Source organism: Chelmon rostratus, chromosome 13, assembly GCF_017976325.1.
Source record: "Chelmon rostratus isolate fCheRos1 chromosome 13, fCheRos1.pri, whole genome shotgun sequence".
In the NCBI taxonomy this organism is placed as follows: domain Eukaryota; kingdom Metazoa; phylum Chordata; class Actinopteri; order Chaetodontiformes; family Chaetodontidae; genus Chelmon; species Chelmon rostratus.
The window spans coordinates 25,222,910-25,445,585 of record NC_055670.1 but is presented as its reverse complement, the minus strand read 5'-3'; the positions used below and the strand labels follow the sequence as shown (position 1 = coordinate 25,445,585).

At 42.2% G+C, this 222,676-nt stretch overlaps 7 protein-coding genes and 1 long non-coding RNA gene across 26 annotated transcripts; 3 read left to right on the top strand and 5 right to left on the bottom strand.

Moving 5' to 3' along the window:
- Positions 1–10,968: 10,968 nt before the first annotated feature.
- Positions 10,969–28,315, bottom strand: pgap1 (post-GPI attachment to proteins inositol deacylase 1). Of its 2 annotated transcripts, none has more exons than XM_041950824.1 (26): positions 28,097–28,315; positions 26,494–26,647; positions 23,849–24,024; positions 23,137–23,308; positions 22,651–22,811; positions 22,147–22,199; positions 21,999–22,065; positions 21,794–21,899; positions 21,591–21,649; positions 21,376–21,459; positions 21,119–21,168; positions 20,953–21,004; positions 20,794–20,871; positions 20,090–20,165; positions 19,931–20,004; positions 19,789–19,840; positions 19,644–19,710; positions 19,461–19,566; positions 19,272–19,310; positions 18,874–19,058; positions 18,240–18,470; positions 17,980–18,118; positions 17,832–17,882; positions 17,537–17,748; positions 16,571–16,675; positions 10,969–16,485 (listed from the first exon to the last, which is right to left on the bottom strand). In XM_041950824.1, the coding sequence occupies exons 1-26, from the start codon at positions 28,226–28,228 to the stop codon at positions 16,347–16,349; spliced, it is 2,820 nt and encodes a 939-aa protein (XP_041806758.1). In that variant the 5' UTR covers positions 28,229–28,315; the 3' UTR covers positions 10,969–16,346. The 2 variants fall into 2 exon arrangements, with proteins under 2 accessions (XP_041806758.1, XP_041806759.1); XM_041950825.1 differs by having other exon boundaries at positions 17,980–18,115.
- Positions 28,316–29,831: 1,516 nt separating this feature from the next.
- maip1 (matrix AAA peptidase interacting protein 1) lies at positions 29,832–33,284 on the bottom strand. The gene is made up of 5 exons (XM_041951198.1): positions 32,966–33,284; positions 32,089–32,160; positions 30,905–31,031; positions 30,039–30,189; positions 29,832–29,951 (listed from the first exon to the last, which is right to left on the bottom strand). The coding sequence occupies exons 1-5, from the start codon at positions 33,278–33,280 to the stop codon at positions 29,873–29,875; spliced, it is 744 nt and encodes a 247-aa protein (XP_041807132.1). The 5' UTR covers positions 33,281–33,284; the 3' UTR covers positions 29,832–29,872.
- A 241-nt stretch (positions 33,285–33,525) lies between these two features.
- Positions 33,526–36,513, top strand: tyw5 (tRNA-yW synthesizing protein 5). Its single transcript, XM_041950910.1, has 8 exons — positions 33,526–33,659; positions 34,118–34,272; positions 34,348–34,417; positions 34,518–34,562; positions 34,727–34,864; positions 35,041–35,128; positions 35,312–35,428; positions 35,682–36,513. The coding sequence occupies exons 1-8, from the start codon at positions 33,579–33,581 to the stop codon at positions 35,999–36,001; spliced, it is 1,014 nt and encodes a 337-aa protein (XP_041806844.1). The 5' UTR covers positions 33,526–33,578; the 3' UTR covers positions 36,002–36,513.
- A 1,870-nt stretch (positions 36,514–38,383) lies between these two features.
- On the bottom strand, positions 38,384–83,692 carry lrrfip1a (leucine rich repeat (in FLII) interacting protein 1a). 6 transcript variants are annotated; one of them, XM_041951524.1, is made up of 25 exons: positions 83,030–83,692; positions 64,692–64,778; positions 58,669–58,686; positions 58,422–58,493; positions 57,456–57,497; positions 56,467–56,517; positions 56,210–56,245; positions 55,289–55,354; positions 55,152–55,203; positions 54,992–55,032; positions 53,489–53,548; positions 52,832–52,915; positions 49,602–49,628; positions 49,370–49,495; positions 48,648–48,719; positions 47,815–47,985; positions 46,889–46,981; positions 46,563–46,655; positions 46,301–46,393; positions 45,339–45,483; positions 39,979–40,028; positions 39,107–39,227; positions 38,939–39,018; positions 38,718–38,822; positions 38,384–38,621 (listed from the first exon to the last, which is right to left on the bottom strand). In XM_041951524.1, exons 1-25 carry the CDS (start codon positions 83,117–83,119, stop codon positions 38,514–38,516), a joined length of 1,983 nt encoding a protein of 660 aa, XP_041807458.1. In that variant the 5' UTR covers positions 83,120–83,692; the 3' UTR covers positions 38,384–38,513. The 6 variants fall into 6 exon arrangements, 1 of the variants encoding a protein (XP_041807458.1); XR_006007314.1 differs by lacking the exons at positions 38,384–38,621; positions 38,718–38,822; positions 38,939–39,018; ... (7 more) ...; positions 58,422–58,493; positions 58,669–58,686 and adding an exon at positions 40,140–43,957 and having other exon boundaries at positions 39,136–39,227; positions 83,030–83,686; XR_006007315.1 differs by lacking the exons at positions 38,384–38,621; positions 38,718–38,822; positions 38,939–39,018; ... (8 more) ...; positions 58,422–58,493; positions 58,669–58,686 and adding an exon at positions 40,140–43,957 and having other exon boundaries at positions 39,136–39,227; positions 83,030–83,686.
- On the bottom strand, positions 50,234–52,152 carry LOC121616653. Its single transcript, XR_006007319.1, has 3 exons — positions 52,092–52,152; positions 51,547–51,624; positions 50,234–50,295 (listed from the first exon to the last, which is right to left on the bottom strand). It is a non-coding gene; the product is annotated as an uncharacterized LOC121616653 (long non-coding RNA).
- LOC121616652 (ras-related protein Rab-17-like) lies at positions 83,057–91,819 on the top strand. Of its 3 annotated transcripts, none has more exons than XM_041951527.1 (6): positions 83,057–83,836; positions 86,005–86,370; positions 86,924–87,075; positions 87,173–87,298; positions 87,400–87,493; positions 87,919–91,818. In XM_041951527.1, exons 2-6 carry the CDS (start codon positions 86,190–86,192, stop codon positions 88,044–88,046), a joined length of 681 nt encoding a protein of 226 aa, XP_041807461.1. In that variant the 5' UTR covers positions 83,057–83,836; positions 86,005–86,189; the 3' UTR covers positions 88,047–91,818. The 3 variants fall into 3 exon arrangements, with proteins under 3 accessions (XP_041807461.1, XP_041807459.1, XP_041807462.1); XM_041951525.1 differs by having other exon boundaries at positions 86,000–86,370; XM_041951528.1 differs by lacking the exon at positions 86,005–86,370 and having other exon boundaries at positions 87,919–91,819.
- Positions 91,820–94,677: 2,858 nt separating this feature from the next.
- Positions 94,678–128,731, bottom strand: mlphb (melanophilin b). Of its 5 annotated transcripts, none has more exons than XM_041951141.1 (15): positions 128,648–128,731; positions 125,888–126,057; positions 116,105–116,326; positions 114,178–114,317; positions 110,115–110,170; positions 108,439–108,531; positions 107,538–107,679; positions 107,100–107,344; positions 103,185–103,268; positions 101,064–101,357; positions 98,520–98,669; positions 98,356–98,424; positions 97,987–98,035; positions 97,391–97,485; positions 94,678–95,693 (listed from the first exon to the last, which is right to left on the bottom strand). In XM_041951141.1, the coding sequence occupies exons 2-15, from the start codon at positions 126,010–126,012 to the stop codon at positions 95,667–95,669; spliced, it is 1,791 nt and encodes a 596-aa protein (XP_041807075.1). In that variant the 5' UTR covers positions 126,013–126,057; positions 128,648–128,731; the 3' UTR covers positions 94,678–95,666. The 5 variants fall into 5 exon arrangements, with proteins under 5 accessions (XP_041807075.1, XP_041807076.1, XP_041807078.1 ...); XM_041951142.1 differs by having other exon boundaries at positions 110,115–110,167; XM_041951144.1 differs by lacking the exon at positions 97,391–97,485.
- A 21,895-nt stretch (positions 128,732–150,626) lies between these two features.
- On the top strand, positions 150,627–209,737 carry LOC121615748 (collagen alpha-3(VI) chain-like). 7 transcript variants are annotated; one of them, XM_041950134.1, is made up of 45 exons: positions 150,627–150,882; positions 160,645–160,759; positions 163,854–164,450; positions 165,912–166,505; positions 168,640–169,263; positions 169,368–169,958; positions 184,693–185,304; positions 185,494–186,114; positions 186,431–187,030; positions 187,195–187,806; positions 187,937–188,271; positions 189,117–189,195; positions 189,323–189,468; positions 189,558–189,650; positions 189,782–189,835; positions 190,080–190,151; positions 190,262–190,288; positions 190,390–190,434; positions 190,628–190,681; positions 190,785–190,847; positions 191,280–191,345; positions 191,473–191,526; positions 191,619–191,654; positions 191,748–191,810; positions 192,080–192,142; positions 192,402–192,464; positions 192,780–192,842; positions 193,385–193,435; positions 193,624–193,659; positions 193,789–193,851; positions 194,150–194,212; positions 194,434–194,466; positions 194,576–194,612; positions 194,727–194,738; positions 194,838–195,331; positions 195,476–195,578; positions 195,934–196,635; positions 196,761–196,863; positions 196,953–197,008; positions 197,353–197,613; positions 197,897–197,980; positions 199,228–199,413; positions 200,788–200,847; positions 201,788–201,970; positions 208,899–209,737. In XM_041950134.1, exons 2-45 carry the CDS (start codon positions 160,675–160,677, stop codon positions 208,940–208,942), a joined length of 8,883 nt encoding a protein of 2,960 aa, XP_041806068.1. In that variant the 5' UTR covers positions 150,627–150,882; positions 160,645–160,674; the 3' UTR covers positions 208,943–209,737. The 7 variants fall into 7 exon arrangements, with proteins under 7 accessions (XP_041806068.1, XP_041806067.1, XP_041806066.1 ...); XM_041950133.1 differs by having other exon boundaries at positions 201,785–201,970; positions 208,902–209,737; XM_041950132.1 differs by having other exon boundaries at positions 201,785–201,970.
- Positions 209,738–222,676: the final 12,939 nt, after the last annotated feature.

Below are 222,676 nucleotides of genomic sequence, written 5' to 3'. Positions count from 1 at the left end.
TAAGGTTTTTAAGTAAATGTTGAGTAGAATATTATATTTAATTCATCAGTCAATTATTGAATTAAAAAGAAACATGTGAATGTAAAGTAAAATAAATTAAGGGTCATTCAGGGGCCCCTATGGTCCTGAGGCCCGGGACAACATACCCGGTTGCCCCCCCCCCCTGTCGACGGGCTTGATTGTAAAGGTAATAGCCTTCAAATAAGCACAAGTGAAAACCCACAAGCAGGACATCACCCCAGTTCAGATGGCTGAGCATCGACTGGCACCGACAGCTGATCCATCGAATACTCTGATGTTAAAGGAGCAGTTCCACATTTTGGGAAATGTGCTTCTTCCACACTCACATCAGTACGGTAAATATGAAGCTAACATCAGCAGTCATTAAGCTTAGCTTAGCATAAAGACTGGAAACAGAGGGGAACAGCTAGCCTGTCCAGGACCTCTTTTATTTAATCTAGAAATCTGTACAAAAACCTAAATGTTAGAATGACTGCGGCTGGGTGCGGGAACTGACCTTCAACTTTATGAGCCCCGGTTCGTTTTATTTGAGCACCATTAAAAGCAGAATTAGCCGTTATCAGTTCCTGTTAGCAATGTACCCACAGACGTACATTCAACTGTCACTGGATTACTTTGATACTGAAGAAAACTTTAAGATGTGATGATTCTCAGGCAAGTTCTGGCGTGAGGAGAAGCATCTTTCTTGTCTGATTTCAAAGCAGATTTACAGATTATTTCAGAGATAACGGCGTCCTCGTCCAGTGGATGTCACACTGAATCTAAAACATGCGTATCACGTCTGTGCGTTGAGATTTGACTCGGTTGTGACTTGAAAAAGCAGTGCCATCTTTGACTCATGCAGCAGTCGTGCGCTAAGGGTTTTAAAGTGCTTCAATTGTCTTCACAGTCTGTGCGCCAAAGCCGCCGCCGCCGCTGCAACTGTCGTGTTGGTAAACAAGCCAAACAGCAATAACTGACCTTCTGTCCATCTGCCCCTCTCACCTCTGGTCTCTCCCTGGACTCACAGTCTGAAAACCTCTGCTTTAATGTGCAGTTTGGTCGCCACTTCTCTTCTTTACTTTGTTAATACGCTTCCCTCCACTGCACCCACTAACAACTCTCCCTGCATCATCCATCAAAGTGACAAAACGTGCAAAATCGAGGCTGGCGTAAATGCTTCACGGTGGGTAAAAACCACAAACAGCTGCTGCTGTGGATGTCTCCTCTCGTCAGTTATATCATCTGTTGTCGATCTTTACCTCTGCACTCGTTCTTCACAGTCTGATTTGTAATTATTTTCCACGCAGAGCGCAAACAGGTTGATTGTGAAAGAGCACGACTGTGGAAATTCTTTACCATGCAACGATGGGAAAGTGATTCATGTGCAGTAACTTGCATGAAAGATATTGTCCAATGTCCTGTATATATGGCCCCTGAGCTTCTGAATCAATTCACTTTGCATTTTGAACTGACTGAGCGGACGTGAAGCGGCCTGTGAGCTGATGTATGTGGATCGGCTGTATTTCCAAATAACCCGGGCCTGATATTGAAATAAGATCTGCTGCATTTGACATGGGGAAAGCCTGGACGCTCCTGACTCGACAAGATTACCAGAGCGCGGCTCCGTCTCACACACACACACACACGCACGCCGCATACAGGGATTTATGACAGAATAAAACCTTCATCACAGATGCAGGAATACGTAAATCCTGCTCACGTGTGCTCACGGCCTCGAACGCAGTCATGTAGCAGCAGCAGGGCGGGGCCATTTCCATAAACAAGAAGAAGAAGAAACAAAAATAAGTGTATGTGTAACTGTTGAGTTGTTATGTAAGTGTTCCTGTGGTCCAAGCAAACCCCCCCCCCCCCCCCCCCCCCCCCCCCCACCCCCCCTCTCCATGTTTGCCAGGCATTGTCTAAGCCTGATGTGGAGTGGGAGCTGCACTCAAAGCAGAGGGGATGAGGATGAGGAGTCTGACTAGCAGCGACAAACAGCACAGACCAAAACATGACCTCAGGAGAGGGCGCTGAACAATCTGGACTCACTCCAGTGCTGTTCCCTCTAAAAGACTTTCCCATTATAATCCCAGTTCAACCGCTGCGCACAGCTTTGACCTGACGTGGGATTAGTGATTGATTCTCAGGAAAAGGACACAGATAAACAAGGTGTTACATGAGTGCCCAAAAATGCAGTTCTCTGGGAAGACGCTACGTTTGACTCCTGTCTGGCAGAGCCAGTCATCTGAGCACCGTTCTGTCATTAGGCACCACATACTTTGTATGCTGTGAATGCTAAAAGGCAACACATCTGCAGCAGAGGAGCTGATGGAGCATGGCAGATTGTGCTGGATTGTTGTTTTCTAACATCTTGTCAGGAAGCATTTCTTCACAGAACCTTCCTGAAACTCGAGGGCGGAGAGGACTTCCAGGTATTGGGGAATTACAGTAATGCCATTCTCTGTGACAGGTCTGTGTTTTCTCATTGCAGAGGCTGGAAAAGTCTGTCTAGTGTCCCATGTGACAGGCACCATCTGGCAATGTGGCTGTTTGGCTGCACACAGAGATGCATGATGACGGTCTTTGTTTTGACGACGCTGCACAGTATCGAACGCACGTCCAGCACGTGCTGCAACAACTGCTGCAGGTTTCTTTCAATGTGTCTCTTACCTCTAAAACTATCAGTCAGTTAATCTAGATTGATCTGCAGAAAAGGAGCCACGCTGTTGCGCTACACGACTTTTGTTCCTTTGTTAGCATGAAGGCGAGTGCAGCAGAGTCAATCACATCCTGCTGCAGGAAATACTCACTAGAACACCAATTGTGTATCAATCTGCGGCTCTAAATACACAGCGAGTACATACAAACCCTGATTCCAAAAACGTCTGGACTCTGTGAAACATGAATAAAACCAGAATCAATCATTTCCAAACAACCTGTGTTGACTGGCAGCAGTTTTCTGAAGTGTTCCTGAGTCCAGATATTAACCTCGCTCCATCCTCGCTGTGAACCACTGAGCCTTTCAATCATGATCCTCTCACCTGTTACCAATCAGCCTGTTTACCTGTGGAATGATCCAAACAGGTGTTTTTGGATCGTTCCACATCTTTCCCAGTCTTTAGTTGCTCCTGTCACAACTGGTTTGAAACGTGTTGCTGCATCAGAATCAGCAGATATTTACAAAAATCAGTGAAGCTGATGAGGTAAAACATTAAATATATTGTTTTTGTGCTGTTTTCTGTTGAGTTTATATCTAAAATGATCAGCGAATGATCACATTTTGTTTTATTTATGTTTCTCACAGCATCCAGACTTTCTGGAATCAGGGTTGTTACCAACAAATGCACTATTTCCTCCAGCCTGATTAAATTTTGCTGAACGAAATACAAAGACAGGCATCTTAAAAGCTGCAGATTTAGGTCATTGAATTAAGCAAAGATTCAAACCTTTGCTGGTTTTAGTTTTTGGCAACAACAGAATCTGCTGCTTTTGAATATTTTTCGATTTTGGGCTGCTAGTTTGCACTTCTGCTCCAAAACACAAGAGGCAGACACATACATGTCCAAATTTGGTGTTTCTGAATACTATCTGAATAAATTCTTCTTCTTCTTAAACTAAATAAACTGTTTAAAAAGCCTCTTGGATTATCTGGAAAATGCATCGTCACAAGATGAAAGTTGACTCTTTACAGATTAGACGACTTCTGTTGCTGTAGAGGAGGATTTTCACAGTGTGATGCTACTGATCATCATTTCAACCGTTGTGTTTTTGCCAAACTGGATCTGTGTTGTGAGCTGTAGGTGCTGTGATGTCAGTAAAGGGATTCCTCCTCCTCCTCCTCCTCTCCCTCGTTTCCTCTCTGGCTGTGTGTGTGTGTGTGTGTTGGTTGGTGTCAGCAAGGCACCCCTTTGTGCCCCCGTGGAGGTGACTGCTGCACTTTCAGGTTGACAGAACGGGCACCTTGGGGATCTGGCACGCACACACACACACACACAGACACACAGACACACACACACACACACACACACACTGAGGTCTTACTGCGTCTCATTGACACATAAAGTTAAGAACAAAAACGCAGAACTAGCACAAAGAAGCATAACAAGCTAAAACAAAGGCAAACACACACACACACACACACACACACAAACACACACACACACACACATCCTAATCCACGCTTTAACAGTATTTCTGACTCAGAGAACGAAAAGGTGGACGAAGAGCGAGCGGTCCACCTCACTGCAGCTCTGTGAGTCATTCTGAGAGGACACAGGCCACGGGGCTGGTGCCAGCGTTCCCACTTCCCAGAAAGCTCTGGGTTTTTCTCTAAACACATTGCCCTGGGTGGACAAGTCTGCGATGAGTCACTCCTCGGGAGGTATCCCCCCCATGACAGGCCTCGGCGAGCCGAAAATGGCATTGAGGCCGGAAGACTGATTGATATCGCCCTCTCCGACTTCAGAACGCTGACCGTTCTATAAATGGGACTGTGGGTTGTGTATGATTTATAAAAGGCATAAAAACTGCATGCAGACATGTACAAAAGTATGCGGACGGATCCGCTGGAGGCATTTTGAGCTGCTGAACAGAATATTCTTTTTTTCTTCCACCCAGCCGTCATATCCAGAGCAACGACCGAGGCATCAGTCATTACAAATTTAGGCTGTGCGGCAGGTTCACGTCGTACAAACCCGCATATTTTAAAGTGGAGACCACAAAGTTTCCAGAAACACATACTAACACGGGCTGAATTTGAGGGAAGTGTACATGAAATGATGCACAGCATATGTCGAATATTTGCATGTGAGAATATTTCATTCGTCATTAAAACCACATCGATTCAATGAAGAGCGAGAACACGCAGATACACAGTCAGACAGTATGAGACGATTCTAACAACCTTGAGAGGACTTAAAGGGGCGGCCGGACGGTAAAGAGTTAATGATATATTAGTAATAACGACCTCTACATGAAGTGACATCACTGCAGCGTGACACCAGCAACTATAAATAAAGATGGATGACGCGTCTCCACTTCCTCCCGCTGTAAGATATAGGCGCTGCCATCTTGGCGACACGCAGCAGCGATCAGGGGCGGAGCCACGGTATCGAGGTATTATCGCAGGTCGTGTGTATCGCCCACTTCCGTATCGACAGCTTCGACTGCCGCGTTCCCATGGCAACCATGCTCATTTGAGTCACGGAGGCTGAATTATGTGAAGCTCTGCCTGTTTCTCTTGCAGCTGGTTTGTAAAACAAACAGCCAGGGGTGGTGCTGATGAAGCAGGTTGTGAGCTGTAGTTTCCAGGTAAACACACACACCTCCCGGGCTGTCGCAGTCAGACTGTCTCCTAGGCAGGAGCAGACGTGCCAGGCTACCCCCTCCGCCAGAACGTCTCCACCTCGTTCTCTGACATATCCTCGGTCACACTCTGTCCAGCCCAGAGACGCAGCAGTGATAGCTGTTTACCTGGGCAGGTACAGCTCACGATCTGCTGAATCAGCACCACCGCCGGCTGTTTGTTTTCAAACCCAACGGCGAGAAAAACAGACGGAACCAGAGAAAGCAGCGTCTATGCTGCTAACTCATAACGTTTCCCACTCTGATGCACTTTGACGTTAAATTGATCTAATTCATTCTGGAGGAGGACTGACCCGCATGAGTGGAGTTTCCATGGAAATGCAGCTGTTGAGGGGCGTGGCTTCATCTACACTGAGATGAAAAAACGAAAGAGCATCGCGGTTTGATAGTTGGCTGTCAGTCATGATGTTAAAGGCCCTTTTTATAGCCTCAAATAACTAATTGAAACCAAACTTAGCAGAAAAATAAGCACTCGGATATTTGATAAACTTTGATTTTGTAGTTTGACTCATGTCCAATCCGCTAACATGGAGGGGGCAGGGCTTATGACATATACTGCAAGCCAGCCACCAGGGGGCGATGGAGATGATTTGCTTCACTTTGGAGTCCATCTTTATCTCCAGTCAGCGGGTGACACATCCTCGATGTCCTGTTTCAACCTCTGACTCACTGCCTGATTCAGTTTCTGTGAAACGCCTCACAGCCTGTAAAGTCAGTGAAACCTTACAAAGTCGTCGGACAGGCTTCTGATTTTATAACGAATCTCCTTCTCACCACATCGCTACAGTGAAGCGTCACAGTCCAACTGTCCAAGCAAAACTGGCAAAATCCTGATGATTCTGGAATATCCTGATTGAGTGCGTTTACATTTGCACTTGTATCCTGGTTATGATCCAGTTTTTGGAGTATCCCAGTTATGCAGTGCACATGTTGAATATCATATCCTGGTTTAAGAGACCTGGAAAAGCCCTTATCCCAGTTCTGAGAAACCTGGACACGCTAGCTGCAGTCCTCCGATAGAAACCAGGATTCTGTGGCATGTAAAGACCTGATCCAGGTTTCTGAATATTCTTGGTACAGAGAAAAGTGACTGAGATGGAAGCCTGGACACTGATAGGATCATGTGCACAGAGTTGTCAATAACCAGGATTCTCACGGTCCGTGTAAACATAACATCCCGAATAAGATCAAAACCACTAATTCAATGTCAGCTTTTGATGCTTGACGTTTTCCAACAGTTGCTGCTACAGACACATTTCAGCTGGTGTCAGTAAAGTATTGAGGTCCGATACCCTGCGGCCCATTTTGGATATGAAATTTGGAACACAGGAGCACATTTAGTGTTAAGATCTCTTGTGGTGATGATTGGATCGGTTTGTATATGTTGTAGATCCCTGACTGAACTCGGCCTCCGCTCGACTATCAGATTGGCTGGATTGCAGCTGCAGGACGGATCAAAACACCCGATACGTTTGATCAGCGTGAACACGGCTGAATTCCATTTAGCTGCTTCAGTTTGAGGGTCCTGGTATTGCTGGGCTCAATGTCAGGACTTACTGGGACACTTGAATAGAACAGAGCCATTGTTAATGGTTCCACCTGCTCACGACTCAAAATGTCTGCAGTGGAAAAGGCTCATTCGAAGGCCACGCACTCCCACACAGGTGCTTTCAGTAGCTCGATGCTGGAAATTGCATGATGTCGCTAAAGTCTATGAAATAATAAGAGTAATAACAAGGTCAGCTGTCCTGCTCTAACAGGTGTAACCGCAAAGGGACTGATGGGAGTTCACACCTCCACTCTGCAGAAGATGTCTCATCAGGTAAAATAAAACACCTGTGTGGGTGGACGAGGGGCTTCAACAGATCTAACTTCTGCAAAACTTCGTATTGCATCGCTTTGATTTTGATCTTATCATCGTCTTTCCTCCTCTGTATTATTATATTTGTGCCTTTTACTTCTTGAATAACGTGTAGTGAGGCAGATTCTCAGCCATCTGCCTCGACTGTAACACACTTTGGGTCAACCGCTGTTATTTTTAAATGTGCTATATAAATAAACTGACTTGATTTGACTTGACTTAAAAAGGACGGCTCCGCGGAGGTGTGAACAAACTGCTGTGACGATTCCTCAGCAGTCAAACATCTGAAGTCAACCTCAGGCCGGCTGGAGGACAGCTGGTCGTCGTGCGATGGGGGGGGGGGCTGCGACGGATCGACCCTTCACCCTCTTTAATCCTCCACTTTGATCACTTCAGCGCGAGCTCGCTGCTGCGGCGACGTGCTGGTGAAACGGGGCAAAGGATGCCGTTGTCATTAGAAGGTGTGAACCGGCTTTGAAAAGGGTGCAGCACGTTCACGCTCCTCCTCTGCATGTTTAGAGTGTGGACTGTCATTTTATGTTACATGGTGGAGTCGATGAGGATTTCATCTTCTCTTAATTTAAGGGTGTAGCAGGTACTTCAAGCCCTGTGCCTGTTCCCTCGTAACATCCACCCATCCACAACTCCAGCACTTCACCCCTGTGTGTAATCACTCAACAGATATCAGACACACTTATTTTACAGGTCTTGTCCAAGCAGAACTGAACACTCACAGCTCGCCCCCCCCCCCCCTTGTCGAATTCTGTCAAGTGAGGACTTTGTTGTTTTTTTTTTTGTGATTATCTGCAGGGATAGACAATCCAACAAAACTGAATTTCTGCTGGTTCCACTTGGTCTCAGGTAACAGATCTGCTTATCAGATTTTTGAGAATGTTTGCAGTTTTGCAGATTTCGAGCAAAGATCACAGCTGGAAGAATCTCAGAGGCGTATTTAGAGAAGACGCTGCAGGCCCGAATGATTAGATCACAGCAGCAAATCGCATTTATGACCACAAAACTCGCCAGTGGGCTTTCAAGTGTGAGCTAAGTGATAACCGTTCACATGAATGTAAACACACACCACGTTCTGCACTTTCTGGCCTCTCAGCACCTCAGAACAAAAGGTAACCCCCGCTTATGGCACGATCACGTCAGCAAAATCACGTTACATAACAATTTGTGTCCAACTTTAATCATTTGAAGTCACTGTGCGCGCTGCCGAGGCCGCGCACGGCCGCTTTGCGCACATGACTGAGCAGGCCATACAGGGACCGCACTGGCGGAATGTGCAGGTGTCATCGCTCGCTATTGGATTACTGTGGGAATTCCCTACGTCATTTTCTTTTCATGCATCTCTTCCACAAGACGCATGCATGAAACCAAAATCGATCAATTATCCCCCCCGGTGCAAAACATCCACAGAAGCAGAACACGACCCGCATAAGACGGCGCTGCGGTTGTTAGATGACAGATTCAGCTGCTTTCAGCATCATCGTCGTCATCATCATCATCATTATCAGCACCGCTGCTGGAAGCCATGAACACCTACACGGTCCCTCCGCTCCTGGCGGCGCACTGAGCTTACCTTTGGCGCAGAGACGCGGGATGGAGGAAACGGTGTCCGGGTGATGCCAGCACTGCCACCAGCACCTGCTCGGTGGTTTCTGCGCGGGGATATCACGGTTTAGGTCGTTATCCCTGCAGTCCAAATGAGGAGAGACGGGCGGGGTGCCGCGCTAGGGCCCCCCCACCCTCACCCCTCCCTCTCAGATCCGGAGCCAGAGCAGATTTGGGCTCGGAGTCACGTATCGAGACGGTTTCCCTGTGAAAAGCTGCGGCGCTGCAGAGACACCTCGGCCCTCTTCGGTAGCAGCGTCCAGAGGTGTGCGCATGAAGTCCACCAGCACCTCCCTGCGCTCTGCCCGCTCAGGACGCCGCCGCTGCCGCCGCTGTGGGCTTCAGGCGTGCGGATCATGCAGGCAGCGCATCCTTATTCCCCCTCTCTGCATCGCAATGCGCTGCAGTCAGAGCCGACGTCCTCCCACCAGTCCAGATGCACAAAATCTGACTGGGCAGAGCATGAAACCGCTGCCAGCCCGGAAAAAGACGGAACCGTAGCCTGCCGGAGGATGGCGTAATGTTTGGTGATTTGCAGTGGAGTGACTCTCCTTGCTGGGGGGCGCGGAGGGATTTGCTCAGAGGACTGTGGTGCCTGAGATGTAGTTTTTGCTGTTGATAACATATATACACACTGCATATTAATGTGGGAAAAGAGAGTGGGCGGTGACTGAAGACACGAGAGAGAGAGGGAGGGAGAGAGAGAGAGAGAGAGAGAGAGAGAAAAAAAGAGAGAGAGAGGGGGGGGAGAAAGAGGGACACACACACACACACAGAAAGAGAGAGAAAGAGAAAGAGGGAGAAAGAGAGAGTCAACCTGTGGAACAATCACTCTGCTTTAGACTTCTCATCTACTGCATTTCAGATGGATTACATTTAAATGATTTGAATATTCAACAGTATTCAATAGTTAAAATGTCGCTTCTGCACTGATGCATCAATTCTAATAATGCAATGATTTAAAATTAATATATGTCACTCAGACTGGGTCCAATCTGCATAATGACTACTCTGCTGATAATACTTCAGCTACTGCAGTTTTGAATGCAGAGAGTTGTGGTATTTCTACTTTTACCCAAACTCACCTGAACAGTGGGAAGTCTGTACCTGTAAATATACCTGTAGACAACATATGGCATTAATGACAGCAGTCTTCAATTAAGGCCTGTTAGCCTTCCGCCAATTGTGCCAAATTAGGGCCCCGGGGATTCCCGTTCAGCACTGCCCACCACGGTGAAACGCTGCATCTGCATAAACACATTAAGCAAACATGAGGAAAGAGTCCACATGCATCAGGCTTTGCGCTGTCGCAGACTGTCAGGTGTCGGCAGGGAAACACCGCCCCCCGCTGGCCGCTCGGCAGAGGTGCAGCTGTAGCTGCAGTAAGTGCTGCTTCAAAGTGGACTAGATAGTTGGGTGGAGGCAGTGGTGGAAGGCTTGCAGCTGCCCTCACGTTATCTAATTTCAATTACGCAAATTATGAGCTAAATAGCTTTATTTAAACTCCTAGAAGCCCCTTCAACCAGCATTTAGTGACCATTTAAAGCTGCAGGGACCATTTTTTGACCACCAGGAGACAGAAGGACAGCAGAACAAGAAAAGAGAAACGATGTCGTTCCTTTGGAGGTTTCTGTCTGGCCACCTGTTGAACATAAAACCAGTGTTCACTTCCCTTTAGGCCTGGTTTGGTATGATTAATGCTGTCCTACATACAAAATGTTGCAGTTAGTGGTCAGTTTCAGATCTCTGAGAGGACGTTTGGTTCAGTGAGCTTCAGCATCTGTCTGGTCCTGATTGTTTTCAGTGAGATCAGCAGTACCTGAACTTTAAACTCATGTGATAATACTTAATGCATGTTGGAATTAACAAAAAATACTTCATGATTAATTAAAGCTCCTCACACCTGTGCTGCACTTCACAGGTGTTTCCACTTCCTGTGCCAAATTAGACCTCTAGTGGCATGTGCAGTGTTTGATTAACATCTTCCACGTTCTCCTGTTAGGGCGGGAAAACTTGCACCTCTTTTATCCTCGTCAGACCTGGGCCTTTAGGCGTATTCCTATCATCCTCATAACACTTCAATAATAATTACAAAAACAACTATACATTCATTTTTTCTTTGTTTTATTGCAACAACAATGGTGCCAAAAATTGCACAGTTTGCCCATTTACAATGACATTAGATAAAAATGTGAGAAATATAAAAACATCAAAGCAATCCATTTTGACACAATAACGCTTAAACCTGAGGAGAAAATACTATTCCACACTAGAGCCTCACCAGGAAATGTAAATAAAAGAAAGTGCCCTCTTCCACCGAACTGCCCGGTACACTTTATTAACAAGAGGACTAACTAGTTCTGCACAACAGGGACCAGCTAGCAGGAGGTTACAGGTTTTAAAGTCACTCTAGGCAGAAGCAGAATGAAGGAAACTGAAAGGTTTACCAGACTTTAAAGCACTTAAAGACAGTTGTAACATTTAATAACATGTTTATCTCCACACTGCCAAAAAAAAAAAAAAAAAAAAGGAAAAAGATCAGATTAAATGACATTTTTCATTACAGGGAAGGAAACTCATAATGAACACAAACAGCTGGAGCAACACTACCGACACTAACTTTTCAGCAATGACAAGCTTTGTTTTGTGTCATAGAGGCCAATGTTGGTTTTCATTTTGAGTCATTTCTGTGAAGGATGTATCACTGCGGTATTTTACTGCAGTTTACCTTCATGTAAGATGCACGTGCCGAGTCAAACCTGCAGCAGAAGCACATTACGCAGCGCAAAAATGTCATCTGTTAAAACGCTGGATTTGATAAAGGAGTTTGGTTTGACGGATCAACTCTGAACCTACTCTTTGTTTAGTTGGTTGATTATTCATAAAAGCAGCTTCAGCTTTGGGCAGCTGCACAGCGTTTGACACATGACACATTTCTGTTGCTGTGCTTTAATTTGAAAGTTAAAAAGTCCGTAGAATATTTCATTTTTCCGATCATCCAGTCTGCTGCGTTAGTGAATGTACATTTGAGTGATAAAATGATCAAATAAGATACCAGAAAACAGCCTGAGGGATCACCGACTATGAGAGAATCGCTTCAATGACATTCAGGATGTTAGAAAACCGTCACGGTAACACTTCACGGTCCGACTCATTTTTGACACAAAGCAAAGTCGCCATGACAAACACTTGAGTTTAAAATCTTTTGCATCTGAGATCATCAGTTTAAAGTCCCCCCCTCAGCTGAGAATGATGCACCTTCACCTGCTGAAAGAGTCCATTTTCTCTGCGTTAACTGGAAATGTGATTTTAAGAGGCGGGGCTAAGAGCATGTTAGTGACATCACAAATACTTTTGAAGCCGATCCTGTTTTGATGCTCGACTTATTAAGCCTCCAATGCACGAACACTCAGACTGGGCTTGTCAGTAAAGTACGAAACATCTCATGTGAAGTTTTTGAAATGTTACACATTTGCATTATCATAGATTTTTTTTAATAAGGGGAGAAGGAGTAGAATTTTTTTTGTGGAAAACTCGTATCAGAAACACATTATTAGTCAAATACAGTGTTTTATATGCATCTTAAACACGTCTGGAGGGGATCTTTAAGTTACAGACGGCTCTTCTTCTTTAAAATGATGCTATTTTACCAACTTACACTTTATTCCATTTCCACTAATTCCACATGTTGACTCAACTTAATCTTACACACAACCAGAAGCGTTTTAACAGAGAGAATTCCAGACAATAACGTTAAAGTGGAGAAAGAATGCGTTTACTTGTAAAGAACTACCGGATATAAAATAAGTGAAAACTGTGGATGGCAGACGGAGACATTTTTCAAAGCTGCACTACAACGAGAGAGCAACAGCTCCACAGTCTGTTCAACCGGTTTGAAAAATGGCAGCATTCAAGATCGAGTGTTCACGAGATGAAGAATTTGCTTCCCTGCGCCTCATTTTAAATGATCCAACCATCGTCTCGTCCGAGAAAATCAAAGCGTCGAAAACCCTCGTGTGCACATCTGGAACTACGACATGATCACAGTGAACACCGATATAAATCACACTTATATTCATAGAAAACGTAACTCTCATCTCTTCTAGTTTGTTCTACAAAGTAGTGAGCGCCACCAATTCACGACGAGGCAGACATGTGCATCTCAAAGCGCTAAAACTGCACCGAACCGACAAACGCAACAGAAAAGCTGACCACTTACACCACCGGTAACTATAGAAACTGACACACGTGGACACATTCAGCGCAGGTACATTCACGTTGGGCACGACAGCGGTGTCTTTGCAGAGTGTGTTCACTTTGTGTGATTGTGTGTTTGCTTCAAAGAGCGATTGGTCCCTAACGAACTCATCTTTAGTATCCAGTTATTATAAAGTCGCACAAATCTAAAATCAAACCACCGTGTCAGAGGAATACTGAGCGGGTGAAGTACACTTGGACACATTCACTGGGCTTTTATCATTGAGCCGAGACGCTGCTGCTGCTGCTGCTGAGGACTGAATGGTTTTAAACTGACAGGCAGGTGTGAAACAGATGAATCTCTGCACACGCGAGGAAGCAGGAAGGCACAGCAGCTGCTTCACTGACGCGACGGGTGTGAGCAACAGCAGGAGGGTGCAAGACGAAGCAGCAGGACACAACTTTAAAGACATTAAAGGCAAAAACAGACACGTTTTAAATGGAAGTCTGGTACAGCTGTGGTACATGACCCGTCAGGTAACACACAGATACTGTAGATCACTACTCACTGGTTGATCTTTTCTTCATTACGTGGATTCATAAAACTTCATCGTGAAGCTCTAACAGCATCCATGTGACTATAACAGTTAAAAAAATAATTGGCAACAAAAAGATGAAGTCAAAAAGCTGCAAAATGTTGAGCCCGCACGTCGAAACAACACATCACACACTCAAACACACAGGAAACAGTTTATCACGACATTTAAAGTGACGCTTTGAAGCAAACGTGGTCGCAGAAATCCTGTTCCTTCCACTTCAATATTCCAACACTTTGCATTACAGGATGAAGTCTGGTCATATTCTGCATTTCTTACTGTCAACAGACCAAAACCAACAGTGAATGTTTCCTGCTAACATGCTAACATGTGCTCTGTGTGTGTGTGTGTGTGTGTGTGTGTCTCAGCCTGACAGAGAGCTCCATCAAAAACCATTAAAAACACATCGATGAGTCACTGTGTTGCTCGGCTGACATGTTCCTTCATTAACATGAACACACACACACTGTAGTTTATTTTGACTCAGATCCGCACACACACACGCGCACACACACACACACACACACAGTCCCTGCTATCACAAAAACTCACTAGAGCACCAGATGTGGATTAATCTGCCTCTTAAAATAGTCTCCAATTAACGCCCTATTTACTCCCGTTTGAGTAACACTGGTTCCAGCAGCTGTTTAAGGAAATTATTGAGCCTTATTTTTTTATATTTGTGAGCAGTTTAACTGTTGGCGTTTTGTTGACAGGAAGAAAAACACAGAACAACTCCAGCCTCGAGTTTCAAGCTGCTCTGAAAAAGGTTGAAACCACAAGAAATCCGAGTGTTCTCACATATTAAGACGAAACATTGACGAGGCCAGATGAACGTCTCCATGTGTGGCTGACACGAGGTATTTAAAATAAACAAAGACAAAAGTAAGACAAAAGGTGTTGAGCTCCTTGTTCGGAAATATTCACTGTACACGTGTTGTTGGGATAACTAGCCGTGCTTTAATAAACAGCAGCTAACCATGAAATACTTTTCTCTTACTCGCTCCGGTCCTGCAGCAGTGCGATGGAGTCACACTGTATATGTGTATCAGCGGCAATACTTAACAGACATCCCATAATGCTTCACTGGACATAAATCTAAACTTTGCAGTCAAAGCTTCTGAAGCTTCAAACCACCAGCGACCGAGTTTAGTCTGTAGTTTTAGTCTGTGACAACTCGATGAGCATTGATCTGTCTGTTGAGCATATTTATCCCACAATCACCTCGTTAACGTCTGCTGTAACCGCATTTAACCGGTCAACACCTGCACATTAAGGCGCTTCTGACGCCGAGGTCACCGGATCAAACTCGCATGTAACAGTCGCCGTCGTCTGCGTAAATGAATGAAAGGTTATTCTCACACGGCGACGCAGGAACAACAAAATGGACTAAACAAGCCACAGATTTATGTCCCACCTCCAAATGGACATGGACTAGATCATAATTTTCTTCTTCTGAATAATACGAGACAGATTCCAAACAGTGCAAACCTTCGTCTCGCTGCATCTGTCGTTGTTCTGTATCAAAGCGTGAATAAGAGAGAACGTGAACGTGATCACTTTAGAGTTTTAAGTGTTCAAAAGAAGAGCGTGAGATAATCAGCAGGCTGCTGTCATTGCTAACAGCTAGCTCTTTGGGTTCAGACTATTTCAGGGAACAAAAGGAGAGTAAAAGGATTAGAGCTGGATACAGCGATGGAGGCGGGGCTCCACCTGGGATTCAGCCCTCAGCTGACTGTCATGTGGATAAAGTGATTTAATCGTGTGGCTCTTCTTGACTTTCCAAACGTTATCGGCCCGAACTGATCAAATTCTGATCCGAGTGATCATTTCACGGGCGGCGTGATGCTCAAAAAATAAATATCTGCTGTGTTGCAGCCACTTCCGTCACAACGCAAGCTTATGCTTTTTCGAGCCGTGTGCATCACGTGACGTTCTCAAGCTTCCTGAGGGCTGGTGTTGCGAGCGACGGGGAGCAAGCTGTACCCAGCATGCTGTTCGTAACAGTTACTCGGGGTCCTGTAGTAACAAATAATAACTATATCCTGCAGATCTCAAGAGCTCACACTCAACACTGCTCCTCCTTCCTCAGCAACACGTCCGCCAAGCATGAGCGCATGAACAGCCGCGGAAGGACAGACAGACACACACCACAGACAGACAGAGACAGCTTCCATTCGAGTTAGTTGAGCGTAAGACAGCGGCAGCGTCTTACAGGTAACAGGTAAAGACAGCAAACAACTAGACGTCATGGCTAAGCAGTAGGCAGTGTAGGAGTTCACAGCACAGTGACCGCACTGAGGACACTAGAAAGAAGAGAAACAAAAGTAACACCCTGTTGTGGATTTCTAGTAAAAGTAGCTTCACTGGTTGTGGAGTTCTTGCTCCCTGAAGGCAGAGCTATAGATATACAGAGTAAGGCAAACTTGGTTTCAGGTCAATCCTTCGGAGCCATATTTGCACTAAATGTTCCAAGGCCATCACATCCTCTCATTTTAAATCATAGCGTAATTGCCGCGGAGCTTTTAGCGCCAACATTGAGCAGACAGTTCCCCAAGCTATGTATGTCTATGGCTCTGCTCCATGGCAGCTGGACAGACTAAGTCTTCCCAGGACCAATCGGCCTCAACCAGCATCAGTGAGTAGAACTGTACTTCAGAGAAAGGCTTTTTACGGTAGAGATGTGGACTGAAACCAGCCAGATACCGTCAGAGCAGGCAACACAAGGCCAGGGGGACGAGTGCCGCCAGCAGGAAGTAGGTGACTCTGTAGAGGTGGAGCGGAGAGAAGGTCACCATGGCGACGGCCAACGGGAGAGGAAGGCAGGATGTCAGAGGCAGAAGTTTGCTGAAAGAGATGGAGGAACAGCTGGAGCAGAATGTTGCGGCAGATCTAATGGGTGACGCGTGCGTTAGCGATGGCGTGCTCTTACCTGCTGCTGAGTTTTAAAGTGTTGCAGTTAATGAGCAGCATGTACACAGTAATTACAGGCACAATGTGTGGCCAACAAGGGTCAGGATCCAGCTGGGTGGAATACCTGCAGAGGATCACAGCGCAGGTTGAACAAAGACATTTCTTATCCTGTTCACGGCGTTCGCCGCCGCGCCACTGTGATGAATATCACGCTGATTTATTACTGGAAGGTAATCTTAGCAATATGATTATACTGAGGAATATTAGGAAAGTCCTGTTTTCAGCTCTGTTCAAGTCAAGGTGAGACAGAGCACCACTGGAGCTTGTAAAGATTCAACAGCTGTATGTATAAAAAGTTTGAGATGCATTAATGGAGCTCTTTACATAAACTTCTGCCAACTTGTATCTGGATATGTAGAATGCTGGAAGACGTTAATACGTTTTGTTTGACAATGAAAATGTCTCTTAATGCATTAAGTACTGTGCAAAAATGGAGGCTGATATTTAAATGTCCTGCGCTGTGCGACTTGTTCAAAGACACAGCTCGTGTCCTTCAGTTATAACTGCTCTGTTTATTTTGTCAAAGATAACATAAAAAGAAATTAAAAGTCACAAAAAAAACCACACATGTTAAAACCTCAAACCAACACACAACAACTAGACATGATCAAGGCTGTCGTCTCTCTGCTGCTGCTGCAGTGCACTGTGGGTAATCACAGCGTGCGCTCTCACCTGTCTGGGACTACAGCTGCAGCCTGGAGGAACAGAAGCACCTCAGGTAGTCTAATTGGAAAATTCAACTCAATTTGCATAATTGGTCTTGACAAATCAGGTACTTAACTGTCGCTGTGGCCGTTCTGTTTTTGTTCATGTCGGAATTAGCATTTGTCTTAACGGATACACGACACTAATTAGCATTCTTTAACATGGGGTGGTGGTTAGCATCCTGCTTTGTCGCTCACATGCTCTCATTTTGAAACAGTACCTCAGGTTGCGGATCCAGTGGATGAACGAGGGTGCGATGAGGATGACGGGAAGCGTGAAGAGCGCCGACAGGCAGAGGTGGAGCTGTAAGTCATCCCTCACCTCCTGCAGAACACACTCAGACAGCAAGGGGGCGCCGTTACATTCTTTAGACTTGCTGAAGCATTCAGCGTCTACGGTGCCGTTCTCAGTTTCTTTGTGCTTCCGGGGTGCCTGGAAAGATGGTGGAAAACTTGGTAAAAGATTCTGCGTTCACACTACTAGCAAGTTCAATACGATCAAACTGAGAATCTTACCAGATTCAACATGTGACTCAAAGATCTTTCGGTCATCTGTAGCCTCAGTACCTGAACGTGCAGTGGAAAAACAGACACAGATGTGTGTATGTGTTAATTATGAAGTTATGAAAGGGCTCCATCTGAATTAACATGTCGCAAAACTCACCCTGTACAGGTGGAGCAGGAAGGCGGCAAAGATTGCCAGCCCCCCGCAAGACGTCGCACCCACAACAGTCAGACCCAGAGTGATGAGGAGCTGCGTTCGCGGCCGCAAGGTGCCACAGTCTCTGGAGACAGACGGTCTGCTTATAAAACAGAAAATCAGATTGAACAGTCAGAAAACTGAAACATGACTTCTACAGAGAGGACACGCTAACATACAGAGCGCCATTCTGTCACAGCTTCAAATCACAAACCTGGACTTACCTGTGCAGTGGAGCCAATATCAGCGAGACGAGTGCCATAAAGAGACGGAAGAGTGCGCTGCCCCAGTATGCAACAGCTGCCCCGAAGATGTAAAGCAGAGGGGACAGGAGGTGAGGCCACCCTTCAACTGGTACCACGCCTTCATGAAATGTTGCATCGGGGGTGGTTGGGGGGAGGGTGTCCATCAGGGGGAGGCAAAGAACTGACCAGACCTCTTGAAACCAGCTACAACTAAGGGGAGGGAGGAAAAAGAGAATCAGTAGGGATGCACGATAACTGTTTTTCAAAACCGATACCGATAACTTTCAGCTCCTAAAGGCCGATACCAATAACCGATAACACACACATATACCTAACATCATGACATCAATACCACAAACAAAACCAAAAACACGATAACTATCGTGCACCCCCAAGAATAAGCATGAAAAAATCACGTGGTTAAAGAAAATATTCTGGCATTTTCATTAAATATCCCAAACAACATTTAAATTAAAGTCAAAAGGTTGCGAGATGCAATTAGAAGCTCTAAAAAGTCCAGTGGGTGGAGCCTGAGTTCAACTTATTTCTGTCAAACTGTTTCCAAGGTCAAGAATGAACATCAACACTTAAAGATTACACTTCCAAAGCCTACCTAAGCAAGCTGTGCAGAATATAAACGGGCACATTGACTTTATGAGGCTGCAGGCCTTTGCCCACCACCTGGCTCATGTCTGCAGGTCGCCTTGACTTCAGGATAGAGCACAGCTGCCCCCCACAGGCCAGGAGGAGGGTTACAGCTGTGTACACCGGCACCAAGGGACCACAGAACCTCAGTATCTGTCAGATACGAGAGAGCAGATCAGATTTCTCTTGTTTGAATCATTGTTTATGGGGAATAATACGTTTCAAGATGTTCAGGACTGTTTTCATTTAACCAATATGAACAAAAAAGAGGAGAAAAAAACGACACTCTGCACAATATTCTACTCACTACTGTCCTTTAAAAGGGATGTTTCCCAAAAAACAAACAAAACGATAAGAAAGTCTTACCTGTCCCAGCACTCTGGGTAGTGAAGTCCTTACTGACACCTGAGGTTAAAACCAGAAGACATCATTTACTTCTCGTCACATTTAACCTCCTTACTGATGATAAAAAGCATGTTTGTTTAGAAGAACTGGGTGGACGGATGTGCAGGAAGTCTGAGGTTGTAGTTCCTTCCAGCAGCTGAGGAGTAGTACCTTATATTGGCAGTTGGGGGCAGTGTGCAGCTGAAGGAGGACACCTGAGGTGTTGTCTGGACGACTTGTATGGAGCATCCCTGAGATCTCCGTCACTGATGGCACACTGGCAGACAGATGACAGAAACAGTGAATACGTCTGCCAGGAAAGGAAGCCTGGAGTCAAACACTGACGTAACTCACCTGACTGTGGTTAGAGAGTCCTCCCGAAACCACGGCACATTTATTCTGTACACACTGGGCAGTCTGTCTGCAGACAACACAATGATTATCATTACGTGTTAACATGTGCACATGTGCCTGCCTTTGTATCACAGGACAAACTTACCTTTATGCACTTTACACTGGCTTGCAACACTAATTCTGAAAGCCTGATAAACCTAAAGACACAGAAGTGTTCAGAAGTTAGCGACACAGCAGGAGCAGAGTTGCTGAGTCCACCAAGACCCTGATGAAGTAATGAAGGCTACCTGGTGAAAGTGCTGCAGCTCGATGGTGTGAAGAAGTCCAGAGGAGTTGACTATAACGTCGCTGACAGTGAAGCCTGGAAAACCAACAGTTACTGAAAAGGAATGTGTTGTTTCTGTCGTAGCTTTTCGAGAATCAGCGTTAACAGTCAGACAACTCACCGGAGGACAGGACATGTGGCACTGGGACAGACAGAGTCTGAGATTCTTGTCTCTGCCACTCGCACTCCACTGTGAACTGTGGACCAGACAAACGTCATCATGTAATCTGAATACAATTACATTAGAGATAATTAAAAGAAAGCATAACCTTTTCCTTGGGTCCTTTGTCTATTATCATCATCATCATCATCATCATCATCCGTTTGTGACCAAACACATGTAAAACTAATGACATCCCATCATCCTCAGCAGTACTTTGCAAATAACAAGTATTAAGAAGGAGTAATGTATACGTCACCTGTGAAACATTAGCATGCTAGCATTGTCATTGCAAGCATGTTAGCATGCTGAAGTTAGCATTTAGCTCAAAGTACACCTGTGCAGAGCAAACAGAAACTTCTGGGGCTAAAAAGTGAAGCCAATGTCAAGTGCCGAAAACTGCAGTTCCTGAAACGGCCACTTGAGGCTGGCTCCAACAGTGAGTCGGTCCCCATAGACCCCCATATTTAAATATCTAACTTTACAGCAGAAATAAATATGTTTACAACCTGGTAAAAAAAGCAGTTTTACTGTATACAGCTAATTCCCTGTTCACGATAACTGTATGAAGGGCGAGACAGAGACAGAACACAGAAAGACAGAAAGAGGAGGCGAGAAGCATCTCATCATACGTGAGGAGTAAGTTCTCCTTTTGTTTCATGCACCTGTTTGCCGTTGAGGTTGGAGGCTGAAACAACCAGATGAGTAACTGAAGACAAGTCACTGAGTCTCAGAATCAGGACCTGAGGAGGAAAACAGACAGTTATGAGCAACCAGCAGCAGCTCGGACTGGACCGGACGCCGTCTCTTCAGAGGATATTTACCTTGTATGGCGGCAGAAGCTCCGTTTCCATGGACAGATCCTCCGCATGCACACTGGGAAGCACGAACGAAGAGTGATAGAAACATATAAATCTTCTAATAGAGCCACAAAAGACATCACGTTTTCAGCTGATTGAGGATACAGGTGATGAGGGAGGAGACTCTTACCATGAAGAACCGTTCTTGTGCGTGCAGCCGTACACCCAGCTCGTCATATCCTGTTAGACAACAACAGTAAATCAGAATCACCTTTTAATTTGATCATTTGCTTTGAACTTTGCCTTGAACTGTATCATAATGACTGAGCTGCAGTCAATCATATATGCATCAATAAGAATCCCTGTCACTCAAAGATGTGGTTGGCGATTGTAAAGGTTGTAGCTCAGAGCGACGACAGCATTAACACAACAGCACTGAAGACTCACCAGGTTGTTGCTCCTGCAGTAGAAATGGGTGTAAGCTTTCCTGCGACTCGACAGGGCAAACAGAAAGTATTTGACCTGCCCGTCCTGCGGACAGAGAGCAACGCTGAACACAACTGGTATCAGCGCTTTGTGTTTTCTTTGATCATTCGTCAAATGACTAGACAGACGTGACACGATGAGGAGTTCATTTATTACACCGGTACAACGGCAGCTACCTTGGGTGTGCTGTAAGCCAGACGCAGTGTGTTAACTTCACTCCATGCTTCAGGAAAATCTGAGCAAAGAGAAAAATTGATGTCTAGTCGGTGTCTAGACGTACACAGACAGGATGGTGCTCTAAACAGCAGCCTGACGGAGTCGATCTGCACAGCTTCTCTGTTTATCGCAGCCTCTCCATGATAAAGTGTTTCTCCCTCACCTGAGATGGAAATGGAGGAGTCTTGAGTTTCTCCCAACAGTCTGACAGGATGTCTGATGAAGTGGTGGTTTAGTACAGACAGTTTCTCCTCTGGGTTTTCTGTGAACTAATAAAAACACACAGATTTACTTGGAAACTGCTGATTAATAGATAAGAGATAAGAGAATAATTTAAAAAAACGTGTATTAAGGTTTGTTGTTCTGACCTGTCTGGTTTCAGGATTGATGAGGTCGAAGAACGCCCTGACAGTAGCAAGAACAAGCTCTTTGCACCTGAACACAAACACACTGCATGTTATCATCTGCACAACGTTCAAATATAGCTCTGGATAAAGCACGACGCCATGTTTTTACCAAACAATGGACAGATGGTCGGTGGACACCCAGGTCTTGGGAACTGCAGTTACCTTGACGAGAGCAAGAAGACATTGAAACCAAATGTGAAGAGCAGGATCAAACAATCTACAGAGTCATTTTAAATAGTTCCAGGAGCTTTTAGTTCTGTCTGCCAAAGCACCAACGCCAAATAAATACTTTCATGGGGGGCGGAAACAAACCGGACCCAGCCCCTCAAGTGGAACTGTAGGTAAAGTTCCCCCGTTCTTACAAATGTTCCAGGGTTACTGGATATGTTCCTACAGTGAGTGAGGGTTCAATAGCAGGGTCAAGTTTCACTTAAAGGTGCAGTTAGCGGTTCTGGAAAAAGACTCTTTGGTTCTGATCAGTTGTTTTCGTTCAGGTGTGGTTGAGTCTTGCAAATGCCATTACGAGCACTAGGGGGAGCCAGAGAAACCTGGTTATTATGTTATTTTTCTAAAAGTTACGATGGGAATATTTAAATACATTAGCAATACTTACCACCAGTGACAACTTGTTAGGGTCTCCTGGGGGACAAGGGAGGGACGTCAGGCCGGAGCGGACCTGGTAGTCGCGGTAACCACCCCCAACAGAGAGAACCGTGACGTTCCTGAGCTTGTTCGCCTGGTTCACCCACTTCTGTCTCACCGCAGAGTAGAAATCTGCACAGAGCAGGACAAAAGGGTAAAGAGGGTAAAAGCAACGCAAAGATTAAACATTCATCTGAATTCATACATATTTTATTACAGCTATGATCGCGAAAAGTTCCTTTTATATTTGCATATAGAAACAAGTCAGCGTTACATTCAGGAATAACACAGCCTGTGTTTGACTTCGAATTCAGGTTTCTTGTGGGGGGACGGTCTGAAAATGTGTGACGGCATTACGGTTGCGTGCACGCTGCATGATGAAAGTTCAGAGTCGGTTCAAGTGTCACATATTTCACGTCAATGTACAATTAAAGACCAGCGTGAGAGCTGTCCTCACCCAGCAGGTATGGGTCCAGGGCCAGCACTGGAGCCAGGTGAGGGGAGGCCTGGGTGATGATGAGGCTGACCAGATTGGTGTTGAAGCGGGGCAGAGTGTACAGCGCCCGGGCCACCACTCCTCCCATGGAGTGACCAACAAGCACCACACTCTGTGGGGGGGTCTTCAGGTGCTGGCAGGCAGAGAAGAACAGACTGAACTCACTTGCTGGGTTCCAGCAATAGAAAAACGAAAAGCTTCCGTAATTGCATCTATTATTAGAGATTAGCTGTCATGATTTCTGCTCCTTTTGATCTTTAATTAAATTACTTTGCAGGCTTTTTGTGACTGTTGCAGCTGCAGTTTGTGCACAAATTATTTGACATCATTGGAGCTTTGCTGGTTGTCTCATGTTGCTTTTAAACCTGGTATCTAAGAGCTGGTTGCTGGACCACGTATGCAAACTGGCTGCAGCTGCGTTTGTAATTGACAATTATCGCCTGCAGGTTGACAGACATATGAATATTTAATGGACACTGAGTGTGAATGTTGATTGCACTCCTTGCCTTGTCAACTTCTTTAGAGATGCACAAGTCAGGAGGATTAATCAAAAGCAGAAGGTGATGAACTGTGTTTGACATGCACCCCCCCACACTGAAACCGTACTCCAGCAACATCCGTTAATAGAGTAAGTAACCCTTGTCTGATGAGTAGATGATATTTGAGGCCTGACCTTGTAGAGCCTCAGGATGGCCTTAATGCTCTCATGCAGGAAGTGCGTCTGCCTGAGCAAGCTGCCGCCGTAAAGGGCCACCAGCTCCTCATTGAAGTCCACGGTGAACACGTTGAAGTGGAGACCTCCCTCCATGTTTTCAGCCTTCCTCAAGGCCACAGAGCCCAGAGAGCGAGCTTCACGAAGAGAAGAAGAAGTGAGTGTTTTCGCAGACGGCATGAAGTGTGAAAAGTTGAGTGAAATCATACATGTGGTCCTAACCTAATCACCACCATATGCTCAGCTTTAATGCTGCTCTGCTAACTGACATGCTGCAATAATAATTCATGCACAGCTCTTGTGTGCAAATTATTTTCATATATTTTGAATTATTGATTAGAGTCATCACGTCTTGAGCTTCTTCAGATCCTCAGGGCAGCTCTTCACGACCTGAAAAGAAAACTCTCACTTTACTGCTAAAAAAGCTCATTAAATTTACAGACTGTACCATTTTCCTGTATGGAAGACCCCTGAAACATACCAGCAGCGACCGGATCTCATTTGACACCAGTGCTTCATCAAGCTGCTGTAACTTGTGAAGTTTGGAAGCTTATCAAACAACTGCTGGCGTTAAAAATACATCAGCTTGAACAGGCTAAATGTAGGACAAGAAATGTAAAGGAGGGGAGAACATGGACCATCGTCACAAACACCAGCGTAACTGCAAAATGTGTTTGTATTCACATGAATAAAAGTGTGGGCGTTTTCCTCCTACACACAACTGATAGTGAGAACAGCCAGCATAGTCTCAGGAAGGATTTGTGTGACTGAGAGCGCAACTGAGTTATAAGTTAGAGAAAATATCAGGTATGAGAGACACAAAAATCATAAAAAGACCAAAACCAACGATGTATTAGTCCATGTTTTACCTCTCAGAGCCAAGCACACGACATGTAGCTTTAAAAATTATGACATAATATGATTTCATTTTTAAAAAAGGCTATGTCACTTCCTGAAACAGCTGAGAACTGTGACACATTTCACTTCATCAGGAGTATTGTGCATTTGTTGGGGACTATTTTCAGCTGTGGATTAACACAAATGTGGTGCTTTAGTGAGTATTTACAGCCGCAGCTTTACTGTGTATTTGGGATTGAGTCAAGATAAACTGCAGCGTGTGTGTTCATGGTAATGAAGTGACATGTGACCCAGTGCAACAGTGTGGCTCATTTACGTGTTTTTAATAGTTTTTGGACAACAATGGAGCTCGACGGCACAGAGGAAGAAGATCTATCTGGCTGTGAGGCAGCTGGACTCGCAAGATCGCATATCACGTATCTTGAGAATCCATCTCTTCAGGCTTCAAGTTAAATGTTTGTGGCTGACTCAGTTGTTTGAGGAAGTACCAGCAGCGACCGGTGGACGTGGTTTAGGTGTGACGACAGCATGACTGGTTGTTACAAAACAATGGCAGCTTCTAATCACCTGCCAGGTATTTTTTGAAAAGTGCCTGCCCTTTTCCAGTTTCCATGGACGACTTCCCAGACGGTTGTGTGCATCAAGCAATCTGACGAATCAGGTTTTTCAACTTTTCATGGCATTTGCTGACGATAAGAGAAATATAGACTATCGCCAGCCCTTTCCTTTAACAAGTTCAAATATGACTGTTGTACACACTGTTGGAAAATGGTTGCAAAAGCCAGTTCTGTTTGACAGTTTGATTTGACAATCAGTTCTTGCTGATTACTGGTAAAGACTAATCATCAAAAAGCACAAAGCCACACTCATGTCCTCAAACATCCTCAGCACATTCGCTTCTGGAAAAAGAAGTCACCTCCTCCTGTTTGTGCATCTGAATGCCTCCAGAGCTGAGACACACAACTTCCTCCCGTTGCTGGTGGCTGATTTAAAGGATAACTTTCGTTTTTTTACAACCTGGACTTTATTTGTAGCATTAAATACGCCCATTTACTCACCCAGACAACTTTGGTGGCATTTGGAGTCTGTTGAAGAAATTAGCCCCAGAGGAGCGGCGCGTATATCCGTATAATGCGAGTACTCGGGGCATCCGTGCGCAGCCTCTATATAACGCATAATCTGCGGCGAAACTCGTTCATATTCCAATATTTAGTTATGATATGCTGGTGCTATTCCCCTCTGAGCCGGCGGTCGGCAGTTTAGCTGTAGTTTGGCTCAGCTGTGGTTCGTTATTGTGTATTCGTAGCCGACCGCCGCAGAGTCAGCCGTGTTGTGGCTGGCTGCTCGCAGCGCGCGGTGTTCGGTAATGACATCATCCACGTCAGGGGTAGTTGTCTAGAGACGCTGGATGTTGATAACATGCCACCACGGGCTCAGAGGGGAATAGCACCAGCATATCATAACTAAATATTGGAATATGAACGAGTTTCTGCAGATTATGCGTTTATAGAGGCTGCATGGATGCCCCGAGTACTCGCATTAAACGGATATATGTGCCGCTCCTCTGGGGCTAATTTCTTCAGAACGACTCCAAATGCCACCAAAGTTGTCTGGGTGAGTAAATGGTCGTATTTAATGCTACAAATAAGGTCCAGGTTGTAAAAAACGAAAGTTATCCTTTAAATACTAATACTGAAACCTGCCTTTGAGCAATCTTTATCAGTCCTCCATTAAGGTCATGTACTTACCTTGTTTGTAACTGCCTGCATTTCCAGGCAGGAAGAGCACAGGGGCACCGGTGAGTTTGAGTGATCGGGTCTCCTGGGCGTACAGACCCTCCCCGTAGAGGTAGAGCCCGTACGCTGGGTAGAGTCTGGCCACGCGGCGAGGCAGAGCCACACGCTGTCCGCCCAACGTGCACCAACACAGACACAGTTCATTAACCTTTTGTCACAGATGCCATAAAACATACACACAGCAGGGTGAACGGCGATTTACAGCTGCCACATAACATGTCCACGTCACCTGCATGGTTCTAAAAAACAGGTTTCATTCAGTTCATTCTGGTGTCATGTGAGAAGTAATGAGATGGTAAATGTCTGGTAAAGTTTAATATAACTCCAGAGCTTCGTTATAGGAAGTTACACATGTGTTGTAGAAGTGTAAGACTACATCTGGGGCTGGGTGATATTGATTGGAGCAGATATGATTAGTCCATTAGGAGAAAATGAATCTGAAACAATTTTGACGATTGATGTAATCATTTTTTAAAAATAAAACTGATAAAACTTTACTCGTATACTGCTTTAATCTGTTTTTACTATTGTGATTTTGGGGGTTTGGGGTCTTGGTTGAACAAAACAAACCTTTTGAATATGCAAACTTGGAGTACTTTAAATTACTTATTTTTATGTATCCATTTTTACACCAAAGATTAATAAAAAAATATATGCAGAAATCAAAAATATGTTCCAGTAGTAGCGCTGATATCGACAAAATCAGATCTAATAGTGTTGACCTACTCTGATCAGACCTTTCACAGAAAAGCAGAGCAGAAAATTGATAACTATTGATTATTATGATTTCACATTGTGATTGGTCACACTGATCTATTAAATCTGCTCTAAATACTTTACTTCTTAAGAAAATGCCTCCAGCATAATTTCCTTTGGCATCTGCCCTGTATGCACCACAAGCTCTGTAGCCCTGATTCAAGAATCCATTAGCAACATAAACAAAGCTTAGATTTTTTTTTTTTTTTTTAGATATATGGGGCTCTTTTTATTCTTCCTCCCATATAACATAAAGGCTGTCTGCAGTCAGGATGCCCATACAGTGTACTGCCCCCAGCTGTGCTCCACTTCTGGCCAGATGAGCACATTAGTGAGCATAAAGCAGAGGAAGGCGACCTACATTGCATTGCTAACATTATGAACTGTCTTCACCTGACTTGTAGCATCTGTGCAACACACGTCCGTATCTTACGAAAGCTGATTAGCCGACAAGCTTCAAGCATCAGCAGCTGATTTATGGTTTTATAACCTGACTAATATTGGCTAACGTTCATCTAATCTGCACACCCCCAACCAGACAGGTGAGTCTGTTAAGAGGGAGAAACACATGAGCCCGGTTTTGAAGCAACGCAGCCCTCAAGCTAACATTAGCAGGACGATTGATGGTGGTGATTTATGCTGTTTGTTCAGGTTTAGACAAGATTTAGTGTTTGGAATTACTGAGCATGACAGTGTATTCAGCCTACGACGTAAACAACGCAACCAACACGGTATGCTAGTAGCTAATTTATGAATATTGTAGGAGTCGACTAGTGTAATAATTAGCCAGACTACTCACCCGATATTCTGGGTATTCAAACATGTATGTCATACTGCATCTGTTCTCCTCGAAGCCAGTCAGCAACTCTCGCAGGCCAACCGCCAGAAGCCCCAGAGCCAACCCGTAAAAGGCCACAGTGGCGAATTTCATGGTTCACTTCCGACTCTGGCTTTCAGAGATTACAGGTGCTTCATCTCCACCTTTTAATTTTCATCCTGTGAACTCCTCGCCGTGAAAGACACCACACAGGTTGTCACACTCACCGGGTGAAGCGCACTACAGGAACCACTTACTATACAAACAGCGGTGATTGGCAGGTTTTCCGGCCAATGGGAGAAGGGAACGCGAGCAAATGGACCAATAGGAGGGCAGACAGCTTGTGACACCATAATATATTAAGAATTGCTAAGTTTAGCTGCTTCTGCTAAGTATAATCTGCTTTCCTTCGTGAAACGTGAGCTTCATTTGTGCTTCTCTGTTTTTAAAACGCCTTTGATCCCCCACCCAGATATTATATTGTAATTTTAATCCTTCAAACCATAGATGTGTTATAAGATAATAACACATCAAGATAATAAGGTCTGGTATTCCATCCATGCTTCAAATACAGAAAAATAATTTTTAAATTGTGCAAGCAAGTCTGTGTCTGTGCACTCATCGTGTCTAGGTATATAGAAGGAAATAAATTATACTACAATTACTCCATTATTTACGTTAACATTGGCTAATATCCATTACATCTGTGCAACTATCTTGTGCAATATTATATATTTCTTACTTTACTATATATTTTTTACCTGTTTCATTTCCATTTGGAAACTGAGCCATCCTGCACAAGGCAATGTTATTTTTTTTTATACTCTTTTTGTATATAATGTACATATATAGAATTGATTTTATTTTGTATCTTTTTATTGTCAATTTATTCATTTTCTATGTCTCCTTTTCATTCGTGCTGTCTGCAACAACGAAATTTCCGTGGAGTGGGATCAATAAAGTTTTATCTTATCTATTTATGTGAACACAGTACATGTTGAGTGAAGACATACTACAGGAAATTAAAGGCACATTCTTGATTTTTCTGTTCTTTAATAAAACAATCATGGGTGTGCTGCAGCTGCATCAAAGTGCCTTAACCCTTGCAAACAATTACAGCACATATATAGCAGGTACTTGAGGGTCACGTGTCTGCAACAGGTTAAATATTTTTACTATACTTTTTGTGTGGAAACAAAGCTGGCACATTGAATTGCAACATCTTTATACCACACAGTCCTTCATAGAGAAACACGAGTTCTCTACTTGGGAATACAGACATAGTGAATCTTAGAATAGAAAGAAAGATGAGGTGGAAATAAACCCATATGCATATTGTATGGTGTTACATATTCATTAAAATAATGCAAGAAATTATTTGAAAATAATATTTGATTATTCTGGCCACATTCCTAAATGTCCAAAACCTTTCAGAGCAAGAGTTCACAAACCTGGTGAAATTCTGATGACAATGACAATAATCCTGATAGACACTGACATCCTGCGGACAGTTCTGGGCAGGATCTATGAGAACACGTGTTTGGCTTGTGTCTTTTCTATTATGACTAGTAGATGAATTCAAGTTTGTCTTGGTGCTTGGTTCCTCTGTCTTCCCAGTGAGGAGATGCATCTTGTTTTCTCTCTGTGAATCATTTTGAGCCATTTTTCTAAACTCAGTTTAATCACAGAAAATACTGAGGAGAATATTGTGTCTTTGACTAGTCTCCATTGGCACAACTGGCCCAAATCAAAAGCACCTTAATCCAAAAGCTTGGAGTGTTCTATCCTTGTAATGGTCCATTCTGGAGGCACTCCCTTAGTAAACTCCCTCTGGAATCTGTCAGAAAGCCAAAAAGAAAGACATTTTAACACAAAATGTTGTATGCACGAGTCATTATACTCCTGAGAAGAAAAGCACACTCACTCATAATTTGCAGTTAGTAGTCTCTTAGTTTCTGCTCCTCTCTCTCCATCAATGGCCACCTGGAAGACACGAATTCCCTCCATGCTGTCGTCAGGAAGACGTGCGCTCGTCAGATACCAGAAACGCATCAGAATACAGACAAACTTTCTGCCTGGAAAAAGAATGCACAAACAATCAACATCCATTCATTTTTTCCTTATTAAACACTTTTCGGGGAGTTTTTCCTGATTGATTTGAGGGTCTAAGCATACAGGGCGTGGCATTTTCTATAGACTGTGAACCTCTTTGAGGCAAAGTTGTGATTTGTGATATCATTCTATATAATAAAGTTTCACAATAATGCAATTTGTATACTAATATTAAAGATACAAAACCAACACAGACATCAAAACATTGTGTTACTCTGAAAGGCTGGCTTTGTTCTGGATTTTTGTTGTCAACAAATTAGATAAAAAAGACCAAAATAAGCAATGTGTTTGTCTCTTTATACTTTCCAGCTTCTCCACCCTGTCTGTGTCACTCCATCTCAACAGCCTGGCACTGCAATTCTTATCAAAGGTTAATAAAATGGAAGCAAACTGTGTGTTTGTTGGGGAGTATTTTCAGCAGTGGATTAATCCAGATTTGGTGCTCCAGTGAGTATTTATAGCAGCAGGACAGTGCATGTGGGATTGAGTCAAAATAAACTACAGTGTGTGTGTGTGTTCACGGAAACGAAGGAACATGTCACCCAGAGCAACAGTGTGGCTCACAGACACAATAGTCACAATAATAGAGCTCTATGGCACAGAGGAAGAAGATGGAACAGGCAGATATCACCAGTGTTAAACTTTACATATTTGTTGTGCTAAATGCTTCATACTGACCGTCATCATCATAGTAGATTCCAACGTCTTCTGGTTTTGTGTACATGATCTCATCAGATTCTGCAGACAGGGCTTTCTTGTGGCTTGATGGCAGCAAGTTGCACTTTTCTTCAAGCTTTTCAATCAACTGAAAGGAGATGAAAGTTAGATCAAGTTTAACTTGAGCAGAGAGGTTACACCTCTTATATACAAGAAGGTCTTTAAAATACTGCAAGTTTATCCTTAATAGAAGAAAAGATGTCTTGATGATGTTATGTCATGTTTAGCAGAGATACAGTTTGTAATATCAATCTTTTTAGTTATTGGTATGTTCCATTAACAGGCCCTCCATGACTTAATGAATGCAACTGATGTGGAAGCACAACATTTTCTGATGACAAATAAATACCTGATCTGCTTAATAATGTATCTGTGCCTATACTGATCCTGTGTGTCTGATCCCTCAAGGCTGATCAAACAGGGACTTTTGCAGGTTGCAAAACACAAGGCTCACAGTGCTGCCTACAATTTAGCAATACAGTGCGTCCTATTTATTGTTGCACTAAATCACCTTTCCTTAGCCTAACCGTGTAAACAGAAAGCCGGACACTAGGAAACAGGATTCCCTCTCCTTCTCTGCCCTGCTTTCTTTCTCTCAATTCATTCAACCTCTACAATGTGGAAAAAGAAACGCAAATGACACTGAGCTTTTCTGCTCTGGGTTTTTTTCAGCTCAAGGCGTTCAGACTGCTCCTGCAAAACCGCTTACTGCCTACAAAAAGCAACTGGAAAAAGACATCACTCACTGCAAAAACTGCGCTCTGCCTGATTGGGTCCTAATGATGAGCACTATTGTCCCTGTAATCTAATGCACAAAGGAAACGAAGGCAAGACTCAGAGCTGCAGAGTGAACAGAAAAAGTGTGGATAGTGATGAAATGGCTTAATACAGTTTACTATTACTAAACTATATGCAGCATTTTATTAGCTGTTGCACATTGGATGTAGATTCATTGTATATTAACTGCAAAATAATGTACACAGAAAGATTACTGTATGCATTTTGTATTAAAGTATAGAATAAATGATTCCTGATTCCTGATTCCTGAAGTCTGCAGTATGGAATTAGGGATCAGCTTGATTATATAGTGAATTAAGTAGAGACTGGATAATACAAGTCTGGACTTTGTGGGTTCCCATACTCACGTCTTTAGCCACGAGCCCTTCCAAAGCGTCAAACTGACACTGTGACAACAGTCTGGAAACATGGGAGAAGGCCTGCAAGAGTTATAGAACATCCCCAACAACCAGAGGTGGAATGTAAGTAAGTACTGTACGTAAGTACAAATGTGAGGTATCTGTGCTTTACTTCAGTCTTTTCATGCCACTTTCTACTTCTCCTCCACCACATTTCAGATGGAAAGACTGTACTTTTTACTCCAGTACAATAAAATTGATTGATGAAGTTACTAGTTACTTTATGAATTAAGATTTGTATATACAAAACACATCAAGAGCTTAGAAAATATGATGATTCGTCGATTGACTAAAAATTAACTGGCAACTATGATAACTGTTTAAGTCATTTTGAGGATTTGCTACTTTTCCTTTTAATAATTCAGACTAATTTGTAATAATTTTGAGGTTTAAGCTGTTTGCTGGACAAAAACACTGTGTGTGTGTCACTTTGGACTTTGTGCCATTGTGACGACATTTGTCACTATTTTCTGTTTTTTTCCAAGATAAACATTCAAACGACGAATGGAGAAAATAATCAGCAGATTAATTCAGAATCAAAATGATCATTAGTTGCGGTTCTATACAAAAACAGTTCAACGGCCCATCTCAACCAACTACAACAGTAAAATTCTACTTTTACATGAATGCATGAGTGGCAATAATCTAACGATATAACATATAACAGTACTACATTTTCCTGCAAAGAACGTTAGTACTTTTACTAAAGTAACATTACAGGATCTGAATACTTCCTCAACAGCAGAACAGAATTGACAGATGAGATTTAGCTCAAGTTGTAGTTAGCTAACACTGTATCAGCGTCTGTTTTCGGGTTTTTACAGACCTGCTTCGCTCCCTCCGTGAACTCTTCAATGTTGAACTCTTTATCAAAGTAAGCTCTAATCAGAAAATAGTATATTCGGGTGCGTAACCAGGTGAATGGATTCGGGATGCCGAAGACCACCACATTCTGGGTCTGTTGTGGTTTACCGCGGTCGGAGCTGTACGGGCGGACCGCTGCTCCCACCGCGGCTGGTGATGGAGAAGGTAGCCGCGTTTTACCGGACCGATTCAGGATGATACTTTCACTTAAAAATATACGAGTAAAGCTAAATGTTGATGGCACCCTGTAACAACCTCTCAACATGGGCAGCGCCATCTTTGTTGCTCGGAAGCCTTCTTGTCCGTGTACTTGCATCTTCCGGTGAGGAACAAATAAGCGATATTAGATACACAGATGGTAATGCAACAAAATACTGAGATACCATTTTGAGTATTTACCAAAGAAGCCCTTTATTTTGTAATTAAATGTTCATATTGTTTTGTTTTTTAACAGCCGAGTTTCACTTCGTCATTTTTCATTCCTATGGGGAGCACTAAAAATGTAACACCCGGAAGATTCAAGTGTTCTCTGTTTACTTTAGTCAGGTGGTGAATTCTAAAGCAGATCATAATAAATGGAGCTCCAGGAAAAAGTACCCGTGTCGATATTTACAGATGTAGACAAGGACGTGTTTCTGCGAGAGATTTATCCAAAGGTGAGATAAATCTGCTTCCTGAAGACTGCTGTTGGTCTCCATGGCTGCAGGAAAATGTGACTACAGAAAGACTGAATGTTTCACTTCAGGTCTACCGGTGATGTTAATGAGCAAAAACACAAAATATTCCCTGGTTTTACTGTGTCAAACGTGAGGGTTTGCTGCTTTTCTCTGGTTTAGATCTTTATAAACTGAGTGTCTTTCGGTTTTGGCCTGTTTGGAGAAAACAAGCAACATGAAGATTTTTACACTATTTTATGACATTTGAAAGAGTGTTAACTTTAATAAAACATTGGTTGATAATCCTCATAGCCTCTCTCCAATGTCCATTAACTGTTAGGAAACAGCTGGAAGAACATCAATTAATTCTTTAATTAAAAGGTCACTAATGTTAAATTCATTACTTACCAGTTTGTTCAATGCCTTAAAGGCCTAACTTCTATTAATTATTTTTCCAGCGCAGACCAGCCGTGCTGAGAGGGGTGTCTCTCGGTCCCTGCCTGGAAAAGTGGACCGCTGAATATCTTGGACAGAAAGGTGGAGACAAGGAAGTGAAGATCCACGTGTCCACTGTGCCACAGATGGACTTTCTTCACAAAAACTTTGCGTACAGGTGAGCTCTCACACAAACAGACACACAAATCAACACTCGTTCTCAGCAGATTTCTCAGCTGCTCTTTATTCACAGGACGCTGCCATTCAGTGAGTTTGTGAAAAGGGCATCTGAACAAAAACACTCCGACTTCTTCCTGTCTGAGGTAACAATCGTAAAATAAGATTGTTTTTATATATATACATATATATATATAGTGTGGTATTTCTTTTAATGACACAATATCCTTCTTGGTCTTATTTTAGGATGAGAGCTATTATCTTCGATCACTTGGAGAGGATGTACGAAAGGTAAGAAAACTCAAATCTGTGAAGATACTTTAGTTTTTGGATCCCTCAGATTGTGCTGCCACTGAAAAAACAGAGCTGAGGGATTTTTGGTTTTTATATGGAGCAAATGTCTTCAGTCTGGCTCTGCTGAAGCTCTAAGAAAGGACTGTGAATGTCCCTCACAGGAACCTGCTGATCTGAGCAAACAGTTCCCAGACTTGGCCGAGGATTTTCACATCCCACAGTTCTTTGCACCGGACCAGTTTTTCTCCAGTGTCTTCCGGATCAGCTCCTGCGGCCTGCAGCTGTGGACGCACTACGACGTCAGTGTTGTGGATTTAGTTTCTTGTTCAGGTTTTCTTGTTATTTGCCACCTGCCTGGGTTATGAAGGATGTGCTGTCCTCGGGGCTGTAGTCTCATGAAATGCTTTAATGATCCTGTCTGAGAGGAAATAACATTTGCGCATCCTCTTCTGGTCTCTGGGCTTCATTCCTCCAGGTGATGGATAACCTGCTGGCTCAGGTGACGGGGATGAAGAGGGTGGTTCTCTACAGCCCCCAGGATGCATTGCACCTCTACCTGTCAGGCAAGTGGCTCTGGAAAGATGCCAGTGGTTGTTTGAATACTCAGAGTATAATGAATCAGCCTTGTGCACTTTTCATATTAAACTCTGATGTTGATGTGATTTGATTAGATGAATACATGTTTTTAATAGCTTGGTATAATATCATATTATAATCCCTCTTTGAATTTAAATTCACCCCATCAGGTGATAAATCAGAGGTCGTGGACATCGACTCCCCGGACCTGAAACGGTTCCCTGACTTTGTGAAGGCAAAGAGATACGAGTGTGTGCTGGAGCCTGGAGATCTGCTTTTCATCCCTGGTATGACAAATATGTCACATTAATCACATCCTCCTGCAATCCCACCGACAGACATTCCATCATACTGTCATGTCATTTCTTCTCATGGAGCTCTCAAACCAAACACAGGAAACTGCAGTTGAATTAAGCTTCCTGGTGGAAGTTTAATATTAACACTCATGAAACAAATCAGAGTTAAGAACTGCTGTCGTTATATATTTACAACTACAAGGACTTTAAGTAAAACAGGTTCTGGTGTCCCTGTTTTCCTCAGCACTGTGGTTCCATAACACCGTGGCTCTGCAGTTTGGTGTGGGTGTAAATGTGTTCTGGCGCCATCTACCTGCTGACAGCTATGACAAAAAGGACCCCTATGGTAATAAAGACCCTGTGGCTGCAGCTCGAGCCCTTCAGGCACTGGAGAGAGCTCTACACACTCTGGATGAGCTCCCAGCAGATTATCGGGACTTTTACGGTCGGCGTATGATACAGCGCATCCAAAAGCGGACGTACTGCGACAGTCTGACGAGCACAGCGATGCAGGAGGACGCCGACGGTACGTTACCCAGCGGTCAGTTCACCAAACCTGGATGATTTGTCCAGAGAAAACTGGAGTAACTAATAAAACACCTGTTGCACTTACGCTGTTGACTGTGATCATAACAGAGTGTGTGAAGTTTGGATAAACTTGGGTTTGACCTGACAAGAAAACATCAACATGGGAGAGGGATTAATGGCCTTCGTGTCTCCGTCAATATACTTTTCTTTCTGAGAAGTTCCCGGGATGCAGGTTTCCTCAAAATCTGCAAGGCAGCTTTTTTGGCTAATACATAGCATCACAAAGAACACCAATGCTTTTTTGTTGCATTTGCAAAAATGCATTTGCAGAAATGCTGTTGCTATTTTAAGAGTCAGAGTTTCTTCAACAGAAGGTGAGTTTCCAGCTGCAGCAGGGCTCCGTCCCTCCGTTTCTTTCATAGAAGGAAAATATATTTCTGCTCTTCACTTAAAATATTTATCTTGAAGTATTCTTTAAGAGATTTCTCCCCATGTATTGTTTGTTATGAAAAGACTCATTGAAACATTTTTTTTCAGTAAATCTTTCCGTTAAGGAGGCAGTGATATGCTGTCGTACTAACATGACTGACTATATAAAGAACCTCTGAAAAAAACCTTCAGATATTGACACAATCTCAACTCAAGGTCGCTCATTCGAGAGCTTTTCACACATCTGTTTCAAAGGTCTATAATGAACTGTCAGGCTTCACCTCTAACACGGCCCTGATGAAGGAAACGTTTGGAGAATGGAGCTTGGTATGTGGGGACACAATGAGAGAGGTCTGGCCACAGATCCATGAGTCCAGGACAGGGGTCGGCAACTCGCAGCTCCCGAAAATAATTAATGAGCATTTAACTAAAAAGTATTTTATTTTAGTTCGTTCGTTTTGAAACAAATCGCTCGCGCTCACAGATGACAGCTTGATCCTGCGTAAAGATGCAGGTGACGGCGCACAGCGCTGAGGTTCAGGAGCAGAAATCACATTAACCACGTTTGATTAATATTTTAATTGCCTATTGAGCATATATTAATATTTTTTCATTGTTCAGTGAAATAGTCCTTTTATTATTCAGGTTGACAGCTGACTGCACGCGTCAGTAAAAGACTGACGGCACGCGGAGAGTGGACGGTATTTTTACCTGCTGCCGGTGGAGAATTTAAGTTTGGTGTTTTTTTCATAAATGCAAGAAGGACTCCAATAGACATTGAGAATTTTACTTGAAAGTAGCTTCAACCCAACGTCTTTTTGTCGGACTTTAAAATGTTATTGTTGCACTCAGAAATGTCATTTTGTTTTCTCTGCAGTCGTTCAGCTATTTCATAAATGCAGCACATTATCGTTTGTTTGTACATAGTATAAAGGCAAAAAAACATTATATGCAGCGTTATTTTATTTGACACGTCAAAGGGGTTTTGTGGCTCCCAGTGTTTACTTTACTGTGGGAAACGGGTCCAAATGGCTCTTTGAGTGGTAAAGGTTGCCGACCCCTGGTCCAGGACTAAAATGCACATGTGCAGATACCAATATGGTTTGAACTTTTATTGCACAAAGACAACAGTTCTTTGTTTCCTTACAAACATTTTAAAGCTTTGTAAACAGTGCAGCAGCATCTCCCGTGTGTTCAGTATCTCCTGCTAACACTGACTTGAGTCCCCGTTGTCACATTTCTTCAGCAAGTCTCAGCAATTTAAGTGTGTGCACAAGAGCCAACCAGCGACTGACTACGTGAAGCAGAAGGAAGCTCAGAGATACGACTGGATCTTAGTAGAAGGGCGCTCACACGCTGTACAGCTGGAAGCTGAAGACTCTCTGACTGTGACGATTATGTTGTGTTGGGGGTGCTCCATCGAAACTGAACAATCCTTTTATCTGCAAACAGGTCCTGTTCAGTTTTACCACAAGTGACAAACACACCCAAACATTTACATTTCTAAAAATAGTTTGGCTTTGGATGCAAATGAGGAAAAGATCAGATGAAGAAAATACACTTAATTTTGCTCTTTCGTTCACAACACACACAACGCACTCATGTCCTCTCAGCAATGAGGGTTAACAGTCTTGGGCCGTGGCCACTGGTGCTATTCACTGCACTGTGTGTCCTCCATGTGAGCAAGGCAAGTGAATATGTTTCATCTTGATGAGAGGCAGCAGAAAGAGGCAGTGCAACATTTTGTCTCTTGCTGCACTGGACAGGTAACAGGTAAGTCTGCAGAGCCTCCATGTGGCCCATTCCCCCCTTGAGCAGAGCAGAGGTTCAACCAAAGTCATGAGGTGCACAAACTTCCGCTCTTCATGTACTTTCTGGGTGTGTGCACAACGCTACAAAGAGCTCCCTCCTTTCAGAAAACAGACAAAGAAATGGCACATTGCTTGTTGGTGTTCTCTATTCTGTGGATATGATAACTAAGCTCCTGGATTTTTTTTTTTTTTTTTTGTTGTTTTACTTAAGGTTGATATCAGGCAGGTGGAAGAGAAACCCAAAATGCAGGATGACTCTTTTCCAAGTGAGTCTGGAGAGAAGGTGCAGGTGGCGTGCGGAGGAGTTTCTATGGAGTCTGAGCCATGCCACGACTAGACTTCATCTTCTCCAGTCTTTTAGAAAGGTGGCTGTTGTTTGACTCAAGTTCGTCGACCTTGTCCAGCGCCGACCGCAACTATCGAGTCAAATGGAGAGAAAGTGCAGCAATGAAAACAGAAGCTGTCAAACAGGCCAGCTTGTCAGTTTGCAGCGTAAGAAAACAACAGTCTACCTCTCTCTGTAGTTTCCGTTTCTCTGCCTTCAGCTCATCCTCCACTTTCTCTGCATTCTCTGCTGAAGACTTGTAGCGCGTCACCTGACCTTCAAGTCTGGTCACCTGGAAACCCCCCCAAAAAATATTTTTTAATATATATTATATTAATATTCATTCTTAGGAATGATTATTGTCATATTGTTTAGTATGCTACAAATTAATTATTCTTCCCAGCTCACATTCTGCTCCAGAGCAGTGACTTCTTGCTCTGCCTTCACGAGTTTGAACTTCAAATCACTTATTTGCCTGTTTGAATCTCCTGGAAAGTTTAAGCAAAAGCAAATATTTTTTTAGTTCAGATAAAGTAAAATGTAACCACCGTTCTGTTTCCATGCATGGACACTTACTCTGCAGTTCTATTATGTTTGGATCATTGCCGTTTTCAAGAATTTCACCATCGGGGCTTGAAGTGCTCTCTGTGCCATTCCTCTGTGTCTTCTGCTCCAGCTGGGCCTTCAGTTTCTTTACCTGCAGATGGAGCCACATCAGCTGATTAATGACACACTCAGCTACGACTTTTCGTGCACTCATGCATTGCATTTCCTCCATGAGGAACACGCGACAGCTCACAGTTCAGGAACTGTTTATGTGTGTCACACTGATGTTGGCCACCCAACCCATTTGTGTAGGTCACAGAAATGATGTAACATAGTATAAAGTTATTATAGTTTATAATAAGGCCAAAACCAACAATGTCTTTTCTCTTTTAATGCATCTTGTACCCTACCTGGTCTGAGGCACACTGGTTCCTACTGAAGACATAAATCCTTATAAACACTCCACAAATATATAGTTAAAAAAAAAAAAAGGACCCAAATTAAAATACTTGTTAATAGATAAATTCCCTGAAGGTTTTGGTCTTTTTTGTGGGATTTGTTGACAATAAGACATATATTATTACATTTTCTCTTAAACCCCCTATAAAAAGACAATTGCAGCATTCAGACTAAACATCTACGCAGCACAAAGTTAATTATACTGTAGGCACTTCAAGTTTTTAGTAATGGAGCAAACAAATTTATCCAAATTGAAAAAATGGCCTTGCAACAGTCTGCTGTGACTGTAACATGCAGCAGTTTGTCTGTTTGTTGTGTATGTGAGCTCTGGTTCGACAGCACTTTGCTTCTGATTTACATTAAAATCGTCACAGAGAGAGTCCAGTTTAATGAGAATATCACCAACAGCACTGTCTCAGATAATGGATGAATGACTGACCCACCTGCTCTATCATTTTTTCCCGCTCATCCACCAGTTTCCTCAGACGAATCTCTAAAAGATGAAGCACATGTTTGAGATGACGTCTCATTTGACACCTCACCAGTACATCACCAATTCCAACAACAATCGTAACTGCTAGGGTCAAAATAAGTGTAGACATACCAGGGGTGGGAGGTGCCAAGGAGATGGTGGGAGGGGGGCTGGGTCAGGGTGGGAGGTTGATGCATGCAACAGAGCAGACATCCGTGGGATAGTGATGGAGTGTGAGGGGGAAGGTTAGCATGCACAAACTGTGGAGAAGAGGGTCAATGCAAGAGCACACAGCTGGCAGGACTACGCTCACACTGCAGGACCACACAGGAGGCTACGATACGACGTGAACATCTAAGTGTAAATGTGCTGTCTGAACAGGCTGAAACTGTCATATTATTGTCATCACCAACAAAAATGCATTTAGGTCGACTTCAAATTGGTAACAGCAGGGCATTTATTTGCATTTCAGTGTGGACGCACCACATTCATCTTTCCATTACGTGCAACAAAACGCCAACAGACATTTTCTGTGCTTTAGAATTCTGAGTCCTTGTAGAAGGAAACGTCTTTCTTTAGGTCAAAGAACAGTTTTGTTAATCCCTGAGAACAGAACAGGGTCTCCGGCAATTTTTCATTGTAACCATCAACATTACAGCAAGAGCATGTAAAAGCTAGTTCGCTAAAGTCTCCATGAGAATTAGCGCTAAACATTTGTGTTTTTTATTGTACACAAAAGAAATGATGCGTGAACGAGTTCCTGTAAATAAAATGTTGTGCGGCACAGCACCATGACGCATTACAAGCAGTGTTATAAATGTGCATCAGTAACAAAATATAGCAGGTGCAGTATTGTCCAACAGTAAAATCCACTGTGACCGAGCAGTTTACATTCTCATCTCTCCACTAATACATTTTTCTTGCACATATGACCTCAATGAAAACTGAACTTGGACTGTTTATATGGATTAATTAGAAGAATGTACATACTTACACCAATATTCATTTGTGAAAGAATCAAAGTGCACATATTTATTTAACCGCTTTGTAAAAAGCTCAGCAAGGACCAGTAAAGGGCAGATCACATGATATATATGTGTACCATATACTATCTACAGGCTAAGATACCTTACACTCCTCTCTGCCCTTGACTTTGCCTTTCTTGCCATTTTTCTTCACATCTTTCCTCGTCTCTTTATTGGCCGTCACTGAGTCTGCACTCTTTGGTAAAACCAAATCTTCACCCTGCAACACTTCCTTAATGGCATCTAATCCTTCCTCTACAGGTAAAGACATTGCCTGGTTGACGTTCTCTGCAACCACATCCAACTCTCCAACAATCAAATCCTTTCCTTCCTCGATAACAGGCTCAAGTGCTACAGCTACGTCTGCAGACATGGCTTCTTCATGAGGGACAGTATCCGTCTCTTTATCTGGTGTATCTGCCTGGTTTCCTCCATCAACCGTGCACGTCTCATCATTGTTCTCACCTGGCTCGTCTTGTGCATTTTCATTTGACTGCGTGTTGCTTTGGCACAGCCCTGAGCGTGACATGACTTGAGTTCCCTCTTTAGCTTCTTCCTGATTTTTAGGGACTTTCGTTTCTATAGCCAACTCCACATCCATGTCATCAAAATCAAAAGACTGTCCTTCATCGTCCTCACCGTCCTCTTCATCACTGTCCTGCAGGGTGGGTTGAGAAGAATCATTATCCTCAGACTGGTCTTTGCTGGGTTCATGCAGCTCAGCACTTTGCTGATCATTTTCAGGTTCTTCTTCGTTATTGTGGTCCTCAGGAGCTTCAGGAGCTTCTGTTGGAGCGTCTGGTGTATTTGAAATGTCAACGATGTTGATTGCTTCTGTTTCAGAGGACACTTCACCAATCTGATCCTCGCGCTGTAATGTCTGGCTTTCTAAATCATCCGATTGTTCAGCCTGTGCTGCTGTGTCCAACAGACTCTTTTCAGTGTTTTTTGTTAATGATGCACTGTCACTTTCTCCTTCATACGAGGAGTTGTCTGGCTCCACTAAACCTTCAGGTTCCCTCAAGTTTCTGCTCAGCTCCACTTCTTCTGTTCTGTCTGGTTTTAATTCTGAATTGTCCCCATGAGGACTGGGAGAAATGGATTCCTGTTCAGTCTCCGCCACTGGCTCCTCGTCGTCTTTGACCGTCTCAGTTGCCTCCTCTGGATCTCTATCAGAAACCTTACTGGGAGTGTCGTCACTGCCAAAGTTCACGGCTGCAGACAGTTCTGAAGGCAGATCTGAGCCAGCCAAGCTGTTCAGACCATCAGTGAAGCCATCAGGAGAAGACAGAGACACCGACATGTTATCCTCACTCTCAGGTTTGTTTGTGGATTCAGATTCATCAGTAACAATATCATCGATGCTTTGAACATGTGATTCAGCCTCACTGTTGTCCTTGTCCTTTGTTTCTGGGTTATTAGTTGTGCATTCAGGTTTCATCTCATCAACAGACTGAATGTCATCCTCTGCACAACCAACAACTTCTGACTCAGCATGGATGACACGGCCATTAGTTGAGAGATCTGCTCCACTGTTAGAGTTGTCTTCGCTGGATACACACACTTTGTCAGTGTTGTCTGCACCCTCGGAGATGTCAATAAGATCAGGAGTACTGAGGTTGGCCTCTGGAACAGGACTTGATGTAGATCCCATTTCTTCTTGTGGTTCCAAACTTTGTTCCTCGTCTTGCTCGTCCTTTTTGGGATCAACTCTGGATTCCTGGAGAGTTTCAACTTGAGAAAAGGTTTCAGTGGCTGCAACTGCCTCGACTGCTTTGACTGTTTCAGCTTCCAAACTTTGCTCCTCCTTCTGTTCATCCATAATATGATCCACTCCTCTTTCCTCTGGAGTTTCAGTAGGAGAAAAGGTTTCCGTAGCTTCTAACTGTTCTACATTGTCCATTTCCAAAGTTTGTTCATTGTCTTTCTCATCTGTAACATCTGTAACATGATCCACTCCTGATTCTTCGAGAGGTTCGCTGTGAGAAAAGGTTTCAGAAGGTTTCACTGCTTCTGCTCCATCTACCTGCTCAGTTTCTTGCTCATTTTTGACTTGATCCACCCCTGATTCCTCGAGGGTTTCTGTGACAGAACCATCGATGTCGGGTTCTGTCGTTTGCTCGCTATCTCTTGTTGCCAGTTCAGTGTCTTTATCTGTTTTGTCTTTTTCTTTATCTGCTTCATGTTTTTGTTGGTTCTTATCCTCCTGTGTTCCTCCTTTCTTTTTACCCCTCCTCTTCTTTCTTTTCTTTTTCCCCGAAGCAGTAGCACCCTGAGCCTGACGTTTACTTGACATTTCCTCTGCCTCATCGTTCTCTGCCTCTTCGGCATTCTCAGGCTCTTGCTGAGCGTCGATGTTTGACACAGCTGGGACGGACTCATCGGTCAGACGCTCTTTCATAACATCTTCTGTGACTCTTTGCTGAGGACATGATCCCGTATTTCTCAAACTACTTACCTGAACATCTTCCTGTTTATTTTCTGGCTCTTCAAAAATGTTGTTACATGACTCTCTACTGCCATCACCGTGTGTGTCAACACTACTGCTTCTGGTTTCTATCTCTCCTAAACCTGGGTTACGTGTCTCCCCTGAATCTCCCCCCTCAGGTGTTTCTGGAACATTTTCCTCAGAACTTGTTAAAATCTCTTGAAGCCCAGGGCTGCAATTGATGATGTGTTCGGTTTCTGTGATTGAACAGTCATTAATGTGAACATTTAAGTCCTTGCTGAGGCCACTTCCTTCACCATTGTCTTCTTCTGTTGGCTGTTCTTCGCTAGGTGTTTGCAGTGTGGACACACCGGCAACATTACAGAGTGTTTCAGAGCTCAAGTGATTGTCTTTGGCTTCGTCAAACATTTCTTGATGCCGCTTTGGAGCCACCTCTTCCTCTCCGCTACTTCTCAAATCAGTTCCCTCTGTGTTGCCTGAGAGATCATGAAGAGCACACGGTGATAGAGGGCCAAACATGTTGACTTAACACATGATTTTCAAAACTGTAATCTTCATTAGGAAGTGCATCAGCAGAAGTCAAGGTAAGGCAGAACACCTGATTGATTCAGTGGCCAGAAAGAGAAGCACAGAGCCAAGATGAAGAGCAAGATGAAGAAAGGCAGGAGGAACATCGAAAAGTTCCTGATCCCCGGAACATCAATGTCACAAGAAAAGAGGCCTGAAGGCAGCAGCTCCAAGGTTTTACAGTAAATATAATCAATAAATGTTCCTTACACATCCTACCATTTGCTTATAACACAACCTTCAAATGCTTTTACCCTCAACCCAATAGAGATGTGTCAGCATTTACACACCAACACCGTCTGCATCAGCAGTTAGTCGTCATTCAGAGTTACTGTGTAGGAGGTAAAATTCTGACAAAGGTGCAAGAGAAATATAATAAAAGCCACAACATTAGTAATGAAGACAAGCGAGATGTGTGCAGAGTTTGTAAGTGGAAGCTTAGTTTTTACAGGAAAGCAAGATGTTGCTTGAGGATAAGGCTGGCGTTTCTCGATATTTTTCTTGCTGTAAACAAATTCCATGAAAAGACCAAAATGAACTAACAAAGCATTCGTCTGTCTCTCACGACTTTCCAACTCTCCTACCCTGTCAGTAGCACTCAGCGCTCAGATTTTAAAAACCAAATACAAACTTCAATTTTGGGGCACTGTAGAGTTTAGCAAGCGTTACTCAAGCAAGAGTACATTTTCAGCTGCAGGTTAGTACACATTTAGTGAACTAGTGAGTATTTCTGCACAAGGGTGTGGCTCAATGATGCTGCTGGACAACAATGGAACACTATGGGAGTTCTATATAGTAATCGGATATACCAAACTTTTAATACACAGAGATTACTTATAGGGTCAATCCATTTGTTATTGATGGTTTTGGTATTTTCATAGAAGTAAACAGATAAAGTCAAAATTTCCATTGTGCTGAGTACTTTCAGGACTTCTCGTCAATGCTGTCTTAAAGGTTGAACCAAACTGACCTTTACCTCTGTAAAAAATGAACTTTCAGTCTCTAGAAAAATAGAGATTATCACCAGACTTATCCTTTAGGTCAGTGCAAATCAGAGTAGCAACACAGCACAAAGCAGAGAAGAGTTCACTCCAAAACCAGACATTAATCATTTGAAAATTCAGATACCACGTTATCTGTCATGTCATTTCTGCTCAGCATTAATAATCTTATTCTGATTTGTGAATCTTCTGTTGCATCACTGCTCTGATGTATTTTGGAATGAAAGTTTCAGACAGTTTTATACCAAGCCATGCAGTAAGAAGTTTTTTATTCCACAATGTGTTTTACCGAGCATGCTGTTCCCCTCTGTTGGGGAGGGCTGTGAATCCGGAGCCGGTTGGGAGGCAGGGTCTGCATTGGGGGATCCGTCGACTTCTGCCACAACAATGTCTCCATTGACGTTAAGATCAGGTCCCAATACTATTCCATGTTTCTACACAAAATATAAATTGAGAAAGTGAGATATTCAGAAAAATATGATTCATATAAAGTCATTTGCAAAAAAAGTAATTAAATCACATTTTTAAAAAGTACAACCAGAATATATCTACATTTGTAAGTACAACCTTGATTCCAAATCGGACGGATGCCGTGAAAAACTTACATGAAAACAGGACGCAATCATCTGCAAACAAACTGTTTACAGACAACAGTTTTCTGAGGTGTCCCTGAGTCCAGGTATTAATCTCCTTCATACAATCATCTGTTCACAAAGACGTGAACCTCGCTCCATCCTCGCTGTGAACCACTGAGCCTTTCAATCATGACACTATCACCTGTTACCAACCAGCCTGTTTACCTGTGGAATGTTCCAAACAGGTGTTTTTGGAGCGTTCCACATCTTTCCCAGTCTTTAGTTGTTCCTGACCCAACGTGTTTGAAACATGTTGCTGCATCAAACTCAGAATAATCAGATATTTACAGAAATCAATGAAGCTGATGAGCTCAAACATTCAATATATTGTCTTTGTACTGATTTCATGTGAGTAAATGTCAAAAAAGATTATCAAATTATCACATTCTGTGTCATTTATGTTTTACACAACGTCCCAACTTAGGGAATCAGGGTTGTAGTTTCTACCTTCAAATAAAAACCAGGATCCAGTTCTACTTTTTAAGCTTTAAGCTTTAGTTGCCATGACAAAAATATTCAAAACTTGATTTTCACCCTTTAGATTTTCATATTTGTTGACCAAAACTACCCCCCCCCCCCCCCAGCTGAAATAAACATCCATACACTGACAGAATACCTTCAGAATGTCTTTCAGCTTCACCACCTCTTCTCTGAGGTCATCTCGCTCGATGCGGATTGCATCTGTGTATTCTTTCTGTCGCTCTAAGGCCTGAGCAGAACCCCCAAGTGACAGAGTGTGGAAGAAAGTGAAGTGAAAAGAAGTGAAAGTAAAAGTTGGCATTCAGTTGCATGCAACGGAATTCAAGCCAGCAAAAACAAACGAATGTGATCAAGTTAACAGAACACAAAACTGCTGGACCAGGGCTCATAGGCCGTACCGCAATTTTTTTATCCTTCCACTCCACCGTCTCCTGCAGGTCAGAAATTTCTCTAATAAAACCCTCCTGCTTCATACGCAGCTGACGGATCTCCTAAAGAGCAGGAAAAGGAAATGAAGTTTGAGACGTAAAGAGAGCACAAGATAAATGTGGTGCATGCATACATACAGTGTGTGAAAAGAAAAGAAAGCTGTGCGATGCAACATGCAGCCTTTCGAAGTGACAGCTGTTTTCTTCATATCTGGCTTTTGACTCCATAGGAGGCTCCGTTTCTGCACAGCTTCTCACAGTCTGACACAATTTCACACTGGGGGACAAATACTCACATTTAGCAGCTCTTCACTTTGTTTCAGCGTCTCTTTCATTTCATTGAACTGGAACTGAAGCACGCTGTGGGCATGTTTCTCCCGCTCGAACTCCTGTGAGGAACAAGAGGCAGCTTGACAACCAATAACCCCTGGTTTTCATTTCACCATCTGTCTCACACACACAGAAACACGTGACAGCCCACCCGAAAACATCAGGGGAAAGCTACTTCCATCGCTGTCAAGTGTCATTCTGAGAACTGTGTTACATGTATTACAGTCCCCGTTTGGCAGATATGTTCCACACATATATATTGTATGTCCTTGTGAAGCACCTAAACAATGCTATTTACTGCATTTGTGAAGCATCAACCGTGAGTTGAATTAACAATATTAACTGAGTCAACTAAATCTTTACTCAGCTCTTCTGTGTCATTGCATGTAAATGCATGTTGAGTCCTTGTGACCTTACAGATGATCATTTATTGTCTCATGTCCTCTCCATGAAACATGTTTTGAAACGTCTAAAAAACACGATGCATTCATGGCTTCTGGCAAACTCTGACATCAGAGCTTAAAACCTGACAGCCAAAAAGCTTTGTCATGCATGTATGACCAAATTCACATTATCATTAGAATCAGGATTTAGAAGCTTTATGGAAGTTCTGAGTTTCCACTTGCAGTTACATTACCATGTGATGGTAATGTAACTGCAGACAAAGCCAGCTCCTGTTCATTGCATCCGATTACCTGCAACTTTCAAGTCTCTACGTGTTTTTTTTTTTTTATTGCGATGGCTGTGGAGGGCAGAACAGTAATTAAAATACTGCATACTGATGATTTTATGACACTCCAGACAGAAGACACTTCAGAAACCAGACTGAAGCCTTCAGGTTTTGTCCAGTTTGTGGCTTCATTGTATAATATCACTCTGCCCGCTGCAGTACCTTGACTTTCTCCTCATATCCTCGCTGCGACTCCGACAGCATCTCCTCCAGCTCCATGAGCGAGTCCTTCAGCGTGTCCACCTGGTACATCAGGTTGTTTTTCTCGTTATCCAGCTGGGCGTTGGACACCATGGCCTTTCGATACTTCTCCTCCACTTCTGCTAATGCATCCTAATGTCACGACGTACAGAGAATGTAAGAATATGACAGGTGCTCGGGCTCAGATCTATCAGGTCTTCAAACAAAACCGCAGAGTCATGCAGAATCCACACGACGCAAGAAACTATCTGTGTCGCACAACTCTAAACCCTGTTAAATGGACATTTAATCAAAGAAGCGTGGGCGAACACACACACGCACACACGCACACATCAAAATGAAGAGAGACAGCAGCATGCAGGTGCAGCTTTGCCAGTTAGATCATCAGTTTGCAAGTTTCAACACAAGCTAAAAAACATCTGTTGAGCTGAAAATGAATGAGCGATGATGCCTTAAACAGGCACTAATGGACTGCAGATATACTGTGTTGATATTTGTGTTGAGTCTGGAGCACCAGTATTACTTCTAAAACACTCAATGGAGAGTTTCTAATTTATTTCAGTTTCAATTTAAAAACCTTATTAGATAATCAGTGGGTTTATTTTTCTGTTGAAGAAAAGGAATCCCATCATTTCATTGTGACCTTTGGGGGAATAACAGTGAACTGGTTGCACATGTTATTGCATAGTTGACCCACTGTGTGACCCACACTGTCCAAAATAACCAAAGTTAGAGACGCCAAACATGTTAGTTCATAGTGAGTCTGGAGTTCTGTGAGGGTCTCAGGCTTATACCTTGGCTTCTTTTAGGTTCTGCGTGTACTTGATTTCCACATCTTGAATCTGATCCTTCAGTTCGTGAATCTCCTGGTGAAGAGCGCAGCAGCAGTGAGCAGAGAAGCAGCGTGACAGCATCAGAAAAGGTGACGTGAGAACAGCAACACAAGGCTTTGCGGAAAGGATGAAAATGGCTCGACAGCGAGGAGCTTCACTGGAGAACATTGCTTAGATGAAAGAAAATTTCACTACATCTGTCTGCTGCATTTAATCCTTTCCATTGAAAACTTCTCAGAGTTCAACAGTAAGATCCAGTTTTTCTAGACCTGCATCCACTGTCTGCAGGTCTTGTGGTTTAATAGAGTAAGTCTGGGTAGTTGAAGTTTCTGCTTTCATATAACACAGCAGAAAACGTTTCTGTGATCCAACTGGGTCAAACATTCAAAATGTTGTAACTTCTCCATGGGACTGCATGAAGTCATTGATTAATACACAGCTGAAGCTGCATTTCTAAGTAAATTCTCCATCTGATGCACACATCAGATGTATGAGATTTACCTTTTTAAGCATCATCTGGCTGAAACATTCAGATTTTCTGAGCGACTGTCCATGTAAATTCTTGTTTTCATGATGATTTTATCAAAACGATGCAACGACCCTGTATGATGCCTAACGACGAACCACACTCCTCAAGGAAATGTCTTCTCTGTCCATAAGAGGCTACATTTCTTTAGCATTACCTTGATTTCTCGTATAGAGGTCTCTGCATCTACAGTTATGGCCGTCTCGCCACTTCCTCTCCGCGAGGAAGTCCCGCCTAAGGACGTGAGGGTTCCTGCTGTTAAGGCAGAACCTGCTCGAGATCCCTGAGGAAGAAAAAAAAAAAAAGATTTTTAAAAAATGTTCAGTTTCTGAGCATCGACTTTATGAATCTTGAACGACAGACAGCATTTGGTGGTGTGATCCGCTCACCTTCTCAAGATAATCTCTGTCCTCCACCTGTTGAGACAAATAAAAAACCGTCAGAGCAAACAGGGTGAACAGAGGACACGGGGCCAGGAAGACCGACTGACGGAGGAAGGAAGGAAGCACCAAAATCCTCACTACAGGCAGCTGAGCACTGATAAGAAGATTCGGCCTGACATCTCCTCATGAAAAAGCAGCATACAAAACAATACTTCCAAGTACTCCAATCTGCTCTCTTCTCATGAATATATTAAGAAAATGCACGTTTCTTTTGCTCCGTAACACCATGCAAATAATCAGCAGAGGAGGCGTCAGATCTCTTTCTGAAATTATAATCACCAAATCGGAACGGGCCAAAAATGAGTCACATCAACAACACTTCAAACCCCAGGCCTCTCACACGCAAAGAAACAATCGGTCGTCTCCACAGTCAACACACAAATTAACCTCTGACACAAACACGCAAACAGCGGCCAATCAGCCCTCCTTGTGGGGTGAAGTGCACAGAAAGGAAGGAACCAAGCAAAAACAAAAACGGCGCCAATCAGGGAACTCAGCTCACATCACGGCCTCGGCCTCCTGCGCGTGCAAAGCGACTCACATCAGAAAAGTCAGGAATAGTAACATCGTCCAGGTCTCGGGGGAGGCCACTGCTACTGGCCGCGCTCCTCAAAAAACTGGCAACAGAGCCGCAGTTGTCCTACATCAGCCACCAGGGGGCGAGAGAGAACAAGAAAGAAGCCAAACACCTCAGAGTAAGAGACCACTTAGAGAAACAGCAGCAAGTTAGACATTAGACACAAAAAGCAGAGTTGAGAAAAGTACAGAATTATTAACAAATCATCATTAGAGCTGAGAAAGAATCAAAGGTCATTCATGTTTACTCTTCAATTTAATATCGGAACCTCAGGTTCTTCTTCTTTTTTTTTTTTTTAAATGGAGACTTCCTCCCTGTTACAAGCCAGCTGATGCGGAACATTGTTTTGCAAAATTGAATTAGTTGCACGTATGAAATAGAAGTATCTGACCACGGAATGAATGGATCCTATAGGCACAATTTCATGCGTGGGAGCAGATAATGTGTCACGTTTCTCAGTCACAGTGACTCCTTGTCATCACTGACGTCATACAGGAGTAACTTCTGCTACATAAGAACAAAATACAAGATTTAAGTAAAACATTTGTGCGTTCTGATGCGACAAACTGCTTCTTCAGCTGACGACAGACAAATCAATGGGCATCTAAATGAAAAAAGAATATTTTTTAGCTATTTTTTGTGGATGATGAGCCTCAGCGACTCTGCAGCTACAGGTCTGCGACAAATGGCTCCAATCAGCAACTGTACTGTGGCTCCTCCAAAACTCAGTGAACTCAGTGAGTTGCTGTTTGTTTGTTTTCTCCTAAATTAGTTTTGTCTGTATTTATTCTGTTTTAACTGCACTCTTGACTTCATTGGAAATGAAGGCAGGCACTGAAAGATTTTTTGGAGATTTTAAATAAAAGGGTGAACGGCTGGAATGAACCGATGGCTGCACATTCAGCAGCATGCATTTCAGGCAGGAGTGTGATTTTCTTAATCTGAGTGAATTACAGGGAGTTCAGTACGTGTCTGAGCTCCAATTCATGGCTCACTAACATTAAAACAGAACACTAACATCCTGTACAGGTCCACCAGGAAACGCTTGCTTGTACTCTGCACACAGAACAATGTTTGTGCATTTCCAATTCTGCAAACCACGTCAAGTCTGAGTCACAGGAACACCCAGAACAAACATGGACTAATCACGTATTGAATTCTTCTCATGTCAAACCGTGAGTTATAAACCAGATACTGTAGTGTGACTACATGGAGGCTGTTATGTTGTGTGGTTACAAAGCATCATGTGCAAGTGGGCGAATGCAGTTTAAACCCCAGGGTTAGTAGCGGGCTGTCTGAGGAGTGAAGGCTCACCACTGGGCTGGCGCGGGCCGAACTGGCCCTGGAGGAGGCTCTGGAGCCAGAGCTGCGATAACTAGAGTACTCTAAAGGCTGTAGAGAAAACAGACCGTTATGTTTCTGTCTACACGGAGGCAAACACATCCGAACACACTCATAGTACGAGTAGCAAACACATGCTGGAGAGGACCAGAATTTGGAATCCAAATTACAATCTGCTTAATGCAAAATGTAAATTCAAACTCACTGAAACATCTCACAGAAATTAGAATTAATCAAATCCAATCACATCAAAATCCAAAGCAACTCGGCTCTCACTCTAGTCACTGGACATTCAGTGAAGGTCTCACTCAGGTAAGAGGAAAACAAAAGCAAACTTCACACATGGTCCATTCCATTATTTCACACAATTTATGTCCACTCACTCTTCTTCTAAGTAGCTGTTAGTATTATCAGTCCAGACAGTTAACAATTCAGGAACAGAAATCACTCTTCATGCTTGGCCAGGTCGCTCTCAGGTGCATCAAACCAACAAAGCCACAACTCACAGAAAATCTTACATGAGAGGCGGAACCAGCGACTCGCCGCGAGCCACTGCAGAGACTGTCTTCATATAAGGAGCTCTGCACATGTCGCACGCACGCACACACACACACACACACACACACACACACACACACACACACACACGCACACACACACACACACACACACACACACACACACACACACACACACACACACACACACACACACACACAGTGTAAACAGCCGTACAGACAATGCCATTTTTGTGATTTCACTACATGCTGTTCTACTCAATGGTGAAACCACATCCCTGCCTTTAGTGCCTGATGTGTGGCTCCATTCAGTGGCTGACGTCAGTGCTCGGTGAATTTAGAAAGTGGTGAAGCATTGAGCAGGAAGCCCTTGATTTAATCATCGAATCCTCTGCTCTTTAGACAAACAAGCTCAGTTTCAGGCGTTCTTAAGACTGCTGGAGTGAGTGAATGACTATTACAGGTGTCGTTTAGCACTTTGTGGAAGTAAAAGTGGGTAAAAGGTAAGCTGGAAATGACTGGAACCAACCCTGCGATAGAGCTGCTGGGTGATCTGACTGAGTGACCTGCAGAACTGCAACACAGGATGAAGTCGGACGTAAGAATGAGGTTTAGAAGCAGCAGCTCGGAACAGGTTGTGAAAACATGAGCAGTTTCTCTTGTTCACCTCCACAGACAGGTGGAAGGTCACGTAGCAGCTAAGGACTAGCAACAAAGCTAGCATTCGTCTGTGTACGGACCTGATAACCATTGTAAGCTGACCCTGGGTTTCTGGAGGAGGACAGACCGTTGAGGCTGTACAAGTCAGAGGAAGCATATGAGGCCTGAAATAAAGGAAAGCAAAGAAAGGAGGGGAGATGGGATGTGGAAAAGGGATGAGAAGTTCAGAAACATGATTTTGAAAGTCACTAGTCGTCACCCGAAGTTTAAATTAAACCTGTTAGCGACGTATTCACAGTATGCAACTAAACAGCAGCGAGTGAGGATCACACACACACACACGCACAAGCCAATCTAACTAACACTGATTGACAGTTTCATATAATTACATTTCCACTTTTGAACCATTTGAACCTACAGCCAGGCCTTGTGGTTTGGAGCCTGTGCTGTCTACTGGGTCGTTCCCAGGGAAAGTCCAACAGTGCACAGACATTCATCTCTGGAAGTCATGAGTGCGACAACAAGGTAATCAGCATGCTTGCTAGAATGCCTGAACTGCAAAAGACTGCTGGATATAAAAACATGAAAGACTAAATTCAGAAAAGATCAAATGCATGCACTTCCATGTAGCCTTTAGTATAACAAAGTTTGATTAAAAAACAGTCACATGCCTCAATAACAATATTTCATATTAGTATTAGTGGTGTGAGAATAACAGACTCTGCAGTGCCACCCACCGGCTGCAGGTCTAATCTGGAGGCACGAGACACCCGGCTGTCATCACTCAGTCTGGAGCTCTGAGAGTCAAACACCAACAGCACACAAACTAAACGTCATCCTCAATACATCTCTGACAGTGCACGGCTTTGTTTCAACATCACAAGTTTAACTTATTGGCACATCGCATGCTGTTTCTTAGTTATTGGTTTTGAAACTTCTGCCATGTTGGTTTATCTAAATAAATATGTCAGAGGTAGAAAGAAATGGGTAAAATCAAAGAACCGTGTAAGAATATAAAAAGCCTCAAGCTGTTTTTTATTAAAATTTCATGTGATTTGTGTTGAGGAGCTTCTGTTCTTTCCTCTATAAGAATGAATGAAAAGTCTCAGCAATTTCTGCCTTTATATTTCATATTTAATCCTTCATTCTGTCCTTCTGCTAGACTTTTATGTCTTATTGATTCTTTCAAAGACGAAGAAATCCCTTCAGATTCTACTGACATATTATCAAACAGGAGAACATTTTCTTCCCTGCACAGTCAACGTGTGATATCCTGTTTCAACCTGGCCGCACTCACGTAACCATGTTACCAGGTAACGAAATTTCACACCAAACCGCTGCAGCGTTCCTCAAAACAACGACGTTATCTCTACCTGCACAAAGGTTTTCACTACAGCATTAACAGAACAGTTTCCCTTCAATACAATGCAGTTGTATCTGCTTTACCAAACCAAAAGTTAAGCTATACAGTGATCCCTCGCTATGACGCGGTTTACTTTTCACGGTTTCGCTACTTCACGGATTTGTATCGTGCATTGTGTTCTGCATTCTGATTGGCTAAAAAGTCACTCCGCTTCTTCTCTACCTGTGCGTCAATAACGTTGCAGTTTAATATGAACACGTACGTAAAACAGCTCACCAAATTTACATTACGTACGTGCAAATTCTCTTGTAATTTGGAGTTTTGCCTATCACTGTGTTCTTCTCCCGAACAAACACACCTGCACCGCGGGCTTCAAAAGAAGAAACCACTGCAGAGCGGAGTCAGGATGCAGCGGCTCAGTCTGAAGAGCAGTGAAATACACCTGAGTCACTATTTGTCCGACTGTACTTTGTATTTTTTCATAATCATTTTTAATTTTCTCCCGTTTAATCCAATCACTCGGGTCGCGGTGGGCGGTGCTAATCTCCGCAATTTGAAGCCTTCTGTTCACATCGATGATTAAAATTATTATTTGACAGCACAGTACAGAAGTTATTTGTTAAAAAAAAAGTTTCTGAGGTACTTTTATTTGTGAAACAAATGCTTGAGCCTGTAAAATGGTTTGTTCTTTCTTCTCAATGTATAATAGAGTATTTAATTGTATAATAATTGTAAAAAAAAAAAAAAAAGGTTTCTACTTCACGGATTTTGCCTATCACGGGTTCTTTTTGGAACGTAACCCCCGCGAAAAACAAGGGTATACTGTAGAACGCTTTGGACAGTCACTTAAAGCTATTCAGCAATAAGGATGAGAGGCGGTTAGGTCCAGCCTGGAGGAGCGAGACGCTGCTTTCATCACTGAGTGACAGCATGAGAAAGACGAGGGTCATGAGTGACAGGTTGTCTAGACATTAGCATGCATTCCCTGATTTTACAACAGCTCCAATGCAAATGTCTGTACAGTCAGTTCGACACGCAGCTACTGACCCTGCTGGAAATGACACTGTAATCGTCGTCATAGCCGTTCCTCTGCGAATAAAGAACACGAGTGAGAAACACTGATGCCGTTTCTGCGGAGGCCATGTGTGCATTTACAGGTTGAGCTTTTACATACATCCCTGTCTTTGTGCTTGTGTTTCTTCTTTTTCTTTGACTTCTTAAGTGAGAGTGAGGAGGAGCCCTTAGGGTGAGAGAAAGAGAGGGAGAACAGTAAAGGGTGAAAACAAGCCATCTGGACAAATCTCTGACTATATATATACTGTAACACTATTACTGTTATTATTAAAAGGAAAACCCAAGCTACACACACAACACATTCATGCACAACTGACTCTGTACAAAACTAAAATGCACACAAACAGCCACAATGTATTAACATGCAACTGATTTGGCTAAAAAGCCGTCCGAGCCAAATATCCCGGACCTCGTATGCCCACGAGAATGATTAGTAATGAAGAATTTTTCCACATTACACAGCACAGAAGAAATAGCACTTAGCATTTTGAGACATAACAGAGCCTAAAATAGTGCGGACTGTGTTTTGCTTGGAGCTTTATAGCTCTGTAACACACCCTGTTCTTTTTGCCCAAATCAAATCCGACTCCAGCGAAGTTAATGTTCTTTCACAACAGCGAAAACAAATTCATGAAAGAACAGAAATACACGAAACATAGCGGGATTCATGTATCGCTTCCTACATGTTCCAGTAATTAAATCAAGTCGTAAAATGTTTCGGAAATGTTCCTCTACAAACCACAAACTATAAAATGATGACCCATTTCATGCTGCATATAATAAAAATACTATAAAACTCAGTTAAAATGTGTTTAATTCACAGCACACGATCATGCTTTGTATTATAAAGAGAGATGGTTCCTTCTTTGTAAACCCCACAGGGATAAGACAGATACGACAGACTCCATGCTTTGAGGCCTGTGAACCAGCTGTTAGTCAAACAATGACTCGTTCACACAACAAATCTTCAGGCAGCGAGGTTAAACGCTCATCCGCAGCGTTCAATAATACCAACGCTTACCCCTCCTCCGTAAGCCCCAACTGCGTCAAGATCCGACTGTGCAAAAGACACAACAACATCGTCACCCACACTGACTGCACCTTGTTAAGTTGCCAAGGACAGACACACTGCCTGTACATAACCAGGTTCAGGAGGACAAGGTCCATCTTTGTGAATAAAAAGCAACACGGATTTGATCATCGTTAAAAGGAGAAAAAAAAGAGGTTTAAAGAAAGTCTTTGGATTTTTAATGTATGTGTTGTTTGAGTGATACTGACCCTGACACTGCCCCGGCTTCCCACTGACATCCGCTCATCGTCATCTGAGAGCTGTGTGAGAGAGTGAGACAGTGAAATGGATGGTTAGGGTTTTGGAAGATGGTCACAATGTGTGATTCACGTCAACAACGACAGTGATCAGCGGATCATGGCAGGAGGCATCCTGCTGCAGCGACGCGCGGCTCAATTACAGCGTTTCCCTTCTGAGAACGTTTGGTTAAAGGTCTGATGTGAGTGTTTAATGCGATGAAGAAAAAGGCATTTGTAGAAATTCTCTTGCTGAAGACCGATGTGAATAAATAAATAAAAATACAAAGAAAACATCTAAAAATGTCAATGATTTCAGGCCTTAGTGATTTTGCACATTCTCAAATAAAACTGGGTACATAAAGAATGTTTGCATCTCTTAGCAAGGCTAGTAGCTAATAAAAGCCAGGTACAAAGTAATTACAGGGAGGGGGTAGGAGTGGGATTGCCTGTACATAGAATAATGTACCTGTGTGTAAATTCTTTCATTCGGTGTTGCTTGTATTTTTACCAAAAATTCTGTTTTCACTCGCTATGTTTTGCAATCGCTGTTAAGCCACTGTCGGTGAAACTTAACACACTTTATTGTACCGATGTTAGGGTTGTGGAAATGTACATGAGATTGAATTTATCAAGTCAACAGGTAAACGGGAACTAGCTTTGACAGCTAATGTCATCAACAGCAAATAAAAAACAGGAACAGATCAGAAAACAGTGAGACGTCACATGACAAAAGGATAAATTCACATAATAAAGGCCTGTCTATAATATAAGCCTGTTCCAAATAATATTTAATTTAAACATGAATGTTTAATAATTCATTTTTAATGTAAATATTTTCACACATGACCTGACCTAAATCAACCTGAAGCCAACATTAGATACAACATTTTCCAGGTGGTGGAGGACAACATGACAGATGAAAGGCATGAGCAGATGGAAACAGAGGGGGGGCTACAAACCGTGCGCATCCGTGAAGAACGTGAGTATCTCTCACTGTCCTCCTGGATGAGGGAGGAAGGGGTGAAGTTGAAGAGGGGAGGAGGTGAAGGAGGAGAGAGATGTCAAAGGTCAATGGGACAGGTGGAAGAGGTTGGTAGCTGTCGCTTGAGGTACAAAATGACTTTGAGGTCAGTCGTCCCACTGATCCAGTGGCGTCCAGTCCAAGAAGAAGATGCATGTTTTCATTACAGCCAAAAATTGTATCAAAGCAATTTAAAAAATCGCTGTTTTAATTTGATTTCATGATTATTATGTTGCGATATACTGAGAATATTTAGTGAAGTGATAGTGAGATAGTGAAGTGAACCAAATACCCGGATACATCACCTGCTTTTTGGTTCATCTGATGCCTCTATTACACATACACATAAATAACTTGTTCACAGAATCAGACATGCATGGACGTAAAACCATCACACTGAGCCAGTAATCCAGCCAACAAACCACTGAGACACCCGTGTTGCACAAACACTGTCACCTCAAACTGCAACATACAGTAAGTGGATTACTTTCATAACATAACACACCAAGGTTAGTGAAATTACAAGTCACGCACACAGTTTCTTCACTGATTTGTTTCAAACTCTCTGATGGTCTGGGGCAACTCGGACTAAGTAACTAAAGTGGTAAATTCAGCACAGTAAATCCCATGCAGTCTCACACCAATGGGGCAGATGGTCATGCTGATTCAAAGCCAAACGGGCACCCTGCTCCTTTGAATAAGTGGATTATCATTAATGGCCAAGCTTTGATTCCTCATAATCCGTTATTTTCTAAAAAGGCTTAACAGGAATTATCTGGAATTCAGAAGCAGACTTGGCACACTGCAAAAGCTTCTGAACAGACAGAAATAAAAGCCTCACAATATGTAGGCAAAGAAAAACATGCATCAGTGTTTTAGTGTCACCACCGCACAGAAACTGTACCATCCATTGTTCAATATCTCCCCATTTGCTGTCTGCTCGGTCATCTAATTTGGTGTCCAAGCCGTAATATTTCTAAGGAGAGACGATGAAATGAGGGCAAGAACAAAAAAACATCAGAAAACAGAACGAATGTAACAGATTTCCTGTATTTTCTGGGGCACAGTTTGAAACACACGCCTAGGATAACTTGATAATAACGCTTAGATCAAATCATGCGCAAGGTGGAAATGAGTAAGAGGAGGCCTACCTTCTGCACCTGAAAGATCTACACACCGATGAGAGGTAGAGGAGAAAGAGTGGAGGATATCAAACATGAAAACAGGGACAAAAAAATAAAAAAAATGAGATACATGACATGAAAACTTGAAAAAGGCAGAGTCAGCTGCAGCAAGTGACAGATAAGGACAGACAGCACGCACAGAGGCAGGTTTCTGTTAATGAGAGGAGATCAGGAATGTGAAGTACCCCACTGCACGGCAGGACCAATGGTAACTGACCCAAGAACATAAGTTCACTGGAGATTTGCAGGGGACCTGGGTTACCAGGCATTTTCCCATGGTTCCTTTAGGTTGGTTTCGGTGGCAGAAAGCTGCAGAGCGCCAGTACCACTTTTAAGTCTGCATGTTCCCATGACCGACTGCAGAGCTGAAACTTGTGAGAAACAACTGGCCTCTTACGCATCCCGGTCCCGAGAGCCAAAATCTAAACAAAAGGAGCCTGCGAGCCGAGACCACTTTCAAATGAAGTGATTATTAACCACATGAATCCCAATATTCCTCTTAAGAAGCTCATTAAAGGAGCAGTTCCACTTTTCCAGAAATACATTTACAGTGATCCCTCGCTATGACGCGGTTTACTTTTCACGGTTTCGCTACTTCACGGATTTGCATCGTGCATTGCGTGCTGCATTCTGATTGGCTAAAAAGTCACTCCGCTTCTTCTCTACCTGTGCGTCAATAACATTGCAGTTTAATATGTACACGTACGTAAAACAGCTCACCAAATTTACATTACATACGTGCAAATTCTCTTGTAATTTGGAGTTTTGCCTATCACTATGTTCTTCTCCCGAACAAACACACCTGCACCGCGAGCTTCAAAAGAAGAAAACACTGCAGAGCGGAGTCAGGATGCAGCGGCTCAGTCTGAAGAGCAGTGAAATACACCTGAGTCACTATTTGTCCGACTGTACTTTGTATTTTTTCATAATCATTTTTAATTTTCTCCCGTTTAATCCAATTACTCGGGTCGCGGTGGGCGGTGCTAATCTCCGCAATTTGAAGCCTTCTGTTCACATCGATGATTAAAATTATTATTTGACAGCACAGTACAGAAGTTATTTGTTGAAAAAAACGTTTCTAAAGTACTTTTATTTGTGAAACAAATGCTTGAGCCTGTAAAATGGTTTGTTCTTTCTTTTCAATGTATAATAGAGTATTTAATTGTATAATAATTGTAAAAATAAATAAATAAAGGTTTCTACTTCACGGATTTTCACGGGTTCTTTCTTTCTTCTGATGCTACTCTCATGTGTGCGACTTGAAGCTACAGCCAGCAGCCAGTTAGCTTAGCTTAGCATAATGACTGAAAACACGGGGAAGCAGCAAGCCTGGCTAGGCTCGGTCCACAGGAAAGAAAGTCGGCCTACCAGCAGCTCCAAAGTTCACTTCTTAAGACTTTTTTTGCATTTGAAAGACGACAGATTTTGTCCCCCATCACTTGTATTGAAGGTATGGACCGGAGGAATGATTACTTCAAACTTCATATGAGCACCTGGCTATTGTTTCCAGACACACCTGAACGTATTCAAGCACAAATTTTTAAATCCAAAATGCTTTTTATGTAATTATATTTGTCTGCTGTATCATGTTAAGCACACTTCATTATGATTCTAGGTATCTTCTGAAACCTTAGGATCTGTATATCAGTACAGAGAGTAAACAAGCAGGGATCCTTCAATCCAATCACCTGCATCCTCTCATTCCTGCCAACCTCCTGAGTCCAGTCTGAGGTTGTGGTGCTCAGGACTCGAACCAGGCGGGCCTGTTTATCACCAGGTAGCTGCATTTTGTGTGCGTGCAGCCACTTGTGGGCGTTGCTGTTTAAAATGTGGAATGTTTGCAGAAGTACACACAATTATAGCCAATTACAGCAGTTTAAATTTATAATGAATACATAAACCAATTACCTGGGACTATATTTATTTTTTTTATACAGACTGCTATTTGCCATCATCTTTTTTAATACATTCATTTAAATCCTCAGCAGAGACAGTGTACAGTAAGCACGTTTGCCGTTTAACTGTAATATGGCAACTAGCTGAATCTAAATAAAATAAATCATGCTTCCACAGACACTTTAAACATGTGCAAATGCTCCCTTCACCAGTGAGACAAGTACATTTGCTGCTACATGGGAAAAAAAAGAGCACTGTCTCTTTCAGCTTCACCTCCAGCAAATCCAGCACACACTGAAAACACACCCCACCCGTACTGCTGCACTTTCCATCCCGTCGGTCCAGCTCTGTAATCCAGATTTACTACCACAGCCTCCCTTGTGTGCTTGCCCAATACAATATGGATTGGCTGGTTTGTGCGTCTGGCTTTCAGAAATGGACTAGTGGTTGACCTCTGTGTGTCCACAGCACTGCTTCAGGAACAACAACACTCCTAGATAATCAATGAGTACCTTGCCCTCTTAATTTATGGCTTCAGTTGAGATGAAAGGTCGTGTCCTCTTACTGCAGCAGACTAATAGAATTTGCTGCACGTCATGTAGTCGTGAAAACAAAGTCATTCGCTGTTCCGGTTCAGGTCGAGTTAATCTATAAAATGTCTCATGAGGTTCATACTGTGTCACAAGTACAAGAATAATAAAATGCACCGATTTCACATTCACATCACAAAGAAACACACTGTGTAACTGAGTAGTTAACACAGATAAATCCATAGCATCGTTAATCTCTTCATCTACCTGTGCTACATGTGCTCACACCTTTCAACTCCCATCTTTGACCTTTGACATCTCCCTACAAGATGCCATCGATCAAGAAGCGAGACACTTTCTCCACTTTTAATGATGAACGCAAAATGTGAGAATTAAATGTAGAAGAGCATAACCTCATGAATGCATAGTGCCAAAGAAAAGGCTGGCCAGAGGGATCTTGTCTGCTTACTTATCTCTTCTTACATGTCTGGACACCCAATTAGCAAGTGAGCCAGCCACCGTCATAAGCCCATTCATCAAACGAGTTACGAAATCAGCTTACATATTGTACGTTTGCACCCGTCCTACTCAACTCACCGAGCTCCCGTTCTTGATCGGAGGGGTTCGTGGGCGCCCAGTGAGGGCGGCCCTGAGCCCCCTCCCTGCCAGCCGACGCCCGGCCGTCCTGCTGCCCTCAGGATACGAGGAAATGTCGCATCCTTTAGCAGTCGGCAGGTAAGACCACGGCCGGTCGCGTAGGCAGGATGACAGCGGGACGGAGCGCTGAGATTTGAGCTTGGAACAACAGAGGCAACCACACGGGTCTCTTTTGCTGCTACACAGCCAATAATCCACAAATAAATCCCGCGTTCAGTGTGCGAGAAAACATCCGAAAGTCCCGCAGGTGGCTGTGAATGCAGCGACCCATCGCTCCTGTCAACAACACAACTGCTCCACTGTAGGCTGGACCAAGGAGCACAACCTGCTAAGCTACTTTAGAACTCGGCTAAAGGGTTTAAAGGACACACACACGCGCGCACACACACACACCAGACTCAGCTTAACAATGACCATTAATCCAGCACGTATGACTGGTGTGTGTGTGTGTGTGTGTGTGTGTGTGTGTGTGTGTGTAGATGCAGACTGTTGTTGTTTGGGCTCACTGCCTGTTTTGATTGCTGAATAACTGAGTCCTGCTCTAACGCTGATCATCCCAGCGCACCTTAATGGGAAAAGGGTTTGCGATAATGTCAAGCACCGAAGCGCTTGTGTAAAATGGATTAGCAGGATGTAAAGAGGTTATTCCTGAAAGAGAGCTAGAATAGGTTTGAGCAAGGTTTCTGCTTTATGTTGTCGTCTATCCATTTGCTTGCTTTTGTTTTTAATGTCTTCTAAATGCAATTTCTTTTTAATGTTTGACTATTTATTAGCTTGTTGTTTGAATGAAGGTCATTGCGGCCAAACAATCCATCCATGAGAAGGATCTCTTCATGTCAGTATTTGATCACAGTATTATTACAAGAATGTGATGAAGTAGTTTTCCAGGGATTTAACTCCATCACATCTAAACATTACATATACTGTGATGATTTTACCCCATTGCCAACCCATAACAGAGGGCATATGGGTTTCTCTGACGTCGACGAAGGTTGCAAAGAGGGGCTGACTTCAGAAAGTTCAAGACATTTAATTCCCGGGCCACCAGGGTCACATGTAAGCACAGTTTCAGGGGTCTTAACTTCCAAAGCCTCTCTGGAGACAGAAATGAGCTCACCTTTAGGAGTTCAGTTTCAACAGGTGAGACGCAGAAGTCTGTTTGTGTGTACAGGATTACTCCAGGCTAAGAATAGAGAGCTGGGAAAGGTGCGACTCCCCATGCTACAGATCAAAGGTGCTAAATTAGAGAAAGACAAACTCAGGTGACACACCACTGACCTGCAGTCCAAACACACACCCGCACACACACTTTTCATCTCTGCACCTGTTTCAACACAAATCTGAATGTCGTGCTGCTGCCAACGCTGAGTTAAAGGGTCTCTGTGGTCTTTCTATTTATTTATTATGTGTAACTTCTGCACTAAATATTGGTGAAGATGGACTCAAATCTTTTATCCATTTTAAATCTAAAAAACGCACGCTTAATACCTCTTTCACACGGCAAGCCTTTCTAATTCAGGCCTAGAAACTTCCAGAAGGAATCATCCAGTCAGCAGCTTCTAGATATCAACTACAGTGGGCAACCAGAGGAGAAATACTACTACTACTGCTGCTATACTGCATACTGTATGTGCTTACCTAAAGAGGTAGAGTACACAAACAGAACAATGATAGAACTAACTGGGCTGGTGAACTCTGAACTGTGAAACGTCTGTCTACACGCCTTCACTCGAGGAGGCACGACTTAAAACTGTTTTGGTTTGGAAGAAGCTAAAGCTAAAATGCATCGTACAGTAGCAGGTTTAACAGTAACAGCGTGCCTTGGTTTATCATCTCCAGAAACTCTCATCATTTCAAGAAGAGCACCAATTAAATGTGTGACATGAAAAGTTTCCATTAAAAGTCTTGGAGGAGTTGTTCAGTTTGGCGGGATATTAACTGGAAGACGTTCAAACGTTCCTCGATGGAGTAATTAGTGAACCCCGTTGAGGACTTTGGTCTCCTTCCTTTGGCTGACTGTGGGCTAAACAGTGGGAAGCTACACTGTAAAGAAAATATCCAAGTTTACTGGTCACTTCACCTCAACTTTACTGCTTTGATGTTCTCTAAACCAATAGAACCTTAAGATGCATGAATACTTGACTAACTGGAAACATTTAACACAAATCCACTTTAATCAAGACAGAATGTGGGACGAGAAGTGACAATTCATGCCCTACAGAATATTCCAGATGTTTTACATTGAGGCCTCCAAGAATAAATCATTCAAAACTCAATGTCTCTGTAAATTTGGGGTTTTGCAAAATGACCTTTCTGCAGCACCGATTAGTTAAATGAACTTCTCATGATGAAGAGGGATCGTTGATTACATTTCACTGCAGAGCTGACTGATGAGGTTCATTCATTCATCCCAAATCAATTTGTACACGTTTCTTTAAAGTTTCTAGCAGTGCTCCTCAGTGCTGCAGTTACAGCACAGTTTACACTGCTGACCCATGACCCACAGGATTTAACAGTCACAGCTTAAGAGCGTAAAGCAACACTGACAGGAAATGCTTTAGGTCCAAACTGTGGACAGAGTACCAACAAGACTGCGGAAATCCTCTCGTTACTTAGGGTAATGCATAATTAAACGTGGCATGTGGCATACAATAGCGCCTTGTGTTGCAAACTTGACTGTGATAATACTGCACAAATATGATGACTTTCCCCTCCCCAGTGTTGTTTGTGTTCAGGCATCATTCCCAACAAACAGGAGACTCCGTCATGGGATGAATCAAATTATCTTCTAAATGTTTCCCTTTTGATGAAACCAACATACAACAGGCACTGATGTCCTTAATGCTCGTCAATGAGGTGCATCTTGTATTCTTGGTTTTAAACGTGAGAGTGCATCTTGACTTGTACCTCTTTCTGTTGCCTCTCCAGCTCCTTCATGCGGATCTCTCTGGCCTCCGCCCGGGCTGCCCTCTTCGCTGCCAGCCTGGCCTCGGCCTGAGGGACAGATAAAGAAACAGAAAGAGAGAAAAAATCAGGAAAAAGAGAAGTAAGACAGCAGCCTGTTTAGCTGGTCTAAAGTGGCACACATCTACACATGAACATGTGACCAGAGGTCCAGTTCCTCGACAGAGACGTGTGAAATTTCTAGAACATGATTGAGGAAGTCAGGCTGCAGGATATTGGAAAAAAAACATGAAATGTGATGTGTTTTTTCTGCTATATATATTGCGATTTGAAAAAATTCTTTCACCAGATATATGCAATGATCATCATTTTGGTACTTTAAAGGTCTATCCTCTTCTAGCAAAAACAACGCCCCCACCACCTCTATCACACTTGTTCAGCCCTCTGACACCCCTCCAGAAATCAGCTTGGAGTCTTCCACAAGTGGAGAGCGAACAGGTGGCGAGGTCTTTCAGAAAACAACACGCTTCTAATAAACTTTGCAAATGGGCCTGTGTGTCGCAGGTTTGTCGTTTATATGTAATGTGAATGTATGTTGTCGTTCAAATGTATGCTTAATCTGCATGGCGGAAGATAAACAGACCCTGCAGTGTAGCTGAAGATGGTAAAACTCTCAAATTGGAGCAAAAAGCAGCCTTAATGTATCTGTATGCTGAACACTGCAGGTTTTGTGTGTGTTGTTCTTACATGAGGACCAGGCCTGTGAAACCAGGATAACGTGCCACTGATAACGGGAATACGCACACCCAAAAGCCACCTCGCGACATTAGCTGTGACAGCAGGTGTATCACATGCATGTGTGCAGGCAGGGATATGCACACTCTGGTGAACGGGGGCTCTTGATCAGTTCATCAAACAACCAAAACAGGCAGCGCTCATTTTCAGGTTGTGGTAGGCAACGAGTCGGCCTGCTTCAGCTGGTAAATTAACCTCACCGCCACCACCTCCTCGCCAGAGCACATAGTGAATGGTTCAAACTCCGTGTATCCACGAGCCCGTAAAGCGGCGGTGTGTAGGATTTAGTAGCATTTGGTGGTGAGGCTGCAGACTGCAACCAATTGAATACCCCTCCCCTCACCCTTCCCTTCAAAGCAGGAGAGCCTACGGCATCTATCAAAAATGTAATAAAATGTTAAAGGCCCTCTCTCGAGCCAGTGTTTGGTTTGTCCATTCTGGGCTACAGTAGAAACATGGCAGTGCAACATGGCAGACTCCATGGAAGAGGACCCTCTGCAGAGATAAAGAGCTGATTATTATCAGGTAATTATGCATTAATGACTAAATAACTATGATCATTACATTTCTGCGAACAGAGCCAGCTAAATCCGACACACTAGACCTTTAAATCCTACTAAATGATATAATATCAGTCAGACTTTTTTGTTTTGTAGATCATGGAAAATGAGAACCTTTCCTTTTGTGTCCTACAACACATGCACCCATCGTGATATCGATGCTGAAATTACATGTCGTGCAGCCCTACTGGTAAGTAAATGCACCATGAGTTTCAGCAACTGGACCCGTTCTTTTAGAAGATCCAGGGTTTTACAGTTACACCAAAGAAATGCTTCTAAAACTTCAGAGTACTTGAACTGAAATGAATCATTTGAAGCCTTGACAGATCATGTTCTTTACACTGCACAATGTCACATTAGACTGGAATCCAGGCATTGTAGCACTGTCTATAAGGTTTCCTTCAAACTCTGAATCTATGTAGTGGACTATATTTATAAATGTACAAAATTGTGAAATATTTGAAGACCCATACAGGAATGCAGTCACGACAGTGTGTAAATGTGTGTATATATTTATATATTTCTGTATTTGAAGGCATTGCCTTTGCTCCACTCAGCACTCAGACAAGAGCAGGGCCTTTTCCATAAAAGGACCTCTCTCAGAGCATGTACTGTATGAGTGTGTGTAAGCATTTCCTTCCTCTAACTTTGCGGCAGACACTGTGTGGTTTCAGTCTGTTCGCCTCTGGGCGGGGTCACAGTAATCACTCCTATCATCGCGCTAATGCGTTTCCCCAGTGTCAGTCACCATGACCAAGTAACAGGAAAACACAGACAAAGAAAAGCAGTGACTTCAAAGGAAAGCATGTTCATGCACACACTATGAGGAAACCTTTAGTCATGATTCAGTGAACCCTGTTCACATACGTTTAAAATCTGTATCACTGTGTCTGGCAAGACAAGAAAACTAGAACATGTCCAGCAAATAAAGGACTCTTAATCCATCTAGAGGACAGAAAACAGATGAATAAAATAGGATCACATTGGTATGTGACTCTCTGCCATTTGTACTTTATCACTCTTAAAATATGACCTACTTTTTGGGAATAACAAAAAAAAAAAAAAAAAATCACAAGTAGTTTGGCTGCATGTCCTCCACCAGAGTTCACTCAAAATGAGATCTGGCTGTCAAACTACACCGAGGCTGAAAACCTCTGCAGGGGCTGTTCATGTAGTTACACTCTAAAGCCATATTTGCAACAGGAACTTGACCATGCCAGTTTACAGAGACTGCAAGCAGCTCCACAACATCCCTCACCAGCTTCCCACCCACCAACATCGCCAGCTGTGCTGACGACGTAACCAGACTGAAGACCCAGCTGTCCGGAACTGAACCTTGGACCTCGACAGTCTTCATCAGACACGATCAGGTGTAAAAACCCATGTTTGTGGGTGTGGCTGTTCTTTCTACAAACACACTTCCTATCACACATTTATTAACAGAACATGTGAAATACATTTAATAATCGCAGCATATTACATTATGTGAGGTCACAGCACTATTATCAATCACAAAATTACATACAGTATCATATGCACACGTACACGCTCACCGTTATGATGTTTTTGTATGTGCGTGATGTCATATGGTGTTTGAGTGGCAGCCCTGTTTGCCCTCCTGTGCTCGTGCCTCTTTCCTCATTAATCTCTAATCTGTGTGGCTGACTGGGACTCTTTGTCCTGTCCACATCCTGTGCAGTTCAGCACTTTGTCACAAAATATTGTGCAAAGCTGCATCCCAGTGTGGTGTGATCATAATTACACTGCACCTGGCCACACCTGACTGTGATGATGCTGTGGTCAGCAACAGACTTGAACCGTTCAACCTACAGAGGTCAGTGCAGGAATGCTTTTTCTCTTTGTGCTCTTTTAGTTGAGCTGTAAAGTGTGCAGGATGAGTTTCATAATGGCCTTCTGCCTTAATCTGGCTTGAATGTGTGTCTCTGAGGTAGAAATGGGCAACAGAGTCCTGGGATGTTAGAACAGCAGGCTTGTTGCTGCATCAGTTGAGATGCTTTTTACCCTGCAGTGAGCTGTGTGTGCACTAATTACCTCCCGCTTGTGGATGTGCGTGAATGGGTACCAGGAAATCCTTGAAAGGCACGGTGTCCTCATTAAACACTAAAATAACAAAATCAAGCCAGTCACAAAAAGCTAATCTGAGAGATGAAGGAGATATTCCAGAAATAGTCCTTACTGGCTGCTGTGGCTCACTCGCTCGCTGCTTGAATGGCATTTCCTCTCAGTCAGTCAATGATTGCTCATTGTCCTTGGGACTCTTAACATTTGTTCCCTTGGCTTGCAGACACACAAAAAACAAGCTCTTCAAATCGAATGCTGTACCTGTGCTGACGCAGCGACACTGAAGCCTGTGTGTACAGGGTCTGCCTCTTAAACACATTTATCTTCCGTGTGAGAGGAAAAACATAACATCAGTGTTTTGGCCTCAGCCTCAAACAACCTTTCATTGTCACCAGTTTATATTATGTATACAAGACCCTCTACTGACTTCACTCAAACGAGAGGAGAGAGAAGAGATAATGTCACAGACACATTAGTCGATATCAGTCGTTAAGGAAACAAATGGCTAATATCCTTCAGCTGTTTTTAAATGTCAGATGGGCGAGTACCACAGCGCCACATACAATGCAACACAACACAATAAGTCCCAGGACATGTGGGCAATTATACCATATTGAATTAGACTTTCCTGTGAATGACAACTTATTTGACACACCCTAACCCCACCCGACAAGAGCAACAGATATAAACAAACCCAAGAGCTATTTCCGAGCCTATTACGACTCTACCACACTTTATGTTGTCCGCTTAAACTCTATTAGAAGAATCTGACTTAAATTATGGATGAGGAAGTTTGCCCAAACCCACAGAGCGATATTTTAAAACAACTAGTTGTAGACATGTAGGTTGTCCTTCTACAGAGTACAATATTTGGTGTAAGGTCCTCATCTGCAGTCAATTTATTCGGACCAGGAAAAGTTTTATCAAATATGACTTGATGCACTCTATGCTGGTACAGACCACACCATACTATGTTGCATCATCTGATGGAGAGCGAGTCAGAATAGCTAATTATTAAGGTTATCAGTCACACATACCTCTAAATGAACACACAGGACTGGGATGGACAACTCATACTGCGATAGGGCTGAATGATCCAACGAATAAATCGGCTAACGGCAGAAGTTTTATGATGAGTTAACAAGGCAATTAAGCTGCTCTTAGTTTGGTGAAAGAGACTTGATTTCAGAAGGTGTACGGTTGTATGTTTCTGTTTAATAACAGAATATTTCCTTTCTTGACATTTTGTGAGTTTTTAATTCATTGGACTAAAACCGTTAAGAGACGTAGTGAACTTGGTGCTCATGAGCGGACCGTGGGTGGAGACACACACCCGCTCAGTAATCATTGGTTGAAATTTTTAGCACATCACTAAGCACATATAACGGGAATCAACCATGGCCTCAGGTGCATGAGTGCAGTCCAGCATGATGAAAAGACTTTCCTGCCTCCTATACATCATATACAATGCTTTCCCTTTTGTAAACTGTCAGCTGTGCTGGTTATTTCAGTGCTACACGTAGCAGCCCCTCAACACACTCCTGAAACTGAGAGGTGTGAATCATTTCATCATTTACACATTGCTGCCTGCCTTTTTACTGGGCGGAGGTGCTGTGTTTGCTTAGGAGCACACTCACTTCAGGTAATTAAAAACAGGCTGACTAGAAGTCGACGGTTACAATAAGACCTGTGCAAACAGTCACTCCTTTTTCAGGAAAGTGTGTATTCAGCACAGACAAAACAGTAATCTGCACACCTTGAGGTTCATTACTGCACCTGACAGCACCTAAACTGGCTTACTGTGTCAAACTCACCTGCTTTACTAGAACTATTAGATCTGGGTTTATAATACAATTTGCAGTACCTTCTTACAGTCATAAAGGTGCACAGTTACATCAAACACTATGAGTGAGTGAAGTCCTGGATCATCTGAGTGTCCATACATGTTTTACCTACGAGTGTATAGTGTAGCCTCTGGCCAGAAAAGATGCATCTAAATAGGCCAAAAGACAGAAACATACATCTTTTTTCTCTCCTCCTCCTTTACAGCTATTTATAATGACCTACATGGTTTCGGGTTCTATCAAAACTGTTCTAATTCAGCACAATTTCAATACTGTGTCTGTCCTCCTGAGACCAAATGAGCTAGTTCATTGCAAAAGTGGATGCTCTAACAAGATGTAGTGCTTAGACATAACCTTGGAAATTATTTAAATGCTGATAAAAGATGAAAAAAACACATGAGTTTAAGTGAGGGTCAAACATGTTGAGTAAAGGTGGATTATGTAACACAACACATCGTATGTTCTCCTTCCTCCTAGTCCTGACTTGCAATTTTATCAACCAAAAGCTATGAAGCAAAAAAACGACATGTCATTTGATTTTACGTTAGAAATTAAAAAGTCAGCACTTTAAACTTCCTCAAGCTTCCTGAAAGTTTCCAATTTCTTTTAAACAAACACCTTATGTCATCAAACTTATTTGAAAAGTGCTTCAATCATCTAAAAACCCTGCACAGATTGGTTTTAAACTGCACTTTTCAGCCCTACACAGTGCGTGCGACATCCCGAGGTGAGTGCAGAGGACAGATCTGGCTTCTGTCAGCCTGGTCCCTTGTGTCTGCTGACAATCTATAAGGCCAACGTGCCTTAGAGTGCCACCAGAACTAAATGCCAGTCTGGGCTGACTCTGTCTCCAGCGAGCTGAATTCCCACGCCCTGAATGCCAGTCTTCAGCAACCAAAATGGACGGGTATTTTAATGACCGTGAGTGCTGACAGGCCGGACAAAGAGAGCACACAGAAATAACCGATTCCTGCCTTTAAAATGAGGCGGGACCATTAGGTGGATTCACACACTCACAGTTTGCTTATTATCCAGTTGAGGGTTATGATGACTAGCTACAAAAAAAAAAGCTTCCTTCCTCTTTGTAAAACCTTATAAACCTCCCAGATGTTGCCTAAAAGGGAGTGGCTGCTAAACCGCTCAGCTAACACTACAGCGACATACATGAGTCAACTGAACAGAAAAAGAGCAGAAACGGATGAATCAAACCCTTTCAGTCCAAATCCTTATAGACCCTTAGAGAATGATTCAACATATGCTCACAGAGAAAACTGAAAAAAATGAAAAAGCGCCGTACAAAAGACAAATTAATACTTAAAGTAGCCTTTGAGAAGTGATTAAACATACACCTAATGTGAATATATTGAGCTCTTGGATGGAAGTGTTGTGCAGCTCAGCAGTGCAGTATGTTTTTATACATCTTTAAAAAATGAGATTTACAGTCATATTATAGCCAGCGCTGGCATTGAGGCAAACCCCAATGTCAAAGTTTCATGGTAATAAATCTTATTTTTTCCACATTGTTTTGGAAAAAAAATCACTCAAGTTAAGCATCTTAACTCATTCTTGACTTAAAGGAAAACTCTAGTTTTTTACAACCTGGACCTTATTTGTAGCATTAAATACGACCATTTAGCTCCCCAGAGGAGCGGCGCGTATATCCGTATAATGCGAGTACTCGGGGCATCCATGCGCAGCCTCTATATAACGCATAATCTGTGGCAAAACTCGTTCATATTCCAATATTTTGTTCTGATATGCTGGTGCTATTCCCCTCTGAGCCGGCGGTCGGCTAGTTTAGCTGTAGTTTGGCTCAGCTGTGGTTCGTTATTGCGTATTCGTAGCCGACCGCTGCAGAGTCAGCCGTGTTGTGGCTGGCTGCTCGCAGCGCCCGGCGTTCGGTAATGACATCATCCACGTCAGAGGTAGTTGACGAGACACCGGATGTTGATAACATGCCACCACGGGCTCAGAGGGGAATAGCAGCAGCATATCATAACTAAATATTGGAATATGAACGAGTTTCGCCGCAGATTATGTGTTATATAGAGGCTGCGCATGGATGCCCCGAGTACTCGCATTATACGGATATACGCGCCGCTCCTCTGGGGCTAATTTCTTCAAAACGACTCCAAATGCCACCAAAGTTGTCTGGGTGAGTAAATGGTCGTAATGCTACAAATAAGGTCCAGGTTGTAAAAAACAAAACTTATCCTTTCAGGAATATGTTGACAAAACAACCCAAACTCAGGGGCCGCTCTTCGACCGCTCCACAGTCTTTATCAGTGGATGGAGGTCGTTCAGTTGTCAGGGACATGGGTCTGTTGAGATGCTACTGCCACTACAGCTACTGAGCTGAACAAAAAGCAGTTCCCATTGGCTCATTATGGGTCATGGTTCAGTATATTTTTGGTACAGCAGGAAAAAAGAAGATGTAGAAAGGAACATTTGTTTTTGAAAAAGTAAACATTCAGTAGTGGCTCGTTATCCATAATTCTTACTGCAACAGAAAAAACCTGGATGGCAATGTCAGACTCGGGGCCTACTCCTCTAACCTAGTCTGACATTCCTATCTAGATTAATCAATTAGCTAACCAATATCGCCAGCTAACCGTATCGCTCAGCCCAGGAGGATGCCATTAATGCTTACATACTGCGCAGTCATGAGCACAAGCCTTTCGTCCATGAGTCGATGCACACGTCGCTCTGCACAGAAGATATGGTGTAGTTCAGCAAAAAGAAAATAGTTCCTACATGAAACTGCTCACAACAAGGTCAGAGGATTATCTTGGTCGTCCTTTCTGGAAAGAGAGATTGCTGTTGAATATTTCAAATAGATTGAGTACCATTGAGGTCTATTATTATTCGGCAGACATCTCTACTGCAGATATCTTGGATTTAAGGGTGTGCCGTCCCGTTAAAATTTTGACATAAGTATGTTTAAACGCGCCTAATACTGCATAGTGTGTATGCAGAGACTTTTAAAGCCTTCTAGCCTGACACAGATCCATGCAGATCAGTGCAGACTCATCCTCGCCCTGCACGTTCAGCTCAAACACCTTTAACTGCTGGATCCTCAAGGGAAAACTCCCGCCTGCCTCCACTCACACAGCCATGCAACTAAACCTCCCGATCCACCACAAACACATGGAGCAGCTGTGGAGCTCTCAGCACTGCAAACAAACTGGTTAGCGGATAACTATGCGGGGCAACATCAGGCCAGGAATAAAACAAATAAAAAAATAACACAAGGGAGGCAGCTGGATGTCAGGGAAACAGTTTTCCCATACTTTAAGCTCTTCCTCAGATACAAACATACAAGTACCAACAAATGTTTCACACCCAGCCCACTGATATCTGTCTAGATCAAGACAGTGAACGATGGAAGCTAGAAAACCCTCAACCACGATCCTGTTCTCCTCCAGAAGCTGTGGGTCTTACTACAACAAGACTGTGACGTACTGCGTTCGACCATCATTTGGGATATTTTAGTTGAGGTTACCCACATGTTTCCATTTGGTTATACACTGTGGGGCCCTCCTTGTTTTCCCCTGTGGAAGTAATAAGAAGCTTCTAGCAGCCTGAGCACGGCGCTTCAGGCAGCAACAGTTCATGTCGCAACTCTCACTGCTACTAAAGCATGATGGGAGTAGGCAATACCTCACAGGAAGTTACACAATGTAGCTCTGCGAGCACCGTGAAAAACAGGAGACCGGTTGCGGAACGGAATTTGTGCGACATGTTTACTTCCAAAAGATGATTTATGTCTTCATGCTACGTTCAAACAAGTGTTGTTAACTCGGTTCTTCTGGGCAGTGTCGCCCTAACAGGGGACAGACACACTGACAGGGCAGAGTAAGAGGAGATAGTGACAGGCTGCGACTTCAGGAGGAACGCCACTGATTTATTTATTTTACTCGTCACAGGATTACTTCTGCGATAAATAAATCTAAATAGAGAGTGGTCAAACCCTACAGCAGCGATTATCACACTGCTGACGGCACCATGACACCCCATGCTTACATTTCCAACTCATTTCCATCCATCCATCCATTATCTATACGCTGAATCCTTTGCAGGGTCACAGGGGGGTTGGAGCCTATCCCAACCGTCTCTCGGGCGAAGGCAGGGGACACCCTGGGCAGGTCGCCAGCCTACCACAGGACTACACACAGACAACCATGCACACCACTCATTCACACCTACGGACAATTTAGAATTATCAATTAACCTCAGCATGTTTTTGGACTGTGGGAGGAAGCCGGAGAACCCGGTGAGAACCCACGCTGCAAAGGGAGAACATGCAAACTCCACACAGAAAGACCCCAGGCGGGATTGAACCAGGATCTTCTAGCTGTGAGGCGACGCTGCTAACCACCGAGCCACCGTGCAGCTCCAACTCATTTCTTTTTACAAAATAATAAAAACTTCCAGCACTCAAACTGCAGCTATCATCTCTCTCTTAGATGTTTAAAGGCTCCTCTTCCAGTGTTAGATGACATGTAGCTCATCTTACTGAGAGTCGCTCTGGACAAAAGCAACCAAATCAAGTTGTGTAGTAGACGTTTGGTATTAAAGGGAGGGTTGGTATTACCATTCTGCATGTATGTGGTTGGAAGTAGGTGATGTATGTAATTATCAGTACTAAAGTATACGAGTAATTAGTAGAGTAACAGTGTGTCCTCATCAAAGAAAGCTTTTAACTGACTCAATCTGGTGACATGTCTATGTTATCAGTATATAACATGCTGGCTTCCAGTGAGCAGTGGTACCACACTGCCTGAAGTGCATCTACACTGTTGCTTCTCAAATGGGCTGCATTCCCCAGTCTGAGAGGCCAGAGGCCTCGGGGTCAGGAGAAGAGAAATGAAGGGTAACCAACATTACAACAAAGAAAATCCCAGCTGGCTATCAAGTGTCAGCTGAAACACAAAAGCAGCAGGCTAAACTGACCAAGCTGAAAGAGATCTGAACTCACGCAGCTGCAGCGTATTTTTACACCATTGAGGGTGTTCAATCCTCAAAAACTGAAATGAGTGGTTGAATCAGTTGTCTTATTTTGCTCCTACTTGCTTGTAGTATCGTCACAGCTCAATCTGCACTGCCATCAAATTCTATGAGCGCACCGCCGCCTTCAGTGCACTCGATTTGATGAACTGCAATACCTGCACTCAACCCCCACCCTCCATCATTCCCTAAGCTTTGGACGACAGTCAGCCGTGGTGAATAAACAGGAAGGAGTTCGTGATAACAATCTGCATGGGCTGTGCATGTGATGATGTCATGAAGAGGAAGCCAACACACACAGAGCCACTTCCTTTTAAGGAGACACGAGTCAGGCAAGCCGAGCCGAACTGAAGCCGGCCGTTTGTGTATATACACATATCAGGAAATGCACGAGTGATTGTTTGGACCATTAATGTTTGTTTTTAAGTACTTCATGGCATAATGGGTGTTCACTGGAAAATGTCAGTGTGCTCCAGACAAATCTGGGTGGTTGTTTGATTCACCTAAATGCTTTGTTTAGAACCGGAGCACATTTAACCATCTTAATGAAAGTGAGAGCTTACACATCTTCACTCTTTATTCACTGGGGATTTTTACTGTCGGCTGCCATCGTGTAAACGTGTGCTGCTTGTCCCCGGCATTAAAGGTTACTTTGGCTATGAGTGCATGAGGGACTGTGGCTTTCAGGCTCGTTCCCTCGATGACTGTAAGAATGAAAAGGGGATTGCGTGGCGGGCTTCCCCTTCCTCGCCGTCAAGCCCCAGACTAATCCACTCTAAACGCTCAATTCTCCTCAACGCGTCACTGAGCTTCTGACAGCCACCCAGCACAAATCCAGCCACTTAATCCCCAGTTTAGATTGTCTCCTCAAACTCACGCAGACAAAACAGACCATCAACAGGAACCTGAAGAGCTGCTGCTGACTGAGCAACACTGATGGAGGATTATGGGTTTGTGAATAAGTCCCATTTTTATTCTGGAGTAAAGATTATGTCACCCTCTTATCTTTTAATGTCTGTGGAACAAATTTTGAAATTCTGATAAAGAAATTCTGATGCAGCATCTGTGACGGTCAATCGTGGCTGATAATACCAGCGCTGTCAACCTGGCTGCAGACATCGCTTGACAGCTCTTTAAAGGAGAAACCATTTGAAAATGTCCATTTCAGAAAGTCTGTCAGCTGGTTTTAATGTTTTTGTCCGGAGTCAAATATCTCAACAACTAGCAGAGCTGCACGGTTCAGACGTGAACTTCAGTCTGCAGCGATGCTGGCAGCGCTGTTCTTAGGCACAATAGTGCTTTGAGCTAAATGCTAGCATTAGCATCATTATAATATTTGCAAAATGTGCAGGTGTATTTGGTCTGAACCAAAGTATTGGACAAAAAGAAATGTTGATCCAACGATGAAGCTACAGGAAAAGTTAAAGGTTAAATTATTGTTGAGATATTTCAATCTGAACTAGAAGAAGTAGTGGACAGACCAACAGACAGACCAGCCAGGCCACCAGTCAGACTGTCATATAGTACTGGTTTTCATAGTTTTTATTCACATTTAACTTTTAACAGCTGATCAACACACAAACAGTGTAAATGTAAGAGGGGACATTTTCTGAGCACACTCATGTTCCACGGGCCCCTCTGGCCCCTTGGCCTTTCTCCTGGAGCCACGGCAGAACATATCTAAGAATCTTTAACCACACTACTGGCCAGGATCCAAAAATAACAAAAGCATCAGTATGTACATTTTATAAAAAAGTCAGCAGACAGTCAACAAAACATTTCGTGCAAACAAAGTCAGTGCTTCTGGTAACTGTATTCATGTCACTGCTATAAAATATCTTTCACACCGTATGACGATGATGCCAAATAACTGTATATTTTTTGATTATTACAGTGATTCCTTGCATGTGTAGCATGTGTTAGCTTTGAAATAAGTAACATGCTAACACTGTTGAGTCGCAGATTGATGCAGTCATAGAAAAGGCTCCATTAACATTTTTTATTATTAACCTGCATCATCATTGTACAAATGGAATAAAAAGAAACACCATGTCTTGCATCTTGTGTGCTCATATCGTACCACGCGGCACCATCCAGACAACAACACGATTTCCCGGAGAAGCGTCTTTCCATTCATTGAACAGTTGTCCTCACGCATGTTTCAGAGCAAACAAAGGCTTTACACAGCCAATGCAATCCATCAAAAAGCAGCTGCATCAGATTTATCTCATTTTAAACACACTTACGTGTGTCTCGACCATGCTGGGCTGTGCAACAGGCCTGCGTGGTGATGACCCACTTGTGGTGAATTTGTGATGTTACTGTACACAATCTGAGGCTGCTCCATGAACTAACAAAGCATGATAGTAAATTTCGGACTCATGAATAAATGTCATGTACTGTATATTATATTGCAGTATTATTGTCAGCATTTAAACCAAGAATGGGAGGATTTTGTGTGTGTGTGTGTGTGTGTGTGTGTGGGACAGAGGGTAGTAAATAACCCTGACTGTAATGTACTATTTTTTTAGAAGGATGTCAACGCTTGTTTTAACTTTGACATTTGGGATATTTGGGAACACTAAACTACTAGTCAACATTTATGAAGAGCGCTGTCAGTTAAATTTAACGACATATACAAGCCAAGCATCTGCTCCTGAACAAACTCAATGACACAAACAGCTGGGTGTGATTCAAACCAGGACTCTTTACCACACGTTTTCAAGAAAGTGACAGTTTGCCTCAGGCCAAGTTCCAGACGGTTATCATTACTGTGACTTCATTGAGTCGATGTCTTCTTGGCACCGAGCAACAATAATGTCAAGTGATATGACTGTCCTGTTGCAAATAAAGTGAGCACACTAGATATGAGCTTCTTTTAGATACAGTTTAATCTCAGAACCCTTCAGCTATCGCCTGACTTCAGTTTAGCCTCCTCGTACACGTGCGGTCGTCATTAGCAGTGCGATTAGCAGCTTGGTTTAGTTCCAGACAACATTTCAGCTAATCGCTCTAAATAAATACATGCATTTGAATGCAGATAAAATAACACAGAATCGTTCACTTGCATGCAACCAAAGCCCACTATAGAGATTAGATACACTATGTTATATTAAAGGTGGTTAGTGGGTGCAGAGCTAGCATTGGTTAAACTGCTAAATGAACTGCTAGTGGGCTTACCATGTTAGTGTAAGGAACTCAGGAGAAAGGATTTCACCACTGGGGGTCTGTTATATGTAGAAAATTTGTAATAGGTGTGGGTCTGTGTAGTAAACTGCATCGCAGACACTTTCAAGCACAAATGCAGCTGTGATGGAAAGATGTGCAGAAGAGCATAAACACGCTGAAATCCCCAACAGCAAGATCTAGCGTGTGGGGATTTGATAAATCCTTTTTACCAAATTATCCTCAGTGCTTTCTGATGAACCAGTTGGTAAATAACCAAAACCAAAAAGCTGCAGCTGGCTTGCTCATCAGGGTGAAAAACCACAGCTGACGGGTTCAACAAACGTCAACAGTTATTCCTCCATCAAAGTGACTGCCTGTTAGAAGAGCATGCTCAGTGTGTACTAAAGCAAACAGCCCACTGCTGCTTTTCTTATATCCAAAATTCAAACTGCTGTAGGCAACCGACCCTTTATTTAGAAGTATTTAAGATATATCGCTGCATTTGCTGACCACCTGTTGGTCTTGCAGATCAACAATGGGTGTTCCTCTTAAATCCTGACATGTTACTGGTTTTACTTAAAGTTTTGTCTAGAGTTGTTGGCTTTAATCTGCTGATGCATCTCTTTGACATTGGTGTTGAGACAAAGAGAGTACAGCCATGATGACCTTCAGGTTTACCTCCCGATTATCCCCGATGCTCCAGCTGCACTGAATCCCCTCTTCAAGTGCCTAGAAGGCATCGACCGATGGTTGACTCAAAACTTTCTGCACGTGAACCAGTCTAAAATGGAATGTATTGTCTTTGGTACCTCTGATGTATGTGAAAATGTGATTAGTAACTGCGATTCTTCTTCCTTTGCCTCTCTTCTTAAACCTGCTGTAAGGAACTTGGGGGTTATTTTGGACCCTGGTCTACGTTTTGACCAGCAGATCTCAGTTCTAGGTTAGATTACTGTAATTCCTTGTACTTCGGCATCAAGCAGTCTTCTCTCTCGCCTTCAATTGGTACAAAATGCTGCAGCACGCCTTCTAACCAACACCCCCCGTTACAGTCGCATCACTCCCACATTGGCTCCCTGTTAAATTTAGGATCATTTTTAAATTGTTAAAGTTTGTTTTAAAGCTGTCCACGGTCTTGCTCCAGAGTATCTGTCTGATGGTATAAAGCTTAGACGACACTGTAGAGCCCCCCGGTCCTCAGAACAGCCCCTGTTGGAGGTTCCTTTTTCTAATTTTAAACAGTAAATCACATCTTAAAACTCATTTATTTAGACTGGCTTTTAATATTGTGTAACTTTTACCCTTTGATGTGCATTTTACTGTTTTTCTTTTTTCTTTGTATCTTTTGTAATTCCTCTGTAAAGCACTTTGATCATCTGTCTGATGCTGTAAGGTGCTATATAAATAAATATCATTATTATTATTATTATTATATTATTATGTAACTGTACTGAGCTTAAGCTTATCTCTGTGAGACGGGACTCTGGCACAGTGGAGCTTCGAGCTAAACGTTAATGTCAGTATACGAACATGCTCATAATGACAATGCTGACATGCTGATATTTATGAGGTATAATGTTTACCATGTTCACCATCTCAGCATAGCATGTTGGCATGTCAACATTTGCTAATTACAACGACAAACAACATAAGTTAGGCGAGTATTTAGTCATTTACTAAAATAAGGAGCAATTTTTAGTTTTGACCTGATGATGGTGCTAGATTAAAAACAGTCAGTAAAGTATTCTTATACAAATAACTAAAAATCACCAAATTGAATAAAGTTTGTATTGTATTTATATATTTGTGGGCTGAGGACTGAGGCTGCTGCATTTACTGGATAAGTTTAAAGACCCTGCACACCAATGGTAAACCCACACAGCTGATTTTAGTTTGGCCTTTTTCTCAGTGGATTTTTTTTTACTTGGCTCTGTTTTATTCAAAATATATGTGATGCTAAAAATTTGTTAAAAAAAAGTTTCTAAAGTACTTTTATTTGTGAAACAAATGCTTGAGCCTGTAAAATGGTTTGTTCTTTCTTCTCAATGTATAATAGAGTATTTAATTGTACAATAATTGTAAAAAAAATAAATAAAGGTTTCTACTTCACGGATTTTGCCTATCACGGGTTCTTTTTGGAACGTAACCCCCGCGAAAAACAAGGGTATACTGTAATGAGATATTTGGATTTGTGGACTGCATGTAATGAGTGAGTCACCTTTATACTTCATTAAAAAAACAATTAAAATGTTTGTGGGTTCTATTGACGGCTCGTGTAAATTATTTCTAAGAGAAATACTCATGAATATTCTATAATGAACACTGCAATTTAAATGCAGTAATTCAAGTAACACGAGCCCTGCGGGGGTCGTCTGACAGTGCGCCCACGTCATGCTACAAATTAATGTTTACAAGTGGACTGAAATTGTTTGACATTGGTCCCTAAAGTACAGGATTATTAACACTCTGGTATTTCGTGCTAACATTCTTCCCTGCTGTGCGGTCTTCTCCCGTTTGGTCCACGCTAAGTCGAGTTTACAGTATCGACAGTTCCTCTGAACCCTGTGACACCGAGCGGAGTAGAGACGTGTGCAGCAGTATGAGACTGATGGACCACTACCCCAACCCAGAGCAGCACCTCCGACCTTCTGCTCCACACAGACCGACTGTCTGCCACAGTGCCTAACGATTCCACGCAGCAGCTTGCTGTTTCCATGCTGCTGGGACGGCCAGGTGGTTAACCGCAGCCCTCCTCCTCCATCCCCATCCCCCACCCACAGACCCAATCTAAAAAGGGGGTGCAGCAACAGCTGATCTTTCAGGAGAGTCTATTTTTAAAACTCTTTTGCAGAACGGGCCAACTCATCAGGGCTGACATACCGTCCTGTCAGAGGACTGCCAGTGAGGGACGTGACCCCTCTGCTACTTAAAGGCACAGACTTTCTCTTTGTGACAGAAAACAGGCCACAGACACCGCTTTATTGTTTGACTTGTGCGCCACGACCACAAGAAACAGATGATTAATTCATCAGAGAATCTCCTGTTTGGATATGGTGTGACTGACTGACTGAGCATTGGCTCTGTCCAGCTCCTCATCTCCTAAAACCTTAGCCGGGTAACAGCGCTGCCACTGCAAATAGACTACAACATGAAACGATTATCAGCTGCAGGAATGTGCAACCTCAGATACACTCCTGCAGCGTAAATAGCCAGTAAAGAGAAGGTAATATTCAGTCAAACCTCTGCAGGCTCGGCATTGGCAGCAGGGCATTTCACAGCTAGACCACGATGACAACAGAGCGTGCGTTTGTCAGTTAAGAGTGGCATGCAAATTTGTTGAAACATCCGGGTTGGGTTAGCACAGACGTGACTTCCTCCCCACTGAATCAAGTGTGTCAAAGCTGCCCTAAATTTGAGAGATCGTTGCAACGATGGCGGCATTAACCTCACCACCTCGCTGTAAGAGAAACTATTTTTGCTGGGAAACAGGCAGCGAGATCCACAATCCATCCATCCCAAAGAACGAAATGCTATTCAGGAAATATAAATGAGAACATCCTCAAGTTGCTTCATAACAGCACATTTCAGGCTTTGCCTTGCATTTTGCTTTGATGCTTTATATTGATTTTCTACCTGTGTTTCACACCTCAAAGGCAGAAGTGTAGACAAAAGCGTGCAGGGTGTCACACTTCAAACAGGGTGACTTAAACCCTGAAGATACACGACTCGGCATTATTCCTAACACAAAACATTCATTTATCCTCCCCGAGACTCGTCATCATAAAGAGATTAGAAACCTTGAAACAGTGTAAACCTGTCACAACATGACTTCAGCGCCTCTAAAAAACAGCTACAAGAGACTGCTGCCAACTCCAGTATTGCATTATTGAGGGGTAGCCCAAAAGTCCCTGCAGGTTAGCACATGAAAGGCTTATTCTTCGGTACAGTAAAACATTTCAATCAGCTGTGGGTCACAAAACTGAAGCGGCCACAGCATTGCACTGCAGTCTGCAGCACAGATGGCACTTTCTACAATGGCTACCATAACCAGAACGTGTTTACAGCGTGGTTTAGACAACTTTATCATATTTGTTTGACTGACATCAGTTTACTCACACGTGAGCAAATAGTTTTCCTTTTGCTAATATAAGGTACTGTGCAGCTGAGGCACCAAACTGAGAAGATAAACATCCCTGCTGCCAATAAACCTGCAGGTAAATGTTATTTATACATGACTAACGTAACTATTTAATATACTCCTTTATCTAAAAGAGCATTCAGGTGCTGGCAGCAATATTTTCATGCTAGTGTACTTGAGCATGTGCATTTGCACAGGAAAAGTCTTGAAAACACACCCTACTTGCAACTGTTACCAGGCAACAATTACCTGTTTTACCAACTGTATATCCCATCATCATCATCATCATCATCATCAAGTATAATGTTCATACTGTATTGACATAAGAGGAAGCAACTCTTGCCTGGAAGTTCAGAAATCTATGAAAAACTTACAGTATACTTTGGAAAATGGACAGCACAGATGGCAAAGTAATCTGCTGTCTTAGGGTATGGAGAATGTAAGTATGGATATTTAAAGGCAGTGATGAATAACGAGTTTAATTGGACACAATGGTGGGCTATTTCTGTCAGTGGAGACTCTGGGTGCTTTGAAGGTCTTCTTTTTCCATTAGGACGTAAAATTCTGGATAAAGTATGATTTTGGACATGAAAATAGAAGTTGGTCACTGTCAGCCTCTCGACCACCAAAGGCAGTATGTAGGTTTTGGGGTCATGTGTTACATCGAGGCGTCAAGACTGAGGAGGTTAAAGGTTTTGTACCTCATTTGAGCCTGGAATAAAGGATTTTAGCTAAGTCTCCACTCACCTCTCTCGCTATGAGATTTAGGGCATCGTCCTCTGCCGTCGATCTCTCCTTCTTGGTAGATCTTTTCCGTCCTGTGCCCTGAGTCCCCATGTCTCCTCAAACGCTCATCCACTCCCGGCAGAGAAAAGTCACTTCGCGGTCCGACAGCTCACCGAATCCGAACAGAGCGGCAGCTAGCTAGCGGATCTCATGTGCCGCTAAAATGTTCAAGTTAAAGACGGGGCGATAAAAACAAAGCGTGTCCGGTGGCGCTCGCAGAATGGGTCATTGTCTCGTATCCGTTGTTCACACTTCTTCCTGTGTTTCTGGAACGACGCACAAACTCGCGACGAAGTGATTCAAACAGTCGGTGACTGGCGGCGTCTGCCCCACGTGCGCCTCTGATGCGTTTACGAGCAAACCGGGTCGGAACCGTTTCAGCGTGGCTTCACACTGTCCGTTTAAACCGTGTCCGCGACCGTCTGTCACTCTACGAAAATAAAACAAACACCGGCATTTGAACAAAAACATTAACTGTATCTTAACTACGGTTATTAAACTATTTTTAACGGCCTCGTGGTAATCCAGCAGCCGTTCGGCTCCTCCAGCGGACGGATTTACAGCATCAGAGTCGGACCTGTCACACTGACGAACTTCAAACACGGCACTCAATCAAGCTGCCTTCAAGTGATGTCGGACATATGAGCACAATGGATACTCTGGGGAATTTGGCAATTAACCACACTGATGAATCAGGAGGCATATTTGAACCTGAATTACTAATGGAAAGGAAAGTAGAAAGATCTTTTCAAGTACCAGTACCACACTGTGAGTATACTAACTTATTACTCAATACTTACTACTTAACACAAGTAAAAGTCCTGCTGGCCTATTGAAAATGTTATTTGAGCAGAAGTATGTAGTCACGTATAATCAGAAATGTTTACTTCAAGTATTAAAAGTAAAAGTCCTCAATGCAGAAAAATGTCCCCTCTTTGTTATACTGTTTTATGTAATATCATTAGAATATCAATACTCACGTATTCATGTAAAAGCATTTTTTTCTTGTACTCATTTTCAAGTATTTTCTTTACGACTGCAACTAATGATTATTTTCATTATGGATTAATCTGCTGAGTATTTTGTCCGTTAATCGACTGTTTGGATTGTAAAAATTCTGAAAAAAGTGAGAAATGTCGTTACAGTTACCCAGAACCCAAGGACGCTTGCAATGTTTGTCTTGTCCAACCAATAATCCAAATAAAAAATTTATAAAAAATGCATTTTAATAATCTAAAGGAAAAGTAGAAGAGAAAGCAGGAGGCAACTAATCAACTAATCATTTCATATGTCCTCCTATATACTGTAGGGTATTTTAATTTAGAGCAAAACATCATATTTTTAAGCCCTTCATATATTTTGGACTGAAATGTGTAAAGTGGCGTGAACTGAATTGTCAAATAATAGTTGAGAAATGAAAAGTAAGCCATAGTATTTTCCTATGAGATGTAGCGGAATAGAAAAACCATGAGAAGAAAATATTCAAGTACAGTACATCAGATTAATGCTGAATATATGTACTATGTACACTGACAGTGAGTATGTATGTAAATCTCTTCAATAAATCACAGCCACAACAAAGTTGTCCTATGACTGCCTCAGACCCCACTTAAGTGCGGAGTTTACGGAGAGTACCTGAATGCAGCACCAACCTCTGGACGGGGGCTGCATTCATGTTCAGGGGTTCAGTTTCAGGCTCAAACCGCAGCTCCTGCAGGGTCCAACGCACTCTCTCACACCCCCTCTGCTATTTTTAATGATGACCAGCGGGCTCTAAACACAGTCTTGAGTTTCTTAAAGAGACAGACATGACCTCAGTCTGAATGGGCACAATGTGGATCCCATAATCTCGATATAATGGTCCAGCACACTGTGTCTTGGATAACTGATAAAGACCTCACTAGATACTTTTTATATATTGTGGAATCACTGTTTTATCATTCAGAACTTTCATTTATTGATTGATTCCACAGAACCCTTTTACTTATAATTCAATTAAAGCTGAATTACACACTTAAAACAACCCTGTGTGTCATTACAAAAGTTAGTGCAGACTGATAACTTTATGAGGGGTGAAAGGCTAATGCTGCAGAGATATACTCATATTGTCATTTTTCTTACAGGAGAAACTGAGACTTAGGATTCATAGTAAGGGTGCCTCCATTTATCCATTTAATCCATTTATAAGGCACTTGCAATACAGCATTTGACGGCATTCCCCTGTATTTTCTTATATAGACATGTCTGATTATTTGAAAAAGTGGATTACATTTTTCAATGATAATGCTAATTTTTATTCATGGTCCTTTATTAGGCCTGATGTAGTTTTCTGCAAAATACCTATTGACAATACATGTTGCAATAATTCACAAAAGAATATCAAAGGATAGATTTAATGCAGACACATGCTCACAGACTGAGAGGGCTGACGCTTTATGTTTACCACAAGGCGGTAATATATACAATGCCGCCCTCCAGTGTTGATGCGGTGTCATGGAATGAGGTACCCAGGAAGAAACCAGGCCCACTTCAGCCTCTGGAGAGTCTCTGTGGCCTTTGATATTCATACACAAACAAAGGCAACATTTCCATGTCAAATTTTTAATGACACATACGAGTTAGTTCCCCACGAAGCATACTTATTGATGCAGGAAATTAATACTGAAAGTACAACATTTCCCATAAACTCCTTTGGTTTCTGTTTGCGTATGTTTAAAACTTCCCAAATCCACATCACAATAAACCTGACTATTGCCTGAACACTTCCGTGAGGTCTAATCAGCACAAAGCTGAGGGTTCATGTGCTGCTAACTAATAACTGGCTGGAATGTTTTATGGCTCGGTTGTGGCTGTGTATAAGGAAGTGAAATTGTGTTGTTGGCCTCTGACAAGCTAAAACAGGACTTTCGTTTTGCTTTTATTTTCTGTAAGACAAGGTGAAGCTGGCACATTTGCAGACTCTCACAACGACGAAGACGCATTAACTCTTCCAGACGGTTTGGAGTAGCTGTCCGTTCTTAACAGGAAAAAGACCAGGACTCAGGACTCGAGGACCTTCTTTGACTTCATCTGTCTTTGTCCACCTGCTTTCTCTCACTCTTTGGATTTAAGAGAACTTTTGATGGGGGAGAATCTCCCAAGTGTGCCAGGAGGAGCTCAGCTCCAGAGGGACACTTTGTGCAGAGCAGTGCGGACCCTCAGGGTTAAGATGGTGCTTCTGGGAAGCTCTGGTGTGGGAAAGTCCAGTCTGGCACTGCGATTTAGCAAGGATGAGTTCAGGAGCGCATCGCCGACTGTAGGCTGTGAGTTCATGACACTGGGAGCTTTGGAGAGCAGTGCTTACGTGTCAAAGAGGAATGTATTAACACTGAAAAGTCCTTTAGATAAAGATTGATCTTGAAGAAACTCTTTTTGTGTGAATTCTTGTAATTTTTTTTAAATTTAGCTGATTTGCTTCCTGTTGAGAGTTAAATTAAAAGATCTCTGCAACTCGCATGTCTGTACGGTAAACATGATGCTGCCGTCAGGAGACAGCTTAGATTACCATGAAGACTGGAGTCAAGCTTTACACAAGCTTTATTAGTGCTGGAAGCACATTTTTACCCTTGGAAAGAACCAGGCTAGCCATTTCCCTTGTTTCTAGTGTTTATGCTAAGCTAGGCTAATGTCTCCTGGCTGTAGTTTCACAGCCTTAATGCACATGCCTTCTCATCAAACTCTATTTCCCACAAATTGTCAGTCATTGAAGTTAGACACTGGCCCCAGCTGAATTATAAATATGATCCAGGACTAAAGGCTCAGTGCTGAATGAATGAATGAATCCCTCTGGTGTCGCTGTGCTGTCTGCTCCCTCAGGTGCCTACCTGACCCAGGTGGTGCATCTGAGTAACGTCACTCTACGCTTTGAGATCTGGGACACGGCAGGGCAGGAGAAGTACCACAGCGTCACCCCACTTTACTACAGAGGAGCCCACGCTGCACTCCTGATCTACGATATCAGCAAAAGGGTAAACGGAACAGACACCTGCCCGTGGAAATTAAATACCTTGTTTTGGCTGGTGTACACTCCATGGTGCATCCGTGTGTGTGCTCGTGTCCCTACAGGAAACATTTATCAGAGTTCAGGTGTGGCTCAAAGAGCTTGAGAAACAGTACACCGCAGGATCTGTTGTCATATGGCTGGTAGGCAACAAGGGAGATCTGGCACAGGATCGAGAAGTCTCAGTGCAGGTACAAACGCTGGAAATCACCTTCCTTAACCTCAGCCAGACCCTTTACTGCATGTTTTAATCTATGACACGCAGTCTCTGGTTTCTTATGTCACCCCACAGGAAGGACAGAGTCTGGCCAATGACAGAGGCTTATTCTTCACAGAGACGTCAGCGCTGTCAGGGGATCAAGTCAGCGAGCTGCTGATGGCTGTAGGTAAGTAAAGGTGTTCAAGCTGTTTGGGGACTTTTGTTACCTGAGTTCAGCCTCACAGGTTTGCTCCTGGGCTGTGTTTCGCCCCAGCAAGTCCCACCAATCAGATGCTTTCAAACACAGACTATGAGGTTTCTGGTTGTTGTCGGATCCTGATCTTACAAGGGGAAGCTGGATTTATACACAGTCTGGAAAGAGCGTCTGCCTGGCTGCCGAAACTCTGGGAAAGTCCACTCATGCACCACTAGAGAGCATTAGACACCAACATGAGGAGCAAATGGATTTTATCAGCGTCAATGTAAACACAATTATTGGCAAAATGAAAACTGTCTAAGTGCAGGTCTGAGGTGCCAGTTTTCTTTCACCGCTTAGACTCGTGGCATCTAAAATACCCCCATGTTCCTGTGTAACACAACTGTATCATTCAGCCCACAGAGTGTACGAGCGTAATGGAGCTCAGCAGGGAGGTCTGTCAGAGTGGCAGGAGACACCGCTGGTGGATCTGCATCGTAGACACAAATTCAGTCCTGTTTCCTGCTGCAAAGTTGGACCCTAACCTCCGTGAGGCTCAGTCGTATCGCTGCCTGTCCTCGTTTATGTGTCTGTCTTCATCATCATCTTCATAAAGCTGCACGAGGCAACACATGGGATCAAAGAACTGGATAAAAGGCTCGCATTTATCCTGCGATGTGCATCATGGCAAAATTAACCAAGGAAAACATGTTCCGGTTATTATACTTCACCATCAATAAGTAACTGAGGCTAAAATCTGTTCACGATTATACAGGACCAGTCTTTGGTGCTACACTTCTGCTCGACAGGGATCTTTCCACAGCAGCTTCAGTTGTACTGCTGATTTTCCTCAGTGGTTTCAAACCCCTCAGTCTCCGTCTCTGACAGATGTTGAACTGAAACCAGTTATTTCCATTCAGTGTCTCCTGCCTTACGCCTATATGCCTGTAATAAAACTGAGCATAGATCAGTTCAGATGAGTGCGGTTCTCCAGATTCCTTTTTTTTTTTTTTACACGAGAGACCCTGTCAAGTCTAATAACAATAAAATAGTATTTTGACAGTTGAGAGTATTTCCACTGTGCAAATTACATTCTGCTGGTCTGGAGAAATGATTTGATTTGCGTCTGGCAAGCAGAGTCACAGAAATACTGAAAGTGAACTCAGTTACATAACTTTAATGTAGAAGAAAGAACTCAAGATGTGTAAAATATTCAGCTTTTTACCAGGTCTTTGTCTTAGTGCTGGCTCTTCCGCTCTGACATCGTATGGTTAAACTGAACCAGTGAGATTGTTATTTTTGAAGTATAAATTATTTAACATTTTAGTAAATATATCCCATGTATTTGCTTTCTGTAGATATTTGGTATCTCATTCATGTCCGTGCATTAAAGGACCAGTGTGTAGAATTTAGTGGCATCTAGTGGTGAAATTGCAACCAACTCAATGCTCCTCGCCTCACCCTCTCCTGGTGACAAAAACCCTGAAAAAAACAGACCCTCTCTGGTGCCAGTATTTGGTTTTTCCATTCTGGACTACTGTAGAAACACGGTGGTGGACTCTGTGGACGAGGACCAGCTCCCTCTGTAGAGCTAAAGAGCTCAGCCAAAGGTAATGAAACACAACAGTTCTTACTTTAAGATGATTATACGCTAATGAAAACATACTTATGAATATTATATTATCTCTGCCAATAGATCCCTCTAAATCCTACACACCAGACCTGTAAGTATGGAGTATGTCAGGATGTGTTAAGCGAGCCTGGCTCCAGATCTCTGAGTCCTCATGTCCGATTTGATTCACACAAAATGAATTAATTACAACAAAACGGCAATTCAGCTAACGTGCAGCCTAGCTTAGCATAGAAACGAAGCAGGGCGGGACAGCTAACCTGGATCTGTCCAAGGTGAAAACACAGCTACAGACTCCGGTGAAGCTAAATAACTGCACGGAAACAGAAACGTAAAGAGAGAGTTTATAGTTTTAGGGGGAATTGTGTGCTGGAACTGTTTCCTGACAAACAGCAGCTCTGAGTCTCGTCACTGGAGCGTCCAGGTTTTGAACCTTTGCTAAAGCATGTGCTCACTGACTGTGTCTGCAGCTCGAGATGTTGAACAGAAGAGCTGAGCTGATGTTCGTCAAGAAAGCTTCAACACCGAACGGCCCAAATCAGACATGTTGTTTTTACGTTTTTGGTTTTATGCAGATCAAAAAAAGGAGATTTAGCATTAATTAGTCAGCTTCAAAGATGGTTTTTGTGCCTTTTTTAGTTTGGATAATTGTTCAGTCTTTATGCTAAGCTAGGCTAAACACATTCCAGCTCTGTGCTTAACACACAGACATTAGGTGCTTAAGATGAAACAAAAGTACTTCTTCTTTTCTCATGTCAGAAAAAGTCTCTGATAACATTTTTTATAGTTGCATAACTTCTGTACGTGTTCCAGGACGTGTCGCTGTTGCATATTTTTTTTCTGATACAATGATTTGTAAAAATGTGCTGCAAAGGAATCTGCTGTGCTTTGGATGAAACTCTCTATGACTGACAACATGATCATAAATAAACGCTGTCCCAACGCTGTAATAACAGCAGGATTTAAAAGACTCTGCTGGCGTCGGGTAAAATAGTATTTCTGTTTGCTTTTGGCCAGCTGGAGCCTCCATATCAGTAACTTCCACCCCTGCAGTCAATCACTTGCTCTTTGCACAATATTCTCTCATGTGTTCTGCATCCACGCAACAGTTTTTCTCCTTGTGTGAACTTTTTACTACCTCGTGATTTAAAACGTTGCTGAGAAGATGATCGTCACTGAAACGAGGCTTTCTTGTGCTGATTGAAACCAAGCTCCTGTAGGGCCTGGGGGGCTGCTGGCCCTCGTTTGATTTGGATGCATCACAGAAACAAAGAAATGCCTCACGCTGAGTAGATGACATGGAGTAAGAATAAAATGGTTTGGTTGTCATTACGAGAATATAAATCTTGTTAGTGAAACGAAACCATCAGTGTGGCTGTTTCACAGAGTCGTTTTCTTCATTTGAAACTGTTGAGCTATAAATAAAAGCAATATTATATATTATTATTATTATTCTAAGGACGCAGAGTGATGTTAACTAATGCTGAAGTTTTTCTGACTCTGAAGTTATGAAATGTAGTGAGGCAGTAAGAAGCAACACATGCACTGAAAAGCTCTTTAAATGTTGTTTTCAGTTATGTTAATATTGGTGGAATTTAACAGTAAGTACAAATTTGAGGTACTTGTACTTTTGTGCTTCTTTATGCTTCTATTCTGCTACGTCTCAGAGGTAAATGTACTTTTTTCTGACAGTTTTAGATTACAATTTTTCATCCCATCATTTGAATGCAGGACTTTTACTTTTACTTGTCGTATTTTCACATATTTTGTGGTATTGATACTTTTACTTGAGTAAATGATCTGAACACACATGTTTATCCATGAAGGAGGAAACATGACATCACATTTGTTTCATAAATATTGTTTTTATATTGGAAACGTTTGCAGTTATTATTTCATTAGAATAAAGTGTTTGTTCAGAACTAAAAAGAAATAGAGAATAAAAACATACCGTCCCCTTTGCTGTTTATCCACTGATACATGCATCTTCATACAGTTCAAGTTTTACAGTTGAGGTAGCCAAAGGCTGAAAAAAGTGTGTGTGGTGTGTCACAGGTGAAACTGAAAGTCACAAAGGCTGAAGAACTTGATTTATAATTTATGCAGCTGATTATCAACTTGTTTCTCTGAACGGCTGCATCACATCGCAGCCGGGAGTCAGCCATCAAGCTCACTGCTGCAATGCTTTTCCTCCCTCTGCATCCAGCGTGGAGTTTAAACTATGTATAACGTTGCATTCTGACTTTATTCTTTCATGTAGCTCATTTAATTTGTATATGAAGCTATTTCTATAACTTTCTATGACTATAACAGATCTTCATAGATTTTTCTTATTGGCAACATGTTTTAAAAGGAAGTTTCTTCCATCTTTGCCCTCCTAAAAGTAGCTATGATCCTGTGTTGGAGAAAACATCTTTACATAACGTTTACAGAAAATGAGCTATGTAAAATGTATGAAACCCTTAAATCTAAATTCTTAATAAAACCCCCACAAATGAACAAAACCAATGTGAACATTGAACAATGAGTAGATGTTCAGTCATCCACAGCGTTTCTAGCGTGTGATCCAAACGCTGCTTTTGCTGTCAGCTGTTGGTCTGCAAACTTCGGCTGTGATGAAAGCCAGATGCTCATTTCTTCTCGCTTCGATAACTTTCGGCCAAATCTCCCCACTGGTCTGATGCCTCTGCCGGTGTACCAGGAGGCATCGATGTGTGGATCTGGACACATATGATGAAAGGACATGGAGAGAGGAGACAAATCCCACATTTCATCATGTGTTCCTCTCATGAATTGGCTGTTTCAACCCTGGCAGTCTCAGCTATGAGCAAAATAATTACCTCATGTCTAAAACATGATATAACAAAACTCTGTCTGTTGTAATGTGTTATCAATAAATGAAATTGCCACATAATTTGGCGCGCGAATAGTTACTTCAGAGGCACGAAAGAGTGAATTTAAAGGGTCAGTTCACCCAAATTACAAAAAACAATAGATTTTCTTACTTAATGCCTGTTTAGCCATGAGCTCACAGCACTGAAACACACAGGCAGAGCTACACAGAGTTAAAATGTATGGAGACCCAAAGTGTTCAAAAGTAAGTAATACAGCAGATAATGAATAATTATAAGAACAAATGCAAATAAAATGCAATGTAGCCTTTAAATACTGAAAGAATATATATTTAAATTCAGCTCATTAATATAAAGTGATATTTTTATTTTTTTCATTTAATTCCTTTCATTTCATAATAATTTGCTTTTTGCATGTAATTTATAAAATCAAGTTTCACCATTTATTTAGTCATTCGTGTCATATTTATCAATGGTTACTTTACTTCATAAATAAATCAGTAATTATAAAACAGATTATGTGATTGGTTGCTCCGACAGCCAATCACGTAGCTGGCTCTGCTCTGTTTGTCTGGATTGACAAACAGCAGACTTTGATGAAAAATTGATTTATAAAGTAAAAAAGAAAAAAAACCCCAACATTTTGAATTTAATAAATTAATAAAAATGGCCGGTAAGGTCATGAATCAGAGGATCCCTCACTTCTGGTGATAATTACAGAACCGTCTCGATGGGATCCACTTAGAGCTCGACTCAGCAACAGCAAGACACCACAGAGTACTGCACACAGCCTCATCGCAGCTCCACCTGGAACGAAACACAAAGATAAAATCAGTCCCATCAGCTGTACTTTTGCTAAAGTAAAAGTACAGAAGCATCAGCATCAAATTAAACTATAAAATACAAAAAATAAAAGTACTTGTTATGCAGATGGCCCATTTCATAATAATTTATGTTATATTATTGGGTTATGATTATGAAATATTGTCTAGTCTAGTCTTTACCTATAATAACATATCATATTTTTTTTATTTATTATAGTTTGTATTATTAGACTGAATCTGAAAGTAAATAAAATTATCAGAGAAATGTGGTGGAGTAAAAACAATTGCCTCAACTGTAGTCCGGTAGAAGTATAAAGCAGCAGAAAACTGATTCTCTGAAGTACCTCAAAATTCTACATAAGTGCAGTACTTGAGTAAATGTACCCAGCTACTTTCCACCACTACCCAAAATATACTGGCGTGTCAAATCAGACCATCAGAGTAGAATGTCATAAATTCTATGAATATTCATAAAGTTTCCTGTTTAATGAGCATTTTAAACATTAATGCCATGATGGATTTACTGGCTAAAGATGAGTACACTGTGCCAGAGAATGTGCTGGTTGAAAGACAGAAGAAGAAGAAGAAGAAGAAGAGCTACAGCAGCATGCACGCCATGCCGTCTGCATGGTGGATCACTGGCACAAATGTCTATCTCCTTAACCTCAGCAGGCTTTAGATTGACTTTTGTATGCACTTTGTGCCTCTGCTTTGCCGTCACTGGCATTACTTTCAATCCAAACAACATCTGACTTTGATTCTGCAACTCACGTAGAAGCAACACAGAAATATTGGACAAATATGAAAACTTACTGTTTGGAAGATTTCCTGTCAGATTGTTGAGCTGCAGAGCCAAACTTCAGCGGCTGCTTCGCGATCTCCTCACAGGAGCTGAACAGGTGCAGGACTGAGTGAACCGGATCAGATCCTTCTCTCCCTCTGGTTGTGACAGAACAGCCTGTTGTGAATCCCAACAACTGGACACAAGAAATACTGCAATAAGGCTACGATACGAACGCAGATGTGTCGTCTTCGAGGGATTCGTACCTGCTCTCTCAGCTTATCAGTCGTTTCATCATCACTTTATATTCCAGCAGGAGGGGCAGCAATGTGTTGACACACATGTGACATCAGCATATGACAACAATGTATTATAATAAACAGTATTTCCTTATGCTGCTGCCCACCACGTGCGTGACCTGTCTTATACAACATGACAATAATGCACCAACAGCACCACCAAACACAAGACGTTCCAACAAGCTGGAGGAGCGTTTGGATTTCTGTTGGATTCTGCAAGAAAGTCAAACTTTAAATATAGTAATATGTGATATTTTCAGTATTAAGCTGTCAGTCAAACACTTCTCTGACTGAGGATTTCAACCAGTAAACGTTTTCATGAACTTAAAGCACACTTAACAAAATGATATCCTGTGAGCTCAGTCATGTTAGAGACATGAACATGTTGTGTATTTCTACTTTAATACTTGAGTTAATTTCCTAAAAGATTTTAAGGAGCTTGAAAGCATCTGTCGAGTTTGTCACGCAGATTCAATCAGGTGGATTCGAGGGACAAACAGGACTGTTCAGAGGAGGAGAAGAGGATTCTGTGATTATCACACACTAAAGCGCCATAACAGGCAGGTATAAATGCCATCAAAGGCTGCCAGCACTGCGTCAATACACCAATAAACGTATGATTTGTTGAGGTTATGGTGAGATAATGCAGTTATGCTACAGAAAGAGGCAACAAAGGCAAATCAAATGTACAAAGGAACTGATGTAGAAGACGCTGATTCATGTTACATTTATGGTCACAAACTACAAAAGTGGTTAAAAAGGACAAGAAAGATGAAACGACAGCATCACTTCAGTTTGTGAATAATTTAATACGACTAACAAGACAAATATGTTACTGCATTAAGAATAAAATAAAGTACACATGTAATTAAACTGAGGCTTAAAATAATGTGATTATTTTAGCACAAACAAAATGCTGATCAGCGCAACAGAAAAAAAAGACTCAATCTGTGACCACAAAGCCTGAAGGGTCTGATTTATATCATCGTCATCCTCATTAAACCTTCCAGTGATTCTTTGCGCTCAGCATGAAGCTTTTTCCTTCTCCACTCTTGAACTGAGCTCGTCCTTTAGTTTGTCACCGTCTGCAGGTGCAGGGAGTTAACGAGAAGCATGAAACCATCTTCAAATTAAAAATCAGATAGCTGCGTTATTGCAAAATATACCAAAAACTTTACTTTATATATTGTACCATAATGCACACACAGAGGGAATGTGCACAGATGCCTGTATTTAATGGACTCATATACATCATGATGCCATGAACTAACCATATTAGACTCGCTGTATGTTGCACGATATCATTCAAGTGTTACAAGAAGCTCAATCTTCCTTAGTGATAGTAGCTGAGCTATTGTTTTCCAAGATATTAAAGTAAAAAGTTATAGTATTGTAAAGTGTGTTATTGCACTGCTTTTGGCATAATTGTCAAAGAAAAATAACATAATTTATCATGTTTTCATCTTTACTGTGTGAGCATTAGAATAAATAACTAGAGATTTAAGGTGAAGGCAACTTGCATGCAAATTATAACCATACCCTAAGATTCAGGTCTAATAAAGTTAGTGTGTAACTGCAAAATATACTATAACATATACTGTATATATAAATATGGTACGGATCTAATCCAGTCCAGTAAGATAACACAATAATATGACAAGGAAACATCTAAAACAGCAATTTCCTTCATTCAACATAAATGTCAGTTTCTTCCAAACTGTAATGATAAATGTGGTGAGAGGGGAAAGTCGTCAGTCAGATAATGCTCAGCCTCCTCCTCACGAGCCCTGTGTCATTACTGGTTTCTGCAAGAAGACAGAGACAGACAGACAATCACTGGCTGGTCCATCAGTAATCAGACTCAACTAATCAATCATTCCATGCTTTGATTGGGTTCATTGTTAGACATGAAATCATTCATAGCAACTAAGATGACAACAACGGGAACTACAGCAGGTCTATAATGTGTGTGCTTTATAAACCCGTTGATGAATCAGTGTGTGAGATGTGAGGGTTGTGAATCATGAGCTGAAGAGAGGAAACTAACAGGAAATTAACAACAGATTTAAAGCACAATCGAGTCTAAAAATACTCATTCTGGAACACTTTAAGCTCGATGTTTCATCTTAGAGACGTCTGTGGATGCTGAGCAGATAATGATAATCAGAGATAACATATTGAAGTTCATATTGAACAGTAAACTGTCCTGGTCCTGGACCACAGGAGGCTGGATCATAGCTCCAAGACAACAATCCTGCTGCATTTGGCTCCGGCTCTCATAAAAGTTAGCAAATTGCGAGATGTGTCCATTCATGGCTTTGAGGATTTTCTTTTTAGAGAAGTACAGAGCACGGCTGTGTGTCACATCTTTATCATTAACTTCAAGCACTTTAATCTTCTGGCAGCGGAAACAGTGAGACCCCTTCAGACAGATCTGTGTGATGCAAACACGTGTTTTAAATCCTCATAAGTTTAAAACACATTAAGATCACAGTAAACGGACATATACTTTTCATTTTCGTTGTTTTTCCCTCATCTAATTCAGCCTGCAATGGTTTGCAGGTCTTTTGGCAGGATCTATGAGCTGCTTTATTTAAATGCAGGCAGAACAAAACACCGGAGCATGTGCGCATGTTAATCTTTCAGTGCTCGTGTAAAAAAAGTAAAAATCATCACAATCATTGATACAGATGCTCGAAAAGCAGAAAGAAGAAATAAAGAAATTAAAACAACTTGAATAACTGAATAAAGTTTGCACATATATTCTCAATAGTGCAAGAACTGCACCGAATTTGTTATTTGATTGAAACAGAGGAAGCAAAGTGAAAGAAAACATAATTATTTCAAACCAGCACAGAGCCTGATTGGAAGCGAACCCACAGGAGATCCAGCAGTCAATGAAGAGTTCAGTTCCAACAATAGATCCATAACAACAGTTTGAGAAACACACAAATCTGCTTCCTCACCGAGACTCTGATGTTCATCTGTTAAATATAAGGCTACAGGCAGCAGCTAATTAGCTTAGCTTAGCATAAGGACTGGAAACAGGGGAGCCAGCTAGCCTGGCTCAGCCCAGAAGTGACAAAATCTGACCAACAGCGCTAAAGCTCACTAATTAACACCAAAGTATAAAAACAACTTGTCCTTACATGCTGGACTTTTTAGCTCTAGAAAGACCCAGCTAGCTGTTTTCCCCTGTTTCCAGTATTTATGCTAAGCTAAGGTAATTATATCCCATCTCTTGCTCTTTGCTTAACGCAGAGACATGAAACTGGCATCAATCTTCTCATTTAACTCTCAGGAAGAAAGCGAGTGTGTTCTCAAAATGCAGACCTGTTCCTTAAGTTGAATATCTTTAAGACCGACAAGACGGACTAAAGCAATCTGCCACCACATTTTCCATTTTTTAAGTCAGATTTGGCTCCGATTTTTCCAAATATCAGCTCTATAATATTGGAACTGAACTCTTCCCTGCACTCAGCACCGCAGAGTGGGGTCATACCGCAGAGGTAGCCCTGGTCTTGGGCTTGGCCACTGGGTTCCTCTGTGTCAGGGAGCCCCTGTAGAGGGAGTTCCTCACAAACCTGTCCACCTGGTCTGGAAACATACAGCAACTACATTGTACATCCATGTTCTTGTCGGTATCGCTTTTAATTCAGTACAGTTATAAAGTCAGACGACTGTTTCCTATGTGTCCGAGCTTATTTAAAGACTTACAATGACACTGTGGGAATATATTAATTGAAAATGAATTAGAAGCTTTCAGTTACTGGTCAGGACTCAGTGAGCGAGGTGCAGTTCTACTTGAGTCCAAATTTCCCTCGTAGAGCTTGTTACTGCCCCGAAAATGTTTTTTATAGCTACTATTCTCATCAAAATCTTCTATTATTTATAGTGCAATACGCCTGTGGGAATTCTGCACGTAGAGAATTTCTGATGTACAGATGGGAAAACTGAAGCTGCAGCACAATAAGACACAGTGTTCACCAGCCCACAAAACACATCATCATGTTCTCTGAGTTTAACAAGGTTAAGATGTTTTGAGTCAGTCGAAAGGCTCTGGGGATCGCGCTCAAGGGCAGCAGTGTCGGTTCTTACTTGTGGGAAAGTTGTGGGAAAGTCTTCTCGCTTGGATCGGGATTGCAGACTAGAAGACAACAAAGCGGGAAACAAACAGAAGTTAAAAAAAAAGAGTGAGAATGTGAGACAATATATGGCCGATCAGGACTCGTTTGGCACCTTGGAGTGTATAAGCATATCAGAGAGCGACCGGCTTCACAGAAATTCTCTTACTGGTTGATTTGAAACCAAGAGGCCGACAAGTGAAGTCATTGAGTCAAACAGCGAGATTAAATCTGGCCTCAGAACAGCTCTGCTTCCTGTGCACTGGTTTGATTTGATACTATATTAAATAAGCAAACACATGATGATTTAAAGAGAAAATAAAGAGAAATGAAAAAGCTTTACCCGTCTTCTTTTATCCACTGGCATGCCGGCAGCGTTCAGGGCAGCAATCCTGTTCTCTATGTAAGAGACCTTGTTGGGGTAAAAAGAGAAAGTGTCTCTGCACACTTCTGCTGTTTCTGTCTCCTCAGAACAAACAGAATCTGTCAGCTAAGCTTAACTCTTACCTCGCACTGGGCGTTCTGGACGTTGGCAGCAGCTTGTGCTACCTGGTCCTCCAGCTCCACCAGTAAGGCTGTTGAGCCTTTGAAGCTTTCCATTGAGCTGTCCTGTAGGGGGCGCCACTTCCTCTCTAGACTCTCTGTTGAAATGTTTGTCTATATGAGAATTGTGAAGAAAAGAAAAGAAAAAAGCATCTTTATTTTTTTTGAGGATATTTTGTGCCTTAATTAGGGGATCAACAGCAGAGAGGTGACAGGAAATGAGGAGTGAACGAGATGTGGAAAAAGGCTCCAGCTGGACTCAGTGCTGCAGCTCCTCGGCCTCCAGTGAATTAGCTGGTGTCCTATGTTAAAATTTTTCCAGGCCAATATATCAGCCAGTTTTATCTTATCGCAGACATATTGGTATCAGTGCTTATTTCAGATGATGAGCAACAAGAAAAGTCAGCATAAGATATGTCTTAATTTTTTTTACTTAATTTACTTGTTCAGAGTATTCTTTTTGATCAAGGTCTTTTTATTTTGTTTTTTTCATTTTTACAGATTTAACATAAACTCAACAAAGCAAACACAAAACAGTAAATCCCTTCCACCCATCGGAGGTGTTGGGTCCTTCCATTTCAATAATATCAACCTTCTAGCTAATAGAGAACAGAAAGCCAGCATATTTTTTTCCTTTGTCTCAAGTTGGGAGCCTGTCTGCGCTACACCAAAAACTGCAGTGAATGGAGATGGCGCCAATACTTTCCCAAAGAGCTTAGAAAATGTACAGAAAATGGATTGCCAAAAAGTGCAAAGCTTTGGACATGTCCAAAACATGTGTAAGAGAGAAGCTGGGTCTCTTCTGCATCGATCACAAGTGGGATCTATATCAGGTTTGATTTTGGAAAGTCTAACTTTAGACCAATGAAGTCTGTGTACAATCTTGAACTGAATGACAGCATGTCTAAGGCAAATGGAAGATGAATAGATTCCCTGTATTATTTTGTGCCAAATGTCGTCTGTGATTGGTTTATTTTAATCTGTCTGCCACTTAGTCTTCAGGAGGTCTAAAGGAATCAAGTTGTGAGAGTACAATGTTTCATATATTATACTAATAGTTCGTTTTGTAACTAATTTACAATCAAAAATGGAATCTAATAGATAATGATAATACATACCTGTAAAAATGTGATCTGGGAAAATGATATTTTTGTACTAACTGTTCAAAGGAGGCAAAATTGCCGTCGACATACAGATCAGACAGTGAAGCTATACCTCTTCTGGACCAGCCATCAAAGATCTCATCTAATAGTGATGGGGTAAACATATGGTTTTTTGCTATTGGTGTAGCCTGAGATAAATCTTTAGTGTTCAGAGTATTCTATAATCTGATGTTTGTGTAGCATCTTCTCTTTGGATAATTAGTACTTTCTGTATATGCTAAAATGGGACAGTCCATTTTCTATCCAACTATGACCACCACCTTTGGTCAGTGCAGCAGACAGGTGACTTGAGTCGCCTACACTTACCAAACCTGAACCAAAGAGGTGACTGGAAAAGGTTTTGTAGCCGTCATTTTTAACGCTTTTGGAAGTATACTGACAAATAATGTGGTCCTAAAAGTCGGGGTGTCAGATCAGAAATTGCTTGCATTTTGTTGTTTAAGTCGTAGGATTTGAGCAATTTATGGATAAAAACTCCACGTCAACCATATCTGAAAAGATGAATCTCCAGATGCATCATATAATCTTATACTACATCAACCTCAGCAGCAGCACAACTTGCATTTGGTTTTTATTTATGTTTCAGTCCCAACGTTTCTGGGATCAGGGTTGCACAACGGAATGAGGTCTTAGTATTTATTTTATGAACAGCAGCGTTCCATAAACAGCGTATCCTGTAGCGGTAAGTCGTCATTTACAGCTCACTATGGTCAGTGAAGCAGAAAAAGCCATTTGGTTTGATAACAAGCAGAACAGAAACCAGGTTGACCTTTGCCCCCTTCAGTCAGCTTCACAAGTTTGGGCTTTATCAGCTTCTAACTTGAGAGGAGTGCATTTTCCTGCTTGTGCAAACTGGTGTTTTGTGATCCTTTAAATCCTGAAGAGGAGGCATGCAGTTTGAACGGGTTTATAGTGAAGAGACCCAAAAAACCCACAATATCATTACTCACCGGAGTGCTGCAGCTCTGTTACTTTAAAGTGAAAACAGTTCAGACAGCCTAACAGAGCAGCTAAAGACGAGCTATTTTTCTAGTCAGTTCTGTGTTTCAGAAAGTCTGGGAGGGATGCAAAGGAAAAATAAACAGCAAGGCTGAGTGACTTGATTTATGACTACAGTATGTGCTTGAGCTGGATGCCTGCAGAGGTGGTATGAAATTTCATGAGCCAGGCAGTTTTTTTTTTTTTTTAAACACAGAATGTGCAACAATCCAGATGTGCAGCATGTATGCGCCTAACGAGCTTTCTGGCACTAAATGACGTGTTAATCCAGGTCAGAATGCCTGTAAGCACAGAATTCTACTGTCCTCCGCTGGGTTTTCTTTAATCTGGCATCAGCTAACTCTACCTGCTCAGAGGCCATCTGTAGAGGCTGCTCCTCCTCCAGTCTGGAGATGGTGATGCTCGTTCTGGACGTGGGTCTGGCGGGTATTCTCGAGGGCTTGGCACCCCCCTCTGGGCTCCTCCGTGCTGAGATCTCTTGGGGGGAGGGGGGCCTGCTGGACTCGTCCTCGTCGGAGGTTAGGCTGTGGTCGCTGATGTTGTCCGTCATCTCGTCCAGCTTCCGCCTCAGCAGCTGCTCCTCCGCGTCCACTTCCTCCCACTGAGGAAGAGGAGAGGTGCTGCTTGGAGTCGGAGGAGCCTGATTGAGAGAGAAAGTGAGAAAGTAAAACAAACTGTTTTGATAGCTCCACACACGGTCATGTTATTAATAAACCTAATTTTAATTTAGAAGACTTTACTATAATACTTGAACTAACTACCTTCAGTCAGAAATAAAAGAGCAATGAAGCTCCTGTGTGTAAGCAACATGTCCTTTATACGGATCAACATCTGGCGAGGATGCTGTCGTTTTGCCTGGGACATGCAGTTTTAGTTATAGATGTATTTTTAACATTTATCTGCATATTAAAGACTCTTTTATAAGGTTCTCATTTCAAACAGGCGAGCAGAAAATATTTAATCGGCAGCTTGAGATGGAGTTTTGAATTAATGCTAACCACAGAGTTAGCGTTAATTAGCTAGGTGGCTACAGCTGATAAACTGAGAGACTGATGATCATTGGCTAAAATGAGCGGTTTAGTCTGCGTGAAACTGAAGCCCATTTTTTCCAACATTTGCACAGTTTTTGATTTGTAAATGTGCCACTGATATTTCTGTAAACTGTGCACTCTGAGGGTGGAAAGCTTGACAGACGTAGCAACAGGAAATAAGCAGATTGGGGTGAACGGTCAGCTGCCTGTATGTGACCGACTGTGATAAAACTCACCCAGCTGTGAGGATGAATACGTGCAAAGATCATACAGTACATGGATGCATGAAAGCACGAGTACTCTTCTGTTGCCATAGCAATCGGATGGACTTGAACACAGACATGTTGCGTGCAGACTCTGCTCTGACAAAACCGGCGAAACATGGGCATGTTTCATGCAAATTGATTTAAGCTGTGGTTTTCCACAGCTTAACGAGTCTATTAAATATTGCTCCCATTTGAAGCCGACCAGTCACTAATTACCAGGAGAGCTGAAGTTCTATGTTTTATTTACAGTTTGCTGTTCTTGCGTGTTTTCTGATGATATTAGTGCGGATTATTTATTCATTATTTTATTCATTATTAGGAAGGAAACATTTCTGAAAACTAAAAACAGAAACCCACAGCTCGTTTATCTTTACCAGCGGGTTAGAAGAAAGTCACATTCACAAGTCTGAATTGCTGCACGATGCATTAACTCATGTTTTTTTTTGGCCACTTGGGGGCAGCGCAACAAGCTGTAAACACAACCCTGATAAAGTCACTTAATAAATTTCACTCTGCAAACACCTTCGCAAAGAGTTCACACATCCAGCAGATGCAGAATGAAATATCTGGCTCTTCAGCTGCTAAATATGAGTCTTTTCAGTATAAACTACATGTTCAGCGGTTGCATCTGGAAGTTCTGTTGCTGGCAGTGTTGAGATTGAACCAAACAGTAAAGTTAAAGGCCAGTAAAACTAAAAAAAAAATGACCTGAAAGATGCTAAAACGCTCTGCAGAGCTGAAATACAAAGTACAGAGCACCACACATCATATGCATATCACACGTACATGCATTTTCTAATGCAAGCTACAGGAAAAAGCCTCTGCTTCCATATGGAAACATGGCAGTCACTCAGGGGTCCAGTATAGACTGTGAATATAAGGCCCCCAGTCCCAGTATAGTTCCCCCTCTGTTTCCCCTCTGCTCATACAGACTTTAATTAACATCAGCTGTGTGAGCAACAAAAAAGTGTGCAGGAGGGTTCAAGCGAAGTCTGAGGACTGGAACAGGACTTTGTTACATCACACAGTGCGCTGCTCGGCTACATGCGTTTCTGTTTAATGCTTTTGGTTGACATTTCTCCTCCTCATACATTTCCCAGCGAATCCTTCTGCAACAGCTGGGCTGATGATGAGCTGATAGCTATTTGTCAGCTGTGGTGTGTGATTTACCTGGTCGTATGTCGAGGTGACCTTCTGCTCTAAGTGGTTCAAGAGGGTCTCGATGGCTGACACGCGTCTGTTCAGGTCAGTGATCTGGGGAAAGACGGGGAGGGTACAGTCAGATGATGAAGACTTAACACAGAATAATGTTAGTGGATAGAAAGGTATCAGAAACTTGGACTGAGAGCAAAAAGGACCATATGCAGTTTATTCAAAACACAAATCACCGAAATAACTGCACCAGGTTCACTCAGACCAAACAAATCAAACAAGAAATTGGTACAAAACACTCCTTTTAATACAGATGGCCTCCAATTTATTACCCTCGTGATAAAGCCCATGCCGGTCTGATGGCCTCATCAGACTCTGAGGTCATCCCCAAATCTGATTTGACAATAATTAAGAGGATCCTCTCAAAAACGACTTACATGAAACTAAACCAGAAAGGCAGAAAAATAAAATAAATCTCAGAGAAATGATGCATACTATACAGTTTTTCTTTTGCACATGTGAAGTAACAGAATATTCCCTTGGATAATCTGTCATGATGCAGTGAGACTTTTTCCTTATGGGGTCCAGAAAGAGTCTCACTCAGATCAGGAAGTCAAGCAGACAGTTATCAGCTATCATATCTTTGATGTGACGGGGTTTTATTGCCCCGAGCTGTGCCTCTCAGATAACAGTTCCTCTTAGCCTATGTCCAACTCCTGCCTCCTTCATTCCTAGCATTCCCAGACCTAAAACATGACCCTATTCCAAACATATCCACCTTTAACCTAAACATAAGGATTCATTTGATAGAGGCAGTGCACAGCAGGAAGGGAATCAATGCTGCTTTGGAGGCCGGATTCAGGTTCAAAAAGCCAAGTTTAAAGCTCCTGAAAATGAATTTTATTGATCACCTTCTTACTAAGAGAAGGCTCATAGATGCACACACAATTTTCTGCCATAATTAGGACAAAATCAATTATTCCAGATGGGACATTTCTGTTTTTATTTTTTTCTCTGTTATATTCTGTCTGGTTTGAATTTTGGTGTGCCTCCATCGCCAGAATGTGACGTCATAAACCTCCATGAACCAATACGTTTTTAGCTAAGCTAAATAAATCCAAATTTGATGACAGCTGTGTGTTGTTTGCTTATGTTTCCAGGCCGCTGTTTATCAAATCTGATCCAGCCACATCAACACAGTCCTGATGTGGCAGATCAGCTGAGTTTATGAGTCTAAACCGTCATTCAGAGCGCCGAATGGTTGCACGTCATCCCGCCTCCTCTCTCCCTGTTTCCTGACTGCCAATTTATAGAAAAAAAATTCTAAAGAAAAGATTTTATTCTCTGAATATTTAACTTTGGCTGATTTAGTCCTGAGTATTTAATGTTATAAAATAGAGTTATTTTAGGATTCATCAACATTACTGTGTGTGGATGGGACCTGTATCGTTAGCAGCGTGTTAGCATAGCAGCAGCAGCTTCAGTCCACTGTCTCTGGCCACACATGATGCATTCAGGGACAGTATTGAATGTAGGCCATTAGTGTTTTGGTAGCGATCAGATCCCAACACAGCAGAGGAAAATAGCATGAAAATATGGATTTATAGCATAAGCTAAAGCCACAATAACAAGTCCAAAATCGCCCATAGGTCTGGAGCTGGGTTGAGATCTGGTGTATGTGGAGGCCATAGTCAGTGCTTCACTTTAATCAAACCAGGGAGCCCTCAAGCCTTGTTATGCTTCTCCGCTCATTCATTCAGGTTTTTCCTTTAATTTGTCAGTCGCCTGTATATTAAAAATGTAAACACACCTTAACTTTGTTCCACACCATCCCCCCCCCACATGTGCCCTGACATCTTGTTCCACAAACATGCTTGAACCGGATACGTCACTCAACTTTCAACCTCGCTTGGGTGCTCGAATGTTTTCCAAATCCGAGTCAAACAAACAGAAAGCGACACCCGCATGTTCCCGATGAGTCACAGGTGTCTGACGAAGCCTGTACCTCACGGCCAAAGGGAATTATTCGTGATGTCTGGCACATGTTTGGGCTGTACGTTTTAGCTTGTGTTGCCCAGCTGTGAGACAAATCTGCCATGACACGAGATATCAAAGGTGTGTGATCAGCACAGCACGGCCAGGTGGGACTGATAACACCAGGCCAGCTGAATCACTTCCTTTGTTTTCATATTCCTTATCTTTAATAACCACAAAGGACATCTGTGGATTCGGATAATCCGAGTTAGGGCAGACGAGGACACAAGCAGACTTATTGATTTCTGGCAGCAGCGAGAAAAGCAGCCCACTCGAAGCCAGACTCATGGTTGCTTTTTATCTGCTCCTCGTGAACATGAACAGATCCCTGTTGTAAGCGAACACATAAATAGACACTGACGTAATATATGTAAGCCCCTCTGATCTCGCAGCTGTCTCTTCTACATCACTCAACATGTCAGCCTGGTGTGTGTATGTGTGTGCAGAAAGGACTGAACAACAAAAAGAGAATCGGTTTGCTAACTGTCGCCTCTCAGAAATGTAAAACCACATTTAATTATGACACAGATCAGATCATGGACAGAGTTTTGTGCCAAACTGTTCCTTTTACTTATGGCTAAAACAGAAAAAAATCAGTTTCTAATTTTAATAATGTTGTTTATGGTCTTACCTTTACTTTTATTGCTCATTTTATTGAAGCAAATTCCAGCACACCGGAGCTATACCACGAGGTTTAATGTGGATGGCTGAACTTTTCTCAGTGTCCTTTCTTCCCCTGAATAAACCCTCTGGTAAAGCAAAAATATCAAAAAATCCAGTGGATTGCCAAGTCAACCCTTACTTAAATGTTTGAAGCAAAACTGGGCCAAGGAAGAAAACTTTTATATTGTATCATTAAAAGCCATATGGGTTGTGTATGGCAGATCAGTACATTTAATTGATATCAGACAGAATATCTGTGCAGCGATATGAAGTGATTGTGCAGGGAGGTAGAGTATTGTGCACGATATATTAAACATCTCTAATCAGATATCAAGTGAAACCAGTGCCAGAATCACCAGAATCAATAACGATATTGATACTGTTTATCATTAAAGGCAGATGGGAGAAACATACGTCATGATCTGTAAACTGCATGCAACATTGGCTACTTCAGGAAGTATTTTAATGATGCTTAATCTTATTACTTACTGTTTAATTACTTAATCGGGTGCATGTTAAAACACGAGACCACCTCTGATCATAAATAACTACATGTTGTTGTGAACTTTGACCCTCTCTGCCTCACTGGCTGCTGCCTCACACTGCCACACTCCTGTACATACACCACACGCGCTATCCATCCTCTCACATACCATACATATTTATACTACTGTCATTACTGCATGCATCTGCCCTAGAGTGTACATACTCTATCATATCATACCTCCTGCTGTTTATTTTCTGTATAATGTCTTATTAACTCATATATGCAGTCTAAATGTGATACTGTCCACTGTAACTGCTGCACATATTCATTCTGGTCATGTTAGATATATCTTAGGTGCCCCTACACTTTATTAAATAATATTAAATGTACATTACTCTGCACTTCACTGCTTTTTGCCCTTTAGTTAGATGCTAAACTGCAATTTGTTGTAATCTGTGCAGAGGCAATAAAGTTGATTCTAATCTAATCTAATGAAAGAGGTGATTGGTGAACTAGCACACACACACACACACACACACACACACACACACACTGACACTTTGTGTGGATTGCAGGCAAAATATCTAATAAACCCAAAGGCTTTTCTCAGCTCACAGAATACCAAACTTCTACTGATGTGTTCATGTGTTTTCACGTGAAAACCTGAATTCATGAGCGTCCAATCAATATAATGTGATGAGGATTTTATATGACGACTGACAGATATGAATATGAATGATATTAAAGACCTGTGGTGGAGGGTTCGGTGAGTTCAGGCTCTCCTGGGAGGTGTGGCTGAGATGGCCCAGGTGAGACTGGTAGAGAGGGTAGGGCTGGCAGCGGTCATCGTCCCCCTCTGAGTCGTCAGGGCCGGGCAGATAGCTGCTGCTGCTGCACCGGGGGCCCCAAGCACTACCGCTGCCACACGAGGAGTAGCTGAGCCGGGAGGCGGAGCGAGATGGAAGAGTTCGGTTTTCAGGGTACGCAAGGTCATCTGGGGAAAATATGAAAAATTTGTCGCTAATAGCAAACACTTTGGATGGAAGTACATGTCAGTGTGGCTCTACTCTAAGTTCTAGTTTTGTGCACATGCTGCACGTGTAAATTTGGTTTTATCCTCGTGTACTTTTAGTGGAGTTTGCTGAAACCAGTCAGGTGACCTGAGCCCCGTTGTCTCCTATCTTTACCTTGCTGTGGAGTCATTCCCAGGTCCAGACCTTCGTGTTGCTCCTCCAGAATCCGGTGGAAAACAGAGGCCACGTCTGCCTCGGCGAGCACTGACTCCCTCACACCTACATCCATGTCCATGACGTCCTGGGAGACCTGGCCCTGAGAGCGAGGATGGAGAGAGGTGACAAATGCTGCATGATGATGCTGTTTCAGGCTTAGAAACTTGAAAACGGTGAGTGAAGATCATACACTACAAAAGGTGAAGACACTGTCACAAGTTGTCACAAAGGTATGATTTAATAAAGTCAAGGTAAGAAAAAAAATATCATTAAGAGCTGCGGTAAAATATTCAGATTCATACTCTGCATGCAAATGAAGTAAGTTTTCTCATTTGGATTAATAATATAAATATAGTAATTAAACAAAGGCAACAGGGTACAGAATAATTAAGCAGTGAATTATGCTACTTTAGGCCTGTTGCTCAGTTTTTGCTAAATGTTATAATCAAGCTTATCTATAAAATCAAGCTTTGCACTGCAGCATCTCCTCTGCTCTTCCACAGTTCATCAGGTTTATTTTTAAAATATAAAAGAGACTCCGGAGAGTCTATTTGGTTTGGTTTCAAGCCACTTGTGTCTCTTTACATTTGGTAAAATGCTTTTTTTGTCAGAGCCTTTTGTTAATGAGCTGACAAGACGTGTTAGTGTCTGTGCACGCACACACTGTTCACGACCAGTGTGTGGTGGCCACAGACGAGAATGAATAATGACAGTGTTCAACACTAATGTAATGTTGTCTCGCCAAACCAGCAGAAACCAACAGAAGCAAGCAAAGACAGACAGACGGAGGACTCGTATGAATGCATGCAGGTTAGTCTGGTTTGGGGAAAAGCTGGTTCTGGGGTTGTCCAGCCTTTACCTGCTCTGGCCGTCCTCTGGATTCTGTGAAGTTGTTGCAGCCCAGTTCGAAATCAAAGGGATCGACGGTTAGCCGCCTTTTGGCCTTTTTCATCTTTGGAGAGCAGATAGAGGAAACACCATCACCAGCAGGAGAGAGAGTGGAGAGTAGAGAAACATGGTTTCAGTGAAAACATGGAGAGGATTCAGCCCCAAAGAAATCCTCACCACTGCAATTTAGAGCATTTTAAAAGCTTCATTCACGCTTTGGCCTCAGTGTGTTTATGACATGTGCATTTGAGTCACAGCACTAAGCATCTGATTTAATGAAAAATACATATCTGCCTGTCTTTAAAAAACCCAGACGGATGATTGACAACACTTTCTGCTGTGAGGAAGGTCAAGTCTTTGAGTCCACAGCAGTAAGTGCTGTCAAACAACCTGCAGTTTTCAATGAGAGTCTCTGAGAACATCTGCTGATTGTCTATGTGGGCTGTAAAGACAGGGACTTCTTTGAAGACCTGGTTCAAACCCTCTTCAAGCAAGACACTGAAACTGTACAGGCTCCAGAAGCTATCCTGTAGTTACACTGAATCTGGTTAAACTGACAGTGAGGTGATTCAAAAGGCAGTACTCTGTCTGGAACAGTAGAGGGCGCTCTCTCTAAGTGAAAGTCAAACAGGGGATGCATGAAGCTCCACTTGGCCTTCTTATAGTCTGTCTTTTAACAACATCCATCAAAAGTCCAATCATACAAGATCTAAATAAAACTTTGTTAGTCACTTTGTAAACTAAGAGAAGGCATCCACAGACCCAGGAGAGCCCAAGAGGCCCGTCAACGTTTTTCCTCCTCAGCAGCCGCTGCAGTGATTGAAAGTAAACAAAGCTTAGCTCCCACATTACACAGAGACTGTGGCATACACAATGTAGTTTTGGTTTTATGATGAATTCCAGGGGACTCAGTGCCCCTTTTTTACAATCTCAGGACTTGAACCAGAGTCTCTTTCAACTCTGCTCGGACTCTTTTATGTGTGCGATTACGTATGACAGCCTGGTATTTACCCACAATACACCGCCGCCACTGCCGGTTCGACCGTGCCTAACCTAGCTGTCAAATCATTCCAGCTGTTCATGAGGGCTGGCCTAGGTCACACAGATAGCCGGTGCAGCTTTTCAACAGAGGAAGGACCCGTCAGCGTGACGAACATCAGTGCTGATCACAGCAGACCTTTGCAAAGTCTGCGTTGTTTCAGAAAAACAGACAATGTGCAAAATGCTGATTTGAACTTGAGAGAAACTGAGCTTTAATTTTCCTCACTGGAACATCCATTAAGATACAGGAAACATATTAGGTGTGGGCAGCAAGTCAACAGAACTGAAGGGAATCAACCATTGTTTATAGGTTTCCACGAGAGATCTCTGCATAAACTGGCAATTAAAACCACCAGAGCGGCTAATGTTGTTGAGTACAAATTGATATCTGCTTCCTGTTTTATGATGCACATCACTGGAATAACCTCTGGTGGCCACAACCTCACTAAAACTGAAGAACTGCAAAATAGCTGCATGATGACTTTTAATTTAATCTTCCCAACAAGCAAACAGGCAATTAGCAAGAAGGCACAAGGAAGGAAAGAACCACATGCACCAGTTGTTCACCCACCAGAGAAGATGATTAAAAAAAAAAAAAAAAGCTACCTCTTTGTAGTGTTGTGAATCTGTGGCATCCATACTGTGTTCTTCATATCCATCTGCTGATCAAGAAGGAAGACATGTTAGAGCTTTTTCAGAATAAATGACTACACTGTGCAATAAAGCGTATAATGCAGCGCCCAAATAGAATCGTCTGGCATTTCTATGTGCGAATTCATCTGCAGATCTCCCCACATATTATGCAAACTAAGCTCACCATCCCGCGTAAAGAGCTACACCTCTTTCAAACCCGTGAGATAACTCTTCACCATCTGGCCTTTGTCAGTACAGCAGGATGCACATGTACAGCATGTCCTGCAGCAAATCAGATGCTTTTTTTTTAATTTCCATCTAGCGGAGCAAGCACAGCTCCAGGAGGCAAAAGAAGGAACACTGCGTGATTTCAGCGCCTCTTTGTGAGAGTGTTTATGAGTGAGTTGCATCTGTATGTAATAGTTCCCTCTTACAGGGAGAGAGGAGGGCGAGACGGGGAACATAAAAAGCTGCAGGGAGAAGCACAAGTTCGAGAATGAGCCTCGCAGATCAGCAGACAAAGTGGTAAAAGCTGAAAGCTGATGCAGAACAACATGTTTTACCCACATTACAGTAAACAACTGTGAACGCAAATGTGCAGACGGACACAAAACACGCTGAAAAGCACCATTATTACAACTATTAGTACTACATCTAATGATAATGATATAATATGGTAATAATTAGCACTGTTTCTGTTTTAATCCTCGTTGACTTGGCCTGAGTAAAACCTCTCTGGATCTGTTCTTCTCCTCCTGATGTGAATAAAAGCCAGACGAGCACTGACTGCCAGCCTAACCAGAACCTTTGGCCTGTTCCCAAACCACTATACCCACTGTATGAGACAGGCAGAACTACAGCGTCCAAATGGATCATTTTAATAATATAGTGATGAATATCCAGGGCTAAAACTAAATGTTAAATTACCCTGATTTACAGTATCTGTATAGTTCTGTTGACAATTAATTGAATATTCTGACTTAACTTTATTGGATGTAAACTCGGCCGCATACCAGTTATTAAACATTAATGTGACTCCAGAATGGATCCCAGGGGGACCACACACACGGCTGGATTAAGCCTCTGAGGGGCCTCGGGGAAGAAGAATGTGTGGCCTTTAGCATCTATATGAGACGGCTGCTGTAAGCCTTTCTGCCAGAAAGCCTCTCCAACATTACGTTCTGAAAGTTTGGGTACGTTTAGGGAACAGAACTACTCAGGTTTACCAAAAGATCATGTTCAAGTTAAAATAAGTACATTTACACACGTGACCTACGTTATGTACATTATATAAGTGACATTACGTGCACGACATAACTTTTTAATGTTAAATAAGTTCAAATAAGCCAGCGTTGACTTTTGGTTTCAAATGGGACACAAACCCTGCTCTCCTGGGTGAAAGCTACCCCAACCTCATCAGTGCACGGACTTTTTTGCTCTTTATGCTGCGTCACCTTGCTCTGGGTTTACAGACGAGTTAGCTGAAAGCTTGGTGGGTCTCATATAGATGGTGGAGGGCACCTACTGTGTGACAAAGTGTTGGTATTTGTGAATGGTCTGTAAAAAGCATCCAAACTGTTAAATGAAAGAGAAAGAAGGATAAAATATCTTAAAATAAAAATACATGTGTGTCTGTAAACAACATGCGACCTTTTCTTTTCATGTAGATCTTTCAGTTTAGTCTACATTGTGGCACAGATCATATTCATGGGTCTTTGGAAAACAGAAAAGATGAAAGAAAACATGACTTATTTGCTTTTATTTCAGAAATTATCCAATAATGTAACTTGTTTTAATTGCTTCTCATTTTTGTCTTGCACAATAGAAATGAAAGAGTTGAGGTTTGCAATTTGCCATTATGTTGCTGTAATAAATAGCTCAACAAATTGGGATAATTCAGGTAGTCATTACTTTCCACATAAAATAATAATCTGAAGCAGCAGCCACACCATTAAACTGAGGAGCCGGGCTGAGCCAAGGAATTGAGCTAAACTCTTTTTATTTGCGATGTATGTGAACAAAGACGCTGTTGTAAGCATCAGTGTTACGCTTCCCCCCGTGCACAAAGACACTGTACACGCAGGATGACACCCTCCGAGCTTTGGGGGCCCAGCGGACCACAGCAGAATACATACAGTAAAAAGACAGCAAGAGAAAGAGTGTGTGTGTGTGTGTGTGTGTGTGTGTGTGTGTGTGTGCAGTCATGCATGTTGAATTTAATCCAGGTGGTCACATGAATGTGATGAGTTGCTGATCACTCTAAACATAATGCATCTGTTCACATGCATATTTCTGACTGTGTTTCATAACTGCAGCTTGCATCTGTGGGCGCTGGATTCCACAAAAACGCATGACAAACAGGAGTCTTCGCTCTCCCACCCTCTCTCCTCCTCTTTCTCCCTCTGCCTCTCTCTGCTTCTGCAGGACTCCAGGCACAGAATGGGAGACATGTGACTGGACGATCACAAGGTCCGCCGGGCTGAGCCGGCCAACCACTTCGCTCTGTCTCCCTTCCCAAAATCCTCGAGGGTGACTCAGCGTAAGCAGCACCAGGAGTCGCGGCTGTCTCCTCATAATTCATTGATCTCCTGTTGCTATGATCTCACTTGGAGACCTGCGGTGTGTAATAATGCTGAAAGCTGAAATACAATGTGCTTCGAGGGCAATTGTTTTATGTTTTCTGGGTGTGGCCGGAGGATATTGGCAATGTTGCTTGTGAGCAGTGAGCAAAGAGTGAGCGAGATTAACAGGACTTTTCACCATATTAGAATCTCTGTTAATAACGTCTCAAGAGCCACAGTAGGCAGTGTAAATGTCCCACAAGGCTGAGTTTCCAAGCGCACCGGCCAGCTAAGGATCCAGGACGGCCTGTGACAGCGCTCGGCACAGCTGTGAGGAGCCAGAGCCGGAAAAACAGGAAAGATGGAGGAGATTAAATCCCTGTGACAGATCTGGCAGTCTGATGACGACTGCTCACTATCTGAAAGAGAGACAGGAAACTTCATTCTTGTGACTCAGTGTCACAAAAATGAAGGGTCTCATAGACAGATGGGCGACAAATGAAACAGCAACATAAAGCGTCTCAGTGAGAGCAGCTTCAGTGCTTCTCATCAGAGGAACGAGCTGACTGCGGCTGCCTTTGTTTCAGACGACGTTCCCTCGTCTGGAGTTTTTTATGATGGCGTCATGAAAAGATCTGGTCTGTCGCATGTGTCTTCCATTGGGTTGAGATTTGTTGAAAAGCATAGCATTCACTTTGATTATGTCCACGTTTGGACCTACATTTTTCTGTTCACTGGGACAATATGGCCTGTCTTCACTTAGAACTACCAATAATTACAGGATTAACAAATCCACGTCTCGAACTTGAAACCTGATGCAATTCACACATGCGCTGAACTTGTAGCGGGGATGTTTGACCGCTTTTCAGATGCACTGTGATCCGAAAGGCTGATGCATATTTTCCATGCAGTTGCAGTACAGTGTGCAGCTGCTGAAGCTCCTTGAAGCCTTTCATTTATTGAGGATTTCTTCTGGTAAGCTCAAGCAGACTTGCAGCAATGCTCTGCCACTCTGGCAGACTCGACGTCTGACCTGCAGCCCCTCCTGAGGCCTTGTAACGAAATGAGTGGAACAGATGGAAATTTGTTAAAGTCGCCCCTTCAAAGTAACCTTGACCTGAGACCTGACATCCTGCCACATTTGTAACCGTTGATTAGCAATGCTTCACGTTCATTCAGACATTCCCACTTGGCAGCTGCCCAGAATAACTCTTTGATTGTTGACCGGCGAGCCGCTTCAGTCAGCCGGTGCAGGGTTAATCTCCTCGCTGAAAGGACACTCTGATGGTATTTGTTAAGTAAAGGTATGTTAGTCATTTACTTTCCACACACACTGATTTGTGTGGAAGTGGACCCTGGATTAAAACACTCCAGTTATGAGCATTTAAATCACTTTTCACAGCCTGCATTATGTCGGGAAACATCTGAAATCTTTCAAAAAGCCAATTCAGTAAGAAATCATTATTTTCCCTCACCTTCGAGGTCATTCTGAGAGCAGCTGCGTTCTCCGCTCAACCTCTTGAAGAGCGAGCGCATCACCTTGGCACTGCCGAAGCGCTTGAAGCGGGCACGCACGTTCTCGTGGTACCACTCCAAAGTGCCGATCTTGAGGACCCTGTTAGAGGAAGTGGAGGAGACAGAATAACAAATGGAAATTTGCGTGAACACAAAAAAACCCCACGACAAGGCCTGAGTGTGCCTGTTTTATCAGACAAGGCAGGAGCAAGAATGTTCTGACCGCTATGGTGAACAAACAAAACGTATGCAGGTTTAAGCATGAGATGCATTGCATGATGTTTTCCAGACATTGGCTGAAGTCGGTGAGAGGCTTCAAAGCGATCACATCTGAGTAAACAACAGTATAACGGTTACATATGGAGCTGGAACGAGTGTTAAATTCTGTTGCTGCGGACAAGAAAACCTCAGCAGGGAAGGAGATCTGTTGAAATGTCCATCAAAAGCTGTGTGTGCTGTCAAAGCCGGAGGCCTTTCACTAGATTGATGAAGAAATTCATCATCGGTTGTGTGTAGCTAATATTTGTCATCCACTGTATCCAAACTGAGCGTGTTATTTCAGAATACTGCACTCTAACAAACAGCCGGACCTCAGTTGAGCTGACAAACTAAAATATTTGTCCACCAGCTGCCGAAAAGCTTACAAATGCATCGATCACGTCCCTTCACGCTCACATCAGCGTGTCTCTGACCATCCGGGTAACCGGCACCTCTGCAATCAAAAACCTTTACAGCAGAACTTTAAAGCAAAGCTCCGCTGACTTTTTGACCTGGACTGCACTCCTCATTTTCTTCAATAAATGACAAAATTGACGTCAGACTGTTTGGCTGCGACGGATGCAGATCCAGAAGAAGTTATTTTGAAAACCTTTGTCATGGTTAAAGGCAGGTCAGCAGAGAAAACCAGTTATGTTCTATACAGCCAGAGCCAAGGCAGCATCACAACTGTGCAGCAACACATGGATTAAAGCTGCAATGTGTGCATGTTTCATCATAAAGCTAACATCCATACCCTTGGGGTCGGGACCCCACATGTTGTTGCCTGATGTGTAAATGGGGTGAAGTTGAATTATGTGGCATTGAGCGCAGCTGTAGTGACGTATGCAGGCCTTCCTGTGACGCAGGGTGAGCTACCGAGCTAGCAAGACGTTGGAGTGGGTAAGTGACTCATTCAACTGTGAGGGGGATTACGCTTTAGTGGCGCTGCACACATTAAAACTCATGGTTCCCTTTGCAAGCTTTGACTCAGATGATGGTGGATTCAGTGCTTTTGTTGCAGGAGGTCAAGGTACTGGTCCTGACTAGATGTGACAGACGAGATGAGATGTGCAGCCTCAGCTACATCTCATGACTTGCAAGCTCGATCATTCGATGCTGCAAATCTCTCAAGTTTCTACTGAACTTGGAAGATTGGTTTTAGTTACTTTGCCTACCTGGAGCTTCTTACACAGCCCCCTAAAAATAAACACTTTGGTTCCCTTTGATGAATTCAAATCTATGATTATGAACCACTCTGCTTCCGGTTCTCGGAGAACCTCTGATTTCAGGGGTGATTTTTAGCGATGAATGATCTCCTGATTGCAAAATGTAAGCGTTCAGGGAATAATATGCTTGAAAATGAGGGGAGAGTTAAAGGAAAAAGTGACAAGTAAATGCGAATATAATAGAAAAATGTGCACTGTACTGTCAAACAGTTCAGATTTGGGGTCAGTGGCTCCTGTCAATCAGCAAACACACTCTGAAATAACCCCTCCTCCACCTCTTGACACCACCACCTGAAGAAAGAAAGAAAAAATATCGACTTTTTGCTCCCAGAGAGAAACCAGCTTTCAGCTTCTGAGCCGGCCTCAGTTTGAATTACTGCAGGTTTAATTTGTCATTTCCTACCTGGCCATGTGACAGGGATCACACAACCAGCCCAGCTCCTTCTTGTTGTAGCGACTGCAGGACTTGCAGATGTAGAGCTGGCAGTCCAGACACTGGCGCTTGCTGTTGACCAGGAACTTGAAGGGCTGGAGACACCGAATGCAGTGTGACTCAGTCAGGCTGGTCTGGTTGCCCAGTAACTCTCTCTTGGTGTCTTCTCTTTCAATTTTGGTCTTGAGCTCCCTAAAAAAAACAAGGTTGGAAACATGGATGAGTATATTATTATTTCCTCTATAAATATTCTGCGTAGTCACATGTATTCAAGTAAAATGAAAAGTAATTCACATTTGCTATCATATCAACAGCAAAGACCACACAAATATCCCCTGTCATCCATCTCTCTCTCTCTCTGGAGAGCATTATCCAATCTACTGTATGACATAAATAACTTTGGGCCAGAAACATGACATCAATCATTGTTTTCCTGGATTTGCAAGAGTCGACCATATGTTAAAAAAAAGGAGAAGACATGATCGATGTGCCAGCAAAAGATGGGACAAAACCCAGCTGTTCACATGTTTCTGGAAGGTAAATGACTTTAATGAGTCCTTGAGTCACAGGTTGATGTCTTCAAAAGTAGTTTATGTACAGACCTCGGGAGGGAAGAGAAACAACTTTTTACTTTTTGCATCCATAGCATCACAGAGACGTCAATATATTGACTTTCTAATACTTCTAATATTATCACACTTAAATGGCTTCACTGTGCATGTTCCAGGTAGGCTCAACAAGCACTGACAATTATTTGCATATGACCTTTAATCAAGGTCTGCATGTGCTAAATAACCTGTTTGAATGCTCACTTTATCTGGGAACCAGCACTTTAGCTGGAGAGGCTAAACAGAAATGCTACGCAGACGATAAACTGCTGTTTCCAAGAAATAGTTCCAACACAGCACAAATCACGAATGGTCATTTTTATAGCTTTGTTTATCCACATAAAACAAGGCGGCTTTGGAGTCGCTTGTAGGTGCTTTTTTTAACTTTGGACACAGCCAGGCTAGCTGTTTCCCCCTGGGTCCAGTATTTATGCTAAGCTAAGCTAACCATGTCCTACACTACTCATCTCAGCCTCGGAAACAAAGCCCATTTTCCCAAAACGTTGGGCTAAATTTCTGGTTTATTACTCACTTTGTTTTTACAGCTAAAAAAACAAAAAAATTATACCATTTCATTATACAGAGATTTTATGAGTCAAACGCTGGCTGACAATCATGAGTGAAGAGATGGTTGTCAGCACATGGACGGCAACACACGGCTTCATTTTGGCAGCTTGCATAAATATTATGTCATGTCTTATTACACGGAAAAGTCAGCAAAGGAAGAAAAAACTGCAGAGCTTCTCCAGGAAACGTTTAGTGCAACAGCTACTAATAAGAAAAGACATTATTTAGATAGACGAGGGCTTTAACTGCTGAAGCATTTATAATAATGTAGGAAAAGACTTTAAAGAAAAGTGCAGCGACCGTTTGAGCAGCATGGGTGTGTTAGAATGTGTTTATTTTTATAAATCACTCTATATACTGTGTATGTATTTACCTATAGGCCCTTTTCTCTAATTTTGCTTCCAGTTGAGTGATTGTATTGTAGTTTCCCCCCTCCAAAAGAAAAAAAAACCTCTTGCATGCCTTTGTTTGTTCCTCTGTCTCAGGAAAATTACTCAGAGTTAAATAAATAAAGGTTTTGTTGATGAATCATACATGAAAAAAAAAGTCCTGTTTCTGTTGCACGCATTAGAAAACAGAGCAGAAAAACAGGGAGGTCGGTTGCTGCAAGATTTTCTTCTCACTAACGATGGGTTGCTGTTAATTATTAAGAATTATTAATTATTCAGTAACACACCTTACAGTCACATTTTCACTTCTTTTACTTCCATCCCAGCCTTAATGAGTTTTCCACCACATAAATGAGCATTTATTTTGTTTTTGTTGGCGCACTCTGGGTCTGCAGATGGTTGCTTCACTGAACTGTTTTCACTACATTAATTTGAGTAATGTCTTTTAGGAATGAGTAAAACCGTGCTCAGTGATTATATTTGAAAATACTCTGTCTTCAGCTAACAATTAGACCTGAATAATACAATAAGTGCTGCAATAACTTCAGTCAAATTCTACTCAATAGCTTCAAGAAGTGAGTCCAAATCCCGCTCAAAAAACACATCTCTCCGCCGCTCTGTGTGACTTGGCAGCTGCTCACACATGTGTCATGAATGACTTCATTGCTTTGAGTCAGACCGTTTTCTTCAGCAAAAGTCTGAAGCAAACTTGCGCTGATCGTCGGAGAAGCGACGTCCTCACTCGGCGCTGCGAGATGCTGACAGTAGCGGAAAGGAAAAATTCAGATAACAAATCCCAAATGTTGCGCAGCGTGGGTGGAGTCTGGCAAAAACACCCACAGAGGATGAGAGGATGCTTTTTGTTTATTAAAGCTTTTTTTCTTGGGCCATGCTTTTTAAATCATGGCCCAGATCGTTGGGATAAATGGGATACTTTGTAAGTATCCCATAACCTTTTGCAGATACAGCTGCTGGCCATTAGCGATGTGATTTAAAAGTAATATCTGTTAAATCTGCCCTCCTCTGAAACATCAAATCCCACAGATCTGGTATACAAGATGCCCTTCTATGATTCAAATAAGATGTGCGCTGTAGGCAACTTCCAAGCCTTCCAAGCACTGATACATGGCTGGAAAGGTCAAATATCAAAGACAAGTGCAATGGCTTACCAAGAGTGAGAGTGGCGCCCTCTGCAGGGGTCGTCAGCAGCTTCAGGATGCAGCCGAAAGCACTGGAGTATTTCCAGTATGTAAATATGTAATCACTTTTTTGTCTAACTGAGAAGATTGTATTAATTTTGCTGACATTTTTGTTGATTAGTTGGTCACTGCTTTGCTATTTTCCACCAAACTATTTAATAAACAATACAATTTAATACAATAACAACATTAAAGCAGCTTTTCATTGATTTTCGGCCTCTTGGGCAAAACTTGCAAATGATCACATCTGGCAAAATGATCAACCAATATTACATATCCACCACAAACAAGGCCATATTAGCATTCATTTGGATCCACCTGGTGAATGCAAGTCAACCAGTCCACCAGCTAGCAGACCAGCTGTTCAAAATCAGTAATGGTGGCTCCTAAAGAGGTTAGCACAGATACTGGTGTAGCATCAGTTATATGAGAAATGCAGAGTATTTGTTCACTGAAAGATGAGCAAAGAACAGCACAGAAGGCTTTTCTCAGTGGAAAAGATGTTTCCGCTCTTCTCCTTACTGGCTTCGACTATGATAAATGGTGTGTTGATCTAATTGGATGGTTCATCCAATCACCTTCAAAGTATTTTTTAAGTGCCTGTCCTTTCCCAAACCGTTTCCATGGACAACTCCCCACATGGTTCTGTGTAACAAACCATGTGACGCGTCAGGTCAGCTGCCTGCTGCTCCTGTTACACTGACGAGAGCCGAGAGACTGAAGCAAAGCAGTGAAGCTGAGGGCCGTAAAACCAAAACAATAAGCTGAAAGAGGCTGAAATGGGAACTGCTTTTAGTGTCTGTGCTGCTCTGTTGTTTTTCGTTTGTTTTCTTGTTTTTATGTCTGTATTTCTTCTGTTTTAACTCCAAACATCACTGAAAATGAGGACATGCAATCAATGATTTTTTTGAGACTTTAAATAAAAGCTGAATGGAAATTGATCATCAGTCATATTGTTGGTATAAAAATATCGATTAGCGCAGCTTTAATTGTGGACGGCTGCTCCTGAATTTATTCTAAACATACTGCTGTGGATCCGTCTGTGAAGGCGCTTCTCATGTGCAGCAGAGGATTTATTCTTGGCAATATTGAAATGCTTTTATGAACCATTGTGAAAGAGCAGGCCGACGTATTGTTGTTTTTGTTTCATTCACACGCGCACGTGTGCACACGGGTGACACGACACACAGGCAGGACACTGGTTTCACACCATTCCACTGCAAGCTAGTAAACACGGTTGTAAACAGGACTGCATCCAAACATTTCAGAACATTTGTTTTGCAAAAGTTTTATGGAGAAGAAAATGAATTCAGGACATGAAATGTAAAAATAACTTTTGTGTGCGTATAAGAAAGCTTCACAGGGCACCTTTAAGGTGAGAACATTTAATTACATATAAAAGTTTGTACACTTTGTGGGTAAAAAAAGTGAAGGTTGTAAAAATAAGCTTCATAACAACAGCTGACATGAGTTTTCTATGCTGTTTTACAAAGTCACACATTTAAGTATGTCCTCAAAATCCTCACTTTTCCTGAATGTTTGATTAAAAGCAGGTAATGCAGAGTATTTGCTTGACTGGCAAAGCTCAGGAATCCTGCGGCAGCCTGACGTTCACTGAGACACACACAGTGAAGACCATACATGGTGCTCCTCTCACCGTGTCTGTGCACACAAATCAAAGCCTCGTTAGCTTACATGAACTTCCTGTTTGAGCTGCCGTGCTTATCGCTCAGTCTTTCTCATCTTCACATCGCAATCTCGTGTTCTCCTCTTTGTCTGTCTCTTAAATCAATTCCGGCGTCTGACAACCAATCATACACTTCATCAGGCTATTGAGAGTGAGAAGGAGAGAGGAATAAACAGAGATGCTGACACACACTCTGGCACAAACACACTGACGATCAGGGCTAAGACATAATGCTTTCCAGAGAAAGACCCAGCAGCTGCACCTTAGCTTTGCAGGCAAGGGTCCATTGCTTGAGACAATTTTCAAACTGCCTAGTAAAATATAATATCAGTGAATGAGGAAAATGACCTGAGTTTGACTGTAGATAGATGCATAGATATATCCGATTCTTCCACAAATGGCTGTTGTGCTTTGATGTTCTGTAAAATCGTTGCTCGTATGACTCATATGACTGCGAACTATCCGAATCCAGCCCTCACAAACAAACATCACTCACAGTTATAAATCTGTTGCAGCTTAGCTCGATTTAAGTTTCTGTCTCAAAATTAAAGGCAGGCTATTTTGATCTCGGTGCAGGAAGCGGCACATTTAATGATATCTCAAATCAGCAATGACACGCTTGTTTTTGTGACATTTTGGGACAGCTGAAATGAGATATTACACACAACACTGACATATTGTCACTTTTGATGCCTGTATAGCGAATGCGTTTGCAAAGAATTGCTTATTTACACATAGAACTGGACACAGAGCAACATTAGCATTCGTTTGGAGTCGTGTTTGTGTCCGTCTGATGAATGTAAGTCCAGTATTCACTCTCCTTAGAGCTCTATTTTGGTCTCTACCAACTCCTGAGGGAAATATCTGGCTTGTTAGCGACTAAATGCTCCACTGTGTTCACCAGTTAGCTGCTTAGTGCTGACGAGATGCTGCACAAAGGAAACAGCTGATGAGAGCAATGAGAGGGACCCTACACAGTTAAATAAGTAGTCATGTGAGTCACTGTTAATACTGATTCTAACTGCTTTAAAACTGCAGTAATTAACTGATTATTGGTCTCTTCGGACAGCAGAACAAGCTAACAGAACAACTGTCATGTTATAACCTTATGACAGCATGTCAGCAAACAAGTCCCTGTGGCTTTGTCATTATGAGAAGTGCATACAGTCATGTGATCAGTTGCTAAAATTAAAATATTGATCGGTGCAGCTTTAAAGATTCACTTTCTCCTTCTTTTCTTTAATGATGCCGCACCCACAACAGGAAGTAATGAGTCAACATAGACTTCAAGCTGACGCTTCTGCAATGGCTACTATCATTGCATGTTTAAAGATTTAAATAAATCAACCCCTGTAAGCATTGATAGATGAAAATGTTGACAAACCACACTTAATATCGGAAATATAAAACACTTAAAAAAATGTAAATGACGTCTTTGTTGTTTTGGTGACCTTGGTAAAGCAAAACAAAGCCTAAATTCTTGCCAGAATGAGATATTCCATTTTATAATCCAACATATGTGGTTTTACAAGATTTAGGCTTGACAGTTTTATATGTAAACCACATGAAGATCTGCACCTATTTATAGGTTGCAGAGGCCTTGGATGAAAACAACAGTTGCCTCAGCAGCAAACAGCTCATTTAAATGGAAAACAAATAGCTGAAGAAGAACCTTGGCAGGGACCACAAGCTCAGTGGCTGAAGAGGGACAGTGCTGTCCCGGGTTGGGAGGAAAGCTCAGACAAACCGGCATGGCCTGCTCTGCCTGCCTCTGGAGTGATGAAGCTTGTATGAAAATGTACTTTGACATAAAACAAGATGTTCTATTCTCTCTTTAAAACCAAAGTCAGACTCCCTCCATCTCTTTCTTCCTTAGGAAATACAGGCTGCACACAAGAAGGTTCCAGTAGTAAAGGAGGTGCAGGAATTTTCTAAATGCATTCAAAACTTATCTGAAGTCTGTAACATTTCAAAGTGGTTCAGATGAGATATGCAGCCTAGGAGCGACAGGAGAGAAGCATGATCTCAAATCTGGTATTCCTGGAGGTCATAATGCACTACGAATGAGCAGGAAATCAATCTGTCTGAGATAGCCATCTTAGAAAAATACTCCTTGTTAGTTACAATAAAAGATGCATCATATCAAGATGAGCCTTATTTTTACTTGTTTGCTCAAGGACCTGCAGGCCCACACAGGTGTTTCCAATCACCCTGTCTGATTGGACCTCCAGTCAGGTGGTGCAGCTATTTGGAAACTGTGTGATGTCACCAAAGTCTCAGTCCAACCCTGATCCAAAAAATGTCTGAACGCTGTGTAAAACATAAACAGGAACAGAATCAATCATTTCCAGACCAACTGTGTTTACTGACAACGGCTGGACCAACTTTTCCTGAGTCCAGGTATTAATCTCTTTATCCAATCATGTGATGAACCTCGCTCCATCCTCGCTGTGAACCACTGAGCCTTTCAATCATGATACTCTCACCTGTTACCAATCAGCCTGTTTACCTGTGGAATGATCCAAACAGGTGTTTTTGGAGCATTCCACATCTTTCCCAGTCAGACAACTTGTTTGAAACACGCATCAGATTCAAAAATAAGCAGATATTTACAAAAATCAATAAAGCTGATGAGCTCAAACATTCAATATATTGACTTTGTGCTGTTTTCAGTTGAGCAGATGCCAAAAAGGATTAACAAATGGTCACATTCTGTTGTAAAGCGTCCAAACTTCTTTGGAATTTGGGTTGTACTAAAGACACACACACACACACACACACACACACACACACACTCACAGTGCTTTAGTGGAAACACGTGTGTTGGTGAACTTTGGGTGTGTAGTTGCTTAAAAGGTTACAACTTGGAATAAGTGAGGTTAGATTACCAACCGCTTCCTCAGACACATCAGCGGCTCCAGAGGATCATTTGATTTGTGTTCGGTAATGTGCTCTGACAGGAGAACGGCTTTAAGGCGATTCCTGAATTATTACCAAATCCTGACCTGTCCTAGCTTAAATACCTTCATCACTGCATCTTACATTGTGTGTATGTGGCGCCTATTCCTAAATAAGTAAAGTGTTTAATTAAACTAACCTATACACAGGAAACTATACAGGCTTTCCAAAACATACAGGAGCTGCCAGTGTAATTTTGCCGCAAGGCCTCGTTTTTAGTTAATCACGTCCTGATTGCAAGCTTTAGTAAATAATTTTAGGAAAATATAGTGTGTATAAACACTGAGTTAACTTTCACACATCACCAGGTTTGTAGTTGCGTAAGTTTAGGCGTACAAAGATGTGTACACATAGCTGGTGAAAGTTTTAAGAATGTGCCACTGAATGTCCTCTTTAGTTTGTGATCCTTACTATCCAAGAGGACAACTGCTGCTGCTGTGCACAGGTCGTCCCACATCCAGGGAAAAAAAGGAAATTCCCTGTAAACCTCTTCCTCCCACAGCCTGACATCTAAACCATCCATCGGTCACTGCTGCCAAGGAGATGTGAGCCGTAGCTCAGTGAGTTAGGAGCAAATGACTGAATCATCTGTCAGTGATGCTCAGACCAGCCGTCAGGAGCGCAGCCTTTTATTTCTTGCACTTGCACTTTTACTTCGTGCACAGGGGGGGGGGGGGGGGGGGGGGGGTGACTGCCCCCCCTCATGGCCCAGTTTTTGAAAAATGCGCGCTAAAGTGCCCTCTTGGACTCCAAAACGCGCTCTAAAGTGCCCTCTTGGACGCCAAAATGCGCTCTAAAGTGCCCCCTGGGAGCCAAAACGCGTGTTAAAGTGCCCTCTTGGATGCCAAAACACGCTCTAAAGTGCCCTCTTGGACGCCAAAACGCGCTCTAAAGTGCCCCCTGGGAGCCAAAACGCGTGTTAAAGTGCCCTCTTGGATGCCAAAACGCGTGCTAAAGTGCCCCCTGGGAGCCAAAACGCGTGCTAAAGTGCCCTCTTGGATGCCAAAACGCGCTCTAAAGTGCCCCCTGGGAGCCAAAACGCGTGTTAAAGTGCCCTCTTGGATGCCGAAAGGCGTGCTAAAGTGCCCCCTGGGAGCCAAAACGTGTGTTAAAGTGCCCTCTTCAGTGGCGAGGACACGCTATATGTGCCCTTTTTTTCCTTTCCGCCCCTGCCCTTCAAAAAGTCTGTGCACGCCACTGCTTTTCACTAAATTTAAACTAAACAAGATCAGCCATCTTCTCTCAATGAAGAACCTCAACAGATAACCAATTATCCAGCATTACAGGCTTTGAAGACAGGATATGTGATTACCGGCTCATACTGGATGTGTGAGTGCTGTTGTTCATGCAGACGTGATAATACGCTGACCTAAAAGTAGTGAAGCAACATGTGAAAGAAATAGTGGACACTGTTTCTATTCAAGTGGCTTTTTTCTGTACTGTCCAATTAGCTAATCTGTGCTGCACACACTCAGGGGCTTTCTGCTGCAGCCTTGCTCTATTATGGCCTGTAGCTAACTGGCTAATGTCAGCTAATTTTAGCAAACTTTACCGTTATCCCATGCTGGCTGCTGTTCTGCAAAAGAAAGATAATCTCACTTTAAATAACAATTTAACATCAGGCTGGAAAGCTGCGCTCTCTGGTTCACGGTTTCCAGCTGAAGTGTGCTTGTCGCACCTGTAACCACACCCACTAGTGATGTCACAGTGTCCTGCAGTGCATTTGTACATCACTGCAGCAAGGTGAGCTGAGTTAAACCACTGCCGAGTGATAAATAAGACTTTCAGAGAACAGCAAGAGTCCACAGCTTTGCTAGCAGCTATGTGAGCTGATACTTAAAGACACAGCTAAATGCTAACTCCAGGACGCTATCATGCTTTCAGTGGCCATGCTAGCATGCTGTATACCAATGTGTAAGAATGCTAACATTTGGAAATACTGTTTACATGTCTGGGCTCTAGAAAAAAGTATAATCTTATACTAATGTTGGATTTATAATCCTGAATTCACAGAAAGGAGCGCAGCCAGCGGAGACATATCCATCTAAACTAACAACAGCCCTCACTCAGGCTTTACTACATTACACACAAGGCAATGCTGGAGTATACAGATGTAAAAGAGATATGATTTTACAGAATGATATGAAGTGAATTCAATACAGTACACATATTTGTTTGTATTGGATTACAAATTATGGTAAATTATAAACACAAAAATGGACAAATTCATCCACCTGGCTGTCAATTTTAAGCAAGATATGATTGAGTTTCAAGTACCAACAACTAAAGAACTGAGTTTGATAATACATGTCTTTTGTTTTTAACTTAATCAACATTCAACTTACCCAAGTCTGTCCTCCTCCTTCTTCCTCAGGTCAAAGTCTCGCTGGACGACTGCCCAGACATGCTTGGCCTCCTCATCTGTGAGCTTGGAGAGATCCAGCTTCTTGGCTGTTGTGGTTCCAGGCATGATTGTGAATTTGATGCCTGCGAGCTGGCAGGTTTCCTGGTGCTGCTGCAGTAGGGTGAGAAAAAACACAATTAGTTGTTCACGCATGAGGCAAAGTTGAGCTATAACAGCGTTAATAGTGTGAAACAACATGAGAGGGATTTTATAGGAATACTAATATTTAATGTGATTGCATTGCAAAAAAGAAAAAAAATAATTGATTGCATTCTTTTTCTAAATAATCAATCTGTGTTGCTGTGCCAACGATTCCACGCAGCTTTAGGTGCTAAACAACTTGACCTGAGTGTTAATCAATTGGTCGGGGAAAGTTCACGGTACAAATTCACATGGCATCAGACAGGATGGATTTCCTGCATGAAGTTTGCATGTGAACGCTGCTGCGCTCAGCAGCTGGGACTCAGGGAATGAACTTGATACACAACTTTCTGAGCTGTAATGTTTTATTGACCTTTGAATTCTTCACAATTGCAGAAAGACAACAATCTAGCAACACCTGATTAAATGTTAAGAGTCAAAACACGGCCGTTTACATCCATTGTTTTTCCTGTTGATGTCATTTTGTCGCAAAATAACAGCGTAAAGGTAAAGGACGGGTCCAGATTTTTGCCTCCATTGAAGGCAACCCCTTCCTAATGCGACCACAGTGTTAAAAATCCACAGTCCTTGTTCCACTAACAAGGCTTCAGCAGTTTGAGTTTTGTACATGGCTGGTATTGTGCCCTGATAAAAACCTACATGCAACGTCCAGAGAGCAGCAAAAACTGTCAATGGAAAAAAAAGAAAGGAAATCTCATACTACAAAGAATATTTGGAAGATTCACACTTAATTGCTGAACTCAGACGGCTGAAACATTTTATTATCTTTGGCTTTGGAACGCATTTTTGCACAGAACGGATGTTTGGGTTGGGCTGTGAGTGTGGGTTTTGTGCCCTTTCATTCACAGCAAAGTCATGCGGATCACTTTTCAGGGGAGATGATGTATGGAATGGGTCTCGACATCTTGCACATTTTTTACTTTTCACCTCTAATTGCCCGTGTTGTTACTAATTATATCTTTGTGTGTTAGCTAAAGGTTAAGCTATGCTTTAACTTGAGCTGAACTTGAACTGAAAGACTTCATTTAGAGGGTTTTGTTAAACCAGCGTTAACTTTTTTTGGCCACTTGGGGTCAGGAATGCAACCTTGAAGTATTGTCAACTTCTAAGTTTAGATCGCAAGCTTGCAGAACAACATCAACATTCATTAGACATCGTGTTTGTGTCCATCTGATGACTGCAATTGCAACATTTTTGCTCTGTTTTTGGTCTCTACCAATTCCTGAGGGGACTATCTGGCTCTTTAGCTGTTAATGCTCCATTTGGTTCACCAGCTCGTCTCTAACCGTGTCTGTCTGCGGTTTGGTGCTGAACAGGTAGTGCACGGTAGGTTTTAGAGCCTTTAGACCAGAATAATAGTACTGATCAAGGGTCAGTGACTTCGGGAATTGGTCTACGTTGCAGTAGGTGCTACAAACCTCTCTGTCACATGCGTCTGTCCTGTGATCTGTTGAGGTTCGCCACAGTTCAACAGGCACAATGCTGCAGGATTTTAATCAAGTCTCTGTTAAATGGAGCCTTCTTAAACATTCACATTGCTCCACATTCATAATTAAGTGGTCTCAGCAATGCACACATGTACCTACAGACCTCCACATACAGCCAATACCACTAAATTACATGTTAACAGTCTTATACAATCAGAGGCCAAAGGAATGCTCATGAACATCACATAATTGTGTTTTCCACTGGCCATGTAAAAAAGTCTGAACCAGCCTAATCTAATTTCTATGCCTGCATGTGGGCACTAATGGTAAAAACAAGCATGCGAGTTTAACAACAAGTCACATCTGAATGGTAGAATCTGACTCACCCAGCTATAGAAAACATAGCTCACAACTTTCCCACAGTTCAATTTTCACACCTGAAAAGCCACACGGCACAAGAGCTCTATTTGTATTTACTTAGTGGGCGTGAGCAACTTTCTGTTGTATCAAGGAAAGATTATGAAAACATGCACTTTGAAATTCAATTCTAGTATTCCTTACAGGATTTTAGTCTTTATCCCGTAGTGAAATCTCACAATGTGAAATCTACCAAGAATTTTCTGTACTAAATTCACTGTTGGTGCACACAACTCAACAGGTGCACATTTAAAGGAGTCCTTGTGTTTGCAAAAGGAAGGTTTCTCTTGACAACAGGTGTGGACACACTCAAACCTGGTTTTACCAGCTAAAAACACCACAGGTAAAGCATGTGCCACATTGTGCAAACCACATTGCACGCTCGTATCTGAAGTTTTAACTGTGGCAACCTTCCGGAAGATTTAAGAAAGTTGTCGAGCTCCTGGGTATTTGCTTTTAAAGCTACTAACTACATGAATGGGAAATAGTTCCAACTAATAACAAGTTCATGGCATGAGTTTGCTCCCATGAAAGCAGTGAAATCACTGTCGCCCGCTGCCAGTTTATGTAGCAAGTATCAAAACAGAAGCGACAACAGGATTAAAATTACAGTTAGATGCAAACACGTGTCATCATCAACATCACTAATTTCTCTGAACACCATGAGGAGATCAGTGTGCGTATATATGGCTTACCTTGGTGTTGACTGAGTAACCCGCAGGCAGTATTTCCTCTGAAGGCAGACCAGGCTGGCTGCAAGGCAAACTAAGTAGCAGACAGCAATGCTAATCACATGTCTAGTTAACCAGGAGGAAGTCAGGCAGGGACAACAGCCTCCTCTCCGCCCTCTGCTTGACTTTACTTCAAAGGGTCCGGCTGTGTGCTTTGGCTCCTCTGGCCTCAGTATTAAAAACACTGTAACCACCACAGGTTCACACTTATATTACGATTAATGGTAAATCATTTGGATTGGAAGCAGAAATGTTGATCATTTAACTGCTTGGACTGAATTCAAGTGTGCAGTGATTGTGAGGTTATGCGGAGGGCAGTTTAGTCCCCAGTCACATGTCATGGATCATATGCAGTAGAAGCTACCTCAGAACTATTAACTGACGAGTCAGATGTGTTTATTAATGAAAGCTGATATGCTGCCGAGTCTTTAAAAAAAGATTCTGTCAATAATTGAAGCAATGTTAGTTGAAGGTAGAATAAAGCTGATATTTGCACAGTGGGTGGGTCAGTTTTTCTTCTCAGAGAGGAATCAGGTGCCACTGATGAAGACAAACATTCACACATTTGGACGACAAAGTGTTTTTGATGCACTGAGGTCATTACAGTCACTGTGAGGTTATGAGAGAGCAGAGCTGGAACATATAAGCATGATGATCACAAAGGAAACTCCCCATCGACTGTGACAGAAATGCACTCTGATTGCAGCAAATGTGAAATGTGTCAATCAAAGCTGCTGAAATGAGAAGATCTCTCTCATTTATTTTTCTCATTGTCTTCTTATAAACATGAAAATTTGCTCTCATTTCCTCCCTCACTGGTTTATGTTTTCCATGAGTTAGAATTGAACCATGCGCCCCGTCCAGCAATCCAATTTTCTTGTTTGCTCCACCTATCATCTCCCTGTGGAGTAAACAAACATGAACATCTTTGGAAGGGATTAGTCACACAGAGCTTCTTTTTGTTTTACACTTTACATTTTTTAAAGTTAAATACATTACGGTGGATCTGTAAATACACCACAGTGGTTATCAAGAGCAGTATCATGCTTCCTGATTAAGCTTTGCCCTTTTTAAAAACTTTTAATTTAACGGTATTTAACTGACTTCTCAGCTCAGGCAGAGATTTGCTGTCCTGGCACTTTCATACACCAGGCACACACAGTGCTCATCTCACCTAAATGAACACAAAACAGTTTTTGACCACTAGTAGTGCTATCGAGCAATGTTTGCACAAGTGGGAGCATGCAGTGATGGTTTCAACCGTCACACAGATCGACAGTGTAAAGAAAAGAAGCAACGCAGCAGCAAAAAAGTATGGAGCTCGTCCTATGATTCTAATATTAGTTGTGAGTCCTGAGTCAAAGTGAATAGATTATGTTTTACATTATAACACGTACAGTACTACTGAAAGGAGTCCTAAGCTCATATTAATGACCTTGTTAATTTTTTTGCCAAATGCATTGTAAATGCATCAGTAAAACAACACCAACCTCAAAAACAAACAGTTTTACAGGTTCTATGACTTTTGAAGACACCTTCACTTTGTTATGTGTAAATGTCTGTAAATGGTGATTTGAAATTCCCCTAAAAACATCAAGAACCTCAAACAGTCAGAAAAAAAAAACTACATCAAAGGTTTGGCTTCAGCACAGTCAGGTCCTGCAGTTATCTTCCAGAGTGTGTTAGCATTAAAGTCCTCCCATTTCATCTTGGCTCACACCCAGCACAAACAAGCTAGTGTTTAGAAAAATCCTGGATATGAATTCCTGCACATGATCAACAGGTTTGCATGTTTGATTTTCCCCTTGTCCGAGCAGAATACCCAGCAGAGCTGTGTGACACAATGTAAGATTAGGTTGATGTCGAATAGTCTTTTTTTTCTGAACTGAGTGAAATGACCTGGAAGCATTTGAGTGGCAGCCATGATACCAGCTGGTCAAAGTGCAAAGGAAAGGTGCTACACTGACCATGTCTTACAAAAGGAAAGGAGATAATGCCGTCCTGCAACATTTAAAGTGACCACAACACACCCACGTCAATAACATCCGCCCTGGCATGAGTATGAAGCCTTCTTGTCTACTCCTAAGTCCTTATAAAATCTTCTTCACATCTTTCCTTGACCTCACAACGCTTTAATGATGAGGCCGAGGAAAAGCGTTTGGGAGGAGACGTAGGATAGAATGTTTTTTTTACTGTTCGACCGCAACCGCAAGACTTATCACACATTTTTCAAATTTTGTGGTAGTTGTTTTGTTACACTGAAAGTGAAATGTCTCAATGATGGATGTTTCATTTTGGAATAAAAAATCGCTCAGAATTGAAGTTAACCTCTTCTTGTGTTTACTATGTGTGTTTGTCATCACATCCTGTTTCCTTCATCCTCTTATAATAAAGAGTTACAGTGTGTGTGTGTGTGTGGGGGGGGGAATCCACTGAATCACAAATAGAGCCTCTGTGGTATCTGTGCAAACAGTGTTAGTGTTGTATCAGGCATTAGGAAAGATAAGATGGCAAACTTTACTAGATAAGAAAATATGGGAACTATACACACACACACACACACACACACACACACACACACATATTGTCAATGCACTATTGAAGTGACTTAGTCAGAAGTGTTTGTGTCTGTGAGCAGATGTAACTTCAATATTTGTTTTAAGGTGTTTAAAATTCTACAAGCCTCATGCTAAACTAAGCATGCTAACAGTGACAATGCTAACATGCTGATATTTAGCAGATTATGCTAATCATCACCATCTTAGTCATCAGCATTTGCTAATTAGCACCAAGCATAAAATACAGCTGAGGCTGATGGGAATGTCGTTAGATTTCAGGTATTTAGTCATTAACACAAGTCTTAGTTAACAAAGCAGTATTAGTTTTTTTTTTTTTGACCATATGATGGCGCTACGCTAAAAAAAGTTCATCCTGTGTTCACCAAAGTCTTTGCTCAGGGTGTGTGCACACCAACCAGCAGCTACATACAGTCCATAATACTACATGCTCCTCCTCTCTCTATGCTCTGTATGGGGACACACAGTATATAAAGAAAATAAAGAAATCAACAAAATCAGGCAGACTTTTGGTTTCACACTGGACCTGAACCCCAGCCCCCTGGGATAAAGTCCTGTGTATGTCCCACAACTCTACCCAAACCTCCACCACGCTAACGACTTTGTTGCTGTGTCTACTACGTCAGGCGGAGCGGCTACTATGAGCGGCTAATAATGCCGGAGATGAGTTTATGTTGGAGTTAGTTGAAAATGTGATGAGGGTCATACAAACGCTAAGGGGGAACGAGAACGAGACCAGGCTCCAACACACACAAGACACAGTTAGTGGCAACAATCCTAAACCTTATTCATCAGACACGTAATTATCAGTGAAGACTGAAAAGAGAAGCATCTCATGTGACTGAAGTCATGACCTTTCAAACTAGATCTTTGATCCAAAATGGGACCAAAGAGTAAGACAAAGAGAGTAAAAGAATTTAACCACAAATTTTATCATCTTTTTTTTTCATTTTATCATCATTATGTGGCTTTGGAGTCTCCTTCTCTCGTCTATTTTTTTCCCCCTATTTTACGATTGGGCCCTTTTAGTACAAGCAATCTCTTTAAAATGGGCCTGCTGATTATCTCCTCCTGGTTTATCATTGGAGCTTTGGCCCTCCTCTGCAGTAATCATTGCAAAGCAGGAAGAAGTGTTTTCAATACAATGCTCAGATGCAGCCATAACAGCAGGAAATGGTCAGACTGCACCCGCAGTCTAAAAACCAGCACAAAGAACCAAACCATCAGGCAAGGCTTTCTATACACAGCATAAAACCATACATGCAGTCTTTTTTAAACTGAATGCCTGAAAACTTTTTGGTTTTGTCATAAATCTGAATGCTTCCAAGCTTTAGCGTTAGAGTGGAGGTGGAGGCTGGCTTCAACATTCATTAATGTTGTGGTCACTGACTTATTTGAATCGGTGCATCGTATTTGAGTCTGTGGACTGGAACAGAGACATCAAATTCACATTCAAAGGTTCTTTGTATGTTCTCTGATGGGGATTATAGAGCCAGCAGTTGCATGGGAATCCCCCATTTCCAAATGTCGGAGGCTTAATGCTGGAAAAGTTTCCTTTCACACATCCAGCTGGGCACTGCTGGCAGCCAATGCATTTTCTTTCTTGTGTGAAAGCTGTTTGGACCAGATGACAAAGGCTCATTATAGAGACAGATTTAGTGCTGCAGCACACGTGGGTCTTTTACAGTCACATGTTCCATACAATGGAGGAAAAACTTCAAGTGTCACTCTTCCGTTTCTGTGTGAACTATTCTCAGAACGGTTAACAAAAACACATTCTTTCACGCTCAGAATAAGAGAAATATATAAACTGACAGAGGAAGTGGGAATCCTCTCCAGCACCAGTCTAATTGCTCTGGCATATTTCATATATTCCATTCATTAGCCCACATAACCCAAGACTGTCCTCCCAGGAAACATGACAGCATCAGTCATTCCAGCAAAGCGTCCAACGACAACAACATAATGTTTATGTTCAAATCACAAAGTCTCTGCAAGGATTTCTGAATCTGTGCATCCGTCTGGAGCAAAGACACGAGACCCTGACATGGAAGACCGCTGTTTGATTCCCATTTCTACCGAGAGGCGGTTGGTTTCCTTTAACCATGACCACAATTGTTTCCTAACCCTGACCAAGTCATTTTTGTGCCTAAATGTAACCAAACCTTAACCAAAGCGGTGTCATATTGGAAAACTATTTTATATTTGCGAACAAATTATTGAGAAATTGCGTGTCTGCGGGAGCAGGGGCACCTGGAGTGTATTTACCACAGAGGTATTTTGTGGTTTAGTTTGTACGTCTTGTTGCATAACCGCAGGGGCAGAGCCAGACGTTGTAAACACTCAGTGCTTAGTCCAAAGCCAGGGGAGGGTCCAAACACATGCCCCCCCTGAAATTTGAAATTGTGTTTAATATCCGTATTAGTACTGAAATCCTTGATCTGAGGTGACCAGAGCTGTAAATAACCCACTGAAATCATCATGTTCAGAATTTCATTGGCTTTTGGAAGCGTCAGTCATCTGCACAATCAGTTGCAATTGGCTCAATCTTCAGAAGAAGGCGGGCCTTCTGTTCAACTCAGACTGTTATTGGCTTCTTTCTTTGCTAGGCTTCATACTGCAGATCATGATTGGTCAAGTGAAGTGCCGGTCTGTAAGTTGCAACGGGGTCGTCTCTAGTTGTGTTACAGCTGCGGATTCACAAACCTGAAACACCAGTCCGCGGTTCACTGGCTGATGCCGATGAACCTGAACCTCTTTCTGTGGCTGGCGGCTGAGGTTGAGTCCTCATGAAAAATGTCCTTATGTCCATAAACTGGTTAGATAGCTGGCCAACAACCTCGCTCACTGACTGTGACACAACTGAACGAAACACAAAACAAACTAAAGACAACAATCCCTGACGATGTTAGGACCTATAGAGGGCGACATTTCCCCAACACCAGAACATTGCTCCATTGATTCGGCTGTCCAGTCAGAGAGCCTGAGGGGAAATTACATAAAGCAGTAATTTAAACAGCAGTCAGTTAGCTGAGCGTAGCTTAAAAACTGAGAAACAGCTTGCTGTTTTGAGTAATAAAACTAAATATAATGTGTGAATTAGCTTTAGAAGTGCTGGTAGGAGCATTTTGTTACCTTTGTAAAAAGGTAAGGTAAAAATGTTTCCCCATTTCCAATATTTATGACAAACAAAAGTGGTTGTGAACTTATATTTACCCGACAGATAGATATCAATATCAATCTTCTAATCTAACTCAAGCAAAAACATGTACTATGAGGTAGTGGAGGAGGTGGAGGACTACAAATATCTTGGAGTGGTGATCGATAACAGACTGGACTGGAAATCCAACACGGAGACTGTGTACAAGAAGGGGATGAGCAGACTCTACTTCCTGAGGAAACTGAGATCCTTCAACGTGTGCAGCAACATGTTGGAGATCTTCTACCAGTCTGTGGTTGCCAGCGCCATCTTCTTCGCTGTTGTATGTTGGGGCAGCAGCATCAGAGCCAGCGACGCCAACAGACTTGATAAGATCATCAAGAAGGCCGGCTCTGTACTCGGACTCAGACTTGAGTCTTTTCAGACTGTGGTGGAGAGGAGGACGCTGAATAAACTGCTATCCATCATGGACAATGATCAGCACCCTCTCCATCACACAGTGGACAGACAGCGGAGCACCTTCTCCCACAGGCTGCTACAGCTCCGCTGTCGAAGGGACAGATACAGGAAATCTGTCCTGCCACATGTCGGCACACTACAATAACAGTTAAAAAAAAAATCTCTTTTGTACAATACTTCTTATCACTACTGTTTGCTAATTTTGATATTTTATTATTATGTATATAATTTTTTACTGCTTGCTATTTTGATATTTTATTATATATAGTTTGTTCTTTATAGTCCTATTTCATAAATTTTCATTTTTTCACTGTGTTATGCTTACAGTCATGGTACACTTTATTTTCTACACACTGCCATTTGCTGTAGATATTCTTTTTTGTGCAATACTTTTTCTATACTACTACTTGCTATTTTGCTATTTTATTATTATGTATATAATTTTTACTGCTCGCTATTTTGATATTTTATTATGTATAGTTTGCTCTTTATAGTCTTATTTCTCAATTTTTCACTTATTTCACTGTGTGTAATGCTGCTGCTGCACTGCAATTTCCCAGCTTGGGATAAATAAAGTCTATCTATCTATCTATCTATCTATCTATCTATCTATCTATCTATCTATCTATCTATCTATCTATCTATCTATCTATCTATCTATCCATCCATCCATCCATCCATCCATCCATCCATCCCCAAAATGTTTCAGCACTTTGAATGTCTCTCCAACAGCAGGCACATTTAGCTGGACAGATTTAACGCAGCTATTACAGGACTGACGGGAGCAGTCTGTCTCTAAGTTACCAGTCTTTATGAAATCCCTCCTCATGAGCTGACGAGATCCCTTTATCCATCTGCAGGCAGCAGAACAGATATGAGTGACATCTGCAGCCTTGAAATTGAAATGCAGCACTAATGCAGAGCAAAGATTATGTGCAAAGATTTACCTTCACCTTGAACCACACAAAATGACGCATGAATCAGACAGCCAGATATAACACAGTATTATACCAACTTTGTGTTGGAAATGATGGAGTGTGGGGAAGGGACATCCTGGAAATGCAGTTTAATAGGAAACATCTGAAGAGAATTAAAAGTTCCCTCTACACTCTGTGTCGCTGACTATCCTCAGGGTCCACTGTTCCCACCGATGCTTTTTCCAAAAGCATTGGGTTACTGGGGGCAACAGCTGCGTGCATCATCGCGTTCCTTCCAAGATGTCTGGAACCAGAGGGTCTGCAGTGATTAGGCTGTGAGTGTTGTTAACATCAAAATGGGCAAGCAACCAGTGAAGGGTAGCGATGATTGGAGTGTGAACAGGCTGGCAGCACTCAGCAGAGGAAAGATATATTTCTCTTGCTGAGTCATGAATAGAGCGATTACACTAATTGGGCTTGGAGGAGCACAAAAAAATTTCTCCATATTTCCGAATGAACTAACTCCTGATCTTGCTGATATGCCGTAGCTGAAAACAAACAAATGAAATCATGCTATGTCTGAATACCACAGCATCATTATGGGCCTCAGACTTCGATACAACTTCAGGCTTATTTTGATTACTGAGATCTGGAAATGTGACAGCACTACTAATAAGTCAAATGTGCCAAGAAACACGAGGAGTCAGATACAAAACTTTTTTGGAAGAGAAAACCAATGTGACCCTAACTGTCCACAGTAAACACCCGGCACAGTTTACAGGCGGATGTCCTGGTTCAATTTGACCAACCTTACATGCTGTAGACCTTTTCTTTTTCATAAGTAACAAATAATCTGCGGCGAAACTCGTTCATATTCCAATATTTTGTTCTGATATGCTGGTGCTATTCCCCTCTGAGCAGGCGGTCGGCTAGTTTAGCTGTAGTTTGGCTCAGCTGTGGTTCGTTATTGTGTATTTGTAGCCGATCGCCGCAGAGTCAGCCGTGTTGTGGCTGGCTGCTCGCAGCGCCCGGCGTTCGGTAATGACATCATCCACATCAGAGGTAGTTGTCTAGAGACGCTGGATGTTGATAACATGCCACCACGGGCTCAGAGGGGAATAGCACCAGCATATCAGAACAAAATATTGGAATATGAACGAGTTTCGCCGCAGATTATGCGTTTATAGAGGCTGCGCATGGATGCCCCAGTATTCGCATTATACGGATATACGCGCCGCTCCTCTGGGGCTAATTTCTTCAAAATGACTCCAAATGCCACCAAAGTTGTCTGGGTGAGTAAATGGGCGTATTTAATGCTACAAATAAGGTCCAGGTTGTAAAAAAAGTAAAGTTATCCTTTAAGAAGAACAGACTTAAAACTACAAAGCTAACGCTAGCTGAGCTAGCACTGCAGTATATAAACACAAAAAACGAAACAAAGTAAACAGTAAAGCATCATAAAACACTGCGAAAGTGGGGTGTTGATTCTTGTTGGATTAAAGTGATTAAAGAAGTGGGTTTCATATGGTCCAGGTGTTAATGGGTATTTCATTAGAAAATATAATGTTTCCTCAAGAGACCTTGGAAGCTGCTTAATTCATTTCCTATTGGGCCACCTGCAAAAATGTCAGCAGTCGAGTCAGTTTTCAGGTCACACAAGAAAATAAATGATAAAACGAGAATAAAGAAGCATTTTCGTAGTAACGGTACACATCTGGAATTAGAGAGCGGAGGAAGCATGATGAAGAGAAGACAAACTGAGTGCACTCCAAGACAGAGTGTCAAAGAGATGTGCAGTGACACATTTAAGCACCACCATGATTAGAAAAAAATGTTATTTATTATCATTACGCAGAGTAACCAAGGATCAATCACTGAACTCCAGTTATCCAAAGTGGACGGTGACCTTTTGACCTGCAGAGAAAACACCATCCTGAAGTGGCCGTTTAAATGAAATATACAGCTGAGTGTAAAGGCAAACGCAGCAATCCATCCTTTCAAAGTGGTGTTTGCTTTACTCCCATGCTGAAGCGTTTGTCATGCCTGTGCCATTACGTAACAACAGCTTCCTCAGTGAACCTGTAAAGCAGAACATCCAACGTCTTAAACAGTATTCCACTCTGTCAGACACTTGGCTACATCCTCTGTACCACACTGCACGCCCCGCCGTGTGCTGTAGTTAAGGCCCTTCGTGATTACACGGTACAGACTGTAAGATACCTTTTGTGTCATGACAGTTAGTTCGATGTTCTTTTAAATGAGTCATGTTTGGCTGCAAACTGTGTCCAGTTGCGAACAGCTGGTTCAGTATCCACGTTGCCTCTACTTTAGCTTCATTTGCTGCAAGAGTTGAAAACATGCAGCTGTAATGTTTTAGATTTGCATAACTATCAATTTTAAGCGTGTCAGCACTCAAGTCTTGTTATCTAATCCCCCTTTAGCCCTGCCTCCATAGTGTGAACACACAGCATTGTACTTGACGTTAAGAGAGATGGGAGAACAAAACTGTAAGGCTGATGAGAAAAATCATTCCCAGATGTCAGGCAATCCAACTCATTTATCCAAATCACGGAAATTATAGCTTCTCAAGGTAAATAGCATTCATGGACCAGGGGTGGAAAAGGCGACGGTATAGTGAGTCAGCCTCTCGACATCTGCAACTGTGAAGGGCCTTTTCACGGCAGCTGAGGACCACGAGACACAGTCCGACCACGTTTCCATCCTGAATCCAGCTGAAAATGTATTTTCATTCATGAATATGTACGTATGCAATTTATTGTGGAGTAGCCATGGCTACTGGCTACAGCATTAATAGAGTCCAGCTGTCAATTAAAGACACCCATTGAGAGTTCAATGGTGGGCATTGTTCGGGCGGATTGGTGAGTCAGAGAAGCAGTGGAGGGGGGGTGGGGGGGCTGTGCGGCTGCACTTGGAAGAGCGAGAGGGAGATGTGATACACCAGAAGCAAGCTACAGCAACAGTTAAGTGTTGGAAAGACATTTAGTCCCTGCCTCCTTTGTGGGATGACTGCAAGCCAAAGAAACTGCAGCTCCTTTTTTTCGGGATAGACATTTTCAGAAAGCTCGTATAAAATACTCGGTATGGCCCTGAGTTCTGAGAAACTTAACTTACATTTTGCTTCAGTATCTTCATGGAAAACTATTGATGACAGCAATTCTTCAGAACACAGGGTTGGTTTTACTGTATCTGGTCCTATTTTCGAGCTTACCTCCCACTGAGAACGAGTGGGTGTTGTGGGAAGAAGGTGTGGTCATCGCTGTCATGTAAGGAGAGGTGTAACAGGGGCTTGGGGTTGGCCATGGGAAAACTGAGAGAGGAATATTCCAGAAAGGCTTTCCAAACCCAAACTGGGTATGGAAATATGTGTGCGTCACGTGACCGGCCATGTTAGCGAGCTCTTTCGCTCAAAGCGGTTTGTAAAAAAAAAAAGAAAAAGAAAATACTGTGGAGCCATGTGAATGCATCTCAAAGAGAAATAATTGAATAATGACACTTGGATGGAGATGACTTGCATTTTCTGCGGCATTAGTAATCCTGTCATCCAAATAAAAGCCCAGACAAGAGACACATAAAAGTCTGATTGTAGTTAATGGCTTCACTTTCAGTGCTGATGCTGTTCTGTTTGGCATGTATGCACAGTTACTACACAGCCGCTGCTGAAGTGAAGGTTGTTTTGTTATGTTTTAAATGGTATGAGCTGAATTCACGGGGTTGCAGCCACCACCTTTACGGCCACATACCTGAAAAACTTATGAAATCCCCGTCAGTGTTAGATGTGCTTTTTGCTAACCTAGCAAATGCTAGCATGCTAGCATGCTAACATGCTAACGTAAGGTGGTGACATATATACCTACTATGCATCAGTATTTTAGCATTGGCTTTTTTGCATTAGCATTTAGCTGCAAGCATGACTGACCAGCCATGCCCAAAATGCCTTGAGGCTTGCATCACCATTCTCAATATATATTGTTTATTTTATATTTTTGGACTATTTTGAACTTATTTTCCTTGTATGTGCACACATACTTGGCCATTAAAGCTCATTCTGATTCTGATGGCGCTGCAAGACTCATCACATCATTGTAGGTTTAATGCCAGAGCTCAGCTCCTTTCTTTTAATTGAATTCTTAACTTTCTAATTTGTATCACTGAAATCTTATCAATGACACATTTGAATAGGAAAAAGTTGAACAGGACAATGAAGTGCTACGCACAACCTAAATGATACACTTTACTGTCCTCTTTTAAGTTAAGCCTGTTTTGCAGTGTCAGCACAAACGCAGCAGGCCAGCTGAAGATCCAGGTATGAAACTTAAAGGCCACGTCAGTGTGATGTCCACCAGTGCGGATCATCTGGACTGCCTGGTGTCATTCCAGAATATCAGTGTTTAATCCCGATAAGAGTGAGGGAAATCAAAGGAAATGGGATCACTGAGGGATGGTACGCAGCTGTGCTCCTCATGTGTGCAACACATTTCCATTTTATAACTCCTTGTGGGCCTAAAACATTTTTGCTTTTGCTTTTTTCCCCTCTTGGCCAGCTGTTAGGCCTGTCTGCTTCCTATTTAGCTTTAGTCTTTCAAAATTCCTCCATTTCTTAGTGACTCTGTTAACGGTGTCAATAATAATCGAGAATGTAATCAAGAGTGTTCTGAATATGAATATTTTAGTTCTCAGAGTTGAGCTGTATTTTTTTTTAATCATGCTCTCGTCATGACTGAAACTGAATCTATGATTTAGTCAGTTGTAGCAGCTCAGTGCAGATGATGGATTAGTCACGTATAACCAAAAACATCCATGTTTTTCCAATTATGGTTGCCATTGTTTATTTCACAAACAAAACAACATGCCTAAATGAAAGACTTGAAAGCCCCAAAACAGAGGTAGGTAGGAGCCTCCCACTGTGCAGAATAGCTAAATGAAAGACTGCTGTAGGCCTCCTCCTACCTTCGTAACGATTACACGTTTCAGTGTTTGACTTTAACTTCCTCAGATGTTGAAATGCTGGGTTTTTAAAGTTCGAGATGACGAGGCAGAAAAATGAGGAGCCACGAGCCTCCCTGCCTCTCCCTGATCGTCCCTGCTGATCTGAAGACATACAAATAATGGAGATAAAGAGCAGCTTTTGGAGGATATGAGATTAAACAGATGCACAATGTCTACAGCAGAATGTCAAGTCTTTTGGCAGAATTTAAGGGGCTGGGCTCATCCCTGCAGAGGAAATAGCCTGTATAAATAGTTTTTGGCCTTCTTTCTGGGTTTGTCCCTTAGCAACGCCCCACTCACTCTCTCTCTCTCTCTCTCTCTCTCTCTTTCACACACACACACACACACACACACACACACACACACACACATAGAATGCAAAAACATATGCATAAAATATGCACTGGCAGTTTCACATATCCTGTACCCACTTAATGCCTTTGTTACCACATCAATATGAAGCTACCGCCAGGAGCTTTTTAGCTTAGCTTAGCTAAAAACTGGAAACAGGGGCAAACAGCTAGCCTGGATCTGTTCTGAGGTAGCATAATCCACCTTCCAGCACGCTAAAGCTCAGTAATCAACAGATCTCATTTGTGTCAGGCAACATGTTTTATTGTTCTGATGTGCTGAGCTATTTCTTAGCCGGCAGCAGTGACCTCCTGATGTCTTGCTGTCACCTTGAGGTTGCCAGGCAACCAGGAAGTGCAACGCGCCAGACCAACAAATAGTTTACAGATGAAATTCCACTTCAAGACTGAATCCATCATTGTTGTGCAGCAACCCATTGCCTCACTTTTCCCATCGTAGTTAATTGTGCATAGTCCACGTTCAAATTGGGATGTTTAATTCAGGCAACTATTAAACCCTTAAATACTTCAGTTAAAGCTGAAGAATTAAAATAGAGAACATTTTAGATAATAATTATTATATCAGTCCAAAGTCAGACAGTGCTACTGTTGACCCGTGATAAAAGTCTTAACATAATTCTACTCTGAATCCAAAACCAAGCCAAGACCCAGTGTCTGGTCAGAATGACCTCACTTGACAAAAATGTTGTTATTTTAACGGCCTGAATCTCAAATTGGTTTGCACAAAGATAGCAAAACACTCATGTGCTCAAGTACAGCCCATACGCAAACACAAATATAATCACTCACAAGCACAAACAACGGTTTAAGACAGAAAAGTGTTCCAGAAATGCCAGGATGAGGGATAAGTTTCTGTTTCCTCACTCAAGGAGGACCAGTCTGTTCACCATCTGCTGCCTTCCGCTCCCAGTCCCCACTCTGCTCTCCCTACCAGTGTCATCTGTAAGCAGTTTAACACCTGTACACGCACACACACACACACACACACACACACACACACACACACACACACTGGTGCACATCTGTCACATCTGTCAGAGTTATCAGCTACGTCCAATTCTGTATGTCCTGCCTAATGGAGGTTTCAGCCTCCCTAGCAGCATTATGTTGAACTTGAGAGCACTGATTGAGAAATACTTACATCTGAACCTTGTTACAAACATTTCTGCTGCATCCATAATGTGTATCTAAAATGAGACAAAAAATCAAATGTTTATATACATTATTCCACATTTGTCTTTGTTCTGTAAAATTGTTAATCATTATATTCAACATTTAGTTCGGATATCAGACTATATTTACTTTACTGGACCACTTTCAAGTTTTATCACATCTGTTCCACAAATATATTTTTACTTTTGAAGCTCTTGATCTATTTTTCTCCTTCCTGATTCTACTTTTTGAAATCAGTAATAAAGTATGTTCTGTCAGTGAAGCAACATGAAGTGGATTGAAGGCAAACAAAATGTTTTGGGCGTATTTTGGTTGCGTGGGTGCTTCGCGTGCCAGGAAGTTTGGGCTTTTAGCGCTTCTCTGACTAATCAAATGATTACAGTGTGATCTTGTTAGATAAACTGCAGGGGTTTCCTTTACCAACCGCTTTGAGTCTGCAACTCTATAGAAATCTTAGGAAATATGCTAATAATCAGTAACTTTAACTCAATTATTTGTCCCTTATTTGGTCAGAAACAGGAGCTGCGTCCTCGACAACAACAAAAGCTGCTTTTGAACTCTGCATGCATTTCCCAGAGAGGATTTTAGAAGAGGAAACATAAATGTCACAACTGATTCATACAGAGTTCTGCGGACATTTTGCAGTTTATGTGCAGACCACATCACATTTTAGTCAAACCTCCTCATTGTTATATAAATCAAATACAGAACAGAAAGGAAACTATTAAATAAGAAAATAAAGGCGGTAAATAAATGAATAAATGTGTGCCACATGGGTAAAGAGATTCAGTAATTTCGAATAAAAGCAATAAGATTAATCAAACTGAATAAAGGTAGAGTACAATTAAAACAATAAAAGTATAAATGCAAAAACAAAACAAAATGCATTATTTTATTGTGTTCAATGTATAATCCAGCATCATACATGTGTTTCATAATGGATTATAGCCTTCTATTTGAAATAAGGTACAAACCCCCGAGAATGAGACACAGTTATCTTTAAATTCTATTTTACTCCCATCCACTCAATCACAAGCAGCCGCCATGATACTGGCTCTGTACCATGTGTTTGTGAATGACAGCCTGCACAGGTTGCAGCATCGTTGGGCCTAAAGCGCTGCCCCCAAGCAGGAAAGGTACAAATTCCTGATTGTTCTCAAAGAGAGAAATCAAATGGTGATAATTACAGTTGGTCCGCAACTAAACCTTCTGCTAAATCAGTCACTTGTGTCTCAGTCAGTCTTTCTCCTCAAGCTGGACTGGTCGAGTGGTGTGTGTTGTTTTTTTTTAAGTATATGTATTCTTTTGTTTGCTCAATTTCTCTCTTTTTAAAATCTTTAGAGGAGATAAGATAAGATAAGATGAGATAAGATATAACTCTACTGATCCCACGTCAGGGAAATTAAGATGTTCCTGACAGCAATATTTGCAAGAATAAGGAGACATAAAAAAAATAACAGACAATAAAAATGGATACAAAATAAAAAGCACCTCTATATGTACATTATATACAAATAAAGAGTATAAAAAATTATATTGTCTTAAACATTTGAATTGCATATGGTACTTGAATTGCACATGGTAAGATACGGATAATAGAACACAGTAGAAAATATGTAACACAGTAAAAAAAGAATATACAAGAACATTAAAAAAATATGTAATATTGCACAAAATATTTGCACGGACATATTATACTGTATATTAATAAATGTTAAGCATACATAACACAGCAGTGCAAACAGTAGCTTTCTTTTATGCTGTAATTTATACCATAAGCAAATTCGGACTGGTTTGCACATTAGAACACCTGTGAGGAGGTGTTTGCCTTTCTAAATAAAAGTTATTGAAAAATATTATCAATTACTCATTACTTATCTACTTACTGCATTAATAAAAATAATTATTTACATTGCTAGTACATCATAGTCTGTTCTGGCAACAGTGCTGCATCTTCTCTTTCATGAGTAGAAATGAATAAGAAGCGGCTTAGCTGATAGCTTAGCTCTGGTGACGGCATGCAGCACTACGAAAGTCCTGTTCTAGCAGCGAAGCTCTGAACAACACAGGTGATTCCTGAATGTAGCCTTACCTGTGGCTAGCTAGCTAAAATAACACAACATGTGTTCTAAATAAGACAACTTTGGTGAGGCTAGCCACCTTCCTGCACTGCTAGCCACCTGCGCCAAGCTAGCATGTCCTGGACTGGCCTGGTCACTGAACGCACGGAGGTGAAAGTGACAGCATTCATCTCCTGGTAAGACAGCAAACAAGCTGACCGCCAACATTTTGGTGCGTCATCATATTAGGGTTTAGAAACTGTGCTGTAATGAAAACTGTAAACTACTGGCCAAGGTACTGAAATAGCGTTAGCACGCTAGTAGCCTTTAGGTTTTAGAGATAGCTGCATAGAAAGGAGAGCTGAGGATGTCACAGGAAAGAGTGAGATGGAGCTGATTGCATATCAGGAGCTGGTGGCAATGTGGTAGAAGTTGAAAAAACTGCAAATAAATATATAAATATGTAAGTAGCGCCTGTGTGGCCGAAGCAGAACGTCTTGAACATGATAAAACAGCGTTAACAGGAAGGGGATGCCCTTCCAGTTATTTTAGCTAATACATGGAAATGGGAAAATAAATGAATTAGTGTGAGCCAAGAGGCATTGCAAAGAAGACACAATAAACAAAAGACTAGAGGGTTGTAATGCTTTAGAGTCCCTGGTTGAACTTCCACAAACATCCATATATTCTCATCATGCAGCATTATTTGTTGCAGCTTTGCCGTATGGTCTCTTGAGGCTGATTGCCGTAGTAATTATATTTTCTTTGCTGCTTCTGTGATAAATTATTTCCTGGACAAATATCCCAGTGCACCACCATGTCCATGTTTCCATAGCTAACCACGAGAATCCAGATGGGACCGGGCGCTAATTTGCATTACACAATGCAATACTACATAACATATGTACAGGACACTTATTGTACTTCAAAATTTTATTTGGCAGCATTACAAGTTTGTCCTGATACTCTCAGTTCCTTACTCGGTGTGACAGCTGGATTTGTGAAATCACGTGAGATCAGGCAACACGAGATTCCACCCTGCCAGGCTTCAAGTTATGTGCTTGTGGCCAAACCGCAATAGTTTGGACCAATCAGCATCCAATGACGGACTACTGGCAGCTACGGGCGGGCATGGTTTAAGTGTGATGGCAGCACAACTGTTTGTTCAAAAACAATCATGGTGGCTCCTAGAGATGTTAGCTCTCAGATTGCTAACCTCTTTGGCATAGCATTGATGCTGCTAAAGCTTCAGTTGTATCAGAACTGGAGAGTGTTTCTTTATTGAGCAAAGAACGCCGCTGAGGGCTTTCCTCAGTGAAAAAGGTGATCACCAGGCTCCGACAAGAGTTTCGCCCTTCTACTACGTCATATCGGTCTTTGATCTGATTGGCTGAAGATAGCCCTTGATAAATGTTGATAGACAGATGGTTCATCCAATTACCTGCCAAGTACTTTTTGAACGTGGCTGCCCTTTTCTAAACAACTCCAAGGATGACTTCCCAGTGGATTGCGTGTAACAAACCTTCTGGCGCGTCAGGTTACTCAGTTCCACCCTTGTGAAAGAACTCTCAGTTAATAATCCTGGAATAACACGTTGATATTTGTAGAAATAGCATACATGAACTCTGTGAGGGGAAATTACTACTCTGACACCACGCTCAAATCGCCCCTCAAACAACAAATAGCTTCCTACGTTAGCTTGGCCTTCATCCCCCTGTCAAGCACACTTGGAGAGATTACTCAGCATTTTACTCCGGACGAGTGAGGCCGATAATCTAGCCACTTATTCAAGTCAGAGCTCAACAGAATTGTCTTTAGATAGGTTCCATATTTAGACTGATGCCTCGGCTTGTATGTCCAGATGTGATCGCTACATCCCACTTCAGGAAATGAACAGTAGCTTGGTTTCTGGATATGGCCACCTGCTGGAAGCACAAAAAAGAACCTCCAAGTCCCACCAGCTCTGTTTACTTATAGTGCTTTCTTTGTCTTTTTTCAATACTCCTGTTTGTACTTAACCTATGTACTAATCCAGCTCTTCTACAGTTCGTTGTGCTCCTTGATGGCTCGAAGAGACCAAAGATCCTTGAGTGAAATAACAAAAAAATGCTTGTTTCATAGAAGTCTCATATTTTATGAGTCATTAGGGTGTTACTGAGTCAAAGTCTTTCAGAAAGTGGAAAGTACAGCACATGTGCAAGTCAGTATTATACCGTGCAGGAATATGAAAACCACAGAAAAGATCTGACTAAGATGATTATGACTTTCAGCCGTCCATGTTTCTGGTCTTCTCTCAAACACAGCAGACCAGGATGATCTCTCAGATGACTATTATAGACCAATTTCTGTGATTGAAGACGACTTGAGGCCTTGCAGTGGCTGATGATACACGCTTGCACTGTCACCCCGTAGGGGTCTGAACAGTAATGCTTGTTGCTCAAAAGAAAAAGCAGATCACCTCACTAGCTTTGGGTTAAATGCTCCGCAGACCTGTGGCGTCCTTTTGAACGTGGCCCTGTCAAACACTGAATATTTGGCATCTGACCGATCTTGAACTCAGTGAACTCAACCCTGCTGGAGATCGTGTATGTGCACATTTCTCACTTTTTTTGTCAGATTACAGGGCTTTACGTTTATTATGAAGTGAATATTCACATGCAGAAGAGGAGAGCCTTTAGCTTACAGTGTGTCAAGCCTTCAAGTCGTGCAGTATGCATCATTGTGCATCGTATCTGCTTTACTTAACAAAACTAGTCTGATAACATTACTTAACAGTTTACAGTATTTGTATATTGCTCCTTTAGTTCAATTTCAGAATTTAGTAACTTTGCACATTAATAATTTTGAATCAGATATTCTGGTTTGCTGGATTATGGTTTTTAAATTGTTTACATTGTTTAGAACATCAGTCTATTTGTCTGGTGTTCATTTGTGTTTCACATCTAACCTGCTTGGTTTGGTTCAGTTGAAGTTTGGTGGGTTTGCCAGTTTTGTTTGGTTCTTTTGGACGGGGTGAAAGCTGTCATTTGAACTCTGATGGGGATTAAACAACCGGACCAGGACCACATGAAAAGGAGGGTCAGAGTTACAAGTGGACTGTTTGGGGAGTGAAAGCAAAACAGACGAACCACAGGATTTTACGAGGGCAGATATGTTATTGTAGCATGAATTTAAAGGATAAACTACGAATACACAAATGCTCAGTGGTGTGTTTGTTAAACGTCAGGGTGAATGGAAACCATAGCTAAAAGTTATCAGCGTATCTTTTCTTTCTTGGTCCGAAAAGCCTGAAAGTCGCACTAACAGGTGTTTTTTCATTTCATTTAAATTTAGAAGTCGAATTTACCACTAAAACTACTGTTTCGAGTGTAATGTGTGTAACAAGTGACTGCTTGGTGTTATTCTCCCCTATTTGCACCTCCTTCTGTTGAGCATTTACCGTTACAGTGAGTATTAATACTTTCCTCATCAGACACGGTGTGACTGAGGTAAGGCCAATCCACCTCCACCCATTTATTTGCTTATGCTCCAATGGAAATAAGTGTGTGAGCGGAATCAACACATGCATTTTCCTCAAACTGGCCAGTGAACAGTTTGTTCCAAATGGTAACGTCTTCACAGGCAAGAAAAGCAGCTACCAGAGACCAGATTGAATACTCCAGTTATGTGAAGGGGAGTCTCGTGCTTTTATTCGAGAACAGAATAAACACTGAATGTGTGTTCACAGCTTTATAGAGCTTAGAGACACATTTCCTATGCTTTTCATAATTTCCACATACTGTAGGAACCTTGTGACATTGCAGCCACACCCAAAACATCCTGTAGATGCTGAAGAGGATGTCTGTTAGTTCCAGTTTTTATGTTTAAAGTGATAAAAGGTTGAGTGATTCTGTCATGTCGCGTACCTGTCTGTGTTACCAAAGCTGGCAGCGTTTAGTGAGAGTCAGGACAGCTTTAAAAGCATCACAGGAAACATTCTGTGCTTTCATCCACCCACATGAAGTCACCTTGGTGGCACGCATCAAAGAATCTCTTTACCACAGATGTCAGCTCGCACTGGCTTGACATCTCGGGCAATTGTTAAAAGCTGTGAGCGTGACATTAACACCCACCACCAGTATAATTATTAGTCCTTGTCAAACCTCGACTGTGAAATGTTTCGATTTCGTTGGGTCTGTGTTGGGTTAGTGCTCGGTCACAAGAGGATATATGTAAGACGTGTTTCCTGAATGATGAAGGAATATTTGAGCTTACTCGATCAGCTCGCTTCTTCCTTTGATCTTAACTCGCAACATGAACGCTTGAAATCCAATCTGATTACACGTTTTAATGCCAAAATGTAGTCCGCTATTTTTTGTCAATGATTTTTGGGACAGTTGTGCTGCTTATCAGACTTCCATGTTCTCTCAGAACTTATAACGGCTTGTAGCTGAATGAATATTACAACAGTGGTTGCCTAGCACCACCAAAACAGTGCAGTGCTTTGCAGGAAATATTGCTGGTGTGAGTAATGACCCGCAGACAACAGAACATGGATGCGATGGGCCAGTGTCATAAATACTTCCATATGGTGCGATTTGGAGTCTCTTTTTTTCAGTTGATGAATTAAGAAATACAGTATTAATGCTGAGATAGCTCAGCGGGGGAACAGAGGTTTCCTCATCTGCTGTTAGAGCTCAGCTTTCAGCTTTAATTCACAGATTTTAGGGAGTTCATTTCACAGCGTACCGTCCTCTGGGAGCAAAGTCTGTTTCAGCTCACTGGCAGAAAAATGCGGCAGCAGTCCTCCTTTTATTTGGCCTGGACTTTGGCATGTTTAAGAGTTCAAAAGCAAAGTGCTGCTGAGGGTTCTTTCCTGGTGACATTTAGTGCAACTTTATAAAGTCAACTTAACATGTTATACAGCTCACCATACATTCATACATCCTGATGTGTTAAAGTATCCTCCCATGCATTATTGTTGATTATTTATAAAGCGTATGAATAAAGCAGTCAAATCATGACTTTGAACTGAGCTGCAAAATATGTTGAAAGATGAATTCATAGATTTTTTCATTTACATGTTATGACTCATAAAGTTGACATAAACTCAACTGGAAACTGTCCAAAGACAGTATATTTAATGTTTGAGCCCATCAGCTTCATTGATTTTTGTAAATATCTGCTTATTCTGAATTTGATGCAGCAACATGTTACAAACGAGTTGACAGGAGCAACCAAAGACTGGGAACGCTCCAAAAACACCTGTTTGGATCATTCCACAGGTAAACAGGTTGACTGGTAAGGTGATAGCATCATGATTAGGTATGAATCATCCTGGAAAGGCTCAGTGGTTCACAATCTTGCGTTCACACTTTGTGAACGCAAGATTGGATAAAGGAGATTTACTACATGGAGTCAGGAAAAGTTGGTGAACTCAGTTTGTTTGCAAATGACTACATTCTGTTTTTACTTATGTTTTACGCAGCGTCTCAACTTGTTTGGAATCAGGGTCGTAATTTGTTGTTGTGGGACAGTTACATTCATGACACTTTGTTATTGCTTTTCCTTTACAGCATTCACATTTTCAACCTCTGCCAGAATGCTGTCTCGCACATTCCTTTATGGGAGATTTGTGAGTAATTTGGTTGGACTTCTTGCCAAAGTGGACTACAGACAATATGTCATATTTGTCATTAACAGCTGTCGAGACAGTAGGATGTAAATTGACACAGTGTGCAGTCAGTCATTAACGAATCAGCTTCAAGATGAGCTTGTGGGGCCTAAATCAATCTTTATCAATGGATGCTTATTACGCAAACCACAATATGTTTCTGTGTCACTTCAGTGTAACAGCAGAAACATGGAAGAAGGGGCCCTGCTAGTCTTTGAAATCCTTTACTTTGGTTTCTAAAACAAAAACAAAACGATCTCCAAATAGCTGAGATGTAAGAAAAAGGGACCTACAGAGGTAGATGGAGGAACGGTAAAGGAGAAAATCCCGCTCCAGTTTTGTGACATCATCCTCCCCACTGCTCACATCCAGACCAAACAGGGCTATGTGTCTGGTTTTCATTTACTTCTTTTCTCCCCCGCTCACCCTCTCCTCTCCCTCCTCGTTTTCTTTTTTTTTTCCTTTCTTTAGAGAAAGTGGGAGGAGGAAGAGAGAGGTGGCAGAACTCCAGGAGTTTGGAAGTTTGTCCCATCCCAGCCTTCAACTCAGCACCACAGCTCCTCTGGTTTGAGACCGGGCGGGTGTCTGTCCCTTTCTGTCTCAACCATTTCCTCCCTTCACTCAGGACCCCTCTTTCTGCACATCTCTTATCAGTGACCTTATCACCGCCTTGCTCAGCAGCCTTCCTTTGGGAGGTGCTGGAAAAGCCAGCAAGGGGAATTTACCAGGAGGATAATGACCAAAAGTCCAGCTTGCATTTTATATAACTGATTTTTTTTTCTTCAAAAACAAATACAGTGGAGTACAGCGACCTCAGCTTGGGGTAAGTTTAAATCTGCTGTGTTCTCAAGGTGATTCGTCTTGCAGAAAGAGGTTTCTGCTTGGTTTTTGAAATGCATGCATTTCTCAGTTTTCACTCCTTTAAAGATTAACCTTGATTGCACTGGATGTTGATTATAAATAGTGCATTGAGCATTGCATAGTTTCTACTCATAACATGTAAGCTCATGATGGGTGTCATAATCACAGGGTTGCACAGAGTTTTTGGCTTATAGCTCATAAATATCAGACAACATGCGTTTAGCAGCATGGCTGAAACCTATACTTGTGGTGAGAGTGCTGCAAGGGCAAGAGGTGAGCCGCAGTTAGGGTGAAGAAGGAGACCTCAGCAATGTTATGCATGCTGCATGTAAGTGCAGAGAGGCGTGTATGCTCTCCTTCTCTATTCAAAAGTATCAAACTGCTCCTCTTCTGTTTGCTATTCTGAGTTTGTGCAAAGTTTAATTTACTGCACAGGTCAGTTGTGGTGAGAGGAAAAGTTAAATCCTTAGGATGCTCTAAAAGCGTCAAGCTGTGATTGCAGCTCATTGTAAGAGCTGTGAGCCTGCAAGAAGCTGCTTTGCACTGATTAACGCCGATTTATCAAAGGTTTGTAATGTACTATTTTCTTCATGTAATGCACAAGATTAGTTAAGTCTCCTTTTCAAACCCGCTAAATACGCCGTATCTTAAGTTAAGAAATGTCATTGATCATCTTTCAATAGCTCATCTTTGTGCACCTTATAAGTATTCTGCCCATTCAATTAAATCTAAACAGGGAATCTAATGGTAATGGTACAGTCGCATCCAAATGTTTAAAATCTCCACACCCACATGTGAGCTCTAAAGAAGAGTAGTTGGATGGGTAGATGTTTCCATTGCAGCAGTAGCCCAAAACCACACCCTCTCTGAAACGAGTACAGGAGTGGAAAAGTGTGAAGAAAGTGTTTTCCACACTACTGGCCAGAAGGACGAGGAGAACCAGAAGGGGTTTGGTCCATTGGACAAAAGAGGTGGAGCGGGTGGGTGGTGGCGGCAGTGGGCTGCGGGGTTTAGCGGACCAGGTGTGAGCCATTAATCTTCCTCCTCTCGTGGACTGTCCAAGTAGAGACAGAGGAATTCAGCTGTGTCTTCATCGAAGTGTTTCTCTGTGTGCATGTGGGATTTGATGTGCAAATGAAGTTATTTCATTCTGTCAAGACACAGCGTAATAACATGATTTGGACATTTGTCATAAATACATCTCATCAGCTACTGCTTCCACGTAGTTTTATGTTTGCATCCACCCCGTTGCTGTGATACGGAGAGAAGGAGCTTGGTTGTCGTTCAAAAGCAAGAGGAAACTTGGTGTGCGCTCCAGATTTCATTTTGTGTGTTTGAAGTACTTTCACATAATTTACTACCTGCATTACGACAATGCTACAGCTCCCCTTGGAAGCTGGTATCTAAATTCTTATTGGCAGAGCTGCATCAGGAGGATTTTTAATAACAAAGGACTTTTAGATACAAAGTATAAATCAGCATTAGTTTGTTTTATTGCTGCTCCACGCTCTCCAGCTTTTAGTCCTTTTTCCATGATGCAGCACAGATGTCTGGAAGGTTGGAACATATCTCATAAAGGTCTACTCTCAGTGAACTACTGCGCCTATGTTCTCTTTTTCGGCAAAATTGCACCGATTAGCGAGAGCAAGAGGTAGGTGATAATGACATAACCTTGTTATCAAATTCAATTTTCAAGCAGCCATTGTGAGGTGTTGATTGCTTGATTATGATCACAGGACCCCCTCCTAATTGGCTAAAAGGTATATCAGAAGAAAAATATGTCTTAGAAATGAGCTTACCTGACTAGCTGATGTCACTAACTGGGTTTAACGCTTGATCTTAGCCCTTACCCCGCAGGCTTATTGGCCATGTGTGCTTGAACACACATCTGCTCGGTGTCAGACGCACTTATAGACACCAGCTGTGTGGAGCTGCCTGCCCAACCTGCCGCCCCCTCCCCCTTTTAACTTTATCATTGATCGGCGTCTCATCTGTGCCACACATGTCACGTCGCAATCCTTCCAGCCGAGGGGTGGGTTGAGTGTGCATGTGGAGGTTAACTGGTGCAGTCAGACTTACTGAATGTGCAAGTGGTATTTCCTCTCACGACGCCAGCGAGTGGCAGTGTGGAGTCGCCTCAGAAGCTCCATTACAAGGCAGGAGTGACTCACCTCTCTTGTGACTCCACTTATTTTACTGATCTCAGCTTTGATTCATGCATATGGCTTTGATTAGTGTTGCTGACAGTATGATTAATATGTGTGAGGTTTCAGTCTGTAATAAAGTGCGAATGTTAAGCCAATTTAACAATGTGACCCATTGAGCCCAGAGCATAACGTACAGCTTGCATGTTGGACAAATGCCAGTAACTTAACAAAACCTGTGCAGATTCCTCTGTACATGTGTGGTTTGTGTGCGTAAGCCTGCGGTGCAAAGATAAATAATGGCATGATAAAAACAAAAGTCTTTAATGATGTAATTTGTTGGTTCACATGCAGCTTTTTCGGTGTTGGAAGTAGATAATTGTGTCCGTTCACTGCCCTAAACATCACACTACCTCTGGGATCAACACTGAACGTTCCCTTTGAACATAATTCAGTCATGTGGAATTGTTACACTTACATTCAATCCACAGAGAAAGTGATTTGGCCACTTGGGGGCAGTGGAAACACGATACTGACATATTACTTATGAGGTTGAAACATTGCACTTTTACACACTGATTTAAGTCCAATACTCATTCTTTTTTTTTTTTAACTCTGACTTGTTCTATACTAACTGCCGTTTGGTGCAAGAAGGCATAGCATACAGTGGGGTTGTTAGGGCTTTTTGTCTTAAATCAGCTGCAGCAGGCAGCTGAAAATGATGCTGATGAGAGAGGTGAGAGTGATCCAGTGTTGTAGGCCGAAACTATTAGCTGAAAGATGCTGAAACGCACTTTAGAGGCCTTATGTGATAATTCTCTGCGGGTTATTCACCACAGATGAACCTTTTCACATACAGTGCTGTCCACTGTTAGTCTAAGAAACGGGATTATAGCTGCTTTAAACTATGCTGAGTGTCAGCAGTTTGTTAGCTATTTGTTTGTACTAGTAAAATATTTGTGGCTTTGGTTTTGTGGTCGTTTTTTAAAACCTGTTATGTGTCGAAAGTGCATTTTGATATTTGACTTTGAAGTCAAGCATCTCAGCTTTAGCTCTGTGACATCTAATGGCCCTCTGACTTTAGAGGTGCTCTGAGTTCACTTAAGCCCGACCTTTTAAGCACCTTTGTTTGCGTGAGGTGACCGAGCCACGTCCCTCTTCCTGTCCCTCGGGGTCCACTTGGCGTAAGTGGTGCAACACGTAATTACCACTGGTATCTGTCGTTGAAGATGATGGAGTTTTGTGCTGCCCTGCACTGCGAGCTTGTATGTGCCCGTTAGCATGTGTGTGTGTGGTCTTTGCTATAAATGAGTGTGTGAGGTCCAGCTGCAAACGTGCTTCAGACTGCTCGTGGGCACATTGCTGCATCTATCTTGCTCTGTAAATGGAAACTGACACTAACTATAAATAATATCACTGAGCAAGAGATACTGCTATATACAGTGTACAGAGCAGCACGCTCTGCTCGCTGAGTAACACAAACTGCTCACTGCTGCTACTCTGTGAAGGCTGTCACTTCATGGTGATGACTGGATAAAGATTAAGTGATGACTCAGCATATTCCAAAACACGAGTGCACCTCAGAAAACAGATCAACTGCTCATCTTCTGCACCTCTTCATCATCATGAGACTATCATGATGTTCCACATATGTGGACGCCTTTGCTATGCTAGCAGGCTTAGGCATGCAACACGATAGCTGGCCCATGCATGTCATCAGCTTCTTAAAGCTCCTTTGTGTGAGATTTAAACATTTCTGGCTTTAGCGACCCCCATTGCACAACACCCATTCTTCCCCAAATAAAAACTTCAAAGGGGCTTTAAGTTTGGATGGATGGCAGCTTTCACCTGGATCTTATCTGTGGCTGAGGGATGTGGCACATGCAGAGAGGGAGTAAGTGAGTGAGAGCATTTTCTGACACAATGGAGTTACAGAGTTTCATAGAAATGCATGGTTTAGTGCAGAAGATTTGGAGTGAAACCAAGTAATCATTTTAGGATGCTGACAGGGAGTCAGATTTATACCAGAGAATATCTGTAATAACTAAATTAGTTTGTGAGGGAATTAGGAACAAGTTACCTTTTGTGTTGTCCTATTTTTCTAGAATCTGTGAGTTATTTTTCTCTGCAGTCTTAAAGCTGTATGATCAATGACTTTTGTTATATTAAAGCTGCATTTGGCAATATTTCTAATCAACAGAGGATTAAATGACAGTGTGTAACGTGAAAGCGTTTGCTCGTAGTGACAAACCTTTCCTTGCTGAATCTTTTAGCTCATTCATTTGGTTTTATGGCTTCAAATGTAGTGTTTGGGTATGTTGCTGAAGCTAATGTTGCGCCATGTCTGTAAAACTACTGAATGTGTAACAAGCTTATCATAACAACTTTACTTGAGGCGATAATCCGTCAAACGTGTGTGATGTTCAACTAGCTTTAGAGTTCTGCCCCCTAGAGGCAGACAATATATCTTCATGCAGCTTTAAGATAGTGAAGTAATTTGATGACAGCACATTTCTGACTTTCTTTCTTAATTTTCTCTCTAATGTAATTCCCCATGCTGCCATTGTTTTGGCTGCTCGTATGATCGAAAACAGGACTCCACTGTGCTATGTTTTCCTCTGTGGCGGTGAGGGGAAGCCATAGTGTTGACATTCTGGCCAAGCCTGGCAGACTCTGCAGAGAAGTGGCTTTTGAGTGACCTGAAATCACATGAGCATGAGTGGAGAACACAAACATCTGTTGCAGTGTCCAAGAGAGCTTAGATTTCCTTGAAATAAAGGAACTTGGTGATTTAGGCCCTATATCTGGACAGTGACAGCACTGGGGGAGTGCAGGGATACAGGGATTCTCCAGGCACTTTTCATGTTTGTTTTATTAAGAAAAGATTATCACATCAAGCAATCATCACAAACTTGTCAGGCACTATAGAATGACCCCACCCATCTCTCACTGGGCAAATATATTTACTGTCCACTTTCAGAGTAACTGCTGTTGATGTTTTGTGTGACAGCTTCAGTAGTTCAGTAACTTTCCTCAGTCTTCCTCTGAATGGCCAACACTCCTGCGGTTGTTTGCTCAGTTTTGTTTGATCAGTGTGTTTTGATTTTACACACTAATGGGTCTGTTTAAAGCCGAGTACAAAAACACTGTTACCGTTTTTTCTCCCACCAATTTATCATTCTCATCTGCAAAGTGCGGTCTACATGAACAGCAGACACAGCAAAGTATAAACACGGAGACTCCAACAAATGAAACCCGCTGCAGCATTGCATTATACGACAGCCATGTGTTTATCATTAATTATTGCAGTGTATTGTGGATGGCTTTGACCCAAACCTAGCTGATGCAGGCTTTCCTATCCTCGTAAAAGAGTCTCTTTTACTCCACAGCAAAAAATCATTTAATTTAAATATGACTGAAGTGCATATTTGGTCAAGATCACAGGGTGACTTGGGGTCCAGAATCTACTGTAAACAGGGACATTTTCCACAACTGAGAGCTAATAATATTGGTATATGTTGTTGGCCAAGGATGAATATCATGTTAAAGTAAGCAAAAATCACTTCAGCATGATCTATTTTGCATTTGGGTTAAAGACATGTGCAACCTACACTTGCTTGTCAGAACTCCTCTCTCTTTTTATTTTCAGTGGCTGCAATGGGAGGCCCAGTAGAACGCCTACGTAGGCCAGTAGGAAGTTAGCACTGACAAAAAAGGATTTTTCCATTGGATTTTTGATTACTGTAGAAAATAAGTTCTGTGGCAACAACAAAAAAAAAAAAAAGGTTTGGGATACTTGCATGTTTTGTTGAGCAAGATGATCCCTGCGGTTGCACTGTGCAGCTCATCGTTGGCATTATGCATTTGAGTGTGTTGTTTTAGGTATGTCCAAACAGCAAAATTGAGCCACTCCCACAGTTTGGCATAGGTGGTTCAAAACACCAACACTCAGGCGACCCACAGGCAGGTAAAAACCTTCACGGCACATGATGTCACTGTTGCAGTCGGGTTTCACATTCAACTCCCCGGAAAATAAATGCACGAGAGGATGGACAGAATTTTCAAAAATTCAGTTTTATACTGTAAGTTTTGCAGTCATAAAATTTTGCAGCCTCACAATTCACATTTCGTCTCACACAAACACATTGGCATCATCTCTGTGTTACATAAGCCTTGTAACATGTTCATATCCCATTACATAAGCTTAGACAGCTGAACAGTATGTAATTAACAAGTTCATGTGGTACTTACCTCTAGATAATATGCATCTATCACACTTTGTTATACCTACATTTTCCACTAGAGGGCATTAGTAAGTTTCAGTACTGTCACAGTTGTGCCTCAGTTTCCATGATGCCCCCCTCTATCATCATAAAAGCACCATGAATACGGAAAAAACTGAATACATTTTGCCACTGGAAAATACAAACTTGTGGCACATTGGAGACAAAGTTTTCCTCTTTTATTCTCAATAAAGTAGACTTACAGTAAATCTCTAATTACCCACATACCACTTTTCTAACAGTGCACATTAGAGCTGCCCTTAATGCTGAGCTTTTATTGTGTGTGTGCCAACAAAGCAGCCAACAGCAGAGGCTGTTAGAGAGACTCCTCTGGGACTCATGCTGTCGACACTAACTCCCCCCACCATTGGTCTAATGGTGAAGACTTCATTCGTCATTGGCCATGTGCGGCATCTCTCTTGCATTTTTCAGGGCTCGTTTTTGTAACTATATACGAGTCTTTACATATTAGTGTGAGAGTCCTTCCTAATTGCAGATTCACAGTTGGAAGTTGGGGTTAATTTGAGTGGATCACAGTTTTGCAGTCTTAAGTTTGCTTATGGTTCAAGCACTCAAGGGGCAGAATCCGGTTATGTTTGTTCTGGTTTACAATTATTATTCTTATTTCTCTGCTGTATCAGCTGAAACTGCTGTGAGCTGGAATGACGTAGAAACATGACACTCGGCCCAATTACTGGAAATGGTGTGCATTTGCATTCCAAGAAATATGAGCCCTATCAGCCCGATGGTGGCGCTGTAATTGGGGAACAAGATTTGTATTTTGATTTACGCTGTAAGTCTGGTGGAGTCCAGCTCAGTGCGCTCTACAAAAAAGCCTCTGGACCATAAAAGTCTGCCATGATGGATTTTCTGCCATTTTCAATTGAAAACAACAGTAATTTGACTAGAATATGTTGGATTTTGACCGTATCAACACCGAAATAAGCAAACAGCATTTAGACTGAGATACACGTGTCTTTCATAAATGAGCATGATCAGTCAAAAAAAGGCCACCGTCAACAAAAACACTTTGCAAAGGGCTGAACTGAACAGGAGAATTGCCATAACTCGTTAACAATTTGTCCAATCATCATAAATCTGGGTATAGATCTTGAAGAAGTGAATAAGTGTACCAAAGCATGTGGAGCCCAACCTATAGGGGGCGCCACAAACACCAAAAACATGTACCTCAAAACCCAGTTGACAGATTTTCACTATTTTAGGTACGTATTCTCCGGGGGCAATTTTTAACCAAAATCTGAGGTGCCATATTGATTGGTGCAAGTGGGTGTGGCCTATCACATTTTTGCTCATAACTCTAATAACTAAAACACTGTTGAGCAATCCTGATTAAAGACCCTGGAGACATCCCACGCTACCTCCTGAACATACACACCCTTGTGACGCTCACCTTTGTGAAACTTGAAACTGCTTGCTGCTTGTGGTTTAGATTTTGAGCATTGAACTGTTGAGCTGCCTCCTTGTGTTGCACACAAAAAGGCTTGAGCCTGTGAATCGCTGCTTATGGCCATATTTGCCCTTGCTCTTTTTGGATCTATACTGTCACCTCTGAGTGGTCTGAAACAGCGGTTTGAGGATTCAGACTTGTTTTAGGTTAAGGTTAGATTAAGGATTGGTATTTGCCATGAAGCTGTGATGGTTAACTTCAGGGATACAGGTTAGAGAAGAAACGTGTTTCTACGTAGAGAACTGATTTCTTCATGAGGACTTCTTGGTGTGATGTCCATATTTGGTGTGGACATTTTAGACCCTCACTGGGTTTGGACTTGATTTTATCATATGTGTGATTATGTTTTGGGTGTAGTTCAGGCGTTATTTATTGACAAATCAAAAATAGGATTTCGCTGAGGTTACACAGCACAGTGTTTGATCATATTTGACTTCGGGTTATATCTAATGATGGACATGTTTCTTCTACTAAAGGCTAAAAAAATGTGTCCTTTCAGATTCACACACCTACTGTACATGTGTGCACACTCTCTCTGTGAGAGGCATTTATAAGTGTGGCCTTCCTTTCATTCCCTGTGACAATGTTTAACATCACAATGGGGGAAAATCTGACTGAATAGAAAGCACACACCCCTGCTGTGAACCTGGACTTTCCAGTCCAACACCCCTCTTAAGAACACATTATTTTGTGAGTTGGAAAATACAGTCCTTGCCAAGCAGAGTTAATTACTAAAGCACATTGGCTGGCAGTTTTAACAGGTGGTTTTGATCAGTACTGCTCTTCAGGTTGGCTGCTGGTATACCAACACATGCTGCAGCTCCCTCACCTACAAACCAAAACCAGAAAGTTAGAGCATTGCTAGTGATTCTTTTTTTATTCAAAGACAGCAGCCAGATACTGTGCCTGCTGAAAAGCTTTGGCAGGATGCCTGATGTTAATGAGTTTTTTTTTTAACTTAGTTTTTATTTCAGTTGCATTCAGAACACATATACAAAATCACAAACATCATATCTGCTATTTTTTCCCTTTTTTTCCCTCTAAATTTTACAACTTAGTGCTTATAGGGGCATGATAACAATTCGGAAATAAAAATGAGGGCAGAGCTATAGTGACAGAAAGAAAAAATAATAAATGAAATACAACAGAATGGGATAGACAAAATACAATAAAATAAAAACAGAATTAAAAAAAATGATATATAGATATCAGATCAATAATATAGATCAAATGGGTTCCTCACTATAACAGTATACCCATTGCAGGGCTCCACCTTCTAGTGAATATATCTTTTTGAAGTCTCAGGGAGTATGTTATTTGTTCCATTTGGTATACTTCATTATTTCTCCAGTCCACATACTGTATGTCGGAGGATCAGGCTTCAGCCACTTTACTGTGATGCATTTAATCGCTGTTGCTAATAGTATTTGTACAAGATATGTTTTGGCTCTTCCATTGATGCCTTTTGGTAATAGACCTAGTAAAGCCCCCATTGGGTCCCTTACAATATTTACCCCACATATTGCATTAAGTGTTTTAAACACTTCTTTCCAGAAACTTTCCAGTTTCGGACACAGCCAAAACATGTGGATCTGATTATGTTAATGAGTTTTAAGCAACTGTTTTCTCTCTTGTGTTTCATGTCAGATGTTAAATGTTGAACTCTTGGTCTGTAAAAACAAACTTATGCAATGTTGTGTGTTATATTTAGCGAGGCAGCACAACAAAACTGGAGTGTACAAGAAAAAATAGGATGTCCTTTGTTTTCTGGCCTTGTGTTTTAAGAAAGGGATGCTGTATTCATGTCCATATCGTATCTGGTTTTTCAGGTGTCCCCTTTGCTGTTTTGGTGATAGAAGATGAGGAGGCATCGGTTGTTACCGCTGTGTGCCCTCCTGGGCATCCTGTTTGCAGGACTCCTCCCTAACCTCGATGCTCAGCCAGGTAAGTTGAGCTAAGTTAATCTCAGCTGCGGTCAGCACGGTGTGCTCATTGTGCAGGTGATTGATCTGCTTGTAATACTTTTTCCAGTTTTCAGCAATGCTCAGTGGGATGTTTTTGTCAGGTTTTTGTTATGTGGTATCAATAAAAGTGCTGATAACATAACATTCATAACGTAAAATACATTCCTGTAGATTTATTTAATTATTTTTCACTTTTAATGAGCATTGCTGGTAAACCGGCTGTTTTTTTTTTTTTTAAATCTGGATTCAAACTGTGTTTCTCAACAAATCTCTATGTATCTGTATCTGAACAAAAAATAAACTAGAGGCTGCGGGAGTATCAAGTCCAGTCAGATGCTTTTGATGATAAACAAAGCAGGAATGATGCTTTCAACCCTAGAATTAAGTACACATCTCAGTTGTATTGTGCAACAGTATCGGTGTTTCGTACTGAAACATTAATGTGGAAGCAAACACAAAGCATATTTTCACTGGTCTTCACTTCTGTCCTTCAAACACTCTCCTTTGAAGATTGTGCACAAGGGTTGGCAGCTGATATATACTTTCTAGTGGATTCATCCTGGAGTATTGGAGAGGAGAACTTTGAGCATGTCAGACAATTTCTATACAGCTTGACACAAGCGCTGCACCAGGTTGGAGGGGACAGGTTTAAATTCGCCCTTGTGCAGTACAATAACAAGCCTGAGACTGAGTTCCAGCTCAACAGCTACCCAACCGCACAGGGAGTCCTGGCACACATCAAGGCTATGTCTTACCGTGGTGGGGGCACCCGGACTGGCCTAGGCCTGGATTTTCTGATTCGTACACACATGACCACTGCTTCGGGCAGCCGTGCTGTTGACGGGGTGACCCAGGTGGTGGTGGTGCTAACAGACGGGCGCTCCCAGGATGACGTGTCAATGCCGGCTCGGGTGCTGCAGCTGGCAGGCGTGGAGGTGTTTGCGGTTGGAGTTCAGGATGCAGTGGACTCTGAGCTCAGGGAGATGGCTAGCCAGCCTCATGACACTCATGTTTTCAGTGTAGACTCTTTCCTGACCTTGCGGGATATAATCCAAGATTTAGTAGTGGGGCTTTGCGGCGCAGTGACCCAGTCAGGGGGTGCTCCTGTGGCAAACGAGGCCCCCGTGGCTGGAGGAGGGACAGGTAATGAAATGGGACCAGTGTCACTACCATACTAATGTGTCTACATGTGCAGGAAGACGCTGCTGCATATGTGGTCGTGACTGGATTTTATTATTAACACAATCAAGTGTTTTTAACCACAATAACCTTTCACTATCCACCTGCAAAATTAACATCACTTGTTTTGTCTTAATATGCCCTTAATGCTTTAAAAATCACTACAAGATCTGCATGTGATTGACACCCTTACTGCATCTTAGATTAGGGTGTTTAGCAGGGTGTAAAAATGGCACAGATACACGCTTGTGTAAAGCCAGAACAAATACAACGAGTGTGGATTGAGCGAAAGCTTTCAAAACAAAACGAAAATTCTGTTCCAGGTGCTTTTAAATTTGGAAGTAATTTGAGTTCTGCGTTGGCATTTAGCAATGACCTCAGTCACAATTTAAGCCACCATTTTCAGATAATGTCTGTTTGTATTAGACACAGCTGTAGGTGAGAGGACAGCAACAGAATAAAATCCCCATAGTGACACTTCAGACAACAACCCTTCAAAAAAGCCTTCGGAAAAGAACATGGTCTGGGGAATGCCTGATCCTTTTCCACATCACATCTTAAAATCAAACAATGAGCTTTTAACAAAGGCTAACCATGCACAACTGCTTACGTGTCTTGCATTTTGTGTGTTCGTCTTTATCAGTCACAATGTCTATCTGTGTAAAAATGTGCAATATTCTGTATTTGAAACAGTGATGAACCTGCCTGAACTCATCCTTGACCTGCAGAAGAAGTACTTTGAGAATGTTTTATATGTAGATGTAGACCAGTATTAGTACCATACTGTAGACCAGTATGAATCTACGTACATAAAAAAAAAGATATTACCTCTGCACACATGGTTTTATTTAAATCAAAATTCAAAATCAAAATCAAAATAATTTGAAACATAACTGATATACAAATTTGTACTTGTTTTACATTGAATCACGTGTAATATATTCTCAAGTACTCTAAACTCGTAGGCACCAAGGATAGGTCACAGGATCATGACTGGTCACTTTATCTGAGGTCTGTAACAAGAGTCTGCATGGGATGGCTGAACTCAATGGAGCTCATACCAGGGACATATCACACACATTTAACAAGGAATTAAACCTCTGTTTCATGATATAATAGCCCAATGATTTTTTTTAATCTCATGCATTATTCTTCTTTTGACTCGCAGTCATTATCATATTATGGCCTTATCATGGAGGTCCCATTATATAATAACAATGAAGTGTGAATTAATAATTCTAGTTATACAAAATCACTGTATTAATAACTATGAACAGTTATATTTTGTTTCACATTTTAAAAGGCTCAAACACTGTATAAATAATTCCATCTTTTCAGATCAATTAACAATTAACAGTCTTTAAGGCTAGCTGTTTAATTATTTTTGTGTAACAATCAAAATTATGTCAAATTCTGTTTGCTTTAAATTGGAGTTCTACTCTGGCCCTGATGTGTAAAAGATTTGTTTTTATAGAAATTCAGAACATTTTTGGTCTCATCTAACTGTATTTGTTGATACATGACATGGAGAATTAGCTAAATGACTCTTGTATCAGTGGTTAGTATTCTTACCTACTGCAACACTTCTGCACTGCACTGAAGCATCCACCCTGTCATCCATATCCAATACAAATAATCATTCTATGACAGGGAAAATTCACACGACAGCTTACAACAATCTTGACAAAAGAGAGCTAAACTACATTTGAGGGAAATCTCCTTGGTTCAGCCTACATGCAGTATGACGTGTTTTGCAATGTTGTTATTGATTTGTTCACTTTGAATGTCACTTGACACGTGCCATGATATGCTAGCACGAGTTCTTGTCTCTGTCTCACTATGTTTACGCTTTCACAAGTTCCATTTTGTTTTGTTTTCTCTCTCTCTCCTTAAAGCGCAAGATTCAGCTGACCTAGTACTCTTAATTGATGGATCAGAGAACGTTGGAGCGGCAAACTTCCCCTTTGTTCGTGATTTGGTTTTGAGAATCATTGAGCGCCTTGATGTGGGCAGGGACACTGTTCGGGTGGCCTTGGCCCTGTACAGCACCAACCCAGAGATAAAGTTCTATCTAAATAGCTATGACAGCAAATCATCAGTCCTGGAAGCTGTGAAGGGCCTGGCTTACCCAGGGGGCGACGAATCTAACCTGGGCACTGCCTTGGAGGAAGTGGCCGAGAGCCTTTTGAGCCAAACAGCTGGGGGCAGGGCAGACGATGACGTGTCCCAGATGTTGGTGGTTATCAGTGCTGGTCCATCCACTGATGATACTGGTGCCGGTGACCGGGCCCTTAAGAGGGCCAGTGTTATCACATTCGGCGTGGCGATTGGTGACACTGCCACTGCAGATCTGGAAGCAGTTGCTACAGATAAAAGTTTTGTCCTGTCAGCCCCTGATTTCAGAACAGTGGCAAGCATGGGTGACCAGCTGCTCCCATCCATTAACGGGGTGATCCAACGTACCATTATAGTTCAGAATGAGTTCACAGAAGGTATGTAACTTCTCTGTAAATGTTGGCGGGGCATTGTGGTTGTGGAAGGGCCTTAAAAATCTCATAATGAATATAATATAGTATGCGAGGTAAGATATGCTTTTGCTAAACAGAAGTGGCAATAACACAGTAAAAGTATCAACTGCTGTTCTGTTTTTGTAATTCGACTCAATTGACTAACGTGGTGCAAATTTATAGGTCTCTAAACCCCTCCATATTGTCACTTTTACAGAATTAATTGAAGCTGCAATAAATTATTTGGAATTTCTATGGACTATGGCAAAAGGTGGACAAGCCGACAAGCACATATTTGTACTAATGACTACGCAAGTTAGTTTGATGAACACATGAACACGCTTGTCAAAAATATCTGGGTCTGTTTGCCTTGATACAACCCTGATTCCAAAAAGTTGGGCGCTGTGTAAAACATAAATAAAACCAGAATGGGATCATTCGCCTAAAAACTGTGTTTTATGAAGTGTTGCTGAGCCCATGTAGCAACATTTTTCATCCAATCATGTGTTCACAAAGTGTTGACCCTTGCTCCATCCTCGCTGTGAACCACTGAGCCTTTCAATCATGATACTATCACCTGTTACCAGTCAACCTGTTTACCTGTGGAATGATCCAAACAGGTGTTTTTGGATTGTTCCACATCTTTCCCAGTCTTTAGTTGCTCCTGTCCTAACTTGTTAAAGATGTGTTGCTGCATCAGATAATAAAATTATCAAAATAAATAAACAGATCACATTCTGTTTCGTTTGTGTTTTACACAGTGTCTTCTGTATTCAAGCACATAACTTTGTGTGAATACAAAATGTTTGCAGTGGATTTTTGAATACAGTTTTTGTTGTCAAAGTCTGAGAAAGACAGAGTTCAAACAATCATTGCAGCAGAGAAACAATCCACTTTAGGTCAATGACCTATCTTTATTAGGCTTTGTGAATGAAATGATTTTATTAACGATATGAATGAGCAAGACAAAAATCAACAATCGCCAATGGAAATGATTGTTCATAAAGGACTGAAGTCATTTCCAGGCTAGTCTCTGCTCTGCAATGCATTTTTTTTTTAAATTTTGTTGATTAATCATGAATGTTATTGAGTGTTTTTATTTCTAATCTAATCTTAATTAGTACCATATGTCATGTCCACATGCAGCTGTAAAAACAATTCAAAATACTCTAGGAGTTTGATTTCGAATGCTAATCGTAATTCGTACCTAGTGAGAATCCATCTTTAAGATAAAACATTTAAAAGGTGTCCCTCTTTTTTCTTGTATGTGAATTTGGACACATATCTCAAATAATCTATCAAAAAATATGAAACAGCAATTTAATCATATAATTTCCTTGTTGGCTTTGTTGGCCTTTAGTACTTGCATATTTATTACTATAACATTTCTTAAAATCAACTTTTGTTGTCATATTAATGCTTTTTTATCTTTTCTCTTGTTTTCAGTCTTGTTAGTTGGAAAACGAGACATCATTTTCCTTATCGACAATACAATGGGTTCACATGGCATCGGCGCTGTGCGCGAATTCATCAGGCGGTTTGTCGACAGCATGCCTATTGGTCCAGATGACGTTCAAGTGGGTGTGGCCCAGTTCAGCAATGTCCCTCGACTAGAGATGGATCTCAACTCTCATGCAACCAAGGAGGCAATAGTTGCTGCTTTGGGCGGTATAAAACCAAGACCTGGACAGACAGTCAATATTGGAGCAGCCTTGGACTTTGTGCGGACAAATATGATGAGACCTGAGAAGGGTAGTCGTCTTCAACAGGGGGTACCCCAGCTTTTACTGTTGATGACCAGTAAAAAGTCCAGTGACAGTGTGGAAGAACCTGCTAAGGCCATCCAGCGAATGGGCATATTGACCCTAGCTGCAGGCTCCAAGGCCGCTGATGAAGAAGAACTGAAGAAGATCGCCTTTGCGGACTCCGTTGTGTTCACACTGAAGGACTTCCGTGCTCTGACTCGCAACCCAAAGGCAATTCTTGATGCACTCACAACACTAGCTGGGATTGTGGTGACCGAAGTACCTACCGAGCCAGGTAATAATTTGTCACATTCAATTTCAAGCTCAATGAATAAATTGCTGGATCTTTGATGAAATGGAAATATACAGATGAGTGACAAGTTAATAAAAAAAAGTTTAATAAATAAGTAGAAAAACAACAAATGCAGATCCTAGACAATCATTTCTACCAGACTCACAATCATATATCACATCAAACGGACAGAAACAGAAACCATTTAACTATGTAACTACTTATGTATGGTAGAAGCTTAGAAATTCAGGAAAAAAAAAACAAATCAACAAAATCTGAGGAAGTCAACAAAATCAGTGAGGCAAAACACTCCACTTCTGCTCCTGGTGGTATATAAAGCCAACAAAACTGTGTCACAGCTGGAATGCAACCATACCAGGTAGTACTGTGCTATCTATAAACTGTGTGTTGTAACGTACAAAGAGCGGGAATATATTTGATTTGGGTGGGTCATACACAAGACTTTCACGTAGGAGACCGTGTCTCATGAGAAACTGTCAGGGTGGTGTGGCCGAACAAGGCTAGGTGGGCCCAGGAGCAGACCAAAGACAAAATGCCAAAGTGTAGTTAATTCTAGGCAAAGGCGCCGACAGGGATGAGGCAGAATATCAGAGTCGATGGCAGGCAGAGTTCAAAGCACAGGCAATATACAGGCAGAGGCACACAGGGGGTGGGCAAAATATCAAAGTCAAGGACAGGCAGAGTTCAGGATACAGGCAGGCAATAAATGATTTGCCAAATCTTCACAAAAGAACATAGAACATAGGCAAAGCTCACATGGCAGGAAGTTGCAAAAAGCCAAAAACACAAGCAAAGTAAAAAAGGCAGAAATGTCCCAAGTTGAGCACGAGCACGAGCACGAGCATGAGCAACAAGAGAAGATTACACTTCCGAGTAGCAAACAACAATCTTGCAACGACCATAGTCCTTGGCTTAGTTTTAAAGCTGTGGCTGATGAGCAGAGTGGAAGCAGGTGTAGCCAGGCCGTGGTAGGTGATTGGTCGCTGGTGGTGTGGTGAAGGTTCAGACCATTGTCCCCGGAGGGTAGGGCCACGGGGGAAAAGTGGACAGGAATATGCAGGGCCAACCCTGCATGTCAGATTGCAGGACAGATTAGGGGTGGGCTGTGACAAGCAACCAAAAGTGAACTTTGATTTCTTTTGCGAGTGAAGTAAAAGGATGTACGTAACTGAATGAACGTAAGTAATGTACGCTGCAATGTGTTCATTTAAGCCAAATTATGATCTTTTCCTAAACCCAACAAGTAAAGAGTTGACAATACTGAACATTGTATATTTGTTATTGCTTTTTTTATGCATGGCTAAAGCTGGTCTGAATGTGACCTCCACGTATTTATATAGGCGTGGTATAGTCCGCTGTAGTTGTTTATCAGTGATTACTGCACGTGTGTCCACTGCATCTTCAGAAAGAGTTCTGAAAAGTCCCACTGGGTGTGTTCCCATTGAACAACTGTACTTTCAACAAGCAGATATCATCCTCTATGTTTACTGAATAAATTCTTGACTTAAAGTGTGTTAATTTACAGCTTATGGGAGTCGAACATCGTACAAATAGGAATGTACCAATAAAAAATGACTTACTTAAAAAGGTGAGGACATAGTACATACAGTTTGATCAGTTTTAATATTCCATGGAAGGAATAGTTAGCATAAGGAGCTGGGAGGATGAAGAACTTCAGGTCACAAGCTCTTATCGCAGTTTACGTGAGCCAGCACATGTCCATTGTGCTGTGGGGTCGGTTGTTCATTACTTAACTCAGCCCCCTCCTACCACACACACACACTCACACTTTAAAAATGGCATGAGCACAATGAAGCTGCTTCTGCTGGCTTGTGCAGGACCAACACTTTACTAAGATACCTCATGTTGTGTCTTTAATTTGCCACTCATCTGCAAGGCGAAGACCCTCACTGCAAGCTGGAAGTCAGGGTGGGGTCAAATGTTGTTCCCATGGGGGCTTCAGTTTGCAGTCAGGCAAAGAATCAACTTCGCGCATACAGATAATAGTTTCAGAGGAAATCAAAGTGCTAGTACGAGGTACTAAAGCCTCAAAATACTGTGCATGTACATGGTATTACACAGAGGATAATTTTTCTGTTTTTGTGTTTTCTCTTAGTGGTGGAGATAACAACAGTGCAGACTCAAAGAGTGATCCGAGACATTGTCTTCCTTGTGGATGGCTCAAACTACATTGGCAGCAGTAACCTACCCTATGTCAGAGACTTCATTATCAATGTGGTCAACCAGCTGGAAGTACGTCCTGACAGGGTTCAGATTGGTCTCCTGCAGTTTGCTGACCGCCCAAGAATTGAATTTTACCTGAACAGCTACCGCAGCAGGCAAGAAGTTGTGGATAAAGTCTCTCAACTCAGGTTCACTGGAGGCTCAGTCTTGAATACGGGAGCTGCCATGAATTATGCCCTTGCCAACATGTTCCAGCCATCAGCTGGGTCACGCAGGAGACAAGGAGTCCAGCAGGTGTTGGTTCTGATCACAGGTGGCCCAGCCCAGGATGAGGTTAAAAGCGTAGCTGATAAATTGGCTCTGGCTGGTGTTTTGACCTTCACAGTCAGTTCTGAGCAAGCAGATGAAGCCCTACTGAAAACGGTTGCCTTTGTTCCAGATCTGGCTTACCATGAAGCAAGATTTTCTGATTTACCAGCTGTGGCTGAAGTAATCATGCCAAAGTTGATAACAGTGGTTGGCGATACAGATGTGACATCATTCCCAGAGGAAACTGGTGAGTTTAATGTTTCTCTGTTTCTATGAACGAAATCATGTGACATACATAAAAGTGCGACTAGTGACAATTAATTTTATTTTCTTTTATCTTTTCTTTCTCAGTTGTTTCTGGGGGCGAAAGGGATGTTGCCTTCCTCATTGACGGCTCAGACAATGTTCGAGCAGATTTTGCCTACATCCGGGATTTTATCATTAAAGTAATTGAACCACTTGACATTGGGATTGACAGGGTACGAGTTTCAGTGGTTCAACACAGTGAGAGACCAACGCCAAGTTTCTACCTTAACACTTATCAAACCAAAGATGAGGTGATAAGAGCTGTCAATGGAATGACACTGGCTGGTGGACGCAGTCTAAACACAGGATCAGCTCTACGATTCATGAAGGACACCATCTTGTCTGAAAGGCTAGGTAGCCGGGCTGCTCAAAACGTCCCTCAGTTTCTGATCATTTTGACTGGGGGCAGGTCCAGGGATAACGTGAAGGAACCTGCTGGTGCACTGAAGACAGAAGGAGTCGTACCATTTGGTGTTGGTGTCAAGGATGCAGACCCACGGCAGATTGAGGCCATTTCACACAACCCCTCCTTTGCCTTCAATGTGAAGGAATTCAGTGAGCTCAGCGCCATACCGCAAAGGCTCAATAACTATTTGAGCCTTCCAAAAGAAGAGCTGACCGTAGTTCTACAGCAAGGTAGGACAAATCTCTTTTGTTTTTGGCGTGTTAAACTTGCTGTAAGAAAAATGCTTCTGCTGGTGTTTTTATTTTATCAAATTAATTGAATCTCGTTTGTTGTGTCTCAGTACAAAGTGATGCTGTAAAAAGAGATATTGTGTTCCTACTGGATGGCTCTGATAACTCAAGAAATGGATTCCCAGAGATTAAACTCTTTATTAAGAGCATCGTGGAGCACCTCTCTGTCGATGAGAACCAAGACAGAGTGTCTGTGGTTCAATTTGCTGATAACCCCGAGGTCAACTTTGATCTGAATTCCTACAACGCTAAGAATGACATTTTAAATGCCATAGATAATTTAAGGCACAAGGGTGGGAGGCGCCTGAATATTGGTGGAGCTCTCCAGTTTGTGAGGCACAGTGTCTTCACTTCCTCAACGGGGAGTAGAAGACTAGAAGGAGTGCCCCAGATTTTAATTCTTCTAAGCACAAACCCATCCACTGATAATGTGAGGAGCCCAGCTTTTGCACTTAAAGAGCATGGAATTGTGTCAGTGGGGGTTGGAGTGGGAGATGCCAAACAATCGGAGTTGGAAATGATTGCCTTCAAACCTGGTTTTGCACACAAAGTCACTGATTTTTCCATGTTGCCCTCAATCCAATCCCAACTTGTTGCTACCCTGAACATAAACAAAGACACTGAGGAAACCATGACCGGAATCTCTGATTTAGTAGGTAAGAATTTCACGTTAGTATTTGTCCTCCGAATAACAAGTTTTGCTCTCTGGAAAACTTTGAAGAATATTTAATGCAAATCCATATAGTCTAATGATTGATGATGAGGTCATAAACAATTATGAAATGTTTTGGCACATTTCTATTGCATGACATTCATGATTACCCTTGCTAGAAAATCTATTCTGTCGAAGGACCAACTGTTCTGTATTTATTAGGCTTTCAAGAATGTAGCCCTTTTTCCCAGTTGATGCTTCATTGCTGAAGATGAGTGGACGAATTCTTTCATACATCTTTTTGATAAAAAGATGGTTCTTTAGCAGTTCTGCTTGAAGTAACACTTTCAGAGCAACGGCTCATCTTTCTTTCCGTGCTCCCTTGATTCCTCTGAACTTGCTCATGCTGATAAATATGCATGAGAGTAGAAAAGACTTGAACACGCAGTTCGTGAATTCTCTTTCTATCTATCCATTTATCACCATGTTGACACAGGGAGCAACAAGAGGGACATAGTGTTTCTCCTTGATGGGTCAGATGACTCCAGAAATGGACTACCAGCTATTCGAGAGTTCATCAGAAGAATGGCAGAAGAGCTGGACATTGATGAAGATAAGGTGCGAGTGGCTGTCGTACAGTATAGCGATGACACCAGAGTTTACTTCAACCTGAAAACACACAGATCCAAAAAGGCTATCATCTACGCTGTAAGAAGTCTTCGTCATAAAGGAGGAAGACCTCGGAACACAGGAGCTGCTCTACAGTTTGTGCGAGACCATGTTTTCACGGCTTCGTCTGGGAGCAGACGTCTGGAAGGGGTCCCTCAGATTCTGTTTTTACTGACTGGTGGTAAATCCAAAGATGATGTTTCAGGACCTGCGTTAAACCTAAAACAAATCGGTGTTCTGTCTTTCGCCATTGGAATGAAAAACACTGAACAGGAGGAGCTTCAAAAAATTGCCTTCTCGTCCAGATTTCTTTTCAACCTTCCTGTCTTCGGTGAACTTTTGTCCATACAACCAGAGATAGCTGCATTTGTCCAGGCAGAAATACAGACTGAGCCTCCCACTGTTGTAGGTAAGAAGTATCACTGATTTGTAGGTGAAAATCAAACTGACTCCCGGCTTATATTTTAATATATTTTGTCCTTCTTAATTTGAATTACATTGAAACTGCATCATCTTCTGAGGAATGTCAGTCGATCAGTTTCATGTTTCTCAAACTGTCCACGCTGGCTCGAGGCAACTTCATGATTATGCTGTCTCTTGTTTGGCTCTCATCTTCTTTCGTCTTGTACCCTGGAGAGTCTTTTCTTGACAGCTCCACATCAGGAAATGTCACTTCTTTCTATTCTTCAGCTCTTCCTTGAGCCAATGATAATCACATCATTGACCAAACATTTAAAGAGTAGTGAAATCTTTTTTCCAGCTTTCTCCGTCTTTCATTTGTGAAAGAGGAATTTGCTTCTTATCTTGCAGTTATCTTGTAGTGTCCAAGTTTCTCAATAATTTCTTCATCTACCAGTTTTCTGAAATGTTCTGGCATCTAACACCTTGTTTATTGCAGTAATTACTTTGAATTTCCATTGCCAGCTCTGATGGCTTCACCAACTATCTGATGTGTACTGATTGCACCACAATGTGTTTTAGCCTATGTATTATATGTCTGCTTCTTAAACGAGATTTTCCTGTTCTTTTCTAGTTGAACTAGAGTCCCCTCAAAGAGACATAGTGTTCCTATTGGATGGGTCAGATGATACACGGAGTGGCTTCCCAGCAATGAAAAGTTTTGTCCAAAGAGTGGTAGATACACTCAATGTGGGTGAGAACAAAGACCGTGTTTCTGTGGTCCAGTATAGCAGAGATCCACAGACACATTTCAGTTTGAACACCTACACAGAAAAACAAGATGTTCTTGCTGCTGTCGGGCAGCTGAACCATAAAGGGGGCAGACCACTCAACACTGGGGCAGCTCTCAACTATGTGAGGAATAATGCTTTTGCTGATTCATCTGGGAGTCGACATCAAGAGGGTGTCCCCCAGATACTGATTCTGTTGAGTGGGGGAAGATCTGAAGATGATGTTGCTAGCGCCGCTGCAGCTCTGAAACAGGACAAAGTTGTTGCATTCTGTGTCGGTACAAGAAACGCAGACATACTCGAGCACCAAATGATTGCACATAACCCTTCGTATGCTTTCTCCGTGCTTCGGTTTGATGACATTGGGAGCATCCATCAACAACTTGTGTCATTTGTGAAAAGGGTGCCTCGACAGCAGCCAAGACCGAAACCACAGAATGGTCTAGGTAAGACTATCTATCTATCTATCTATCTATCTATCTATCTATCTATCATTGTTCTATACATGATCTCTATATAACTTCATGTTTAACTCTAACAGAGCATCATCCTTGTGTCTGTCAAAGTTTCTGCAGATCTTACTGAATCCATTCAGCGCGATGTTGTATTTTTACTGGATTCTTCAGATGAAATGCGAAATGACTTTAAAGCAATGCTTGGCTTTGTTGGACGAATGGTGGAGGAACTCACTGTGGATGAGAACAAAGATCGTGTTTCAGTGTTGCAGTACAGCAGAGAGCCCTCTGTTGATTTTTTCCTGAACACATATAAAACACAGCAGAATGTTGCTGACAGTCTGGGAGTTCTGAGGCATAAAGGGGGCACGCCCCGAAATACTGGTGCAGCTCTCCAGTATGTCAAGGATAATGTTTTTACAGCCTCTTCTGGAAGTAGGCTGCAACAGGGTGTCCCTCAGATTTTGGTTCTCTTAACTGGCGGACGGTCCAGTGATGATGTCAGAGATGCTGTAGAAAACTTGAAAGGAATTGGTGTGATGGTATTTGTGGTAGGAATAAAGAATGCAGATACCCTTGAGATCCAGTCTATGTCACAGGAAGCCAGTCATGCTTTTTTTGCAGCAGACCCAAGTGATCTGTCAGACATTGGGCAACAAATACTTCATACTACCATCATGAAGGGTAAAAGCCCTGCTATCAAACCAGCATTGCATGGTAAGACTGATGACTGTAAAAACTTTGTGTTGTAAGCCACATGCCATTCATTTCAGCTGAATGATGAACAGTCACAGACTAGTGCCCTTTTGTGGGCGTCGGATCCACTGGGCATTGGATCACAGATATGTTTGATTTTTACCAAACTCTGTGCTGAAACATGACAGTCTGTACAACCACAAATCAGAAGTGGACAGCGGGAGTTCAATTGTCAACAAAATATTTTGGATTCATTCGGACAAAAGAAAACAATTTTTACTTTTTCCACAGCAAAAACATTAGTTAAGGCTGATACTAGTGATTTAATTATGGTTAAAATCAAACATTTTATTTTCAAGCCATTTTCCTCCATTCACATTGTTGAATCATTTCACTAATGGTGAGAACCAAGCTAAGCAAACCAAGCTTTACATTTTGGTCATTGTAACTGTTGGACTAGACTTTCCTCTATGTTGTTTTGGCAGTTACATTTAACTCCACCAAGCACTGTGCTCTGCCAGCTGTTTGTGTAAACTGAATGGTCCTCTGAAATAACAGAGCGAGTTGTGTGCACAGGGTTACTGAACATGTGCAGGAGTAAAACACTTGTTTATTTGTTTAAATGCCTGTTTGATTACAGATCCCAACGGCAGAGACTTTGTATTTTTGCTCGATGGGTCTGATGATTCCCAGCGAAACTTCCCAGATATTAAGGACTTTGTGCAGAGAATAGTGACGGACCTAAACATTGATACAAACAAAGATCATGTGGCTGTGGCCCAGTACAGCAACACAGCAGAGCTGAATTTTAACTTGAGACGTTACTCAACAGAGGATGAAATTCTTGATGCAGTAAGAGGCCTAAGACACAAGGGTGGTTATCCTCACAACATTGGAGCGGCTCTTCAGTTTGTGAGGGACCATGTATTTACCTCTGAATCAGGAAGTAGACTCCTTGAGGGAGTTCCACAGATACTCATTCTACTGAGTGGTGGGAGATCTGGAGATGACATAAGAACCCCGGTCAGAATGCTGAAAGAGATTGGTGTCATTTCCATTGCCATTGGAACAACTGAGGCTGACACCCTAGAGCTGCAAACCATATCTCACGAACCCAGTTATGCGCTCTCAATTACTGATTATGAGGAGCTTCCTACTGCTAAGCAGGATGTGTTTTCATTGTTAAGAGAGGCTCCCCACCATGTTGAGCAAACCACTCCCACAAAGGGTTATGGTAAGATATAATGTTTATACCTTTTATCTAAAAATCTTTTTTAGTTAAGAGAAGAGAGGAATGGCATCACTGTAGCTGTTTACCTGTTACCTGCAGAAAATCACATCACCTTTGTTTCTGCGTCTTTTGTCTTTGCTGCAGATTCTAAGAAACAAGATGTAGTATTCCTTATTGATGGATCATATGACTCACGAAATGGCTTTGAAGAAATACGAGGCTTTGTTGAAAAAATTGTTGAAAGTTTAAGTCTCGGTGAAAACAGAGACCAAGTGGCTGTTGTTCAGTACAGCCGTGATGCCACAGCCAATTTCTACCTGAATTCCTATTCATCTAAGAACGATGTGCTCCATTCCATTGGAACAATGAGGCATAAGTTGGGAAGACCTCTCAACATTGGCAAAGCACTTGAGTTTGTCAGAGACAATGTCTTTGCTGCTTCAGTTGGAGGCAGACGTGCAGAATCAGTCCCTCAATATCTGTATGTGTTTAGTGGTGGGAGATCAGGGGATGATGTCAGAGGACCAGCACAGTCGCTCAAAGAAAATGGAATAAAGGCTTTTAGTATTGGAACAAAGAATGCTGATACGCTGGAAATGCAAACCATCTCTTTCACGCCAGCACATTATTTTCATGTCACAAACTTTAACAGTCTGCAAAGCATACATCCATCTGTGGAGTCCACACTGAGGGGTGCTCAGGAAGCAACAGAATTTCCAACTGTTATCGGTAAGAAGTAGATTTTAACATTGTAGAGATCTCTTCACGTGGACATAAAGTTGTATGACGATATACCATGGGTGTTTTAAAAATGTCTCTCTTTACAGCAAAGATTTTAATTTTGTAAAATTTTTGTTTTATATACATTTCAGACATTTCCACAATTTCAGAATCAAAACTCCAGAGTGCCGATATTGTTTTTCTCCTTGATGGATCTGATAACATGAGAGCAAGTGAAAGACAAATATTGGATTTTGTCACAGAGTTTGTGAAGCAAATAGAGATTGGGCCAAGCAAAGTACAGGTTGCATTGACTCAGTACAGCACAGAGCCCACTGCTGATTTTCTCCTGAATACCTACTCAATGAAAGACAATGTCTTGAGTCATTTGAGCAATGTAAAACTGAGAGGAGGGTTCACTTTGAACACTGGTGTTGCCCTTGATTATGTGAAGAACAATGTGTTCACTCCCTCATCTGGCAGCAGAGCCCAGCAGGGAGTTCCACAGATACTGATTCTGTTAAGTGGGAGAAAATCAGAGGATGATGTCTTCGGTCCAGCGGACAGACTGAGAAATGCTGGAATTGTCCTGTACAGTGTTGGAGTGAATAATGCAGATAGGTTGGAGATGGAACAATTAGCACACAGTCCTACAGCAAAGTATTTTGTGAAGGACACCTCTGACTTTGCTCCTGTGAGAGAACAGTTACTCTCTGTCATTGCATCTCACAAAGGCACTGTCAGCCCTGGTGTAGGTGAGTGAAACCAAGTATTAATTATGTATACTTTATCTTTAATGAGTCTAATTAACAGATGCATCTAACAATATAATCAGATTTTTTTTAATTGTTAACTAACACAGTTTACATGATTGTGGACTTTTCTAGGTTCAAGCTCCAGCACGAAAAGAGATATTGTCTTTCTCATTGATGGATCTGATGATGTCAGAATTAGATTCTCTGCAATACGTGAATTTGTTGCAAAAATGGTTGACAGCTTTGACCTGGACCAAGGAAAAGATAAAGTTGCTGTTGTACAGTATAGCAACAATGCTGAACTTAATTTCAATCTGAATACTTACAACACAAGAGCTGATGTTCTTAAGCATGTTGCGAGCCTAAAACCAAAAGGTGGAAGGCCTCAGTACATTGGAGCAGCACTACAGTTTGTGAAGGATAATGTCTTTGCTTCAAATGCTGGAGGTCGTCATCATGAAGGTGCCAAGCAGATACTTGTCATGTTGGCCAGTGGAAGATCTAGAGATTCCCCACGAGGCCCAGCAAGTATGCTCAAGGCTGCAGGAGTTGTCACATTTGCGATTGGATCAAGAATGTCAAATTCAGCTGAGATGCAAGTCATTTCTTCTGACCCAAATTATGCTTACTCAGTTCCTGACTTCATAAATCTCCCTCGTATTCAGCAAAGTTTGATGAGTCATTTTGCTCAAATGGGAGTTGAGGAGGAAACTAAAGCAGGTAAGAATTTAGATAATTATATTATTATAATTATTTGAATAAACGTTAGCTCTCAATATATTTATAATGCATTTGATTAACATAATAAAAATCTATTATCGTTAACAGAGCAAAATGATGAAAAAGGAAGGGACATCGTCTTTCTTTTGGATGGATCTGATAATACCAGAAATGGATTTTCAGCCATTCAAGATTTCCTGTACAAAGTAATGGAAAGACTTAACATTGGACCAAATGAGGACAGAGTTGCTGTGATTCAGTTCAGCAATGTGGCAGTGGCTAATTTCTTTCTGAATTCCTTCATGAGGAAGGAAGATGCCCTAACAGCTGTCAGAAGGCTCTCACACAAAGGTGGAAGACCTCTCAACACTGGTGCAGCTCTAACATATGTTAAAGAAAATGTATTCACAGCTGCCTCAGGGAGCAGATACACAGCAAATGTGCCACAAATTCTTGTTGTTTTAAGTAGTGGACCATCAAGCGACAGTGTGGATTTACCTGTTGCTTCTCTAAAAGAAAGCAGTGTCACAATATTAACCATTGGAACAAAAAACTCTGACCGCAAGGAAATGGAGAAGATATCACATGCTCCAAGTTACACCTTATCAATTTCTGAAATGGCTGAACTTCCAAGTATGCAAGAGCAAGTTGTTGGTGCAATTACAGAAGAGAAATTGAAAAATTCCAAAACAGAAGTGATTGGTAAGAAGAAATGCATAGAAACTGTATACTGCATGATTCAGTTTATACTCAAATACACAGCCTTTTCTAATACATTGAGGAAGCCATTTCCATTTCCATCATTGTCTCAATGCATGGGTCCACACTGACTGTCATCACTGATTATTATTTGTGTCTGTTACTCTGAACAGCAGTGTAGGGGTGTGTGATGCTAATGCCAGGATCACCAACATTTATACAGAGACAAGTATTGCAGAATGATTGACAGAAACATGAAGCATTCCTTTTTGCTATCCTTTGTTAAACCAAATTAAACGCAGGACCTTTTGTAAATGTAAAAACCAAGTGTTCGACAAATGCAGAGAAGGAAAGAGTGCATGCTGTTTTTTTTTTCTAGTATCATCATATAATTTGTGTGAGTTACAGCGAACATTTCTCCTTGCCTGACAAATGTACAGAGGCAGTATTTCATGTGCCTTTACAATACATCAGAGTTGAATAACAGCAGGCAAGTAATACATCCTCACATTAGCTCTGATACTGTACTAGCTCAACAGATATGGCATATCTGATTCTGTTACAAACACCAGAACAGTGTGAACGTGGATAATAATGGAGACATGAACCATTCTTTGACAAACAAAAAAGAACAGTCTTTGCAAAACAGGAACAGCAAAATATGATATTTACATTGTGCCATTTGGAAAGTCATGTACTTTTTCTGTAATTAGGATTGATAACTTAATTGATAACATTTAAACGAATTAGAACATTATTACTAATTGCAATTCTAAAGTATAAGACACCTTAAATGTCCCAATAAAAAATATATATTTCAATATTCTGTTTTACAATAATCCAAAAAGTAAATGAAATGATTCTACTTTTATCAATGTACCTTTTGACATTATTTAATCTCCAGAACTCTTTGTCTCTCTTTTTCTTCTTGACAGTCAATTTTATCCACACAAGAACAATCTCTAACAATAACTTTACCCTGACCCTCAGGTGGGATAGCCATTATACCACTTACAAAAAAATGTAAATAGGTTTGTCAAAGAGTTGCAACAAGCGCTTGAACTGAGAAGACAGCATTTACAGTTAGTTATACTAACTGACAGGCTACTTTTTGCTGATCTGCAATTGTAATAAAGTATTGTTTTTCACATTGAATGATGAAATTTAATGAAAGAACCTATTTAGTGTTCATGAAAAATAAAAAAATAAAAGGAGATGAATGTACCATAAATAGTGAGACATCAAATTCTGAATCATTTTAAAAATTATTTTAGAAAGACAAAAAAGTGGAATATTTCCAGATTAAAAACAGTCAAATTATTGTAATTAATTATCCATGACTGATTTCCTCTGTTCTTGTGGGACGTTTCAGCTCTGAAAAAAAACAAGTATTGTCAAATGTATGGGCTCCACTTCTTTAAATATAGTGTTGGGGACATACTTGCTACTGATGGCTGGTGGAGGCGCAGACAGGATAGACATAGCAGAAAATATGGGGATGGTCACTTTCGTCAGAATTAAAAGGAGAAAAAAAGTTATGTGCAAAACATCTATCTCATGACAAAAAACAAAACCATTGTTAATGAAGACTTGTGAGGCAAGGAGAAATATATGTTCTTTCTGTTTTAAAAATTTGTTTAGATTACTGATTGTTGCAAACTGGATATTCTCTTCTTGAAATCCCAAATGACAAGCCATGATTTGACCAGCAACTGTCAAAAAAAGCACAAGAGGAGGTTAAAAACATGTGCAAGCATGAACACGGGGGGTTGGGAATTTGGAAGTTTTTTATTTTTATCTGAATTTCAAAAAACAAATAAGAAGCTAAACAAGTCTGAAATTCTGTGTTCCCTAGTGGAGAGACAGCCACCAGGAAAGGATGTTGTGTTCTTGTTGGATGGATCTGATGGTACTAGAAGTGCATTCCCAGCTATGCGAGACTTTGTCCAGAGAGTAGTAGAGACACTCAGTCTGGATGACAACAAAGACCGTGTCTCAGTGGTTCAGTACAGCAGAGATCCAGCTGTCCAGTTTTATCTGAACACGTACACAACAAAAGGTGTGATCCTTGACACTGTCAGAGGTCTGAGGCACAAAGGCGGACGACCCCTCAACACTGGAGCAGCTCTCCAGTACTTGAGGGATAATGTCTTCACAGCCTCTGCTGGAAGCAGGCGCCTGGAAGGAGTTCCACAGGTCCTAATATTGCTAAGTGGTGGAAGGTCTTATGACAGTGTTGACGCACCAGCCTCCGATCTCAAACAGCTGGGTGTCTTGATCTTTGCAATAGGAAGCAGGAGCTCTGATAGCAGAGAACTGCAGACCATATCTCACGATCCCAGTTATGCTCTCTCTGTATCTGAATTCACTGACCTTCCCAGTGTCCAACAGCAACTTCAGTCCTCCGTGGAGGCTGTGGTCATTGACGTTGCCCCAGAATCACCAACTGCACCTGGTACGTGAACAAGGATATCCTCTTGCTGGCCTGAATGCTTACCTGACTTGTTTCACCTACACTAAAGGAAAGAAATTTAGAGTGATAGTTGTTTATCTCCAGGTGTTTTTAAAGAGAGGTAGTGGTGTACTGTCCAGGTGCTTAAAACTGAAGTAGGCAGTGCCCGGTGATTTCAAAAGAATAGCCGACAATCTTGTGATTAATCCACCATCGTACTTCTTTCAAAGGCTTTTCCAAACTTTTTTTCTTCCTCTCATTTCTCAGTTGACACTGGCAAAAAAGATATCGTGTTCCTTCTGGATGGTTCGGATGGCACAAGGAATGGCTTCCCTGCCATGCGTGATTTTGTTGAGAGAGTTGTGGAGAAACTCAATGTGGGCCAAAACAAAGACCGTGTCTCTGTGGTCCAGTACAGCAGAGATGCAGAGGTCAATTTCTATCTGAACAAACACACCACAAGAGAGGACATTGTGGATGCGGTCAGAGCGCTCAAACACAGAGGAGGCAGACCCCTCAACACTGGGGCAGCCCTCCAATACGTCAGAGACAATGTCTTCACGCCCTCCTCTGGGAGCAGACGCCTGCAAGGTGTTCCACAGATGTTGATCCTGCTAAATGGCGGACGGTCTTTTGACAATGTAGATTCCCCAGCCACAGCTCTCAAACAGCAGGGCATCTTTGTGATTGGCATTGGAACAAGGAACGCTGACAGAAGTGAGCTGCAGAAGATATCATATGAGCCGAGTTCTGCTCTATCAGTGTCTGAGTTCAATGACCTCCCCAGTGTCCAAGAACAGCTCTCCTCTGTCATGAGCACAGTGCGAGTGAGGGCCACACCCATGACACCAACAGTAACTGGTAAGAAAGTGACTGCTTTTTACATTCCAACCTCATGGTAGGACACAAGTTGAACTGTATTCAGGTGTGTGTTAGCAAGTTTAGGTTAGCCAGTGCCACTTTGACTAAAAAGGTTTGCCAGCTTTACTGCACTGAGTTGTAAACACTCAGGTCAGTATTCCTCATTTATTCTTCATATGGGACACGTGAAGCTAAATATGTCTCAAATTCTGTGTTCCCTAGTGGAGAGACAGCCACCAGGAAAGGATGTTGTGTTCTTGTTGGATGGATCTGATGGTACTAGAAGTGCATTCCCAGCTATGCGAGACTTTGTCCAGAGAGTAGTAGAGACACTCAGTCTGGATGACAACAAAGACCGTGTCTCAGTGGTTCAGTACAGCAGAGATCCAGCTGTCCAGTTTTATCTGAACACGTACACAACAAAAGGCGTGATCCTTGACACTGTCAGAGGTCTGAGGCACAAAGGCGGACGACCCCTCAACACTGGAGCAGCTCTCCAGTACTTGAGGGATAATGTCTTCACAGCCTCTGCTGGAAGCAGGCGCCTGGAAGGAGTTCCACAGGTCCTAATATTGCTAAGTGGTGGAAGGTCTTATGACAGTGTTGATGCACCAGCCTCCGATCTCAAACAGTTGGGAGTTTTGACCTTTTCAATTGGAACCAGGAGGTCTGATATCAGAGAATTGCAGAAGATTTCCCACAATCCCAGCTCCACTCTGTCTGTATCTGAATTCACTGACCTTCCCAGTGTCCAACAGCAACTTCAGTCCTTCGTGGAAGCTGTGGTTCTTGGTGTCACCCCAGAATCACCAACTTTACCTGGTATGTTCATAAACATGGCATCTTCGTGTCCTCGAATTTTGTGCCTCATTTTGGAATTAATTCTTTCTTTCACATATACTTAGTCAATTACATCGAGGGAGTCTTGACAGGGCGTCAATATGACCAATGTTGCTTTTTGCTCTCCTGTGTTTTCACACCGATTTTTTCCCTTCCTTTGAGATCCAGTCAAATGATGAAGCCAGTTGTTTTCATTTTGATGTCACTTTCATTTTTGCCAGTGAGCTGATAATAGATGACTCAGAACGTATTCAAGGATCTTCTCTTTAAATAATAAGGGAAGTCTTGAGTCTCAAGATGTTCTTGAGTCTGAGTCTCCCTAAAAACCGTCAATGTTGCAATGTTTATCTCACAAATTCATACAAGGACAGATTCTTGCCAGCAACCAGTTGTTCTCTTTTTCATTTCATTCATATTTTTTAAGCTCTTTTAATCTTGTTCATATTCTTTCTTCTGATTATTCTTTTCTTTATATTTACATCCACAATCTGTGGTAGTATTGCTTAGTGAAATCATTTTGTACCAGGTTTGTATGGAAGACATCAATATTAATCTTCTTTCCATTTCTGGTAGTATTGTCAGGAGGCTTGTCTTTCTATATTCTATCAAGTCTTTGCGCTGATCCTCCTTCATCTTTTCATTCATCAAGCCGACTGCTTATATCATTAGACACATTTGACAACTCACTTGTCTGGTAATAAATCATTCGGATACGATTTATTCTTGTGTTTATTTTAAATTGGAATTCTGTTGTTTCCTGCTGCTGGTTTCAAAAGTGGCTGACTGCTAACATTTTCACTCAGCAGAAATTGTGCCCCTCTCGCGTGTCCAGTCTGGGTGGCTGACACTTGATGTTGTGAAGTCAGCCCTGACTGCCAAGACACAAGAGCTGGCTACATAAGAGCTTGCATGCTAGGGCTGTCAACATTGGCCAAAAACTACGTTTGAAAATTACCTCTAAAAAAGCTCACATAAGTTCGAACCATTCGAATATCGAATTATGATGTCCGTAAGAGAGAAAACCAATACAACGAGAGATGTATTTCTATAAAAGACATTTCTTTTACAGATCTACATACCTACACATTACAAAATAAACAAATAAAATAATGTCCTCTACCATGTTGAATTATGCGCTGGTTTCAGCCTTACCTACATTTCATTTTCAGTCACTGAAAGTGACGTTGTGTGCACAGTTGGGAAGGTTGACTTCAGTTACCCGGACAAATGGGAGGAATTCTGGTCACATTTTATCTTGTTATAGACCATTTTTCCCATGTTTTTGTGTCCAAGTGAGTACTGGAGACAAGAATTTTTCACATTTTTTTTCTGTATTAAACGGGAGCGTTGCAGCCGGCAGCCAGAAAAGCACTGCAATTGCATACCCCCCAGGTGTTTGCATGTTGTTTAACCAGAAAACAGCTGTTATGTCACTCTGGCCAAAGCCACCTGACTCCATTCACCAAAACAGTAATTTTATCAACTTTACTTAAACAAAATAAAACTCAACCAAAACCTCGGTTCGTCTTTTCACTGATCCAGCAATCATCACTAAATCTATTTTTGTTCTAATAAACTTTAATTCACTGATTCGGGAGATGGGCTAGAGAGGGGGCGAAACAGCGCGTGGAGCAGGAACATTGAATATTTTCAATAAGGAGAGATTTAATTCCTAAAATATATTTTGTTACTCCTGTCTGTCATGCAGTTTTGCCAATAAAGCAGTATAAACTATATATACAGTTCAGTTTAGAGTTTAGTAGCAGGCAATGTATCTTTTGAAGATACAATCACAACAGGAGGCACAATAAACGGCAACAGCAGACAAAAAAACGTTTTTGAAATTGGCAACATTGAAGCAACTCACCGATTACGTCTCTCAGTGATCCACAGATCGATAACACTCCGACAAAGACTGGTCTGGAAACATCAACAAAGGTCCAGAAGATCCACTGCTGTAAAAATATTTAGTCCAAAACAATAATCCAGAGAAAGGTGTTTTCTCCTTTCAAATTAGCCGGCGATGTGTCTTCCACTTGTCTTCTGTTTTCCACGTTAGAACGTTCAAGTAACTCTGTGGAGTCTCATAGCAACCAGAGAAGCAAATAACAGCCTGGGTTGAAGAGAAGGGCCTCCTTCACTTCTTGTAAAGATTGAGCCAATGGCAACTGATTTTACAAATGACTGATGCTTTAAATGGCCAGTGAAATTCTGAACACACGGAACTGCCCCTTCAGTGGTTTATTTACAGCTTCATTACCCCAAATCAAGGATTTCAGTGCTAACAGGGATAATTAATTAATTCATAATTTAAATTTATGAATTCCCGTTTTTGGAAAAGGTGTAGATTATACCATTAGAGAGAACATGAAAGAAAAATCTGTTTCTGTGTTATTGTTATCACTATTTATTTTTATTTGGACTTGAACTAGGGTAAGGCTTCATGCTGTGGTCCCATTGTGTTTTCTAGTTAATAAGTCCAAGATATAGTCACCTGCAAGCTTCTATTTACAAAAAAAATATTCAGAAAAGAATCTCTTCTCCTCAAGAACAGCTTTTAAATTTACTTTGGCCATGCCTTGGATTTTAGTCAAATTTTTACTGGACTGGTATGGGGTTAAAATGCTATCATACATAGTCTAACTGCAGCAATCATTTTCCTTGGACTTGTTGTTCCATATTTTGATCATATCTGTAGCAGACCATAATATTGCCTTTTCTCTTTCTCTTCCAGCTGAGTCACAGGGCCCCCGGAAGGACATCATTTTCCTCGTTGATGGATCCGATGGTGTTGGAAGGGAATTTCCTATCATCCAGGAGTTCATCCGCAGGGTTGTGGACAGTCTCAATGTGGGCGAGAATAAGGTCCGGATTGGCGTAGTCCAGTATGGTGACTTTGCTCAGGCTGACATGTATCTGAACGCACACACGACCAAAGAAGGTGTTTTGAATGCTGTCAGGGGAATAAGGCAGAGAGGGGGAAGACAACGTAACCTGGGTCAGGCCTTGCAATTTGTCAGTCAGGATGTTCTGACAGCAGCACGTGGTAGCAGGAAGCAAGAGGGCGTACCGCAGTTTGTAATTGTCGTCTCCAGTGGGTCTTCAACAGATGACATCAGCCGGGCAGCCACTTCCCTCAAGCAATCTAGAGTTATTCCCTTCAGCATTGGGACCAGGGATGTTAACCCTTCAGAGCTCCAGGTGGTGTCATTCGTGCCTAACTTTGCCTTCGGTGTAGATGACCTCCCTGGCTTGTACACAGTCCAAGAAAACTTAATTACCACTCTGACTGAGTTATCAGATGATGACATCGCCAGAATGCGTCCAGTATTCCCAAGATATGAAGGTAAGTTTACTCAATCAAAAAACATTCTCACACTTACTTTACTAGCGCATGTGTTGACATCAAGTTTGAAGTTATTTTTTACATAATATTTGAGTTCACCAGTCATTCTGTATGTCCTCTTATATGTATTAGGAGCTCTGCAGTTTATAATCATACCATATTACTCTGCTTTCTTTTCTTTCTGAGCAGTAATCACTCCAGCACCCACAGAAGGGGACAAGAGGGATGTCGTATTTCTAATTGATGGCACCACAGCGGTGCGTAGTGAGTTCCCGTCTATCCGTGACATGATAAGAAGAGTTGTGGAGAAGCTGGATGTAGGACTGGATAAGGTCCGAGTCTCAGTGGTACAGTACAGTGATGACCCAAAGTTAGAATTCCTTCTGAATGAATTCTCCACCAAAGATGAGGTACGCCAGGCTGTGGTGAGACTTCGAAGCAAAGGTGGGAACCGCCTAAACACAGGTCGTGCTCTTGAGTGGGTTTCCAGAAACATCTACCAGAGGTCAGCAGGAAGTCGCCTTGAGGATGGAGTGCCTCAGTTCCTCATTCTAGTTACAGGTGGCAAGTCTACAGACGATGTATCCACTGCAGCTGACCAACTTAAGAGAAACCAGGTTGCACCTCTTGCCATTGGTTCAAGGAATGCAGACCCTAATGAACTGAGACAGATTTCCCTGAGGCCCGAACTTGTATATACAGTTGACAGTTTCCAGCAGCTTCCAAGAGTGGAGACACAGCTCATTGATTCAGTCAAAACAATATCCACCACTGATATCAGCAGTTATGTTCCTCCGTCAGTGGACTTAGGTAAGAAATACTCTATTTATTCATGGTTAAATGAACTTTAAGTTGTAAGTCCTCAAAGTAATAATTGGTTGTTTTCACCATTTGCATTTTAGCATTGTTTTTCATTCATTTTCCAAAACTGACCAAAAGAAAAATGCATTCCGCACTGGTAGCACAGGGGTTAAGTTCCTGTCCACCACTACAAAGCCCCAGAGCATGAGTTTGTTCTATAATTCTTTTATAGTGATAGAAATAAAGAAAAAAAGTGTCACTTTTCTTCTAATACACTTAAAGATAAAATATATATCCCTTTCTCTTTGTTGTGCTTATTTTGCAGTCAACCTAAATCTTGGGAAAAAGGACATTCTCTTCCTTATTGATGGTTCAGACAATACAGGTGCTGCTGGCATTGCTCATATCCGTGACTTCATCCTCAGCATTGTCCAACAACTCGACGTGCAGCCTGATCAAGTCCGTGTGGCTGTTGTCCAGTATGCAGACAGAGTTAAAACTGAGTTCTCACTCAACTCACACAACAACAAGCCAGCTGTTATTTCTGCTATCAAAAGACTTCGTCAGATGGGTGGCCGCTCATCAGATCTGGCTGACGCCATTAAGTATGTTATACAGAATGAGTTAAAACCCTCTTCCGGTGTTCGTCTGGCTGAGGCCTCCCAGCATCTTGTGGTTCTGACGGGTGGCCGTTCTTCCCAAGATGTCTCAATCTATGGACCTCTGCTTAAGGGTTCCCGGGTCAACTGCATTGGTGTTGGAGCTGGTGGTGCTAACACAAAGCAGCTAACCCAAATTGCCACCACCCAAGATGATGTCCTTCAGGTTCCTACATTCCCTGGCCTGCCAGCAATCCAAGACAGGTTCATTGCCAGGTTGAGTGGGAGCATCCCAGCAGAAAGAGACCCAGACTATGAGAGTCCTAGTGAGTTGTGCAAAAATATGCAGATACATAGATAACGTTTTATTATAAATTAATTATATGGTCTTAGAATGCTAATATCTAATGAATTACTCTTTCTCATTTGTTCTCCTGTTCTCACCTTTCTTTACCCTGTCCTCTTCAATATTTCGTCTTCCTTATCATAGCCGCAGGCCTGCCTGCATCCAAGAAGGCTGATATAGTGTTTTTAGTGGATGGCTCCATCAACTTGGGCAGGAACGACTTCGGTGAAGTGATGCTTTTTATCACCAACCTAATTGATCTGTTCTTCACTGAGAGAGACAACCTGCGGATTGGCCTGGCACATTATGCTGCAGATGTGACTGACGTCTTCTACCTCAACACTTACAAGGACAGGCAAGACATTATGAACGCCATCGGCCAAGCAGAGTACAAAGGTGGAAATAGACTCAACACTGGTGCAGCCATTCGCCACGTTCAAGATGTTCACTTCACCAAAGAAAAAGGCAGTAGGGCAGATGAGGGCACTCCTCAGATCCTAATGGTTATCACTGCAGGAAATTCAGCTGATGATAGCAAAACAGCAGCCCTTGGTCTGAAGAAAAAGGGTGTGAGAGTCTTCGCTGTAGGAGTGGGCGACACTGAGATTGAGTTAGAGAACCTTGCAAGCGAGTCCACTACTGTCGCTCGAGCAAGCACCATTCAAGGACTTTCAGAGCTCAATGAGCAAATCCTGGAGACTTTGGATGATGAAGTCAAGGGGAAGCTGTGTGTTGGTGTGCCAGAAACTCCTAAAAGTAAGAGGCATAGTGTTATTTTTTTCACTTGATTTTATAGCTAAGTTGTTTTACATTAAACTCGCAACTTAGAATTCAGTTTCAGTGTCCAGATGTTTTCTGTACTTCAAATCCATGCTCTGTATTACAGCCTGCGACATAGAGGTGTTGGTGGGCTTTGATGTTTCTGCCCAGAACATCTTCAGTGCTCAGACTAACCTCCAGAGCAAGATGGGTGGCATTCTGCAGAGAATTTCCAAAATGGCATCCATCAGTTGCTCATCTGGGCAGATTCCCTCTGTGCAAGTGGGCATCCTGGCCATGGACTCTGCCTCTGAGCCTGTCCAGCTGGACTTCACAGACAATGCTGATGAGCTCTTTGAGGCCTTCAGAGCCCTACGGAATCGTGGCCCCTTTGTCCTCAACGGCAAGACCATCTCAGCTTACACCAATAGGTTCAAAACCAGACAGGACAATGTTGTCAAGGTAGGTTACTGAAACAGTTTAAACGAGAGTTATCCCGAGCCAATCCTCAGCCAATCCAGGCGTATTTTAGAGGATCAGTATTTGCTAAAATAAAGCAAACAAAAATAAGATCCTTCCCTTACTGAATTCTATTGGGTTTAATCCACCTCAGCCTATTTTATTGCATTGTCATTCCCTTTTATGCCATCCTGGCTGTGCTCTGTGCATTTTGCTTGCATGCCAGTAAAAGTTAGACTGTGTGAATGTTTTTGCGCACTCCAGTTCTGACACCCAGATTGGCAAAATAACATTACATAAATTCTCTAATCTCTGACTCGAACTCTGTCTCTCTCATTAGCAAAGCTCGATGTAAAAAACATCCAGGTAGCAACTTCTAATTGCTGTTGCTAATTAGCATTAACTTTGTAGCCTCAGTAACTTGATGGGAGGCAACAATTAAACTTTTGCGTTGTCGAGTTAAGCTGTTCTTTGCATTGCATCACATTTAGGACTTTCATTTACTAGTTAATCTTTCATTCAAATGACAACAATAAGTTACAATGATCAATTTAATAGTTCTAAACCAGGACCTTCAGGATGTGGATCAAATACCTCATAAAAAATAAGGTGCGCAAAATTTCCAGCTGTGCAGCTATTCTTTCACTGTGTCAGATACGTATTTTGATCAACATTTAACTAAATATGTGTATTAAATCAGACTCGGTGTTGGCAGATATCGAATATTAAAGAACCAAGGCCAAAAAAAAAATGCATCAGGGCATCCCTAGTTTAAACTCTAAACCATTGAAAAGTCTCATGGGAAATGAACAGAAGTATGAAACTGAACTGTGTTTTTTTCCCTGAAGGTTGTCATTCACCTGACTGATGGTCTCGATGCCCCATATGCTGAAATGAAAAGGCGAGTTGAGGAACTTCGGCTGTCAGGTAAAAAAAACGACAAAGTACCAATGGACCTCAGGACCTTGAACCTCTGTGAAACTATAGCAGTATCGTATTAAGAAGTAATTAGTGATGATGAATCTGCTGCTGACCTCTTGTATATTCAAATCAGGAGTGAACAGTTTCATCCTGGTTGGGCTGGAGCGGGTGCCCAAATTTGAGGAGGCTTTGCAACTGGAATTTGGTCGCGGCTTCAGGTACACCAGACCCTTACGCGTCAATATCATGGACTTGGACTATGAGCTAATGGAAGAACTGGTGAGTACTAGTCAGTCAGACGAAAGACTTTTTTGAGTTTCATTTTGTCCCCTTGAATTACTTAATATTTGTTTTATTTTGCTGTGCAGGACAATATTGCAGAGAGGGAATGCTGTGGAGTACCATGCAAATGTACTGGCACCAGAGGAGACCGAGGTGGAGTTGGACTTCCAGGGTCTAAGGTATCCAATGTCAAAAAATATATGTTAATATGTTTTGTCAAGTACTTCAAAATGTACGAAGACATTTGCTATAATTATACCAGAAAATAACTTTTTATCAGAAGCTAATACTCGGTTGTTTTGTCTTTCAGGGTAGTCCAGGATTACCAGGAAGCCAGGGACATCCTGGAGATGAGGGTGGACCAGTACGTTTGAATACCTTGCTTATATATATGGTCACAGCCTGACAATGTTTCCATGAGAGACTTTGAGACACCTTCTGTACATTGCCCTTGTCTATAACTGTTGTTTAACCATGTTTTTTGTTCTCAAGAAGTTCAGTGACAACTTCAAATGTTCTTTTTGTTTTCCACCACTGCAGGTTCCTTCAAATTACACCCCTCCTGCATTTTTTCAGCATGTTTTATTGTCTTTATTTTGTGGTGACAGGGAGATAGAGGTCCTCCTGGTGTGAATGGAACTCAGGGTTTCCAGGGATGTCCTGGACAGAGAGGTGTCAAGGTAAAGGCTTTGATATCGACATTTACATTGAGCTTAAAGCTTTTTCGAATTGTAAATTGGCATTTTTATTATTTATTCGTTATAATGATGTAACACTTTTTTTTGCTCAGGGTGGTCGTGGATATTCAGGAGAAAAGGTGAGTGTTTTTCTTTCTTTTTCAAAACTTCTCATTATTAGATGAAACTGTAAAACATGGGATAATCCAATGTCACCTAACCAACTGCTACCATGTTGCAGGGTGAATTTGGAGAAATTGGGCTTGATGGAATCAATGGAGAAGAGGTAAGTGTTATATTAGATTTTGTCATTAAGTCCATTTGTTTTACATGTAACACATCATGCACAATCGTGTATGATCACTTCTTGTTTAAGCTGTATACCAAGTGAGTCTCACCAATGAATTCATGTGAATGTGAATCTGTTCTGGTTTATGCATGATTGTGGGCTTTAACTGGCATCTGATGTATGTTTTTAGGGCAAAAGCGGAGTTGCTGGACCCCCAGGAGAGAGAGGAAATCCTGGCAGAAGAGTGAGCATCTGGATGCAACTTTAGATTTTTTTCTACTAATTTTCTGTCACTGTTTTGTGATCAGTGCTGATAAATATTCACTTAACATATTTATTGTTTTTAGGGCCCCAAAGGTATCAAAGGACAAGCAGGAGACAGAGGAGAATTGGGAATCAGAGGAGACCCAGTGAGTATTCTGGAAACTGGTTATAGTGTAATTTACTGTCCATAAAATGCCATATTGTGTTAACCATGGATACCTGAACTGATGTAGGCTGATTATTTGTATTACATGTATATACTTTTCTTTCATTATGTGCATTACTGGTTGAGTGTGAATTTGTTTATATGCATCCATGACAGAGTGAAAGTCAGAGACATAGTATTATTTAGTGTTACTTATCACCTGTTCACTGCCCTTGAACTGGATGCTCAGCAGTGCTCAGTAGATTAAATTGTTGTGTCTGATCACTTAGTATGTGAGTGTGTACATCCGTCCCTTAGCTTGCATTGCACCCCCAGGCAGTTTGTATGTGTTCTTGGTTATCTTTCCTGGGCAAAATGTGCTTTAGGGCATTTGAATGTAACTGCATTTGAAAAAGTGATGTCTGTCCAATAGGGTACAACTGGACGAGATAACAACCGTGCAGGACCTAAAGGAGATCCCGGTGATGCTGGACCAGCGGTAATTTTCTCCTTGCAATAGAAAAAAATCCTGCTAGGGCATTTTCAGTGTTATACTTTCGCTGTTTTACATTATGCGGTTGGTTGTATGGGTTTGTTTAACGTTGATATCTGCTCTGAAATGATAGGGAGAGGCTGGTGAGGATGGACAGAGGGGAGGTCCTGGTGAACTCGGAAGAAAGGTAAACAAATTTACCATGTGTTCATTATCTTTGCTAAATACTTGCTACTGCTGTATGTTATTAAATGCTTACTTCTACTATCATTTCATCAGGGAGCTGATGGCAGAAGAGGCCCACCTGGACCGGCTGTAAGTCCCTTTTTTCGGTGATAACATAGTTACACGCAGTAACTCTTGGAATGGTAGTAATTGTAACATTTTGCTGTCTGCATGTCATTAAAGGGAAATGCTGGAAGGCCAGGAGCTGATGGTGTTGCGGGAGAGCCTGGTATTGGAGGATCGAGGGTACGTTTGTCACCCTTTCATTGTATTTTACACATAGATTCAATCTATAAATGAACTTGCCAAAACTTGTATCATAGCAAATGTTGTCATTATTGTTAATATTTTTTTTGGCTGCATCAGCAATAGGGCAAAACATTTTTGACTGGACTGTGAGTGGATTTTTTTACGTATCTAGAAATGTGTGTTCATTCTGTACTTGTGGGTTGGAAGTCCATGTCTAATATACAAGAAACTGGTGCATCATCCATGTCTGGTTTGTCTTCTTTAAGGGTACATCAGGACCAATTGGAGCACCAGGACCCAGAGGAGAAGATGGAAACCCTGGACCCAGGGTGAGTAAGCCTGTTGTTGTTTAATTATATAAAATCTTTTGCTGTGTCTGTAACATATTAAACACAAATTAATTCCAGCAAAGTCATGTATATTTACGGAACACATTTAAAATCAGCATCAGATTTCAAGCATGGTAAAATGCAGAGAAATGCACATATCCACACTTTGTAACAAATGATACACTTTAATGGACTGTAAAACATGTGAACAGTGTACTTAATTTTGAGAAAAGTAATGTCTTAATGTTTTCTTTTCTAGGGTCCCGGAGGTCAACCAGGTCCCAGTGGAGAGAAGGGCAGAAGAGGAGCTCTTGGTCGCAAGGTACTGAGTGGAACATAATTTGCCGTGGCTTATGCTCTTCCATAACAGGCTTGTTTCATTTAAAAACACACTGGCCTAAGCCTAGCTCTCTCACATTACTGGACACACATGTGCAGTCTATTTGAGCAAACATGAAAGCGCTATACGAAAACATCAAGGCTCTGCTTGAGAAAAAAAAAAAAGCATATGGGTGTAATTAAATTTATTGAAACTGGCCCGACAGCTTAAAGAAATATTTCACTCTTAATTTAAGCCTTGACATTGCCTTTGAATGTTTCAGTCTCTGTCTCATTCTCTGCATCTCTGCATTTGCAGGGAGAGCCAGGAGATCCAGGACCTAAGGGTGTTATTGGACCTCTTGGTCCCCGTGGAGAGCCTGTAAGAATGAAACCACGTCTTCTGAGCATGCACTGTGATGTAACGCTGGTGAAACATGAACAAAATAAGAATTTTCCATTATACAGAATATCACACTTACTGTAGATGCTGCATAGTTTATGAAACCAAATGTCTATACTTCATGATACAGTATAGGATTATTTATTAATCTACTTAATAACCGTCCTTGTGCTGTCATTTGGCAGCTTCAACGTCTGTCTCAGGTGGCAAGTAGAAGAAGCTTTGCTTTGCTTCACTGCCATGTGTGGTTTAAAGCGAGACTTTTGTTGATGTGTCTTTTATATCTGATAGTGTATGTGGTGTGATTTTAATGTGGGAATTGGTATTGTTGATGAGTTACGCATTGAATGAGTACCATGACATTGCTAATATCCCCTAACAGTGCATAAGGCTGTAACTTTAAGACAGAGGGGAGCAGGAGGTGTTGCTCTTGTGTCCCCTTTACTACCAAGACTGAATGACAGAATTAATAAGCACAGTACAAAGAAAACAATTGTTTTAGCAGTTTCTTTTTCTTATAGGGTGAAGATGGTAGAGATGGCTTTGGTGTCATAGGGCCTAAAGGAAGAAAGGCAAGTCAAGTTTGACCTCTTGTAAAACATATATATATATATATATGTATGTATGTATGTATGTATGTATATGATCATCAGAAGGTGTGTCTTCATTTTGACTAAAGTAAATGTGAACCTGAATTTAGAGAATGTTACACAGAAACAGAAATCATATGACGATAATGATGATGTGTTTCCCTACACAGGGTGATGAGGGCTTCCCAGGATTCCCAGGACTAAAGGTAAAAGAAAACACTGACTCTTTTCAACAGAGGTAACACTATAATTTGCTTATAGTGTTGCTGCAGCTTAGCAACGTGCCTCTTGATGTTGGAGATTTGCATTCATTCTCTTTGCTTGCATCATTTCAGGGAGCTCGTGGTGACCCTGGCACTAAAGGCGGACCTGGACCCAGGGGAAATCGTGGACAGAGGGTAAGTTTTCAGACGTGAGTTAGATTTGTTAAATATGAGAATATATTCTAAATGTGACAGCAGACACCGTCTACTCTAACTGGAATGGAAATCCCTGGACACGTGTTTGGTCATTCACAATAGGACTGCTGTTAAAGTTTGGTCTCAAATATATAGTCGCTCTTGGCAGCGAACATGCACATTAATTGTGGCTCAGTGTGTGTAGAGAGTGAGTCTTTAAGCCAAGCTCTTTTGAACTATTGACAGTTGAATATCTTAAAAAATTAATTATTTTTCTCCGACTTTTCATTCCTTCCAGGGTGTCTCTGGGAACATCGGTGCACCCGGACAGAAGGGAGAGGTTGGATACTCTGGGCCATATGTAAGCAACTGAAAATGACTCTTTAGCTTCCATATAACTGACATGATGCTACCATAGGACAATATGAGTTACAATATATAGTACTATCTTGAGTGGTCTGTTTTTGCTTTTATCTTCTCATGGATGCAACAAAATTAATCATGTTATAAAAGCAATACAAAAAATAATAACACCTCGACAAAGTCCAGCTGTTAACACAACTGTTGTTGCCGTTCCCATAGGGTCAGAAAGGGCCGAGGGGACCAGGTGTTGTGGTACGAGCACATTTATCAAACTGTATAACATTTTGTTAAATGAGCGGAGCAAAACTATTCTGCTTGTGATCTTTCAACATTTTTCACCAAAATATCTCTTTGTCCTCAGCAATGTGACCTGGTCAAGAAGATCAGGGACAACTGTCGTAAGTATAATTTCACTACCATCAACAATATCATCTCATGACATGAAAAGTAAAGATGTTCATGTCTTGTGTGCTACAAAACTGGCTAACTACTCTTCTTTTTCTTACTACCAGCTTGCTGTTATGGTAAGTACAAAAAATAGCATAAATTTATAGGTATTAAGTGTTTAAATGACTGTGTATATACACTGTATGTACTACGTGTGTCTATGTGTACGCCATTAGGTAAACAGGAATGCCCGCTCTACCCCACTGAGCTGGCCTTTGCCCTGGATGTCTCTGAGGGCAATGGGCGTCCAACCTTCAACAACATGCGTGACACCGTCCTGCGCCTACTCAGAGACATCACCATCGCTGAGAGCAACTGTCCAAGAGGAGCTCGTGTTGCTTTGACCCTGTACAACAACGAAGTGACCACTGAGATCCGCTTCGCCGATGCAATGAAGAAACGGGCCCTGTTGCAGCACATCGAGGGACTGCAGACCCTGCAGACCAAGAAGCCGCGCAACTTGGAGACTGCAATGAGCTTCGTGGCCCAGAACACCTTCAAGAGAGTGCGCAGTGGTTTCCTCATGAGGAAGGTGGCCATCTTCTTTGTTGGCGGGCAAGTCGGTCAGGCGCAGGCACTTAGTAATGCGGCTCTTCGCCTCCATGATGCTGGAATCGCCACTCTGTTTTTGGTCAACCGTGATGACAGAGCGCTCAGCAGAGCACTGCAGGTAAAACAAAAACAAGGCAGATATCTCTAAGGGGAACTTCGGAGTACATCGTTTTTTAAGGCACATTTACAGTATCTCTCTTCAAAGGAAACTCACACAGTGTACATTTTATTATTCACTTTTTTGCTTCTCTCTGAACACCAGGTCAATAACACGGCGCTGGCTCAGGTGATTGTCCTTCCCAACCCTGATAGTCCACAATACAATTCAGTCATCCAAAAGGTTATGAACTGCCATGTCTGCCTAGGTATGTTGTTCGTACACTGACAATGACTTCACAGTTAAAGCATATTGTTTTTATTCTTTACTGAAAAATACATTTTTTTTTAAAAGATTGTCTTGATTTGCTTTTAATTCATATTTGTTGTGTCATGCATCCAATAGTTGCTCTTTTTCTTGTTTTTCTGTTCTGAAAATTCTGAAAATTGGGGATATTTTTGGATTATTCATTATTTTAGCCCATTTCAAAATTATATGAATAAACATACATTGTTTAAATTGTGTGACATAATGTCTGACAATATGCTGGTTTAAGGAAGCCCCTAACAGATCTTTAGTGTGCCCATAAAAGTTCCATTACATTACATGATTTCCTTTTTTAGACGTCTGCTCTCCAGACCAAATGTGTGACTACGTGCCCCCATCGACCGGCCGAGACAGGAGGTCTTCCACCACAGACGTGGACATCGACATGGCTTTCATCATCGACAGCTCGGAGTCTACCTACCCGACAGTTTTCACAGAGATCAAACGCTACGTAGCGCATATAGTGGAGCAGCTGCACGTGTCCTCAAATCCCACATCATCCGTTCACCACGCCAGAGTGTCTGTGATCCAGCAAGCACCTTACGGGTTCCTCTACAACAAAACTGGATCTCCCATCCATGTGGATATCGGTTTGACCGACCACCACTCAGCTCAGGATATCGTCAAATTTCTGGTGGAGAAGACGCCGCAGTTAGAGGGCGGCCGGGCGCTGTCAGCGGCCATCGAATCGACGGTGGGGCAGGTGTTTGAGAAGGTGCCTCTACAACGTGACAGGAAAGTGCTGATGCTCTTTGTGACAGGAAGTGTGGAAGAAGAAGAGGAGCAGCTGGTGCGTATTGCTACTGAGGTCAAGTGCAGAGGCTACTTCCTGGTCATCATGGGTGTGGGCGAGAGGCTGAGTGCTGGAGATGTTCGCGTCTTGTCACGCATGGCGAGTGAGCCGACGGATGTCTTCTTCAAGCGGCTGGACAGCAGCTCACAGTTTCATGACAAACACATCCAGAACTTTGGCCAGCTGATGCCAAAGTACATCACCAGTAAGTTCAAGATAGATATCAATCTGTCGATCAATTTTATTGACTTTTTTGCACAAGTTTAGGTTTAATGCCATTCATTTGATCAGTTAATTCATGTGTGTGTTCTGTGTTGTTTTTCTTTTCAGTTGAAAATGCTTTCTACATGTCCCCTGAGGTCTCCAAAAATTGCAAGTGGTTCCAGAGTGACCAGCCACTGAAAAACCCCTTCACATCATCACAGCAACAGGAGTCAGTATTGTGATATTTTTAATGCCATATCATTGGTATTTCTCAGAAACATTGATGGTTTTTTTCACTATTTGTTGGTGCGCTTATAGGAAACATCAGAAACATCATGAAAATCACCAAGTAGTTCATCAAAGAAAGCACAAAGGTAAGATTTTGGACGCACTACAATGTCAAATGAATGTGCTTCAGCGGGCGATGTCAGGGTAAAGTGCTGATTGATTTGACTGCTTGATTCTGTTTTCTTCACTGTGAGTCATGCAGAGCTAACCGCTAACACTGGCTGCCCATAAATCAGCAATCAGCACCGTAGTTCACACTTCTCTCAGACTCATTTCTACACGCCTCACAACAGAAAAATGACTCAAAAACGGTCTGTTTTTCATCACTCTGACATCCATCCACAGCAGCTACTGGCCTCCTGTCTCTGCAAACATGTGATTTTTTTCGTGTATTGTCCTGTCTTGACTCCACTCTATCTAACCCCCTCAGATGCAGATGAGCTGCACATCTCTAACGTCACCTCCAGCAGCTTGAAACTGCGTTGGAGCAGCCTGAACCCCAAGCTCTTCGTCTACTTCGAGGTAGTGGTGACACGGTTGCACGACCATTCGCTGGTGCTGAAGACCAACGTGTCGGGCACAGAGCTTTCCGTGGACAACTTAGAGAGCGCTCAAACATATCATGCTGTGGTCACTGCCCACACTGCAGAGGGTCAAATTGTCTCCACCCGCAAAGGCATCATGACTACCAGTAAGTCCATTAACACACCTCCACAAATATGTTGTAAGCATCCTTTTTATCCCACAAGATGACATATGATGTGATATGATGAACACACTGACACATTTTCCTCCTTCCCTTTTTCCTCCTTTAAAGTGTCATAGTATTTTTGGGAGGGGGCGGTGTTATTTATCCAATTACGTAAATTAAAACTAAGCTAAAAACATGAACACTCAAGCAGTTGTCTTGCCTGAATCACAGACTTCCCTCCATTATTGCATCTGCTCCATGACCGCTCGTTTCACTTTGACAGAAGCAGCAGAGCCTACAGAGCATAAGCCACCCGCCCAAGTTACCAGTACTGTAAACACTGCACCTCTGGACAAACCAGAAACCGGTGAGTGACTGAGCATGCACATACAGACTGTATGCATGTGTGTGTGTGTGCATAACATTTCCTCTGCTGTGACCTCTATTCTGTAATTTTGAACGTACATAAGATGCTCCTTTAAACATATGTAGCATAGGTTTGGTTTTCTTTTTGAATTTGAGCTCATTCCTGGGAAATAAGAAACATCTTTGGTTTTGTATTTTTTCTGCTGACCTCTGGCCTCCTCAGCCACATATCAGAGCAACAACGCACCTCAATAGGAACCAGAAATTTAAACTGTCAGCACAAATTCATTCAATATTGACTCTGGTGCATTGATGCTAATGGGCTCTATGGAGTTTGGCTGCGTTTCCTATGCAGAATGTAAGTCATATAAATAAAACCTTATGGTTCAGCCCAAAGACATAAATGTGCTGTGCTGTAATGCAACAATAGTTTAACTCAACTACTACACAAATGTGCCTTTAATCAGCTCACTAGTTCATGCGAAAATATGCTGTGGGCCATTCAGGAAAACTTTAGAATCTACAGCTCAACTCTCAGGACAGCTCAAGTCTTGGTTTGTAGATTTTCTCCATAATTCGTTATGACAAAAAGAGTTGACGTCACCTCAGAGAAAAATGCATGTTGTTACTGGAGATGGAGATGATTTACATTTTTGTCTTAGTACCGAAACCTGACAGCTAGCATTGTGTTCTTCATTAAAAAAAAAGCCAGTGAGTGCTGTACTTTGATTTTTGTCATAATCACCTGTGAAGGAGTTACCTGGGGTCGACTCCTGGGATTAGTCACATGCAGATAACCTGGACCACACAGCCATGCAAATCCTAGATGACTAAATGAACTAACATTAAACAGAAACTGTAGTTATAACAAACTAACTTTTTAGTTCACCTGTGCAAACCGATTGTTGAACCTATTTACTTTCTTACATTTACTTTCCACTGACTTGACAAATATCCAAACCCTTAATGATGCAAGACCCCTAAGCTGTCTGCAGCATGTTATGCCATTATGTTGAATGCCATTTCCTTTGCACTGGAAGAATGAACCATATCAGCATCCAGACTCATTTGACCCCACTATACCCCTTTGATCACCCCTCATTTATCCACTACCAGCAACGTTTTAACTGTAGCTGCTGTATGCCTCATATAGTTGTACATTTATTCCTAACACAAACTCATCCTCTCTCTCTTTCTGTCCTCCATCACTGCTGTTGTTGTTTTTGTTTTGTTTTTTGCATGCTCTAGCTAATGAATTTGCAGACCCATGCTCACTTGACTATGACCCTGGAATGCCGTGCAAAGACTATCAGGCTAAGTGGTTCTTTGACAGAGAGAACGGGATCTGTGCACAGTTCTGGTATGGAGGTTGTGGAGGCAATGAAAATAGGTTCGACACTGAGGCCCTCTGCCTGAAAAACTGCATGAGGTCAGGTAAGTTGTTATCAGTGCCCAGCCCTCTGAGGGAATGCGCTGCCCCCGGGTGTGGTGGTGTGATATATCTCAGCACATGATAAGCTTCTGCTCCAGATGCAAAACTGACAAATGACTGTTCGCTAAACCTCGCTCCAGAACAATCATAGTCCTAAGCAGCCGTAATTAGGCACAGCAGGTCTGTCAAGTTGTGGATTTCTCCAAATGCTGATGAGGCTGTAAGAGCGATACGACTGTAGCTTGCAGGTTGGGGTCTTTTTTTAATTACCACTCCAAAATTAAAAACACGGGAAGAAAACTGTAAAGAATGAATGGAACAGTGTATTTATCTGCTCCAAAGAAAGCGGCAAACGCTAGCATGCCTGGCTAATTAGCTGCCGACAGTACCCTAGAATTAACTCCAGATGCAAGGGGCTTGACATCTAATTACAGAGGCTCACAGGTTTCTCAGTCTCTGCCCAATCTGTACAAGAAACATGATTTCTTTTTCTACACAGATGCATTGGTCAGGTTGTAATGCCTGGCCAGTGAGTTATTCTAACCCTAACCGTTCCCCAGCCACTTACAGTCTAGGGCCACATTTCAGCACATGCGTAGAACAAATCGAGTTTCCAGTACAAATTGCGTAGCTACACTTTTCCCCTGTGAAAGTCAAGCATACCTTTTTAAAAATTAAAGGATAAATTAAACTGCTTTAGCTTCTTTTACCATGATATGATGTAGCCACTTTGAGATTTAAGACCCTTTGATATACTTTTATATTAAAACATCAGCTGGAAATATTAAAAAGTCAGCTCAAAACAACTCACAAGCTTTAAGCTTTAGCATTAATGTTTGCTAATAAAATCTAGAAGTGTTACTTTTCTCAGCAGACAGAAGTGAGACTTATGTTTTGTTCACTCATAGGTTGTTTAAAAAAATACAGTGATAATAGAAAATCTGCCACAGTTATCATTGTAAACTGCATAGTCTATAGTGTGAGAGAACTGGATGCTGAACAGGTGCAGCCGGCAGGGCAGGGCTTAGCAAACAGTCAATTAAATACTCATAATTCACAGAAGCTAAAGGAACTTTAATCTTATTGTTCGTTTACTTTCAATGGTCACTAATCACATGAAGTATCAAAGTGAATGTGGATTACATCTGCACGCAGAGGAGTGATAAGTGTGCTGGGGAGTTAAAGTTGGGAAAGAGAAACTACCTGCCAGTGTGGATAATTTGTGACATAATGAGGATTACATCTGTGTGAATGTCTGTGGTCATTTATATCCACATTGCATTACATGTTGAAAATCCTGCTGATAGTTATTCGGCAGCTGGTGGAAGTCTGTTCCTTTAAGCTGAAACCACATTTATATTTTCATATTTCCACAGTGCCAGAGCCTCAGCAAAAAGCGCAGCAGACTGAACAGGTGGAGGTCCTCCCGGATCCTGGTGAGATCTGATATACAGCCACTAAATACCACGATGAGTTATCTGCAGACCTACAGTGTCATGTTTCTGTCCCTTCCCTTCGAGCTCTCTGTTTTGAAGACATGACTGACTTTGATGTGAATGCACGGGTATGCTCTGCAGATAGCCAACAGGAAATTAGAAGCGCGCCCTTCCTGGTTTTAAACAAGCAAATCCACATCCTCAAAACATGATCTGAATTAAACTTTCAGACCACCCCTCATGTTGAGCATACAGTATATCTGAACATCACGTCACTGTTAAATAATTCAGTTTCCACAAACTGTGCTCGCTCTGCAAAACAACAAGTCCTTTGTGTTTAACTGCAAACCCACCCACCTCCTCCTCTGCCCCTCAGACAATCTGAGTGACTGACGGAACAAGTCAAGAGCCAAATGTGGAAAATGAGAAGGTTACGCTTTTGTCACAGGAGCGGGCCAAGTCATAACCACAGAGAAAATGAATGGAAAGCCTTGTTCACTGGTTCATTGTTTTTTGGCAGCAGTCCTCACACAGAGCAAGTTCAATTTGTCAGCACCCCGTCAGCGTTGGGGGAAATTGGCACACGTTACTTACAGTAATGCAAAGTCTACTCCAAAGCAAATGTGGTATATCTCATCATTGTGGAAGAATAAATGTCTGCGGTGATGGAAGTGCCTTTGTTCTACCCTTGAAACATTTATGAGCATTATGCTAATTTCCATCCCACAGCACAAACAAGTCACTGCCATCATGTCTCCATTACTGCTCATTATGTATAATGATAATTACATATTGACTGCTGATTGCTCCACTCATTGTTTTTCATATTTGAGGTCTAATTTAGTGTATGTACAATTATCTTAAGCATGCAGCTTTTCCAGATGTATGTGCTCCTCATACTTTCTTTGATTGTTATTCTTTGTCACTTCCCTCACAGCAGCCTCTACGGCTGTGGACATTTGCCAGCTTCCCAAAGAGGAAGGTACTTGTGCCAAATTTGTCCTCAAGTGGCACTACGATGCCCCCAGCAAGAGCTGCACGCGCTTCTGGTACGGAGGCTGCGGTGGAAACCAGAATCGCTTTGACACGCACGAGCAGTGTGTGAAGGCTTGTGAAAATCCAGGTACGTGTCTCCCAGTCTCATGGGGGAGCAATCAGAGCATTCACAGCCTACAGAGTGGGTCATGCTGATAAACTGCTTCACCGTCTTCCCTCAGCCTAATTTCTGTGGAAGCACATTGCTTTCATCAAAGAAAAAAAAAAAAAGGTCTTAATTTTCATACAGTTCCATCAGTGCACACACTAAAGAATTGGGCCAAGGGTCTCCCATGAAGAGTTCACACAGTGGTGAAAAATAACTAACAACAGTTACTCAAGTACTGCACTTAAGCATAAAAAGTTTAGGTACTTGTACTTAACTTGAGTATTTCCATTGTCTGCTACTTGCTACTTATACTCAGCTACATTTCAGGGGGAAATGCTTTTTAATCCACTGCATTTATTTCACAAAATGCATTTTTGGCACATTTGATCTATCAGCTATCAGTAGCTCCACCTAATGGGCATTTCCCCTCTTAGCTTTTCAGCTGCCCTTTAAATAAAGATGTGAGTCTTTCACAAAAACATTAGAGAAATGAATTAATCAATTATTAATGAATTAATTCTCTTTGAAGGGAAACCACTGGACTAAACTACCTGAATATATATAAAGCAATAAAACCTGCTAAAACAGTTAATGTTGTGCACACTTTAATGCATCAGTATGAACAATCTGTTGATGTAATATTTAATATCATGTCAATCAAGGCCTACTTTTGCTTTTGGTACTTAAAGTGCATTTTGCTGATGATTTTTTTACCTTTAATATTAAATTACAAAAGACACAGAGAAAGAGAGCATGCAGGAGAAAGTGTTGAATACAGACAGACCTCTCAGCATCACTCAGGTTTCATGTGCTGCTGAAGCTGAAAGGTGGCGATGACAGACTGCTTCCTCCTGTTCTGATGACCTACTCTTGTTAAAAATTAGCATGTTGTTGTTGTTGGGGGCTTGACAGGAAGTGCTGAGGAAAAAGGAAGCAAAGACTGCTCCAAGTTCAAGTTTGTTATTACAAAAATAGCCCATAAAAGTTATGAAATTCAGCTTTTGGTGTTTTCAGTGGCTCAGACCCAGGCCATGGACCGAGGGTTGGGAACCTCTTTCACTGTTTCAAAGAGAAGCAATAACGTCGCTTCAGTGTCTGCTAATGACACAAGACTGATGACTTAATGCTGATGTAGCATGCTCACTATACGTTCAGTACACTGAAATTTAGCGGTTAGCATGTGCCCTTTTTTAACATATAAAACATCAGCTCCCATGGCTACATGAATTAGACAGATCTCATAATAATGAGATCTGGGTCTCATATTGCAAGATAAGGAAGATGAACAGTTAATGTTACTCACTAACAGTTAGTTAGTGAGTAACATTTATTTATATTGCACTTTTCTGTGACGGCGGGTGCAGAGAGAGACCCAGGAGCGGAAACGGAGAAGGTTAACAAAAGTTTATTTTGCAACAACAGGCAATAACTGAAACAATCGCTGGCAGCGTGAGGTCCAAACAAAACACGAACTCAGAGAGGTCCAGAGAGTGCTGGGCTGTGTGGGCAAGGGAGGCACTGGAACAAAAAGAGAAGAGACAAACAATTAATCAAAACAGTTCAGCAAGCTATCAAAACGTACTATACCACAGGAGACTGAGACCAACTGATACCACGGTACGTGGAAGTATACTCTGGCGTCGAGGAGTCACTCCGCAGAGGTTAAATAGGCGTCCTAATCTCCTGAAGTGAACTCAGGTGTGCCCAAACACTCCTCGACGCATCGGGGGGGAAGGGAGCCTCAGGAAAACAAAACGTAAAGTTACAGCCCACAAAACAGAACACAGGAAATGGACCTTCAAAATAACAGCACAGACAATACCAACCGCCACAGTACCCCCCCCTCAACGAACGCCTCCAGGCGTTCTACCCGGCTTGTCCGGGTGAGCGGCATAAAAGTCCCGAAGGAGAGAGTCATCCAGAATGAGTCCCCTGGAGACCCAGGAACGCTCCTCTGGACCGTAACCCTCCCAATCCACCAAGAACTGGAAACCACGGCCGCGTGGACGGACATCCAAGATCCGTGACACCGTGTAGGCGGGATGACCATCAATGAGGCGGGGGGGAGGTGGGGCGGCGGCCGGCGGGCTGAGCTCGCTGGAATGCACCGGCTTCAACAGGGAAACATGGAAGGTGGGGTGGACCTTCATAGAGTCTGGTAGCTTGAGCCTGACGGCAGACGGATTAATGATCTTCAACACCTCGAAAGGACCGACAAAACGGGGAGAGAGCTTACGTGACTCGACATCCAACGGAAGATCCCGTGACGACAACCACACCTGCTGACCCGGTCGGTACTCGGGGGCGGAGACGCGGCGAGCGTCGGCCAGCCGTCGGTTCCTCTCCGTGGAGCGGGTGAGAGCAGCTCTGGCAGACTGCCATACCTCCTTAATCCTCCGGAGGTGCTCCTTCACAGAAGGGACGGATACCGCAGTCTCCTGCTCGGGAAACAAGGGAGGTTGATAACCCAAACAGCACTGAAACGGTGACATACCTGTGGCCGAACAGGAGAGGGAGTTGTGGGCATATTCTATCCAAGGCAGGTGTGTACTCCAAGAGACGGGATGATGAGCAGCCACGCAGCGAAGAGCGGACTCCAGATGTTGGTTAGCTCGCTCTGTCTGGCCGTTACTCTGGGGATGGTAACCAGAGGACAGACTTGCCGTGGCCCCCACCGCCTTACAGAACTCCTGCCACACCTGGGAAGCGAACTGTGGACCCCGGTCCGAGACCACGTCGAGGGGAATTCCGTGAAGCTTGAACACATGAGTCACGAGTAGACTAGCAGTCTCGAGGGCAGAAGGCAGTTTAGGCAGAGGAACATAATGCACAGACTTGGAAAAGCGATCAATAATAGTTAAGATGACAGTGTTACCTTCAGATGGAGGAAGACCAGTAACAAAGTCCACGGCGATGTGAGACCATGGGCGGCTTGGGACGGGCAAGGGGTGCAGTAACCCCGCAGGGGGATGATGAGAAGCTTTTCCCCTGGCACAGACAGAGCAAGCGGCAATAAATGCACGGGTGTCGCGGTACATCCTCGGCCACCAGAAGCTCTGACGGAGGAACTGGAGGGTGCGGTGGAAACCAGGGTGACAGGTAAGTCTAGAGGAGTGAGCCCACTGGAGAACTTGCGACCGGACCGAATCCGGGACAAACTTGCGATCGGGGGGACCGGAACCAGGGTCCGGTTGTTGCTTCTGCGCCTGGAGCACGAGGGATTCGATCTCCCATGTAGCCATACCCACGATGCAAGCCGGCGGGAGGATGACATCCTGATGTTCCGAGTCCAGGGGAGGGGCATAGAGACGGGACAGGGCGTCGGGCTTAGTGTTACGGGAGCCGGGGCGATAGGAGAGGGTGAAATTGAACCGGCTCAAAAACAGAGCCCATCTGGCTTGGCGGGGATTAAGCCTCTTCGCGGTGCGTAAGTAGGCGAGGTTTTTATGATCAGTCCAGATCAAAAAGGGAACCGTAGCGCCCTCCAGCCAGTGCCTCCATTCTTGAAGCGCCCAAACCACAGCCAGCAACTCTCTATTCCCGACGTCGTAATTCCGCTCGGCCTGGGATAAGCGGCGGGAAAAGAAAGCACAGGGATGCAGTTTGTGAGTCTGAGGGTCTCTCTGGGAGAGGATGGCACCAGCACCGGAGTCGGAAGCGTCCACCTCGACCACGAACTGACGAGTGGGATCGGGGTGTTTGAGCACCGGGGCAGAGGTAAACAGTGCTTTAAGCTGGGCGAAAGCCTGTTGGGAATCGGGAGACCACTGGAAGGGGATTTTCACAGAAGTAAGTCTAGTGAGGGGAAGAGCTACCTTACTGTAGTCACGGATAAATCTGCGGTAGAAGTTAGCGAAGCCGAGAAACCTCTGCAACTCCTTCCGGGTGGTGGGAACGGGCCAATCCGTGACAGCTTGGATCTTGGCAGGATCGGGTCTTAGCTGACCCTTGGCGATGATATAGCCGAGGAAACCCACTGAGTCAGAGTGAAACTCGCACTTCTCCGCTTTAACAAACAATTTATTCTCAAGAAGTCTCTGAAGCACTAGTCTTACATGCTGTCTATGTTCCTCTAGATCTCGAGAGAAAATCAATATGTCATCTAAATAAACGAAAACAAACCGGTTTAACATGTCTCTGAGGACATCGTTAATGAGAGCCTGGAAGACAGCGGGGGCGTTGGTGAGACCAAAAGGCATGACTAAATATTCGAAATGACCTAACGGTGTGTTGAAAGCTGTCTTCCACTCATCACCCTCCTTTATCCGGACGAGGTGATAAGCGTTACGCAGATCAAGTTTGGAGAAGATGGTGGCGGAGCAGAGTGGTTCGAAGGAGGGGTCGATGAGAGGGAGAGCGTACCTGTTCTTCACGGTGATGTCGTTAAGTCCACGGAAGTCGATGCAGGGGCGAAGGGAGGCGTCCTTCTTCTTAACAAAAAAGAAGCCAGCCCCTAACGGAGAGGATGAGGGGCGGATGAGTCCAGAGGCTAGAGAATCCTGGATGTATGTCTCCATGGCTTCCCTCTCGGGGCGTGACAGGTTATACAGCCGACTGGAAGGGAGAGGAGCACCAGGGAGGAGGTCTATGGAGCAATCGTAGGGGCGATGAGGAGGCAGGGACAGGGCTAACTCTTTACTGAACACAGGGGCTAGGTCATGGTACTCGGGAGGCACGGAGGTAAGGACAGGGGGCGTGGGAGGTGGTGGAGAAACACGGGAAGAAAAGGGGTTGGCCGAACGAAGACAGTGGGCATGACAGAATGGGCTCCAGGTGGAGATACTAGCTGTAGTCCAGTCTATCTGGGGGTTATGTTTAAGCAACCAGGGGAGGCCCAACACCAGGGGAATCTGAGGGGAAGGAATGACGAAGAATTGGATGTCTTCTCTATGATTCCCAGAGATTATGAGCGTGACCGGGACCGTACGTTGAGTGACCTGAGCTATACGTCGGCCGTCTAAGGCGGTTACATTTCTGGGCACCGGGAGGGATTCAAGGGGGAGCTTAAGCTGGGTGGCTAGTTCGGTGTGGATGAAGCTCTCGTCTGCCCCTGAGTCAATCAGAACCCTCATGGGAAGCGACTCACGACCCCAAAGCAGACAGGAGGGCACGGTAATACGGGAGGGAGAGCTGGGATTAGGGGATGTCTGACTCACCAGTGCGCTCTCCGTCACGGGTGAGCCTGCCCTTTTGGCGTCTGAGGGCAGTTAGCGAGAAAATGACCTCCCTGGCCACAGTAGATACAGAGCCGCTGGCTGAAACGTCGCTGCCGCTCGCTGGGGTGGAGACGGGTCCGACCCAACTGCATGGGCTCCGAAGGGTGAGAGGAGGACGTGGAGGGAGCAGCGGAGTGGCCGGAGGATCCGCCACTGGCTGAGGGGGGAGCGAGGGAAGCTGGCTCGTGAACATGAGAGAGGCGAGTCTGGGCTTTCTCTCTCTGTCTTTCTCTCAAGCGGTTATCTATGCGTATGGCGAGGGAGATTAATGACTCTAAGGAATCGGGTTCATCTCTGGAAGCTAATTCGTCCTTTAACTCACTAGAAAGACTCCGTAAGAAAACACCTCGTAGCTCTAACTCCCCCCACCCGCTCTCTGAAGCTGCGATACGGAAGTCAATAGAGTAATCTGCCACTGATCTCGCTCCCTGCGCCAAGGAGAATAGGCGTTTAGCAGTTTCCTGCCCCTGTCGTGAATGATCAAAAATACGACTAAGTTCCCTCGAGAAACTGTCGAAAGACGAGAGAATGGGGGAGTGCTGTTCCCATAACGCTGTAGCCCACTGCGCTGCCCTGCCCCGTAACAAATTAACTGTATAAGCTATCTTAGCTCTATCAGAAGGATAACTAAGGGGTTGTTGATCAAATACTAGTGAACAGCGCAAGATAAACCCCCCAGCATTACCAACTTCACCTGAAAAGGGTTCGGGGGCCGGCACATACGGCTCACGCTGAGAGACAGACAGAGAGGTAGATTGGGCTGCAGCGGTTGCCGGTGGGGGTGGCGCTGGTGTGGGACTTGGGGAGGAAGGAGAGCCACGGGTGTCCGTGCGGCTGAGGTAAGCGGTGAGGTCACGGACTTGGACGCTGAGACCTTGTACTGCCTCCATTACTCCCCGCAGCATGTCCTCGTGCTGGCCGAGACGTAGTCCTTGATGGGCGAGCGCCGCTCGAAAGGGGTCCGAATCCGCTGGGTCCATGTTTGGCCAGAGTATTCTGTGACGGCGGGTGCAGAGAGAGACCCAGGAGCGGAAACGGAGAAGGTTAACAAAAGTTTATTTTGCAACAACAGGCAATAACTGAAACAATCGCTGGCAGCGTGAGGTCCAAACAAAACACGAACTCAGAGAGGTCCAGAGAGTGCTGGGCTGTGTGGGCAAGGGAGGCACTGGAACAAAAAGAGAAGAGACAAACAATTAATCAAAACAGTTCAGCAAGCTATCAAAACGTACTATACCACAGGAGACTGAGACCAACTGATACCACGGTACGTGGAAGTATACTCTGGCGTCGAGGAGTCACTCCGCAGAGGTTAAATAGGCGTCCTAATCTCCTGAAGTGAACTCAGGTGTGCCCAAACACTCCTCGACGCATCGGGGGGGAAGGGAGCCTCAGGAAAACAAAACGTAAAGTTACAGCCCACAAAACAGAACACAGGAAATGGACCTTCAAAATAACAGCACAGACAATACCAACCGCCACACTTTTCTACATCTAATGTCACAAAGTGCCTCACAATAAATGATAATAAATAACAAAGATACATCAGAATTATGCCATAATTACAAGGTGAGGTCTCCAGTTAGTTTAAGTCAAGAGCCAAGAGGACAGTTTAAGTTATTAAAAGGTTTTTTGGGACATAATTTTAATAATGAAAATGGATGACCGGGTTTTTCTTTTCCATCCATCAGCAGCACCCATCAAACAAGGAGTCATCGCTGCAATAAGAACATAGGACCAAAGTGACACTCATGGCCGGCTTTCGCCTCCGTTTAGGGGATTCTGAGGAGGATCATCCATGTCAGGATGCAATACCAAAGCAATGGTGGCTGCACTGGATTCCACAAAAATGGACTTTATCCCCAAAATTCTTGAAGTAGTCTTTTTCACAACAAGAAGGAAGGCAACACGAATTGCTGCATGATTTGTTTTAACCTACTGGTGCTACATAGTATGTTTGTTTTACAGATGAGCTGTCAAAGTGCCTTCAGTCAAGTTTTCTGGAACAATGACATCATATGAGTTTTGATATTTTTTAAAATGCAGTTTTATAATTAGCAAGAAACATATATGAATATCTTGGACAAAGATTAGCAATAAATCAGTACATGCAGGACTGGCATTATTCAATGCAGTAATCTTTTTTTTTTATATATTGTGTTTTTGACATTCCACATTCACATAGCAACATTGGCTTTTATGGATTTATATTGTTTTCACTTGATCCCTGTGGAATCATTCCTTCACTATTTTACAGTCACAGAAACCACAGCAATGTTTACACAGGTCTTGTTCGGCGGTGTGTGTGTTTAGATGACAGCGACCAACTGCTCGGATGCTGAAACATTAATGTAATGTTAAGTGCACTTCTGGATCCGCTGCCTCAGACACCCCCCCCCCCCCCAGCTATTGAGAAATGGAATGTACTTGTCAAGCTGTTATTTTTTTTAAATTTTTGTTTCTTTTGAATTTACTGAAATTTGTGTTTCATCGGGGTATAGGGGAAATAAAAATGAATTAGACTTTCTAATAAACGTGAGCAACTGATTCTTTTCTTTCCTGTTTTGAATCCAGACTTAAAAACAAGAAGCAGTTGTGGAGAAGCACACACGGTGTTTGACATCCTTTCAAAGGTGGAACTCAAAGAGAAGCTAATAAAATTCTATAAAGGTCATCTTTCATTTATTTAGCATTATTCTTATTGTCTTTTACTCTTTTCACTCCTCCAGACTTCACATCAACCCACAGTTTAATGGTGACAAAGAGCACATTGTCAAGTATCCTTAGACAGAATAATGTCTAATATGCTGTGATTAAAAGATAGAAGAGCGTATTCTATTCTATTCTATTCTAGTATTTCTTATTGGTCATTCATCTGATGCTCCTCTTTGAAATTGATGATGAAGATCTGATAAAGTCACACTGTAAGCAGAGATCCAGTCATTTTCTGTGTGATACACACATCTATAGGAAACACCTCAGAAGCTGCAGACTGAATCATATTTATTTCCATTTTTGTTAAGATAAGACAAGATAAGATAAAACTTTATTTATCCCCAGCCGGAGAATTTTGGCCATTACAGCAGCATGTGAAAGCAGCGGGAAGAAAAATAGCAGCAGAGGTAGAGAACATTCGGAAAAAACAAAATACAGAATAAAAAGTAGACTATATATATATATGTACATATTATACAAGGAAAATGGGATTTGACCATGTAAAAGAAAAATAAAATATGTAGAAAAAAATATGTAAAAAGTGTGTATTGCCCCAGTAGCTGTGGAAAAAAAGGACAATGTTTGCTGCCTTCAGATTAAAAATAATAATAAATAGTGTTACTACTATTGCACAGAAGAGTAAAATATAAAAAAACAGTAAATGACATGTAATATTGCACAAAATGTAAGGATATGAGCGTAATTTGTCAAACAACATCAATACAGTCTTATGTTAAGTGGTGCTGGAGTTATACTGTCTCTTATACGTCTATAAATGTCGCTGTCATCTGTTTAAAGACAAATATTCAGAGACATAAGTGAAAAGTATTAACTCCTGTTCCATACAAGCAGGCCTGTTTCACTGCAGATGTTTTGATTTGTCAGGTGTTACTGTAACATGAAACACGGCTCCGTTCTGTTCTGTCAGTCGGCCCTGACAGTGTGACTGTGAGCCAGAATCCACAACACCAGGACCCTGAAACTGAAGCAGCTAAGTGGAATTCGGCCATCATTCTTTTTTTATGCACTCTTTGTTACTTCAGGTGTGTCTTGTTGCTGCCATCTGTGGTTTTGTTGACACTGAGCTCCCAGAGGAAGATCTCAGCCCGAAAGGTTTTCACCTCCAGAGGCGGGATCCTCTGAGCTTTGCTGCACCTGCACATCCTCCCTGACTAAAACAGTCTGTCTGCAGAGACCAAAACTAACATGTGTTTGAGTGATGTTCAACTTCTGCAAACACCTACAAGTTTATAACCTGTGAGGCTGCTGTCAGACAGCATTACAGTACATCCTGTATGAAGCCACTGACACACAGAATACAAGGCTGAAGTGTAAGCAGTGGCGTGCACAGAGGGGGGGCAGGGGGGACGACCGCCCCCCCTCGTGGCCCATTTGTTGAAAAACGCGTGCTAAAGTGCCCCTGGGAGCCAAAACGCGCGCTAAAGTGCCCTCTTGGACACCAAAACGCGCGCTAAAGTGCCCTCTTGGACGCCAAAACGCGTGCTCAAGTGAAGTCCTTTTCGCCCCTGCCCTTCAAAAAGTCTGTGCACGCCACTGAGTGTAAGTAAAAATTTGTACAGAATAAGTCCTCAGTTCAACATTAAATCCAAGCTGCTAGCATGAACCATTATTAACATACAGCTGTACTTCATTGTGGTGACGACCTGGATGCAAACACACTGCAGATATTGACGAACTCATCGACTCAGTGCTACAGTTTAACTGCAGTGTGTGCACATGATGGTCAGGTACACATGAGCAGCAGCAAACAACAATCAGCACAACCCCCCTGCATCCACGAGGAAAGAATAAATAAAAAATTTGATCACACTTGTTAAATATTAAAGAGCTGCTGTGCTATTGACTGCACAAGAGAAGCAAAATACTAACCAAACACATGTTTGAAAGAAACCAGGGCCGTACTCACTCACGGCTGTTTGGGAATTGGGAATTTGGGGATGTTAACAACCTGAGCAGCAGTTTTGCTCTACAGTTACAGGCAAACTGCAGCCAGTGTGTTGACTTTGCATATAACTGTCTTCAGACAAAAATTGAGGCAGGATAAAATGGGATGAAAAAGGGAAATACTGCACATGCAGGAACATAATTTGGTGTTTTTCTGCTAGAATAATTTTCTTGTGAAGTCTTTATGATGACAACAAGCTGACAAATCCTGAGTGTTTTCATATTGTCCAGTTTTGGATCCACAATTTCTGACCCCATTTCAACTCTTATAATCTTCAGACAGTTTTGTATCGTTGTCGCTGTCGTCGCCTTTATGTTTACAAGAAACAAATCTGCTTTCCTCTTGGTATAACAGCTGTACCCATTCGTAGCAGCCGCAGAAAGATTGTTTCACTAATTAGTGCTGGTGGGTTTCACATGAAACGGCGTGTATGTATTTATAGTGGTTAATGCCAATCATTACACGTCACACATTAAACTATTCACATGGCCAGTTTTACAGGCTGAATGCAATAAACTCCATACAGTCACTACAAAAATACTCATGTTGCACTCAAAGATGTGGGCTGTTTGAACAAGCATGTTGAGGAGACGTCCATTCACAGATCAGACCTCAATCAAACAAAGAAGTGAGAAGTGCAAGCTTGGTCATTGTCTGGAGAGAGAAAGATTAAATATTTGGTCAGTGGATGTAAATGGCCTGGGGATGAGTTCTCTCTCCAACCACAGCAAAACGTCCAGATGTCATTTATCCAGGGTGTTGGAAGTAGTTCATTGTTTTGATTAACTCGCCTGATTTCCTCCCATATTCATCACTTCACTTCAGTGTGTCATCAGCACTTCATTTCACACCACGGCCGTCACTTTTCCCAGCACGGAGCACAGTCTGACATCTGTGATGAAGAGTAAACAAACCACAATGTGATGAAAACAAGGACTCTAAGTTTAGAAGATTTGACACAACTTGGCCAAAAGTATATGGACGCCCCTGTCTACAGTGAGCAGGTCCAAATGAGGGACAAATAATTATATTTTAGACCAAGTTGTCCAACTTTATGGCAACATTTGTGTTTGTCCCTTTCCTGTTTCAACATGATGATGCTGTCTCTGTGCACATTTCAAGCGCTGTCAAAGCAATGGTTCTCCCAGTTCAATGTGGAAGAACTTGACTGCCTGTGCAGAGCTCTGACCCGACACCTTTGGGATGAACTGCAGTGCCAGCTGAGAGCCAGGGCTTCGTGCCCAGCATCAGTGTTGGACCTCAGTAATGCTGTTTGTGGTTGAATGAAAGCAAATTCCTGCAGCCAGGTTCCAAAACTGTAGAAAGACAGAAACCAGAGGAGTGGAGGCTGTTAATGCAATTCACAATGAGATGTTCAGGTGTCCACAAATTTATGGCCATGTAATCTAAATGTTATTAATAACTGTGACAGGCAGATGTAATCATTTTTGTTCTAGAAAACACACATTTCCAATCACGTTGCATGATTAGCGCAGACTCTCACACTGTGATTTGGTTGTTTTGGTTTTGCACACTGTGCTGCACAAGCCTTTCGTCGCTGTGGGACTCAGTGTGTTGAATGTCCCACATCACAAAGGGTTGAATCTCGTTAGCGCATTAAAACATCACTCTAGAGGACAATTAATCAAATCCAAAACTCTAATTGAAGACAACTGCTCACAATTTGTGGTGAAACTTGATATATTTGCACCAGCGCTGTCTCTTTCTCTCTCTCTGTGTGTGGGAATTTGTTCTTTTGGACACATGTGATAGAGATCTGAACAGCTGCATGGGGCTCGCCGGTGAGTGTAAAAACTCACATTCACATGCAACACACATGCAGACCTGCACACACTTAACATACACTGAACATACACTGATATCCTGCACTGTGCAGTGTATCCTGTTGGAGCTGATCAGAAACACACTTCTCTCAGCAGTCATTTCTGTTCATCCATCACAGCACAACCATCCCAGTCTTCAGTCTGAGCTGTGATTGCACACTGTACTTTGCAAACTCATTAAACAAGGAAAAGCTAATATAACGAATCGCCAGCTCATGACTGCTCCAGAAGCCAAAATCAGTTGATGTTGAAGATACGAGGGAATCCACTAGAATTCAGCTTTTACACATTCTGGTCAGATATTTTCCTGAACATCCTGATTAGGTCAGAGTCACTGGTTTGTGATTAATGTAAAACAGCGTTCAGGCTTACAAAAGCACAGCGTTTAAGAAATAAAGAAAAGTTTGACATTTGGGAAATGAGTTTGTTATTACTTTTGCTACCTTTGGACAGCGGCAGGCGAACTGTCTGCCGGCTCCAGCGTCTTATCCAGTGGACAGATGTTAGTTAGAGTAGTACTGACTTTGTCATCTAACTCTCTGCAAGGAAGCAATAAAAACAACTTTTTCCTCAAATGTTGAAACTGTTCCCTGAAGAAACGCAGCCTCCTCATTCATACCAGTGAGGGACGTTTAACTTTTGCCGCAAAGTCATCAGCAACACATTGCCTTAGCCAATCAACAGTGGTGGACAGTCACAGGATATTACCCAAGTACAGTACTCACTTAAATTATTATGTAAGTACTTATAATTTACTTGAATTCTTCCTTTTATATTACTTTATACTTCCACTCTGTTAAATTTCAGAGGGAAATATTGTACTTTTCACTCCACTACATTTATTTAATAGATGGGGTTTCAAGCTACTTTTCAAATAAAATGTGTACATTAAAAAACATATGATAAGCCGATTGAATACAATACAAAAACCAATACAATAAAGAAAATCCACATTTAAACCTCTTAGTTTCAAGCTTTTTCATTCCCAAAAATGACCACAGTTCTGTGTAGCACAGTTTTTCTTCTGCCTTTATTAGGAAGCCTCCTTCCTCCTGCCGCTCCTCATGTTAGCCTCTCCTAGTGTCTGTCCCCGTGTGTGTCCCCGTGTGTGCATGTGTGTTTGTGTGTGTGTGTGTGTGTGTGTGTGTGTGTGTGTGCCTCTGCAATCACGGCTCACCTACACCTGCTCATCATGCCAATCAGCCACCACAGCTGCAGCCAATCCACACTCATCAGCCACAGGGTAAAAACCTGGATCTCCTCACCACTCTGGAGTTTTTTTGCCTTGTCTGTTCTTCTGAGTAACCACGTCTGCCCACCTCCAGTCCATCACCTGAAGAACCTGCTGACTCACCTCACCTCACCTACCTGCCCGCCATCATCATTCTCCATTTTTGAGACAATAAATCCTTCAACGATAATCTTCAGTGTCTGTGTTTTGCACTTGGAGTTCAGCCTTTACCTCAGTCCTTAACATCTTTCCTCTCCCATTAACCATCTCTTGTCCCTCAGATTGATCTTGGGACCCTTTGGAGGGGCCCGACCCCTAAATTCGACGACACTGCCCACCTGTAGTTATAATACATCTAATATAATGCAGTTAAGACTTGCTGCAGCTACAACAGCAGATACTGCTCACACAGTGATGCGTCAGTGTTATCATCTATCTGATATCATCATACGTATTAAAGTGGTCACAGCGGTGCACTACTTTTACTTTTGATACTTTAAGAACACTTTGATGATAATCCTTTCAAGCTTAAAACTAAATAAATCCAGGATTTTTACTTGTAATGGAGCATTTCTACATTGTTGTTAGGTAAAGGAACTGAGTACATCAAATTCTCATCAGCTCCTAGTTGTAAAACCCAGTGGACACACGGCCATCTTCCTTAAAAATATCCATCAGTTTCACATTTGTTTCATGTGACTGTCTGTTAGGTGTACTTCAGAGCCGCAGGAGTCAAAAAAGTAGCGTAAGTGAGCAATGAAAAAAAAAAGGAAAAACGCTGCCAGTCGTCCGTTTACAAGAAAAAACAGAGGCTGCAGAAACTGGCAGTTCTGTGTCAGAGTTTCCACAATGAGCAGAAAGTGACTAACAGCAGCTCCCTGCAGTACACAGCTGAAGGCATTCAGCACATGCCAAAGCAAACCAGCCACTCTCTTCCAGCGAGCAACCACCCAGCAGAATATGAATTAAAACAAATAACCTCAGCACCATCACGCAGGGCAAATCAGTATTATGGTTTCCACGAGGTAATGAATGGGTCATAAAGAACATGTGAAATAACGGGACTCCTCCTCTGAACTCTCCTCCATTTCTCTGCCGGATAGTTCATGCTGCCCTTTCACTGCTTGTTTCCTCTGTTTATCGTTTCTCTGTGGCTGTTTTTCCCTTTTTCAAACCTTTCTCTATCAACATATGGGGCTTTCTGGGCATTCGGGAATGTACTGCATCAATCGTTCCGACAGTTTCTGGATCCTCTGGGCCGCTTGCTTCGTACGCATGGTTTCACATAATAAGCCACTGGGGGTAGCCGAGTGATTTTGTCGATTTTTGTAGACGTGAACTCCACTCAGAGTTTCCACAGCAGATTTCCTGGTGGATATTTAGATCTGAGCGTTTGATAAATAAAGAAAATAAGCTCTGAAGTAAACAAAGACTTGCAAGACGATTATATAACACACTTTTTTTTTTTGCATCCGTGGCTGTTGAACTCTTCCCCTGCAATTTAAAGCCTCTTCGTACTTCTCTCTAATTCACAAACTGAAACAATTTCAGCCTCATGTGAAATATCGTCTCATCCTCTCTGTGACAGCGTAACATTATCAGGAGCCGAGTAGACAGAGGGGCTCTCATCACTTCCAGTCAACTGAACTGGCTCCTTTGCTTCCACCATATGGTGCCTCTACCAAAGCAGTGGTTGTGTGGTCATTTCCACTGGCTGATGATTCATTCGGGGCCATGGGAGTGCCAGTGTAAACGCTGTTGCTGAGCTTTGCGCATCAAACTGAAGCTGTTCAAAGACATTAGTGAAAAATGTGTGGTTTTTCTGAACAAGTCTGGAGAAACTTTGGAGACCACAGAGCATTGGTTTCATCTGCATGAACTTTTTTGAAGATGAGTGAAATAATAATTGGAGGTTCAAACTGCGTTCTGATGTTAGGAAGCCCGAGCAAAATGGAGCCTTGAAGCTGCGTGTTCCTACTGGTGAATGATCATGTACTTGCGGTTCGCTCAACTACTTTCCAACTGATGAACTTGGCGAGATGAAACTACGAGCGTGGGAGCTCTGCTGCGTCCCCGGTGGCTTTGTGCTCGATGCAGCCAAAAGAACAAGAGGTGGGGAAAGCAGAGAGGATTTTTTACTGCACATGCAGTCGTTCCATCGATGACTCACACCGCTGGCTCTGCATCTTTCCACAAGAGCCATAAAAGTCAGGGGTCTGTAATGACTTTCACATTGAGCAGCAGGGCAGTAAATGCACTCCCACTATCTGCAGCTCCTGAGTCACAGCAAAAGCCACCAGCAGACTCATCTCTTCCCTCTCTCTCCGTCTCCTTTGGCTCCCTCGACCCAAAGCTATTGCCCATTCATGGTCAAGCTAAATGCTGAGCATACAGTCTGCAAATCTCCCTGGACTGGTGAACGTTGCCAAGCTAAATGTCTAACATGAAAGTGCAAAGAGATCTGAGAGCAGAAGCTGCTTAACTACTGTTTTTTTTTCTTCTTTGTCCTCAAAAATGTTATGATTTTGTGGTGACAGCAGGGTCAACATGGTCCTCGTGGTTCCCATAGACTGTCAAAAAACAAAGGGGACAATAGACACGTTTTGAATATCTGTCAGCTGATATTCAGCATGTTTTTGTGAACCAGAGAAAGTTTTGCTTAATTTTATTTATAACTGCAGGCTCATGCAATTAAATTGAGTGCAGATTGAAATCCAAACTGAACATTAGCCCGTTTCTCCAAACAGTAAGAAATTAAAACAGAGACTTATTGCATTTTCTGATTAAGATGTGGGATGTATGCAGATAATATCTGGGATTTAGGAGCATTCTTTGGACATGTAATATGAATATGCGTCTCAGTTGAGGTTTTGCGACACTTGGCCTCTTGCCTGGTTACAGTCAGCTCTCTGCATAGAGATGCATGCAAGAAAGAAAAAGCCCACATTTCTGCTACTTTTGAACATTAAAGACTTGGATATCAGCAGGTTTTTAGATATATGCAAATACTGCCACGCCAGGTGGCTGAATGATTGAAAGAGGGAGGCTGTGTTTGCTAACTGAAGGTGCATAAATGAGATTATTAGTGAAATATTCATTTTCATCAACCATGTAAACAACTTCATCCACATATTATCTTCTTTTAAAATAAAGGCAACAACAGGAATATTTGTGCATGTAAACATAGTCAATATTATGGTTCACTGGGACACTTGAATAGTTCAGAGCCACTTTAACCTTATTAGTATTACTGGTTTCCTGTTTGACATATCAAAATGTCTGCTGCGATAAAGACATAGAAAACTTTGTGTCTTTGTCACTGATGTAAAGAGAGAGTCGCCTTCTGTTTCAGCAAAATACATGTATGAAGGGTTTGGATGTGCTCAACCTCTACAAACTGGATGAACCAGGCAGAATCAAAGGGCACAGCAGGATGGAATAATGAGAGCAGCCGACCAAGTTTTTTTTTCCAGAGCTGCAGGTTTTTACTTATTTTCACCCACATAAAACACACAGCTCACAAAAAACAGCATCGCAAAAGAGTCACCAAGGTGCAGGGAATTGTGGCAGATTGCAGCAGCAGCAGCAGAGCAGAGCAAGAGCTTCACCCTATCCCTATGCCTCTCCCTGGAACCCTCTGCAGAACCTGCGCCAGTCATTTGAAATGATTATACAGGACTTTTATAGGTACAGGTCTGCCATTTTTTTTTTTTTTTTTTTTGTGAATAAGATTTCAGATCCCTTAGGTATCACTTCAATTAACAGAAACTTTAATTGTATAAGGCAGCAATGGGAAAAAGAGATGGGGATGGAAATACCTGAGGAGGTGTGGCTGCATGTTTGGAAAAACTGGGAAAGTGTAACTCCACCAACTCATCAACCTGGAGGAATTTCTGTTTGAAAAATTTGATTCAGCTCTTCATAACCGCGAAGCATAAATCCAAATGAACTTGGACCCAGCAGGAGGGAGTCTGCATCTGCACAAGTGGCCTATGCTCAAATATTTTTGGTACTGTTGACATGTGTAGCCTTTTTGGGAGAAACTGCACGCAACCATAATGAGGTGTGCTCGTTATGGTTGCAAGTAAAGAGAGAAAACCGCCACTACGGAAAGGCAGGGCTGAAAAATACTAAAACTGGGGTTATTAATTAAAGGAAAAGGATGCTGATTAAGTTTGTGTTTCCTTTTTGACTTCAGTACCAGGCAGTAATACTCAAACCCCTGTGGAACAACCTGTACCTGCGCATCTCTTTCTGGTGTTAGCTGATTAGCTGAGCTCGTCCTGGCCCTCATGTTTTTGCTCTACACGTATGTTTGTTCAGAACTCCTGGATTTGTGTCGGAATAATCACATTACATAACAGCAGATGCAGCACACAAAGACAAACTCCGGCCAAACCACAAAGATTCCAGTCGCACTTCGTGTTGATAAAAATATGGCCACCAGTCATAAATAAGCCTTTCCCAGGCAAAGATAAACAGAACAATATGACAACTATATGACACCTCGTTTAGCCGTAGAATATAGTTTGACTTCTCCTAAAACACAATCTGTCTCTGAAATCTGAATATGATCTGATTAGTGGTAACTGCTTACAGTCAACTGTGTTCATTTATGATGTGCACTGTTAGAAATTGCATTGTGTTCACGCTCCATGAAGCACCTAACTGCAGAATGTCAGAGATTATTTTAGCAGTATTTTATGAAGCACCATTCTCTTTGTGCAAATGAGTCCTGCACTCATATTCTATTAGTTTGGTTAAATAATCTGCATGTAGTTAAGTTCCCATTGAGGTTTGGAACAACAAACACAGAGCAGAACTCAATGATTATACTGTATTCTGTTTGTCTGTACTCGTTTTAAGGCAAAAACAAGCATATAAAAAACAAATATATGCTTATTAACAACCACAACTATAAATATTCACGTAATTAGCACCAAGAACAAGAGAATCCATCTTATTCACAGCGACTGTGACTCCTCGAGGCCCCTGACCTCCAGTTAAGGTAACACCATCATCACCAGAGGAATTCAGCTGGATCCCCAGAGAAAGAGATTAAAAACACATTCTGATAAAAAGGAATCTTCTCTGATGGCATTCTTCAGATTCTCCCGAGGGCAACAGATGTTTTCACTCCGATATCCTTCAACTGTGTGTAAAGGTTGCTGTGAAAGTGCAACAAAACACTACATTATGCTGTTTATGAGGAGACTCAGCAGTGTTTCCCAATTTAGTCGTATAAAGCTGAAACCTTTTACTGCTTATTAGGGTAGAGAGTGTTTGTGTAATCCAGAAATGTTAGAGTTGTGAGAGTGACCTCATACATCTGTGCAGATACACTAAAGCCTTTTTCTGGTCTCAACACTGGCTGTGGAATTTAGCTAATTGTGCAAAACATTAGTTTTTGCTTTAAAGGACAGTTATGATTTAGGTTTTATTTTTGTACTTTTTGCCTTTTTTATATGAATTTTGATAACACTGCTCCTGCCAATTTAATTGCTGAGATTTATTAAAAGCAGAAAGACACTTAAAAGAAGTGACAAAAAAAAAAAAAAAAAACGGTAATCACAAGTTGTTTAGAACAGAAACCCAAATTTGAAAATGTCATGTCCCGCCGTGTCTGATGTGTCTGTTCACAGTGTTTAGTCTTGTCGGGCACTTCCTGTTTTATTGTGAAACCCTAACTCTCCTCTCGTTTCAGACCCTGACTTCCTGATGTGCTTCCCGCTTGTCTGATTGTCTGCCCCGCCCTGATTGTCTCCACCTGTTCATTGTTACCTCATGTATATATAGTCCGCGTCTCCCTATGTCTTGTGCCAGATTGTCTTGTACGTCATGTGCTCCCTGTCTCTCGTCTTGCTATCAGTCCTGCTAAAAAAAAATCTAAGAAGTTTATTGCCTTTGTTACCTTAGCGTCCTTAGTTCTCCTTTGAAAGCCTTAGCGATTTTTGTTCTTGCTTTTGACACAACCTCTGAGCCCTGAGTTTTGCCTGTATTGCCTTCTTATTTTTTTTGTAAATAAATCAGCCATAGCGCTCGCTTTTTGTTGGAACTGTGTTTGGTCTCCTGCATTTGAGTCCTGACTCCTTCGAGCCCTTGGGCCTTTCAGAAAACCCTTATCACTGTTTTCGGGACAGCTTTGACCTGTAGGGAGACCATTTGGTCCGGCCTGTGAGGCAATTCATAAATACAAAAAAGCAAAAAATTATTTTTTTCAGTGACAAATAAAATATCATAAAAAGTCGATTCCACATTTTGCCAAGCAGCCCCTGAATGCAACACCCTCATCACTCCTGATATTGCGTCATTGCATCATGGCGCCTGTCAATAAAACGTAAGTAGTAGTAGTCACACTTTCCAAGACATGGACAAATTAAGAAGGCTGGTAATGCTGATCTGGATTATCTGTGAGGACAAACGTGCTTGGACAAAGTTAACGCTCTTCGGTGGAGTTTGGATGCCTGACAAGCAGCTTTCACAGACCATATTCTGACAGAGATACTGTTCTGCGGGCAGGTTTTGGGGTGAGTGAGCGAATAGAAGCTAAAACCTCCGTCAGAAGGAGAATTTATGAAGGACAGCCTTGTTGCTGCTGTGGAGCTGCGAGCACTGGACAAAGAAACACTGCTCCAAAGTGTCAGTTTGTCTGGAATGATTCATGGAGATGAGGGAAACCTGACGCGAAAACTCATTGTACGCTATGTTGAGTCTAGAAACACACCTGTCACAGCAGCATCTTAATGCCCACAGTTTTAGAATGAGAAGGGTGTGTTGGCCTTCATATACTTTCTGCACACAGTTAATTTAAAGTCTCTACACACCCACACAGGTATTTTCTCTTATGGGACTAATCAGTCAAGTGGTCATGTAATGCAGTGTTTGATCGATGTTTCCCCTGTTGTACTGTTGACACACCTTTACTCACATCTTTATCATTCTTACTGGTACATCAGCTTTGGTAACCTCCTTTCTCCTTCAACACCTGTGTGGTTGCATCTATGAAGTACATTTCCAAGAACTCTCAGAGTTCATGGGTGCAGTCGACCAGGAAAAAATGCCAAACTCCAGCATCTAGTCATACGTCTTTTTCCCATTTTAGCAAGATTTTTTTTAAGTTGAGCACAAAATTCAATTATTTGTCAAAAAATATTTGGTGAACAGTTTGGGTAACCAACATTGTCAGGAAATGAAGGCAGTCCCTTAGTCAATTAGAGAATTAGAGAATACCTTATGAATAAAAATGAAAATGGCGGATTTTGTCACCCTATTTGATCAATAATTGCAAAGAAACAGCCAACAAATTGAAAAGCTACTTGAAATCTTTTGTCACCTTCATGCCTCTGTTCTCCCTTTTTTCCACTTCATGCTGTGGCAGAAGCAGTAAAGCTGAAGTTCAACCTGCTCCTCAGCTCTTGTCTGACAGGAGAACATTCTTTCCATCCTGAGTCAGCGGTGTGAAAAGTGCTCTCAGAGACGATAATTAGATAAAATGATTTATCTGAGTTGTCTTTATCGCTTTCAGATCGAAAACAGGAAGGACTTCTCATAACAAGTCACATCATTGCTGTCTGGAATACTTTCCCAGCCTTCATATAACAATAAAAATACTTCAGGTAGTAGATCTGAGGGCCATAATTTCACAAGAAGTTACTGAAGTTATTGTGCTTGTGCAGCCATTGACTTAACAAATTATGCTGCAATTATAAGTTG

Bases quoted from the DNA above. Each gene is read 5' to 3' on its own strand.
- mlphb (XM_041951141.1), bottom strand. From the start codon at position 126,012: ATGCCTGGAACCACAACAGCCAAGAAGCTGGATCTCTCCAAGCTCACA. The intron at 114,318-116,104 runs GTAGGAAATGAC...TTCCTCTAACAG, and splicing joins GATCCCTGTCACATGGCCAG to GGTCCTCAAGATCGGCACTT. The intron at 97,486-97,986 runs GTAAGAACCGAC...GTATGTTTCCAG, and splicing joins TTCCCACAACTTTCCCACAA to ACCAGGTGGACAGGTTTGTG.
- LOC121616652 (XM_041951527.1), top strand. From the start codon at position 86,190: ATGGGGGAGAATCTCCCAAGTGTGCCAGGAGGAGCTCAGCTCCAGAGG. The intron at 86,371-86,923 runs GTGAGTTCATGA...CTGCTCCCTCAG, and splicing joins CGCATCGCCGACTGTAGGCT to GTGCCTACCTGACCCAGGTG. The intron at 87,076-87,172 runs GTAAACGGAACA...GTGTCCCTACAG, and splicing joins TCTACGATATCAGCAAAAGG to GAAACATTTATCAGAGTTCA.
- maip1 (XM_041951198.1), bottom strand. From the start codon at position 33,280: ATGGCGCTGCCCATGTTGAGAGGTTGTTACAGGGTGCCATCAACATTT. The intron at 32,161-32,965 runs GTCTGTAAAAAC...TAACTCTTGCAG, and splicing joins TCACGGAGGGAGCGAAGCAG to GCCTTCTCCCATGTTTCCAG. The intron at 31,032-32,088 runs GTGAGTATGGGA...ATCTCCTTTCAG, and splicing joins AAGGGCTCGTGGCTAAAGAC to TTGATTGAAAAGCTTGAAGA.
- LOC121615748 (XM_041950132.1), top strand. From the start codon at position 160,675: ATGAGGAGGCATCGGTTGTTACCGCTGTGTGCCCTCCTGGGCATCCTG. The intron at 192,465-192,779 runs GTACTGAGTGGA...CTGCATTTGCAG, and splicing joins GAGGAGCTCTTGGTCGCAAG to GGAGAGCCAGGAGATCCAGG. The intron at 194,467-194,575 runs GTACGAGCACAT...CTTTGTCCTCAG, and splicing joins CGAGGGGACCAGGTGTTGTG to CAATGTGACCTGGTCAAGAA.
- lrrfip1a (XM_041951524.1), bottom strand. From the start codon at position 83,119: ATGGGGACTCAGGGCACAGGACGGAAAAGATCTACCAAGAAGGAGAGA. The intron at 52,916-53,488 runs GTGGGTGGCACT...CCTTTATTTCAG, and splicing joins CCAGATTAGACCTGCAGCCG to GCCTCATATGCTTCCTCTGA. The intron at 48,720-49,369 runs GTAATGCTAAAG...GCTCTTCACCAG, and splicing joins CCTCTATACGAGAAATCAAG to GAGATTCACGAACTGAAGGA.
- tyw5 (XM_041950910.1), top strand. From the start codon at position 33,579: ATGGAGCTCCAGGAAAAAGTACCCGTGTCGATATTTACAGATGTAGAC. The intron at 34,865-35,040 runs GTCAGTGTTGTG...TCATTCCTCCAG, and splicing joins AGCTGTGGACGCACTACGAC to GTGATGGATAACCTGCTGGC. The intron at 35,429-35,681 runs GTATGACAAATA...TGTTTTCCTCAG, and splicing joins AGATCTGCTTTTCATCCCTG to CACTGTGGTTCCATAACACC.
- pgap1 (XM_041950824.1), bottom strand. From the start codon at position 28,228: ATGAAATTCGCCACTGTGGCCTTTTACGGGTTGGCTCTGGGGCTTCTG. The intron at 24,025-26,493 runs GTAAGTACATGA...CTCTTCGTGAAG, and splicing joins TGCAGGCAGTTACAAACAAG to CTCGCTCTCTGGGCTCTGTG. The intron at 19,567-19,643 runs GTGAGTTACGTC...TCTGTCTGCCAG, and splicing joins GACTCTCTAACCACAGTCAG to TGTGCCATCAGTGACGGAGA.